Below are 235,683 nucleotides of genomic sequence, written 5' to 3' on the forward strand. Positions count from 1 at the left end.
ATCTAGATGCAAAAGGATCTACTAGTATCGGCACATGGTAATGCAGTGCTTGTCTTTGATTATAACTTAAGTATTATTCAAACAATCTGTACAAGATCTTGTCAGTCTAAAATGCATAACCAAATATTATTCAGTCTGTGTTTCAGTGATGTGTAAATAAAAGTTTCCAAATAGCAGAGGAAATGACGTTCTCTTCATTCGCCAAACAATCTGACTGATGCAAACTATTCCCAAACTTCCTGTGACAAATCACAAACTTTCAATGAACTTTCAAATCATAAAATAATCTCTCTCATCATATTCCATTACCTTTCCTGTCAACTTGCCCCTAAACCAACTAATCCCCCTTCCTGTCAGATTGTTCTCAGAATGAAGCTATACGCCATTTCATCACCAGTCCCAGAAAACTGGGTCACACACCCCGTCACCCCCAGTTAATACTCTAACTGCAAAACAAAAGAAAAAAAAATACAAATGTACAAAAGAAACCATGTTACACGTGTCAAAGAAACAGAAAGAGGATTAACAAATCAATTTTGATCACAGAGATCAAAATTTGAGTGTGAGGTTGAAACAGAACAAAGCCATGCAGTAACGTCACGGAGACACACTCCCACCAAACAACGTGATAAACAAGTGAATGTATTATCTGGCACACGTTAAGGCGATAAAGGTCCAGTTTGGAACATTGAAAATGCTTTGGTTTTTGTAGTTTTAGAAGTCGTTAATACGCCCAAACATTTTGAAGTGAAAGCTTATTATGCAAAGGAAGAAAAAACAAAATCCTTTCTGGTATGTTAAAGCCACCATAGTTCCCCAAAATGCTTAATAAAGGGAAGAGTGAGCGCAGGAGTTTGTTGCATTCTGCAAATCTCACCATTAAATGTCGCTAATTTTTTTTACACGCTGGACCTTGAATTCAAATAATAGCTATTGTGAGATCTGTCCCACAATGCTCTGGTCCTCATCAGGGACAGTTTTATTAGTGCTTGTTAAGGCTGAATCCCCAACATTTCTGCTCATGGATAAGGTCTGGGTCTTTCTTTCCACGTTCCATGTCCAACAGAGAGACGCTATCGTCCTAAAACGAGGGTCCAGCGTTCCACACGCACATGCACTCGACCACAATTTCTACTCCACGATTTCTTGCTAAGACATTTGTATGTCCTTGTATTCTTTGGGTGCTGAGTGTACCTGTGTATACTCGTGGACCTGCTCACACTAACTCAAGTTTACATCTTCTTCGTCGTCTTTCCACCAACTGGACTGGATGGATGAGTGTATGAAACATGCAGACTCTAGCACGTGTAGGTGTGCTCGCATTTTGTCCACATTCACGAAATGTACGTCCCGCAGACCCTAGCAGTTAACTGTGGATAGGCAGATGTGGAAAGTGATGACCCAGGCTTAAATAAACAGAAACACTGAGCCTTAACTGTGACCTACATAACTATAGCAAAGCCACAGCCAGTGACACAGATTTAATGAGGACACAATAATGGTAACGGCTGTTGGATAGAGGAACATTCAAAGCCCGACTTTAAAGAACAGAATGGGATAGAAAACAAAGGTCAAAACAGGAGGCAATAAAATAAAAAAACACAACGATAACAAAACAGCAAATCACACCAGTCAGCACCATGGCAAACAAGAAACCAAAACACCACACAGAGAGAGACAGTGCTCTGATAAATACATGCAGAGGTCGAGGATTGAGCAGTTATCCATCCGTTCTTTCTTTAAAGTCAGGTGTGTCGTGTGTTGATCAGTGAACCAGAGCCTCCTCATCACTCACACACACCCGTACTCATACCACAGAGACTGGTTGTCCTCTGGGTTCAGTGACTGCTCTGAATTACTCACACCACTGGGCTCGATGCTCTCGTTATAATCTTCCAAACCGGCAGGGCCGGATCTCACTTGGCCGTTTGACTGGCTGTGAGGGCTCTGGTTTTGGGTGGGAGAGTGGTGCTGGACAGGTGGAGCGGGTGGAGGTTTATTTGCAACGGGTGGCCCACTGATATTACTCACGAGGGAGGGGTTTATAGACAGGAAGGGGAGGTTACTGTCTGTTGACTCGCTAAAAATGGAGTCCATGAACACGGACTGTACAGTGAAGGAGGGGCCGAGGAAAGACTCAAGGGTGGAGAGGTCGGGGTCCTCCAGGCTATGACAAGGTAAGCTAACTGATTTAGCCATGGTGGAGGTGGTGATGAGGGCTCCTGTAGGGTTGGAGCTTTTGCGGTGGTACTCACTGGGTGTAGGCTGGGAGCGTACACCAGCCTTGGTGGAAGCGATGGGGGGCGAAGAGTCGACCGACACCGGCTGCCGGTTGTCCTTCGAAAGCAGGTCGTGGATGCTGGTCCGCCGCGTGGTGCCTTCGGCCGTGGAGATGACGCTGCTGGCCCGAGGCAGCGTGGAGGACGCCGAGTCCAGGCGCTCGGAGACGGACGTGGCTTTGGCCTGCGAGGACAGGCTGGAGCGGATCGGGACAGAGCCCCTAACGCGGGTGCTCTCCGCCTTCCGCAGGGTCGGGCGCCCCGGCTGTCCCGAGGATCTCGGTGGACGGTCGGAGGTGACCGGAGCTGCTCTCCCACTGGATGAGCGTAATATACCTCGGCTCTTTGTGCGTTCCTTCTGCACGTGCTCAGAAGAAGTGGGGAGGCGAGGAGAGTCTACAGTGAGGTTCTCCTGACTGCCAGACTGAAGACGACAGAATAAACACCATCAAACACTTCATAAAGATTCATTTCACCATTAATCACCTCATGATGATTACATCAAATACTGCTTTGAGTCCTCGAATTGATTATCTGATTCATATAAAGTAAATTGATTTAGAAAATAATGGGCAAACTCTTTGATAATAATTAACTAGAGGGGTGATAGTCGACGACTACTAATGCTCCGCGCTGAGTCCATGCGCCCACATTTTTATGCCAATTTTAAAGCAAAATTTGCATAGGCAATGAAGGCCACTTTTGGAGTATGTGGTGTGCAGCGGTGACCTTGGAAATAGGTTGAGGTCACTGATCTTCCAACTTGTTCAAGATACTTGTAAGAGGCATCCACAGTGCCAGTTTGGCAGCAATACAATAAATATTTGTCAAGTTTTCGCGTTGACAAGTTTGAAAAGTGCCGGTTTTTGCCTATTTTTCAAGTTTCAAGTGCAGCTGTGACCTTGAAAAGTAGGTCAAGGTCACCCATCTTCGAACTTGTCCAAGATACTTGTAAGAGGCATGGACAGTGCCAGTTTGACATCAATATGTCGAATATTTGTCAAGTTATCGTGTTGACAAGCTCGTAAAGTGCCGTTTACACATTTCTCACATTTCCCCGCAAAAAAACCGCGGAAAAATTCACGAAAAATTCAAAAAAAGGTTTTTGGACAAAACTAAAAAAAACGCCTGGAGATATTCACCCACTAAACAATCCTGCAAAATGTGAAGGACGTACACGCACAGGAAGGTATTCATTTTAGTCCGGACGGACGGAATGACGGACGGACGGAACGATATATGCTCCGCGTCGGTCGTCGAGCGCGGAGCATAAAAATTGCTGTGATTCTGAACCTGTGAGATGCTCTCACACTGACAGTGTATTATCAGAAATGTTCTGTTCATTATGATGCTCATATTTGGTATTGTTGATCAAGTGGGTTTTGGGGTAAATTTTGACTATTTTCTTGCATCTATGACTTGTATCTTACATATTTCTCATTGTACTTTGTCTACTATTATTTACTGTTGATACAGTTTTTTGTATTTTTTTTTATTTTGACCAGTATATAATACTGATTTTAGTCATTTTATGTAATTGATAAATGTCTTCAGATCTGCCTCAGAATTAGAGCTACTCTTCTTTATGAAGGCTTCTCACTGTCACAAAACGTTAACCTGATGAAGTCTAAAACCAAAACACTAATAGCAGTGTTTTGGTCTAAGACTTCATACGGTCAATGTTTTACTTTTTCATACAGGCTCAGTCTAGAAACCTGTCTGTGTAAGAAGAAGCCTTACCTCTGCAGGATCAATCCCCTCATCCAGGAACTGTTGCAGAGAAAGCACCTCATTGGCTGGAGATGCCGTCTTCCTGACCTGGCTTTGGCCAGGGCTGCTCACGGAGGCCGAAGGGTCGTGCGACCTGCGCAGCTGCAGCGGGCTCTGGTGAGAGGTGCGTGAGGAGGTGGGCTGCTGGACAGGACTGCTGCCGCTGCTGGACCAGACCTCCTGGTCTAAACTCAGGCTGAACTCTCCGCTGCTCTCACTGTGAGGTCTGCTGAGGCTGCCGTTCAACGTGCCTGTGGGAACAGGACGGAGGTTATTGAGGGGAGGGGAAAATGGTTTGAATGTATTACAATATACAGTAATAAGTTAAACATTTTGTATCAATTACTCAAGTTTATAACAAGCTCAAGTGAACCTGTGACTCTGATTGTTCAGAGTTAGTAAAACAGATCATCCTATTATGCTACATGGCTGCAACTCATGATTATTTTTCTCATTGCTTAATCTCAGTTAATCATTTAATCCACAAAAATGTGGAAAAAATAATCATCAACACATCAACACACAGTTTTCTTTCAGTGAACTAATTGATTTACTGGCTAATTATTCTGAACGACAAAAAAAACAAAAACGATGCAAAAGAGGACCAAAAGAGTGCTTAGTTGATAAGGGAAGAAGGGTGGGGGGGGGGGTAAGGGAAGCAGGTGCGTACCTTTGCCCTCCAGAGGAGAGGTGAGGTGGGAGTTATTGTTACTATTACTACTGGTGGTCCTGTTGCTATGGAGACTGGAGGGTCTGGTGGCTGGGTAAGGGACAAGAGGGAAAACACACGCACACACATATACACACAGTTAGGATATAAACCCATATATATATATATATACATACACACACACACATGTACCCTCACCAACATGTACTAAGACAAAGAGCGACACGTTGCCACAAGCAACGGTTTGATGGAGTGTTTCCTGCTGGGGCAGCAGATGGCACATGCCAGGCACAGTGACAGGAAGAGAGGCTCAGTGCCAGCTCCATCCCCAATATGTCCTGTTAGTAAACAACAGCTACTGATGCAGAGGGCAGAGAAAAAGGCACAAGGAGTTGAACAAGACAACTGATGGAAACAAGAGGATATTGATTATGGCAAATTGAATTAGGCTTTACTATCATTACTAAATGAATCCTCAACTAATTGTATCAGTTTTAGTAGGTATTTATAAGTTTCGTAACTTCACGAGTTTTTCAGCTTCTAAAAAGTGACTATTTTCTGATTTCTTTGACTCATGTAACAAATAAATCAGACTTGAGAATGTTGGTTTGAAGACAAAACTAGACATTTGAAAACATAATTTTGAAGTTCTCTGACATTTTATTATGGATGAGCCTGAGTATCAGTCAAATACTGGTCAAAATCACTGGATCGGATATCAAACAGATAAAAATGTAAAATCCTATACGATCCAAAAAAGTAAAAATTAGAAACAGCATTTTAGTGTGGGCTGTTTATTTCTGCTTTATGGGAGAAGAATAATTGTTACACAGTTGGATCATTGTTTTTTGTTTTTTTAAAAAAAAATTTAAAGGCTTGTGTTGTTAACAGATTCAGGGTTTCAAATGACTCAAATGACTATATCTGACTAATATCGGTATCGGCAGATAGCCAGATATTCATGTTTTAGATATCGGTATCAGGCATGAGAAGGTGATATCATGCCTCCCTACATTTTATGGCCCCAGTGATTACTCCATGAGTCATCAAAATTGTTATCGCCGGTCTATCTTTTATCTGTGCACAGCTTTTGGTGATTTTTGTTTTCTGACTCTCTTTTATGTTTATGGACAGAGACGATATATGTATGCAGAGCTTTAAACTCTTAAACAGCACCATGTTCATGTACATTTTACTGACTGATTGATTGATTGATTGTAAGTGCAGTAACATTAGCGATTCAAGAGGAAATTGGATGACTTGTATGACACCAAGAACAAGGAGAAAGTGAGAAGGAAAAGGAAGGGAAAGGAAGTGAAGTGGTGACAGTGTGACCTTGTTCTTTCCTGTGCTCAAGGAGGAAACCAGAGACCGTGAAATAATTCCACACAGGTTTTTGTGACAAGGGTGGCCCCAAATTAGAATTTAAAATAGACCTTTCCACTAAGCATCTGTGGCAACATTTTTATTACGACTAGGAAACCAGCCCAGTGTTTCTGGCCCAGAGTAGAATTGAGTGCCAGTCACTTACGACAGATGCTACAGAGACCTCTGCACCTAATGTTCAGCTCTACAGGGGAAAGATACAGAGCCACAGCACTGCTGTACACCGGCAGGCCTGACAACACACACACACACACACGGATGCAAACTGTACATCACAACACTAATTCATGCACAATACAAAACAGGCAAAGTAGAATATTCTTTATGCTATAAGAGACAGCGAAACACAACTTAATTATAAAGCAGCTAAAGGCTACTTTAAAAATCCATTAAACTACCATTAATGACTTTGCATATAGTAAATGACCTAATGGCTGATGCAGGGTGAGTAATGTCCGGTGTGTGAGAGGGGGTTGATGGCCGTTTCCTTCAGCCATTACTGAGATGTACAAGGAAATGGGTGTGTAGCGGTGGTGTATTGGATTGTCTGAGTGCATTCTGGGAAATCAGCTGCTATATGGAACTCAGGTCGAGCACTAATGCTCCACCAATGTCCTGGGAAACCAGTTTAACGGTCTATAGGTTATGTCAGACAGTGGGCCTTGAAGGTACTGCAGGTCAGCTGCAAGTTCATCAAATAAACAAATAAAAAATATTCTATATTATAAGCTTCAAATGCTTCAAATCTTAAACAGTTGTGTGAATTTTGACTTTCCTATGAACACATTTGGACCATTTATGGACAACTTGCCAAGTATAGACAACTTTGCTTTGAGCCCTACACATAATTCTTGTGAATTGCTATTTGTCTATGTACTATTGTTCTAAAGTTCTAAACAACTTTACAAATTTAGACAAAATCAATAAGGTATCATGAAAGTACAAGTAAACCTTATACCTTCTTCTATTTTCTACGTAAAATCAACCTCACACATTTTCCACTATAGTTATTCAGAGGCTGATTCGAAAGACCTTCATATTCTAGATTTACAGAAAACAAAAAACTTCTCAATTGACAGGTTAAATGTCAAGTCTTACCTTGACACTTGGGTTCATCAGAGGAGCCGGCGACATCCTCACAGGAGACGTTTTCTGTTGAGACACAGAAAGAGACTGATGCTACATCTGCTTTTTTTATGCATGTATACCAAATATACCCAAAGCATTACATTCGTTAAGTGGATAATGTGATCAGCAAAGGATCAAACAAGTTGTTAAAAAACAAAAAACTATCCTTAACAAATAAAAGCTCTCTGACCTTTAACTTGTAGCCGGTGCTTTGCCCTGCTGTGCCCAGCAGAGGGCAGCGTGAGGGCAGCACAGTCGATGGCGTTGGTGGAGAAGGCGAGCTCCTTCATGCGTTGACCGCTGCGCCTGCTGCTGCCCGTCATTCCAGCGTCTCCACCCTCACCGCCGTCGAGATTCTCAGTGCTGCCCGCCCACTGTGAGCCCGGAGCACCGGCCACTGCCATGGTCTGCAGCAGGTCATTCATGGCTGAAGTAATGGAAAGGGTCATGAGGACAGGAAAGTTCTGCAATCATTTATTTCTCACCTCATCTCTTGTCATGACAGATTTTGCAACCAAATTATTTTAAAGAAATCCATACGTAATAATCTAACCATTAATAAAACAAGTGACTGAAGAAAAATGGCTCAAACTAAATCTACTGTTTAGTCCTGCTAAGACTTAAAGGTAGTTATGATGTTCACTGGCCAAAATCACATTAAAGAAACTTAAAATTTGATACGAAGAATCATTAATTAGTCTGTAAAGACCGACGTATGTGACATCAATGGCATGCAACCAGAAAGTGACTGAGTGATGCAGTCTTGTGAGCAAAAAAAGGCTGCGATATCTGTATCCAAAACTTTGAAATGGTACCGAGCCATCCCTACTTGCAGGTTGTTAAAGTTGTCTGAAGGATGACTACCTCTCTAAACAATAGCATAATAATAAAATGATGAAAAGTTTGAATTTTGCCCTCACAGTGCATGCAGGCACACAATATTATTAAAGTAAATTAAATTATTCAAACAAATAAGTGCATAAAGATGGCAGCTGCACAGTTTTCTTCTTTCATTCCAGCAAAATCTCAGCAACTTTTCTCTTTTTTTTTTAAATTTAAAAGCCGTTTCCCTTTATGCACTTTGCTTATTGAGCTGTACGTGGCATGAGGGCGTGCAGAGCTGCTCCGAGCAGCAGCAGCAACGGGAGTGTTCACAAAAGATTAGAGCAAGTCTGTGTCAGTAGAATAAGATCTATAATGAATCACTGAACAGAGAGAGAGAGAAGAAGAAGAAGAGAGAGAAGAAGAAGAGCAAATGCTCCACTTCAAGTCCTCCATGGTGTGAGCGGCGGTGATACGACGGCTGATTCTGAGTCATGCTGTAATCAAAGATGGACGCAAACCCAGCAAAGGCGCATGAAATCTCACACACACACACACAAGCACCCATAAACAGCCTTTCATTCAGTATATTCAAACAACAAAAAAACACATGACAAAGCTGCCCACTGCACAGTGATTCACACAATCACTAAACTGCAAATCAAACAATGAGACTCAGAACTAAGGAAAAAGAAAACTCAAGCTCTATGACAGTGAAAGACAGAATTCCCTTATGTCATAGCAGTGTGCATTCTGTTTGGTTTTATGGGGGTGGGGAGGGTTAACCTCACATTTATTACCATCTCATAAGTGAAGTTTGTGATGTACGTTCATCAGTTAAGTGAGAGTTCTGAATGCTGTCGAAAGCTAAACACACGACAGGACAAAGAGGAGGAGGCGGCAGACGCAGGGAGGAGACGGAGGAGGAGACGGAGATGACGAGGTTGGGATTTCTAGGGAAAAGGGACAGTCACTGATGTCACTGAGAACAGCATAGAGGGGTGATGACCATACAGAACATGTTGGTAAAGGCATCTCTTAGGGATACATTCAGGATAGAAACTTGAATATCAAATGTAAATGAATCCAAATGAAGTATTGTGGTAGACGCTGTGACAGCCACACCCCCACCACCGCTGACACCCTGAAATCAGTGACTCTCCCTTCTTTGTGTGACGATGACGGGTAGAAAAGGCGGGGGGGGAAGGAGACTAGCACGGCGGCTAACGGAGGTCTTACACATGGAGCGCCGGTAGATGGCTTTGGCCTTGTCTTTGTCCTTGGATCTGTTCCTCATGAAAGGCAACCTTTTTATAGCTGTCAGAGCGCAGCCAGAGGCAGACGGAGAGGACCAGACAGACAGAGAGAGATGGAGAGACGGCACAGACCAGGAGGAGGTGGAGGAAAAGAAGAACAAAAAAAAGGAAAAAAAGGAGGGCAGAACAGAGGGATGTGGTTAACATTATGACAAAGAGAGTCAGGGGAGAGATGCAGAGAGTGAGCTGAGCTCTTGGACACTCAACTGGACATCAGAGAACAATCTAACAGACACCACAACCTCTGGACTTAGTGAATCACCTCCTTAAAAGTCCATTTGAGTTTCATTAAACTTGATTTTAGTTTATACCACTCCCACTTGGTGGTTTAAATTCTTGTGGTGCTGATGTTCACTGACATCAACACAGATCTTTATGTTACATCTTACACAGACGGGGAAGTTAATGAAGCTGAAACATCTACAAACACTTAAAGCTAATGTTTTGTGCTCAGAGGGTTACACACACTTAGTTGCTTTGTAAGCAGTGCAGAGACTGTACATTCAGTTGAATACTGTATATATTGTAATACTGAGAATTACATAATAAAAAGGTAGTTCTTTTGTAACATTCTTTCTCACCCGACTAAAAAAACCTGAATATTATTCTTTAAAGGGCATACTTTTTAACAAAAACATTATGCAAACAAATACATTGAACCATTACACACACACTCACAGTGCACGATACTACACACACACAGTGTCATGTAAATGTCCATGAGCACTGTACTTTACATAACAACCGATCTGAAAGCAAAACACAACACAAGTGTCGACACATCACTACACCTAGATGAGACACAGTAGTCGAAGAGCATTAAAGGGTGCAATTATGAGAGTGAAAATGGGGAAACCTGCAATGATTCCCAAAAACAAGTACTCACTTTTAGCCACTGCATGGACTAAACTGTGCGCCAGTAAATAAAATTTCTCGAGCATAGGATTAATAAAGTTTAATTTTTATGTCTTTGGTGCAGTTGTTGTAAAATGCATTTAAATACTTGTTTTGTTTTTTTTCTTTCTCTTATACTATGTGAAAAAAAAGAGTTATGTTCTAGCTTATTCTAAATCTACTTGTTCTTATCCAGCTACACTAAATAGAATATGATCCACAATGCATTGCACCATTTAATAGGTATGATGCTAAGTTAGAGGGTGTTTCTTTCTCATTTACAGGTGAACTGCACAGATCAGCACGTTGACACGTCTGCAACAGAGAGATAATGAACTGGACCGGATGCAGAATATACAGCACCTGTATTACAGCGGCCTCTTACGTAAGTTTAAACAGAGTAGATCAAGCGTCTCCATCTGTTTCTTGTCTTTCTGGAGCCGTTGTGTAGTGGAGTCAACCTTGTGCTGCTGCACAGTTCAACCCAGAACCTCTAGGACAGCTGAGTGACACAGACAATGGACTCACGAAAACATGCTCCGAGAGACGTGACAGTCGGGTCACAAACCCCGCCCACCCTCCCCATCCGCAGCATACCATTGGTGGAACCCTGCCCTGGGGCATGGGAGAGCTGCCCTCTCCTCCCTTTGCAGAGAGAGAAGCAAAGGAGCGGTTAAAGGAGGAGAGAACCATTCACACACTCTTTCTCTCTCACACACACATTGAGCAGCAGTGTGTACGTTAACCTTGGGACTTTAGTTGTGATATCTTTCATTTGTATGTACTTATGTGCATGCATGTATAGTTGTTTTTTGCAGATGTCTTGCAACAAATCTCAATTATTTAGTGCAAAAACAATCAACTATTCCTTTGAATTGACTGAATTCGACTGATGCGTTTCCTTTGTACTCACTGCTGCTCTTCCTTTGTATGAGCGTGTCGTCCAGAGAGTTGGAGCCGGAGCCGATGGACGAGCTGTCCTGGCTGTCCGGAGGAAAGCTCAGGAAAGCGTCGCCGTACTCGGAGCGAGACGGAGTCAGCGTGAGCGAGCGCATCCTTTCGCGGCTCTTCGGCTTGATCAGCTTCTTCATCTTCAGTGTGATCCAGTTCCCACGCCTTTGTCCATGAAGATGGAAAAGGAGAGTGAAAAAGTAAACGCATGATTACATCCAGAAGAAGGCAGTGATTCAACATTTTCAGATGTCACCGCTAACCAACCGAGACAGAGAGTGACAAAGAGTGACAACCAGGAAAAAAAATACATTCATTGTAGGCTGATTGTTTCCTGTGTGTTAAACTTTATTTCAGATTATTAATGCTGGTGATAAGAAATGTTGCAGTGCACAGCTGTTTAAAGCTCTGCAGGGCACACATGTGTAATGCATCACTTGCTGTGATTGTTTTAGCACCTCAAATACAGAGTCAGCTAGTAAGCATGATTTTTTCATGATTATACATTAATGTGAATTATTCAAGCTCCTTTTCCACTGGTCAAAAACACACTATATCTGTTTTTTGTAAGAATAAAGATAGTCAATACCAATCTCTGCACCAGCTCTGCCTGTGATCAACAGTGATGTAAACATGACACTGGGGTGAGCGGTGTGCATTCATTTCATCTTCTACTAGTTTTATTTGGCTCAGTGTCACAGAGTTGCAGAGTTGGCATCTTTTCCAGTGCATTATAACATGCACAGTTCAGACTAAAACATTCTTCTGTTGGGAGTTGCGCTTCCCGTTTCAGTCGTGTCGGCTCGTGTTTATGAAGTTTAACACGACTCCCCAGAAGGGGGGGGGGGGAAAAAGTATTTACTGGTAAAAGGGAAATGGTTGCTAAATGACCAGATGATTCAACTCTGAATGAGGTTTGGTTTGTTTCTATTTATGCACTACCACTATTCAACATTGCTGCTTTTTTATATACTGTATATACACACATTTTGTTGTGTTTTCCATTAAAACTCTCACTTTTATTCATCAAAAGAGTTGCAAGAACAGAAAATATAGTCAATAAATTGGCAAGATTAGAAATAATGATTTTAATTTTTTTATTCAAAATAATAATTATGCCCTTCAAACTTTGATTCAGTCAAAGAACCAGCAAAACTGATTCCAGCTGAGCTAACGTCATTGCACAAGGGTTTTCAAGGGTTTTCTAATCATGGACCTCTGTACAGCTTTGTATATATTCCATTAAAAACCAGACGTTTGCAACTAGAATAGTCGTTTACCAAATTATCAATATATAGAGTGTATTTCTGATTAATTTAATGTGATATTTATTGAAAAAAAAGTGCTTTCCCTTCAAAGAATAAGGACATTTCCAAGTGAACCCAAACTTGTGAACGGTGGTGTACATTTTATTGTATAAATGAAATTTGAAAAACGAGATAATCAAACATTTTTTGGAGTAGCTGTTTTACCTGCGAGGAGGTGAGGGGTCATAGAACTTGTACTGGTCCATGATCTTCTCCTCAAGTTTTTCCTTCTGTCTCCTCAGCTCGTTCAGCTTGTCACTAAAACAGAGAGAGACATTCATTCATTCAGTACATGCATCCATGTTTTGAGGTTTGTTGTCCATTTTAAACAAAACACGTCATCAGGGGTTTACATGTATTGTCTTTGCTCAACGTGGAAGAGGTCCTTGCTCTCCATGGTCTGCTCCAGCAGTGTGCGATTCTGCAGCATCAGAGTCTGGATCTGATCCAACAGGTGACGATTCTCCTCCTCCAGGTTTCCTTTCAGCTGACTCAACAGCTAACGCACACATACGGACACACAGAGGGATACATTAGTGAGATGATACATCACCTGCGTGAAAAACAGATGAGATACAGTGAAGGAGAATAAATCCTCCATAACAGTCCGATCTCTCCTCACTTCACACTGGTTGGTGAGCTTAGTGGAGCTGATGTCCAGCTGCTGGTACTGTTCCTTCAGTTTGGAGAACTCTGCCTCCAGCTTGGTCTGCTCCAGTTTGGCGCCGTTTAACAGGCTCTTTGTGTTCTTATGGTCTGACTGGAGATTCTCATTGTCCTTCACCAGCTGACGATAAGTAGAGTTCAGTCTAAGGATAGAGGCAGAGCGACTCTTCAATATACATACACATTAAAAAATTAAATACAGGCTCAATTTGCAACAAAAACATATCCAGGTTCTATTTAGATATGATTATAATCTTATTAAATCCCCATTTGATATAAACACACATAGCTTACAAATGGCTGCTTTCTGCATTGTTATCTCATCTTGCCTGTATTTGCTCCCGGCTAATGATTGAACATATGATATGATTTTATTGTGCACTACAATACAAAGCACTCACAGTAATTTAATTGTGGTGAATTTTCATTAGCTCACCAACATACAGTCCTGGTGATTCATTTTTCTCTTCAGTCATTACAGGTCTTTATGATTTATAATTATCTTCACTTGCACAACAAAGTACGCTGCCTCTGAGAGATTTCAGTGCATTTTGGTTATCACAATAATATTGTGAATCGAAGGATTATTGAGAAATGAAATGTTCAAATTGTTTCATATCAAACCTGTGATCCTTCAAGAGTTCAATCCTCAAATCACATTCGTAATAATGTGGTGTAAAATTGACACCACATTATTACATTTAATGTGCGTTGAGTCGCGTTATTAACATGTTATCTATACTGTACAGGTATAGTATAATAAACTCATCACTGCAGGTCGGTCTGACCTGTCATGTTCCTCTTTGAGCAGTTTGCATTGGTCAGATGTGGCTCGATGTTCTTGGTTGTCCTGTGCTATTCTCTCCTGCTGCTCCTTTAGATTTTTCTCCAGCTCCTCCAGCTCCCCCTTCCTCTGCAGCATCTGCTTGTATCTGAGTTCACGGAAACACATACACATAAGAAATGATTCTGTTCTGTGGCAGCATGTAGTTTCATTATCCAAGGCCATCCCATCCTTGTGAGCCCCATCTCACTTGTCCTCCAGGTCCCTGTGCTGCTGCTCCAGGCTCTTGTGGGAACTCTTCAGCCCCCTGTGTTTTCCTATCAGGGCTTCGTACTCCACCGCCTGCCTTTCGTGCAGCGCAGCAAGCTTCTCGTGGTCCCGGAGGAGCAGCTCGTAGGTGGCCCTCACGTCCTCTTTCTCCTTCAGCGCTCCGTCGCGCTCGCCTTCCACGCTGCTCTGCTGAGTCTGCAGCTGGGCATTGTGGGCCATGAGGGCTGCGCTCTGCGAGCTCAGGGTAGAGTTCTCCACCTGAAGGAGAAGAGAGAGATGGAATAATTAAAGAGACGCAGAGGAAAAATAAGAGAAAAGATGACATTATAATACACGGTAAGAGGTAAAGAATAGAGTGGGGGAGTATCTGGCTCCTGCTGGTGTCAGTGAGTAGAGTTTTTTGCTATTCCAGTCTACAGGGGGCGCTGTGTCTCTATTCTTCTCTTCCTTTTTGCTATAATCTCCCTTTACAAAAGAACAGCAGGAAAACTGTTTCTTTTCATATTTCCTTTGCGGTCACAGTGGTTTCCTGGTTTCAAATCCCTCTCCAGTCATCATGTAGTGTGTGTTTGCAAACTCTGACACACAGACACACACGACAGGTGCCGACACCCTTTCTGTACATTCACAAAAACACACACACACACACCTGCCTCACATATGCTCTCACACGTCTCACCCCATGAGATCTACTAAGACCCGAGATGACAGCCAGAGCCCAGTGTACGGTCAGTGTAAATCCTGTCGCCCATAAGAAGGGTTTGAATTGCTTCCAAACAGGAAGCATAAATCCTTAACAGGGATCTGAGCAGCCTGACACAACAACTGTACCAACACGGCAATGTAGAGAAAAGTCTAGATGACCCAATATACATACAGTATGAAAAAAGGGTTGGAAGTTATTTAATTTAAACATGTATAATTAAAAATAAAAATTACCGATTATTGCATTTTAAAAAAAATATATAAAGTGGCACCGACAGTAATGACTTAAAGTGATCACAGAAACATTAATTCTGTGACATCTAGCAAACACTATCACCTGAAGATTGATTGATTGATTTTTTTTATTTTAAATACTTGTATTACTCAACTCAACTCAACTTTATTCATAGAGCGCTTTAGGCAGCTAAAGCTGGTACAAAGTGCTTAACAGTACAATAAATAAAACATGGCACATAAAACATAGGAGACAAAATAAAAACAATAAAACTATAAAACAGTAACAATGTTTAAATAATAAAAAAACAATAAAACTATAAAACAATAAAAATGTTTAAACAATAAAACACTAAAACAAGAGCAGAGTCTCATGCTGAGTTGAACGCAGAAGAATAAAAATGTGTTTTAAGATGAGTTTTAAAAATGGACAGTGAGGGGGCCTGTCTAATATGAAGCGGGAGGGCGTTCCAAAGTTTGGGACCGGCAATGGAGAAAGCTCTTTCCCCTCTGAGCTTCCGTTTAGACCTCGGTACCTCCAGGAGCAGCTGGTCAGCTGACCTGAGGCACCGAGCAGGAGTGTAAGGATGGAGAATCTCAGAGAGGTAAGGCGGGGCAAGACCATTTAAAGATTTAAAAACAAATAAAAGAATCTTAAAATGGACTCTAAAATGCACAGGCAGCCAGTGAAGGGAGGCCAAATGTATTAAAATGATTTCAGTCAGAATCTGTTTTCATTATCACTGTTTTTCATAGTATTGACTGAAGGATCAATGGTTCATAGTTCATGTTTGTTGGTCTCAGTGATGATAATCCATGTCCTTCAGCCTTTCTTGTAATATAATGTGTAGTAGTTAACTCAGTTGTTCTATTACAAAATCTATCACATTATAGAGTATTAAACTGAAGTTTGACTCATTATATTATCGCAAATCAAACTGCAGTTGTGACATCAGGAAAAAAATGCAACGAAATATCTTCCCTGAATCATTAAGCCGTAGTTTATATCTAATCTCTGACTACCAGTGGTTTTGGACATTCACTTTTATACTTGTAGCTTTTTCGCTCTCCTCTGTTGTGAGGTCACAATAGTGTGTGTTTTGAAGGATGTTTTACCTGCAGCTTGGCGTTCTGTGTCTGCAGTGTTGTGTTGTTCTCCTGTAAGGAGGCCGTCTGTCTCTGCACGGCCACAATCTGAGCCTGCAGATTGGAGCTTTGAGTTTCCAGTTGTTTGAGTTGGCTCCTCAGGGCGGCCTTCTCTGCCTGCAGTGTGGCATTCTGGGTAAAACACGCATGTAATACGATATTAGATGTAGGGACAAATACAAGATTTATGTCCGCCTGTTGTGCGTCTTTACTTACATTCCTCTCCACCTCAATGAGCCGGTCTTTGACTTTCAGCAGCTCCCTGGTGGCTTCATGGCTCTCCTTCTCCCATTTACCGACACACTGAGAGTCCTCCCCTCCTCTAGGGGGCGAGCTCAGCACCATCCGCTCCTCCTCCTCCCTCTGACGCAGCGCTTCGTAGTTTTTCTTCACCTTGGAAGAGAAAAATAAGTATTTAATAACCCTTCTGTGCATTCAAAATACAATTCCTGATATTAAACATAATTTAAACCAGAAATGGATGAGGTGGAGAAACTCTGGGTGTGACTGGAAGACTGCCTCAGTGAAGTCACATCAGAAAAGATCTATAACAGTTTCACTGCTGCATCTCAGAGTTCCTCCACAGATGCCTCGATATTTAAAGTGACTTCAGAACCTGAGCATCTCTTCAATGTGAGCAAACATCCTCCACTCTTCCACTCCTCCACCTCTCCCAGACTCCTGCCGCCTCATGAATAGATAAACTGGCTGATAGAGTTGGAAGAGTGGAGGAATAAATAATGCATCTGCCTCGGGAAGCCCTCAGTGTTATCACACTTTTAAGTGTTTTAGACTGCAGAGTTTTTTGTTTTTTTTACTTTGTGGATTGTGTTTTTATACTGGGTCTCCTGTACTGTGGTGGTGCGGTTTTTACTGCAGGTATGTGGTTGCTTAATATTATGGATATTTGTTAACCATAGACCAGATATGAAAATGGACAGTCTTCTGGTTTGCAGGGTGAGTCTAACTTGAAAGTTACAATTTATTGAATGGGCATCAGGGGGCAATACTGCTGGTGGCAAACAATTTAGTATATGGGAAAATTAACCATCATCTCTAACCTCCTTTATTATATTGGTAAATATAATACCATTTTTAACTAATGGTCTCAATTGCCAGTTTCAGCTCTTGTAAACTATGTTTCAGAGGAAAATAGAAAATAAAGCATTTAAGTGGACACCAGTGTGATTGACAGCTTATAACGTCCAATCCATCCATGACATTGTTGAATTTCCAGGTCAAAAAAAGGCAAAGCAAAAAATTAAAATAGGTACTAGTGTAATTGACTTGGATTCATTGTATTTATCTAATCACACCATTTTTTGGAGTTATTTACATATTAAGGCTGAAGATACTGATAATTTGACTTTTTCAAAGTGCCATTTTCTCCTGAGGCTTCAAGATGGGATGATGAGATTGTTCTGTGACCAGAAGACTACATCCTCTTTTTATATTTGGTCTAAGGTGTGGTGCCGTCAATGGTTGTAGGGTGTAAGCGTGTTCTACTGACTCAGATTAGAAGGGTGTACAGCTTGTATAACTTACCGTCTTTAGTTCTTGCCGAAGTTGCTGGTTGAGGTTTGAGGACTCCTGCAGTCTGGCCTCTAGAGCAGCAATCTTCTCCTCTTTAATCTCCAGAGATGATTTCAGTGTCGACTCTAGTTTGGTTTCCAGGAGCTTAAACCTAAGAATAAAGACTCAGTAAGTTGATGCTTGGGGTCCAAAGTGTGGCAACACTTCTGTAATCCTGAAAACAGGTGCCATCAACCCACTTTTACAGATTTTAAACCAAAGACGATCAGGCTCTGGTCTAGGTTTGAACCCCAGGTTGAAACGGTTTAAAGAGTGATGCCAGAAAAGCCAATTTAGACACACATGTGAGTGTTTGCGAGCTGATACCTGTCATCCGAGTTCTCGTCATGTAGCAGCCTTTCCTTGTTCAGTCCAATCTTCTCCAACTCATGGGTCAGTTTGTCCAGATCATTATTCATCTGCTGAGTCCGCAGCTTCTCACTCACAAGCTCCTAAATGCAGCACAAACAAAAGGAGTATAAATATAACAGAACATTTTAAAAGCACTTTAAGATAATCTCCAGACACATGGCACTGTAAGAGCTCGATGTACCTCTCTGAGAGTGATGAGGGTCTTCTTATCGATGGAGGCCAGTTTGACCAGCTCCTTGTTCTCGCGCTCCAGGTCTTTGACTCTCGTGCACGAGTCCCTGAAGAAGATCATCTCCTTGCCCATGGTTCGATTCTCTTTCTCCAAAGTGGTGATGCGCTGGTTGTTGTCTTCCAGCGTGAAGTCACGGATCTCGGCCTGTTGCTTCAGCCGTTTGTTCTCCTTCTCCAGGAGCTTCTTGTCTTTCTCCAGCAGGGAGCTTTCATGCTCCAGAGACTTGTTCTGGGCGAATAACGGCACATAGTGCAGAGCAGATGGATAGAACATCATTTGATGGGATTATGCTCAGTCTAAATGCGCATAAATACATGTTTGGCTAAAAGTTGACACAGATTAGCACGGGGCCAAAAATAATCTGGGATAATCCAAATCTGCTGGGGCAGCATGTACATTTATCAGAATGAACTAAAAGATAGGCTGCACAAACCTTTCAATTATTTATTTATTTCACAGACAAGATTGCTTTACCAAACATTTTCTTTCCCCTACCTCCTGCTCCAGCTGCTCCAGGCGTTTGCTGGAGATCTTCAGCTCCTCCAGGTTGCGTTGGAGGGTTTGATTCTCAGTCTCCACCTCTTGAAGCTCCACCTCCAGCTGCTGAATTTTCTTGCTGCTGTTCTCTAAAGCCTTCTGCAGCCGTTGGTTCTCTGTATCTAGGCCCTGGTAACTCACCTGGGAGGGAAAGATTAGGGATATTATAAGCATCAATGAACTAGTTGTCTCACTCCCTGATGTGACTGTATGGCTGCTTTTCCACTGGTCAATTGGCTTTTGTCTGCAATGAGAATGAGTATGACTGGCATTCACTCTTAGGCCAAATGACTCTGTAGTAAAGACAGGTTTTCATCAGCCCTGATCGACATTAATGGACACAAACCATGCAAGACAACACACTGAATTCTCCTTTATTTTGGCAAACTGGACGATGATACTCAATCTTTCCTACAGTAAAAGATGAAATGCAGTTTCATGCAAATTCATGTAGTGATCTAAAATCATTGTGTGAAAGTGTTAGAAAGGGACTGAAGTGAAAAACAACAACAGCATTTTTTTCCATTGCACACTGAATTTCCCACTTCCAACATATGTTGTGTTCCAATGTGTTTTTGTGGCATCAAATGTGACTCACAAGGGAAATGGAAGAAGCAAACATTCCACTTGCAATGAGCCAATTTCCTTTTGTTTTGGCAAATTTCAGAGGCAGTTTATCAGTGTTCAAAAAGCTCACATATGTCAGATCTCTGCAACCATGTCTGACGTCCTGATCTCTTACCTCTAATCTCTCCGTCTTCTTGGATGAAGCTTTGAGCAGCTCCAGGCTGCGCTTCAGCTGGCTCTTCTCACTCTCCAGCTCCATGTTCTCAGCCTCCAGCTGAGCAGCCTTGGCTCCAGCTGACCGGAGGCTCTCAGCCGAGCGCCGGATCTCCAGGTTCTCCTCCTCCAGCTGGGAATTCTCCTTTTCCAGAGCCTCCAGCTGGAAGGCCATGTTCTTCAGCGCATCCAGCTTCTTCTTTAAACGCCGGCCCTCTGCCTCCAGGTCTGTGTTCTCCTTCTCCAAAGAACACACCTACACACATGATAATGATGGTGGTGGTTATGTTGGTGGAGTCTAAATCTCTGTACTTTGATTTATACTGATGTTGCAGTCTAGTACAACACAGATCGAGGCCTAGTCTATTATTCATATAGTAAATACATAAATAATAAAATAAAACACAAAACGCTCAACTCCGGACAGTCGAAAACAGGGATAGGAACATAATTAAGGGATTAAATCAGATTCACCTGAGGCTCAACCAATTTAAGTGTTTACTATTTTAATTAGGCAGTTTTTTCCAGCAGGAAAGTTACTTTTATGTCACTTTGAAAACCGCTCAATCGACTGTTCCAACGTCTTTGGAGAAAACATTATCTTAAGGTAAGTGTACACTTAAGCTCATGCAGATTTTATTAGAAAGGCCACATGTTAAGTGGCTTAAATGCAACTTCTTGGCACATGGAGGGCAAAGAGCAGAGTAAGCTTAGTGATGTCAGATGATGAAGATGATGTGCATCAGTGCCTCTACAATCACATTTCATAAAACGTGACCAATCACTTTAAGCTACTAAAGCTGCAAATTATCTGGGAGGCAAAAGCTCAAAATAAATACATAGCATTAGGGCTATAATCAGTCATCTATTAGAAATAAACTACTTAATTGTTTTAATAAAAAAGTGTGTGGTAAGTCTGGAAACCTTTGTTTAGGTATGAAACAAGACATTTGAAGATGTCGTCAATTAATCAATAATAAAAATAATCTATACTTGTAGCCATGCATGGCAAACAGACACTTTGGCATTTCAAAATGCAGCCTTAGCAGAAAACAATCGCAGCAGACCTTTTCACACGTGATTCCAAGGCTGGCTACTTTCTTCTGCAGACTCTCTTTGTCCCTTTCCAGCTTCTCCATCTGCATCTCCAGCTCCTCTGCTCTCTCTCCCCTCTCCTTCATCACCTCGAGCTCCTTCCCTGCACACAAAAAAACACACATTCTCACAACTAAAACACTTATCCTGTGAAGGAGCAAACAAATTCAAGGTAGGAAAAACAGAAGGACGAAAAACAAAACAACATCCACACTTATCGGAGTGAGCGAGACAAATTCTATCACTCACGTAGTTGTTTCCTTTCAAACTCCATCTTATTGAGTTTGCCGGTTGTCTCACAGATGGACTCGTGGAGAATGCGATTCTCCTTCTCCACGTCCTTGACTCGAGCCTCTGCGCCGACCTGGCATCGCTGACGCAGAGACGCCACCGTCTGACTCAGGTGCTTGTTCTCCTGCTCCAGACCCTTCAGCTGGACAACAGACACAGCAGAAGTCATGTTTAATATGAATGATTTAGTTAGACTTAGTTTTAGGTGAAGAAAAGGTAGATGGGCCAACATACATTGGACAACAGTGAATGGACTATGCAAAAAAAAAAAAACACTTAGATTGCATCTCTTTACAAACATAGATATCTGTACGTGCAGCATGTTGTGTTTGCTGCAGTTTGTCTCGGCTGGATTTTACAAATCAGATGGTTAAACTAATCCAAGGTGTCAGATTTGGGTCAAACAGCAGTCAAGTCCCTGCAGAAACACAGTGGGCAACACTGCATCTGAGCCAGAGTGCCGGAGATGTGTGCAGTCAATAAAGTGGGTATATCAACACAGTGGGTACTGTCGCTACTGCTTCTTAGTTTTGCTGTTTCTTTTTGGAGCCAAGTGCAAATCAATTGAACAAAGATTGCTCTCAGCACAGACTTCAGTAAATGACACAGCTTTAAGTCACGTTGTTTGCTCTGAGATTCTGGGAAACAAGAGTCAATGACGGTTTTGTGGAGAGCTCGTCGCCTATGACGCACATTCCTCAAATCTCCACGTTTGTCTGTATCTGACTGTATGAATGTCCAGTACACAAACAGCAACATTAGATACATGTTAGAACACACAAACGCTCAATGTTATAATTATCATTCCTACATAAGTCGGTCTGTGCAATGTATTAAATTGACCACATGTATGTGGCATGCAGCAAAACAATGTGGCATTTAGGCAGGAAAAACAACAACATTAAATCAACCATCACAACAAGACTAACGCATTTCAATCCCTTTTTTACTGTATGTGTGTGTGTGTGTGTGCGTGTGTATGTGTATGTACCTGTCGCTCAGAATTCTCTCTGAGGGTTTCGAGGGTTTTCTCCAGAAGAGCCTTCTCCTTCATCAGGTCAGTGCTGAGAGACTCAGCGCAGCGGAGCGACTCCCTGTCTGTGGTCAGTTCAGTCTGCAGCTGCTCCAGCTGCAAACATACAAAGACACATTTTCAAAACGGCGTACTGCACTGATTTGGTTTTAATTATTTGGTCAGTGTTCAAGATAACGACCCTATGGCGGCTGTCAATTACTTTCCGTCAACTTATAAGCACCGTTTTCTAATTTTCACTATGTTTTCTACCCTATAAGAAAGTTTACCCTTCTCATGTTAATATTCCTTAACTAACAAATGTAGAAATCAGCTATTTTCCAGCTAGATTTTGCCCCTAAAAAGGACATGTAATCCTCAATTAGATGGTATTTTTTGTCTGAAATGTGTCTCCAAAAGGTGTCGGATAACAGAGACACACACACATTTAATGACATGTATATTCCAGTCCACCAGCATCTGCAATCACGTTTTAATAACATTTTGGTTCTTGACTTCAACATAATCACTTTTGAATGTTCCCTTTGTGAGAGAAAAAGACAATTTTATGCTTTCGATTCAGAGGGAACAGAGAGACACTTATGTTTCTGAAAATAGCCAAGAGACTTCTCTTAGTGAGCGGGCATTAAAGAGTCAGAGGCTGGAGAAGAAAATGCAAGAAGCTGCCTGGATTTACAGCTTTGCTTTCATTCTCTATGCACTCTCCTTTCTTTTTATTCCTGCCACTGTGTGAAAGGGTCTACAGGCAAGTGTTAGGGTGATATATTATGGAGGAGTGGCTGGCCAATATGCTATGGCAGTGAGACCGAGAAGGGCCGGAATAAGGGGAAAACGACCTGCAAGCAGTTTCTAACTCATAAGGAAAATCTGTCCGAATTATACTTCTGTGGTAAGATTATCATTTCAACCTCTGAAATATCTAAACTCAAGGTCTATCATGTCAAATGTGATATTTTATGACGGCATTAGAAATAATTGTGTACTTTTGTAACATACTGATGCCTAAAACCGCTTCAAAGATAAGGAAATGTTAAACCGTACAGTCATTAATTAAAATTCATGAATGGTTCTTAAGGTGTAAAAGGAAACTGCTTTTGATTCTTATCCAGTCCAGGAAAAACACTTACATGCAGTTCATTACTCACGGTTTGGTTGAGTTTCTGGTTTTCTTGGCTGACTTTAGCCAGTTTTGCCACAGTGTCCTTACTGGCTGCTCCTCTGAGCTCCTCCACACTCTTCAGCAGCGTCTGGTTTTCTTTCTCCAGCTTCAACAGGCGACTTGAGGTCAACTCATTTACCTCCTCGCCCAGAGACTTCTGAGGGACTGAGTCAAACACGACCAGGAAATGCAATTCAGTGTCCGAACTACTTTCAAAAATGTAATTAATACAAAACACACTGGTTTAACATGTCTTAAGGCTTTTTTAGTGCCATTTTAACACATCAATCTCACACCCCTCCCTGAAACAGATCCCTGGCCACTTAAACCTCTTAACAGGCTTTATAAGCCAAATGCACAGATTACCCTCCAGGAGTGACTGAATATTAATTACAGCTCTTAACCAAGTGGAAAGAAAGCACAGTGGAGGCTGGCAAATGCACAAGGGCCATAGAGATGACACCAGGACAAGAGCCATTAACCAAAGCCTGGTCTGTTCAACCTTCTGAAGCTCTTCAACCTGGTTTCAAATAACATGATAAAACAGTTGTCCACAAGAGCCCAGCACTTTAAAATCCCTGAAAAAGTTTCAGCTTTAACCTTGTTTATGGTCTTTTAACAGAGATTCATGCTCTTACTTTTCAACACTATTGTTTCCCGTTAGTTTACTAAAATTAAAGGCGCATTATGTTATAAATCTAAAGCAACTGGCCATACAATCCTCCTAATATGTCACAGAGACTCAGGAATAATATTCATATCACAAACTGAACTCACCAACAACAACAGTACAGACAAAATATTTGCATTAAAAAAAATCTTTTGCAGACTGCAAATCATGTTTATGTTTTGAAATCATGTTTTGGCATGTGGCGCCACCTACCGCCGTCGACCAATCATTGCAGTCAGTAGAGCCTCAGCTGCCAAGCAACCATAGGTTGCCACGTCAGAAAATGAAACCTAAAAGACCTCGGTGTTTTGAATTTGAATGTAGTAACCATTTTTGGCCACATTCTTACATATGGCACCTTTAAGCGACTGCTACTTTAGAGAGAGAATGGGCTTCCTGTTTTCATCATCATGCACGTGCCCACTGTACCTGTCTAGTCATATGATTTTGTTTTAAGGTGTATTAGTATGGATGCAGATCACGTCTGATAAAGTGCTTAAACGCTTATATGGAAGCCCATCATTTTTTATCGAAAAATGCAGTTTTCACATGAAGACCAGGCGACCTGTCCAGGGTGTACCCTGCTTTTCACCCTGTGTCAGCTGGGATTGGCACCAGCGCCACCCACAGCCCTTATTGGGAGTAAAGTGGTAGAAAATGGATGGATTAGTTGCATGGATGAAGCCTATGTCTTACTTTCAGTGAGCTCTGGCGTCTTAGATAGTTGCTCCAGCTCCCATCCCAGGTGCAGGGACTCGTCCATGCTCTGTTTCTGCGCCATCTCGAGCACAAGGTTCTCCTCTAACAGCTCCTCCATTCGCTTACGGTCCATGTCCCTCTCCTGGAGAGAACAGAGGCCATGCACAAATACTGAATACAAAACAGCAGAAAGAGTTGTACTTTCTTCTTCTATTTACTTCAACTATCCATCATCTTTTAATCATTAAGGCAAATCACATAAATGAAGAAAATAAGTAATACGTTTTCAAACCCATAAAAAAACATGCAAATAAAGTTATTATTCCTGATTTTTGACTTTAACGTTTATTGCGCTGAAACAAATACATCATCACTATAGTAAGTCTGTACCGACACAACATGAATCCATCATCTCACCCTCTCCAGGTCATGGATCTTGGATTTAAGCTGCAGATTCTCCTTCTCTAGGAGATGCAGTTTGTCAGAGCGAGTCCTGCTGTCATCCAGCTGTTCCTCCAACATGCTCTTAGTCTCCAGCAAGACCTGGTTGTCCTCTTTCAGCTCCTACAGAATAAAATACTATTTTAGATTTTTACATACATATTTATACACGTTTGTCATCCAAAAAAATCTAGTTTTATTGAATATATCAAACAATTCAAATTGTATTATGGCCTAGTGTATGACATTGGCGTACCTCGACTCTGGCCTTGTAAAACTCAATGTCGTGAAGTTTCTCCTTGTATCGGCTCAGTTCGCTCTCCAGTTTGTCCACACGGAAGGCTTTCTCTCTGAGGGAGTCCAGCTCATCGCGATATGCCCGAGCTGAGCGAGCGTCCGACAGCAGCTGGTAGCTCTGCAGGAGGTGATAATATAATAATGGAGGAAACTAGACTGCAACTTTCATACTTTCATAATCGATTAATCTGTCGATTATTTTGTCAATTGATCGATGGGTTGCTTGGTCTATAAAATGTTGATCAGTGTTTCCCAAACCTCGCTTTGATGATGATGTTCAAATGTGTTTTTCAATGATGATAATTCCTTTCTTATACAGAGCAAAGAAACCATCAAATATTGACATTTCTGTTTTTGATTAGTTAAAAAAAACAACACTAAAATTGATTAATCAAAAATCATTGGCGATTAATCTAGAATTGATTAATAATCGACTAATCGTTGCTGCCCTAGTGGAGACATTTGCAAAAAAGCATTCACAGTTATGATAAATACATTCATGGATCAAAAGGACATGTTTTTCTTGTGGGTATATTCACTCACTCTATATGAATAAATGTAGAACAAGAACAATTCACACACTCATTCAGTTAGACAAAGAGATATCAGACAGAAGCATCTCTCCACACAACAGATTAGACTGACGCACACACTCCCTGAACTCATCCACCATGTGCACAGCATCCGGTCTGTGAGCTCCACTGTCAGCCTGCCACCCACGCCAAATCAAAAGCCATGTGAGGCCGTTGCTGGACTAAAGATAGCTCTAATAGCCTCTAATGAGCTGAGGCACGAGCTAACTGATTAAAGCCTGGCACTGTCACAGAAGTAGAGTACGTAGAGGGAGGAGGAGGAAGGAGCAGGTGTGAGGAGGGAAGGAGAAAGGACGGGTGGGGCCGGGAGGATATGAATGTTTGTGTGTGTGTGTATCCAGATTTGTGCGGGTTGCTGTGAGATGCAGCTTCACCTCTTGCTGAAGCCTCTTGAACTCCACCTCCATGTTCTCCAGCTCCTGCCTGGTGTCCAAAAGCTGCTCACTCTTCTCCTCTCTGAAATACGAGATGATGAGGGTTAGATGATAAACAAGGGCAAAACATGGAAACAGTGCGAGTATGTAACCGTCACGAGCCAAGTGTTTCTAACAGTGCGCATTTGTGAACGTACGAGGACGTTCATTCCTTTAGGGATCTTCCATTTTAAGACTTGCAGTGTCATCATTTAATGGTGGAAACTTATTGACACAGTTGCACAGAGTAGTTCACAGAATTTGTCCGAATAGCTTCATCGTTTTACTTCACTTTCAGCGTTTACTTGAAGCAGTTCTACACTGCTTGGATTGTTTTGGGTACGTTTTTTTTGCAATTTGTCATACAAGAGGAAGCATTAATACCAGTTAGAGACTAAACTAAAGGTTAATTTAAACTTTAGAGAGTAATCCTACTTAGGCACAATTGTAAAGATTAATTAAGTTATGACTTTAAGTGAAGAAGGCCATATCCCATCATATATAACCCTTAAGCCCAATTTATACTCCTGCGTAAAGTGCTCTGCGTAGGAGACGGCAAGAGCTGCGATTGGTCCTCAGGACAGGCCGAGCTAAGCTGCTCTATGCCGGCTCACAGTGAGCAGCGAGCGTCCACAGAGGGCGGAGCTGATCACCGCCGACTTCGTCGCTGCCAAACTATAAATACGTCATATCTTAACACACACAGCACATGTTTAGACTCTAAATGGCCAATTTCTCGCCTCAAATTATCTTAAAACTGCGTTCCGGGACACAGAAAAGTGAGAAACGGCCGCTGTTTCAACAACAACAGTCTTTCTCCCTCGGACGCCATTGCTCACTGTAGCACAACCTAGCGCAGCGACCCCTACTGATTGGGCGGGAAATTGCAGCGCCTATCCGTCACCACGACGCAGAAGTATAAAGGCTCGAGTGGTCTACGTGGTGACGCAGACGGATAACGCATTACGCAGTCGGAGAAGTATAATGTGGCCTTTAGTCAGACAACCCACAAACCCAGATTCCTAAAACCTAGATTAAAAATAGCCTATTGTGTTGCGGGCTGGTCAGGAGACCAAGGTGTCTCTCATGTGTCTTCTTTCCCTGAATTCAACTCCTGATAAACATCCTCCTCCTGTCGGTCCTCACACTCAGACTCCACATGCATACTGACAAAACAAGAGAGGAACGTGAAGTACCGTGTGACCATTTCAGGGACAAACAAATGCAAATGTGGCCCCGTGGCTCAAACTCCTGTCTCCATCTCCACGACAGATCAGATTAAAGGAGGGGAGGGAGAGAACGTTTTAGGTTCTGGTGCAGGCAACAGAACGGTTTGCTATTTAACACGCTACTGTATTATTAGTGTGATTGACACTGGAGTAGAACAGCCGTATATTTACTGTCTGTGTGTATTTGTGTGTGCAAGTTCTCCACCCTCCTTCTACCACTGAGGAAGAATGTGTGCCACTGCTTTGAAGAAAAACTCACTGCATTCTTGAGATACTGTCCAGTGAGAGTGTGTGCATGTGCGTGTGTACTTGCATGTGTCACCAGTTCTGACATATTAATACTAATCTCGTCAGAACCAGTCTTCCTCATGGAGACCAAAACCTGATCCTCATGAGTCAGAACTGGTTACGTTTAGGGCTAAGAGTGTGGTATGGTTATGGTTAGGGTTAAACATTAACTGGTTATGGTTAAGGTTTGGGGTAATGCTGTGTTTAGACTGTCCAAATGAACAGAAGTCAATGCAGTGTCCATAAAAGGATAGCTATGTGTAAGTGTGTCCTCTACTGAACATATTTGTTTGCAGCTCTCAGGGAGCATCTCAATAAAGAAAAGTCTGTCTCCCTTTGTGTTGTTGTTCTCTAATGTATTTCCTCCTTTCTCCCACAGATGATGTTATCTTAAAAATCTGGAGCCAATATTCAGGCAGTTTCTGTTTTTGTTGTTCCATCATTAACCCAACTCTCCCCCCTTTCTCCAAGCCCTCCTCCTTTGCCACAAATCACAAACACCTGTCAAGTCTAGCATGGCAGATTAGCTTTGGGCTCATATTATGGATGCAGCTGGCTCTGCTACTTATGTTAATGGTTTAACGCTCGCTGCATGTGCACGAGCACAGACACAAACACTTGTATGCACCGCGGCCATATTTAAAATTATGGCTTTTTATTCTGAGACTGATAAAAGCCTGACTGACACCCGACTTTAAATTCTACCCATGACCACACATTTTGACAACATCTCTGAATAAATGCCTTTCTAAAGAATTACTTTTTCCAAGCCTAACTATCATAGGGTATGGAACACCACTCAGGCAGGAATCATTGTGCTTTCACTTGAAAATGCACAACCTGTGATGGTTAATATTAGGAAACCAAAATGGGAACAATTTTAAATTCCACTGCTACAAATAATAATAGGAATGGTTCTACAGGGACACAGTAGCATACTTTTTGCCTCAAATCAAATCATAACAGAAAATCCAAATTGTTTTATTAACTGGAGCCGGGACCACAATAATGTGGACTCCTCCCTCTGCGTTTGAGACACTAAAAAATTTGTAATGCCTTCCAAAGTGCAGTCTTTCAATGTGTTTCTCTGTATGCATCTGTACATATTTTTCTTGCATGTCTTTAATAATCTGTCTGGTCCTTCTCTGGTATTTGATGATCAATTATATAGACTTGATTCCCTACTTCAGATGCTTGTTTGAGCTTGTGGATGAAGATATTCTGCAAACCAAAGGTCATTTGGACAGTTGGTTGGAAACATCCCGTTAAACATTTGAACACAGTGGAGTCAACAAGGTAAGAGTAAGTTAATAATCTACTTCAGAGTGAACTGGCTGGTTGATCTGAAGCCGAGAAAGACTAAAGTCAAGTTATGATTTTACTCATTGCTGCAGATTCTGTGTTGTGTTATGTATTACTGTGTAACTGGTACAATAACAGTGAAGCAAATAATGTACATTTTTAAGGAAAGATAAATGAAACCAGTACAAAATAAATGTTTGGCTTTGGAATAGGACTCACAGTCTAGCTCTACATGTCTTAATGGGTACATGTATATATATATATATATATATATATATATATATATATATATATATATATATATATATATATATATATATATATATATGTATATATACACACACATATATATATTTGCATAAATACATGTATATGTATATATATGTATATATATATATATATAATATATATACATATATGTATGATATACAATATATTTACACACATATATATACATATACATATATACATGCTAATGTATATATATATATATATATATATATATATATATATATATATATATATGTATATATACAGTATATATGTATACATATATATATATATATATATATATATATATATATGTATATATACAGTATATATGTATACATACATACATATATATATATATATATATACACATACATACATACATATATATATGTATGATATACAATATATATACACTGTATATATATATATATATATATAATATATATCATATATATATATATATATATATAGGACACATGAACAAACAGATGACTGTGGTGAGTTGGGATCACTGAACCATCGCCCCGAGCTCTGACATGCTTCCCTTCAGACGTAACACACACACACACAACCACTCAACAACAAACACACACTTCTCTGCCCCAAAAAAGACGTGACAGGGCTTCATCAGCACTGACGGACTCGCATCACATGACAGAGACACCACAGCAACAAGTAAAAGAAACAAAACATCATGGCAACCTACAAACAAAACAACTCACGGCCTTGTTGTGTAGCCCTATTGTAGGTCGACTGAAGATTTATCACCCTGATGTGGGTCAAGTGAGATGTCGACACTGAAGAATGTTTTCATCCCGAGAATACCAGTCAATGAGTTTAGATTCAACTTCACACTCACTTCTTTTACCAAGCAGAGGGTGAGCTGCACTCCATTCAGAGTTACGACCACATCATTCAGGCTTTCAGTTTGTCTCACTCCAAACTATTGTCTGCCTGACAGAGGAGACAGGAGAGCTAAATCTCCTGCAGATTTACGAGACGAACACGCCCAAATACAACCTGAGGAATTTTACTCACCATTAAGGTCCATTGCCAAAAAGCACTGTGGGTCTCTCTTGCTTTGCTCGAGCGTCAGCCAATCGAAACACATCTGTGTTGTCACTATCACTTAATCAGCATTACCAACTTTTTCTACCTTTTTAGTCATACTGCTCTGTTAATTTCTGATGGTTACCTCCATGACTAAACGTCAGGACTGTCCGGCAAGTTGTCCTACAGTTGTCCAGAATAGCTGTATGCAAGAATGGCCAAATATTGCTCCAGAAACTCTATATTCTATAACATTTTCTGCTAGATCTCTAGTCAAACTTCCGGAAAATCTCTGGAAAATTCACACCAAGTGAGCGGGCACGTGTCCCGTTACATTGTCTCATGTTTGAAGGTTATATTCATTTTTATGCCTTTTTATTTTAAAGGAACGTACTTCTAGTCTTGAAATAAGAGCCATTCAAATGTAAGACATGATCCCTTTAAACAGAAACCACAGAGCACTGGACTTAACACGGACTTTAGCTGAAACATGATCTTATCTATTGAAAACACAACAATCACCTCATGGCACCAGCCAGTCTGTTAAATCAATGATTATGTTTGGGCACCAGTGAGATGAAAAGTTGGTCGTCCTGTATATCTAACAGATCCATGTTGACCATTAAGCCTTGTTCTGGGATTACAAGACTTTTAAAAGGAAACTCTATTATTCATAGACAGGATTTAAAAGGCCACTGCAGGTTTGTGAGAGGGTAGTTTGCTTGTGAAGTGTGTTTGTGTTTGTGTGTGGGGGGGAGAGTGACATCACAGCAGACACGTGTCGTTTGAATAATAAAGACACAGAGAGGAAATTGACTCTGAGGTTTTTCCACTCTGTACTTCTGTTCACATCATGTTTGAGGACTAAATACAGTCAATCAAACTTACAGTATCTACCACAGTCCCCATTACATCGGTCACAAAAAATCTGCAGGTTTTTGCTATTCTTCTTTAAAATAAATAACATAATTCATCTTTAAACAGCCAACAGCAGCAAATGTTTTGTAACATCTGAGGTCATTTTCTGTTTTGATTATAGGAATGAACTACTTTGAATAAATATCTCACTGTGATTATTTTGACAGGAATCATTACTGTTGTTTTCATTTGAAAAACTTGTTTACAATTATTAAGGTGTAATATTTGTGCAAATCTGTGAGAAACAAAGACAAAACTCTTCAGCCTGTAGAATAAGATGTGAATAGCTCAAGACAATAATTCATCTAAATGTATATTTAGACACACATTTTGGCACGTACGCTGTGTTGTATTGTAATCTCAGACTCAGCGAGATTTCTGGAAAAAACCCGGTCCGGTTACGTAAACAGCATTTCTCCTGAACAGCAGATCCTCCTGCTAGAAGAATGTCCTTTGTGGAGGTGTTTCGCTTGCAACAGTGTCTTCTGACTCTGTGTCAAAGGGACTACAGCGGGGAGTCGTGACGAAGCTATTTTTAAACATCGTTAAAACAATGTTTTGATAATGAGTAACAGTGCATCCACTGTTCCAGAGGGGGGAGCTGCGCTTCTGAGAGTGGGTGTTCTGATTACGTCACTTCCAGGTATTGACCAATCACAACACAGTCTCTCTTCTGGGGGTGAGATTTCAGTCTGAAACAGCGCTACTGACGAGAGCTTCAGTGAGGAGAGATTTCTATCAGCTCGTTTCCAGCAATTAGGAGGTTTTTGACTATAAAAACAATAATGCTGAATGAATTAATGTATGTAAGTAGACTCGCATATATGTGCTATAGGACCACTCTATGGGAGCTTTAAAAAATATTGTGCCCCTTGAATTTTTTTTTTGCAAAAATGCAGTAGGCCATATTATTTCCACAAAATGTTGATTTATTGTTCAGCTAGATAGAGACTTAGAGATTTATTTTTAAATATTGGTTGTCTTACAATAAGTTACCATGATATTGACCTTCATAACTGATCTACGATGACACTGCTGAGCCAGTCTCGCATAGCAAAATCTAGTAGCAAACCACATTAGGAGAAAAAACTCTCCTGTTATATCCCCGTCTGCGACCTCCGTAGATGTCAGACTTTGAGTTTCCTTGTTGTTGCTACTGGAATTAAACTCGGTTTCTTTACATTTCCCGTTTCCTCCCTCAATTTCAGCAATTACTTATCCAAGCGATAAAGCTGTTGCACTCACAGTTCCTGTCGAAGGCGTCTGATCTTGGCCTTGGCATCAGCCAACTCCACAGAGAGATGTTGCCGACTTTCGGTCCTCCTCATGCTGGGTGAGTCATTTGGAGACTGTGTTGGATAAGGAGCCAGTGGAGACAACTGCACACAGTCTCTTTCCTGGGTCAACTCCACTATAGTCTAGAAGACAAAGGGCAACATACATTGATATTTCTCAAAGCTAGATTTAGATGTGTCCAGAAGTAACTTCTAATTTAAAAGGTGGAACATCAACAATGGGACATCAAGAGGAGAGTAGATAAATGGATTCACTAAAACACCACCACCCCAAAACTAGACTAAAAGGCACCGGGGGCAAAAAGCACATCCACAATCCCACACACAGCCTATTTTGATCAAGTGCCCGTGACAGGAAATGGGATTTTAATTGAGAGCGGCTGGACTACAGAGTGATAATCTGGAGACTATTACAGACCCTCTCTCCCTCCATACACACACACATCTGCTTTATCAGTCGTGGGCATCTGTACCCTCTGGGTTGGAAACTCATTAAATGACGCATAAAGTTTGAATAAACACACACACACACACACACACACACACACACTTCATGAGAGCGTTAACAGTTCCAACCCTTCCTTCCTGAGGCTGATCTCTTGTGGTGGCACAAAAGGGAAAAAGTTTCCACATAACTTTGAAAAACACCATTTTTGTAATACTCTCCTTGTTGTACTTTGCGCTACCTTGTTTATTGTACTTCATGTTTGGCTCAAAGAGTTACTGTGTATACTTTATTTTGTGTATCTCTATTTGTTGCAAGGAACCTCTCTGGCATAAACACTGACATTGTCAGGGACCCCATGGAGACCAAAACCTGGTCCTAAAGAGGCAGAACCTCAAGTCTGAGGAAGTGATGAAGTTTAGGGCTGAGATTTGAATTGTGGTTAGGTTAAGATGGTTTGGCATTAACTTGTTGTGGTTATGGATACGGCTTTGTTTAAGCTTTCCAAATGGTTAGTGTGTGCATGTGTGTGTGTGTGTGTGTCATTACCTCCAGCTGCGTGTCCCTTTCATCCACCAGGTGTTTGAGGTGGAAAGCCAGGTTTCGGGACAGACTGTCCAAATCCTCAGCAGGAATTTCTCCACTTTCCAACCACTGCAGGTCGACCACGTTCTCCTGGTTATGAGTCACCTAAAATCACCACCAATGCAGCGTTAACTCAACTGATTCAACTATAACCAAATACATGGGATTAAGCCAAAGGAGATGCAGTTTTGTTTACTATGGAGCAGAAATACCTCTTGGATGTGCGAAGCAATGGCAGCTTTGCTGTGAAAGTCCAGAGTCTGGATACGCTCGATGTACTCTTCCTTCTTCTCACACTGTAAACAAAGAAGAAGAAAAAAGAGATTTTTAGAGGTCAAGTAGAGGTTAGTAGAGCATCTGAGAAGACATCAAGCCCAAGTTCTTCCGACAAACAGTTTTCCAGGAAGTGAGCAGCTGTGTTCAGGAGACGAGGGCAGTCTTCACGTGAAAGTTTATCTTATGGATCAAAGATATTTTTTCCAACTTGCTGGCAGAGATCAGAGCTAACTGTTTACAAATGTTAGTGGCTCATTTGCTTTTATTACATTGTGTGCTTATGCTGATTCAGCGAGCCTCATAGACAACAGAAAAATTGACTGGTTATCAATTTAATGCTAGTAGTAGATATCATGGGATATAATGCGGTATACTGCAGATCTGAGGAGGTAGGGTGGTTCTGCTTGGTTCATCGTGGGCCCCCAGATCTTAGAGTGAGTGCAGTGAGTGAAAGCTGAATGAAGGCTTTGTCACCTGACAGGAAAAGGGCCTGCTCTGTTATTGACCAAACTAGATTAGCTGAATGAGTGAGTTATTTAATCTAATCAATGGGAGCAAGTGGTAGCAATCACTGGAGGACGAACCTAAATCAGATTTAAGGCATCAGAATGAAACATTACCGATAAAGCATAACGTTCATTTTTGTTGTGTTTAAGTGCACTCTTACCTGAACCGCACAGCCGAGTAACAGCAGCAACAGTTTCTTCATCTCGTCCAGACCTTGTTCTAAAACAGAGAAAAATACAGAGAAGAACATTTTAGAGCTAAACCGCTGTAAACATGATTGCATGAAACAAGAAGAGATAATTTGTCGCTGCACATTTGTCTGACAAAAAGAATCTTAAATGTGTTTCAATCTAAGCACTTCATTGAAAAATGGAACTGGGGTGGGGTCTTTCTACGGACTCCAGCCTTTATATTGGATGAAGTTGAATATGAAATTGCGTAAACGCCATGTTCCATGTCTGCAGAGAGATGCCTGAAGCAAACATGCATGCGGTTTTATTCATAATAAAAATGCGGGCCCCTGTTGGTCTGGTACCTTCCATGCTTGTACACCTGATCCCACATTCCATTCGTTCCATTCCGGTTTTGTCGTCATACCTGGAGCAATCACAGAGTTTTGTTCTGCAAGCAGACGACCGTATCCTCCATGTGTACGGACACACATGTCACATGTGCAAGGACCATAACGTACCAGCGGATGCAGAAAGTATGAATCAACCTTCAAGTGAGTTGGTAAAATCATCTTTCATCATAATGAGCTTTAGAAGCAGATTGCGTCTAAATCATCCATGTACTCGTTCCCCATGTAAATAAAACAGAACACTGAGTCATTCGTGATTTGAGGTCGGGGGCCAAAAGACATTTGATCCAATCATTCCACTTTCATTTCCAATTAACAGTTAGGTTGTTACAGTTCAATAAAACCCCCTCCTCTAGTTCCAGTGTTTCCCACAGTGTAATCAGCTAACAGGATTAACTCCAGTGCTTCTCTACATGTCAGGACAGATTGAGACCCACTAACAGCTGGTATCATGCTCAACAGGCCTGAGCTCATCTGCTCATCTGAACAACAATAAACCAGGTGGTGTACGTGTGTGTGTTACACTGACTAACCTGTAGGTATATTATACACATACATGTTGCTGATCTGCGACTATGCCCGTGTATGATTTACTCCTTTTGTAGCAGATTGTATATGATTAGCCAGCTCATAATGTGGTTCAGGGTTCAATGAGTGCTGCCACTGTCCTCCTTTCATGATGATAATAATAATAATAATAAATCTAGATTTGTGAGTGTGGTCTACTTCTGTCTCAGTTTGACGGGCCAATCATCACAGAGGCAACAGCAGCACAGCAGACAGAAAGACTAATTTGATCTACACCATTACCATTTGTGGCTATTTCCTAGTGATTTAACATGAAAATCAAATTAGACGAATAAAACTGCTTCTCAAAATGATTGCAAACTAATGAATGAAATCATGACTCTGCTGGATAATGGAATCCATCGCTGGGAACCACAAACCACCACCCAGCAGGTCCTATGGGATGGCTCAGTGTTACAAAACACAATGTGTCCCTTGGACCCTTTGTCAGGATCTATTCATCGATTATAAAGGGATCTCCCACACAATCAAATCAATCCCCATTCTCCTTCATTCTTCCTTTCTCTATAAAGACAAACTAAATAAGAATGTAAACGAACAACAGCGACACATCTGGGGTTCTATGGATGGACTTTCCCCTTTTAAGATGGTGTTTCAAGACATTATTAATCGGACAGGTAATAATGGATTCTAGACATGACTCAGGATGAGAATGAGTTGTCAAATCAGTTTTGAGAGCACATCACACTTTGAATGTACAGTGTGAACAAGTTGGTGGTTTATAGACAGTAATGGCCCTTTTACACTATGGTCCCAGCTCGCCTTGACTCGCACGGCAAGGTTTAGGTTGGTTTTCCACTACAAAAATAGAACCTACTCAACATGAGCGGAGTCATCACTGCACAGCTGCATGAAACTGCTGTGACTTCGTTTTACATGCGACACACACGCACTTGTCACACATGTGACAAGTGACTTGTAAAAGCAAGTTGTTTTCAGTGTAACTGAATCATTAGAATCAGTTAATTAAAATGATTTGTTCAGTACTTCCTCCATGACAGGAGCACAGTCTCCATCGGACACAGTCACTGGACTGAAATGCAGTGGCAGGGTTTGTGATGACGCTCGCCATTAGCAGTGTTGTAAGTATTTCTAACTGATCTACACTTCGGCACTGTTCAGGCTTGATTCTCTCGTCAGACGTCTCTTCCTGTGACGGCACTCTGACCAATCAGTGACCGGCAGTCTGGCGACGTCACAAATTGTACCTACACAAGCTTGGAACCTCGCCAGACCAGGTAGTAAAAATGTACCTGGAACAAGGAACATTTGCTAGTGCAAATGCAACTTAACCATGCCGTGCCGGGGCGGTGGAAACACGCCATAATGCTCAGCCACTGCCCGATCACTGATGCCATTTGGGTTAGTTTGCTTTACAGCTAATTGAAAACTAAAGCTTTGTAGGAATATTTTCCTCTATTAGTGATTTCCATTTTTATTCACTCATAAATAAATCGATCCAATCATAACTGTAAAAATAACTCATAATCACAATAACTTATACTTTGTGGACCCAAATAAAACTAATGTATGTGCTACTGCAGCCAATTTGTTCTTGTAGCTCTTTCCAGCCATCAGGTTGGACACACCGCAGCTAAATATATGGAAAGGAAACGTGTATTATTAGCTCAGACATCAGAATCACAGCTGTACTGCAGGGAAGGGAAGTTTGAACCCAGAGTCTGGAGAACATTTCTTAAAACATCCTCACCACTTGCAGTCGTTGTATAAAAAGGAGTATTAAGCATACAAGGCAAATTTAAGCAATATCTGAAGGGTGACAGCTTTAATTCTCCCAGCTGCAGGGCTTAGAGGTTCTCTCTCGGAGCCATAGGAACCTATTCTAGGCAGGGACGGGATTTAGCTTGGTAAATCTACTGGTGCAATGGAGGAAAGATAAGGAACAATATAGGATACATTATTTATGTGAACACGAGGGAGAGACGGCAAGGGGGAGAGATGAAAGGAGGAGAGACAAAAGAGAGGAAAGCAAGGAGCATAAGCAACTCAAAACACAGGGGAGAGAATATAGAAGAGGCAGAAAATAATGGAGAGAGGAGAGGACAGCAGCAGGAAGCCAAAGAGGCGATGTCAAAAATAGAGAATAGAGATGATCCTCAAGCAGTGGCAGCATGGAGGCTTCGAGGGGGTGTTACCCATCAAGCCTCATATTCTCTCCGTCTCTTCCTTCCCTCCAACCTCCACTCACTTCATCCATTTATTCTCTGCAGCACACATCACCACCCATGCTTCCTTCCTTCCTTCCTCCCTTCACTCAATCACGTGCACCTCTGTGCTTCCTTTTTCACCTCCTTTCCTTCCTTCTCTGGCTTCATCCTCTTAGAAGGAAACCAGGGGGTCAGGAGGACAGTGACTAAGTCTTCTTCCTGCAAAGTCATTGTTAATTTGTCTCCGAGGATGTGAGTTAATAAGACGGGGGGGGTGTGGGCTGTGTGTTTGCATGCATGTGCAATCCACAGCAACAACCCTCTCTTCTGTCATAATGAATAGACTCATTCAGGCAGCAGTGACTTTCTGTCGGCGATAAGAACTAGTACAATCAGTCTGATAATGCTTTGACAATTTATCCGAAACAATTTATTGGAGCAGACGACGGAGACATGTGAATCTCATTTTCAGATCGTTGTAAGAAAAGCTGTGCTTCTGTGTCGAGATACAGAGTGAAGTGACATCACAGAGGCCCAGAGGGATGAGGTCAGAGTCATGAGCAGCAACACTCACAAGCCATAACCACACAAGGACAACTGAACTGATGCCACAAATGACAGTCATGAAACACGAATCAAGGATATTCTCCACTATGTTCTCTTTGTTTCAGAGTCACAAGGCTTTAATTAAAAAAAAATGGTGTTATAGTATAAAGCAACATGATGAGCAAAGCAGTTATTTTTGGTGTAACTGAATCATTTAAATCATTAAAATCAATGAATTAAAAAGATTTCTTCAGGACTTCCTGCATGACCGGAGCACAGACTCTCACAGTCACTGAACTAAAATACGACTGAACAGGTTGTGATTCGGCTCACGATCGCAGGCTTTCGGCAGGGCTGCAGCTGAAAACGCCAGACTTCTCTTCTTATTGACATTTTAGAAATGTCCTTGCTAAATGTTGGACATCAACGCACGTTTTCTACAGTTGGGCATTACTTAGTTTGATTCCGCTCGCGCTCGCAACTCTTCCAGTGACGACACTCTCTTCCAATCAGTGGCCATTTTATTATCGGCTCAGCTCGCTTGGAACCTCACCAGAGCACGTACCAAAAAAAGCACCACGTACCGGGTCCCATCACTAATGGAAAAGCAAAAAAAAAAAAGGAACGAGTAGAGTTGAGTCTAGTCGAGCCGATTGTGCTACTAGAACTGTATCATGGGAATGTGCCATGATCCTCTCAAGTGGTTTGGAACACTGTGAGATATGTGGAACTAAAAGAGAGTGAGAGAATTCAGGTTCAAGAGTAATGCTGACCTTAGATAAGTTTAAGAGACATCACAAGTCATCAAACATCTGCTTTCAACATGGTGTGTTACTTTAATGAAAGAAAAGAAAATCCCCACCTCTTTATTTGGAATACTTCTTCAATTTCACTGAAATTGGTTCAATTGTTTTAATGTTATCCTACTGACAGACAGACTGACTGACAGACCAGTGGCACCACAAACATAACCTCCTTAACAGAGTCAACACCGCTGTCTGTTCTATTGTTTCTTATGGAGACATTGAACACCACAACACAATCAAAACAAACTGTTAAACACACACACACACAAAGACAGACACACACACAGCTTTCTTGGGAAAAATAGCATGTCTGACTTTTCTCTCGATTACTCCTTTAATACACATATACATAGTAAACCCAATAACTTACTGCATGTATAGTGTATGTTAACATACTCAAATCAAATATTCTTTGCTCTTATTCCTACTATTGTGAATCATAACAGGGAAGTGCTTTCATCTACTACTACATATGGTTGACCATATTTTTTTCCTAATATCTACATTTACCAGTGATAAATAAATGTGATGTCCATCTGGTGCTTTAATGCCAGCTGTGCAGTAGAAAAATGGATGGAGACATTATGATGTTTTTCTTCATGGTCAGCAGCTGTAAATCTATTGCTGTTTATGTATTGATTGGAGACTGTATTGATGCCCGAATGATTACTGCTGACTGCGAGTGGCCTCCAGTGAAGCAGCTCCAGATCCTTGAGGGAGCTGCGGGACAGACTGGTGGTCACTAATGTTAATGCCAGGTATAAACAGAACCTGTGAGCTTGTACATCATCACTGCGCCTGTATATACAAGGAGGAGGGGCGTGAGTCAGAGCCTGGGGGAGGACGGCGGCGAGGAGGGGGTACTGCAGTGCATTGTGAAGACACCCTTCCCCCCATCTGCCAACACAAAAACACACACGTGCATGCACTCACACACACGCAGAGTCGTCCCTCTGCCCCCTAATGAGAGCGTAATAAAAGCCACATGGCCAATGACTTTCAGCTGGCAGCCGCTGAGCCACGGAGGCAGACTCCACAGCCACCGCTGCTCTGACTGACTGATTAACTGACAAGCTAAGAGGGTAAAGGGCAAGTCAAACCCTGAGGAATGCAGTCTAATGCTTTTGGCCTGCTCTGGTCCACTTGCTCCAAGCTGCCCTGCACTCTTGTCTGCATCGGGTTGACTATGGAAATCAATAAGTAATTGCTTCAGCCATGTGTACGGTCGATGTAGCTCTGGGAGCTGCTGTAGATACAATAGAGCCTCAAAAATGTGCTGCTGTGAAATCTGATATGACAAATGTAATCTCCTGTAGCACTCACAGTGCAGACAACCATCAAAGTCCATGAAAAATGGAAATTTAACGGGCTGTTCTCACGTCCAGCCTCCACAGATCAGCAGTTTTTCTACTACATCAGACAGTTATTGGTGTTTCCATTGTCATTTTACCTCAATAGGTTTGTAAGGACGCATACGTTGGTATTATATCGACTCCAACAGTGCGTGTGTTCTTACATTGTTACTGCAACCACAACTCCTGCACTTTTTGTCCATCTAGTTGCACTTTTATATTTCAATGTTTGCTTTGTAAGTGTAATCTCCCCATTTCTTAATTAACTAGAACGTGTGCTGCTGCCTTTCTTGGCCAGGTCACCCTTGTGAAAGAGATCTTGAACTCAATGGGTCTTTTATCTGGTTAAATAAAGGTTAAATAAAAAAATGTAATCTGGTCCACAAACCCCACAGTCGAAACACAAGTTAGATCAGCCGAAACGTACAATGCTGCTGAACAAACCATCTTGGCAGATTGAAGATGCAAGAGGCAACTGTTTGGATCTCAGCTTTGCCCTGAGAGACAGATGGTCCGAAATAATCTCTGCTGATATCGACACATTTTATTGCGTTGCATGTCCAAATCGCTTTTTGTGTCTTTTGCGGTGCCGTTATCAGCATGACACAGAAACCCAATCAAACACAACATGCACACAAACGTGTGTGTACCTTGTACAGTACCTCTCATTAGTACGTTTACCCTTTGTGAAAAACTAAAGAAGGTAAACATGGTCACTGAAAAGGGGGATGTGGTGAAAGTCTGACAAAGGTGGGAGGGGTCAGAAGCAAATTCATCTGTATGAAAAGATGAAAAATCTTTCAACAAGCTTCACCAGCTGCAACTGGACAGTGAACCTTTTTGCACAGTAATGGATCTTTTCCTTTTTAGCCAGACTCACACAAGCTTTACGTTTGGAGTGAATGCCCCACATACAAAGCAGATATCTTCCTACATTGATAATAACCTCGACTGTTACATGAAATTCTGCAGCTCATCATAGTCTCTGCTCAGTTTCTTTGTCGTGGTCTCATTAGAATATAAAGCAGCACTTGGTGCAAAGCTCATGGGGCTTAAAAAGCCGCCGCGAAACACTTGACACTGCACTTCTGCTGCTCGGCCGCTCAGACATATCTCGTTGCACGGCTGGAGTCAGAAGGTCAAAAACAAAACAGTTAAAGTGAATTTTAAAAGTCAACCGCTTTGGGCTTTAAAGTTAACGCTTATTAAGATAAGAGGGTCAACCAAGTGTGAAACTTCTGTTCTCTTTGTGATCTATATGCAAACTTACTCAATACATTTTAATGACTTCAGGGACATATTAGATTATTGTGCTATTGAGTGCGACTTAAATGTTGGATGTATAGGTTCAATTGCGTCTTTCTGGCCATGATTAAATCTCTCGATCAAAGGTATATGGTACCTAACGAGAAGCTGAAATGCCCAAATTGTATGCAAAGGTCTGTGAGCAAGGGGAGAAAGAACTGTGAAGAGCATAAATCTTAGTGGGGCACAACCCCAAGAATATAATGCGATATATACGGTTACGGCAAGATATTCCAAATTATACTGCAATATGAGTTTCAAGCCACGTTGTAGAGCCCTACTGGAAAATAACTAATACTAACAAGCTGAAAAAGGGACATATCGCCACCTAGCATTGCAGAGGTAGAAACACTAAGTTCAATAAAGTGATTCCCTGCTTGTGTTCTTTCATTGGGACAAGGACAGTAGCACTAAAACCTGGATTGTGTTGTATTCTTGGTACCAGACACTTACCAGAGAGAGGGTTCCGGCCCAGTATCAGCACGTTTGGTAAAGGCATCATGACCAGCTGCTGGAGACCCTCCTGTCACACAACAAAAATGAAAGAAAGAAGTCAGGAGGAGAAAATAGGCATTACTTATATAAGGAATTGTGAACAAGAAAATGAAGACATATTATGTAAATGACTTTAACTTGATTCAGAGAGTACTGCAATGTTGCAACTCCGATAAACTCCAATGAGAAGCCATCATGAAAAGAGCTTCTCATAACTTTTTTTCCACAGCTTCAGGCCCGACAGTGGAACACCACACTGTAATGACAACCCTTAAGGCTCCGACACATTTAACTGCAACATCATCTCCAATCAAAGACAGAGGCAGAGAATTTGAGGCCTATAGGTGTTAGGTTTTAATGGTGTTATAGGGAACACTTCAAAAGATTATAGCGTCTGTGTGTGTGTGTGTGTGTAAGTGACGGTGGTATTCGCGTGGGTTAAACTGGTGGTGTGGGTTGCGCCCCAGGGCCCGCCTCTTTTCACATGTCAATCAACCAAAATGAAACCACGAGCTGCGGTTCACAGCAGACAACAACATGCATGTGCAGAAACACAGCAGTCATTTACAGTTCAGACGCGTGCGGTGGGTAAATGAGGGCAGAACTTCATGACTGGTGTTATTACTGATGTTTGCTTTAAACCATTTAAAACAGACCAATACTCGCATTAAGGACAAGTATGAGTTGATAACTAAGATGATTATTTAAGAATTTGAATGCAGTAAATAATAATGTTGTCGTGCCTGATTTAAATGAGCCGACAGTGTGAGGAGACCTCAAGTGTTCAGGAAGTTTGTTCCACAGGTGAGGAGCAGAATAACTCCTGTTCCTGATGATCTTAGGGCTCTGGATGCTTCAGTGCTTCGTAAGGTTAGTGATCTGAGGACTGGTGTGATGTGGTCCAGTTTCCTGGTATTAGCCAAGGACTCCAGTGCAAAACGTTGTCTAGCAAATTATTTTTATAGTCCCAACCTTTCGAGCAGAATTAACTGAGATTTTTTGAAAGCATGAAAGGACATGAAGTTCAGCTAACTTTAATATTTTATATCTACCTGATGGCAGAAGAAGAAGGTTTGAACCCATCTGACCCCAGTTTGACTTTTTTATGCATGCGTTATTTCTGAATATGACAAAGAGGCTTATTTATATAAGTGAGGGGTTTAGAGAAACCCCCCTCCTCTTGTAACCATCTGCCCTATACATATTGCATTACCTCACTGAGGTAAAACGGCAGGAAATCTGACATCACTGGGTGGTTTTTCATGGTTAAAAATAGCCCGACATCTGCACCGCTTACAGGCGTTCTCAAAATAAACAAGTTTAATTCAAAACGGTGTTTTGCACACACCTTGCACACATCAGAATCAAATTACATTTCTTGTGGCTTTCTCCTTTTTCTTTCTCAACTACTCAACTACTTCACAATCACACTGCAGCCATAGAGATTGGAGCACAGGTGCTACACAGATAGGCAAAAGCTCAACTGGTAAGCAGATGTAAATGCGACGGCCGAGTCAGGAGGACACAGCTACGTAAATATGGCTGTAAAACAAGGGACAATAATCCCTAAAATAATAATTACACCTTCATTCTGAATAGTGAGTACATGTGACTTAAAACTTGAGTTTTTGGGGAATTTGTAATGTCAAACATTTGTTGTGTTTTAATGTTCAAGTACATAAATGGCATCAAACAGGATCTGACATTCTTCAAGGTGTGTGTGCATGCGTGTGTGTGTCTCCTCTTTATGATTATATGTTTGGAATTTCCTGCTTCTGAGAATAGGAGGATTGTGACACATTAATTACAGTCATACACATACACAAGTTAACTCTACATCAATGCAGATGTTTTCTTAGAAGGTTTTATTAACTCTTTAGTTGCAGTTTTACTTAAATGCTCTCTCACAAATGTTGTTAAAACACTATCCAGTGCCACTTATTTTTCATTTACCTTATTTAAAAAAAAGAATAATAATAATTAAAAAAAAATATATATATATATACACTTTTGTTTTACCCACAACCTCATATTGTGTCTCCATACCAGGTATTTGTGTACAGTCACCAACACAGTTTGGGTTAAATCTGCCATATCAGTGGTGGCAGCAGAGGCAACTGTGACGCCTGCGGTCGTCTGAACCTTTGTTGTCCGTTTGATTTGATGCAGAACCAGAAAACCACTAGTTTACAGAGGAAGATGTGGAGAATATGGGAAATAAACGCTTCCGCAGATCACTCACATCTGGTTCCAAACAGATAATGGCACACACAAATATGGAGCCGTGTCTAACTGTAATATAAAACGTCAAATGATTTGTCATCGTATAGTGTGTGTTACAGCATACACAAACACACAGAGGCCTCTGTGACCCGAGGTGAAGGTCGAACTTCGGGTTGCAGTGATGGTTATTAGGTCAGGAGTGTGGTTGCCATGGTTTCCCGTCAGTGGCAATGAGAGCACTGACCCCAATAGACATGACTCTCTGCTCAACCTGGTGTGTAACGCACACACAGAAACATATTTACAGAGTTACTGGGGAAGAAAAAGCCCAACCATGTTTTAACATGTCAGTAAATGTATGACACAACTACCTAAGAATAGGAAATCTCAACTAAACAACAACAAATAATACATTGTGATCACAATAACAGCAATGACTAATATCAGTGCCGGTCTGAAGTGACCAAACAGCCGTACTGTCTGAGCACTGAGACAACCTGACTCAACAAGCGTCAGACTGAATAATCAAGCAAAGCTCACAGAGTCACCGTTGGTGTCTCACAGAGAGACGACCGATTCACCACAGAGAACTCACGACAGCCACGGCGATCCAAATCTGACGCAAAACATTAAAATCAAAGAGCAAACAGGCCAGTGTCGGCATCAGAGAGAACACATATGAAGCAGAAAACCATATTAACCGTTCAGGTGTTGTGTGGTTTATTAAAACGTTCTTTTTGAAAACAAAAAACGCTTAATGGATAATGATGCAAAAACTAGTAATAAAGCCAAATTACAAATTGGGCTACAGAAGTACATGGATGTATAGATAATGCACTATAATTACTTCGATTATATGTATCCATGTGTGCAAATATCATAATACTGCTTTCCACAAGTGAAAGCGTGAGTGAGAAAGTAGGATTGGACATGTTGATTAATCGATGCATTTTCTATCTTTGTGTAGATTAAATATACTTATACTTCATATAATATATCAATATATATATCAATATACTTCACCGATTTGAATGTGGCTTTGTTTTGCTAGAATAGCAGTAGTATTTTTTAGAAAATGTGCTTCCTTCCCTCAGTTTTTCCCTGACTTGTAAAAAAATCTGTTTTCCCAAATTTGCCCTACTGTGAGTCAAATGACGCGTTTCGCATCACAGTAGGGCAAATTTTGAAAATGGAAAACAGATTTTTTTTTACAACAGTGAAAAACTGAGGGAGGGAAGCACATTTTTAAAATACAATACATAATCTAGCAATACAAAGCCACATGCAAATCGGTGAACTATCCCTTTAAGTGTGCATATGTGTCTGGGTGAATGGCGAGTAATGGTTAATACTAGTAATAATAAAAATATTGAAATCAAGAGCTCACAGAGAGCTTTTTCCACCCTACCCACAGCCACCTGTCCCTCATCTGACCACTGCTGCCCTTCAACTCATGCAAACACCTGTCCCCTTTAATGGCACCAACAAGTGTTCCCTGTGCAAGCACTTTGAAACCACCCAAAGTTACAGTAATGACATTACGAGTTATCACCATAGGTTCACACACAGCTGGGATTCCAGGATGAGGTTAAACAGAATGCAAGAGCAGGGCAAAATTACACTGAAGGTTTGGTGTCAGTGGATGTTAACACTTTTTACAGAATCAGATGGTGGTGTTTCTCATCTCCCCCCGGTTTGATGGTCAGCATTTATCCCATGTAACTGCTGGCTTGTGTGCAGTGGAATTCACTTCTGAAACTTTTCATATGAGGCTCTTTGTGTTTTCCTGCGTGCAGTGCAGTGCAGTGTCGGGGTGGGAATCACAGGGTACCTCATAATACACGATGAATGGTTCACAATATCAATATAATCCCCATTCAACAATTCTTTGAAAATTAATACATTGCAAAACAATAATTCAGCACTGTATTACCATAACATTTCTGGTTAAAAAAAGGTTAAATAAATGAAAATATCTGTCTAAATGAAGAAAACAAAGCATCTGTGAAAAGTTAAAAGTGCAGGATTTCTAAACTTATTCACAACGTAGAGAACAAAGTGCATACAGTCTATGTATTGAACATAGATGGGAATTCGCATAGCACATTATCCTACTGTTAACTCCCTCTTCTTCAGCCCTCATTCATTTTCAGCAATCGCTGCAAGAAGACATCAAGTAGTGATGTCAGGTGAGTGAAACTGGCAGTGAATTTTATGAATTGAAATCATATTGCAGGAGAAAAGACAAAGATATATCACCAAATCAATATGTTGACCCACCCCTACTTACAGGCGACATAAAGCCGTTACACTGAGAAACACAGAGAGCGCTGTGCGGAGCTGAAAAGCTTCATCAAGCATTGTGTGAACTAATTTGGTTTGAATGTAACACATGTTTATAACTGTTGCACATGCAGCTTTAAGGAAGACGATATTCTAAAAATTGAGGTTAACAACTTCATATTTATGTTACTAAACTAATCACTGTTTCCTGCCACAGTCCAAAAATATGCAGATTTGGGCATAAGGTAAATTTTTGTTGTCGTTTGTCTCCACATATCCTGCGATGGACTGGCGACGTGTCCAGGGTATACCCGACCTTTTTGTCCTATGTCAACTGGGATTGGCACCAGCCACGACCCACGACCCTCATGTGGAGGATAAAGCGGTGAAAGATGAATGTATGAATGAAAAAAACTGGTTCATGCATGAGCTTCTACTACAGCACATTTCACATATTGGTAGTTGAGTGTACAGTATTTTTTAAGGGATTTGGGCAATAACGTATTTTGGGGATTAGCTGCAGGTTTCCAACTTTTAAACTACAGTAGCCTAATATGCCTCTCGGATTAACTGGCAACGGCTTAGCTCTCATACATAAAACATGATGGACACTGCAGGAAATGAGAACAGCCACCACTCCACACTGAGCCTGTCATGGCAATGTGCTGCTGCTGCACACACACACACACACACACACACGTACAGCCACACACGTGCTAATGCAGCTTTCATGCGGAAAGAGCTGCGAGTATTCGGAGGTAGCTGTGACAGCAGAAACACCCTCGACTCTCTCACTACGTCAGTCTTTAAAAGTCACAATCTAATCGGAACACATGGGCAGTGTGGATGAGCCAGTGGTTCAAATATTCAAAAAAGAAGCCAACATTCACATAGTAAGGACGTGAGTGAGGATGCAGATGAAGTGGAACGGATGGTTGAGAAGGACAGAGATGCAGCTTTGATCCCATCATTTTTTCACTCCAGGCATGCATGGCTGAGCCGTCTCCTTGCCTTCTCCCTTCCTTCTCCTCTCGAGATCTTTCCTTTCCACCCCCCATCCCTCCATCCTGACACTACACTGCTGTTTTATTGATTCCTGCAAGATTCACAGCTCCTCAACACTGGCTCCTCTTCCGTCCCTCAGAGACGTTCAGACATACGAGATGTCCGTTAAAGAGACGTCAGTCAAACACAATGGAATTCACTCCGTCAGTTAGATTCAGGTGAGCGCACGGCTGCTGACTGAGAAGATTTGTACTATGATAGTAGACACACACACACAGGGTTAGTAGGGTGTGTGGTGTTATGAGTGGGGAAGCATGTGTATGAAAGAGTCTGTATTAAAGTGATGTCAGTGGAAAGATTATAAGGCTTCTGTGTTTCTGCCTCACAGGAGCCCTGTGTCTGTGAAACTAGCCCAACACACACACACACACACACACACACACACACACACACACCTCCTTCCCCCATTTAACCAACCAAACACGAGTTCCGCTACTGGCATAGCTGTAACAGGGGACTAATTGTGCTGCAGTGTGTGTGTGTGTGTGTGTGTGTGTGTGTGTGTGTGTGTGTGTGTGTGTGTGTATAGTACATGTGTGTGCATGTTTCTATTGGTGCTTTCTGCCTGAACCCTGAAAGCCTGAATCACACCCATGCCGCAGAAATGGAGTGTTACCATAGAAACGAGAAGAGGGGTTTATTCTCCCAGTGCTAGTGAAGCTGACACGTACTGTACATCAATGTTCACGCGCGCACACACACACAAACACACACACTGAAGCTCTCTCCTGGGTATGGCACTGCGGACTTCTCTCCTGCTGAAAAACTGCAGAGATTAAGGTCATTACCACCAACGATGGGAAGAAGTCTGCTTCCTCTTTCTCTCGCATCAAACAAAAACACAGAAACCACTTAACAGATTTCACTACATCCTCATGATCGGAATTAAAGCAAATGGACCATTCAGTGCTGTAATAGACCCACATTAACTCAACAGCTTATCACATGGGTAACTTAACTGCGTTCTTCATTTCCTTCTTTAGACTCAACAACTAAATTTTACACATTTTAAGAAAACAACAACAAGCCCAAAGACTGACAATAAGCAGCTGTCTTTAGGTCAACTTAAAATAAAAAGTAAAAAATACAGTATAAGGAAAACCACATAATGGTCAGGTTATGTTTTCCATGTACATGTATATGCAGAGGTCTGCTACGGTCTGTGTGACGCTGAACTTTCATAATCAGCCCATTTCCGAATCACGGCGTGCTTGTTTTGATCTAAAGAGACAACAAAGGAGACGGTAACCATGGAAACACGAGTGAGGTTATATGAGCATGTCCACCAGTGTCAACACATGTACAAGTCAGCACTCAAAGAATACAGAGACAACAGACAAAACAATGACAAAACATTACAACTGATGCAGACCCTCGTCTAAGAACGGACAGAACTATGGGCAGACACAGAGAGAGACCAGAGAACAAGGAACACTTTTAAAACACAACTAAACAAACAAAACATCATGACACGATATAAACTCAACTCAAGAAAGAACATTAAGGACAGATACAAGAATCCTAAAACACATCTGTCAATAAAGTATATGACAATGACGTGGTCATATTTCCAATGAAAACTGAAAACCTGCAAGTTGTTCCAATAAGTATTATACTGACTTCTGCTTTTGTGCAAAGTTCACTTGATACAATAACACTATGTGCTTCCTGAACAAGTAATCATTAGATTTGATGGGGGGGGGGGGTTGAGTCACCAGTTGCTCTTGGCTCAACGGTAAACTCAAAAGAAAAGAACAGCAGTTGAAGTCTACTGTCGTCCAGATGGAAAGATCATGTTTTACATGAGGAGGAGGAGAGAACGACCCATTAGGCCCCAGTTTCTTTTGTTCTCGGCTGTTATCTATCAGCTCGAGTGCTTTTAGCCCCAAGGCTGAACGAGTAGATGGGTTGATCCTGCTGCTCGTCTCAAAAGGTGGAGGCAGGTGGGCAGAGGAGGTCCAACCTCTCAGCCCCCACCACATCACCTCAGGGCTCAGCCTCACACACACACACACAAAAAAACCCTCTAAACTACTCTTTTTAACTCAGCTTAAAGATCCAGTATGTAACATTTAGCAGGATTTATTGGCAGACATTACTACCCATACTTATGTTTGCATAAGTGTGTAAAACTCATTTGGTATTTAGAGCCAGAAGAACAACAAACTTTCTGGTGTAAAGGCCACCATGGTTTGCTGATACCCTTAGGAAAGGGAGGGGTGAGTGAAGGAGCTCCTCTTTTTGTTATAATATGCAGTATCATCATTAAATGTTACTCATTTTTACACACTGGGTCTTAAAAGTACGGGTAAATGTCAGTACATGACAAAATTGGCACTGCAATTTCACTTTTTACATGTTTTGTGTCATAAAATAGAAAAAAAAACATTTTCATTACTGGTTTATCATCGACTTGATGATCGAGAAAACGTTGGAAAAGAAAAATATAGATTGGCATTTTCCACTCCTCATGTTATTGAAAGTCTTGTTTTATCAAACCGCATCTGATTACCCAAGTAATTCAGTTGATAATCAATTGCTAATTGTTGTAGCCCCATCCATGTCTACAAAATAAAAGCAGAAAAGAAACCTTCAAACCACTTTAAAGTAGAGGTGCATGATGACTAATGACCTCAACATTAGCTGTCGCCTCCTTGAAGTTTATTTATTTTGCTCAAAGAAGAAAATGTATATCTACATCTGATGCGACAGGAGTGTGAAAAATATTATGTTTATTTCCCGACAGAAGAGACTAAATGCAGTTTGGCGCAGGGAAAATCACATACACACACACATATATACACACATAACCTCTCTATAAAAAGTCCAATATCATGCATCCCTGCTTTAAAGTTTGAATTTCAAAGCTGGATTTGATTATTTTACCACTGAGCTTCTACCACTGCAGACTGAACTCCCTGCCCTGTTTGGTTCAGTGATGGAAAAGAAGAACACGGCTTCAAGCTTCCCCTTAATACAGTAACTCTGCTTGTGACTAAAATAGCTCCCTTTGAGTGCACGGGAACCAAATCTACATCACAACTGCCACAAATTCCTCTTCACATGTTTTCCTTGTGCACAGACCTACAGAGTGAACCCTCGCAGACATGTTGCAGGCACACTGTTATTTTGGTGAGCCAGTGTTCAAGGCTGTGATTATCTGATGTGATGTGCGAGCAGCAGCAGAGCTCCACGTGAAGCCCAGAAACGGTGACAATGTTCACTATGTGTACAGATACGTCGCAGAACGAGTGAGCGCTTGTTTACGGTGGGGAACTAATTCTAACACTGGAGGAGATAAATGACACTTGGATGACATTTGCTCGGATACTTCTCATGTGGCTTGAAACCAGAAAAATAACAATGTATGACTGTGTTCAGTCAGTGTTCACGCTGTTATTTTGCAGTCATAGTTTCAAAGGTTTAACAAGCATCAAGTTAGTTTTGTTCAATCTAAACAAAATCCCTTTATCAGATCAGTCAGACTACTTCTTATATGATGCATTTAAAAGCCAGGCTAGTTATGTACAGTAGCTGCTTCATCATCATCATCAACAGGACGTTTAGATGAAGCAGCATGAGAGTCTGCATGAAAACACAGATTCAGCCTGCAGCAACAGGAACATGCCCTACTAAACTGATTCACTCACGAGTGTTGTTGACAGAAGGCACGGAGACACAGAGGATTTTCAGAATGATTAAAGGGAGATGTATATTACAACCTATGTTGTATAATAACATAGTTTACAGTTGAAGACAATTAAAATAACCAATGAATATAATGCATAGGCTGTAATAACAGGCATTTTTGATGAAGAACCACCATCCACAGCTGTTGCAGCACATCTTGTGTGCATGACTGCGTGTGACTTACTGTAAGTGTGGCGATATTTGTGTTTCAGCTTCACTCTGGCTCACTCATGTTTTCTGGTGTGTATCTGCGCCATTACCTCGTTTATGAAGCCCTAAAATTTCGGAAACAAACAGTTCAGCCACTGCTGAGAACACTGGGTTTTATTGTATTCCCAGGCTCTGCAAGCGGTCTGAAAAAGCCTGGAAATCGTTATATGAGGATCACTTCTCTTGAGCAGCGGATCCTCCTGCTCCGGGCACTAGTTCCAGAAGAAGAAGAATGTCCCTTGCGGAGGTGTCTCACTTGCGACAGTGTCTTCTGACTCTGGGTCCGACTCCGGGTCAAAGTCGTAAAAGGGACTACAGCGGGGAGTCGTGACGAAGCTATTTTTAAACACTGTTAAAAAACAATGTTTTGATAAGGATGTCACTTCCAGGTACCTTGCCAATCACAGGACAGTTGGGAAAGCTCTCGTTGGCTGGCCAATCACAACACAGTCTGTCTACTGGGCGTGAGATTTCGGTCTGAAACATCGCGTCTGACGAGAGAGTCAGAGAGGAGAAATTTCGATTGGCTCGTTTGCAGCAACTAGCAGGTTTTTGACCATAAAAACAAGTGAATGTATGTAAGTAGACCTCCATAACTCACATATATAGTATGTGTGATAGAACCACTCTATGGGAGCTTTAAAATGTTTGCTGCAATCCCAATTCAAAACACTGCTTGACCGTGGTGTTCATGTACATACACATCTGTCTCACTGTCTGCTTAATTTCTATAAATATTGAACCTATTTCGTTGAGGTTTTTTTAAAGTTATTTAATGACACCGTCTTCAGACATTTATGACCCCCTGCCTCTCCACCCTGGGATTAAGTCAGTCTGTAATCTAGATTCAAAACTGCTGCTCAGTTTTTCCAAGTCTTTTTAGACCTTTATGAGAGGGATACCAAGACTTTTTAGGTCTGGTATCACTTGGCACATTTAGCTGCTCTCCCCTAGTATCCATTGTGTTGAAGTGCTAAGAGCTACATTATTTGGTGGTTGAAGAACAGTATCATAATTTTATATAGATACTGGCTGCAATTTTTTCAAGATTCAAGATCCACAAAGAAAAGTCTTATTTTTGTCAGCAGAGGAATTCAGTGATAGAAACTGAGTTAGACTCTAATGCTGTGTTATTATGTATTAATGGACCACTAGACCACTAAATGTTGTTATACAACTTATCTTAAATCCCTTAAGATCACATATTTCCATATACATGATTCTTACATGATACCCCTGTGCTGCAAAAAGCAGAAGCAAAAACAGTCTCTAATACCCATTAAGTCTTGTTCATCTCATGAAACACATTACTTCAAAGAGCATTTATGGGAAAATGAATATGACACAATCATTTTCAGCCTTTTCAAGAGCAGGTTGGAAAAAAAGCGTCATGGTTATTCAGGTTTTATGCTGCGATAAATATTTGACCTTCATGCTCAAATACTTAATGCACATTATATTAAGAGCAAAGCTCAAATGAAGGTAAAAAGACACAATTTTTTCATGAAAAGGCTGAAAATATTCGTCTGTGATCAAACAGTCTGCAGATGATAACAAAAACAGCCTCAGAAGGCCTGATAACCTGTCCTGCATTCTACAAGCTATGCCAAAGAACTCTACAAAGCGCTTTGGTCCAGGCCGACTCAGCATGAATGGTGTCCTCTGTTACCCTTTAAACAGTCATACCAGAGATCCCAGGCTTCAAGCCCCACCCCGAACCCTAAGCTGTGGCAAAGAGAGGACAAGACCGCTCTTATTACCAACGCTAACATCTAAAGCTGTTATATTTTTACAGGAGGCAGCTGAGATAAAATGTTACTAAATCGGCCTGCGGTAAAACAAACCGTCCATGAAGGGCAGTCATTTAGTGTAACAGATTTATATATATATATATATATATATATATATATATATATATATATATATATATATATATATATATATATATATATATATATATATATGACGCTAAAGGTTCTCACCTTAGGTTTTTTTCTACATCAGTCTCAATGAGATGTTTTAACACTGAACAGTGAGGGAGGTTAGGAGTCTGATTTTCATAAATTAGAACAAAGGGATTCACTTACGAGGCTTTGAGGAAAGCCTAAAAAAGCACAAAGAATTTTAGTTCAGTTGGGGGAGGATTTATGTTAAATCCCCCTCTAAGTACGCCAAACCAAACCAAGGCCACTAAAATGAAAAAGAGGCCCAGCATATATTTGGACTGACCAGAGAAAGGAAACGATCCCTAAACGCTGCTCTGAAGAAACTGGAAAAGGTAACGTCGCACACGCAGGAGCAGAAAAATGCAGCACCTGTTATGTCCGTTTCTATGCCACAGTATGACATAGAGAAATGTTACAGTACCATCATAAGACACATTTCCAGCTGTTCAGCCTTGATCTGTACACCATATCGTGAAATCAAAGTCCGTCTAGACATCAACTCCCTCCTACACGACCAATCTGAACAGTCTCTCTCTCTCTCACACACACAAACGTAGCCAGAGTAAGGGATTGGAGGATGAGTATCAGGAAAAATAATCAACTAAAGCCTCTTCCACAGTCAAATTGGCAGGTATACCCGTGATTTTCAAACCCAGATACAGGCGCTTAAAATAGCCGATTAACACCATTCCCTGTGCCAGTCAGTACATTTGCATGCAGGGTCAAGTCACAGTCATGACTTTGACATCCAAATGGACAACTGCCCGTGTCCCAGAATACAAGCATTAGTCAGCAATCGGTTTATCGAATGGAAGTGTGTTGGCCTCCGTTCTGCTAGGGGGCAAAACGTCCCCTTTCAGCTCAACAGTACAAGGTGGTTTCCGGCTAGTTATAGCATGGTGACATGCTAAAAAGCTACATGTGGAAATTGTGCAGAGAATAATATTTGCAGAGCTTTTTTTTTTTTACCTGGGACTTAATGCTGATTAAACACATTCCCATTGGTGAAAAACCGATCAAAACCTGTTATTTAAAGGATGTTTTGACCAGTGGGACCGTAGTGTAAGTGATGGTTCAAAGGGTCAATTAATAGGTTTTCTCTTGACTCAAAAGCATCCAATTCAATAAAGTCACCCCAACCTTCTTCCTCCCACACAGTGGATATAGTGATTCAGTTAAAGAATCTACACGCGTGCATGTGTTTAAAAGCACCACAGCATCACTCTCAGTAACATAGTTACCTAATGTCTTTGTGCTCTGTTGGCACGATAACGTCGCTCTGATGCCGTTTTCAGACCAAATGTAATATAAGATTCTCAAGAATAAAACTCAGTACTGTCATTTCAATGTGCACTGGTTTCTCAATTTCGATCGTCGTTTGCGTTCCTGCAACCAGGAGGACCTTAACGTTTTCCGTCTGTGCAGGGGGAGTTTCTGTGATATAAGATTACTTGGAAAATGTAATTACAACAATCTTAAGCACGATCAATTTATTGGATCACTTGAAGCAACCAACCATGAAAGGCATCCACTCAGCCAAAGTCCCTTTTCAAAGTGCTGAGTATAAAGTAAATTGAAAACCTGTTAAATCCATTAGACCTAAGACCCCAATGCTTCCACCCCTCATCCATATGTCTGCACTCTGGAAATGTGATACACGACAAACCAAGTAAAGGAAAAACAGAAGATCCCTAAGGCATATATATCAAAGCCACTTTCAGTCAGCATTGCCCCACTAACAAATGGTGCACAGGTAAGCACATTGTGACTCATACGTATAGACATTGACAAAGCTGGAGAATAATAAATGCACACCTACTGTATAAAAGAAAAACAACAAAATGATCCATCACTTTCACCACATTCAACACAGTGTCTCACACACTTTCTGTCCCTATTTGTGTGTTTCAAGATTCAGTGCCTTTGCCTACAACTGAACATAACTGATCCAAGACTGGGTGAACTTTAAAATATAATACTGTTCCATTCAAACCAGCAACAGCAACATTGCACTAGTAAAGCAAGACAATGGCAAACAGGTTGGAGTATGAGTATACAACATTAATTAGATCATGAACCACTACAGTTATTGACTATAGTTACTCATAAGAGGTGTCACGATCCCGATTGCAAATGTAATATTGATCAAAACGACTTCACAATCTCAACCTTCGAAAGAAAAGGTGAAATCAAGCATTTAACCACGCCCCCAGTGTGACGTCCTGCAGGCGTAGGGCATGCACCTCTGATTTGTTCTAACTTCCAACTCTTTATTTTCAATGGAAGGCTGGCTGAGCACGACTACAAAAAGATGAAGTTTTTTGCCGTAGGACGTGGAAAAACAGGAGTGATCGCTTTGTGAAGGGCAAAAGACAAGCCCATGGAAAGAGTGGTGACCCAGGGGGAAAAGCCCTCCCGGTGATTCTGTTGGATTATGGGATGGCTGTCCCAATAAGTGACACACAGAGACAGACAGTCATTTTGAGACAAATATAAGCCATATCCTAAAATTCAATGGCGGAAAGTTTTTGTTTACTACTGTTGCTAGGCAGCGGAGGTTTATCTGGCAGCACACTTTGACTTCCTGCTTATTCACTGAATATTTTGGTTGTACGTCCCCTGCTGTTGAGGTGAATATTGCAACAAACAACGCGCTGAGCATAAACGGCGTATACGTAACTACGAAAAACAACTCCATTAAGGCAGGAAACGCTCCTGTCTTCTGTCGTCAAGCAAAACTTCCTCAAAATTCAACTCATGCTTTTTAATGAATATTCCAAATATTTGTGTGGAAATGCGGTATGCTGCGATTGTGTGGATGAAGGGATCGGATTTAATGTATTGTGACCGAGGTGAATTTATGTACATCTTCATGTGTTTTACTTGTGTGGAATAAATAAAAAGTTCAAAAAAAAAAAATTCACTCATGCTACAGCGATAACCTGTGCTATAGGGGGGTTTGTATCAACAGACATGCAATCATCATGGCATGTCTGTTACACTTCTTTTCTGTGTTTTCATGGACACCAACTGAAAAACGAACATGCATTTATTTGACATTCACACTCAAACTCATGAAGTAGCTTCTGCCACAGCACATATTGTTCCGCCACACGCATTAAAATATCCATCCCATCACCAAGTCATGGAAAGACTTTAAGTGAATGTTTATGGCCCCAAAGAGCCATCGAGAGGGACAGACGGACACAAAGCTATAGGACAACAGGGAGTGTACTTTGTAGGTGGTCTCAGTGAGACACAGAGGACACAAAAGGAGAGAGAGACACTGTAGATGTAAACGATATTGTTAGTTTACTAAGAGGACCCACGCCAGGAAACCTCTAAAACCTCTATCCCTTCCCATCATCTCATCATCCAGCACCTCGGTGCTTAACCCCAGCAGTCAGCGACTCAACCTGTGACTCTGAGAGATCATTCTGCTGGCTGTTTGAGGCGGCCTAATGGAGCTTTTGTAGGCTTATATTGTCTAAGTCTACACAATAGGCTGATTGTTTAAATAAGATGACCTGGGAGTGATTAACAGGATGTTTAGAAATGAAGCAAACCAGATTAAGACCGAATTAAACCAAACCTCACTTGACTTCTGAAAACAGCTGTCAAAAAAAGAACATGAAACAACAAAATCAAGCCATTAACTTTGACTAAAAACTTACATTTCATATATTTTTATTCCTGGCAATTCTATGATTTAGCCAGGCCCTGAGGATGTGGGTCACAGTCTGACATGAAGGAAATGTGTGTCTCTGCTTTACCATGAGAACATTCCTGCTCTGCAGCAGCAGCAGCAGCAGCAGCATGCCAGGTCACGCTCAATTCCTGCTTATCAGAGTCACAGTTTATAGACACTGTTACAGCACTGTAGTGAATCATATTATTTCAGTTTGCTGAGCTCAACGGGTTTCACAAGTGGAATCTAGTAACTAGTACTGAGCATGTTGGTAGAGGGTTGTTGTTAAACACTGGCATGTGGTGTGTGCCGTCAACTATGTGGATGCTGCCTTTTTCTTCACATAAATTAAGTAGAAGAGTTCGAGTTCACAGCTGGAATCAGTCTTACCTGATAATAGGCTTTGATCTGCCTGATGAGAATAGAAAGGTTCTGGATGCGCAGTGTAGGGTCATTGTTCACTTTCTTGTTGGTCCTCTGCACCGTGGCCTTAGGATTTCTGCAGGGATTAGAAAAAGGTCTGGTCATTTTTCAAGTTCACCATCTGAAGAATGCAGCAGGAGATCGTCTGAAGACACATTCACAAAAGCAGGAAAAACTCCGGAAGCATCTTTTGCAGTAATAGTATAATTGTAGTTTTAAATACGTGCAAGCTAATGGTATCAAATGTTTCACTGACTTCAGGCTCCATGCATGAGCATGAGCAAGGCTAGTGGTCACATGATCATGAGCCACTTCTTCCCCCGAGGCAATTGCTCTAAGACAGCAGGGGGAAGCTTCTGCTTCCACTTAAATGTCATAAAATAAGTCACATATCCATCTATCCATCCATCAATCATCAAATGTGTCTAGCAGACTTCCCTTTCCCAAGCCACACCGTCCAACTCTGACTGTGAGATGCTCATGTGCTCCCCAGGCCAGCGAGGAGATATAATCTCTCCACCTAGTCATCGAGTTGGTCTGCCCCGAGGTCTCCTGCCAGTTGGACAAGCCAAGAACACCTCGTACATCGTGGCATTCTTACCAGGCGACCAAACCACCTCAACTGGCTCCTTTCCATGCATACATTCTCATGCATTCCCGTAGCAGCACGGCAAATTAAAACAAGTGGAAGCTCAGCTTCAATCAACCACTACGTCACTACGATGAGCGAGACAGTGATTAGATAAATGCAGCAAAATCGTCATCTTCCTCAGTAGCTCAGAGTGTCTGGCAGTCAATGGAGCGGTGGGCGGGCACGGACTCTGGGCTGATGCATGTCGATTGGAGGAACAGTCTTTGGTCCATGGACCAGTTCGTTCGTTCATTACTTTTTATCAACGTGGGTTTGGTTGTGGGGGGCAGAATGTATGTACAGAATAAATAACTGGTCCTGAAATTAGTTTCCCCTGTTTCAAAGAACAGTAACCACCACTGTTCTACACCCTCTACTGATAGAGACGATGGGGGGGGGGGGGGGGAACAGAACAGAGACGCCACCAGCCTCACAATCCACATCAGGAGAGTGGAGGTTGTTGTGGCTACCACTTATATGGTAAATGGTATGTTGCCAGTGCAGGTGATGGAGAAAAATAGGAGTTCACACCACTTTAGACCCAAGATACAGTCTGTTTAAACAGCTTTTCCTAAACATGATTCTGAATTACAGAGGGTTTCACATTTTGGCAGAACGGATTTCTGGACCATTTCCCTCAAATTCCTTGTTTTTATTAAAATAATTAACGAAATTGAGCTGATACATTTTAAAACTTTTACCTTATTTGCAGATTGTCATCTAATTATCCTTAATAGATCCTCAATATAAAAAAAATGCTATTATTTGGTTAATATTGCAGCTTCCTAACAAACTACGAGTTGTATGCTTTATTCTCATGTGGGCTGACATTTTGAAAAGGTTTGATGAGGAGTCTGGCAGGACGTTTATTTTCTCACATACAGACCCTGTATGTCTTTTAGGAAAATGTCTGGACTTCAGTGCATGGCTGAAAAGTGTGTTCCACACTGGCTGGTTTTCAGTTATACACTGAATTACACCCACTGTGTGGTGGGGTGGGAGTGTGTTTGACCAAAAACATTGGCAGCACACCGACAATGGACCCTTGTGTTAAAGAAACGACAGACTCGACAGATTATGTCGTCCTAAGTCTAGTCCTATCAAAGACTTTGAGGAGTTTAATCCATTCAACATCTTTGTGAAGCATTTACATGGTCAATGATATTAGTTGCGAAACTCTTGCAACACCTGTAGCCTTCACTTATAACAACAGTAAACATTTGAAAAGAAAAAGTCAATAATCCTCTCATGATTTTTTTTTTCTTGTTTGTCTCAAAGAGAAGATGTACAGAAAAGAAAGGCTGTGCGTCAATGTTTGCTGCCTAAGGGTCTTCAAAAAAAAGGAGCATGCATGACAATTAATGTTATCACGGGTGTCAACATGTTTTAGTGAGCTGCATACATTCCACACATTAACAAAGCATGGCCTCCTCAACTGTTTTCAAAAGACAAACCAAATAATGAGATCCTCAACCTCATTTCATATTAAAGGTGCATTATGTAATAAATCTAAAGAAACTTATCGTAAAATCCTGCTTATATGTCACATAGACTCAGGAATAATGTTCATATAACAAACTGAACTCACCAACAACAACAGTACAGCCAAAATATTTGCATTAAAAAAATATTTTGCAGACTGCAAATCATGTTTATGTTTTGAAATCATGTTTTGGCATGTGGCGCCACTTACCGCCGTCTACCAATCATTGCAGTCAGTAGAGTCTCAGCTGCCGAGCAACCACGGGTTGCCAGTTACGAACGAAAAACGAAACCTAAGAGACCTCTGTATTTTGAATTTGAGTGTAGTAACCGTTTTTGGCCACATTCTTACATATGGCACCTTTAAATCTCATTTTAACACCAATCTGCCGTCATCATTTTAATTATTGGTGCAAATAAACAGTATGTTCAAATGGTAGTTGCTTCAAGGTAACGCATTAAACAGACTTATACAACACAACACATGTGGCCATAATGTAATATTTACTCGTGCCACCAGGGAAATACTGAATTGTTAAGCTGCCACCTTCACAGAACAGCGGTTGTGACAAAGCAGGAACATGCTGAGCTGATAAGATTTCGTCAAGTAGCAGATAAGAAAATAGTGACACTTTCACATCTTGATCTACTCATATTGTGGTTTTTTTTCTGGATCAGAAGAACGACTGTGCTTCAAATGTAGATGTGGGGATGAAATATTAATCTAAGCAAATTATGGGAATTCATACACAGTGTGTAAAAGCTACAAAGGAAATGTTTCATTTGTGAATGACATAAATGAGTATGCTTGTCTTGTTTAGTACAAACCCCAGTAGTACTTAAATCAATGTTTTCATTAATGGTTTTACTGTACAAATGAATTGCAAAATCACCACTAATATAACTTGCATCACAACCTTTCACTATAACTGCAGCGTATATTTTTTCTATTCCATTCAGGCTGAATTGAACGAGATGCTTGGAATATTCAAAGTCTGACCGTGGCCACAGCTGCCACATTAGAAAAGTGACAGTATTCATGGTTGCAGTTGACTTGCTCTGATGTAAACAGGGCATTACTATACAGAGAAAAAGACTTACATTTACTGCCAAATGAAAAGCAGCACACGTCTTAACTGCTAACAGATTGTACAATCAAGGTCACTTGAATCATCTTGAAACTTGTGAAAGCACTCGAAGCATGAAGCTCAGTTTCCCACAGGGTCAATACACTTAAGTGATGATGCAGATCACAACCTCATTTTTTTATTCGAATTTCTTCCATAGGCCAAAACTAACAGACTTTAATGTTATTATCAAAAGAGACAAATACTGTGAGCGAAAACACGATATTGGCGGAGGTAACAATATCTGCAGTGTAGAAAATAGACATCACACCCAGGAAATAATTTAAAAAGTCTTATTTTAAAGGGGAAAAAAACACATCCCTGTTCATTCATTTATGAAACATTTGCTTTGGAGTTGTCAAGAACAACACCACCACCACCAGCTTAACTGAATCACTGAGTTTTACATTAACACTATTAAAGAGAAACCCTCTTTTTATTACACACGGCTCAGACTTCAAAGCATGTTCATGATATGACCTATATAACAGGGTCAACATGCTCCAAGAAGGGGGGAGGAGACGCCTGGCTGCTTGTGAATGTTTGCATGCATGCATGCATGTGGAGTGGAGTGCATGTGAAGTCATGCATGAGAGTGTGTGTGTGTGTGCATGTCTGCATCTGTGCCCTTAAACGTGATCATATCTGCTTCTGTACAGTTAATGTGTGAAATACAGCAGAGGCAGAATCTGATAAAGAGTTTCTGCACAGTATGAAATAAAAAAGGAGGTCAAAGGTAAAGAGTCTGCATTTCTTTCTTTCTTCATCATGCAGCTGACCCTTTTTTTTATTATAAATTATTTATCAAGTTAAAAGTGTATTAAGGTCTGGAGTTTAAGAATCAGTGACGATTAGACTGCAACAAACAGAGGACCCCTCCACTCACCTTTCCCTTGACAAAGTAAAGTAAAGTATATTGGCCTTCACATACTAGAAAGGATGTCGTTCTTTTTAATTTATGTAGTAAACTTCCGCTTCAAAATGCTAAACACATGCTCTGGCTAGTTTGTCCTTTCTGTCTACTGTAGAAACATGGCAGCACAAGAAGGTCGCCGCCATAAAACCACATCCTTGCCTGAAGTACATGTGAAAGGCTACTTCTAAGGCTATGACAAACCAATACTTTTGCCTATGTCTAGTATATTCCATTTCTGCCATTAACCCCGTCTACATGTCACACTCTGGACTTTTAAAAAGGTCAGAAGTTGCGTTCTCGCATGAAAAAGCTGGTCCCGAGTCGATCGGCTGCAGTGAAGACGTGTTAATTGGTCTTTGAAATAACCTCTGGCACTCACACACAAATCATGCTAATCAGAAGGACACGGGGTTCTTTTTAATAGGAGTCTAAATGAAGTCATGTGACTTTGTCCCCCCCACCCCCCCCCAATACACACTCACCCCCCTTTTGAAGGTACATAGTAGGGGGTCTATTTAACTCATTAATTAGGAAGCACAGAGGAGACTGTAATCCTGTCAGGGCAAGGAGGGTGATGCAGTGAATGAGAGGTGTGTGTGTGCACACGCGTGTGTGTTTGTGTGTATGAGAGAGAGAGAGAGGCGGTGGGGGGGGGGGGCGCAAAGGAAAATGTTTGCCCATTCACACATTCCATCACTGTCCGTCAGCCAAGAACATGGCGGACACAACAGTTTTCTAATTTCTTTGCCTCCATTTTGCATTCTTGCACACAAACCCCGAGGAGGAGCGAGAAACTAATGAGGTGACTTGTAAAGCTGCGACCGGAGTCAAAAATCCGTCTCATTTCCTCACTGCCTGTTCCTGCTGACACAGTAAACCGACGACTTGAACATAGATTAGGTCTAGACCGACTAGAAAGCCAGATTAACTAGGCAAGCAACTAGTCAGCAAGTCAGAGAGGCAGCCAGACAGTCAGTCAATAAGCCGATGGTGCCGATAGATGATGCAGCTGTGTGTGTGTGGAGCCTGAGGTTCTCTCCTCTCATGGCTCTGATAGGCTGGGCAGGTTGAGGAGTAGTGGTAACCTACATATGACAGGCTGTATTAAAGTCAGCATGGGCAACCAAGCGCACACAAAAAAACTACACTAGTTGGCCACGTGCTGGGGATTGAGTTTATGAGCTGTACTGTCCAAACACAGTAGCAGAGATTGTGTATTTTGTGTCTCCATATGTGACACACAAACACACACAGACACACTGAACACACATGCCGAACTGCTCCAGTAAGAGGAATCACGGGATGAGGATGAGCTCTTATTAGAAACCATGCCAGGGTTAGCAGTTCAGTTCAGGGTAATTCTGTGGGTGTGTTTCTGTAACACATCCACACGACAAATTCAAACAAATTCAAATCTTAATTGCCCACATCATACTTCTAATAAACCATTTCCCTACACAACTAATCCATTACTTTTATAAATGTTCTGTTTGTTTTGAAGCCGACAGGCTAATGGTAAAAGAAAAGTGGTTCATTCAGTGGGATTTGAGGATGTTGCCAAATGTTCTGCATTAATGGATGTCGGCACTGAATCACGAACAGCTCTGTAAATTAAATGATGAATACTTAGAGAACAAGATTAGGTTTGATAAAAATGTTTATGTGAAAGGTTGAATAATTAAAGTTCTGCCTTAACAACATTAGAACCCCATCAAACCCTGTTTTAAGAGCGTGTTGACAAAGCCACTGCCATTTGTTTACCCTTATACCTTGGATGGATGCGATATCACAGTAATATTAATTTGGTATGAATTTAGTTAATCGGGGAAAAATCTCATAACCCTTCCTTTGAAGTGAACCCCTGTGAAAAAGTGTTTCTCAATCCTGGTCCTCAGAAACCCTGGTCCTACATGTTTGAGACCTGCTCCAACACACTTAAATTAGTGGGTCGTTATCAGGTTTTTGCAGAGCTCGACGAGCTGACTATTTGATTGGATTAGGATTGGGAAATGCTGATATTTGGTTTGTCTGTTTATGGAGGCTCCAACTGACTTGTCAGTACAACAGGTATGTTTTTTGAGATCCTGCAAACATCTCAGCCCCCCTTCCACTCCTGTCCTCTGGGAACTGTATTCTACAAACAGACCAGGGAGGATCTGACTGCTGGTATGTGGCTCTCATCACCCTGTTTCCTCATCTTGACGTTTCATGGCCTCGTTTCTCTCCCGTCTTTGTCACCGTGTTTCATTGGGGGCCTCTTCCCATTCCTCTCCTTTGCTACTGTAGCCATAGGAACTTCAGCTAGACTTTGCTCCTGTCAACTTTAAAGTGATCACATGCATTCTCCTCAAATTGTACCACTTTTATTGTAATGATTCATGGAGGAAAGTACAGCATGATGGTGAGAGATTTCCTCTTATTAACACATATACTGTACTTGATCACAGACACAGTTTACTTTGCTCTTAATCTTCAGTTAATGAAAATCAAAACTTGCTGCCGAAGCAACAAAATTGCCCTGGGTAACAGAAGGGATTACACTTCCTGAGCTACCAAAGTGCCGATAACATGCAACAGATGGAGGAAGTGCTGAGTTTGCATTATCAGCATAAAGCAGCAACAGCAAAGTAACACACAATACAGTGTCACATAAAAAAAGAAGTTTCATATAATATTTCAGTGAAAAGTAAAACCCCGTCTCTTCTTAGGTTGGTGAACATTTTAAGAACCTGATTCCAATTTATAAATAATAATAACATCCATAAATAAATCATATCTGTGCCATTTCCTGATGCATGTTTCACACGACGAAGACCAGAAATTGTGAGAGTACGTTTCTTTAAATGTCCCTACTGTCAAATCGACTTTGACCTTTAAAGCAAACCAGTGTTTGTCCTAAAAGTCTCCCCTAGGGGTTCACGTCCTTGGTTCTGAGGTTTCAAGTGCCTCACATTAACACGGCCTTGTTAAGGTTTTGTCCTCCGAAGGTCACAGCTGCTGTTTCCTGTTTGACTTCATACACACACACACACACACACACATCCTCCTGCTGGACACGACACTGAGAGAATTGGCTTGACACAGAGATGATAATGACGGTCGGCAGATTAATGATCGGCGTAAAGAACCGTGGACGCCAGAGTCTGAGGAGCAGCAGAAGCAGCGAGAGCAGCTCTGCCTGCCCGGCTTTCTCCACTCCAGCAGGAATCCCAACTATGTCCTGCTGTAACCAGCCTTAAATACAACCAACAAAGGTCTCAGCAAGCAGAGGAGACACAGAGGAGGGAAGACGGGCGAGGAGAAGCATGGAACAGCAGAGACACAGACGAGGAAGTAAAGAAAACCAGGGAGCAACGTGATTTTAAAAAGAAACAGACAAGCTGACATGAGGAGGGGAAAATGTTATGAACTCTCCTGCTTGATTACATCTTAAGAAGCTTAATTGTGTATTTTTTTTTTAAAGAAATTGCATGCAATGTTTCTTTAATTCTGTTTTTTGCATCTCCACCTTTGTCATCACCTACGCTTCGCAAACAGATGTTAGATGTCATTCAAACGAATTCACGTTTGCACTGTAATGCGGCAGAGCCATACAAAGCAAAGCAAAAAATGTACGTCCACGTGTTGAACGTTTACCACAGAATCAAACAATGTGTCTGACGCTTTACAACAACAGAAAAGAACCGCGGTAGAACATGAAGCACGTCTTTCACCGTTGTCTCCTCTGTGACGAAGCTCTGTCGAGTTCCGAGTGCGTTTGAGTGAAAAATGTGCTGAATTTCTGCCATGAAAGAAGACGATGACAGGCAAAGTGAGGACCATTTCCTGTTTAGATTATCATACACAGGGGGGTTTACTATATCTGGCCTTGAGAAAAAAAGAACAGGCTTTGAAAACAGAGGTCACTATTAACAGATTCATATTCACTGACTCAGCAAAACACATGTCGTCTGGACAGAATCATTCAGAATAGAAATATCACATCAGACTTTTTGCCAATATCAATATGGGGCGATAACCGATGGCGATACCAAAAAACAACAAATAATAGCTGTAGATGGCGCAGCATAGCAGTCAAGGAGGTAGCAGCCTATTTCGCCTACTGTTGTAGTTATTAGTCATATTGTCAGATCTTGGTGTGTTTGCCAATATCCAATAATAATATGCTGCTGATAATATAGTGCATCACTAATAACAGCAATCACATTGTAATACATACAGTTTATTAGTCATACTTGGTAATTAAAAGCATTAGCATTCAAAAATAATTAATTTTTGTCAAATCATCTCAGGGAACTGAGATTGTGCAAATGTATGCATGAAAATCATGTTTTTTATTTGCATTGTTGATCAAAAATTAGACTTTGAGCACAGTTTAAAATGATCTGAATGGGAACTACACTTCTGCGCTTCCTCTATATTCATAGGTTTACAGCCTCAAAACTACATCAGTAGTGTAAGACGAAGAAGAATCCTTAAAACAAAGCCAAAGACAGTAAGAGAATAAATGTTATATTAAAAAAAAACAAAAAAACATGTCACTGTCAACAGAAAGTTTCAGAGACACATATTTAAACAAGGATGTATGTCCATGCTCACATGATAAAGGGAGCTCAGGTATTTTAGTAACATGCAGATGAAACTAGATAATCAACTTATTTTCCAGCAATCCTCCCAACTGAGGCTTTAAAGCAGCTTAACAACCATTTAAAAATAGAAAAAAAAACAATCACACACACCAGCTAACATCTGGCTTTTGTCTGTGATGAATACAATCAGCATTCACTCACAGGTCAAATGTTTTTTATCTGGTCCAATCAGCAGTGAAATGGAAACATAAAGCCCAGGTGAACATGCTAATTTATTCCTTTTCTTCTTTATTTTGTAAGTCTAGACGTTGATTGCACCTTTTTTCTTGCATGCAATCAGCCAGATGTTACACATGACACTGACCATGACTTACTTATTTGAAAGAAAACCCCTGCACAAAAGGACATTACTGACAATGGAAAGGGAGCAAAATTACTTTTTTTTTTTAAAGTTAAAAAACACGTGTAACTTCCAATTATAGTTTATCTTTTTTAATTTCTTACACAAATCAGGTCCAACTGCCCATGGAGTTGAGCTGAACAAGTATGCGTTATCAAATCAAAAGCAAAAAGGCCACAATTCTATTTTTGACAGTTTTAAAAATGTATGATACATAAATGTTGAAACCAATTCATATCATGGAGTTCTCATCCCTGTATTGGAGTAGAGATGAAACGATTAATCGATGAATTGATTATTAATCGATTACTAAATTAATCGCAAACTACTTTGATAATCGATAATCGGTTTGTAGCTTTTTTTCATGATTTAAAAAAGATTTCTGATTGTTTTAGCTTCTTAAAAGTGAATATTTTCTTGGTTTCTTTGCTCCGCATAAACAAAGAAATCATTAAAACTGAATCATTTTGGTTTGTGGATAAAACAAGACTTCCGAGAACATCATAATTTCCAGCTTTGACAAACACTGATCAACGTTTTTTTTAAATTTTATGACATTTTATGAACCAAACGATTAATCGAGAAAATAATCGACAGATTAATCCACATCCTTTAGCCTTAAGGCCACATTATACTTCTCCGACTGCGTAATGCGTTATCCGTCTGCGTCACCACGTAGACCACTCGAGCCTTTATACTTCTGCGTCGTGGTGACGGATAGGCGCTGCAATTTCCCGCCCGATCAGTAGGGGTCGCTGCGCAAGGTTGTTGTGCTTTTGGCTACAGTGAGCAATGGCGTCCGAGGGAGAAAGACTTTTGTTGTTGAAACAGCGGCTGTTTGTCACTTTTCTGTGTCCCGGAACGCAGTTTTAAGATAATTTGAGGCAAGAAATTGTCCATTTAGAGTCTAAACATGTGCTGTGTGTGTTAAGATATGACGTATTTATAGTTCGGCAGCGACGAAGTCGGCGGTGTTCAGCGCCGCCCTCTGTGGACGCTCGCTGCTCACTGTGAGCCGGCACAGAGCAGCTTCGCTCGGCCTGTCCTGAGGACCAATCGCAGCTCTTGCCGTCTCCGTTGTCCCTTGACGGAGTGACGGACACTTAAAAAATATTCCGTGCACCCGAGACGACGCAGAGGCTCTTCGACAGGTTCTGCGTCGACGCAGAGGACTCTGCGTAGCCTACGCAGAGCACTTTACGCAGGGGTATAAATTGGGCTTTAGAGCAGAGGACAAACTGACCCCAACAATCTCCAGGACAGTTGTCACTGTGACACAAATTTAATTGACCCCCACTCTGTGAGTGAGAAAACTAATTGGTTTGACTGCACAGAGGAGGAAATCTAATTGGCTGGGTAATGTCAGTCACAGAGGAGGAGGAGGGGCCACGGTGCCATCTGGGTGTCAGCAAACCGTTGGATAATCCTGAGTGCGCTCTCTCTCTCTCTTTCTCTGTTTCAATGACAACTGCTGCCAGCCTGTCTGCTATGTCGCCGTCTTAGCGTTAGCCATTCGCACGGCAACACCACAGCTTTAAAAGCACAACAGCTGGCATCACCAGTAAAAGCTCAGGTTTCTGCAGCCTGAAAACTGCAAGTGTGAGTTTATATTTTCACCTCTCTATGTGCACACGCGTCCCTCCACGCTGGCTTTCATTGACTGTGGAGTGTTATCCTCCATTAAGGCTGCACTGCACAGAACTTCAGCGTTGAACTGTTAATGCTCTCCGAGTGAAGAAAACAACTACTGACAGGAGGACGATCGTCTGCCAGAGCCTTTTTTTTTTTTAGTAAGACTGGGTCAATCACATGCAGAGTAATCCTAAGTAACACTAAAGCTGTCAGTACAGAGAGGGTGAGAGGGAAACTAAGGTCCAGCCTTTTCAGTCAAAACAAACCTCGGAGTCGTGACCTCAGCAGCATCTCTCTCTCTCTCTTTCTTTCTTTTTTGTCTCTATGACAATTTCTTCCTTAAAAGGTAGATATTGTACTCAAAAAAACACACAAGACACATCCCATAACATCATTTCACACACTGTAGTGAGATGTGACTTCTGATCGAGTGATGGTGAAGACAGCGATTCAAAACAGAGACCCTTCTTGCTGCCTGGCTTCAGTACAAACACTTCCAGTCCATGTGCAGCTTTAAAATGTAGACAAACTTGAATTCAATTTCCAGCGGAGCATATAGTTGTTATGGTTATTTAGTTGCTGTTGGTGATGTTATTATTCTGCCCGTGATTGGTCTTTGTGAGCAGAAACAATGTAACACTATTTGTATGCTGCGTACTGAGGGAGTGTTTGTGTTTATACACCAACAGCGCAGGGGTGGGCGGGAACGAGAAGCATTCATCCTGACAAACTGCTGAATGATCGACTGAATTTACTATCTTTTTGAGGACGATTCTACGTGTGTTCAGTCATACTCCAATCTGTTTTTCAGCCATTTCACTTCAGGGAGGTGATTTGTTTATCAATTACTTAATTAATCTCTCTCTATTTTGATAATCGATTCAGGGTTTGAGGGTTTTTTTTATATTTAAAACAAGCTCTAACCATTTTCAGCTGCTTTAATGTGAATATTTTCTGGTTTCTTTGCTCCATAGAACAGAACCATCATGACAACTGAATACTTATGGTTAGTGGACAAAACAAAGACAATGAAGAGCATCATTTTGAGGTTTGGGAAACAATTTAAGACATTTTATGGACAACAAAGTAACTGATTCCTCAAGAAAATAATCAACAGATTAATCGATTATGAAAATAATACTTAGATGCAACTTGCTGTGTTTTGCTGTGTGACTGACAATTACAACCATCTTTATTTCTAATTAGAAAAGTGCTATATTAAAAAAAAATATTATATTATATAATACGTGATTGTGATGGATGGTCATCATCTCACTGACGTTTAGCTGCATGTGCTCTCTATCATCCATTTGAGCCAGCGGCACAGTCTTGTTTCATTTAGCCGAGCAGACTGGAGGTGAACACACAGAGCTGGCAAAGTGGGAGAGGCAAACAAAGAGCTGTCTCACCAACATGAACTGACCATTACTGTAGGCCCTCTGTGTGGGAGGGTGGCTGGGCTCGACAACTACCAACAGCTGCCTCTGTCCAAAAACCAAATGCACATGGGGGGGGAAAAACAGAGACTCCCTCGGATACACAAACTCCCACGCAGACACAGAAGCCCTGCAGAAAAGCCCACAGACAAACATAAACACAGCAATCCCTGAAATCCTGTCAAGCAAACACTAAAAGCCAGACTCGGTTCATTTCAGCTCAATTCTAGCTGTTCGCTACGGTGGCACACGACAACCCCAAAAAATGACTCTCTAACTCATTCCTTTAATGTGCAGCTGTGACAGAAATCCTCCTGCATATCTGTCCAAACCTCTTAGTCCTAATCCGTAGAGCTCAGGAGTTTCCATGTGGCTTTGGAAAAACCAGGATCTTGAATTTTTTTTTTTTTTACTTTCTTTGCATTTCATCCCCTTTGTGTTTCAGGTTTTAACCATTTTGGAAACTCATTTTCTGCCTCACTTCCTCCTCTGACCCTTCCCGCTCATATCCCCCACTGGCTTTCCAACAAACAAGGTCCCAAAGGGGAAAATATTCTAAAAATATTGCCGCTACAGCAGCGGCTTCCCTAAACACAGGACTCCTCTGAGCCTCGATGAGTGGGAGGATAAAAAGCAGGCATGGAAAAGAGATGTGGAAGAGAGGTATTTGAAATGCGAAGGTAGACATCCAACGAACGGCTGCGCGGCAGGAGACGGTGGAAGAGGGAAGAGAAGGAGAAAGAGGACACAACCAGAAACAGGAAACAGCCTGTCGGGTTCATCAGCTCTTCATGTTGATTCTCAACTTCAGCTTAATCTCTGTCAAAACTAATGCGAAGACAGACTGGTACAGAACAGGCATCAATGTAATTGCAAAAATATCATGGCATCATGATATTGCGATTATATCACCTTCAGCCATCACACCATTGAAAACACAGCTGACTCACTGGTTGTACCAAGCCAGAGGGGGAGGGGTCCTTTTACTCAATTGGTGCTTTTGTATTATACAGTTTTAGCACGACTCTGCTCAGCTCCACTTGTTTTCCGTAGTATCTCCTAAATGTGGGCGGAGTCGTCATAGCACGGCTGCATGAAACTGCCGTGACGACACAATCACACAAACTAATGACGCACAAAGCACTCGTTTTCTGTGTAACTGAATCATTAGAATCAGTTCGTTAAAACACATTTGCTCACCAAATCTTTCAGTACTTCCTGCACGACTGGATCACAGACTCTCTGCAGTGTTGTCGCTAAATACACCAGACTTCTCTGAAATTTTGGAAAATGTTTTTAAGGATTTTTTAAGTCTTTTTATTATCTGATCCACAGCTCAGCATTGTTCAGTTTGATTCCGGTGCCGGACGTCACAGTCATGACTCTTCATGTGACGACACACTCTGACCAATCGATGACGGGCAGACTGTCGACGTCACATTTTAGTATCAGCTCGGCTCGCTTGAAACCTCACCAGGTACCAGGTACTATCCCTAATGGAAAAGCAAAAAAAAAACGAGTGGAGTCGAGTCGAGCCGAGTCGCGCTAGATCTGTAAAGTGGAAAAGTGCTAAATGCTCCACACAACCTGAGGGATCTCTGCACTCAGGCCTATAAAGAGTCCATAAAAACTGTAAATACCTTGACACAGTATGACAGAACATTTTTGCCTTTTGATACCTTTTTAAAAAAAAACATAATCTACCTTGAAACCGGTTAGCAGCACAGGCCTAGCACAGAATACCAGCTTCCACTTCACCGCACAATTCTGCCAAAATAGTTTTGACACCAAAAGTCCAACGGTTATGGAACCCATAATAATCTCCTGAAGACTGAAAATCAATTCCAGTGGAAGAAAGAAGAAAGCTTGGTTAAACTCTCCATAAAACCGGCAAGCGAGAGCAGCGAATGCTGATAGTGTCGAGTGTAGCATAAGTGGAAAATATGAAAAAGTGTTTGGCCGGCTGGAAGCACCGGCCAGGAGCCAGACAAAGAGAAGGAAAAACTGTTTTTTTGTGATGATGCATGAGAATGTGACTGGAAAGAGACAGATTTAACACCTAGCAAATCCAGCAGCCTGGCAGCCACCGTGTCTCACCATCACAACCTGACACTGCAGCCACTTTTTTCAACTAAATACAATCAGAGTGAGCGTGTACTGGCCCGCTGTTCTTATCGGCTACGACTTCTAGTTTAATCGAAAGCACAGCAGGAAACACGAGGGCTGCAGTTTTCAGGGCGTGATGTCGGCTGCAGATGACACGGCCCGGTGGAAAGTGTGGAGCTGCTTGCTGCTGCCTCCCTCCCTGCCTCTTTCTCTCCCTCCCTTCTTCCCTTCCTCCACCACTGATGTCTTCACAGATCCGGGAGATCCTGACAATAAGACGTCTGCAAAGATATCTGACAGTGTGACCTCCTCATTGCCCCCAAATACAAGATCCCTTTGTGCTTATAGCCTACATTCAGTTGACTGCAGCCAGAAGCTGGTTAGAGGCTGAGGTCCATGAAGAGCAGCTTAATTCACTCACATGATGACTTCACTAAAGGCCTCAGGGTGAGAAACCATCTCAGTTCTCCTCCTCCAAACCTATTGACCGTGTATCCAAACAAACTGCAGACACTGGGTTTGTATCTAGCAATATACGAGCTTATGAGGGCAAGCACACATCCAGAAACATGACAATAAGGGTGCTTTCAAACCTGTATTTTGTTCCGATTCAGAGAGCAATATGTTGCAATGTTGCACTTAGCCTTAGTTCAATTCGTTTTCACAATGCAGTCTTGACTCGACATGCCCTCAGCTTGTAAACAGCTTTGTGATTGATCAGAATTTGGTGGGAAACATTTCCAATTTGCTCGAGCAAGACGCCGCGTATGACGACCTATTCATCAGAGAGTTTGTATTCTGAAGCTGCATCAGGTAAGCTGCTTGGTCATGGAGCCCATTTATAGACCGACTCTTTTCAACGCGTAGCTCGAACTCTGTTTACCAAAGTTGTATCTGACAGTGGCACTGTTGTTCGTACCGGTTTGGTGGGTAAATGCAGCTGGATACTACTCCTTAATTGTGCACACGCCGCAAACAAACTGCTCCGTGGAGCAATTGCAACCGAAAAAATACGAGCGATTGCTGTCATGCAAGCCCAAAGCACCCTAAGATAATTGTTCCAAGACTAGTGAGGGCGCAAGTTATCAGTAGGTTAACATATCCTAATTTAAGGATACCTGTAATCAAAGTATTGACCCTTTTCTGAATAAGATATTCAGATCATAGCTGTGTTTTAACAAAGCTCGTGTTTGGGTATGACATGGAAAAGGTTAACCCTAATCCGACTTGCATTTCCATCACAGGACGTGTAGCTCAGATGGTGACAACTGCGCCAGCTATGTAAATAACATGACATCATTCAGTGTGACACACAATAGTCTGGCGAAAAAGATCAAAATAAATCAACAAAGAAGACAAATAAAGACACAGTCACAAAATGAATCTTCTCTCAGTCATAATTCACTGTATATTTACAAATCATGCGTTTCGTTGCGTTTTTCCACAGTTGTTGCCCAAGAAGTGATGATTCTCTGTTGACCAAGCTGACATTATTCAATAAAAAGAAACACTAACAGTGCTGTATCCTCGCTCTCTGCCACAACGCACTACATATTATGCACATTTAAGTAAAAAATGTATGTTTTTACCATTCCATTCTCTGTTGACCAAATAACAAACTGCAGCGTTTATAACTCCACGCCCTTCACTTTGCTCGGCAGATGTGCCAAACAGTAGGATGATGCAGACTGGTGCATCCATTGTCTTCCACTTAATCCACCACATTAGGGGTTACAAGGTTGCTGGTGCTAATCCCAGCTGACATAGGGTGAAAGGCAGGGCATCGCAGGGCCAACATATAGAGACAAATAAACATTCTCTCATATTCACACCTATGATCAATGTCGTGTCCAATTAACCTCTGCATGTTTTTGAGCGATGGGAGGAAATGTATAATCTCCACACAGAAATGCCCTTTTTTCTGACTGGGTCACGAACCGTCAATCTTTATTGCTGTGAGGAAACAGCACAAACCACTACTCCACCGTGTGGCCCCAGCTCACAGCTTTTACATCAAAATGCAAATAAGTACATAACGTACTGAACTGTTGAATTGCTTAGGCAATATTCCTGTTTACAGAGGTTATTATAAACTCACTGCTGAGCAAACTCCAATACCTTTCTATAATCTGATTAAATCTGTAATATGTGAGCTCAGATCGGACTTCTGCACCGATTTTAATCTGATTATTGCTTTGTTATGATATTATCTTATTCTGATTAAGGTGATGAGCAGATTCCGTTGACATGGCAGTGACTTATTCAGAGTATTGTCCATAATCTGGCTAACATGGGATTATTGCTGCCCATGTTGACGTGGTGGTCAGTGTAGTTGAGTGTGTGTCAGATTACTCACATCTCGAGCATAATCTCGTTCAGGTAAATCCCGTCCACCAATTCGATATATTCCGATAATTTGGAGCCATCGGTCGCCGCCGGCTGCCCCACTGTCTTCACCTGTGAATGAATGAGACAAGGCGAATGAAAAGGTGGATCGATAAATGCTTCCACAGCAGCAGGATGAGGATGAGGATCTTACCCAGCAGACCAGAGGTGTGAGCATGAACTGCTCCAGCAAAGGCGTGAAAACCTCGCTTTCCATATTTCTTTCTCCGTTTTCCGCCACAGCGAGCGGCGCCGTTGATTTACAGCAGATATGGAAGAAGAAGAAGAAAAAGGAGACGCGCGTGTTTGTTTAGACTCCACTCATGTGGCTGATTCAATTAAACCCACGCTCATTTTGACACGAGGCCGCTGAAACGTGTCATAAAAAGGTAGAAGGGTGGGTAAAAAAAAGGCAACTGTAAATCCACAAATGTCGCCGACACGACCCAGCTGTTCGTGACGCCGACGACGCCGCGACACGAGAAGAAGAAGAAGAAATCACATTTTCTATTGTTAAAAAAAAAAAAAAAAAAAAACCTTTTGCCCTTTTTTCTTCTTTGAATTATCCTACGTGAGGGTTTTATATCTCACTGTTAAATAAAAAAAAAATGAAGTGCCAAAATCTAATGTTATTCCTCCAATTAAAAAAAAAAACTCCAGTGGCGTTAAAATAAAAACAAAGAAGAAGAAAAAAATCCAGGTGTGTTTTTAGCTCCAGCTCTTTGGTTTAGTCCTCGTTGATTTACTGTAAAGTCATGTCTGGCCGCTTACTTCCACGTCTGCTTCTGCTCTGTTCAAATGCTGCATAGTAGTGAGCAGAGGAGAAGATGAGTGGAGGACACGAGAGGAGGAGGAGGAGGAGGAGGAGGAGGGAACCGCCTCTCCTCCTCCTCCCTTCTCCTCCCTCTCTCCCTCCGCCTATTTCACTCTGACAGAAAAATAGGGAATCGCTCAAAGCAGCGCATGTATTTATATCTAATAATAATAATAAATCGTACAAAATAAAGGGTTTGGTCATTTGCTGCATTTAAATGAGATGACAAGTATAAAAGATGAATGCATTAAAGGAAGTATGTGTATTCTGACATACATTGGATACAAATAAGTTGAATTACAACTATAGTTGTTGGGATTAATGTCATTAATAATGTGTTTTACTTGTTTGAATTAAAAAATACTATAGGGAGTCATGCACATTCTCTTTGTCTGCCCTTTTCACAGCAGACATACAGTAAAGTGAGTGGGCTGCTGACACCTGGTGGGTGATGTCCACACAGGACACTGCACAAGATAAGAGAGAGGAAGAAGGGAAAATGAACAGGCCAGTCAAAAGAAATCAGCCTCATCCAGCAGAAGTCTGATTTTATAAGAGAATACACTGATGGTTATCTGTTTCTAAAAATCAGTTCTCCTTACAGACCTCACAGATATGACAAAAACGGAATAAAACATTGCAGAAATAAGTAAAAAAAAAAAAAAAAGAGAGAGATAATGGTTAAATTGTGCTTAATATATGATAAATAAAAATACTAATGCAAGATGAAAAGTACCTTTCATCACAGTCGGCCCAAGGCAAAAGCAAATTAAAGCGGAAATCGTGTGTGGAGGAAAAAAACAAACATTTGAACATAGTGTTGTTGAAGTTTGCTCATTTAGTGCACATTTGCACATCTGTTCTAAGTTTTAAAAACAAAGTCATTAAACTGGCTCACATGTTTAATTCAATTTCAGTATCACTACATTTTCACTTTGAATATGAAAGTGCAAATTAACATAAACCACTTTAGTGATTTTACTGCCCGATAAGGTAAAAAAAAAAAAAAACATAAATAACACAACTATGATTAATGCAATTTGTATTGCTACATTTGTATCAATAATAGTCAACCAGTGGCTACTATAAGGTGGTGGACCCCCAAATCAAATTCACCTTAGGGCCCCCATAAATGAACGGACCGGCCCTGCCTGTCATTGTACTAGTCTGTAGAGACGTGAGGACTTCAAATGTCTTACTTTGTCCAACCAATTGTCCACAACCCCAACATATACTCTGTAAATACTATGTAAGACTGAATAAAGCTTTAAATCCTGACAGTGTAAGAACCTGTGTGTGCCGTCACATTTTGGCTTTTATTTTCCCTTGAAGAATCGCATTGAACAGTTCACTTATTTGTTGCACGTGAATTAAATCATATCCAGCAATTTTCTACAATAGTTTATTGATCATAGAAGACTTTTTTTTTTTTTTTTCAATCACTCATTAGCTTCAGTTCCCAAAAGATGAGCTCACACTCACTCATTGAGGTGTAATGAAAATACACTAAAGAAAAGGAAATCATGATCAGCTTTTTTGTTTATATAGACTGTATAATGAATCATAAAAATATCTGGTGTGGATGGATATTATCATCCACAGATGGATCTTTTGCGACTACCAACCCTATCAACAGTGAGCCAAACAGTGTTTCTGCTGTACGAACAGAAACACTCAAAACACGCTGTTATTCACTGTCGACAGCTTGATCAATTGACGAATGACTCTGCAAGTGGGAGTAGGTAGAAGAGTCGTGCGGCCAAACAAGAAATTAAAATACAATCACTGACTTGGGAGCTCAGGGCCTTGGCTTATAACACTCAGCAAAATAGTTACAATAAATGGATGATATACAGTTTGTTCCCTTATAGATTTTAATGGGCACATTTGAGCAGCAGTAGCAGCAGCAGCAGCAGAGGTTCTTATTTGCTTTCAGAATAACGGTTGCTGTTGCTGGTGTTCCTGCTCCTGCTCGAGGCAACGCCTGAATACAGTGTGAGATCCTGATGTCAAACCTGTTGTGTCCTGGTTCCTGCAAAACCAGTTTGAGCAGCGGGAACAAGTGGAAGCTGCAAACTAGGAGGTTACAGCTTTTTGAAACGACAATTTAAGTCCACGTGTCTGTAGAATGTACTCATCGTCTCTTTAGACGACATTAAAAATGCTCATTAGGGCCAAAACTTTGGGGCGAGACTTTCCTGTCTTCAAAATGTGCAATAAATCATCAAGACTTTTGTTAAAATGCTGCATTTAAGTCTTAAATTTCCTGTTCATTTTATTTTTGTTGGATATTTAAATGTATTTACTGTAAAGCCTTTGGTGATGCAGCGCTACAATAATATTATATATACCCTGTAACTTCTTTGTCTGAACAACAACAACGTTGTAAACAGCAAATATGCAAATATAAGAAACACTGCTTTGTAACGTTTGCTGAGCAACAGCGCCCTCTGCAGCCACATGTGGTTGTTAAATCAGTCCAGGTCAGAAGCAGCTGAGGTGTTTTCATGTACAGAAGAAACACAACTAATGAATCCAACTGCGGCTCTAGAGTCACATTCACTGAAGTGAAACATGTATATTCCTTATGATCTCTTTGTCTCTGTCCTTCTGTTACTCCTTCAAAATGAAGCTGTTACTCAAGGGTACAGGCAGGTTTTATTTTCCTTTTTCCTTATTGAAAAATGATAACAGTTCAGTATGGTGTGAATCAAGTAGGGCCACACGGCTGTTATAGGTCCAGGTTCATGGGTTCTCTAGTTTCCGCAGTGGGTTAAGCTCACCTTCCACTGCTTTATCCTCCACATCATCCTCATGTGGAGGATAAAGCAGTGGAAGATGAGTGAGTGAGTACATCTGACAGAGAACATTCATATAAAGCACCACAATGTACCAAATATTCTGTAGGGTCACATTAAAATACATAGGAGATAATAAAACACAAAGACTTTAAACACACAAAAGACTATAAAACAAGTTTTTTTTAAATAAACCAATAAAATGACACAAAAGCTACATTTCACACTGTGTTAAGAGCCAAGGACATGAAGTGCTTTCAAAGACGGGACTTTAAAACAGGCAGTGAAGAAGCCCGACTAATATAGAGAGGTGTCTCGTTCCACACAGTTCTGTTTACAGCCTCCGTTGATCACAGGAGGATTTCACAGGAGAGAAAGCGAGCATTAATTTAGCTGTTTCACGTCAACTGTTCTGCATTCAGGACGTCGCATGAGAACTATCAATAATTGCTGCTGCGTCATCGGCTACAACTTCCTACACTGGAAAGACATTTTGAAAAGGAAAAGAGTCTAAAACTGTAAGTCAGATAATAAAAGCATTAAAAAGTGTTGATATCCGCAGAGAGTTTCAGAGACGGCCATCTCAATTCAATTCAATTACATTTTATTTGTATAGAGCCAAATCATAACATACATTATCTCAAGGCACTGTACATAGACAACATCATGCAGAGCAGAGAAACCCAACAATTCACATAATGAGCAAGCACTAGGCATCGGTGAAGAGATAAAACTCCCTTTTTAACAGGAAAGAAGAAATCTCTGACAGAACCAGACTCAGAGATGAGCAGCAGATGATCTGCCTCGACAGGTTGGGGTGAAAGGAACAATGGGGGACAGAGGAGAGATGAGGTAGAGACAGAAGAAAGAGACCAGGAGCAGATATACAGTCAAGTTATACATTTATACACACATACACATTTCTACATCTGTGTACAATAAAGTAAAGATTAAACTTGTGACATATTTCTCATTCATAACTGCACATCCAGGTCAATATCTTTCATTTGATAAACATAGGCTCCCAAAAAAGGTGCGCTGACAGAACCATCTGCACTGCAACAGGCCTTGTTTGATCAGAGGTGATGGACAGTTGGTTCAACAAAATGAGCAAACAGTCATCACACGTGTCAACACATCTGAATTCAAATGTGGTGACATCAGGTTTGGAAACGTGAGCCACGCCCACTTCAAGATAGTGAATAAACAAGAAAAATGCACAAGTAAAATATTTACTGTTAACCCTGTTGCTTAAAGTAAGAAAACTGGAAGAAATGTATATATATATGTATATATCTTATTTTCTCCCTCAAAAAAAAATTCTTTTTAATTATGTTTATATTGTCCTCATGATGTAAAGATAATAATCTTAAACAAAGCTTTAAATCAAATGTAACCTGTTTCCTGTCGACATCTCTACCAACTCTCCATGAAACAGATAATAAAACGCTGCCATGGTTCATGCCGTGCATGTTTACCCACAACAGCAGCAGGATTACAATCATGTTCCACACAAGCACTGCAGATGACGACGTGCTTGTTTCAATGTGTGTGTTAATATGTTAATATGTTAATATTTGAGTCACTGTGGGATTCATTAACCTTGGATTGAACTGCTTCATCAAAAATCTATTATTCATGATTCTTTCAAGTTTCGTTCACAAAGCAGCATCCACCGCTACTGATGACTCAGCGACTGTACAGACCCACCGCAGCATTCCTCACACACACACTCACACACACACACACACACACAGAAAGAGAGAGTGAATCTGGTTTCCATGTCTTCAGAGGACATTGCACTTACTTTCATTCAGTTCGTGGTGACTTACTCTGACCGTAGCCATTTTTACTACTGCCCTAATCCTAACCTTAACCTAACCTTTAAACATGTCTTCACCTTAAAATGTAGTAAATTACTTTATGGGGACATGAGTTTTGTCCACACAAGGACGACTAGTCCCCAACCCTAACCCTAACCCTTAAATCTAACCCGAAAACCAGGTCTTAACCCTGAAAAATGCCCTTTAAGGTCAAAGGTCAGACAAAATGTCCATGTTTCCGGTGGTTTAAGTTTTTTGGTCCTCATGAAGACGCATGTACAAGTACAAACAAAAACACACACACTGGCTATAGAAACAAACCTCTCTCCACACATTCAGAGTTCACATGGAAATTTTTCCCCCAGTTTTTTGCCTCAGGATTTTGAAAAATCCACCAACCGCTAAGCATTGTTTCTCAGAAATCCATTACATGAAATTTTTTATTTTTTTTTACAAATTCCCTCCCCCTGAAAAACTGGATGACCTTGCATCTCCTCTCCGTTTTCTCATTTCCTCTTCGTTCATTCACAGGAATCAAAGTCACCACAAGCATTTTTAGCTCGAGATGATCTGGTGTGGCTTTAGAAGCAGGAGTGGCTGAGTAAACCTCGTTTAGACGTGACTCTGTGTTCTTTCTCTCATTAAATAACATGACTAAGAAAATGCAAAGTGTTAAAGCTCGTGGTGATACATCAGGGATTTTGACCAAGAAATCTTCAAGCAAAAGTCAAAAGTAAATAGCTGGGAGGAAAACATAGATGCAGCAATGTTACACTTTCATCACATGGTGCATGTGGCATTCTTTTTCTGCATGTTTGTATACTGAGGGTGTGGTGTTGATTGGATAATGTGGCTCAGGTGTGCTGATGAATTGGAGGCTCACATCCAAGCAAACAAACACAACAACACAAAATAACAACACATCCCTTCAAGGTCCCATATTATAACAAAATCAACTTTTTAATCATTTAAATCCTTATATTCGGGACCTTGGAGGTCATATCAGTCGGGAAAGTGTGAAAAAAAGACGACTCACTCATGTTTTTGTTGTCCTCCTCAGTCAAAGTACAGGAGATAAAACACACGATGTTGACTTCCGCGCTCATTTGGACGTCACAGTGCGCTAAATTCATGGAATTGTTGTCTCGCGGAGCTCCGATTCGTCCGTTAAAACACGCGAGGGTGCTGCAGAGGGCAACGGTATCCGAAAATCGGAAGTCCGCGAAAAAGTTCTATTCTTGGCTCCACAGTGCAGCACAGAGTTCTACACAAACTTCCAGCCTCAGAGGATTTATCTGTCCAGTGGATACATGTTATATATGATGGCAATGTGCCTGCTAGAGCCTGCAAGTGATCCCTTTTCCAAATGCTAACTGCTGTTAGCTCACAGTAGCCTCTGTGGCTGATGTCATTTCCTGTCCCTTAAAGGGGAAATAAGTAGTTTATAGTGCCATCTAGAGGAGAGGCTGACATTTACAACAAAGACCTGCTGCTCTGCTCACCCCCTCCCTTCCCTGAGCGATACGGTATCCTCAGCCGGTCAAATGTCGTCCTCGTCGTCTTTCTCCGTGTCAGCAGATGAGGTTCGTGAGGCGAGGGAGAGGGCGGAGCTACCGCGGCCGTAGAAGACAAAGCGGAGAGAGAGGAGGCGGGACTTCCTGCTACAAGTAAAGAGACGCTTGTTTTGTTCTCTCGTGTTTGTCCTTACAGGCTCCGGTAGAAACACGGCGTCTCGCATAACGCTAACATTGGCTATGCGACCGCGGCCCGCGACCACGTTATTTTACATGACTTTTTGAAACACTACGAAAATGAAACAAAAACTATTATACAGCGACTAGACAATGCAGGAGCACATAATATGTATAAAAAAGTGGATTTTGGGTTATATAAACCCATAAATACTACACATTGTACCTTTAAATCTATTTTTTTTTTTTTTAGAGACTACTAAACCGATCGTTCTGAACAGGGCTGTTTCGGCAGGGTGATTGAACTGCTGTGGTGCTTCATCCTTATGGTATCACAGACGTGTTCATTGACATGATAACTTGGAGAAATAGGGTATAATATGAGTCCTTTAAATGTGGCATTTGTGTACACTATTGAATCATTTAGATTAGAAGAAGAAAAAAAAGCTCAGTAGGTTGTCCTTAGGCCAAATGAACCTGCCGACCCCTGGTCCTCCAGACTGACAAAATAATGTGAAGGCCTGACCTTTATCTTTGCAGTGGAGGTCACTCTGACATCCATTCTGTCTCCATTTGTGTCCAAAATCAATGCCTCAACTGAAACCTTTAAACCTCCAGCAGGAGTGATTAAGACCCATGTGGCCTCGTCAAAGCCTGTGTCACATGAAACACTAATAAAGACGTGTGTCTGTGTGACACAGAGACACATCACTGTTATGTCAGTTTCATAGCAATACAATTGTATTAGTCATGTTTTAATATCTATACATTAACATTTATTTAGAATTGTAATATTCTTGTGTCTCACATTGTGGGTTTGTGTGTCGCTCTGCTGCATTTAGAGAGTTTAAGCCACAGCAGGGTCTGAAGTCCCTGAGCTGAGTCTTTTAATGATCACTCAGGATTTATGGCTTGAGACAAAAAAAGTAATTAGATCTTAAAAATCCAGCCCTGGAGGTTTTAAATCATTCTGTTTGCCTTATGTCTGAGATGGTGTTTAGATTTAACAATATTAAATGATGGTAGGTTTTTGGAAAATCATCACTGAAAGGCAAAAAAAAGTAGTAATTTAGTTTTGTATTTATACATATAACGTTTTTAATCTCTGCACTGGTTTGATTCATCCAGAAAATCTGGTTTAATGAAAAAGGATGAAATTGATTTATTCTATTAAATATCATTAACATTGATTTTATGGAAACCCACAGTGAAAATGTGAGGACAGCTCATAGACATAAAGCATTCCCTGGACAGTTAGTTTTCCCAAGTTGCCACTTTAGATTTAGAAAATATTTTTGAGGTCCAGGACAAATAGACTGAGCTCAATTCTGCTCAATATTAATTCTATGTCTTTATTAAAAGCAGTAAATTGTATAGATTTGACGAGCTGCAACTGCTTAGAATAAATGGAAGTTGGCCTAGTAAGAACACCAACATTATTCAGTCAAAATTCCCCGTAACAAAAGTAAACAAAAAAAAATGCAGAACAGATTAGAATTGTATTGTGATCTCTACAAACTAAAATGACAGTTTTCTTTTCTATTTAGCAGGAGCTGACATCTTTGAGCAGCAGCAACATCATATATGCATACAGCATGTATGTTAATTGAGGGAGAAGAAAAGTCTGCTTCAAAAATTAAAGCATATTAACTTATTTATGTTTATTTGCTTATTTCCAATTAACCTTGTGCAAGCCACTCAGGAAGGGTGGGTGTGGCCTAGCCCCTGACCCTAACATTAACCATCACAACTAGTTTACCCTGAACACAATTCTAACCCAGAATCTAAAAACAGGTCTTTGGCCTGAAAAGGCCCTTTAAAGTTGTGAGGACCAGACAAAATGTCCTCACAAGGTCAAAATGTCTGCAAAAAATAGGTTTGTACACCTTTTGGACCTCACACACACACACACACACACACACACACACACACACACACACACACACACACACACACACACACACACACACACACACACACACACACACACACACACAAACACACACACGGTTTTCTAACGTGCGTCCAATCAGCACTCCTGTGAGGTTAATGGAGGCTTCATAATGACATAAAACTAACCTCCCACTGAATTGTACATGTACAGAGCTTGTTTTGTTTCCATCAATTGTTGTTGCTTTGGCAACACAGTTACAAGTATTTTATTTGCACACATACAAAAGCACAGGAATTCTTGTGTTAGTCTCAGTACTATAACACTGTCCATGGACACCATGTGAGGTGGTCAGAGGTTTTTCGACAGTTGTCGCGGGGGAAAAAAAAATGTTTCCTATGGTACTTGTGCAAACATTCTCTTCAAATTGCATTGCTGATGCATTGATGGAGGGGATTTATGTTTCCAGTCTTCAGTCTTTGTCTCGTTGCAATGTGAATCCAGTAATCAATCACACACATCAATCTTTACAATGACTGGTCCAAATCATTCGTATAGGGTCGCAGTGCTCTCTGTGGGATTAACACCGATGATGAATCGTCTTCTCTGTTGGTCGATGCGCGCTTATGCAAAAATGATTTCCCAGAAAGTAAAGTCCTCTGTAAAACAAAGCAAAGTGCAGCATCCTGTTTAAACAGTCAGCTGTTTAACGCTCTGCCACGAAGCACAGACTGCTCCATTACACACTAATAGTCCTCGGCTCTGTGGGTGATAATGAGATCTCATTGTGTCCTGCAGCCATGGAAACAAGATGATACCAGAATAAGCCATTGTGATGTCTGTGTCAGTGTGTGTGTGTGTGTGTGTGTGTGTGTGTACTTGCATTTGTTGCTGTTTTGGACCTTTGCTGGCAAAAACCTTGTCAGGATCAGTAGTCCTTGTGGAGACAAAAACCTGGTCCCAATTAGACAGAACCTCAATGCTAAGGAAATGGTTTGGTTTAGGACTAATATTTGACAGTAATCTAAGAAGTCTAAGACACTCACTCAGCTGTATCTGCCCCTCGGTCTTAGAAATAAAAGTGCTAAGTAGAACCATATAAGGTTCTTCGGCTTGTCCTCTTGGAACCATTTTTGGCTCCAGGTAGAACTTTTTTATAAAGGTTCCACCAGGAACCCTTTAAAAACCCTTTCTTCAGGAAAGGGTTTTTCAGAAGCAAATGGTTCCAGGTAGAACCTCAGCCCTTGTAGAAGGACCTTTTTGGAACCCTTATTTCTAAGAGTGCAGTGTGTGTACTGTATGAGTTTGGGTCACTGTGGACAGACACGGTCAGAACCACTTATCAAAATAGATGTGCACATTTTACCTAAGATTGATGAAATAAGATGCATAAACTGAAGTTGTGATTCGTTCACAAAAGTATATTAAAAAAAAAAAAAAAAAGGCCATTTCATCTGTTCAATATAATATTGAGTGTTACTGAATGGCTGTGAAAATAGAAAAAAAAGATTTCTGGAGATTTATTACAAAATCACATACAGTAAAATGAAGATATCATTTATCAAACAAATGGGGTACAAAAGGGTAAAATAAGAACAATTTAGGAGTAAATAGCTTCATCTTTAACAAGTAAAATGGAGGTAGGTGGAAACATAGGTTAGTGCTGACACCTTGTGGTGAGGTTTTTAAGTGACATAGTTCATTCACATACTTGCTGTATGAGAGTTACTGAAGCTGCTGTAGAGTTGAGAAGTTGAGAGTTAACCAACAATAGAAATGTATCGTCAGTATGTAAGACTGAGACTAATGTGAGGACATCATCAGGCCAAATATTGTGTGTCACACTATTTGAGGACTGTACATTTTAATCACGACAGATCAAAATCCAATTTTAATTTCTTTTAAATAAGCAAATAGCAGAGATTACAATTTAGGTAATAGAGAATTTTATGAAGAACATCTGACCCACAATGCACTATATTAATAGTTACACTTCTGGTGGTTCTTAACTGTACGTTTTATCCTTGCATTAGAATGAACTGTTTGAGTTGTTGTTTATGTTGTCTCAAGTCTTAATACTCCATCACAGTGTACATTTATTAAAATGTGAATATTGAAGGGAAGTTTGACTTTAAACCCTTAGAACACAGAGCATTTCGAGTAAATACAGTATATACAGATATACAGTATATACAGAAGCTATAAGAATGTTGAAAATAGTGTCTTATATTCTTTTTTTTCAGCACAGCCTATAGGCAATCATATGAACAATGTCTTTAATTTTCACCAACTCTATAAACACACCTGAGCAAAAAAATACTCAAAATGTTTGAATTTGTGAAATTCGGAAAATACGTCACAGTTCAAAGTTCACTTGGCTCGTTTTTATGAACAAAAAGAAAAGAAAAACAAGTCTATTTTTGTGACTTCTGCACAGTTATTGCTACTTTATATACACACAACTAAAAATGTGACACAGAATGAATCATAACATTGACTTAACAACACATAAGAAGAGACAAAGACCTATAAACACACACCCCAGGATGTCCATATAAGGAGTTGTGTATTATTCCCACATCAATTTCTCATGGGTGCACCGAGGTTAAAAAAAATCTCCTTTAAAGAAATAACAATCAGACATTTTCCCTTACTGTAATCAGCCCTTAAAGGGACATTTCACCGATATTTCACCATTTCACTGTTTGTGCTTTTATGACCCAGAGACTATGGACACTAACATGGATGATGAATGATAAATAATTAAATGAATGAAAAATTAAAAAAAAGTACTACATGTGTAAAAACTCCAGCCTGACAGCACTGAATTGATGTGGGTTTGATTTGTGGTTTCTTGAATGTTGTGTTTTCAGTCGGATGATGTGACGAGCGAGGCTCACTGGACCAACTGTGTCCTTCCAGCAGCTAAATCTAACACTATGAATATTTTCAGTATGTCACCAGTCATCTGTAAATCCTGCTGCTTTAGTTCTCGGCCAGAGGACTTTTGAGACGTTCCACGTGAGCTTCCTGATGAATGTAGTGACACACGAGACGAGACGACACGTGCTCATGATTTCATATTGCACTTTATTCAGCTCTGGACTGAAACCTCCTCACTGTCACAGATCAACACTTATTGCTTTCAGGCTCCTGGTCCACACACACACACTCACACACACTCACACACTCACGCACACACACACATACATGTCGAACCCACCTCAAGTTTTCCCATACTGGAACTCATTGTACACGTTTTAAAATGCTTTGTGTGAGTGGAGTTGACTGACGGGCTGGAACACAGAGACAGAGAATGGAGGCACATGGTCTCACACATGAGGCTTAAAATCTGAACAAACATACCGGATAAAACCAAAAAAAAAAAAACAAGATAGTAATAATGCTCAATGTGTTATATTCTTCATCATAACGGGACAGTGCATTTTAACCTTCAGCTATTACATACAAATCATTGTTATAATACAGGATATGATCCATGACAGGGCAGAACAAAGAGACAGACACGACATGTGAAGTCTCTCCTCTGGCACAAACCACGGCAAGCTTTTCATCCACGGCCAGAATGACCGAGCTGAAACACCAACTGGGATTATGTTCTACACTCTGTAATGTAGACGTCACAGTTAACGGGGTTTTTTTTGGAAGAAGTTTACAGATTCATTTCTTTGCAGCCTTGATTTCTTCATGGTTCTACAAATTATCTGTGCGCCTTTATCCTGTGTCACCTCTCGGTGCACTGCTTTGCCTTTCACGTCATCGGCTAAGTCGTCCGGATGTTGACGTCTAACTCACTGAGAGTGAGATCGACCTCGTGTAAAGAGTCAAGATTTAATAGGATAAAAAAATATTCATTTGAAATACATTTCAGTTGTTTGTTTTCTTTGCCTCCTTATTATTCTGTCAACCCTTGTACCTCCAACCTATTTTTCTTCTCTCAGTTTCTCATGTTTTGATAATTTCTTGGACATCTTTGTTATGTGGATGTGTGTGTAGGTCTCTGTACATTGGTGAGTGTTTTATCCCCATCATTCAGAACTCAATATTTCACTGTTTTTCTGTTTATCTATCCACCTTTCTTTGGCTTTGTCTGCTAATGAACAGTTTCTTTGTAATTCTTTATGGCTTGAGTAAGTGAAACACCAAACCACCGACTGCTGTTGTTAGAGTTGGCGGTTGCTCACTTTCTTTAAACTGCATTTCTTTCTTCGACTGATTCTCCAACATTTTCCCCTCAAAGAAGCTTTTTGTGATATTTGGACTTTTGTGTGTGCATAAATGCAGGTAAAATATACAGCTATTGTATCAGGTGTCCAGAAACCGGACATAATTGTTATTCAAGCATTAAAATTCAACCTTATTAATGCAGGTTATGATGTGATAAGTTGTATCCATGCCTCTCCAACTGTTTCTTTGCTCTACTCACAGATGTACAGCCGTCACGTTGACCTCTGAGACAGAGCTGTCGGCGTCAGTCCACTGTTTGTCTAGAAGGGATAGAATGGCTTTTCAAACAGTGACTAGTCAAACAGGGCGACGTGGCATCACGTCACACGTGTTTTTGTGAAGGCTGTTTCCCTGTGACTGAACTGGAGACTATGAGCAACTGCTAACATTATACGAAACATCGTTTCATTTAAAATGTAGAACCATGAATCGTGAAATCTTTGAGCTTGAAATAAACAGTGAAAACTTTCCCCTCACTTCAAAAAGCACAACGGCTCCAGTAAAGTAGAGTACAGTACACGGTGTGATTACATTAGCAGTGCTGCGAGTGCATAATGAGGATGATGATACTGTGCAGGCTTATTAGTGTATTTTAATAAATCTAATCTATTTTTATACTTATTAGTAGATTTCGTTTTTCTAGATAGAAATCAGTTAAAGAATACAAAATAAAATCTAGATTTAGGTTTTCTGTATCAGGAATATAAGTCAGTATGTAAAATGACAGCTAAAATGATCGTATTATTATTATTATGATAATAATATAATATAAAACTATAATAATATTAATAAAGAGCCTGTAGAGGGCACTATAGAGTGCACGGTCCCAACAGTCAACTGTGTATGATGAGACTGCAGAAAAGCGCCGCACATGCAGTCACACACGTCCCACATCCTCTCACAGTCAGCTCATGTCAGACAAAAACAAAAAAAGAAAACAGGTCACATGACTGGGATAAAGCCAGAGAGATCACATGATGGGTCGGGCTGGAAAAAGGCCTCAGTGGTCCAATATGCGGAGGTTGCCGGACACCGATTTTGTTTTCCAGCATGGACCCTGCGGGGATATCGATGCGGTCTCCGTGGTTAGCGATGATGATGACGGTGCCCTGTGAGGAAGAGCAGAGACGAGTTTAGGTCAGTGACGGAGGAAGAGGAACTTTTCTAAGGTGAACAGGGAAGAACACAAGTATTACACACGTGTTTTCAGAGAAATATCAAAGGTTGGGAAAGAAATCTGAATTCATTATTAAGTAATATTAGGAGAGCATCATTACCGATACTGTTGATGATTAGAGGTTCTGGCACCTTCAAATTAGAGCTGCAACTAACAATTATTTTCCTAATCGATTAACCTGTCGATTATTTTCTCAATTAATCGTTTGGTCAGAAAACATAAAAAAAAAATGTTAATCAGTGTTTGTCAAACCTGGTAATGATGATGTTCTCGAATGTCTTGTTTTGTCCACAAACCAAAATGATACACTTCTAATGATTTCTTTGTTTTGTTGACGATTAACTTAGTAATCGCTTAATAATGGATTAATTGTTTAATAAGAATTTTCTTTGCAAAAGAATTACATATTTAAATGAAGCAATGACTGAAGTTTGGAGAGGGAATTTCCTAAAAACTAAAACAATGCATTGAATAATTGTAAACTCAACCGGGATCCAAACCACTGACCTTCTTGCTGCAAGGCAACAATGCTAGCCACTGCACCACTTTTAACACTTTGACCTCTTTGGGCCTTGGACTGTTTTGGTTGAAGTGTTATCATAGAGATCATAAACTGTGCATTGACTGTTTTACCATGTGACAAATAAAAATAAATACAGTGGATTCAGTCTTAAACTGTGTAGTTTACCTTGACCGACACGTTCTTCCCAAAGGTGACGTCTCCGGACACTGTCAGGTGGTCGAGCTCCAGCATGTCAGGGATGCTCTCGAAGCGGACCAGATATTCCTGAACCTGGTCACATTCGAGAGACAACTTACTTCAAAGATACCGAACAACATCGTACTGACATCTATAAATTCCACACCAGATATTCTCAACATGCTTTGTCTACATTTCCTCCCTCTGCTCCATGTCATCAGTGTTACCTTGGTGAAGGAGCTGCCCAGCTTGACATGTGGGGTTGTGGGAAACTCTCTCTTCGGGCTCATGGTGAGCGAGCCGGCGTCCAGGCTGTACAGGTTTGACATAACCAGCAGCAGGTCCGATGTGGTCTTGACGGGCAGGAAGCGGCTGCGAGGTACATTTATCCCCATAGCGTTGTCGAAGCATTTGATGGCCGCTCCGACCGCCGTCTCCAGCTGGATGACGTTCTGTCCACCGTCCAGCGTCTGAGGAAACGCCACAGAGGAGAAAAGATACAGAGGTTGTTATGAAAGAGTGTGAAAAAGTGCAATCAATGCTTTGATTTAATCTGGCCTGGATGAAGCGACACGTGTAAACACGCTTGAGCCAGATATCGAAGATTTGATTAATCGACCAAAAACATTCACGCAACAGAACAAACACAATGTGAATGTTTCTTACAACAGAACAAACACAATGTGAATGTTTCTTACAACAGAACAAACACAATGTGAATGTTTCTTACAACAGAACAAACACAATGTGAATGCTTCTTACAACAGAACTGACACTTTCCATCTACAACTTAAATAAACTATGATGTTTTTGTCATGTGTTGTTTTTTTTCTTCTTTTAATAAAATAAAAACAAATGAATATTTATAATTTGTACTTAGCATGCAGAGTAAATTTGCTTTGCCTCTCTGTGGCCACGCCCCCACACAGAGCAGAGAACGGAGCTGAATATTTCATGATTTAAAACCACATTTTTAAACACTTAGCGACTTTTTCATTACTAAAATTTGCTATGGTTAACCACCTTACACATGTTTCCTGTGAAAAATTCAGAGGATCTTTAATTAATGGCAGGTCGTTATAAGAGGAAGTGAAACCACCAGGAAATGATGGAGCAGCAACCTGTTGACTCAGTCTCAACTGACACTTTGGTTGCAAAATGAAAGGAAACATACAAATGAATGGACATGACTCAAAGTAGTGGACCATGACGTGCTATACAGAGTTAAAGCAGAGAGCAAAAAAATCAACAAATAACATGCACACGTCTTTTGTAGTGTTTTAGAAATATCGTACCAATAATTAGGAGAACAGTGCCACTTCAAGGGTGATATTGTTTAAATGTGCAGTGCAGCCAAAATGTCTCAGGGACTGGTGCTAAAGTGTTGAATCTGATCTAGTCAGTATCAACTAAGCACAGTGCTCTCTCCTGCACTCAGCTTTTATAGTTTAACCTGCTATCGCCAGCATTTCCAGCCTTAAATTACTATGTGTAACTCCTCTGACCACTCCTCGGAAACTTTCATTAGGTCAAAGTTCTTTTCATCTAATACTTTGTGATTAAAAACCTGCAGCAGGACTACTTGCCGTTTCAGCTGTACTCTGCTGACTTTCACCCAGAGACACTTGAGAGTGTCTTTTATTGGCCTGTTTTTTTCCATTTTCACGTACTGTAGATAACCTGACCCTCAAGATAATGTAAGTTTTCTTTCAATAGGTGAGGAGGTCTCTTTAAACTGCACAGGTGAATATGACACGTGATCTGGGCCACAGGTAATGAATGTATAACTACAGAAAGGAATGATGCAACATTTACCACTTTTTATCTCAAGTACCACTTAACACAAAAGGTGTGGAAAAAAAAAAATCTTTCCCTTTAAGTCCAGTTTTAGGGCTGCACTCACCACACACACACACACACACAATGGCACACAGTTACATAACATTTGCAGATTCACGGTGAATGATTTTGCTGTGCTCTAAAATCACATACAAAGGCTGAGACAGCAATAATCTGGAGTGAGACTGGGGGTCAGCAGTCAATTTATTGCACTAATTACAGCTTGGCATGCCTTGAGCCAGTGCTGCAGAGAGGCGTGTGTGCGCCGGCATTGGTGTTACACCGCTTTCAACCAGGGGCTCAGACAGACTATACAAATGTATGCATTCTTAAACTAATTGTTCCATAAAAAATAATAATCTATCTATAAAGCAAGTTGTGTCTGTGTGTCAGTGTGTGTGTGTGTGTCAGATTGGCCTAAGATTTTGGATATGGGTTGAGCATGGACCGATCCAATATCCCAATACTGTGTTATACTGAAACGACGAAGTCGGTGTCCATTCACCGATACGCGAGCATGCATGCTACTATTTTGCGGCTAACTTGGCGAACCTGTTTCCAAAGGTAAGCTAGCGAGGATACAATTAGCATTAGCGTAGCTAGCTGTTTTGTGACTGTGAACCTCTTTACAAGCCGTATTTGATTTGCGTTGTGCCTAATGAGGTTACAGAGTGTTTGTATTATGTTAGCCTTTATGTTCCTTATCATGACACGACTGCTAACTTTAAGGACTGATGAGTATTTTTTTTTTTTTACAGCGCTGCTGTCAGTGAACCGTACGACGTGAAAACTTTATGAGAAATGTTAATAAATGATGACAATGAGGGGGTTTCGTTTACATTTTTAAAATATTATGACAAAACAGGTTTTAGTTGTTTATTCGGCGCTCATTAACATTTATTTTCAAACGATAATAATGAATATAGACGTGTCGAGTGAAAGAATCGGGAGTTATAAACCTACTTTAACACGTTGTTATTGTTCGTAATAATAATTATACAATTATATAAGGGAAATCAGACAAAAACAACATGATTCCTGTAACACATATAAAGTAATAGTCACGGTCCTAACCCAAATAAACCATTTTCATTGATCGTTTTAATCTTTAACTCCATCATTGTACGTTTCAGCTTCACTATATTCACTTCGCTATCGTTAGTTTTGCATTTATTTACAAATCCATGGTTTAACGTGATGCCAGTATTCATGAAATCCGCTAGCGCACGTCATTAGCATACTCCCATCATGCCTTTCGATGTTCATGTACGCACCGAGCAAGTCGATAACGCGGACGGCTCGTTCACATAGTCGAGAGGAATTATGGTAGGGACACTACTGCGCATGCTCTATGGGCCCCATAACCCGGAAATAAACGCGGAAGTCAAAAACTTTTTTGGCATATGCGCTGGGTGAGCAGCTTCATAGGAATGAACGGAAGCGAAGGGGTGGTGCTCTATCCAGTTCATATAATACATCCATGCTCCGAAGCTGTGGATTTAATTGACGTTACACATCGGACTCACTTCCTGTTTTTAAGTCCTTTCTTAAAACACATTTTTCTCTTTAACTCAGTTTGAGATGTTTGCTTTTACTAATTTTTTAAATTATTATTTTACTGTCTTTTATTGTATTTTTTACATTTTCATTTGTCATGCCTGTGTACAGCACTTTGGCCAACTGTGTTGTCTTTAAAGTGCTTTATAAATAAAGTTGGACTGGATTGGAAATTAAAGTATTTATTGAAACAAGCAGCTATATTATTTCTCCAATAAGAAGAAATTTAAATGACATGCAAAAACATTAAAGTTCTGGACCAACAAGCTCAACAAACAATGAAATGAAATGCATGTGTTACACATCGTATACAGTTACACACGCGCACGCACACGCACACACACACACACACACACAGAAACCCGAGTCACAGTAGGACAGATGAGCTGCCATTGAGGTGAGGAGAAAACTGGACTTGTTTTGAAACTCACTTTCTCTCCTGTAGTAGAAAAAACATGTTGGAGGGAGATATACTGTATCTCGGATGTGCTGAACAGTATGTGGCAACTGTTGGTATTGGCGGAACTGATAATATTATTCTGAGACTTTGGCTGGACATTTAGAGTAGTCCATCCTGGTGTTGGTGTAGCCCATGTTTGACCCACTCAAATGATCCCGCAGCAGATGATGACAAGGACGCACGCATTGTCATCAGTTTGAGAAGTTTCCTGTATTTTATTGTAGTGTGCTGAGTCTCACTAACCTTGGGGTTGACTATGATCTCCAGGTCCATTGCCTTCTGTTCCTGCAGCCTCTTGATAGCAGCCAGAGAGATCCACAGGTTGTTGGTGTTGAAGATTTTAAACTTTGTCACAGATTTGAATTCGTCTACATGGGCCTTGGGCACCTGGGCAATCTCCAGCAGACGCAATTTTCCTTCATATTTGATCAGTGTGCCACCCTGAAAAACCAAGAAGTTATTATTATTAATTTTTTCTTATGACATGGTACTCACCAGTGCTGGCATATTTTTTAGAGTAGCCAAAAACACTACAACACAAAATGACGAGATCGCAGAACATAGAGGACAGCCTTCTCACCACCTCCAATATCTGCGGTGTTTACCAAGGAGAAAGCTGATAATGATGTTTTAAAGGGGAAATAAGTAGTTTATAGTGCCATCTAGAGGAGAGGCTGAAATTTACAACAAAGACCTGCTGCTCTGCTCACCCCCTCCCTTCCCTGAGCGCTACGGTATCCGCAGCTGGTCAAATGTCGTCCTCGTTGTCTTTCTCCGTGTCAGCAGATGAGGTTCGTGAGGCGAGGGAGAGGGCGGAGCTACCGCGGCCGTAGCAGACGAAGCCGAGAGAGAGGAGGCGGGACTTCCGCTACTAGTAAAGAGACGCTTGTTTTGTTCTCTCGCGTTTGTCCTTACAGGCTCCGGTAGAAACATGGCGTCTCGCTGCTAACAGTGGCTATGCAACCGCGGTCCGCGGTCATGTTATTTAACATGACTTTTTGAAACACTACGAAGATGAAACAAAAACTATTATACAGCGACGAGACAATGCAGGAGCACATAATATGTATAAAAAAGTGGATTTTGGGTTATATAAACCCATAAATACTACATATTGTACCTTTAAAGGAAGAGGATGAGGAGGATGAGGCCATATATGTTTGAACCAATACCCAATAACAGAGAACTGCTGAGAGGGGCGAGATGATGGATTTGAATGGTATGTCTGACTGGGCTGGGGCATTGAAAGAATCATACAGTGCTGAAGTGAATGCAACTTTACACCTGCCCGAGTACAAGATGAGTCATCAAAAATCGAATAAAGCGAATTTGAAGGCATAGCAACCTCTAAAATCCAGTAAGAATAGGAAAATGGCTCTTTTGATATTATTAGTTTGTATGTGTATGTGATTTCAAACAATTAAAGCACTAAATGTTGATTTTGATGTCATAGCACTGTACAACAGTGCAGCCAAAATATTCACATTAAAAGAATCTTTTGCGAACCGCAAATCATGTTTATGTTTTTAAATCATGTTGTGGCATGTGGCGCCACCTACCGCCGTCTATCAATCATTGTAGTCCGTAGAGTCTCAGCTGCCGAGCAACCACGGGTTGCCAGTTACGTCTGAGCTACAATGGCGGAGAAAAAAAAAACCTAAAAGACCTCGGTATTTTGAATGTGGGTGTAGTAACCGTTTTCGGCCATATTCTTACATATGGCGCCTTTCAACATAATTGTCGGTGTAAAGTGCATCACTTCGTGCTCCACATACCTTGACGTCAGCACGTGTCTTGTCTGTGACCTCCATGACGAACTCACATCGCTTGGCGTTGGACTGGCTGACCAGGTGATGCAGGATGTGGAGGTCAACAGTGGCTCCCAGGTTGTCAATGTTGGACACAAAGATGTACTCCTTGCCCTGTTCGATCAGCTGATCCAACAAGCCCGAGTTGTAGAAGCTGGCGTAGATGTCGCCGTGGCCTGGAGGGTACCAGCCTTCTGTGTTTTGCCCATTCATGCCCAAGTTTGTGGCCACAGGAAGGAGGGACTCCTTGTTAATGCGAGGGTACCTGGAGAGGGGAAGAAAAAAAGTAAACAACAAGACCAGTTTTAGTATAAACATAGAGGAGAAAAGAAATAAGAAAATATTCACATTTAAGAAGCTAAACATCCGCGTAATCAAATATCAAAATAGTTATATACTGTATGTTTAAGCCGAAGCAGCACCAAAGAGAGTTCATTTAGTCTCCATATGACCGTCTAACTGTGTCTGCCTGCTGTTTGATGCAGAACGGCCTGGTTAACCCACGGTTCACTAGCTGCTCTGCATTTAGAGACTCTGGTCAACACTCATGAAGCTGACAGTGAAAGTTAAAATTGCTGTCAGGCAACTTGTTATTCAAGTGGCAGGTTTACAACTTTTAGTGTTCTTAGTTTAGTTTTCTGTAAAACTGTATTAAATTCAGCTCTTTTGTTTCATGCTTTCTGAATTTCAGTTCAAACTTCTGCGTTTTAAATTCCCCAAGTATACATGTTTTGGGTTGGAATCAGAGAAACTAACACAATAGGGGAAACCCAGTGAAACATCCTAGTTGTTGTGAGGTTTTAGCAAGTGAAGAGGTTAGTGAACTAGTGGGTCAACCAGCTAGTGAACTGTGGGTAAACCAGGCTGCTTACTGCATCTACAAAATGTCAACGAGAGTGGAAACTACCAGTACAATAAACCACAACAGACACCAACACTTGAACACAGATATCATGTCAGTGTGCTTTACAGATGTGTTTCATGAAAACAAAAACACACCCATGTGGGATAAGTGTTTTTCAACTGGGCGTGAATCTAACAGATTAAATAATTACATACAAACAAGAACAATAAGAGAAATGTCTTTGCGTCAATGTACAAAGCTATGTGGTAGGAGTTTCCACCAAGAATCCTTTTTAAGTTTTTCCAAAAGGGGCCGACTAGGCGACGAGCCAAAGAGTTCAATTCCTGAGAACAAATGAAAGGGTTTTCTTCACAATGCTACGTGTTAGGTTGATTTAACAAACTTCATTGCGAAGAGGATCACTGAGTGAGAGCTGGATGAAGCTTTGGCAGTTTGAGGGGCGAGCAGAATGCAGATGAGCTGGTCATGCAGGAGGGGCTGCACAGTAGAAACACTCAAGCCTTAAAAAATGTACGACTAATTATAGCCGACTGTTCTGAAAAAATCACAGCGTCTGATAAATGCCAGACACAAACAAAGGTTTGACGTCACACTTGTACTCGTATAACATTTTTCATATAAATATTTACTCTGCTCAACACTAACCAGGAAGTTTGGCCGCTTCAATTTTACATGGCGCTACTAACGTCATATAATTCTAAATTGATTTCCTGCACGAGACAAACAGGACAGGCCTCTTTTTATTCCAGCACCTATCGAACTGTCAACAGCTTCAACGTCATTTCACTCAACTCCAAACCAATGTTGAAGTAGACAAAACTGAATTTTACTAATGCATTTGTCCTACTTTTCATTGGCATTAAATCTATTCAAGCACTTTCTCAGTGCTGACATTTAATCATGGAGCCACTGCATTGCTGTCCAAAACTGCTTTGTACTAAAGTCCTTGAGACGGGCAGGATATACAAGTGCACTAAATAATTCAAGGGAAATAGTAAAGTTCTACATCACTAGGACATCAAATATTAATGCTTTCTCTACAAATTATATGACATTTCCTGCACAGATGCTGCTGTTATAGCAGTTTCAGTGCAGAATCAGAATCAGTACACGGCAGGAAACTGTCCAATAATGACTAAAGGCCACATTATACTTCTCCGACTGCGTAATGCGTTATCCGTCTGCGTCACCACGTAGACCACTCGAGCCTTTATACTTCTGCGTCGTGGTGACGGATAGGCGCTGCAATTTCCCGCCCGATCAGTAGGGGTCGCTGCGCAAGGTTGTTGTGCTTTTGGCTACAGTGAGCAATGGCGTCAGAGGGAGAAAGACTGTTGTTGAAACAGTGGCCGTTTGTCACTTTTCTGTGTCCCGGAACGCCGTTTTAAGATAATTTGAGGCGAGAAATTGGCCATTTAGAGTCTAAACGTGTGCTGTGTGTGTTAAGATATGACGTATTTATAGTTCGGCAGCGACGAAGTCGGCGGTGTTCAGCTCCGTCCTCTGTGGACGCTCGCTGCTCACTGTGAGCCGGCACAGAGCAGCTTAGCTCGGCCTGTCCTGAGGACCAATCGCAGCTATTGCCGTCTCCGTTGTCCCTTGACGGAGTGACGGACACTTAAAAAATATTCCGTGCACCCGGAGACGACACAGAGGCTCTTCGACAGGTTCTGCGGCGACGCAGAGGACTCTGCATAGCCTACGCAGAGCACTTTACGCAGGAGTATAAAATGGGCTTAACACACCAGGACGCTAAGCTTCCAGTTCTGTGATGTTAACAAACAGTGGCAATTCCGTTAATAATGACCAGAAGTCAATGTGTATTACTGTGAAGAACTGGGTAAGAAGTGCACCCGTGGACTTGTAGTAGAAAGCATTGTTCAGAAATCCATACTCCTTTTTTACTTTGGTTTTCGGAAGGCTCACCTTTTGCCAGCAACAGCAGCAGCTTCTGATGTGTTTTCCAGTGACAATTAATACCAGCGCACTTTTGTCTTTGGCATCGATGTGTTTTCTCACCTGCTCTGGTTAAAGGTGTGTATCTTCACGCGGTGGTGTGTGTACTTCTGCAGGATTTTGTTTGTGTCCTCATCTGTGTTGAAGGAGTTCATGAGGACCAGGGGCACGTCTGTGTTGTACGTCTTGTTCAGGTGCTGAAAACAAACACATGCTACATAAATTGCCACATTATCAACAGGTGTAACAGAATATGTTAAACCTCAAATAGCAAAGCCAAATAAATACCATTTAGAGAACACACCCATGTACTGAGGACTAACAAACAGGCCTGTACTTAGAATAATAGCTAGGTGTCTGCCTAATTTTGCTTGCTGAATTAATAATTAAAACAAACATAACTGATAATAACCATGAATACACAGCTTTCTAAGGTAAGTGATGAGGCAGATGATCCATTGTTCTTGTCCTGTGAAAAAAAAGTTTATCTGTGTGGGAAAAAAAAGCCTCCGTGAAAGGCATACCGTCCCATGAAAGACTGTGATATGGCAATTCCTGCCTTCATAACACCTCGACTGGACTACTATAATTCCCTCTAATGTGGTTTTGATCAGTCGTCTCTTTGACACTTACAGGTTGTTCGAAATCCAAACTGCTCCTGATCATATCAATCCTGTTGTGGCCTCTTTACACTGGACTCCTGTCTTTGTAGGATTCATTTCAAGATCCCTTTACTTATTTTTAAATGTCTCAATGGCCTGACCTGCATACCTGACAGAGCTCCCGAAGCCTCACACTACAAGCAGAGCTCTGAATGCCAAGATCACAGCTAAGAACAGGGGAGATAGAGCCTTTACTGTGGCAGCTGAGCTTCCTTTACGCGAGAGCTGCCCAGACCCCCAGTCAATTTAAAACACTTCTGAAGATATATCTCTTCTCGCTGTTAATTTACAACAACAATAACAACGACGACAACTTGGCCTTTTCTTAAGAAAATACAAATAAAGTTTATTATTATTATTATATACCACAGTCCGAGAGCTAAAGCAGGAAAGCTTAACAATACACTTCACAAGCAGCTCCGACACACACACTCAGTGTGTGAACATGTTGCATTAACTTCTACATGCAACTAAGGCCCAAAAAAAAACCTGCTGACATATATAAAACCTGACAACTCAATTCAATTCAATATATGAGAATCGGAGTATGTTTCTAACCCAGTCCTGACAAACTGCAAACTTGCATCCTTAAACTTATCTTTCTTTAACTCAGGAAAGAGCAGCACCTTCAGCAGCCAGATGGCCACATCCAGTAAAACTCAACATAAATATGCAAGAGGGAGGTTGTGTTTAAGAAAGGTGTTGTCACACAGGACATATGTGTGTGTGTGCGTGCGTGTGTGTGCGTGTGAGATCCATTTTCCCTCATTCTAAATGGGCTGCCTCAGTCAGGACGTAATCTGACCAGACCTGAGCAGAAAATGGAGTAGAGTAACTTGGACACAGAGAGCAGTGTGCCGAGAGGAGAGAAGCATCCCAGGAGGCCGTTATGGAAACATAGAGAAGCCACACACACTCACTGTCAACTGATTGCACTGTACACACCGCAGTTATTTTAAATGTAACCTGTAATCTGTGTAATTATACAGCAATACATTAAAGGTCCAGTGTATGAGAATTAGTGAAATCTAATGAAGACGCCTACACTCATCTTTCCCAAGTGCATCAGGGACTGTGACCTTTGCATACCAGGAGAATTTAACAATTTTCTCATAACTCTCTGCACTCCTTCACTCTCTCTGGAATGGGATTACATTTGACGCAGAGGAAATGGTAAATGCTTTGTACACATGTTGACGTATGATCAGGTACGTGCCTCCTTTCACATTTACACACTTGTCCTCTAGGACACAGCCTTCTCTGTTTCCCTGCCAATCCCAGACCTGCTTGCCTGCACACCAACAGATCCTCTTTCACTACAACTTCCCCCAGAAGTCACACTGAAGCCTTTCAAAAGACCACTTTAACAAAAAAAAAAAAAGAAAGAAGTCTGTGCATGTCCCTGCCCTGGTGCCTCACACATATTAAGTCATAGAAGCTTGTTTTTGGAGTAATACTGAGTAAAAAAAAAGGGCAGTGACTGTATTTTTTCCCCTTCTGAATAATTTCATAAACATTTCCTTTTGTCACTTGTGGCTATAAATAACAGTTGAATCATCACTTTTAAGGTGGTGACAAAACTCGATTTGTCACACATCACTATATCAGAGCACTCAGTGTTAATGTAACACAGATGTTTGCATGACATCGCAAAGTATACCATCCCATCCTGATGCAATGAGGCTATTCTCAGCTAAGTACAACAGTCAAGGCAACACTTAACTGCTGCAAAGTCTGGGCAATGGTGAAAATGTGTAAGTGTAACCCCGGATTTCCACTGGTTCTGCTTCGACCTCTGCCCAGCGTCAATCCCCACCGGGCGCGTTACAGCAGCGGCGTGGTGCATTGGGAGCCGGCGGTATTCACGGAAGATCGCACGTTAATCTGGAACGGACGCGAGTTCGCACGATCCCGCGATAGACAGTGTGTATAAAGGAAACAACAACGTATTGCGTATTGTGTTTTATTTTGAAAGGGGGGGCGGGAGTGTTATACTTTGATTCTGTGTCTGACTTCCTGTCTGGTGCGATCTGGTCTGTTGAGCTTGATGCGACTCAGCAGCGGCAACGGCAAAAATAGAACTGCTACCTATCGATAGCGACCAGTGGAAATGCTCTCATTGATTAGAATGGAAGCTGTTTGCAACTGCGACCGTGCCGCTGACGTGCCGCGGCTGTAACGCGTCCAGTAGAAATCCAGGGCATTGTTACGTAACTACTATTCAATGATCTGAGAGGGAAGGTTTTATGAACAAGCAATGTAAAAACACTGTGAAGTAAATATAAATAAATATACTATAACTATAAATATACCCAAGTAAACACGATGACAGGTAGTTCTGAGTAAACAGTGACAGCAAATGAATGTCGATATTAAACAAAGAATTGTCTTGCATCAAACTGTCACCACATAATAAAATGTATCTTCACTGAAATGTATCTTAGCTTGTGTATCTATGTTGCATGGTAATGAATTGTGGTCTAAGGGAGAGATGAAAACCCATTGAAATAAGTAAATTCTGCCATTTACCTGTAATAATCACTCAGCATATTGGTAGTGTACACAATGATGTGAAGCATCTATTACTTACACTGTACACAATTGTTTCCAGCAGTGACAACAATGAGGTTTCTATCCACCACTACTCCATTAAAGTTACTTTACCTCTATCTGTTTCACAGTGAGGTCCAGGAACGTGTTCTCATTGCGGACGCTGATCAGGCTCTTGGGGCCCTTACATCCCATGCTGGTGCCCAGGCCTCCATTCAGCTTCACCACCACCAGTTTGTTCAGGCTGTCTGCCACATTGTCGGGCAGGCCTCGAGCAGCGATCTTATCATAAGGCTGAATCTGGTGGAGAGAAACAGAGATAACGTGTTATTTAAAGGTCCCATATTATACCCTATTTCTCCAAGTTAACCTAGTTCCCTGGTGTCCTAATGCTTTGGTATAGGTATAAAACAGCAGTCAATCACCCTGCAAAACCGCCCTGTTCAGAACGCTCTGTTTAGTAGTATCTTTTTTTTATTTTTTATAAAAAATCAAATTAAAACTCATGCACTGAATCAAAAATGTTTACAGCCTTAAACATATGGTAATTAACAGTGTTGCTGTTACATGTTAAACTGGTTAATGTACTGCAATTGACATTAAATATTTATGTTGCAGTTAAATAAATCTTTTAAAGATATTTATCCAGAATTGGAATGAAAACTGGGCCATAGATGTAAGCACATTACATTAACCTGAAACTTAATTAAAATGCCACAGCCTGGTTTTTTTTAATAGACATTAAGATAATTAATCATTATGCAAGTACTTTTACTTTTAATACTTAAAGTACATTTAAAATCAGGTACTTTTTACTTTTACTTAAGTAGGGTTGTCATTTTGGTATTTCTACTTTTAGTAAAGTAAATATTTCTCTGGTTATTTGTACTTTTACTTAAGTACTGAGGTTCAGTACTTCCTCCACCACTGCATATATAACATATATCCACTGGACAGATAAAGCCTATGTTTGACATCCCAATATTTGGTTTGTGGACATGAAGGGACAGAGTACAGTCATTCTTCACTCAGCACCTGTCCATGCACACAGGTAAGTCAACTTTGACTCCTCTCCTTGTCCCGGTACACAAGCAGTGGGGAATCTATTGATTGTGTGGTTGTGTGTTCACCTCAGTTACACTTGGTTGTGATATGCCCCTCTTTCAGTTTGTTTGTAATAGGTTTAGCTGGCAGCAAGTTGTGTGCATGTCTAACGCACGATTCAGTGTCTTCTCACCATTCATTCACCTTAAAATATCTGATTCTTTAAGCTGACATAACATAAAATTGGTCTCCTCATTGGTTCCACCAAATATATCAGTCTGGATTTTGCCATGTTTGTGTCGCTGTATTTCAGGAGCATCTATACAACCCTCAGGCCAGCTCACTTCCAACTCTGGTCCAACTGAATATATACATGCAGAAGTAGCTCGTCCCCTTTATTATTATTTGTCTAAATGTATTACCCAAGACTCTACACTTTACTTGTAGAGTGTACGTGTAAAGTCGAGTGGACTGTGCACGTAAGCTGAAATATGTCAAGCAGAACTGAGGAAAATTGTGATTAACCACATACTTCCTGCATCAGACCTATATGAGAGGTTTATAAACCATTTATAAACATTTTATAAATGTCAAATATGTGCAAGGTCAGATAGATAGATAGATAGATAGATAGATAGATAGATAGATAGATAGATAGATAGATAGATAGATAGATTACAGCATTACTAATTATACATGTTCTGCCTTAAATTATTCTCAGTATTTCACAAACACACATACATTCAAACTATTTACTATATTCCATAGTCATATTTTATTTTGATCATCTAGGATTACATTTCATGTAATGATAGGTAGACAAACACATTTGTGGCATTATTGATCAGTAATTCATTAATGACCTTTGAGCATCACGCCACGCAAAAAAGTGAGACTTTGACCAATCACTGGTCAGTTCAGAGAGAGGGAAAGAGTGAGAGAGAGGGAGAGAGACCACTCCTATTGGCTGCTGCACATAAACGTTCCTTCAGTGGAAAAGTTGCCATTCAAGTATTTGTAATAAACAACATAAAAAGGAAAAGAGTCGTGTCACATACAAAGTGTCCTATAGCTCAGTGTTTCTCAATCCAGGTCCGGGTCCAGTTTCCTTGCTCCAACACACCTGATTCAAATAAATAGGTCGTTATCAGGCTTCTGCAGAGCTGGATAACGAGCTGATCATTTGAATCATGTGTGTTGGAGCAGGGCAGCATCTATGAAACAACATTTCACACCTACAGCAAATGTTGTGGTTTGGTTCGTTTGTGACGTTGTGAATGTAATCTTGGTCCTTTGGTGCGCACCAAATCAACCGGTCTGGGACCTGCCCGAAGGGGTGGTCTCGGACCGCTTTATCTGCCCTACTTTTGTACGGTTCCTCTGGTGTGAAAGCAACCAAACCAAATGGGATAAAACGGTCTAGTTTAATGCATTACGGGTGTGAGATAGTGGCACGGTTTTGCGCCGTTCTCTGCTCAGCTTCAATCCCCATCAGGCGGGTTACGTATTACACACAAAAAGCCGTGGCGTGCCCGGTGGATATGCTCACATTGATCAGAGTGGCAGCCCGATGGAAATGGGGGTTAGTCCGGGTTCCGGAACTCTGCATATGTGAAAGCAAACCGTACCCACGTTTGATTGCTACATTGTAACATTTTTCTGACTGGTGCGGACCAAAGCAATCAAACTATAGGTGTGAAAGCACCCTAACACGTGCAGGACAGTAGGTCCACAGGACCAGGGTTGAGAAACACACATGTGGTGGGTGGAACTCAACATACAACTAATTATAACTGACTATGGCTTTGAACACCAGGCTGAGCAAACACAAGCACAGTCTACTGTTTGACCTATTCAGAATGGTCTTAGCCTATTAGAACATTTTGACGAGTTGAATTGAACTTGCAAATCAGGTAGATCAAGTGCGCCTTCAAAATGGGTGAGTCTGCCCCAGACCAAAGGGACACGTAGCACACACACACACCCATAACTGTTAAATATTACGCAGGCCGTGATGCAGCCTTCTGTCTTTCAGTTGTAGCACAACAGCATTCCTTTCAGGCCACAGATACCACAGGCTGTTCCTCTTAAATTATGCTGAAACTAAACCTGTATTATTATTGCATTATCGGCTCACATCACTGCCCTCATGAACCAGGTGGTTCAGGCCATTTTGGACATTTGTTATTGAAGGAAGACAAATTGCTATAAGCCATAGGTGGAGTTACTCCATCCAGTTCTTGTAATACATCCATACCATTGAGGGAGGGATGCACAGTGCCTGTGGCATCAATAGCTCTACAGAAAGTAGTGAGCTATGTGCCTGTGATTGAGGAATAGCATTGATAGTATGTATTATATACACTACCGGTCAAAAGTTTGAGAACACCCCAATTTTTCAATTTTTTAATTGAAATTCAAGCCATTCAAGTCCACTGGTACAAAGGTAAGTAGTGAACTGGTAGGGTTTTTTTTTTTTTTTTTTTCAAAAAGGTAAGGTAACCCAAAAATGAAAAGAAGAAAGTCAAGGTGTCAGTGAGTACAGTTACTTACCTTTGTCGCATTTCAAGCTATTCATTGGACTTGAATGGCTTGAATTTCAATAAATAACTGGACAAATTGGGTCGTTCTAAAACTTTTGACCAATAGTGTATGTATATAGATATATACTGTATTTGCATCAACCATGACTGTTTTAGCTAACACTATGCTACATTATACAACTAGATTTAAGTTCCCAACCTTCAGCTTTTAAGTTTTCCCGTTTATTCCTGTTAATTCCTATAAGTTCTGCAAATTTTGCAACCCTAAACCTGACGTAATAGACTTGTTTCACAGCAGATAACATCTGATAGCAAATATCAGGTATTATTTGTCAACATAAAGTAGCAGGACAAAGTGAGGGCAGGTCACACTAGACACTTAAACCTGTAAAATAATTGCATGCAAGCTTTTCTGTATTTTGATCCTCCAAAGTGATTAAGAAATAATTATAGTGTCATTATGGCAATGCTTAAATAACAAATCTAACAGTGGTCAAATACTTTAGTTTAGTTTAACCAATTAAGTCATTAGTAAATGAATCAACACACGGTGATTTTGTTTTACAGTTTCTTAAATGTGAATATTTAAGTTTTTTTGTTCATATAACAAATAAATCATTAAAATAATTTCAGTTTGTGGATTATCATATTATGGTTTTAGAAACACAGATTAACATTTTTCAATATTTTTGGACAAAACAAATCAATTAATTGAGAAAATAATAAATAGTTATTTTATGAAAATATTCATTAGTTGCAGCCCTAATTTATACTATATACATAGTAAATGAGCCATAAATCAATGCCCTGTCTTTATATGTTACAAACTGTTGTGATGCAGCTGATGTTATTCCTTTCTCACAGTGTTTGTATCAGAATCAATGAGCTGACAGCAACTACAGCAGGTCTTCTGCTTTCCTGCTTTAGCTCGATAAGCACAGGGGTCTTTTCGCTGGCGCCAAACATGTAACTACTTTTGCATTTTACTTTTACTTGCTGATGAATGCCAGGAAACTTGGCTTGATATGTTATGAGTCTGATATGAGTCTCAGATCATTACACATTAGTGCTTTATGGTGCTTTTCCACTATACAGTTCCAGCACACGGCTCGACTCCACTCGGTTTGGTGTCGATTTCCTTTACTATAGTACCTCCTCAACGTGTGCAGAGTCATCATAACACGGCTGGGTGAAACTGCTGTGACGTTGTTTTATACACGCATACAATAGTGACTAGTGATCTGTAAAGCAGTTGTTTTCGGTGTATCGTTCAGTACTTCCTGCATAAATGGAGCACAGACTCCTCTTAAATATTGAGATTTTAGACATTTCCTTGTTCATTTTGGAGCTAAACGCATGTCTTCAACATTTTCAAAGCCTTTTTAACCGATCTACAGTTTGGCATTGTTTGGTTTGATTCCTTGACTCTTCCAGTGCCGACACTCTACCAATCAGCGGCTTTGTAACTCGTTACCCCCAACACTGTATAAAACAGTATATTTTTATGTATGATCTTACAACACAGGAGTTGCAATAGCAGATGGTGTCTCTCAACACACCCTAATGACCCTCATTCACAGCTTGACGCAGTTGAAAGGTGAAACTAACAACCTGAAACTGGGTCAGGGAGTGAATGACCTGTATGACCTTAGCCTACAGAGGCTAAATATCTGGAGTATGTATCCACCGGTCAGTCAGAACTGAAGAAACCTCTGGAAGGAGATGTGAAACTAAAGCATGTCCAGTTGCCTACAGAGACGACCTGGATGACTATAGGTAGCTCTCAAATCACTGTCTTCCTTCCTTTCATGTGTCCTTAAATTGAAACCAAAAACAAGATTGTGGCCTTTTATGTCATATCTATTCAAGGTAAACAGTGATACTTTTATAGATTTTTAATTTTTAATTGCTACATACAACATAAAAGAAAAAGTTGTACTGCATCAAATAATCAAGTCCATGTATTGATACGTGTTGAATAACGGACAAACAATGGAATTAAACAATGGCATATCTTAAAAATAGAAACTTTAAACTATAATAGCAGTCTTATAATCTGCTGTAAACATGTGGCCATAATTACAACATCCATGACAATAATTACAATTAAAGGTCTCATATTATATCCTATTATAGGATGAAGCACCACAGCAGTTCAATCACGCTGCCAAAACAGCCCTGTTCAGAACGCTCTGTTTAGTAGTATCTCTTTAAAAGAAAAACTGCAGTTAGCATTTGGAAAAGTGATCATTTGCAGGCTCTAGCAGGCATATTGCCCTCATATATAACATGTATCCACTGGACAGATAAATCCTCTGAGGCTGGAAGTTTGTGTAGGACTCTGTGCTGCACTGTGGAGCCAAGAACAGAACTTTTTGGGGACTTCCGGTTTTCGGATGCCGTTGCCCTCACTAGCACTCTTGCGTGTTTTACAGACAAAATGGAGCTCCACGAGACAACAATTCCATGAATTTAGCGTCTGATAGGGCCTCCAGAGTCCCAAATATAATTATCAAAATGATTAAAAAGTTGATTTTGCATAATATGGGACCTTTAACTGTGGAGAGAACATGCAAACACAAAGGATCGACCCACAATAGTGCACAGTTGCACATGGTCAGTCAGTTCATGTATGAGAGGATGGGGACAGAAGTGTGCAATACCCACATACTGTACATGCAATGGCATTTGTAGCTCTAACACTCTTTCTTCATTCATCTGCCTGACTTTAAGAGAACATTTAGATGCCAAACACACACTAGTTAATGATTGCAGGAGCTGGTTCGACATGTCATCACCATAAGTCTCACTAGTGTGTGGGCAAACTGTGTCAAAATGACTTTGTAATTCCTGTGGTTGTTAAAAATGTTCTAACTCATGTTCTAACGTCTCCTTCAGAGCTTAGAGAATATTATGTCAAAAAGATGCATCTCACCTCATTAATGTGTGTAATTTTCTATGCTCGTCTCACCTCTGCATCACGTCTCTACATAACTTAAATGCTCCTCATCCCTCCCTTTTACTTGATCTTTTTTCTATCCTGCACCGGCAAGACAGCTAAATGAGGAGGTTGATGGAATTCCTCTCTCGCTCACCACAGACTGAGGAGAAAAGGACTGTGTGTGTATGTTTGTGTATGTGGTTAAATTCGAGTGCCAGGCCGAGCAACTGAGGAAGTCCTGTTAATGTTCAGTGAGACAGAAAAAAAAACAAAAAAAAAACATGCCCAACAATTTCACAGGAGCTGAGCTTGCATTTACACGAATGAGGTTGTGGGCTCACAGATTTGAAAGATAAATACTTGTTATCATGGACCGTCAGAGATCACTGGGTTTCTTCTGTGATATCAATAAAAGAAGTGACAAGCAGGTAATAAAACTCTGTAATAGTTCTGTAGGATAAGAACTGTTTGTTTGGTATTAAGGTATAGCTTTGATTGAGATATTTGGGATTTAAGTAGATACATTTTTTTGATTTTTGATTATCAGTATCATTAAGTAGTTTATTTCGTTATATTTTGTTAATGAAATTGCTAGTTTTGCTTAGCAAATTTGTACGTTTCGGACATCACAACTTATTGATTTCAGATGACTAGTAAGGCACCAGCATGCAGATTGAGGCAGACAGAAAAACAAACAAAATGACAATAATCTGCGTTGGACATTGTTTCTTTCTTTCTTTACAACAAATAATCCACTACAGTAACAACATATATTGATTAACAATGCAACTTAGCCTCAAGTACATAAGTGCAGGTGCTCCTTCGTCCTCCTCTTCCTCACACATGCATCAGACATTGATCTGAGCAACACTGGAGCCATCCGGTGCAACATACAGTATATATGATTTGTTTTCCACGCTCTGATCCGATCTCCCTCTCACATTTCAAATCCAAACTAATCCCAATGACCATACAGCACTGTCCAATTTTATTGTCTTTAATTATTATTATGTGTACCTATAAAAATGTTATATTATTAGTGTTATTAAAATCCTTCATTGCTTACTCTCAAACGTGATCACGGCTTCATACCAAAGGTATAGATGGCACTGTGTCATTTCTCAGTCGCATTTGAAAATATGTCAGAAAAAATGTACAAACTCAATATTCCGCCCCAGCTCTCTCCAGCTACTATTCTACATTTTACAACAGCCTCAATGAACATGTGTTTTAAAGCACAATCCCCCACACACAATGCTGGATAAACCAACCGCAGAAGGAAGAAACAGCAAAGAGAATGGAAGAGTGGAGAGAGTTATAAAAGAGTGTCTCCATCCTGGTTCCCTGATGTTCCTTGTACTTTCATTGTATTCTTCTTTATAGTTCTATTATATCATACAGTTGCGGATGAAATGATTAACCCCACAATGAAAATTTTATTGAGAAAATCATTTAAAAAATAATAATACTGAGCTTTGGCTCAGACTGACAACAGCAATGGTCAAAGGTAGAAGATATGAATCATACAACAACACTAATCTTATCAGTTGCGGCTCCTTCAGGCCAGAAGAATGAATTTGTAAATGTACATTAAGTCATAAAGGCAGCAGCATTTTTCTACAAACACACACATGCTGCACACACTTCCTTCTGTGAAATCTCCACCTGCTCCAAGTTGCATTTCCAGTTTAGAATCAGTTTTGAAAATCCTGTTAGGCCTGTAACCACTGGTCCCTTGGGATGTTTTGTGACGCGTCTATTGTAGTGTGAGCGAACTGATGACGTGTACTTTCCGTGAAACGAAAGGAAACTAAAAACAGCAACATAAAATGTGACAGAAAACAAACAACAGTGATGTAAGACCACAATTATTCTTTTAAAATGTGCAGATTTGTCTTGATGCCTCTGATGCTTCACACTTCACATGTGGTGATGTTTTACAGAAAGCTCATTACAATGAGTTGCAGACGTAGAGAAGGGAAGTTTGATCATCTGACTCTGAGACAAAAAAACATTCTGAGTCATGGTGAAAGACTGCATGTAGTTGCTTTCATTTCAAAATCTAATCTTCTTTGGTGTGCCACAAATGTAGCCACCTAAGGAACGGCATTAAGTGTTGCACATGTAAATATTGCAGGGATAAAACGTACGTAAGTGTTCAGAAATGACCAGTGTGTGATCATCCATATTACTGTATCTACACAGGTCGAATCCAGATATATATATATTTTTTAAACAAACAGGAAAGAGGACTTGGCACATTTCATGCACTCTCGTTTTCGAAATTTGTAGAAAATTACCTACACGTACAATGTAATGCATGAGGATCAGCGGCCATGATTGCAACGCAAAGCTGATCCTCCATGTTTATTGGAAGTGGCGTGATAGTCTGGTTCTGGTGCCGATGGTCTTTGCGGTCTATTTTGGTTCGTTTAGAAGTATACATGTGAAAGCAAACCATACCCACGTCTGTTTGCTACATTGTTTTCTGACTGGTGCGGACCAAAGCAATCAAACTACAGGTCTGAAAACACCATAAAAGACTGATAGGATTTGATGCAAACTCTGACTGGCTGAATGTTGCAACCCCCAATTGAACCGAGTCCCGAGTGTAGCCGACTATTAGGTATGAAAATGACCTTAGATTTGCTTAAAATTGCTAACAATATCCTCTTTTGGCTAAATTCCTCTCTGTTGCTGCCGTTAGCATTCCATTCCTTCCCCTTCTATGAGGGGGTCATTTTTTTATCCATCAGCAAACAGCCTAACCTCATGAGCACAAAAGACTGACTTGTTGTGGAGTTCTGTCTCCTGACTGGATAAAGTGTTTTGGCAAAGTTACTTTTTGATTTACTGCCTGAGCCCCCCACGTCTGATACTCCACTCCCATTGGTCAAAAAACAGTTCAAACCCAGTCTTAAATTGTTTTTTGACCAGTTGGAATCTGTTTAATCAGCATTTACTGTTTACTGCGTGTGAGTTTTTTTTATCGGCTTTTGCTGCGATTGGCATTAGTGGGAACTTTTTCATGTTGGGATGTAAATAGCCAAAACCATTTATTTTATTTTTACTTTTTTATTGTTTAACATAATTTCACATAATCCTTAAAATATTCACTCAATGAGTAAAACAGACAAAGAATATGATCCTAAATAAGCGCCGCTGATGAGCTTTTTGTATGCACTGAAATAATACAAACAACTGTCACAATACTCACATTTTTGTAATACTAAAAATACAAGTGCACTTTAAGGAGAAGATATCTCACTCTGTTGGATTTGTTGGAATTCAGAAACACTCTGGTTGTACAGTGGTGTGACATCAAAATGATGGTGTATTTCCTCATGAAATGCTGACAGTGGTATTTATAGAGCACACAAACAGTCAAGGTTAATGTCTGACATACGCCTGATATGATTCATCGCTGGAAAATGTTAGACATATTAAAAAAAAGAGAAAAGAAAAGTGTTTTTTTCAATAACTCTGCACCAAATACTATTTTCACAGCTACGCGTGATGAATTTCACTGAGACCCATTTCCTATTTATCTGTTTATTTAGGGACGTTTATTGAGGAGCTCTATTTAAGGAGGAGAGGAGAAGCAAAATCTGAGGAAGTAGGAAAACGCAGCAGAACTCAGTCCAAACCGGGCAGAGCTTTGCTACTTGTTTTTATTTCACAATCTTTATGTTCAATGTTGACATCACGAGTTGTGGCTGAATGCATCTTAGTTAGAGCTGATTGTTTTGGCATCTTATAACACCCTCATAAATTTGGTGATATCGCTGTTACATTGTCACCTTGACATTTCATCATCTCACCGATTCCTGTAACGCTCTGATGGAGGTCATTAGGGTTTCTCGGCTAGATTTTAGTATCTTCCTGGCTGTGTTTTATTGCCACAGACCATTCACAAGCTGTACACGTTTAACCTAACACACAACACACAGGAACATCAAGTACTATGAAGAGCTACATTCAAACAGATAGTTCTTATTGGGGAAACAAATGATGTGAATCCAGAGATTTCCTTGTTTTTCTCAACATGAATATGAAAACAGTGGAAAAACAACACTTACTGAGTCTTCTGGAGGTCTTTGTATCTTAATCCACTCCACTGAAGGCCCCTTCACCTGCAGGAATCTGTGGAAAAGATTTGTGAAGCCCTCAAAGTCTTTCTTGTACACCTGAAAGACACAAAAAGGATATAAAATAAATTATCAAACCTTCATTCATGACAACGAGGCTGAGTGAGGTTTGCAAAAGTCAATTATAGTTCTGCTCAATTTAAATTCTGTTACCCAGAAAATGTATAATGTATCATTTTAATCAGATGTGTTGGAGCAAGGAAACTTCTAAAACACGCAGGGCAGTGATTGAAGAGGATTGAAGAAACCTACTTTATTTGCACCATCATTTTAAATCCATCTTGTTATTCTCTGTAAAACAGCATTACAATGTGTGGTAGCAGGAACTTGAGTGGTTTTTCTTCAAATTGGATTTTGAGATTAAAAAAAAGAAAAAAAAAGGATGTGGTTTATTTTGCAGCTATTTTGTGTTGTGTTTTGAATACAAGTTTAATAAGTTTAGTTTAAAAAAAATATATATATATATATATATATATATATATTGTTGCAATAAATGATTGCTATAAATACAATAGCATGCATTAAATGCATATTGAAAAGCCAATAAAACATTGTAAATACTATTTCAAATGTGCATTTGCCTCAACTATTCTTGCAGAGAACTGCTAATAATTAACCATATAAGTGGCTTGTGACTCTGCTCTGTGCGTGAACACCCACCTATAGTTCCACAAGTGTGCACATTTATGTACCTGTCTACACACCTATTAGTACTTAGGGCAAATACAACACATTTGTGAACCTACTTGAGTAAAAGTTTCCCTTAAGTACAGGGCACACCCACACTGTCCCTTCTGATCATATCTCTGTGTTTCAGTCAATCTTTAGAGAATGTTGGCAGCTTGAGTGTGATGATCAATGTCTGATTGAGGGGACTGCCAAAAGCTTGTGTTTGTGCCTGTGTGTGTGTGTGTGTGTGTGTGTGTGTGGAGGTGTGTTCAGCCAAACTATTGTTAGTGACAGCTTCATCTAAAATATTTATAGTTGGACTAGACCAAAGGAAAGTTCAAGGACGTCAGTCCAGCTTTGGTAGACTTTGACACTCTGGTCACATTTAGACCAACTGTGTATGCAGATGCACCATATCACTGACATGCAATAAGAGGTTCAATGTCTTGAGGATTTAAAGGAGTTTATTGGCAGACACTGAATAATATTCAGTGTATATATTGACTTACTTGTGGGTATTATAATAATACCCACAAGTAAGTCAGTACTAGTGTATAATTGCTTGTTTTTTGCCGCCTTACAGCCAGAGTGTGCTTTACATTTTAAAGCAGAAGCTTACAATGCAAATGAAGATGACTGACATGCTTTCTGGAACTAACTCAGGTAAAGGAGTTTCACTATTAGATGTCACTCATTTTTAGACAATGGAATTTGAAAGTTGCCGTGACATGGATGTCAGAGTGTGAGTAGCTGTAGGGCTGTCAAACTCAAATGACCCGAGGGCCAATAAGTGTCTAGTCTGGTCAAGAGGGGGCCTTTCTGAGAAAAAGGTGGGTGATCAATATGAGTTTTAAAGGTATAACACAATATTCAATCATGATATCATGACAATCAGGATATTCATTCAAGTAAAAGTGATTGTTTTGATATGGAATGACATCTATCTATCTATCTATCTATCTATATATATATATATATATATATACATACATACATACATACATACATGTAATTTAATGTTAAATGTAATACATGTCTTCTATCATAAAATAATGCTGGCAAACATATTTAGCATTATATTGTGTCTATATTCTATGACCTTGCTGCCAGCTGTGCCTCAGCCACCTGTGCTGTGTTTAAAGGAAGAGTTGGCCACGGTACCACGTTTTCATTATAATATGATATTAATTGGTGGGCCGTATTTGCTCGATTGGGAAGCTGCATGTGGCCCAGGCCCCTCTGCTTCAGGGAGTTCACGGCACTGTGCCACCCCAACCCTATTCATTATTCAGATGTATAAACTCTGTTGTGGTGATGAGCCTGGGTTTCTCCAGTCTCTTCCTACGCAGCATCATTTGGTTCAAGCATATAAAACCTAAATCCAGGAATGTCCTCCTCCTCATCCTCTACTTTAGAAACATCACTGTCAGCCTCCTCTTCAGTTAACACTGCAGATCTACATTAGTGGCGATTAGAGCTGAAACAATTAATCGATTCATCGATTAATAATCAATTACTTAATTAATCGTCAACTATTTTGATAACGATGTGACTATGTTCTTTGTTTCTTTGCTCCACATAACAAAAAAATAAAATAAACAGAATCATTTTGGTTTGTGGACAAAAAAAGACGTTAGAGAACATAGTCATTTCCAACACTGATCAACGCTTTTATGGACCAAACGATTAATCGATTAATCAATAAAATAATCAAGGAAATAATCGACAGATTAATCGATTTCAAAAATAATTGTTAGTTGCAGCACTAGTGGCGATACGTCCTTGATAACAGACAGCAGGGCAGGCCGTCCTCCTTGTTTAACTATGACGTCATAGCTGCAGTTTGTAGGCTACAGTCAATGTCATTCCATATGGCAAAGAGAACACCCCACCCCCGCAGCTTGTTTTACTAGAAATATGCAAATTTGTAGAAGCCTGAGAGCCACGTCATGACAATTTTAAGGAACCTTCTGGATAGTGGACGACCTACTTATCCTCCAGCTCTCCTCTCTGTCAAATGCTTTCTTTCAGCAGCTTCTGAGGCTGTTTAATTCTTGAGGTTTGATTAAACAGCTGGGGGGTTTTTTCTTCTCAGAAATGGCCCCGCCCAGTTCCAGAATTTCCTCTGTGCAAACATGACATAATGTGCAGGGTCTCCACTGGGTTGGGTCTCTTGAATGATGAAACACATAAGGGTTTAGGCTGAAGAAAATTGGGCAAATGTTGCTTAATACCTCCTGCAGTCAGTTTGTGTAATGTACGTGTGTGTGTGTGTGTGTGTGTGTGTAGGACCTTCATTGGTATTGCGTTGTAGTATGTGTCACGTTTGTGTTTTCCCAGTGTTTGTGTGTGACACCACCACCCTCTAAATCACAACCAGATGGTTGCAGAGACAGAGAGAGTGAGTCAGTGTGAGCGTACCTCTCTCTCGGCCTCTGTGGTGGTGTCCAGCAGTTTCTCCAGCTCGGTGTGCATGGACGTCTCCAGCTGCTGCCGCATCATTTGCTGGAACTGAGCCATCCCTGTGTTGGCCACTCCAATTTTACTCAGACCTGGAAAGGAGAGATGAAGGCAGAGGGTTTCACACAGCTGCAACGTATTTGAAATTCTAACTTAGAACATATTCCGGACCCTAAGAATGCTTCTTGCCCCCACTTTTGCTCAATTCATCAACTCAAAACATGTGTGTAAGTCTTGTCTGTCACTGCCGCCAGCGCAGTTTGTCCACAAGTCAATTCCTTTGAAACATTCTTAGGTCTAAAATGATTCATTTATATGAATCATTTTATTGTTGTCTTTGTTTTTCCTCAAGCACTGATGTCGACTTTGTCCTAAAAAAAAGGTTACAGCTAGCAGTAAACTTGTAACTTACTAAATATCCATCGCCTATCTCTCACTCGCATTCCTACGCCTGGAGGTAAAGCCTTCATTCTAATAACAAAAACAATGATTTTTGTTCATGCCATTGGAATTTTGTACACATGCACAAACCAACAGGACACACCAGAGACAAAAAACACATACTTTCAAACCTCCCCAGCTCCCAACCACTAATCCACAGCATTAGACTTTGAATGAAGTGCATTTTACAAAAAATAAAAATGAAGTAGGGTGCTCTTTCCTACCTACAAAATGATAAATTGTTTTTAACGTCAAACAACTAACAGTTGTTAATGACATTAGATGGCAAAGTCACACAAAACGTGTTATGCTGTGTTCACACTGGACGTGATTTTCATGCAAAAGCGCGCCGATTGGCCAAGCTGATGCGAAAACCGCACGTTAAGTCAATGCACAGACCCCTGCACTTGCGTTTTGTATTAAATTATGAAACTGAGTAATTATTTAATTATGGATAATTACATTTTTGAATAAAAATGATGATGCATCAATAATCATTGCATCATCGAATCATAGCCCACTGAATTAGAGGGGCGACAGGAGCTCAGTGGTAGAGCGAGTCGTCTCTCAACTTAAATGTTGTTGGTTTCATTCCTGGATCCGCTAGTCTACATGCCAATGTGTCGTTGGGCAAGACACTTAAGCCTGTGTTGCTCCTGACGGCTGTGCTACACAGATGCACTGTACGAATGGGTTTGAATGAGTGAATGGCAAAACTGTAGTGTAAAGCAGCTTTGAGTGGTCATCAAAACCAGAAAAGCACTCTATAAATACAGACCATTTACCATCATAATCTAATAATGAGGTACTGTCCTAGACATTCCCACCCCATACATCAAGAAAATACAAATAGAGCACAAAACTTCACACATACTATAGGGATGGGAAATGTATCCAATTCAATGTAGTAACAGTGTAGTTATACCCTCTATAGCTAATACGAGCAAGGTAAGTGAAAGAAATGTAGCGCATAACTTTTAAATATAAACAAATGGGAAAGTTCCCGTTTATTCAGCCTTTTAGCTCCACGCTACCATCTGTGTTTCTCAGTGCAGCAGTGTTTAGAATTTGCAACATATTCATTGCAATAAATGATCTTATAACCTGTAGTAACGATACATAAATGCCTCTAATTTTTCCTCATCACACTCATATGAGGGTTTTTTAGCTGGGATAGAAGCAAAGCCTCTGAATGTTCTTTCATATAATTCAGACTGTATAGCACTATGTACCAAACTCATTTTCCATGTACCACTTGCTTCTGTAGATACAGCAGTCATTTCTCAAAGTGGAGTCTGTGGACCCCCGGGTGCTTTTGAATGGTTACAGTGTGTACCTAGTAAAAGAGGGATCATTTATTTTGAATCTATAACTATTTAGGTCATCATACACTAGCTGCACAGCCAAATGTGTGTCATACAAGTGGTCGCTGACTTTTTGCATTATGTGAAGGACTTGGTGTACTTACTCACTTACTGTTCAATGCTAGACTGTAGTCATAGTAATAAAGGTAAAAAAGTCGATTGAAAAGAGAAGATCGTATCCATAACAATGGAAAGTTTTATTTTTCAATGCCCCAAATGCTTAAATAAATGTTGGTAAAAAGAATTGTGACTAATGGCACAAAGAAAGAACATGTACAAAAAGGCTTACTGTATAAGCTTTACAGTGTTTGCTTGTAAAGTATGAATAAATAAATAAAACAAAAGTTAACTAATTCTGGCACAACAATATCTAATATAAAGAAAATGCAGTGTCTGTGCTGCTGCTGCTTGAATCCAGGTTCAGGGTTGTGGTCGTTGAATTCTGAAGAGCTTGTGGCGAGAGGTGAGGAGTAATCCTGTGATAAAGCCATGAAAAAGAAAAATATGTTGTGACAGATTCGAACCACTGTTACACTGCAGCAATGAATGAACTACACGTTATAATCAAACAAAAGCTCATTTGCAAACTCTACACTCAATCAGTCGACATAATCAGTATCTGTAATATGACTCCATAAAAACACGATAATTCATGCAGCACGTGCCGTACAGTAGACATGATGAACGCTCACGTCAGCACATATTTAGTCCTTTTACAACAGCATAGACCTGCAGGCGTAGCTTCTCACCTCTAAACCCGAACACTTTTGTCTGCTGTAAATGACACGCTAGTAGGAAACTTCCCGTAGAATAAACCTGACATGTTCTAACTTTCTTTTATGTGACGAAATAACTACAACTGATAAGTAATATTCCAGGAAAACATGAAAAATGACTGTACCTTGTCGGATGACATTGTCGTTTTTCTGCAACGTTGTGCAGATCTGAAGAGCAGTGGAGGAGGGGGTGTGTCTCAGTGTTTGAGTGGTATTTACGACAGCGCAATTACACTACGCAACTGTGAGTCAAACTGCTTGTGAGTTGAACATCTAAAATAATGCCACTGTGCATGAGATGTACCGGCAGTATTAAAAAGGTTTGTGAGTGCAATGGGTCAAATGAAAATAGATTACATTACCAGAGGAGGAAGGAAATGTTGTAGTATTGGCAGCATGTCAGCATTGAACAGGCTTCTGGTTTGGTCATTGTGGACAGTGATACTTTACTTTCAAATTTTCCAAGATGAAATGAAACTATGTACGTGTCGATTCTCATGAAAAAGATAAATATGATAAACTGACAAAGAAACCCATGACGCCATCATGGTGACTGTAACATTACACTCTATTTGACAGCATGGAACAGGATGGATGTGTCACAGGAAATAACCAAACACAGGATTAAAAAGAGTGAATGTCTAACCTCTGGTCTGTATTAAGAAAGAGATTAAAACCACAATGAACTTGTTTCTTTCACTGAGTCCTTGAGGAGCTGCCAGAATCTCTACAAACCGATTTTAATAGGTTTTGTCTGTGTTGTAAGAACTGTGTCCAGGGCTCAACTATAATTCAAATTTCCAGGATTCCTGACTATTTCTTATCTGATAAAGAACATTTTGTGAGAAATATTTTTTTACCAGATTTTTTTTATAAGATAATGCTAGTACCAGAATCTGGACAAAAAGTTATAGGCCAAAGGTTTATTGCTTATTGTTTATTGTTTGGCTTTTGTGTCTAAAGTAATAAAGTCCATTTGAAATGGTGACAGCTGTGTCTCACTCAGCTGTAGTGACATGGACTCATTCATCAAAAGTGGGGACTCCTAACTTTGAATTGGCAAATTTAACTTATAACACATCCATAGCATGTACTCGACTATTCTGTCATATACACAGGAGAGTGTGTGTGTGTGTATATATCTATAAATCTCTCTCTCCATATATATATATATACATATATATGCTTAACAAATGTATTAGACCATGACCCAAAGCCACAGTTGCCCTAATTTAACAGCATTAAATAATTTTTAATGTTGTTGTATGGGTTAATACACCAGTATTTAGACGCTCTTTAACCCGAAATGACATTTTCAATGCCTAAATATAATTATTATCGTTATCCATGAAGTTTCAAATTCACTGTTTTACAAAAACTAATAAACAGAACAGAACATTGTAAAGCACATGATTATTTAGTATAAGTACATGTGTAAACATGTGTACTCGTGTGTGTGTCTATGCAGACAGAAAAATCTGAGAAAGTTTACTTATGCAATTGCAATATGAACAAATACTGCTCGCCTTCAGACTGCACCACCTCGATACAAATAAAGTTCTCTGAATTCAATTAAAAGTACACTTTAGAAACATCCGAGAAGACTATTGAAAGTCATGACACGTAAAAGCATAGGAAATAATAGGTGATTATATATACACAATAATATCTACAAAGGTGAAACACCGTCCACAATCGTCCCACACTTACCCTCTACGTAAAGTGCCATGGTTCCTTCCAATTAGCGACCAATTCAGCAACACGTGCGGTAAAATAAGAAGTTAAATCCAAATACTTTAAAGTCCAATGAAGTTTCATAAAATGCCAGAGGGCAAAATGTAATTGTTTCAGAGGTGTGAAGAAAACCGCATCCCATCAACCTTCGCCCCCTCAAAAAAAAAAAATAATAATAAAGAAATAAAATGACACAAAACTTAAGACACATCCATACAGTCACAAACAGTGTCTCAGTGTGAAAACATGCTAGAGTAATTCCTTGGATGTGGAACTCGGAGGCTCTTATATTTCTTTTTACTCCTCATTGTGACCGCCTCTCATTTATCCAGCCCTCAGAAGACACACACGTCACAGATCCTGCTTGTGGCACACACACACACACACACACACACACACACACACACACACCCTCAGCCCATGTTTTTTTTTCGTTCTCGCCCCCCAGCTTACGTTTTATTACATTACATTTACATACAAGGGTCCACAACGAAAACACCCAGTCAAATATTTACAGTAGTGAACTGCCCACAAGCGCTAAAGGGCAGCTTCACACACACACACACACACACACACACACACACACACACACACACACACTGCGGAAATGATAGTGTGGGTGGATGAAAAAGGGTCAGTCGCGACTGCTTTTCGCCCAAGAAACATTGAATATCAACGCTGTGCACAACGATGTGCAACCAAGATAAACCGTGTCCCTGAACGCACCGCCACGAATAAAACCCTCAGATGACGACTGATACTTACAGGAGAAAACCTTTAGCTGCAAAAGCGAAACGGAAGACACACAATTCGAATGTTAAATATGGTGTAAATCTGAGCAGATTTAAGCATTTCCTTACTGCTTGGCGGTGGAATGTTGGCGGAGGTCGGCCTGGTCCCGATCCTGGTGCTGGTGCAGGTCTGAGGAACCACGGCAAAAAGGAAAGAAGCAGCGCGGTGCTCCTTTTTACGCCGATAACAGCTTGAACTCTGTAAACGTAGGGTTTCTGTGTGTTCCTTGTATATCGCTGAATGAAACACAAATCGAATCCCCTTTTTTTTTTTTTTAACCTAAGAAGTTAAAATATGTGATTAGTTTCACGTCTCTGAGCAGTGTTGACGTGGGACGTCACTGAGGACGTCAGCCAATGAGAACCAGAGCTCGTCTGTCACGTATTTTTGTTATCCAATTGATTTCTGCGACGTGCAATTCGTGTCCTGACATTCTCAGAAAACTACAAGAGCAATGTATTTAAAAAACGTTCTGTAACAAATTACGTTCTGTAACAATTATGAGTGAATGTAAAACTAATCCGCTTTAACCTGACCCCGCCCCCTTTATTTTAAACGGGGGGTTGGATAAGGACTGTATTTATCTCTAAAATCACATTTTGTGTGGACATTTTTACATCCATAAATGTAAATGGTCTGAAAGAAAAACACCACATTCACCAATTTAATCATTGGAAGCACTGATGAATAGAAAATCCACTCAGATTGTGTTTATTAAGCCTTGAATTACCCTTTCCTCTATTTCCATGACAGCTTAATTTAAGATAAATACTAAGAATGTATTGAAAAAAAAAAAAAACAGTTTAAACAGTTAAAATTATCCAAGTATCCAATAATTCATGTCAAAAACAGTTGTAGTGTTGCTCAGTATTATTTTCATTCAGCTTACTTCCACTACAGATTCAAATGTCATGATATAATTATTCGAATCAAATCATTTGAATAAATACGTAATTCCTTACAATTGTAATAGAGTATACAATACTAATACATATATAAATATGTCATAGCACATCCCTTCCTCATGCCCTGCTGATAAGTAAAACTGTTGACAAATGCTGCCCCCGCCTGTTAATATTGTTACACTGCACTCAATGCTGATGCAGTTTCAGGATGAGGCAAGTTTACCTTTTTAATTTTAAACGTGAGGTAGCAAGTGCCAAGAAATTTGACCTTGTGTACAAACACAAATCGTTCATATAATGAATAGTTAAGGAGGTTGCTTATTTATCTTGTTACAGCAGCCTAATCTGACCAGCTAGCCTGCACATTTCACACTTTGAAGGGGAGACTTAATGCAAACAAAGAAAAACATCCCTCATGGCCACCGTAGAGTGGAGAAGTTCTTCCTCCATTTGTTTCAATCTGCAGTCTCACCGTTCATTCATCATTCAACTTAAACTAGTGTCTACGAGATGAAAAACACACTTAGAACAACATTTCTCTTTCTTTTCATTATTGTTATTATTATGATTACTGATGGTTCACCTAATAAATTATCAATTCCAGTGTTTCACAACTTAATGCATCACCAAATATATATGTAACAACCATCCACTCACTTACCCCCACAGAAGAATATTAGAAGAAAACTGGTCACCAATTCAGTATATGCTGTATATTGTATGCGAGGTGGAGATATACTTGTGCATTATGATGTACAACATCCAGGCCAAAGGTGTTTCTGGTGTCTACAAAAAAGGAGGCCTATGCCATGTCATGACAGGAGACGTCTGATGACTATGAAGGACAACGACTACGGAGCTTTCCTAACTCAACATTGTCCAGTTATAGTTAAATAGTGTCACTGAAACATAAGTTTTTACTGTATAGCCTTTTAACACACAAGTATAAATAACATCAAATCAAGACATTACACAGACTCAATAATTCCCATAGGACACACACAGATGTAGACACTAGTGCAGGGGTTGATGGGAGTGCTTTATCACAGACGTGCATCTGGAGCGTTGGAGCATGGTGGCCCAGCAGGGTCTAGTCATGTTCCCACGAGACCCAGAGCTGCGTCTCTCTCCTCCACCAGCTCTGCTGCAGTAGCATTCATCTTGGATTGGGAGAAATCATTGATGGCCAGGCCATCCACAATCTTCCAGGACTTATCCTGAAGAAAACAGCAAACCTTGATTGTTGGATGTAGTTGCAAAATATGCTAAAATATTTACTCTTTTTTCCCCCAGTTTATCCACAAAGATGAAAATAAATCATCCTGTTTTGGCTGGTACTTCAATATCGCTCAGACATTAACTGCATACAGTTTTGAAAAATTGCTATTAATGTGAAAATCAATGACACAGATGGCATTCGTGTACTCTTTATTTAGAATGTCAATTGGTGAAACCTTTACAATTAAAATACATAACAAATTAACTGAGCAAGCGTGTAACCATGTACTCAAAACACATTTGATTATTCTCACCTTGATCTGGACAGGGAATGAGTAGATGAGGTCATCTGGGACTTTATATGAATTACCAGAAGAGTAAACTCCCATAGAGATGAACTCACCCTGAAAAAAAGAAAATAGATACACTAGTTTAAAATGATTGCTTCAAAATAAAATGAATGTGAGAAAGGTTCAAGTGTATGAGCCAAACCACTGCTGGAATGACAAAATGAGAGGCTCAATATCCACTTAAGTATTCTTTGCCATTTTAACAAGCATTGCCATCCATTTTATAATTTGACAATCATGTTTTCCATTTCTAGGTGTATTTACTGTGAATAGAAACACAAGCACACAGTTGAACTATTTAACAACCTGCATATTTAAGTAATTTTGGGGCAAATTTTAAACACATTGTACCAAGGGTAGTCAATTAAAATTCATTGACAGTGCATGGAATTGTACAGGTAATGTGTAAACAGTTTTTACCTCAGGGGTCCCAAACCAGATGTCTCTCATGTGGTCACAGATGGCCTTGGCGGCAGACATGGCACTTGACAGCTTCCTAGCCTTGATGACTGCGGCGCCTCTCTGCTGCACCGTCTACAACACCGTGGCAGTGGCAGCAAACAGGAAAAGGTGCTTTATTAAGCAGCTGACACTTGTGCCATATGTGAAAACAAAATGTCTCTTATAGTTCAATAGATGATAAAAAAGTGATCATCAAGCTCACAGTTATGAAATCTCCTCTGAGCCATGAATCATCCTTGACTGCATCGAAACAGGTGAGGTCACTACCGGATACATTGACCATGCAGTGGTGCACATCGGGGTACTGGGTCGACGAGTGGTTACCCCAGATGATCACATTCTTCACGTGGGTGGCAGGAACGCCACAGTGCATCGCTACCTAAAGGACACAAAGCAACTTCGGATTTCACGATCAGAAATAATAGAACAACAAACAGAAGGCTGTGAAAAGTCCAACTCCATGTTTTGTATGACATGTCTGTCTTCTTAGCCCTCATGCCAATACCAAAGACAATGTTCCATCCGATAGGTGGGTCCATTGCAGGGCCACACATGGAGCAAAACAATCATTCAACCAATCACTCTCACACCTACAGTCAATTTAGAGAGTCCAATTTACTTAATCCCCATATATTGCATGTTTTTGACTGTGTGAGGTAGCTGGAGAACCTGGAGAAAACCCATACGCACAGGAAAACATGCAAACTCCATGCAGAAAGGCTCTTGTTCCAAACGGGGTTCAAACCCGGGTCTTCTTTCTGCAAAGGCAAGAGCACTACCCACTACACCAACTGTGTGGCAAGAACAATGTTCCATTTTTATATATGTATACATGTATACATTTGTATAGACCATTAAGTAATCTGAATCCAATAGTCATTGAGAGGAGGCAGTTAAAGTAGCTCACCTGAGAGCGAGCCCTGTTGTGGTCCAGACGGGTGAGGCAGGAGAAATTCTCTTTGGGAATGGAGGGAGCAAACTTGGCTGCAATCAGACAGTTGGTGTTTGCAGGGTTTCCTACAACCAGCACCTGAAAATATATATAACAGCCTTAGGGTTAATAATAACAGACTAATAACAGCTCATAATCATCATATTCTCTTCCATTGGACAGATTTGGTTTATTCATTGAAAAGCTTGTTTCTATTGTGGGCTACACATCTGATTTTAAACAGACTGGTGCTGCAAAAAAGCAAATGATCAACATGTTTAAGCATGATAGAAAGTAAACGCATCCACATTCGGTGAAAATTCGCTTTTTAAAGCTCACATGGAGCAGAGTGGAAACGTGTTGGTCATTACCTTGACAGTCTTTTTGGCATACATATCCAGAGCACCTCCCTGGCTCTTGAAGATCGTCACGTTGGCTTTGAGCAGGTCTTTCCTCTCCATGCCCTCTCTCCTAGGCATGGAGCCCACCAAGATGGCTACATCCACGCCCTGGAAGGCCACGTCAAGCTGATCAGTCCCGATAATCTCTGTGAACATTGAATTTTAATTAAATTACTTCTGTTGATTCAAAGGATGTACAAGTCAATGCTATGCTAACATTTGGCTGTAAATTATTAATCTGACTACCTTTACACCAAACCAGTTGTGTTATTTAGTGTGTTTAATTTTCATCCTTGGACAAAGTAAGTAATGTATACAAGTAATTTCAACTGTGAACAATCAGAGCAGGTTTCCACGTCAGGTCCAATCTAATATAGAATTAATATTCTACAGTGAAAGTCCTAATAAGCAGTATTATTGCATGGCTGGACCCATCTCAGCATTATCTTTGCAACTTGTCAATGTCAATACAGGGGCCTCTCACATCCCCCATCCATACAAAGCAAACGACACAGCTATTTGAAAAGAAACTTCCAAATCACAATGGAGATGAGGCATAATGGAAACTCACAATGACAGCAGAACAGTGATGGACACATATTCATCAAGTAATCCATGGAAGGAAATAAATCCCAGCTTTTCTAAAGACCTAAAATTCTTACTATGCTGCAAACGGTCCTTGGAGTGAATGGATTTTATCACATTTCTAAATTCTAGTTTACATGAAAATAAAAAAAAGATACACAACTGCAAAGTCTATTATTTGGGATGTATCAATGATGATTTAAGATATAAAATTGATTAATTTGGAAAAACTGGATTAGTATAGCGAGCTGTCCTCGCCTATCGCCCTATGTCAGCTGAGATGGGCACAGCACCCACGCGACCCTCTGGTGGAGGATAAAGTGGAAGATGATGGATGAAGGGATGGATTACTATTGACTTGGCTCCTTCTATACTGTGCATTTACATCAAAAGCCATTACACGACAATGATAAAATGGAGCAAGCTTGGGGCAAAAGGGTGGGTATCATGGAATAGCTCTATCATAATCATTTGAAAAGACAGAACTTCTAGAGAGCACCTGTTTCATGACACATTAAACATGTCAGGTCAAATCTATAGTTTAGACAAGTAGACTAAGTTGTGATATTTGATGCAAGTGTGCCATTAAGTCCAGTGTCTCCCTTCCAGTATTGTGTTATCATTATGTCAGTTCTACAGCACTGCAGCGCTCTTGAAGACCTTGGAGGGTAGCTCCTCTGCATCCCATATTGGTTCAAACATATACAGCCTCACCTAGAAATGTCCTCCTCATCATGCTCTTCCTAAGAAACATCACTCTCAGCTTTTTTGGTTAACACCACAGCTGTAGGTGACGCTGTTGGTGAGAAATCATCCATAGCAGAGAGTAGGCTGTCTTCCTTGTTAACCTATGTCATCATGTCTACTCTGAACAGCAAATCAATATGGTGACAAGACCGTCTGTGAGACTGCCTCACAGCTTGTTTTAAATGGAAATGTGAAAATATGCAGAAGCCAACAGTCATGTCATGAGGACTTTCAATGGTTACCTCTCAGAAGTGGGAGAGCACAGTCCTGTAGCTCCATGACAACGCCATTGAGGACAGATAACATTGGTGTAATGTCCAAAAGGAGCAAGATGATTGGCTGGAATGGGGAGTAAGAAGACAGTGGGATGAATAGTATGGAAAGAATGGAACACTGGATGGAATGGAACACACCATAAGAGCCACATGTAACAAAATGTCATAGGAGGACTTGTCTGTAGAAAAACAATGTAAAGAGCTGAGACTAAATAGCTAAAAAAAAGTGGACCCAAATCTTTAATTTACTCCAAGGACAAGATTTTGTGACACTGCCACAGTGAGATGTGAGAACTGAGTGTCCCGTCTTTACCTGATCTTTGCCAAACACATCTCCTTTGGCAATGCTGAACAACAGGGAATAGGCAATGTTCCCGGCTGCACCGGTCACCACAACTCTAATAGGTTCAGACTGGAAACACAAGGCACATAACATTGTTGTTAGCGTACAACAGCATTGTTTTCAGTTGTACTGCACCAACAGGTATGAATGGCAGAGGACAGTTCAATTGTTCAACAGCAGAGGGCTGGGCGTGAATTATCACACACAGGATTTACTAAAGCACTGGTACTAGTTCAAATATAGACTCTCCCCCTTCCACGCAGCACTATTGGATAACAAAACCAGGCTTCAAAAAAGTTATCAATTTCATCTCCATCTTTTCAAATTATCTCACCATTAAATCTGAGAACTCATTAAATCTCCCAAACTAGCAAACTAGCAAAGATACAATTAAAAATGGCTTTATAAAAGTAGGAAATGAGATACGATTTGTTGCGTCGTGTGGGGATTCAAACAATATCGTTAACGCAACTTCAACCAACTTTTATAACTTATTAAATTAAATGCAATAATCATGTGGGTACTAAAATAAAAACAAGTATATGTGCCAACACGACACTCACCATGTCAGGACGCGACGTCGGACTGCAAACACCCGCACACCTCAGAAGCCTGGGAGTATTATAGGAACTGGATTGGCACTGCCTCTTTAACGTGGTTCATTCCTCTGAAGCTGCTCACTCACCCATGGGCAGAATTCACAACACCTATTTAAAGCCTCTGTCAATTGCGACACTCGTGACTGCAACACGGCAGACTAGGGAACCAGGGAGTTGTAGTTTTTTGTATAGTTTGTGTTTTCTTTCAAGGAAAAGGACAACCTATTCTCAACAAACTTGCTCACACATAGGGAAAGAAGACGTTTCTGTCTGTGGCAATACACATACTTACAGAATATTGTTATTTACTCAATAAATGAGTGACGGTAACGTGTATAGTTGAGCTAGTTAAGCTAGGTAGCTAGTTAGCATAGCCTTTTAAGTACCGCTTGTGGTTGCTTAGCGACCTGGCTAGCTAGCGTCGAGAGCGCTGTTTGGTAGCTACGGTAGCTTAGCCACTAGCCTAGCTAAAAGCAATTGGATATCAACTAACAACTCGTGCTAATATATAGGAAGTAACACGGGTTTGTCAATCGACCGTTTTCATTGCAAAAGCAGGTTAGGTTGATGAGTTTGTGTAATGCTAAAACCTGGTGGAGCACAATATAGGATCAAACTAACAGTTTACCTTTACAGCGAGCAGCGTGTGTTTACTTCTGCACAGTTACGGTCAAGTTAATCAACACTGAAGCAGAGTAGCAGCATGGGAGAGATCGGAAGAGGAGTTTTCCCTCTTACGTCAATGTGGCATTAAAGGTAAGTTGTTGGTAATAACCCGTCTCATCTATTCCCTCATCTGTTGTTGGTGTGTGCGTGCGTGCGTGCGTGCGTGTGATGGGTAAAGTTCTGTATTCAGTCAAGTTTAAATTACCTCACAGAATGTGTCTCATGTTTGAGCTGCTTTATGTTTGACTCTCCATATGATGAGTTTAAAAAAAGAAAATAAATTGTGAATCAGAAATAGCTCAGGTAATGGTGTCATTCTGTGGTTTGCTTTGGTAGCTTTAGTAAGTGACAGCCAGGATGAGCCAATATGATACTCACTATCTATCCAATACCATCAAAATCAGTGGATCAGATATCAGACAGGTAAAATTTGATACAATCCAAAAATCCAATATATATCACTTGTCATCTCTGATGGACTATAAAAGCGTAAGTAAAAACCAGCATTCTAGCTGAGTCATGTTTTGGATTGTTCTTGTTCTTCTTCATGGGAGAAGACTTTGATAAACAGTTGTAGACTATCTTGAAGTGGCATAAATGTGTTGTTAACAGCTTCATAGTTTAAAAGGTCTAAAATGACTGTATTGGACTGATATCAGTATCGGCAAGCACTCAGGTTTGTGATATTGGTATCGGACACAAAAAAGTGGTCTTGTGCGATTCCCTAATTTCGACATTAGGAAATTCAAAATCAAAGTAAAAAATGTTTTATTCAAGGATCTCAAATATCTGCTTTTCATGGTCTTAAATCATAGAAAATGTATATAGGATAATGATGAGTTTAAATATGTTCTATTTCCATTCCTGTGACATTAATCTTGTCCTCCTGGACATATGTCCACTTTATTCATCACAAAAGGTGCAAAAGGTTAAGATGTTGATGTGTTGTCTTTTTAAGTAGTCCCTTCATCTTTGGTTCTACAGTTAGAGAGATGTAACATTGTTTTTAGCTGAGAGGAGGACCCCATAGAGGTCTGGTGTTTGGTGAGTGTGGTCATCAATGTTTGATGGCCTCATTATAGGCTCATTACATGAGGAGAGAGCATAATGTTGTTAACCTGACTGACTGTGGTTGTGTTGTCACTGTAGTCCAGGGGTCCCAAGTTAGATTTTCTCAACAAGTATATGAAAAACCCTGGAAAATAACAGTCTGCTTATATCCATCCATTTTCTGCCGCTTTATCCTCCACATGAAACATGCAATGATGCCACTGATGATGTGTTCTCTGCTGTTGAAGGGACTTCTTTAGCATTTCTAGTATTGATTAAAACTGATTAAAAAATAAGTAATACTAGTATTAGTACTACTTATTAATAAATAAAACATATTTTATTTATTGATAATTATTAGGCATCTGCAATCATGTTATAACTATACTTTTTCACATAGGGCCAGGTGGTATGGCCAAACACATGATCATGAATAAGAGGTTTACAATCTATAATTCAATGAACTAATTGTTTTTATAAGGAACCCCACACACAATGGTAAACCTGGTTTGATTGGTCAATGTCCAAACATGATTAAAGGCGTTCTTTTAACCTGACAGAAAAATGTTAATGGTATCCTTAGACATCAATAGTAACAATTCAAGTATGATTAGTTGAAATGATCATTAATGTGATTATTGATTATAACCCTTTTGTTAAAGGCCTGTGTCTGTGCAGGCGTGGAAATGTCTGTCTCAATAAGCTGCACGGCAAACATCACTTGCCTCGAATCATGTCTGTATTTACAGTAAACCCTCCAGCTGCTTGCTTTTGTGCTTTAGATCATAACGGCCATAAAATGTACATTTTTACATTTACATGTTCTGCTTGACTTTCAAATATAAATAAGTCGCAGTTAGTTTACATACAAACCAGTGTCAAACCAGTTCACACAATGCCGCTGTGCACAAAAAGTGATTTAATGTCAAAACAAATGTAGGCAAAGTGAGATGGCTGCAGACATGGTGGAGAATGACTGAAAATACAGAGAAGAGCCCATGAAAAGTTTCAGAAGTTAATTCTACTGCTCAAAAAACACAGTATTTCAGTAGTTTAACCCTTAGAACACAGTGCATTTCGGCAGATTTTTCCATTACTATGTTTAAACATTCAGTTTATAAAGAGGCTATAAGAATGTGTAATATGTCGCGTATGAGAAAAATTATACCATGATATGTGTTGTTACTAAATTATTGACCATTAACCATGTAGCCCTAATATGTCCTCCACATTCCTTTTTAAATTTAATATATTTGTATTGCTTCCAATTGTTACATTTTCACATACAATTTAACAATTTTATTTATCAAACATCTACATATTGTATTTATTTTTTTATGCAGAAAAAAAAGTTAATAGCACTAATGCTAAATCAGTAGTTTTCCGGGAAATAACTGCCTACTGTCTCGATGTGAAAAATTTTAATATTTTTTTTCCTTTTCGTCAAAGATCCTGATTTTCTATATTAACATCATCAAAATGAACCAGACCTGGCTTTACTTCCTGTGTTTTCATCTGCTAGTGATGGTAGTGGCTGGCACTGACGCCGCCATCCCTCTCTCAGAAGGTTCTGCGCTTGATCGCTGGATTCAGAGCTGTTTGTAGCAGCTGCCACAGCCGGACAGTTTCTCTCAGCTCTTGTTACATTTGCTCCTCTGTGTGGTACAGTATGTGCTTATGGAGGTTCTGGGTGTCCGTGTGAAAGAAACAGGTGCTCACTACTGTCTTTCATATCAATCAATATACTGTGACACTGCGTTTAGTGTACTGATCGGAAAGGTTTTGAAATGTGTATTTTCTAACCATAAACCGGTGCTTAGTTTAAATCATCTGAGATCTATTTCCCTCAGATGTTGACCAGCTCACCCCAGAACTAATGGAGCAAATATTGAGCTTCAGAAATCTGTCAAATGAATGAGAATATTGACCCATATCTGTGAGACGTGAATGTAGAAAATGCTTCCTAAAACTAAAATGTAAAGATTCATAATAATAATACATAATAACAATGTTGTCAATCTAAAAATTGGACAGTAAAGTAAAGAAAGAATACTTTTGCCAATAGCATGAACAATGATTCATACTATAAGACATTAGTTTTGTATCATATACAGTAAGTTGTTGCTGAGGACTAAAGGTTATCCCTTACAAAATGTAAAGATTATATCACCGTCATTTGTTCTACTTTGTGACCTTCTGGTTCAGTTCAGGACAAAATAATTATAGGTGACAGCTACACTGTTAGACTTGAAGTTTTCATGTGGTTGCCAAACTCACTGAAGATTTTCTTCTGGCATGGCTCTTGACATTTTTGTGGGTCTGGATGATTGACATCCTCCCAGTGCTGTTCAACCATGTAAGCTTCATATGTGATCAAGTATCCGTGCTGGTAAATTTAGATGAACAATCATTCAATATAAGAATAACGATCATTGTCTTACAATAACTTACATCAATCCACGTTTGCTAAATGGATAATGTTATGTTATGTGAGATTAGGATTAGTGGTAAATGCATGTTTAGTTCTGACTTTTGTGCCATTTTCTCTTTCAAAATGTTGATCATCTGAGAGATATTTTTTTATCCTGTGCAACCACATTAATTTGTCACTTCATGTGATAATATGATCTTTAAATATGATCTTTCCAAACATATGTACCCAACTAACTCAAACCAAAACAAAGCGTTCAGTAACTTCAGTGGTCCACTAAAGCTTGCATGACAATTTTGACTCTGGCATTAGTTTCCTCACAGAAAAGGAAATTACTTTAGACTTAAAATCAGTTTTTCACTTGAGACAGTTATGGCTTTACTTGAGTGCACATTTAAACTCTGTTGTTGTTGCTGTAACTGTATTTGTCAAGTTACACATCGGTGTTGACATGAGGGGATTAGACATACTTTGTCTCTGCGAAAAAAGGAAATCGGAATGAAACCAAAAACATCAGCGGGACAGGACACATGATAAGATCTGGTGCCAGTTTGCCACGCCATGCCGACCTGATCCTCTGTGTGTGTGTCTGTAAAAACAAAGGGCCCAGACCTGGAACAGCACAGATGCAAGTGGGAAAGTTTAAACTTGCAAAAATCCTATACCATACACATAGAACTTGCTCAACGCTGAGCAATGCTGCAATTCTACACACTGTGTCTGCCACTGATCCCTGTCCTCCGTCCACTCCATCTCCTCCTTTATCCTTCCCTCGTCACTCCTCCATCTCCACCCTCTCTGTCTTGTCTCACTGCTCGGTCACTTGTCCTCGCACAGTGCACCTGAGTGACCCAGGTCACGTTGGCAGCTGGGAGACAGAGAGCCAGCACATCGCTCTCCATATCGCTCTTCCATCTCCACAGTTAGACCAAATAGCCCTCACAATGCACCGGCAGTCACACAAAAGCAAACTTGAGCAACATACAAAACAATAAGCGATTACATCATCATCAAAACTATCTCCTGTATCATATCCTTTATCCATTATCACTCGGCTTTGCGGCATATTTGTGTCTTAACGGTGTCATCGTCAGATTAGCTGATGAAGCTTTAGATCAGGTGGAGCACTATAGTGCAGTAAATGTTATAAATTCCCAATGTTTTTCAGAACAAACCTGTGTGACCTCATCCTGTCATTTTTGTGTACATGCAGTAATCACAATAAAACACTAGGTGGCAGCATTTGCCCTGATTAAGACTGCTGTTGTTGGACTTCTCTTTACATAGACGTTGATGGATTTGCGTGAAGACTCTCCAGAAACACTTGTTGCTGCATGTGACAGTAGTGTTGCCTTCAGGACGTGGGCTCATGATATGAAAGTCATAAGTTCAAATTTACTGCACTGTTTTAAAACAAGAAGCGTTTACAATATCTCTAAATGTGCTTGCTCAACATATATTTGTAGAAATTGCCTCCAAGGCTGCAACACACACTTGAATTTCAACCTTGTCTGTCTTTGAAGATTTTGCTTTGCTTTTAAAACTGTTTTTAAAGTGCTTAAACCTCTGAAGACAAACTCTCCTGTCTTTAAGCCTATTATGATTAATAAATGCGGCTTTTGTGACAGATTGCGAGCTGCACCAAAAAGTAAAAGAATTGTCATTGTACATGTTAATTGCTATATACGATAGTTTAAATTATCCGTGTGTGTTACTACTGTATAGTTTACATATATATATGGCCATTATTTCACTTAATCCCCCAGCGTGACATTATGTTAAACCATTCTTTAGTTGAATTGAAGTCTCATATTCGTGTGTTGTGCAGAAAATAACTCATTTTCAATACATTATGCATCGGTTGCTTCCATAATTAGCCTGCAGATCCATTTGAGTCGATGCTATTGTGTGGTTTTGGCACTTTTACAACAAGGCCTCGAGGCGTGTGAGCGTTTCCAGCCGGCCTCAGAGGTACCCATGACCACTCTGAGTTTCTTTTCTCACTGATTGACTGTGATTGAAACCTGAGAAGGATTTCTTTTTCTGGCCAAGTGTTGGCTTGCTCTGGGGGACAAAGACAACCAAGCTCTCAATCACAGAGAACACAGACGGACCCCTACAAATAGACCAGGCAACTTCTTGGCACTGATGCAGAACTATTCAATTAAACCTCATTATATCCACACACTGAGCCACACCCACAGGTATTTCATCCTCTGAGCAATCCACACTGTCTCCCTTCATCTAACTCCCTGAGGTGTTTGCGAAGGGAAATTGTCCATGGAATAGTTTTGATGGAATCACACTTCATATTAAGACAACTACATATTTCATAGCACTTGACGGACTGATTGATGGGAGTGTATCTTCATTTTCCTTGTGCGTCACTGCCCCAGAAGATCTTTATCATCAACAGTAAAATGAAGGATCATGGCCCGGCTTGTTTCAAAGAGGAGAGTTATTGTTCACCTGCCGTCAAAGTCTTTTGAGTGTTTCCTGGTGTGAGTATCTGAAGCGTCTTCAACTGTAAACACACTCAGTAGTTGCCTCGCTTTGGTCACAAGGTGGCATCAAACCCCCACATGATAACATTCTGCCGCTATCCCAACTGAAAGCACACTCTCCATTCTCTCTGCTGTTGACAGCAACCAACACTAAAAAGTCACTGAGGGATTACCAAAAATGTGGCAGCAACAGTTTTCCTGGATCCGCGGCCAGCTGATGTGGCAGCAAACCCACATCGGCTGGGGAGCAAGGTGGTTCACGTTTTTTTTTTTTTTTTTTTTTTTAATCAATGGACCTGTTGTTTTAGCAGCACAAGGCCAATCCTAGTCCATTCGCACCACCTTTCATTACCCTCAAAAAAACCTCCAAATCCATCCAACTGGACCAGTGACGGCAACTCGCTGCTGATGCTGGCGGTCACACCCCTCTGCACAGCCATAATGGGCCACGGCACAATTGGGGGCCACGTAACCGACAACATTCCCGGCCCTTCCAAGAGGCCGGTTGCCTGCAGGTTACCAGCAACACTGCTTGTCCCTGTTTGTCTGCACTCACTAAAAGGAAAGAATGTTTTCCCCCACAACATAGCTGTGCGGGGATTAAGGCCCATTCTGAGTGGCCCCGGGTCGTGCAGCAGATGTTAGCTAGGATAGCGCTCGTTGCTGTGCCGACAGTGAGCCGGCGGGATCGGCCCGCCCAGACGACGTTAAGCCTATGTACATGTATGGGAGAAGAGGGGGGAGTTGGAGGGCCTGTCACACATTAAAGAGAATGGCGGTGGGAAATTTGTCACAGTGGTCACACACTAATTCATCTGCACTGTCTCTAATCGTCATCGCACACATAGAGAGCCGGAGAGTTGCACATGGTTAGCCTCATGCTAATTTGTAGTTGGGTCCAATTGAGATTCTGACATCACTGTTCAATACACTACATCATGTAGCTGCACATTGTCGACACCTTTCTTCATTGGTGTCTGATAAGTGTGACTATTCCTGCAGATTTTAAACCAACAGTTGAATGTCATCTGTCAAAATCACTTCCTCTGTGTAGGTGTTGGCTTTTACCCTCTCACATGATGTTTTAATGGGATCCGTTGTTTTTCACTGCAAAAATCTCAAGTGCTTGTCACACAGAGCAAAATGACATGCTTAATTTTTTTTCCAGTTTCAGTACCAATGCATGTACTGTATTTGAATTGCTGAATATTGAAACGGATCAGAATATGAGTAGTAGTAGTATAGTATTATTAATTACTTAATTTCATATATATATATATTGTTATATGTGAAGATTACATGAGACTGCACAACATTTACTTAAAGAAAGCTTCACATAAAACCTCTAAGTTTCACAAAGAAGTTGGAATCTTTCAGAATCTCTTGATTCAATTCCTGATTCTTGAAATCGCGATTTAATTTAAAATCCATTATTTAATTCAAAGCTATTTCCGATTCAAAATCATTTTGATTCACTACTTAGAACTGCCGATTTGAGGGTCTACTCTGCTATTGTGTACTAAGAACAGTTCTGTTATTGTGATTTGGTAGCTTTTATACCTGGAAATATTTTGTGTAACCACAAGCAATTCCAAGAAAGGTTACGTGAGGTTATGACAAACCTTGGCTCACTTGCAATCATAAAACTGAAGCCTTCATTTTCTACCATGCTTTAAGGACGGAGGTCTTTTGAAATAGAAAAAAGCTATGCCAAATAAAACTGAAGCAATGTTATTTGCTTATTTATTTATTTTAGATTGGTTAAGCTTAGGAACTTTTGAATTGATCAGAAAACTTTGAGGATAATTAATGTTTCTTATATGCAAACATGTTTTTTGCACAGCCATGTGTTATCAATTCATTGCTGTAAATGCCTGTATATGAGTGCAAAAGTAATACAATGATGGGGAATACATTATACGATCAACATAATTGCCTTATAACTTATATCTTGGGTCTATTATTACAGATTGTTGTAGATGCTCCTCTCATGCAGGTTGACTTAAACTGAATGTAGGTGTGAATGTGAGCTTTAAATGGTTGCCTGGATGTTAGCCCTGTGACAGACTGGTGACCTGTCCATGTTCTACCCTGTCTCTTTCCCAGTGTTAGCTGTGATTGGCTCCAACTCCACTCATGCCCTTTAAATGATAAGCTGTGTAGATAGCGAAGAAACATTCATATTTGTATGTATGTTATGACATGTGTGGCAATATTAAATGAAACCTGATACCTGACATTTTATTGAATGCATTTCATCCAGTAATGAGTGAAGAGGCAATAATATAAAAAAGGATGTTGAACTACTAAAGGTTTGCTGCAGATTGTAATTTCTGCTCTGTATTTTGCATTTTTGTTTCCAACTTCCAACTTCCTACTCTAAACCGTTACAATAAACTTAAACAGTGAACTCTGTTTGAGTTGTATAACCGTAAGGGAACTCGGGCTGTGTGCTTGTTTGATGTGAAAGACGAGCCTGCTGTCTTTACGTCAGACTGATATAACTGCAGGGTGAATGTGTTTAACATGGGGCCCAGTTCAGGCACCTGTGGTACTCTCCAGCATCAGGCTTAATGGAAAGAGGATATAGTGTCTGACAAGACATGACTTGACCCAGTGAGACAGGCAGAGCTGTGCACTGAATAAACTGCAGAAATCAGTGTTGTAGAATTACACTGTGTGTGTGTGTGTGTGTGTGTCAGCTCCACGACGGTACTCTCAGAAGGGCTGTTTTCACGCACGGCTGGATGTTTTGGGCTTTCTGACAAATGGAAAACAGCCAGATGTTTGTGTGTTCATGTGCATACATTGTATGTGCCCACAGTTGTCTCATTTCATGCTTCCGTTCTGCTGATTTCAAATCTCAACAGACAGCTCAACGAAAAATGACCAGACTCGTTGCGGTCAAGAACTACTTTTCCCATATGGGTTAGAAAACTGAAGAAGCACAAAGGTCAAACTTTATCTAGTTTTTTTTTTTTTTTTGCTTATTTTGAAAACTCCTTTGTGTGCACTATGTTTTTAAGATAACCGTTATGGCGTTTGGGAGCAAGGAGGGGAGGACGACGGAGAGAAAAGTCTCTCTGCTTCAGTCCTTAAAACAGAAAACATGTCCAGCTGAATCCTGCAGTAGAATCTTCCAAATCTATATAATAAAACAATGTGAGCTTCAAGTGGAAGAAATTACTTTTCAGTTGTGGTATTCACTGAAATGATAAAAACTAAAATAAGAACATCATCATAGGTCGTCTCACCTGATCAGTCAAAAAAAAAAATAAAAAAAAATGACAGAATGACACTTTTGTTCAATGTTATTTTTATTGCATATGAGGGTGCACGTACGGTATCTTTATAGATGTTGTTTTTTTGACAATAAATGACCATTCTTGACTGACGCAATCAATCAATTGATGGATTTATTGATAGACGGACTGACATTAATTTAACACCATTTCCGGTCTATTATTTTCAGATTTTTTCTTGTTTGGCTTCTCTAAAAACATTTAGGACATTTGTTTCTTGCAGCTTTAGATAAAGATTGCATTACTAAAGATACTCTCGTAGAATTTGTATAAATCGCTCGAGTGAGTAAAATGTATGTTTTTTTGGAAGGTCTACCAGTGAGGAAGTGGGATAACATCTGCCAGGTAAAAGAAAGATCTATGAGTAGACGATAGAGAGGGTTTTATTTCTACTTCCAGCTTGCAGCAGGGGAGAAGGGGGGGGTATGACATCTATCTCTGAGGTCACAGCAAAGAGAGCAAATGTCTTGGTCCACATGTCAGTGATGTCCGTCCACTCTGTGCCATGTCAAGCTGTCAGAGAGCGAGAGGGGCAGAGAGAGGCACTGGCCCGTTGAGAGGTGTCCAAAGTGTCATGGCCTCATCTGGGAGGTGACGGACAGCGCGTGTGTGAGTATGTGACGGGGAAATAAGACTGCTGAGAAGTCTAGGGGACGTTCATTGACCTTTCGTTTTGCCAGGGTCCATCTCACTCTGTTGATCTGAGAGCAACTTTAAAGGACCTCATCCTCCTGAGCCCTTGACAGGTGCATGCGGGTGTGGTGGTGTTTTTGTGTACCTGAAAGTGCACATGTGGTCACCTACGCCAGTTGTGAAAAGCATTAACTTGCCTGTATGTGTGTGTGTGTGTGTGTGTGTGTGTGTGTGTGTGTGTGTCGAGGCGCTTATTTACACAGTCCCGACCGTATCTGCAGGATCCTGCTACAATCTATTTCATCCACTGCAAAGGTAAAAGATGTAGTTAGAAATATACAAAGGCTAAGGCTGAAGGATTTGGGTAAAATATCTAAATGTTAATTCTCTAATGGATATTGCAACTGCAAGTCAAACTGCTATGGTATGGTACTTCATCCTTAAGTTATTTTGACCAAAGCATGTCACAGACATGTTCCTTAGGACACCAGGGAACTAGGTTAACTTGTAGATATATGGTATACTATGTCTCTGATGGCACAATCATGAAAATGTATGAAGAAAAAAAACCTTGAGTTTGCAGTTTTCTTCCTGGTTAGTTGATCTTGTGCAGTCAGTTATTGGATCAGTGTACATTTATGATATAATTAGAGGAAAGAAAGAGAAGTGAATTGTTTAGAATGAAGGGGAATTAAACCGTTTATTTCTTGGCTATAGAATAAGCCTTTTTATACATAGGGCGCCATCTTGTGATACCATTTGCCCAAACAAACAAACTTTGCATTTTAAATAGGAAGCACACAATCCAAAGATGAGCAACATGATTTGTGGCATGCAAAGGCCACTGTATTTTGACTTGCTTGGTAAAGGGAGAGGTGAGGAGTCCTCTGTTTATGATGATCCACAGTCTCACTATAAGATGTCGTCAATTCTCACACAGTACGTGTACTTTTATGAAATTGGGAAGTTTTTTGCTTTAGTTTGAAGGAAGTTAATAAATTTGTGTTGCCAGCGGAAGTTTGACTAACCATTTCGACAGCTCAGGGGAATTTAAATGGGGTGTACATCAGGATGAGTAAGCCTTTGTATGTACATACTATATGGACACATGGTCTTTGTGCTTGTGTGCGCGTTTGCGGTCAGGAGGTGAGGGACGAACAACGGGGACCTAAACAGCTTTTAAAGAAGAAAATCCAACAACATAAACAAAACCACATTCGGTGTGACACGTGTCACCTTTGCTGTGGCAGGGGACAGACACCGGAGACGTACTGTGTCCCCGAGAATCTCTTTGAAGGCAGCCAGCGGTTGTGCTGCACGGTTCGAAGGTGTTGCCTTCACTGCCCTTGGGTGTTGCTTTAGGGCAGATGCACGAGGCTTTTAGCGAAACACTTGCCAGGATTAGACTTTAGTTGAATGGGAGTGAAACACAACCATCACTGGTTCAGTGGGAGCCTGGCTAATGTGGAAACGTAGGTTTTATGTATTAGATTGGATAATAATTATCACGTTTTGTTTTGCTATTCTTCTTTTCCCAGATATTTTCTGTGTAGTCGAGGCCAGAGTCCATCAAACATCTCTTTTGCTCTGTCTTCTCCTGCCCATCTTTCTCAGTCATTATGGTGTTTGTGTTTCTGCTCCAGGCGCTGGGTAAATACCTCTGCTGGAAGAGGAGGGTTTCCCCCCCCCTCTTCCCTCCATTACCTCCTCTAATGACGTTTACACATCTGCTTAGAAGAGCCTCCACTCATCTCATTGTGTTCGTCTTTCTCTCCTTCACTCTGTTGCACACTCACACACAAGGACATGGAGACACTGACGCTGCAGGTTTATATCTTAGAATTATAGATAATTTGGTGACTGATTTAATGAAACTGTATCTTAATTGCAGCACTAAACATAATGGTCTCATAATGGTCACTAACAGAACAACAGGTTCTGAGGTTTGTGTAAAAAAACAAAGATATTCACAAGCTTGTAAGTGAGTTTCATGAGGACAAACATCAGAAATGAGTAGATGCTCGCCATTGTTAGTGTCCTAAAAAATAAAAAATAATAATAATATGACTTTTACAAAAACTAGTGCTGCACTAGAATGAGTAGTTGATACATGTATCAGTTGATTGACAGGAATGTAATGAATCAGTTTTAGTCATTTTCAAGCTAATCCAATTTGTTGCAGTAAACTATAGTGTTTAGAGCATCACATAAAACAAGGAATTAATATATATATATATATATCTAAGGGATTTCATGATAAAAAGATCATTTAGTTAAGAATAATCTGTTAATTAATTAAAAGTAGCTGCAGAGTAGCTCGTCTTAAAAGTAAAGGCAAATTGCAGCAAATGTTGTGGTCCTCACCACCAGTGTTTCCTTCTCTAATTACTTGTACTGTAAATGTTTTTAGTTGCATTTCCTGTGACAGGTTTCATTACTGAGCAAAAGACTCTCAGGGAAACCTGAACTTTTCAACTCTCTTACCTGTACATGCACACACACACGCACAAGCACAGACACACACACACACACACACCAAACACAGTCAAGCATGCATCAGTTGACAATGAGACATGCCCAACGGCCATGTCACTGCAGCTTCATTTTCCTGCTGATTGACAGGTCCTGCAAAACACACACATATGCACATGCATGCAAAGTGACTCTACCTGTCACCTCTCTTGAATACTGTAGTATTACCTTTACCTCATTTTGTTCTGCCTGTCTGTCACCTTTTATTCTTCCTCCACTGACTGCTCAATGGGCTCCCGTGGGACTCTGTAAAGTGTGTGTGTGTGTGTGTGTGTGTGTGTGTGTGTGTGTGTGAGAGAGAGAGAGAAAGAGAGAGAGAGCGGTTTGACCTGCTGCCTGGCGCCACTTTGCCCACCCTCCACTGTCCTTCTGTCTTGTGATGAGACAGATGAGAAGTTGCACTGTACTTACCCATGGTTTTGTTTCTCTCTCTCTGTGTGTGTGTGTGTGTGTGTGTGTTTGTGTGCTTGCTTTGCTGCTCGACCTCATGACACGTTCCCTATGAAGAACCCAGTCTTCCTCCTGTTTCTCTTCTCAGTCGAATACATTTTGTTAAACTGAGTACTGTGGGAGGAGTACTTGGAGTGTGACAAGTTTGTTGAGGCTCTATTAATGACCACGACTTCTGAATAATGAATTGCTCTCAGTTCAAACAGTGCAATAAATGAGCAAATTGGAAAGGCTGCAATTTAATGCTGCTATTTTTGATTCTATTGCATAACAGTTCATAAAACGTCACACATTTTAAACAAATCATATCTTTGCCTTTCTATTATTGCATTCAGGTCAGGCCCTACTTGTCATTCATATTCCTGCATGCATGTGTAGACCCCTATAAGACCCCTATAAGACCACTAATGTCTACAATGATTACAAAAACTATAATACCCATTGTAAGTCAAGTGTATATCCAGTAACCCTACATCTTTTCGTCCAGCTGTGACTGGAGTCTTAGTCCCATTTTTAGTCATCAGTCATGACGTAGTCACTCTGAGTCATGAACGCCTCAAGGGACTTTCTTCAAATTTTCTGCGATTCAAAGAGGAACTACTTAGATTTCAAACGTCGCATATCAAGGTCACACTTATATCACAATACATGTTTTTCAGCCATAAGTCAAGAGTTAATAAATTTGATCTGCTGTCAACGACGTTGCCTTGAGGGTTGAGGAACTTAATCAGTTTCTCAATCCTCCCCCTTATTCTGCCTCGTTAGGACCAGGTATTGGTCTCCATGAGCAAATCTGGTTCTGATAAAGGTCAGTGTTTATGCCAGAAAATGCCCAAAGAAAGAGTTAACAAATACAACTACACACTCACACCTTCTTTATCTTCTCTCTCAGCATTCACAGGCCTCCCATGATGTTTTCCTCTGTTACAGTAGATGCCTCTTCTTTGTTTTAGCCCATTTTTTCCCCACTCCTCATTATCTGGCTCTATTGTCAGAGGCATATCCTGTGTTTTCAGATTTTGTCCACCTTCCTTTTCTCTGATATGACACTAGAAGCCTGGGGTCTTCTCCCTCAAGGATATACTGGAGATAACCGTGTGTGTGTGTGTGTGTGTGTGTGTGTGTGTGGTTTCATATGTATGTAAATGTGTGCATGTGTACATTTCCTCAGGTATCACAAGGTCAAAAGATAGAGTGTGCAGTGGACTTTTCCGTGCATACGTATGTGCTAGTTTGCCGTTTGAGTTCACATATCAGACATTTGAGAGATAGCAGTGTATGTGGCATTGGACTGACTCGAATGTCGGAGTGTGTTTACTCAATACATCAGCATACAGTATGCGTTCCTGTAGTCTGCGATTGAGACCTGGCAGGTAACTCCGAAGCACCTCAGATTGGAAAGTCTCCACTCATTCGCTCACAATTATATACAGTTACCTTTGCTATCTCTCTGAGTGGATGTACTTTCTGGTCGCTCTTTGTATGTTCTTCATTTTTGCCAAGTTTCTCTCCGAGAGCCAAAACAAGACCAGGCAGTGGCTGAGAGAGAGTCTGCGAGAGATAAAGGTGGTTGGAGAAGACGTCAGAGAATTTGAAACACTCTCATCCAGGAGATGAGACAATGAAGAGTCAAGTAAAAGGTGCAAGAGAGAAAGAAGAAATTCTGGCACACTGAAATACTGTCCTTTGAGTGAGAGGAGACAAAGAACGAGGAGAGTTAAAAAAAAAAAAAAAAAATGTTAGAAAGTGAGAGAGAACACTTGCAGACGGGGTCAGAAAGCTTAATGCATTTCTAATAGCAGGTACCTTAGAAAAAACAGGGGAGACAAGAAAGATTAAAAAAATAAAAGGTAAAGGGACAAGAAGGCAGAAGGGAGATAAGTGAAGGTAGAGGAGGCACACAAAAAAAAGGGGGAATGAAAAACTGACTGACAAACTTATGCAGAGCCAGGCAGGTGAGGAGGGAATGGCAATGTCTGTGATGTATAATGAAAAAGTGTGTGTGTGTGTGTGTGTGTGTGTGTGTGTGTGAGAGAGAGAGAGTGAGAACTGGGGGTGGAGGAATGGTGCAAGACTGTGATGGCCTTGTGTCAGTCACCCTATGGCAGCTCTTTAACCCTGTAATTTACCACATCACTCTTCTCACAGTGATGGACCACTGTGGCGGCTGACAACACTGCCTCTGGCGTGTGTCAGAGAGTGTGTGTGTGTGTGTGTGTGTGAGGGAGTGCATACATGTGAGAAAAATATTCTTTTACATGTCAGTGAAAATGTCTGCCCTCATTGCCTTCATGTCATGCATTCTTCTCGTCTGTTGCGGTGCAGCTCCAGATCCGATCCACGGGCCTCATCGACCCGCGAGTCATCGGCCAAATTTGAACACAGTTGCTTCATGACGCTCATCGGATACAACACAAAACGACACTTCTGTGAGTATCCCGGTGTTTTCCTCAGTGAAGAGTTTTTACCGTTTTGGCTCTAAAAAGTATGAAAGATGTTAAGAAAGGGAAAGTGCTGCTGGCCATAGTGGATTGTTAAAAGCTGTTGAAATGCTGCTTCTGTCCTATACATTACATATACGTTATATTACAGAGTATAAGAATCACCCGTCACATTAGTGGGATCCAGTGAAATATTTTGCGTGGCAATATTATATCACTTTTGAGACACCAAGTCGCATGAAACAATCAATTAACGTTTCAGTCCACTAGATGGTGCCAAGTGCTCTCACTAGAGCTGTCACGTGAGTATATCGCAATATCCGATTCCGCAAATGTATGTCAGTATTTTGCAGTATCGCAATAATAATCGTATCATGACTTAAATATCGTGATAATATCGTATCGTGGCGTCTCGGGGTGATTCCCACGCCTACCTCACGCAGTCATCGCATGTAAAATGTTACATGCCTACAAGCCTACAAGACTGGATTCACTATCTCACTTACGTCTCAATCGTACTATAACTGCGTCAGAAACATTTGACAGAAAACACAAGCAGCTACAGTTTTTCAGCTCTACCCTCGCTGTCTCTGTACACCTTATCGTAGTCACTCCTACACAGTTGCTTGATTATAAAACACCTAAACAAGATAGTGTCGTAATTTAAATCTGTCATTTTAAATCCCTGCATTTTTGTTACACACAATCAACATTTTAACTATTTTCTTCATTTACTAATTAAGTTGGGGGGGAAAAAAGACAAAAAGAGCGTTTTAAGAGAGTAATAATAAATGTATCAGTTCATTCCACCTGTATGCCTCTATTCTTTATAAAGCCAGGACAACTGCTGCCACCCCACACACACTTTTCTCTCACCTTGGCCAAGGTGAGTGTTCAGTGGGCAAAATCAATGAGAGATTTCAGATGTCTTAAATCCACCAACTCTATTACTATCTCTGTTTTCTCCATTCTTCCCATCATCATGTCGTCATATCTCCTCAAAGCCTGTCTGGTTTTGCCAATCGCTTTTGGGACCAGATGAAATCAAAGACTCTCAGAGTTCCAATAAATAAACTCTTTTTGAGAGAGCAGTATATATTTAATTATATATATAACTCTAATCAAAAAGGCACATTAATGTACTTTACTGAAATCAGCATAATGCACATAGGTGAGGATAGTTATGATGTGGAAGCAGAAATGTGTGGGTTTTAGTTTTTTTTTGCAGATTAGAATTTTGTAGATTTTGAGCATAGATTTACAGTGGGATTGGAGTATTTGTGGTGAGGACTATGTATTTGTGTGATCATTCGCACCAATATGAAAAATTTCTGATAAAGTCTTCTAACTACTTTTAAACAACAAATCTTGGAGTAACATACTAATCAGCCATTATATGCACAATATGCTGCTTCCACTGTGTAAACAAAGGAAGTTATGTGTCACCACAACAGAAAGAATATGCTACTTCTCATTTTGTTGTGTTTTCACAGAGATGATGTACACTTGGTTTGTTTTGCTTTCTTTTTCCTTTTAGCTTAAATGCATAGTAGAGCTGCAACTAACGATTATTTTCATAATCGATTAATCTGTCGATTATTTTCTCGATTAATCGATGAATCGGTTGGTCCATAAAATGTCAGAAAATGTTAAAAAACGTTGATCAGTGTTCGTCAAACCTGGAACTGACGATGTTCTTGAATGTCTTGTTTTGTCCACAAACCAAAATTATTCAGTTTTAATGATTTCTTTGTTATGTGAAGCAAAGAAACACAGAAAATATTCACATTTAAGAAGCTAAAACAATCAGGAATATTGTTTTAATCATGAAAAAATCTTCAAACCGATTAACGATTATCAGAATAGTTGCCGATTAATTTAGTAATCGATTAATAATTGATTAATCGTTTCAGCTCTAATGCATAGTAAACTGGCGACATCTAATTTTGAGACGGCAGATTGTGTCAAACGTAGGGCTCTTCTGCTCACACCTCCCTTTCCCAACCATGTCAATGGTGTCCTTCGAGGATCAGAAAGGATATCGTTCATCTTCGCTTGCGTAGTAATCTTCAGCTTCAAAACATGAAATGCACGCTCTGGCTAGTTTTTCTGTTTTCTGGGCTGCTGTAGAAACATGACATGTAAAACGGCAGCCTCTGTAAATTAAGGCCCTTGCCTAAAGTTTATCCTGAGGCCAGGAAAACCCAGTGATTTTTATTCAAAGTAATTATACACTTATAAAAACGTACTTAGTATAATCATTTTTTGCTTGTAAACCCTCGTAAATCTTACACACCACTGACATGACGACTGCAGACACCTACAGCCCTCAAACACATTCTGGTCACATGACGCTGCTTGTGAAGCATGCATGATATTTAGAGCCTAAGGATTGTATCAGATTTGACGTTTTTTAAACTGCAATCCTATGATTTTGACCGGTTTCAGTCCAGTACTGATAAATGCTGCTCTTATCTTATTATGGAGCATTGAAAATGTGTGTGTTTTATATATGGATCAATTATTTTAAAAAGAAGGTGCAGCCTTGCTGTGCTTATACTATACTGTGTATAGAATATGAAAGAAAGGTCAGGACATGTCCATCAGTGACAGGATGTTAGAAATGCCAACATTCAGACTCAAGTTGAGTACAATGATTGTTCTGCACATCCACCTGGATCTGCTCTGTAGCCGGACATGTTCTCTCCATATATACACAGAGCACACGGAGAACAATGGCTCATGTTAGATTCTGGGAGCTTAAATAAATGTGTTTTTGTTTGACCTCTGTTGAGAGCATAAAAAAAGTTTGGAGGTGTGACAAAACTGCAGTCCTCGTATCTTAGAAAGGCCTCCATTGTTGTCTCTCTTTTCTCGACAGAACGAGGCTTAAATAAATATTTACTCCATTCGATCACTGACGTTCTCTTTCTTTGTCCAGCACACAGATACACACACACAGATCCAATCACACTCATATCGAGGCGCTTTCTGTCGCTCCCGTTCCTTTTTGCAGACACACACCTACACACACACACACACACACACACACACACAAACACATACTCTCATGGTAAACCCCCAGAGGGGACAGTGAAAGAAGAGCAGAGAAGGAGATGCAGAGAGCAGACAAGGTCGTAGTTCCTGTGGACTGTCTTTGAAAGAGGAGTCGCATGTTTTCCCTCCCCTCCTTTGATGTTAAAGCAGCCTCTTTAAAGACAACAATAACCTAGACTACCACCACCACCACCACCCCACACCAAAGCCCTCTGTACAATGTCTGTACACAGCCCCAAAGCTCTGCAGGGGGACAGGTAACCCACGGCAACCTCAGCCAGAAATCAGAATGAGTGTGGCAGCTGTCCAGGACCTGTCCTCGCTCTGTGTGTGTGTGTGTGTGTGTGCATACTTGTATTTTTAACCTCTTTAGAACCTTGTTTGGCATAAACACCAACCCTCCAAAAGTCCAAAACCAGGTCTTAATAACCTTATTTCTATGGAACTGGTTATGTTTAGGGTTAAGGTCAGAATTTGGGTTAGATTAACGTTACTTTGAAAAGTTTCGATCTGCAAGCTAATTTTATGCAAAGTGCAGTTAACCTAAAGTAATCAGATTAAACGCTGATAAAGCACACTCATCCAGTGACTTTCATGTTTTCTGTATCTGTGTCAGACCTCTTGTTTCTTCTAATCTGCTCCAAATTCCCCGTGAACCCGAAGGCGCCACAGAACAAGGTCTCATGATGTTTTAGGTTCGCCAGAGCGGCAATAAGTAAATGAAAGCTTGCTGAAATGAGGTTTTCCCTCCAAAAGAGCTGACTCCCTTTTTAGAAAAAAAAAAAAATGGTTAGGAAAGGATGAAAGAATCCTCTTATGTCAGTAAACTTGTTACGCCGTCGCTGCCATGCCGCGCTAGCCCCTGCGTTTCCATGGCGCCCACAGTTATCTATGTGTATTTTTGTTGGGACTTTTAGTTTTGGGGGTTGAGTGGCAAAATTAGATTTTTTTTTCCCTCTCACACCATGAGGAGCAAGAAGAGAAAGATAAGAGAGAGTCCTCTCTCAGCGTTAAACGAGAGAATATAGGAGAGGCAGTGGACGGAGAGAGACGGGCGAGCATTTGCTGCACAGATGTGGCCAACACAGCAGTACTGCAACAGCTGTGCTACAGTATACAGAGATTACAAGCTGGACAGTGTGGAGCACTTTCTCCACACTTACACATGCTACTGCATGTTGATAAGAGTGCATCTGTGGACTCTGTGGATGTCATTTCTGGGTCCAATGTGGAAGTCCCTGAAACCTGTATACTCTCAAATGACCTTATCGGGGGGCAACTCCATCGGTTGTAGGAAGAAGTCTGTGTGTACGTAAATCTATGAGAAAATCTCAGGGGAAGTTAATCATTTTCTTAAAGAGTTGATGATCTCGTGTTGTCAACTTTGTTAGTTATGGTCCCATTTGAAGTCAAATTGGACACATATATTCAAATAAATAGCTGATGAGTGATGGACGTTGTGGAGCTAACAGAGATCCTATGAAGTATACCGATACCAAAACGGATCATTATGAAATGTGTCGGAGGGGATTAAATGTCAGGAAATGGTTGTGTTTCAGGATTCCGGAAATGGCGAGTGAGATAAAATGCAACTATTGGTTCAAACGATTTAGAAATGTGGCGCTGCAGGCTCCACCCTAATGGTTCCTGAAATATCTGAAAGTACTTCCTTCCAAGCAGGGCCTGTCTTAGGGGCCAACAAAAATGTTCCGTGACTTTCACGGACGTCGAGGTTCCGGCGGTGGAAACGTGCCTCAAGATGGTACTGGCTAAAACTTGCAAAACTGGCAACACTTGAGGTCCAAAAACAGCTCAAATCAGTGGGTGACATCGTGACTTGAGTCCACCCCAAGTGGCATGGAAATGATGCTGTCTTTTATGCTTGAGTATACAAAGGTCTCTTCACAGCCTGTTTTTTCATGGTTCTATGAACTCCTTCATGTGGCCTTTTGATGAGTGAGGGTCTGTGACCCGCCCTCTGTCCTCACACATATACTGGCCTCCAGGAACTGAAGTTAACTAACTGGAGAAAAGGGTCTTTAATAAAAGAGGAGGTGCAGCCAGTGCTTCTCATAGCTGTGCTCTGTGTTCATTAGTTGATGTGAGGAATGCTGCCTGCTTTGTCTGAGCTGTCAGCTCCTAAGTGTGTGTCCGTCACTGTTCACCTATGACTGTGTGAGCAAAGCATCGGCGCCTGTGACCTTGCCTCGGTGTCAGCTGCAGTTCACGTGCTTGTCTTTCTGAGGTTCCTCTGTTTTGTTTGTAATTTTTTCGTTTAAAACATGCATTCACAGATGGTGTGGAGTTTCCACTTCTGTAATAGTACAGGTATAACTGGTTGAGAAAGTGGTGCTACAAAAGAGTATTATGTTGCAGTGCAATTGTTGTACACCCAATATTGCTATTACTTCTGCTTGTGCTACTAATACAACTGCTGTAAAAATGACTATGGAAATTTTATCTTAAAGGGATAGTGCAGGTTTTTTGCAGTGTGGTGTTTTCAGTGAGAATGAAATTATTACGACACGCATCTGCAGAGATACACCCGTTTTCACGATGCATCTGTGTTGCATTGTGACAAAAATATCTCAACTTTATGTAATATAGTTAGCGCTTTTAAACTGTGGCCCAAGAAGTAGGTCAAACTGATCTTAATTCATGCTAAACAATCAACTCTGAGCTTCCTTCATTGAGACAAAGCTCCTGTGTCAGCTGCTGAAGGAGGCCTGAGGGTGAAAGCAGTCATTGTAATCACCTGTTTAGATTAGATTTGGTTTTTAAGTTTAATGGGTCATTTCATTTATTGAAACTGAAGCAACTTCTGTCATCTCAGCAGCGTCCAGGTTTTGATTGCTTAGTAACAACAGGCTGAAGAGAAGTGCAAACCTGCACCTTAATTAAAAAAAAAACAACAAAAAAAAAAACACCTTCAGGTTTTCAAGTTAAACACTGCACACAAATAGCCCCAAGACAGGCAGACATGCTTTCACTGAAAACATGGCTGTCAGGGACAACACAAGGCAAAAACAGGTTTCAGCCACTTCACAAGGGGAACTGAAGTGTGTATCTTAAGTGAGAGTATTATTAAATTATTAATTATTGGTGCAGGTGGTTGATCGGTTAATAGAACGTCACAAATGTCAGTTTCGCTGTGTAATGCTTAGATAAAGCGACAAACCTTTTTTCGTAAAATAACCTACACTTGACCTACATATTATTAGATGGGCACTTTATTAAAAGGCAAAATCCCCACAGCACTGCCTTGTTGTGCCTTTTCAAATCTGCTGTATTTTGAACATGTTGCAAGTGATCATTTTTGCCACTCCCTGCTTAGTCATGTAACAAACTGGCCAGCACACAAGTTTGCATGATTTGTTTGACCCTTTGGCCAATTTATGTCAGTCTATCATGTCATCTTGCCAAGATACACATCTGTAATTGTGTTTGGTCCGCCCTGTCTCTTTCTCCTTTCATTTGGCCTTTCTCTCACTTGCGCCAGACTCTGCAGACTCGGGTTACACTGCTCCATCAGATGGCGTTCTGCCTGGCTGAGCTGCACTTGTGGTCCACCAAGAGCTCACTCCAAGTTAAAGGTAGCCCTTATCATCATGTTCAATCTTGTGCTCTCTCAGTAGTTCTGTGGCCCTTCTGTTTTTCCTCTCACTCTGTCTTGCTCTGGCTCCGTCTGTCATCGCTCACTTTGTTTTTCACACCTCCTCACCCTGTTATATCTACTTTACAGTCTGACTCAGTCAACACCAATACTCTCCTTCTTTTCACTTTCTCTTTGCTCATTTCAGCGGTGTCTGTTGAAGTACATGACATTCTTTATCGTTTTTTTTTTTTATCACATGAAACAATTTTTGTACATTGAATGAATTGTCACTTGTCATTTTGCCACAATTAAGTCAACCTGTGAATCATCTGTGCACTTTGTGTGGCTCATGTAAGCTAATGGTTTTCATCATTCCACATTTGTTGACAGGAAAAAATTAACTTTTGGTCAGTTTTGTAGCTTTGTTACATGAGAATGCCTCTCCAGTGACAACTCTTCTTCTTCTTTTCCTTTCGGCTGCTCCCTTCAGGGGTCGCCACAGCGAATCAACCTCCTCCATCTAACCCTGTTCTCTGTATCCTCCTCTCTCACACCAACCAACTTCATGTCCTCTTTCATTACATCCATAAATCGTCTCTTTGGTCTTCTGCTAGACCTCCTGCCAGGCAATATCAACCCCAACATCCTTCAACAATATATTCACTATCCCTCCTCTGTACATGACCAAACCATCTCATTCAGGCCTCTCTGACGTTATCTCCAAAACATCTAACATGTGCTGTTCCTCTGATTAACTCATTCCTGATCCTTTCCATTCTCATTACTCCCAAAGAGAACCTCAACATCTTAATCTCTGCTACCTCCAGCTCTGCTTAACTGTCTTTTACTTAGTGCCACTGTCTCTAGACCATACAGCATCGCTGGTCTCACCACTGTCTTGTATACCTTTCCTTTCATTCTGGCTGATACTCTTTTATCACACATTACCCCTGACACTTTTCTCCACCCGTTCCAACCAGCTTGAACACATTTCTTCACCTCTTTTCCACACTCTCCACTGCTCTGGACTGTTGACCTTAAATATTTTTTATCTCCACTCCCAGTAGCCTCATGGTTCCTCTCGGGTTCCTCTCATTCACACACGTATTCTGTTTTGCTGCGACTAACCTTGATTCCTCTCCTTTCTAGAGCATATCTCGAGCTTTTCCTCCGCCTGGTCTCTGCTCTCACTACAGATCACAATGTCATTTGCAAACATCATAGTCCATGGAGCTTCCTGTCTAACCTCATGTCAGCCTGTCCATCACCACTGCAAACAAGAAGGGGCTCAGAGCTGATCCCTGATGTAGTCCCGCCTCCACTTTGAACTTCTCTGGCACACCTACAGCACACCTTTACCGCTGTCTCACAGTCCTGACACACCAAGTACTCTACTACCTGTCTCCCTGATTGCATTAGCCGTAGTTATCCAGTCATCTGGAAGCTCTCCCTGACCACCCGGAGTCTTTCTCAACTCCTCCCTGAAAACCATACAACGGCCCTCTCTTTTCAGCTTCCACCACTTTGTCCTCTTCATCTTTCTTGTCACCAGAATCATCCTACAAACCACCAACCTATGCTGTCTGGCTACACTGTCACCTACCACTACTGTGCAGACACTGATCTCCTTCAGATTACATCGTCTATACAAGATGTAGTCTACCTGTGTGCTGCTACCGCAGCTCTTATAAGTTACCCTATGCTCCTCCCTCTTCTGGAAAAAAGTATTCACTACAGCCGTTTCCATCCTTTTTGCAAAGTCTACCACCATCTGTCCCTCTGTGTTCTTGTCCTGGATACCAAACCTGCCCATCACTTCTTCATCATCTCTATTTCCTGTACCAACATGTCCATTGAAGTCTGCACCAATTACCACTCTCTCATCTCTGGGAATATTCTGCATCTACCTCACTCCAGAATGTTTCCTTCTCCCCTAACTCACATCCCACCTGTGGGGCATAGCCACCAACAACATTAAGCATCACACCTTCAATTTCTAGCTTCAGACTCTGATACTCTTTACACCTCCAGGACATGCCTAACAAACTCCTCCTTTAGGATAACTCCTACTCCATTTCTCTTCCTATCAATACCATCAATGCCAATACCTTTCTACCTGGTCTCCTGGACACACAGTATATCCACCTTCCTTCTCTGCATCACGTCAACCAACTCTCTAGCTTTTCCCGTCATTGTCCCAATATTCAAAGTCCCTACTCTCAGTCCCAGACTCTTGTCTTTCCTCTTCGCTCTCTGTTTCTGAACACATCGTCCTTCTCTCCTCCATCGACCCTCAGTACTTCTTCCTTGTCAAAACCTGATGCCTACATTGACCTCACTACTGTCACACAGCTGGTAGTTCAGTTAGTGTATATAATTCTAGTGGTAACAAATGTTGCCATGTAGTCTAAAAGCAGAAATGAGGAGAAGGTTAGAGAATTCTGCTTAACATATTCCTTTCCAGCTCCTCACTCCCAGATGTGTTTCATTTTCAAACTAGTAGTCGTAAATCAAAACAGTTGCTGATTCAAGACACACTCTCACTCATCTTCTACTGCTTTATCCTCCACATTAGAGTTGTGGGGGGCGCTGGTGCCAAACTCAGCAGGCATAGGGTGAAAGGAGGGGTACACCCTGGACAGGTCACCAGTCCATCACAGGGCTACATAGAGGAGATACAACCATCCACTCTCACAACTAAGGTCAATTTAGAGTGTTCAATTTGCCTAATCCCCAAATCGGCATGTTTTTGGACTGTGGGAGGAAACTGGAGAAAACAAACACACACACACACACACACACACAGGGAGAACATGCAAACTCCATGCAGAAACGTCCGACTGGGTTGAGAACCCGGGTTTTCTTGCTGCAAAGTGCTAACCACTACACCAACTGTGTGGCCATTCAAGAGACTCATGGCAAAATAGGCAACACTGTGTGCCCAGGAAAGTGACTCCAATTCTGAAGTGCCACACACTTGTATTCTCGTGAATGACCATTCAAAGTCCATTGGTATTGGTGCATGACGTGACTTCTCACTTGAAGTACTTTACAAAGTACTATACATGATCATCATGTATGCACTGACATTTGTTAAACGGGCCAACCCAGGCCGTCACGTGAGCAGCTTCTAAGTTTCCTCCACTTGTGTACATTTTCTCGCTTTTCCACATATCAGTCCATCTCTTCTGTCTCACAGAATTTTTCTTTTACTACATTTTCTTGTTTTCTCCTCCCTTCCATGCTGTCTTGTCTTTCACAGTCTGCTAAGCTTCAGACAAAGATAGTGTCTCTTGGATGTTGACTGTTATGTGATGAGTATACAGTGTGTGTGTGTTATTTGTGTACACAAAGGTATGACATACTGTATATATCCGAGGAGATGGTGACATATGCCTATTTGTCTCTTTTTTTTTTTACCCTGCTGTTTGTGTCTTCTGCTATCTTTGAAAATGTGGATGGTTGCATCTGAGGGAAGAGACCTGGTCGCTGAAGTGTGACGCTCCCTATCAACACCTTCCTGACATCATATACATTTTGCCCAAAAAACAAAAACTCACAGAAAAATTCAAAGACTCACAAAGGACAAAGTGTTTCCCCTGTGTGTTATGTGTAAGTTCAATTTGTTTTTCTGCTACTTTTGACCACTGAGCAGCTCCATAGGTTGATGAAACACAGCAAAGAAGGTGCACATTTGACCTGGTGATGTATTCGTCCCTTGTCTCTTGCTCTTTTCAATGTAATTTATAGTGGTGGAAGAAAATACTGATACAGAAATACATTCGTTCTTTAGTTTGAAGTTCAAACCAAGCACCAGAATGGGTGAGAAAGGCGTCTTCAGTGACTAAATATGTCATATAATATCACATAATATCATATAAATGTGATATGGTTGTTAGTGTCAGTCTGAATACGTCAGAATCTGCTGAACTTTTTTTTGGTTTATAGGAAATGGTCCTAAAATCGAGTGAGTGTCAGTTCTTTGGGCAAAAACGTCTTGTTGATGCCAGAGGCCAAATGAGAATAACCAGACTGGTTCAACATATTAGACAGGCAAGAGTAAAAACAACAACAACAACAACTTGTACACCAATTATTAATACACTGGTGTGAAATACAGTGTGTGTTGGTTTTCTCCTGGATTTCCAGTTTCCTCCGCTCTAAGTTGACCATAGGTGTGAGAGTGGATGGTTGTTTGTCTCTATGTCGCCCTGTGATGGACTGACCACCTGTCCAGTGTGTATGCCGCCTTTCGTCCCTATGACTGCTGATTGGAACAATGACTATACAAATTATTTACATTTTGGTCAGTGTTCTTCATAGATAAATATCTTGTTACATGTTGTGGTTGTAGTATTTTTTTTATCTGTATAATAAATGAATAAGGTGAAATTCATCCATTGATTGTATGCGTGTGTATACCGTATATACTGTGTCAGTAAATAGTTGTTTACATCTTGTTGTTGGAGATTTCCATTAGCAAACACAAGTAACTCAGAGTGCCGTGAGTGCATCTGTATCCAGGTATTGTGTGTGTGTGTGTGTGTGTGTGTGTGTGTGTGTGTGTGTGTGTGTGTGTGTGTGTGTGTGTGTGTGTGTGTGTGTGTGTGTGTGTGTGTGTGTGTGTGTGTGTGTGTGTGTGTGTGTGTGTGTGTGTCTGTGTGTCTTGGTTGTATTAGTGCGACCTGGCCTCGGGAGCAGCAGCAGCAGTGGCAGCAGCAGAGGCAGCGACAGTAGCCGAGCGATAAAGAAACGATGTGTTGTGCGAATCTGAGTCTGGGTGCTTATGGTTTTGGGCCTGCAGGAATAACACTGACAAATAAAAGGCTCAGCTCAGCAGTTTGCGTGTGTGTGTGTGTGTGTGTGTGTGTGTGTGTGTGTGTGTGTGTGTGTATATCTGTTGGTATTTGTGCCTCTGTATGTGTATGTGTGTGTCAATATGTGTATGTTGGACATGCTGTATGTATTTTCTCCGCAGCCGTCTGCTGAGTCCGTGTGTCTACTTTTAAATGTATACGCTGCATGTGTGTTAATCAGTCTGTCCCTCAGGTGGCATGGGTTTAGACACACTCCTGTCTTTATTAAAACCCCCGCCCTATACCCCCCTCCCTCCGTTTTGACTCGGACCCCCAAGCCCACTCTCCCTCCCTCACAGAGTCTTATCTAAACTGTGGTGCTGGCAGACGGGACAGGCCACTGCCTGATACTGATTGTTTATCCCATGGTGCAAAATTGCCGATCTTTCTACTGCTTTTCCCTGACAGCAAGATGTTCATCTCTCACTCTCTCTCTCTCTCTCTCTCTTTCTCTCTCACCCCACAGATACAGATATTGGCACCTATCAGTACTATGATAAAGGAGAGCCAGGTAAATAGTGTTTATATTGGATGTCTGTTTGTGTTTAAGATAAGTTGCATTTGTCTTGTTTTTGGAATGCATGTGATTTGTTTATATATGAAGAAGAGATTTTGCTGCTTCCTCTGCTCTCTCTCTCTCTCTCTCTCTCTCTCTCTCTGTCTCTCTCACCCACACATGCACACACACACATACTACATATTATTGGTCCAGCGTCTTTACGTGTCTTACACCCGTTAACCACACATACACTTGTCCACATGGAGGCTATTAGTATGTCGGATTTACAGCCTAAAACCTTTATATACACATGCACATACCACATACCACACACACACACACACACACACTCGGGTTATTAGGCCTCTGTGGTTCTCTTACACTCCCTGTGTTCCTGTTGACCCAAGGTCCTGACATACACCGATAGGGAAACTAAACTGTTGACTTTCTCCTAGATCACATAGTGAGTGGCCCCGTGTAGTCCAGCCTCATATTGCCTCAGGCTCGGAGGCTTCCCTTTCCATGAGGAAGTGTTCAAATCTGTCCCCGCCCCCCACCCCCCCAGCAGTATGGATGAGCCCACATCCTTTTCTTTTCGTCTTCTATGTTGTGCTTTTAATAATAATTAATTGTGCAATAAATCTGTAAATTGCACACTCTTTTCATATATGATTTTGTTACTGTGCAAGAGCCTATGTTTCCTCCTTTCTTACACACTCTCTCTCTCAGTTTCCTTGTCTTTGTCTCAGTTCTTTCTCTCACCATTTTGCTCTTTCTCATCTTGTGTACAGTATGTCTCTCTCTTTCTCATATCATGGGGTTCTCTCTTCTCTCTCATCTGAGACGCTGCGTTCTCTTTCATTCCAATGTTCAGTGGGGAGATGATGCTCTCTCTCCAAATCCTTTCATTTGGAGGATTACTAAAGTGTGGCTTGATATCAGAGTGGAGGGAGGAGAGTGGGGGGGGGGAGGAGGAGGAGGGCTGAGACGGAACAGAATCACAATCCAAAAGTATCACAGCATTTTCACATTTTCACACAGCGCTGTAGCAACAGCTCAGGTTTGATTCCACTGCATATACAGTAGATTACATTAGATTTAGATTAAAGGGTGTTTGTTTGATGTTTTGTAAGTGGCACTGTGGCATTCAGCTGGAACAGTGGACATGGGATCTAGTAGACTGAGGGGAAAAATAAGAAATTGCCATAATATTTTAGTTTTTTTCAACACATTCATTATCTATAGCTACCTTTTATCTTATGATGGTCACAGGTGAAAGTGAAGCCAGTCTCATGGCACTGGGTGGGAGACATTTTGCCAGCCTATATATCTCAGTTCCAACAAAGTATTCACTGTCACATGTATATATACATTACATTTAGAGTCTCCATTTAACCAAACCCCCCTTCTGTATATCTTTGGACTACTAATACTAATACTTGCATAGACACAGTATCGACATGTAAACTCCAAACAGAATGGCAAGTCAATGAATAATCAAACAACAATCTGACATTAATAATAAATATTTTTTTATAGCAACTCTACATTATATTCTTCATTCAAGTGTAAGAAAAAGACCCTTGATGTGTGCCAACTTCTGACGGGTTAATGCAAATATTCTGATGCAAATGCAAAGGCTGCCATTTATTCATTCCAAATTTGAATGTTCTATACTAATTTAAAATGCAATACAAACATGTTTGTAACACGTCATATACTGAGTATAGTAGCTCATATTTTGATAAGGCTCCATCTTGTATTAAAGTCTTCAGCAAAGTTAATATTGTTCTGTAGCTTGACAAAAGAGACCGTATTTGCAATGTATACCAGGCAATTAGGTGTTTTACCTAAACCATTCAGCCTCAAAGTTAACATTCCTTAGTAATCCCTGTCCCCCAGCAGTGGTTGGCAACCTGTATGTGACCTATAGTGAGACATTCAGCATCTTGTTCAAAGTAATACAATTATAACCTTAATAAAATGTATTCAAGTATACCTAACAATTTTGCAATTGGAAATATTGTGTGCAATGTTGCTCACCTCGACATGTTGAAACACTGACATCATCGATTTCAAAATATTTCCAAATGTCTCCACTAGAGGGAGACTCAGGCTCATTGGAGAATCTGTGGGGGTACCCACTCTGCCAACCCCCACTCACCCCCCCCCCCCCCCCCCCCATCCTTCCCCACCCAGCCCCAGAGCAGGTGCCCATGTCTGGGCCTGTCTGGCCCCTCACCCACTTATCTGATTAATACTACTAATCCTGGAGGTGTTGCTGCCTGCCAGAAAGGCCGGTCACCAGACTGGCCACTTTCTTGCTCGCAGTGACCGGGCCGTGAGCCACTGTTTAGGGTTACACTTTGCCAACACGGCCTCTCTGGAGCTAAGGGAATGTTTCAGCTCCAGCTCAGTTTTTTGTTCCTCTTTATCAACATATTGATTCAGACTATAGAATCATGTATCCTGCTGCACACATTACTCTCTTCATTCACCGTGTTTTTATTCTTCATTCTTTTGTTTTTGCAGCCACCTCCACAGAGCATCACTACTACAATGAGAAACTCCAGTTTTGTGATGGTGAGGTTGCAACACAGTGCTGAGACACATTTATTCTTCATATCCATGTGTGTGTGTGTGTCACCAGTGGATGACCATGTTGCAAAAATCACTGTCCCAGTCAGTCAAATGTCCTACTTCCTCTTACTCCCGCTCTCCTTCCTTCCCTCTCTTCCCTGTACTCTCTGATTTCCACCGGGTAGCAGAATATAAACACTCTTATCAGGAGACAAACACTCATCCCCCTGCCCTCCCTCCTCTCTCCGTGGACCCCCCCTCTTTCTCCTCCACCCTTCCCCACCTTCATTTGCATGCATCTATTTACCTCCTCTACCCACTCATTCTTAATAAAGAATCCCACTCAATCGCACTCACTTAATGGTGTGTTTTGTAGAAGATGAAAAGGGCGACTGTAAAATAAACAGACAGGATAGTGATTGCACCATACGGAAAAAAACAGCAGTGCTTCCTTTCTTTTCTTTTTTTATTCTCCCACTGAACTTCATGTGTTTGTGTAGGCAGAAGCAGATACACATATTCAATTAGCTGTTTTTTCCCCCCTACACATCCTCCCTCGCTGTGTTTAACCCATTAAAGATTGAGGAGAAAGGGGGACGGGAAATGAAAATGAATGGACCTTGGTGTGGTCTGTGTTAAGATATGTGGTGTTAACTGTGAGTTTGCCTTTGGGAGAAAACGCCAGAATCTAAAAAGTTGCCACAAATATATATATATTTTTTTTTCCTTAAGGATGTCACACATTTTCACTTCACGCCACAGAGTGGGAGTGAATTATTGTTTCAGTGGCTCTGTGTGTCTGTTTGTTTGTTTGTTTGTTTGTGCTTCCACACTTGCACTTGCCAATATGACCAACAGAGGGTGCCAGAGGCTTGTTGCGGGAATGGGGTGAAGTCTGCCATCTTTGATTGCCTTGTTTGTGTTTGAAAGGGCCACATTTGAGTTGCACAATCTTTTCACAGTTAAATTATTGTTAATTTATCTGTATCCACAGCACTAAATTATTATAATAGTATTTTGCAATTAAAGTCTTTGCAAATGGTTTGATCATTTGAAAAATGGTCCCATTAAAGCCTGGGTCAGTCTCACAGTCTCTACAGTAACTAGGTTTCTGCTGCTCCTTAAAAAGTCTTTAAAGGCATTTCATTAATTATTCTTTTTTTAAATCCTTAACTAGTATTAAATTGTCGTAAATATTTTTTTCTTAAGGGAAGCAGGGTTATTGAAAATGTCAAAATAATTCAGGTGTTTTTCAAAACATTTTTAGAAATACAAATAAATTATTTACAGAATGCCTCTCTTTGTAACATCAAGCAGATCAGAACAGTGGAACCAACAAAACAGCATCTTAAGTCGATATTTTAACCTTTTCACTGGACCGTAAAGTCATGTTTTATGTGAAAACAAACATTTGGGCGACAATGTGGGAATTTATTTATTGTGAAATTATTATTGTCTTAAATTTCATTCCAAAGGTCCCTGAATTTAACTCAAGTTTTGTAATTCTTTATTTATTGGCATTGGGAATTATTTTACAGCACAAGCTCTATGTGCTATTGTTTCAGATAAATAATAAATAAATCCTTTGAAATACCATTTGAGTTTGTAGCTTGTACGTTTTTCACAGTAAAAGAGTGAATGTGTGGTATAGAACTGATACTAGTCATGCCACCAATGAAAATATAACAACTGATTAACCCATGTATTGTAAATTAACTGATTTATCTCTATTCAATAAACAGGCTCTGTTTTACTTGTTTTGTATGATTGATGGTGTTTTAATGTAAAAAGGGACAAAAGTGGAAAGCTCTCACATTTGTTGCAGCCCAAATGATCGGGTTTGCCTCATGGATTATCCAACAATTAGGTGATTATCAAAATACCTGTCTAATTATTTGGATTGATTGCTTAATAGCTTATTACATTAATTGGTTTCAACATTAACTAGGACTTATCGGCAGTTTCTACAGTCAAAGTGGAGCCAGAGTTTCACTAAATGGTTCCTATTAAAAGTGCAGTCATCACTCCTCATGCATTCATGACCAGATGCAGCATTGCATTTTGGGAATTTTGGGACCTTTATTGCCTGCATTTCTTCATTGTCACCAGTCTTTGTTCCCTTGTTTCTCCCCCTTTTCATGCTTAAATCTTCAAAGAGTCTGAATCAGTAAAAGTAAAATAACAAAATAAATAAATAAAATAAACAAATTTGTCTTGTGTCGTTGAAAAGTTCAGGTCCCATGATCCTTCCATTCTTCCCATGTTTTTTTTTTTTTTTTTGTCCGTAGCTCGAGGCTACCCATGGACCCCCAGGAACCACCGACCAGAGAAGCTACGTGATTCGCTGAGGGAGTTGGAGGTACCCGCCCCTCTGTTCAAACCCTCCCCACCACCATCTCTCCTTTCCTCCCCATCTTCTTCCTCCCTCTGGGGATTTTGAGAGTTTTCCCTTTCCGAAACGGCCGATTGATTAACAAATAGGGGCATTCTCTCGCTTTTCTCCCTCTCCCTTCATTCTCCCTGTCGTTCCCGTTTGTTCTCCTCGCTCTCTCCTCTCTCATCACCTCTCTTTTGGCTGAGCTCTGTCATCGAGGGGGATATTTGAGGGGATCAGGGGGCTTCAGGCCGACCCCTCATCCCTTCTCTGCCTTTCCCTCCTTGTCTTCCTCCTCCTTCCCTTCCTCTCTCTTCATTCATCCCCCATTCCCTCTTCCTCCTCCCCCCCGTCTTCCACTCTGTACTTGTGGAAGTACAGACCTAGCTTTGTTTGCCGGAACCTGTCTGTGGCTCACACACACACACACGCACACACACTCCAATCATCCAGCTCCCCTCTCTCACCCGTAACCATTGTCTGAAACTAGAAACACCCGACTCACCTCCACAACCCACCCTCCTCCTCCATCTCCCTCTCCTCCCATCCGATCACCCCGGCTGGGTTTGGAATGTGGTTGGAATGACTGACTACACACACACACACACACACACACACACACACACACACACACACACACACACACACAAGCAGTCCTTACCTGCATCCACCTGTGGCAACACGTATCTACTACTGTGCACCTCCAACGTCATTAACGCAGTACGAGCATCGTGACAAAATGGAAAGTTTGTTGACGCGTTGGACTTTGGTACTTCTCTGTTTGTCCTGTTTCTCTCACCGTCTCTATCACTCTGTTATTCCATCCTGCTCATTCAGGAGCTGCTGCAGACCAACACCTGTGTTCACACCAGATGGCGAAACAAACATTGCTGCCAGGTACACACCCTCCATAGCCCACCACCTTCTGCACACACACACACACACACACACATGCATGCACGCTCTGAGAATCACTGGATTATTTTAATAATAAACATCTAAAAGAATGTCGGAACCATCTTAATGTGACTCTTGAGGCTTCTTATGTCACATCAGCAAATGTTGAAGGTCATTAAGTGTGTTTTTTTGAGAGTGAGTCTTGGTACATGAAGTTATATTTTTAGATTTCATATTTTTTATATTATAACGAATGTGTCTTAAAGGGTTTGACAGACAGAAAATAATGGCTCACTGTTTTAGAATTTGCTTTTTGATTTCTTTTCAACGCATTTATCTGCAGTCAGACTTTTAAAAAAAATGCAATTTTAAGGTCATAGGCTACATAGTAGTTTCTTTGTCTTAGTAGTTAATCCTAAAACCATTAAACGTGTGTTTTTTTCCCTGCAGCTGATTCTACACAGTGGAATTTTGGTGACTTTGACCCTAAATGGACCTCAACTTGAACAAGTGTGTATAGACCGCACGTTAGTGGGCCGACTACCTGCCAACACCGTCACTGGTGGTGAGTTAAACACTTGCACCCTAACTGAGTTTTTTTTATTATTATCTGTAATTCACAATTGCTCACAGGTGTCTTAAAGGACCAGTGGTTAAGAATTAGTGACATCTTATGGTGAGAGTGTACAGTGCACCAATCAGAGGAATTCTTTTGTCAACCTTTTGTCAAGCAAGTTAGGGAACTGTAGTTGCTTTTGCACACCAGATATGATTGAGAATCTATTTTTTGTTGCATGGGATGTGCCCTCTGCAAAATGTGAAACCCATGGTGATTTATCCTTACATGGTGGCAGGAGATGGCAACTTAAAGCGAGGCTCTTGACTAAATTACATATAAGAGGCTTTTTGTAAGTCTAAGAAACCAAAATATCTTTATTATAAAGCGATATTCCCACTTGTACAAACACTTATGGCTAGTATACTATTTGTCATTTCTGCCAATAATGCCTCCTAACGATGTTTCTTTCATGGTACAGTTTGGTTTGGTACCTCTGTCAGGCTTGTGTTTTCGACTGTGCGAGATACATGGCGTTGTACCAGTGTCGCGAACAACGACATCGAGCATTATTTTGTGGCTGTTTTTATATGAGAATAGACTGCGGGTGTTGAAGAAACACCGGTCGCAAAGGAGTGACACTTTCTGTCACCCAGTTAGCTGACTGTCTTGGGTCTAGCTCCACCCGTACAGTACCATTACTCTGGTAACCCAAGGTAAGGGTACCGAAAAATGGAACGCTTGGTGCTGGTTATTTGGGTACTATACCCAATGGAAACGCCCAAAAATATGTACCAAACTGAACCGTTTCACTCGTTTGGAAACAAACAAGCTATTAGTGTTACACACTCGACCTTTAAAGCTACTTCTGCTTTTCTGACCAACGATTTTCACAGTCAAACATGCTCAAATTGTGGTCTATGCTGTTTCCACCAGATCAGACTTATACATTTAAATGTCTTTTATTTTAAAACCACTTAACCAGATACGGAGCACACACACACACACACACACACACACACACACACACACACACACACACACACACACACACACACACACACACACACACACACACACACACACACACCACTCTCCTCACCACTTTGTCAAGCAAACACTTGCTCACACAAGTGCTAAATCTCACACACACACACGCACATACACACACAGAGCAGGTGCCACAGGTGAGCACGGCGACTCTGCAGGCTAATTGCGGGCAAATCCTTTTGTGCTGCGTGTGTCCAGGGCCCTTCCCTTAAGAGCATCCATCAGTGTTTTTCTTCCATTGCACGTTCCTCCAGGGAGCACCGCCCCCCTCACACTGCGCTCTCTCGCTCAGCAGACCTGGCAGGAGAGAATAAGGGGCCGTGGACACCGGCCCAAATCTGCTAATTATTTCTTTCTTTCTGTATCAATTATTTGTTCATAACACCACCCACCCCACTTCCGCCCAGGGTCTCCAGACACCTGATAAAGCCCCCATAGCACGCACACACACGCACACACACACACACACACACACACGCACGCACACACACACACACGCGCGCGCACACACACACAGACTTGTGCATACACTCTCAGCTGTCTACACACTAGTTCTTACATGTATATACGTAATTAGACATATTTTTTCCATGTCCACTTATGTTTTCAGGCATACATGCCCAGAGAACATATGCACGTATACACACAATGGCACACACACACACACACACACACACACACACACACACACACACACACACACACACACACACACACACACACACACACACACGCACACACTTAAGTATAGACACACATGCACACACACATACACCCATTCACCTCCTGCTGTGCTCTATTCAAAGCCTCAGAGGCACTAATTATTAGAGTAATGGTTGTGAGAGGTTGGGTTCCGGGGATTGTGTGTGTGTGTGTGTGTGTGTGTGTGTGTGTGTGTGTGTGTGTGTGTGTGTGTGTGTGTGTGTGTGTGTGTGTGTGTGTGTGTGTGTGTGTGTGTGTGTGTGTGTGTGTGTGTGTGTGTGTGTCAGTGTGTGTAGGTGTGGTTTAGCAGGGTGGTGGTGGAGGGGTGTTGTAGTAGGTTTGAGGCAGTTCTCACATCTGTCACTTGTTAAATTAGCCAGAGACAATTAGAATAGAGAGCCAGCCAGTCTAGTACACATCATTCAACACATTTACAGTGTACAATTATTTAAACGGTTCACACGAGGCGTGACCTGTGTGAAATGTGTGTGCGCAATGTTGTGACCTACTTAAACTGTTATGATTAGAAGTTCCATTTATATTGTCTATGCAATTATATTGTCAATCAGTGCAATGTCAGATGAATTACAAAATCAAAACAGACCTAAAAAAAAAAAAAAATACAGCCACATGCACTGCATTTCAGGAACAACTCACATGAATCAGTTAAAATAAATAACTGGGAAAAGAGAAGAAAAAAAGTATTTTTACAACACTAAATAAACAAGAGACAACGGTCAGAAGTTATAAAGTAACAGAGAAAGAGAAAGTGTATCCAAAACTCCGAGTGCCACTACAGACAATGTCCTCCAGAGATTAGGGGGTGTATGTGCTGCCTGCTGTTGCTTTGTTCTCCAGAGTGTCAAACTCTAGTTTTGACATGAAATAGTTGGTCCTCGTGGCTTCATGTCTGTCAGGTCATGGGCAGAGTGAACGAGACACACTTGTAACATGTTGCTGAATAAGCATCAAAGCAACTGTCAATCAAGTTTGTGGGGACGAGGTTGCAGTGATATAAGATGTCAATCTTCATGCATGTACACTGCAAGGACAACATTTCCTGCTCAAAGTTAACAATTGTGCATAGTCTGTGTGCCAAACAAGCAGCCGTCACAAAAACACACACCCTTAAAGAGATTATGAATATGTGAAAGAGACTTTGAAGGTTTGCATTGAAAAAAAAAAAATGTTTTGAAAGTAAATGACTGATTATTGGCACAAGTTATCAGAAGATCACCATAGGAAATCCCCAGTTTTTCCTCTATGATGACAAGTACTGCTTGACTAGTTATTGTTCATGGGATCACTGCTCTGTTCGACACAAGGGAGGAATTGTCTTTGGAATCCTTGCAGTGGAAATTACAGCTGTAAAGGTGTAACACTGCATTTTCCTGCTCTGCAAGAACAAAAGTCTTCAGACACATCTATGTGTTGATGAGTATGCAAAACTCCTTCAGGCATTTTGCGAGAGAACATGGAAAGCAAACAAAAGGACAACAGGCACTGAACATATTTGCATGTGGAACCAGTTGATATGCCTGTGCAACAACAATGAACTATCACTGAGCTATGAAACAACAGCAAGCTCAAACCGCTGTATGCCAACCTCCCCCTGCTTCACTTCTATAAACTTTATTGAATGTAAGTCTGTCTCTATTCCGAGAACACACACACACACACACACACACACACACACACACACACACACACACACAACTGAAGTCCATATCTGTGCTCCTGCCGTAAGCAGTTCTTACTGACTGACACGAAACGAGCAACAAATAGCATCATAGCAATACCATCTGACTCCAGATGCCTTTCCAAACTCAAACAGTTCCAACCATTGTGTGATAGAGATTAGAGTGGCATGTGCCTTTAATCATTTCATACTCCCCTTTCAAGGTATTTTTAAAAAAATATAGATGAAAAATGTTCTATAACACTCCATCACGTGTCCTTCGGTCAGTCCAATAGATATTTGTGTCAAATTTGTGAATGTAGAACTATCAATATTTGTGAATTGTGAAGCCACAAAGTAATTACAAAAAATCTTGTTTTATCTTTTGAACATGCAGGATAACAAATAATGGGTTGAACTGAGTGTATTGTTCGTATTTACTCCACAGAGATGAGCGTCAACATCAACCAGGTCTGCGTTTTCTTTTGTTCCAGAGCAGACACGGTGTCCTCTTCTTAACTTTACCCTCCGTGTGGCGTTCACTCATATTCCTATCATGAGCTCTGATTGCATCACACAGAGCCGTAGATTACATGTATTTTACGCCATCAAAGTATTACCGGCTTCTGTTGGCTGATGGCTGGGCCAAGCGGCGCATATGCTCCACGATTAAGCATTCTTAAGTGATTTTTCATAGCCGGTTTCATTTACCCATGTTTAAATGTGCTTTGCCTAAGCCCATTGGCCTCTTATGTCAACATGTGCTGAGGAGATGGCATTAAATGGATTTAGGCTACGATCTGTGTGCGTGTGTGTGTGTGTGAGAGAGAGAGAGAGGTCAGACTGTGTGCAGGCTTTAATTTGTGATTGCGTTGTTTTATGCCTATGAATGCAAATTTGCAATTTAAATAAAATGTTGTGTGTCGCTGTGCGTGTGTAAATCCTTGCTTCAGGCCTGTATATCTGTACATATGTGTCTCAGGGGTAAATGTGCATGTGTCGGTATATATATATACACTATAATCATGCCTGCGTGGATTCTCAGGGGTGTATCGTGGTAGGTCATGAAGGTCTAACCCGTAAAGCCAAATCAACCACCTGGTCCCAGATTGGGCCACAGTCTGGTTTCATTCCCTTTCCTTCATTTGGGAGTGAATTGGATTAATCCTAATCCCGTAGACACCCAAAGAGATCAATACTAAACTGCATTTAACTTGATTCGTCTGTAATCTATTACAAAGACGCTTACCATTGCATTAAATGCTCTTTCAGAAAGCCAAGGCAACATTAATGGCTGCATTTTGAATTGGTTTAAGCCTTTTCACCAGTTTTCATTACAAATGCTTTATAATCCAACTTCAACATAAGGGACAGACTCATTTGACCTGATTTTAAATGCTAGTTTCCCTGTATTTTCAAGCAATGTTTCACTTTTTCCTCATGAATATTTGCATATTAATTTGAAATTTTCACACAACAGGATGATTTGGAGGGTAATCAAACCAATACCCGCTCATTTATAAATACACACACACCGTGGTTAATTGCCAGTTAGATTTCTAAATCTTGGGGTGCAGCCTTACTTGTTCAACTCAAAGCAGGATATCTGTGAGACATGTGTACCAGCCCCCCTCCGTTTCCGTTTAATTGGTTTCATAAACAGATTAATTTGAAGGAGCGGGGGCTTAATTGCTAATCAGCGTTTCCACGCAGCTCCTGAAGAGTTGAACAGGATCAAGTTTCTACCACAAAAAAGCCTTAAAACCACCAGTGCACTGACAGGAGGAGAGGAGAGGAGAATAGAGGGAGGAGGGAATTGAGTGGAAACCAGATAGAAAGTTAAGATGAGGAATGGGAAAGAAAGCAGACATGGAGCTACTTCCCTCTTGTTCCAAACTAATCAAAATGACATTATACAGTATAACAGGTGTTGATAGGTCATATTATAATTATTCTGGCAAAGGAAACATGAAAATGGTTCGACAATAAAATGTAGAGTAATCATTACAAATGTAACGAGATGGTGTTTCCCCAGTAAAAATGTGACTGGAATGAGGAAAGTTCCTCCAAAGCAGTGGTCACCAACATGGTGCCCGTCAGCACCTGGTTGCCCACAGGCAGCCAATAAGGCACCAACATAACTCTGATAATCGTTAGGAGTAAGCACTGGAGTGAATGTGTATGCAAGTGAATGCATAATATTCATCATTTAAATGGAAAATTGCATAAAATGTTGATATATTATGGTAGCCCTCCATATTATTCTCTTCCCTTCAGGTAGCTCTCGGTCTCAAAAAGGTTGGTGACCCCTGCTCCAGAGGTTTGTGAAGATTAAGGATTACACATTAACAATACTGCTTCAAATTATGTTCATGTGTTTCATTAACACTTTTAAACGTTTTCTTTGTGGTTTCAATTTATTAATTTTACGTGCAAATGTATTTAAGCTTTTTAACCTGAAAGGTGCCATATTTAAGAATGTGGCCAAAAACGGTTACTACATTAAAATTCAAAATACCAAGGTCTTTTAGGTTTCGTTTTCTGACGTAACTGGCAACCCGTGGTTGCTCGGCAGCTGAGACTCTACTGACTGCAATGACTGGTAGACGGCGGTAGCTGGCGCCACATGTTAAAACATGATTTGCAGTCTGCAAAATATTTTTTTAATGCAAATATTTTGGCTGTAATGTTGCTGTTGGTGAGTTCAGTTTGTTATATGAACATTATTCCTTAGTCTCTGTGACATATTAGGAGGATTTTATGGCCAGTTGCTTTAGATTTATTACATAATGCACCTTTAATTAATGAACATATATATATGTATTTAACACATTTAATCCTAATTCAAGGCATTGATTTACATTGTGTATATAGTGTAGTGTACGTGTTATGTGAAGATGACTCTTCAAGGTTAAACAACAAATTTGAATCACAACATTAAGCAGTGTGTGTGTGTGTGTGTGTGTGTGTGTGATGATGTCATTCCCAGCGGTGCTGAGCGAGAGGCTGATTCTGCTGTCCTTCCTGGAGCAGAGCCAAGTGGCTGCAGTTTACCTCAGCAGAAAGAACCAGGACTCTGCAGACGGTGGCAGGCGAACAGACAAACTCTCACCCTCTGAAATCAAGGTACAGTTGAAGACACTCAGTGTGCACAATGTGTGTGTGTGTGTGTGTGTGTGTGTGTGTGTGTGTGTGTGTGGGACGGAGAGTGAGTCTCATATCACTGTCCAGCTGTCTTCTTCATCTTTCCCTCCTGATGGCCAACATTTCCAAAATGTCTGTTTTGTACGTGACAGGAAATACATAAAAGAAACAAGACAAAGACATATTAGTCACATTTTATGTAGCAGCAGTATCACGGGAGGTGCCATTAGAAACATGGCTTAAAAGGAACAGTTCCACAAACCTGTAAATGAGTAATTCAAATATTTCAGGGATCGACATTGTTAAACATAATTCCCTGACTGAACATGGCCATACTAAAAATCAGTGGTCTGTTAATCAATAACAATTCATGGAAGAGGTATTCTTTATTTTTTCGTAATGAAACCATTAACGACTGAAAATACCCACCTCTGTGTTTGCTGCAAAACCAGAGTAAATTAAGAATTTAAAGAGCGGATTATATAAACGTGCAGTTTCTTTAATTAGAAAACTGAACCCAACAAAACTGTGAAGCGTCCACTCCTTTGTTTCCACTCAGTAACCAGTTTCCACAATCTTTCACAACTAGGTCTCATCTCGTCTCCTTGCATTAAACCACTGTTTTAGTGTTTTTGTTTTTTTTAAGTTAATACAACTTTTTCAGTCAAATGTGTTAAATCTCGAGCAAATGCATTGTTTTTAGATTCTTAAACACATCTTCAACGATCCAAAACTGTGGATACCTTCTCAGGCTGCCCTGGGAATGCACAGATAATACTAATCTAATACTTAAAAAAAACTTTATAGAGCAGTTTTTCCCACGCTGGTGTTTTGACAACTGCTCTCTGTCCCTATTGAAAGTGATCAATTGGCTTCAGCGTCAGTTTTGGGGAAGCTAGCCCAAACTATACAGCTTCAAATTTTGCTGAAGTTATTATTGATTATTCATTGACATCCACTTACTTGTCTATCTTTGAAACAATTTCTATCATAGTGACTATGTTATTTAGTTTTTGTCTTTATTTTGATACTCATACAATCTTTCCATCTGGCCTAATAAAGTCTTTAAATAACGATCTAGTTTGTCTTTGTATTCTTGTGAACAACAGGTAAGTTTAAAGTGAACACTATGGCTTTTAGTTAGGTATTATTGTGCCTTATTGTCCTCTAATTCTCTTCATGTTTCCTGTTTCTGTCGATTAACCTGACACAAAGGTTTGTGTTAAGAAGAGCAGGTTTTGCTGATAGTAACTTTCGTCTTTGCCCCCAAAAAAACAAAACCCACTGTGTCGTCCTTCACTAGCTGGCTAACCACTAACCCTGGCATTATCACATTAATTCGTCTCCAGAAGTGAAGTCCTGATAAGACACACACACCTCAACACACACACACATTCATTCAACCACCGCCACTGTCAATACATGTGCATGGAACCTGCAACACGCACACACACACACACACACACACACACACACACACACACACACACACACACACACACACACACACACACACACACACACACACACACACACACACACACACACACACACACACACACACGCGTGTGCACATGCATGCTCAGCTACCCAACCCCCACAACAAACACACACACACAAGCACATACACATTGCCCTGGTCCAGTGGGCTAAGCTGGAGAAGGGAGAGTGGGGAACATTGAGGGGGGTAAACTAATCCAGCCCACAGAAAGTGGTTTTTGATTATTGCTGACCAGCAAACGCCAGCAGAGGAAAAAAAAAAAAAAAACTAGAAGAGGGGAAAAGATGAGTATGGACGGGGTGAGGAGGGTGTGAGGGTAGCGATAGTATGTGTTATTAACCCAGTGATATTTTTTCTTCTTCTTTTCCATTTCTCATCTGTTAGTGATCTCCCATTTGGCTGTTTGGGGGCGATTCTTTGTTCCCTTTATCATCACATGTACGTCCATCATTTTCATTCGTCGCCCCCAGGGGGCCAAGAAGGATAGACATGGACCAATGAACCTGAAATCTGCTCTACTCGTATACAGTACAGCTTGTCAATACTCTAATTTCTGAACACATTCCTGTATTACCACTTTTGACAACACACTGTACCTATTCAGTGGGGCTTTGATTTTACATCTGACTGCTCCTTTCCACGCTTTCATACATTTATTTTGACACAAACCTCCCATTATGTATGCTTTTGTTTTGTACTTCATTCATCCTGTCTTTCAAGTGGGATTTATTCCTCTCTTTCCATTTCCCTAAAGCTTAAGAGCACAAAGGCAGCCATCACCCCTCTTCCTTCTTTCTTACCCTTTCTGTTCAAATCCAAACAATCAGATTTTTCTTCATTACCAACCTTTATTCCTCTCCTTTTTCACTCCTTCACCTTTGCCTTCCCTTTATCTGTAACATCCTCGCCACTTCTCTGCAGCATGACGAAGGTCATGGACACGCGCGTGTGTGTGGATGCATGTGCCAATGTATGTTAGCCATTGACTCTTGTGTAGCTGGTTCATTGTGTTAGTGAGTGTGACTGGAGATAAAGAGAGTGTGTGAAAGGAAGGCCGGTGAATACTGGTGTGTGTGTGTGTGTGTGTGTGCGTGTGCGTGTGCGTGTGCGTGTGCGTGTAAGCAATTTCACTTTTGGAGAGAGCACTGTTTGGCAAATATGTGCGCGTGTGTGTATGTTTGCTCTTAGTATGTCCGTAAAAGTGTGTGTGTGTGTGTGTGGCCATTTTTATTTATGTACACGTGTGCATACATGCATGCAGTCATGTATGCATTTGTGTGTGTGTTCCTGTCTGAATGTGTGTAAGTGTGTGTGCACGCCCCAAGCGCCACGAGAGCTCATTACCGTGCGTCTCTTTGTTGTGGCCTGTAGAGCGTGGCAGACCTTCCCAAAAATATGCACATCACTAAAACAAAAAGCCCGACAGAACAAAACACACAAAGACATTAATAATGGAAGATAAAAAAAAAAAAAAACCCACCTAAGATATCAACACAAACAGAACCAGGGAAGGACATTTGAGGCCACAGATGCAGAAGTTTCAGAACCCTCAGGTGTTCAAACAACCCAGAGAGATGAATTCAAATAAGATGAATCACTCAAACAGTCTGATAACTTCTCATTTTTCATACGATGTATTTTAACTGTGTGTCGACCACCCTCTCTCTTCTGACTATGGTCCATTTTGTTTGCTTTTGTGTTTCCTTGTTCAGGTATTATGTGTAGAGTTCAGCGCGCAGGCTCGTAGGCTTCACAGACACGTGGGTCTCAACCGTCTCCAGGATGTGGCTCTCTGCTGGTGGAACCTGGACGAGCCTGGTGATGAGCTGTGGCCCTGGACTCCCACAGATGCACGCAGGAACAACCTGGTCCTCCTGAGCTGCTCACCTACTGAAGGCCTAAAGGTAAACCTGTACAGTACAGTGTAGATTTAGCGAGTCCTTTATTTGTTGAAATGTTCATACCCTGATAAATCAATCATCATCAATACATTTCTTTGGGAAAAAAACAAAAGTTGGTGTCATCAGTCCCTGCATCACTGTAATACACACAGTAAACACAGTAAGTCATTACATACAGTAAACATGAAATGATTAGCTGGCATAACTATGTTTCACTTACCGACCTGCCTAACTTCACGTCATGCTCATGCTCACACATTGGGAAGCATACACCACTGTAGCACAGCTGATAGCCAGAAGTTAGGGACCGAGTCAAGGAAAGATAAACAGTTCCATGACACCACATGTTCCAGTGTTTTGGGGGTGGAGATCTGACAGAAGGGATGTAATTGTTGTGTTTTATTTAACCTGTTGCCAGCTTTTCCAGATCCAGACTTTAAATACACACAAATCAAGAAGATGTAGCATCAACTGGGCTTTTAAAGGTCACATAGCGTGGTCCTGTTGCACATAAATGTTAGTTATGGAGGTCTACACACATATATTAACTTGTTTTTATGGTCAAAAAACCTCCTAGTTGCTGTAAACTAGCCGATTGAAATCCTCTTTTCTGACGCTGTTCGTCAGTCGCGATGTTTCAGAGTGAACTCTGACCCCCAGAAGACAGAGTCTTGTGATTGGCCAGTACTATTCAGCACACCAGCTCTCAGAAGCGTAGCTCCCTCCTCTGGAACGGTGGATGCACTGCTCCTCATTATCAAAACATTGTTTTAAAAAAATAGCTTCTTCACGACTCCCCGCCGCAGTCCCTTTTATGACTTTGACCCGGAGTCAGACCCAGAGTCAGAAGACACTGTCGCTCGTGAAACACCTCCACAACGGACGTTATTCTTCTTCTGCGGTTCAATGTACGCAACCGGATGTGCCCGGACTAGTGCCCGGAGCAGGACGATCTGCTGTTCAGGAGAACTGCTGTTTTCGTAACTATTACGGGATTTTCAGAGATCTCGCTGAGCCCCGAGATTACAATAAACACGGCGTTCTCAGCAGTGGCTGAACTGTTTGTTTCGAAACTTCAGGGCTTCGTAAACAAGGTAATGACGCAGCTACACACCAAAAAAACAGCGTTAATAGGAACTTCCGGTCGAGTTCCGCTTTAAAGTTCAAAAGTAAATGAACAGATACACAGAAAGTCACCCAAAATAATTGTATTCAATAACTTCTTTCCAGCATTAACATTAACAGACATTTTGAATCTTCCCAGGCCTTGACTGCAGCTCTATTTAGCTCATTGGAGTGTCTTGTCATCAAGTGGAAAGCCACTCAGTCTGACTGAGATCATGTGACAGTCTCAGTCAGTCAAATATATCCCACCTTTTGACCCTAAATACTCTTTGGGTGCTCTGTCTTGGTTTATATGTCTTATGTCTTAGATTATATTTAAAAAGCTGTCATGATGCCCATGTATAATGTGTTGTATTGGCTTTTATTGACCTTGCCCCTTTGGACGGTCTTTTGGGGTTACTGCAGGAATATTTAGTTCTGCAATAACATCATGAACACTGTGTGCTTATTGTTGGCAATAACTCAAAAATGCTGTTGTTGAATGTTGGTTTGCTTCTGATTCTCTGTGTGAATCATAGCCACAGACTAGGAGTACACAGTGCCCTCTTTGGTGACCTCAGTATCCTGCCAGTAATCCATCCATTTATGGGAAATAGCAGATTGCCCCTTTTCTTTCCCTTGAGAGTCAGTTACTGTGAAGTATCCACTACACAATTGATTGTAGGATGGCTGTAGGACTGTTCTAACCCTCATCTTTGAAATGAGCTCCAGGCAGTGGCTTATGACTGAAAGTCATCTGATTAGGATGCGTCCTAGACATGTGATGCCCTCTTGATGGCCACCTCTGGCACTACCACCTGAAAGGAAGTTCATTGGTCTCAGGCCAGACCTAGAAAACATGCTGTGAGGGTCACTACACCTATAGAGCACTCTCTGGAGACCAAGGCTGCTTAGCTTACATATCTATATCTTCTGGCATAGATTCCTAGGCTGGTTGTATTGTCTGTATTTGACTTATTTTCTTCTCATTTCACTCAGTGAATGGTGTAGGACTGCTTAGTGATCACATGACCATGAGCCATGGCTGCACTCACTCTGAGTGCTCTGCACTAGATGCAGTGAATGGGTGGACTCTGTAGTCAGTGACATACTTGATAACAGCCGCTGGCACATCATTAAAGCTGTAGTGTGTAACCTTTAAACAAATATTCATTGCCTTCAAACATTGTCAAAATGAGTCATACAACGTGGATTAAGCCTACCAGCTCAACACAACTCTCTGTTTTCTATGGCCCGGCTACATTCCCGAACTGTAGACACAGGGATGCGTTTTATGTTTTGACTAATGGAGGAAAGGAAGAAGTGGAACAGCTAGGCTAGTACACTTAGCTAACTGTTGGGATGTGGACTTAAAGGTACAATGTGTAGTATTTAAGGGTTTATATAACCCAGAATCCACTTTTTTATACATATTATGTGCTCCTGCATTGTCTAGTTGCTGTATAATAGTTTTTGTTTCATTTTCGTAGTGTTTCAAAAAGTCATGTAAAATAACATGACCGCGGACCGCGGTTGCATAGCCACTGTTAGCAGCAACACGCCATGTTTCTACCGGAGCCTGTAAGGACAAACGCGAGAGAACAAAACAAGCGTCTCTTTACTTGTATCGGAAGTCCCGCCTCCTCTCTCTCCGCTTCGTCTTCTACGGCCGCGGTAGCTCGCCCTCTCCCTCACCTCACGAACCTCATCTGCTGACACGGAGAAAGACGACGAGGACGACATTTGACCAGCTGCGGATACCGTAGCGCTCAGGGAAGGGAGGGGGTGAGCAGAGCAGCAGGTCTTTGTTGTAAATTTCAGCCTCTCCTCTAGATGGCACTATAAACTACTTATTTCCCCTTTAAGTGTTTGCACCAAGTGGAATGGTTTGGTATGGTACAGAATGTATTTTTTTTTTTTACGTTTCCATGAAGAACAGTACTAAAATAATCGGCCCAACTGTTCCATTTTTCAGTACCCTTCCCTTGGGGTACCAAAGTACGAGTGGAGCTAGACCCATGACAGTCAGCTGATTGGCAACAGAAAAGCCTCCCTCCTTTGCGACCAATGTTTCTTCAACGCATACAGTCTGTTCCGATCCGTTGTCCGTTGTGTCGTGTTCAATGTCATTGCCGTTGCACCGGTACGCCGTCATGCTACGTATCTTGTTGTCATGGCCATCGGGCACAACCCTGCCTACCATGTACTGTTCATAGTGGAAATGTAAGCCTGACGCAGGGCTTTACCATTCCAAACCATACTGTACTGTACCAAACTGAACTGTAGCATGATTGAAAAAAACAAGGCTTTAAAGTCGCTCTTTCAGAAAGCTCTGCAGGTTCACCTGAGGAGTGGGGAACGGATGATGTCATTGCCTGCCACTTTTGGCTAAAAATGCCAAGAGGAACTAATTCATATTCTTGACTCAGAGTGTGTATGTATGCAAGAGTGTGTATGTGGAGCACCGTCTCTGTCACTCACAGCAGAAGCTCTCAGTACATGACATGTCTGTCTTTACTCCCAGCAGCTTGTTTTTGAGCTTTTGATCACTGATCTGCATGTTCCTTGCACTCTTTGTTTCAGCTTTAAAACAATAATTACAATTGTTTTGCAGGCTATACATAGAGCCATATATCGCTATAATATTGTAAAGGTTTATGCCTTACTATGTACAGTGCCTTTTGGATAATGAATGTTGTGATTTGGCGCTACATTTGAAGTGATGACCACTGTGATACTTTGATAATAGTTTGCTGTATCTACAAATCATATCTACAGGTAAAAACAGTTGATTATCTTGTGGCATTACATTTTTATGTATCGTGGATTTAACGGCAAATCAGCCAAGCTAAATCATATTAATCAACTGTTTATAATCACATTGGTTTGACACAGAATACAAACAAGTGAAACAGAGACACAGAACAAAGCAGTTGTGGCTAAGACATTTTAACTTTAAGGTTTTTTTCTTTAACACCATTCAAAAGTGTTTGAAACCATGTACCATAACTGAAGCGGTTTGATTTACCATACACACTCTAAGCCACACACACACACACACACACACACACACACACACACACACACACACACACACACACACACACACACACACACACACACACACACACACACAGTGTGTATAAGGACACACAGTGAAAAGGGTGACAAAGCTGCGTGTTTTGAGTAGAGTCTGTGTTGTTGTGGATAGGATTGGGGACGGTGGGTTAGTCACCTCGAGGGTGGCACCTCTGTGTTGCACCTCCATGTATCACCATATGAAATAAGCTTGGGAGCTAAGCTGCAGTACAGTGTGACGGAGAACACCTACGCATTCTCACTTAGTCACTCAAAGAAAAAAATAAATAAATAAATAAATGAAGGGAAAAAAAAACATGACCCTTTTCTGTGTCAACGTAGGCTTGGCCTTGTGCCGAAAGCAGATGAAAGAGCCCAAATCTAATTACCAAACCAAGCTAAACTCTACTCCTAATACCGTGTACCTCGGTAAACATATGCAGAATATTCACCACACCAGAGAGAGAAGGGAGAGACACTGGGAGAGATGAGCATAACCAATTGGATGCTAAGAAAGCAAATTCACGCAGGAGAGAGTGAAGGAGGGATGGGAGACGGAGGGGCACATGAATATTGAAATAATCAAAGCAGATGCTGTTCCCTGCTTTTCCTGCTTCTTGTTTTTGGAATGTTCCCCACATCTATCTCACTCCTCCAACTAGTTTATTCTCTCCCTCTCTCCTTCACCCCTCCTTTCCTTCTCCTCCCTCCTTCCTCCACGCTTCGAGAACATTAAAGTCTCTTCGTGAGGCTGCAGCATCGCGCTCTAATGAAAGCGTTTGTTGTCATTTTTCAGATGTGCAGTGTGAAATTAAGCGAGCAGTTTATATAAGAGCCATGGCAGGAATCAAACGCCGGGCACACATCGGGAGACGCCAGCTACTTCAATCACTTCAAGCTCATATATATGTTCCTTTTGTTCAGTTCGCTATCTGCCGCACTAAGCCAATTTTCTAGCCAGTCTCTCGGCATTTAAAAAACTCTGATTTCTTTCCCTATGTGGTCTTAATTCATATGTCCCCCCCCCCCCCAAACACACACACACACACACATGCACACATGCACTGATAAGTGGTGCCGCAGCATACAGGGGGATGGAGGGAAGGAAGTAGAGGAAAACACATACATAGTTTGTTTTTATGTAATCAGTTAACATTTTTAATGAGTCTCCCTTCATGCTTCCCTCTTTTAACCCCCCACTCTAAACAAACACACATACACAAACAAATTTCCCTGCAATTTAATAATCCCGATTCATTTATTTCATTTTTCAAGTCAGTTTAGCTTTTTGTGTTTGTTTGCGTCTGTGCTTGTGAACACATTCATTTTGTTCATGTTTTTTCTGTTTTTTTTTAAAGATGCTTGGCATCTGTTATTTGCCACCGAGCAGTTTCCCTGCATTTGTGTGATTCTGCAGTCGTTGGACTTGAGCACGGGGCTATTTCTCTCCTGCAGAACAACAAACGCCTCAACAGAGAAAGATAACCCTACGTTAAATAATTTGCATTAAAAGAATGGGTAATCGTTTAAAATTCAATATTCTATTCTAGTATTGTCTTCCCTTCATTTCGAAGATAAATTGCATGCAAGTTTAATGTGCAGTAAAACGTGTAGTAGAACACACATGTTCAGGAGTGCACTGGAATCATAATGTGGACCATGAAAGGTTTGGCTGCAGAATCCAAAGTGCAGAATTACCCTCATGCCCCACTGCCCTGTAAAAGTCACACAGGAAATATGGCTGAAAAATTTCTCTTCACTCCACAATTATGTTCAGTGGCACCAATTATGACATTTTGTTTAATAATCTCACTGCTCCAGTGTTTTTTTTTCCTCACATCAGTACCTCAACTATTACCCTAATTCACATACCTAACCCCCCCCCCCCACACACACACACACACACACACACACCCCTCATCCCTCGTTTCTCCTCCGAGTCCCTTGGTCTCTCCCTCTCTAGTCGTCTCTCCCAGTCTTTCTCTGCTCCGTGAGCTGGAAAATTGGCTTCAAAAGGCCACTGCTGTGAACAAGGGCCAGCCACACAGTTGGGCCCGTCCGCTTTATCTTTTACGCCACGGACGAGAAAAAAAGGTGCTGGCTGAGAGAGAGAGAGGAGAAGAATGGAGAAGAATAGTTTTGACCAGTCACTGAAACCAATAACCAGGAGAAAGCTACTTACTAGAGGCCTCTCTCTCTCTGTGTCTCTTCTCTCTTTGCATCTGTCTCTCTCTCTCCATGTCTCCACCCCTTCCTCTCATTAAATTTCTCTTCCTTTTTTCATCTTTTTTGCATCCTTCTCTTATGTACTTTTGTCGCTCGCTTGCTCTTTTGACCTGAAATGTCATTTTTCTTCTTGATGCTCTTATGTTGAAGAGTTTGCAAACAAAGCTCCCCCTTTTATGCCTACTGTATTTCAGCAGCCCTTTCTCTGCTCTTCTTTTAAAAACGGGCTGTTGTTTTTAGATAACCCTTTATCAGTCCCACAATGGGCAAGTTTCCAAGTTAGGGTTAGTCCAAAATTACATTTCATTAGACTTACAGGGCTCCAGATTGTTATATTGGTTATAGAAAAGTTAAACAGTGACAGCTACTGCTATGAGATTAACGCAGAGAAAACTTCCAGCGCAAAATACTTCAACTTGTAGTTTTATAACTGGTCTGTCCACTGCAGGTAAACTGTAATTTCCCATAATTTCTCTGATATTTGTCAACAACATACATTCAGTAATATGAGAGTTTGGAGTTGAAGAGGTTCAAACCCCTAAAACCCTGAAAGACTTGAGTTTTGTGCTCTTATGCTGGACAAGTTGTTAGCGCTGTTGCGTGTTGCTGGGACCTTTCTGTGTGGAGTTTCCTTAGTTTCCTTCCAGCATCAAAACATGTATGAATGTTACATTCAGCCAGGTTGGTCCATTGTGGTGGCGCGTTCAGTTGCAGGGACTCTGATCAATCCTCCATCTGTCGTTGTTGTGCAATGACAATAAAGATCCTTTTCTTTTCTTCCTTTTCTTATCCTAATTAGCTGTGTTGCCTTCAGGTGCATTTTGCTTTGCCTTTGCTTGGTGCACATGAAATGGAAAATGAGGCACAGCATGTCCTTAGAGATGACCCAGAGTTTAGATGCAGCTGCGCTGGCTCAAATAGATATTATGAGCGTAAATGTGTGACTGTGGCAGTTTTTATGTATTTATTCATGCATTTTCTGTTGCTGCATCGAGAGTTTTAGGTCACATCCTTTTAAGTGCTGTGCCCTTTAAATGCAAAAGACGTCAAATAATTCTTAAACTGTTATAACAGTGTAATAAACCCTTTTCTTTATAACTCTCTACTCTTGCTGCTCAGATTTGTGGTCACATTATAGTCACATTTCCATACACTGTTCGGTCGAGCTATGGTCAAGCTACTGCCCTTGTCCTAGTATACAAGCAATAGAGGGGAATTGATTTATTGAATGAAGTGTGTCCACCCCTGTTATGATATGTGGCAATATTCCCCCCTACATTTTGACAGTATCGGGCAGTTTATGGTTTAGCTTGTGAGTGCCATGTGAGTCTTTCTTTCCTCACCAGAGAGGATCATCTGCCTCAATCTTGCCCTATCCCTTGTCCCCTTCACAACATCCATGAACCTTCTTTCTACCATCCATGATCTTTAAAATACAAAATTATTTCATCAAGCATAAACTCCTCATCAGTGTAAAAAATGCTCTGGCCTGAATTTGCCTATGTGTTTACTCACGGTTGTCTTCTTCATGTGTCAACATATGCATGCAATAGTAATTCACCGTCCAATCACATTATGTGGGTGTGTTAGTCCGACTTTGAGAAATTCAGTTACGTGTCAGTAACTCATTTGTATTAAAATGTTAACATTGTATTTCGTGAATATTTGAAACACTAAGTCAATGCATCAGAGGTGGAGACCCTGTAACTTCTGTATTGTGTAGTTCTGGTTTGAAAATAACGTGCGTAGTATTAATTTAAATAACTGCGCATTTGTGGTCAGGAACATGGCTGATTCAGCTGTGGACTAAACTGCACTGTCGGTTAATAATTAAGGTATATGAACAATTAAACTGTGGGTTTTGAGTGTTTGTTCCACATCATACGTGATCTTGTCGGTAAGAATGTGACATAACTGAGCACAAGATGAAGAGCATGTTTTTCTAGATCTTAATTAAACTCCTGGCTGTTGCAGGTTGAACTAGTGCACTATTTACTCTTTGCCTGAGTTTTTCGCTTCTTCTCAGTCCTGAGCTACACGGAGCTGAATCAGCTGCACCTTATCCCAGCTAGTGCCACCGTGGCAACGCAGCAGCAGCAGACACTAGCAAGCTGGGCACAGGATGAAAGGCTGAGGAGGAGGAGGAGGAGATGGGGTGGTGACTGGTGGTGGGTCAGCGTGTTAGGAATTGAAGAAGTTCTTGTGATTCATGTGACAGGACAATTCAGCGAACAGACTCGATGGACCCTCACTTTCTATTTGTTTGTGTGCAAGTTTATTTAATGGAAGTGTCACTTTCTATCTATCCAGAGACCCAAACCTTGATAAGGATTCTCTTACCACATGACGTAAGCCCTCTTGCTTGCTGGCTCAAATAAACACACACACACACACATACACAGCACCCACCCCCTGGGGAGCAGCAGGAGCTATAGCTCTGGGGGATTATGGAGAGAAAAAAAAAAAGCTTTCAGTGGGACATTCGACTGCTTCTCCCTTCCTCCCTCTAAGTCTCTTTTTGGCAATGCCGGGCAGCTTTGCAAAAGGAAGGCAGGTAGGCAGACTATCCCTCTTTCTGTCTACATGGCAAAAAGAAATGGGCTCATTTAGCCACAGCTGCCACAGTTAATGCAGAGCTCTGATAGAGGCTTTGGTAAAGTGAAATCCCTCCTAAAAAATCTCTGTTAGTGGCTCTGGAACTCTGTGTTGTCTCCTGTCATCCACCCACTGCTCCTGGTTCCTTGTGGGTGTTTTGTCGACAGTGCCACCTGTGACACAACCTTTCTCCCCCAGTGTCAATGTCAATGTACTTGGCAGGACCGGTGTGGCCCATCCCACTTGTCTGATTTTGCGTCAGGATCACATCATCTTAAATCTCTATCAAATCGCCGGTTAAATTATCCTATAGGTTTTCTTCCTCTTTAAACTGGAAGAGCTTGTTTCTTCATGTCAAGTCCTCACATGGGTAAATAGAAGAGGTTGTTTATCACCAGGTGACACATGGCCAGGCATGGCGGGCATCAGGGAGAGAATGTGGAGCTCTTATCAATCGTCCACGTTGATTGACAGCAGGATGTTGATGAGGAAAATGAACATGTCTTTTTCTTCCATCTCCACAGCATGTGAGGTGTCTGTGTAACTCAATTAATTTTGTCGCTCACTTTTTGTCATGGGCATATACCAGCTCTCGCTTACATTCATTTCTCACATTCATAAACAAGTAAGTTTATTAACAGTAAAGAAACAAGTCTGCGTCTTCCTTTTACTAAGTGGAAAACCATGTTTAGGCAACACAATCAAGGGATTAAGTTCCAGTTGTGCTGCTGGCTGAATTCCCCCTCTACCCTCTCCGGTTTCAATAAGGGCTTTTATTTTCACTTCTGGGCCAACGACATAAAAACAAAATAGTGTTTCAAATCTGAATCTGAATCTGTCAGTAGATTTTAAAAATGGGAGACTTGTATTACCTCAACCAATGACAAAATGCTTTCTTTTAGCAGGATAATTCAAAAATCTATTGACCAATTTCAATGACTGACTGGATACAATAGATTTTTTCCTTTAACTTTTTAAAATCAGGTGGTTTTAAGACTTGGTGGACCATGGCAATCAGTTGTAATTATCCTGAAGAAGAGGAAGAAACATCTGCCCTTGTTCATTTGGATCAGATCAGCTTTGTAGTGTAGTTTACTATGTGAGGAGAAAAAAAAACACAGTATCTTCTACTTGACCTGATTTATTTCATGAGCAGGAGCAGCTAAGTGAAGCAGTTGACCTAAAACATAAATAAATGTAGGACTGACTGACATGTGATAAGCATTTATTTTGGAAATATGTCTTGTTGGTTATTGTCTCAAGAAATGTATCATTTAGTTTTGGTTTAAGGAGGAAAAGAAAATCACAAAATCAAACTGTAACAAAAGTACATCGTCTGTTTACTCTCTGTTTTAGGTTCTTAGCTCTGTCCGGACAGAAGGCCACCCTCTGGACTGCCGTTTCAGCTTACTTCAACCCTACCAGCTGCTAACACTGGAGCTACCAGCAAGACCCCCAGGACCCGGAGAAGGATCATCGGCTGACAACTGTGTGTATGAATGTGCGCGAGGGCGCCTGCACCGCGTGTCTGTCACCCGCATACCACTCCCAGCACCGCCCATTACCTGCACACGTCACCCCTCTGAAACCATGCTCCTCCTGGGCTTAAGTGACTCCTCCTTGGTTCTGTATGACCAGCGACGAGGGGTCAGTGTCCTGGCCTCCTGCCCAGTGCCACCAAACCTCCTTGCCTGGCACCCTGCCGGGGCTGTGGCCATGGTAGGGGGAGGGCAGGGAGAGCTGATGTGCTTTGATGCGGGCTTGGCACCTTTGAACATGGCACTGGTAGCAGAAGAGGTAGCTTCAACCGACACACTGAGACTCGCTCAGCACCTGCGTTACTCAGGAGGCCTGCAAGGACTACAGTGGGCGACCGGCCTGGAAGGAGGTGCAGAGGGGACAGATATGCTGATGCTGGCTTTTCATGGAGGACCACTAGCTGTCTTGAGATTCAGACTAGGTAGGTACATCAAGAGACATTTAATTTTACATTTTTTTTAAAATTAAACTAAATGAATTCCGTTATAGTGTAATCTGAGCCTATATAATTTGTACACATTTATTGACACAAACAAAAATGTTGGGAGTACGTCTGCCTGCAGTGGAGTTGCTGCTTCAAAATATAGTGTGGTTTTTGATACGCCTCTCCTCAATTAATTGCCAGGACTGTACAATATGAGACCGTGCACATAAGCCTTGTTATTTGTTCAGTTTTCTTGATCTCGCTTCACATACTTGATCACTTAGGCAATTGTGATAAAGGTATCAGAAACACTGCTTTTACTCTGAAATGTTCTGAAAGTTTCTCCAATTGAAACTGTACCAAGTAATAAGATTGGTTGCTCTAAGCAGGCTCCACAGCTCTTACCCTTGACTTTGATGTGGAAATAAATATATAACGACATAAAACTTAGTGAAATCCAGACTGGTAGATTTGCTGCACTGACAATAATGAGACAGACTTTATGCTATGCCCGTTCATGAATGGTAATAAATGGCACTCAACATACAAACAACTCACAACCAAATAAGGCAGAAACTTCCTCATGCTGAAAGCCACCTACTGTAGCTTAAAGCAGGTACTATGCAACATTTTTACATTCATTTAATAGCTTTGGACTCATTGTGATGGTACTGTCTAGTCGTGGAAAAACCAGCCTTGCAAGATCAGGGCCGGTCTTGTGAGAAACACAATAAGAACAGAAGCAAAAAAGGATCAGAAAAAGCTGTTGCCAGAGGAAGCGAGGAAGACAAAAAAATGACTGTCTGACCATAAGAGTTAGCATTGGACCAGGTTGTTTGACTGGTGAGAATTGAAAAAAAACACAAGCATGCAAAATGGATGTCTACCGGCATGGACATGGCTCCACCACTTGTGTTCACTGACTCCGTTGAAAACAAATACACATAGGCCAGGAGAGGGTGAGGATAAAAAGCTGGACGATGGATGGATGTTTATGATCGTGTTGTAAAAATATGTAGGGGGAGCTCCGTAGAGAAAAAGGCAAACAAAGCAACCAACCAGACGAGGAAAGTATCTCCGTTAAACAATGTTATTGCGCGACATAACTGTGCACGTACTGAAACGTACTGACTGTATCTGAGCTCCGCTGTGTAAATACGGCTGCTGAGCAGGTCGTCCTCATACCTCTCTCCACTGAGGGAAGTTAATTTGTCGACGGCTGGGAGGTTGGCAGGAGTCATGCTCTCAGAGGTCATTCAATAATTGCCCTAGGGCGCGAGCCCCCCAGGTGCATTCTGGGATGAATTTTTCCGATAAATCGTTTACAGTGGCTGCGCAGTCCCTCGGGGGCCCCCAGATAAAGTTTGCCAATCAAAAAATGTTCACGCGCACTTCTCTAACACACAAACACACACACTTTAAGTGTGACTTTGGAAAGAAGATGTGACAGTGGCACGCAGGTCTCTGCTGAAGTTTGGAAACAGGAGTGAGGGGGTGGAGGGAGGCGTTCAACTTAGTGTGTGCATACGACTGTGTTTGTGTGTGCACAGATAAAGGAGGATGGGTTGTTTTCCAACAATAGCTTCCTCTTCTCTGATCGTCTGCCAAGGTTTTGATGAAGAAAGTCACTGCACGTCTTTTCCTCCATGATAATTCTCTCCCCCCTCCCCACACACACGCGTGTGTGTGTGCGTATTCTTCTATTTCTGTGCTATACACACACACACACACACACACACACGCATGCACACACTTATTTGTTTGCCTGTGCTTCATTCTCTGTATTGACTTGTTTCATAAGGCCTACAGTACATGACAAAAGGAGTGAGTCAGGAAGCAGCAAGGAAGAAAGGCTTGGTCAAGCGCCAAGTTTTTTTCACCGCTCCCCACACCCACACCCACACCCCTCCCCGCCTGCAGAGTTATCTCATCTGGGCACACATTGGCCGCGGCTGGACCTGCACTGGTACAGACTGTGGAGGGGCAAATCAGTCCATGTGCTGCACAGACAAGACTAAGACTCATTTTGGTTGAGGTGGAAATTTAGAGAAATACTAATACTAGGTACTAGGTACTAAGTAATTAAGTTTGCCTATTCAGTGGTGATTCAAGACTGTGGAGCAGAAATGCATCACACAACAGAAGACGGTACCGTGGTGTCACGGTCATACTTGAATGATTTCAGATGCTAGCCGACACTCTGTGCATTCTGATGTCACGTAGTGGAAGATGAAAGGAGGTGTCATGTTTACATGACCGCTGATCAGAGCAGGCGTCTTTTGACTGGAAAAAAAGATTTAGTGAATGATAGTCCACAGTATTACGACGATTATTACTGATTATTTAATATTTTCTTAATATACTTGTGCTTGTGCTCTATGTTGGTCTCTGTTGTCTGTTTGTTTCTGATTTGTCCTGCCAGTGATTGTTTTGTGTCTGACACAGTGATGCTGAGAGGAGTTGGGGAATAGTGTGGACAGCTGTGAGAGAACTGTCCGTCTTTGTCTCTCTCTCGCTCTCTCTCTCTCTCTCTCTCTCTCAGACACACACACACACACACATGCCGCACTACGCTCAGCTGATGTATTAGCCACATTAGCCCACTCTTAAGGGATTTTGGGGTTTGCTAATTGCCAGCTTGTCATTTTAATTGCTAGTACATGCATGCGCACACACACACATGCACACACAGAGAGAGATGTAACTTTTCAATTAATTAAATAAGAGTCTGTGGTTACTCTGGACCTGCAGCCTGGATCAGCTAACCACTAGTGCCACTAGTTAAGTCAAAATGTATAGAGTAGAACGTGAGTAGCATTCATGTTTTATATAAAATGTCACCATATGGCAGTCTCAAAATTTAAAGATGTTTGTAGTTTATTCCAACACGCATCTCTATTCCATGTGTTTTTTTTTTTTTAGCTCGCATCACATTTACATCAGCAGTGCTATCGTACTGACACCAGGCCTAGTTTTCCGCTCCATTACCACCTGTATTTGTACTTTTATAAAGTCACAAACACCTTTGCCCTTTTACACACACACAAGGAGACACCTCTACTGCCAGGAGGGTTACAAAATCTGGCCCGTTCATTATTTAGTAGTGTGCCACACACACACACACACACACACACACACTCGGTTTAGTAGGCCAATTGGCCATAACATCCTCCTAATATGTCACAGAGAATAATGTTCATATAACAAACTGAACTCACCAACAACAACAGTTCAGCCAAAACATTAACATTAAAAAAATATTTTGCAGACTGCAAATCATGTTTATGTTCTGAAATCATGTTTTGGCATGTGGCGCCACCTACCGCTGTCTACCAATCATTGCAGTCAGTAGAGTCTCAGCTGCTGAGCAACCACGGGTTGCCAGTTACGTCAGAAAATGAAAAGACCTCTGTATTTTGAATTTGAATGTAGTAACCGTTGTTGGACACATTCTTACATATGGCACCTTTTAATTGAAATGCAAATGTTCTATTTGATCTATTATTGGTAAGCATTGGAAATGTATTAATTTAGTGATAAAGACAAATGGTGTTGGGATTCATATTTGCAGTAAAAGTTTAATAACATGAATATCTGTGACAGGAGCTCTGACGGGAGGTCAGATGGGACCTGGGGAGCTGCTGCAGCAGCGACTGCTCTGCGGACAGGTCAGAGAGGCTCTGGGCATCCTGGAGTCCATGGACTGGAGCATCATGGGAGACGAATGCCACAGAGGCCTGAGCTCCATCACCAACTACCTGCTGAGGCTGGAGCTGAACGCAGAGAGAGAGGGTGGGTCTGTGGTTGAAACACCCAAACGGCTATGTGTCTGGAAGATCTGGAAGATTTATCACTGTTTATCACAGAGAAATGACCTTACGAGCTTCATGCTTTACAGTTTTGTGAGCTTTGCTGCTCACATGACTATTTATGTCAATCCACTGATGTGTTGTATTGATTGATTTATTTGTATTGATTCTTTAGTAATGTGTTTTAATGTGTATTTTTGTAATTTAATCAGCCTGCCTGAGGACTACAGATGAAGATGCTCCCTGTTGGCTAACTTTGGCAATTTAAAAAAAATATATTATTAATATAAAATAAACTGAAGTAGAAACCCCCATGTAATTTTGAGTTAATATTATTTGTATTATCAATGGGAATGTGTTTGAATCAAATGACTGCAATGTATGCAGGTCTTTATTAGCTCTGATTAAGGGGAACTCAAGTTTGTCTGCCTATTTTTAGCAATGCAGATTTCTGCATAATTTCCAACTCAATACTAAAGCATGCATTCATCCTCCGGCTTTTAACATAGTTGCTAGCCATGATTGTTTTTACCAAACCATACTTTTTTACAATTTGGGACCTTGTGTAAATCACCAATTTAGCAAATTCACTCCTGTTCAAAGTCTAGGTATACCCACTGAACTTTGATTTTAATGACATTTATCATGTGTGTGTGTGTTTATGTTCTGTCTGTAGCCCAACTAGAAGCAGCTCTGGGTGTGTTTTATTCTCCGCCTGCTCCTCTCTCTGATACGGTGATACTGGAGTACAGGGAGCCAATCAGTGCATACGCCCGCCGCTTTTTTCACCACCTTCTCAGGTAACACCACCCACTCTGCACAGTTGCCTGGAGGGTCACAGGTCGAGGTCAGCTGGTGGAATTTGAAAACATGCGATGGGTCCCTTTATTAGGTTGCATTTAAATAATCTAACATGACAAACAGCAGAACATATATATATACATATATATATTTTCCCCTTTGGTCATGTAAAGCTATATCCACACATTTTTATTTCAAGGTTGCACATGAACATTTAGTTCCATTCATCAACACGGTGCCAAATCAGAATATGAAATACTGTCTTTCAGAAAGTGGCATCCATTGTAGAGATATTTTCATTCTTATTTGCTCTTTTAGAAATTCTAAAAAAAGGAAAAGGCCTTTGAATTTCATCACACACGCTAATTCAGCTTTGAGTCATTCAGAAGGCAAAGCGTCGCACATGCACCTGTTTAGACTGTTGTTTCATTTTCCCTTCTGCCTTGAGAGCCTTTTGAAATGACTGTTTGACTGAAATAGACCCTGTTGTTCTCACACACTGCTGCTTACTGCTCTCCATCCTGCTGTTACCTCCTGTTTCCTTTCTCCTTTTTTCTCTCTTTCTCTCTCTCTCTAGCAGAGCTGGAGCGAGTTTGGCATCTATCCTTCTTTTCTCTCTTATCATCTACCTGCATTCTTTTTCTCACCATTAACATCCAATGACTGACACCCCCCCAAACACACACACACACACACACACACACACACACACACACACACACACTCCTCTTGTGGTTGTGTTTGTCTGTTTCATGTTTCATGGCTCCACACAGGGAAAGTTGAGGTGTTTTGTTTTGGGAGATATACACTTCAATCTTTTTCTCTCCTTTTTTTTAAGCTTTAATTCTGGGTAATAGGGAGAGTTCTCGCAACAGAGGTGTATTGTGTGTGTGTGTGTGTGTGTGTGTGTGTATGTGTGTGTGTGTGTGTGTGTGTGTGTGTAGAGTGTGTGTGTAGTGTGTGTAGTGTGTGAATACAGACCAATGGCAGAAATGTGTACCTGTGATCTCCTCTCTGTCCGCAGACACCAGCGCTTTGAAAAGGCCTTCCTCCTCGCTGTGGATTTGGAGGCCAGAGATTTGTTCATGGTGAGTGAAAAATTAAAAAAATTAATGAAGAGCCGTCGACATTACATGTTTTTTATTTGTGAATTTACAACAACCCCTTAATGTGATCCAGAAGAGGTTCAAAAGTTAGAAAGAGACATAAAGAAGGTCTTTCAAAAAGGTGTGTGTGTGTGTGTGTGCAGTGAGCAGTTGTGATCACAGTATGGGCCCCTAACTTTTCACAACCTCTGTGGTCTCACCTCCTTTTACTCTCTCCTCATCCTCCGTGTAACTTGCTCTGCCTCTTCCACTCCACTCTGAAATGCTCTTCTATGTTATTGACCTCCTTTTTCACGGGGCCCCCTTTTTGCTCCATGCGACATTAATACAGGATCCCCCCCCCCCCCCCCCCCCCACCTCACACACACACACACACACACACGCATTCACACTCTTGGTCCTTCAATCACATTGATAGCACTGCTTCCCTCCCCACTAAGTACTGCTGCTGGGAAGCCAAATTGAAAAGGTGGAGTCGAGCCTGTGGACCTTGAAAGAGCGCAAAGGAAAGGTGGGGAGGGAGGGAGTGAGGGAGGGAGGGGGGAGGTAGTGGTGGAGCTGGAATGCTATATGACAAATGCAAAAAAAGAGAGAAAATTTGAGAGAAAAGAATCCAGTAGTCATTTTGCAGGCCAATAGAAAAAAATGAAGACATAAAGAAAGCCTGAATGGTATTTGCAAATAATTAAATGTAAATGCTGCATTGAAAAATGTATTTACTCTCATCACAAGAATCCTGCAAGTGTGAAGCAAGTGTGAGGAGGCAGTGAAAGTAGTTTGGTCCATCGAAAAAGGAAAAGCTGCAGTAATGATTGTAGTAATAGATTTATTTGGGCCTTTTGGAGATTCATCACATTATTACCAACTGCTGTGAGGAAAACCCAATAAGATGACAGACCAAACACACAAAACAATTATTCTGTGTAATAGTGAAGTGCAGAATCATCACACATTAAGTAAAACCTATGATATTTTCATTCCCACCTGCTTAATCAGCAGTACATGATTTACACTAGAAGCCACATTTTTTTGAACCATGAACTAAACTAAAAGCTATAATTTGACATGAACTATAAAGTATGACGTGGTGTTGCTGTTCAGTTCTTCACACAACCTCCCCACACTCATTTGTTTCAGTTGTTCAGTTGTGTGTGTTTTTCGTTTGTGGCTTTAATTCTGCACATAGCAGTCAGTAGATATTTCTAAATCACCCGTGTAGTGTTGACACAGCGCATTTGGCATCTGTTTTGTATTGTGAATATATAGATATATATATATTATTGACAGTGAATTAACTTGATGTCATCACAAGTTAAAATCATGACTACTAATCTGTGTGATGAATAAAAACGTGCAATTTAATACCAGCATTTATACTCTTGCTCAAATCAAGCTAATTGACAATACAAAGTAACCCCAATTCTAAAAGAATTAGCAATAAACTCAACAGCTAATTGCAAAAACACATCACTGCGAATCTGTAACAACTTTAATTCACTGACGAGCACTTTTATTTACTCCAGTGACCAAGAGAGCAACGAGCCATCATTTAAAAAAAAAGAGAAAAGAGCGGAGAAAAAGAGGATGTTGACATTTCACCCCTCGCTCTGTCCCTGACTCTAATTAGGTTGTGTTGTTGCTTTAACCTGCTGGTCGCCTGATTGACTTCGAGGTGGAGGGGGTTAATGAGGGCAACCCCCTCCCGCACCAAACTCTTCAGAACTTCCAATACTTGCCCACAGAACTCAATAACGCGCCGCTGACTCGGTAAAATGCAGGCACACAAATAGATAACATGCAGACCGTCACCTCCTCTAAAAATACCCAGCATGATATACCCCCCTCTACCATGCCCCCCACCCCCCAGTCTTATTGTTTCCCTGCTAACAATAGAGTCCCTTCAGCTTCTCCCCCCCCCACTAAAAAAAAAGAAACCTTTTGTCAAAATGAAACACTTCAGTGTTGGGCTAAATTGAGGGGGAGGAGGACATGTTGGCAGGGGGTGTTTTGGTGGAGGTGGGGGGTATGTAGAGTTGGTAGTAGTTGTGGGGGGGGGGGGGGGGCTGTAGTGAGTCGTTTGCATTTTATTTGTCATAATTGACGCTCTTCTGTAGCTCCCTTAATTAGCCTCTGATAATGAGTTGATAATGTAACCAATTAGGTCATTCGTCAGCCAAGTCGATCCTGAAGACAAGTTTTTTTTCTTCAGCCCCCGCCTCCTCCTCTTTTTCTCTCTCCGCTTCTTCTTCTTCGTGGTTCTGTAGCTCTTGATGAAGCTTGTTAATTAAATCAAATTGTGTGATCGCTGAATCTGATGCCTGCTCTTTTGTTCCCCGCTGAGAGCTCGTAACCGTGTCTTGTTAGATATGCGAGCATTAAGGAGAGCGGCAGCGTATATTGGGTTCAATCTTCATCCTCTATCTGACACAGGGCTTTGCCGCCCTGGAGGAGGAGGAGGAGAATATATATCGCACACATCTTTAAGAATAAGCTAATTGTTGTTATTCAGATGAGTAATTAGCATTATTAAAGTATTAAGTCCTTAACACCTGTCTGATAGAAGTTTTAGTCACAAGGCAAGGCTGCCAGATAATAGGTGTGTGAGGAAATAAGTGTGTGTGTGTGTGTGTGTGTGTGAGATCAGCAGATGTGCAGATGATCATGTTGATTCTACTGAATTTATATTTTCATGTTTGCATTCACGTTTGATTTGTCAGTGTATTGGTGGGTGTTAAACGTAACTTTATTTATAAAGCACTTTAAAACAACCCCAGTTGACCAAAGTGCTGTAAAGAACAGTTAATAAAAGCTCACACATCTACAAAAACAACGAAAAATAAATGAAAAGACATAAGACGTGGGTAAAATGATCATATTATCTGTTGACATGTTCAGACTTTTGTAATACAGGACAGTAAAACATTAGTCTTGTATAAAACAAAGAGGTGCATCATACAAATACTATTTTCCATCTGTGAAAAAAAAAGTTACTTGTTACTTGATCTAAAAGAGAAGATCTGCAACCCCATCACAAATCACTCATCTTAATAATGTTAAACCTCATCGAAAAAGGAAGTATTTTCATTTAAAAAAAATAATTTAAGAACTTATAATCAGATATCACAGAGTTTTGTATCTGTATTCTGTTTCTCACACGACACCGAGCTTCTCTTCTATTATTCATTTTTTGTGCAAACAAAGAGTCGACTACACTGTGTGTTGAGGTCCATGCTTTCCATTGATCCTGTTTGACAATAACTTACAGACTGTCAACACACGGACATGAGCCAGTTAACCTAATCCCTCATTTATTTGGAGGTAAACCAAATATGGGTCAATATTGGGTCTCATAGCGTCCACCGCGTTCCCCCTCCTGCGCTCTACTCCCTAAAAATGGTCCACTAAAACGGTCCTCTTTATCAGTGTGGTTAGCTGGCGCGCTGCAACCCCTAAAGCTCTTATATAAATAAGATTAGTGTCGCGTTTGAGCGTTGGGGAATAAGAGGTGTAATATCTGATGGTTTTATATGCAGTATTATTGTTATCCCTTCTTAGTTGAGCTGATACTCCTCTCTCTCTCTCTTGCTCTCTTTTCTTTGCAGTTGTCTCTTTCTCTCTCATTTCACATTTGTTCATTCGTTTATTCCCTAACTCTGGGTCTCTCTCTCCATCCAGATTCACAGTATTATGGAGAGTTAAGCTGCAATAAAACGCCCCAGCAGCAAATGCTCACATTGTTCTCTTCTGTCTGTCATATATTCTCTCGCTCGTTTTGAATTTTGCCGTCTTCTCTCTCGTCTTCTTCATCGTTTCTCTCGCTCATATCATTTCACGATACTCCCTCATCTCCTCCTCGCCTGTTTAATCTTCTGCTGCTCAGTTTGTTATCAATTAGGCCCCTCACTCATATCTAATTGAGGGGCCATGTCCTCGCTCGCAGTGAATTAGCCGCCTCAGTCTTGAGAGCCGATTTAGCTTCTTTTGAGGCCATTTTGTTGTCGGCCATTTTCACATTTCCTGCTAACTCCTCGCCACAGAGGGCAGGCACTGCACTATAATTACCCAATCTGTTCCCATTCATTCTCTCCAATTTCAGCACCTCACTCTCTCTCATTCTTTTTTTTTTACTCCCCCCTCTCTCTGCTTCAATCCCTCTTTGCTCCCCACCTCTTTTGGAAACCAGCATCCTCCTCTTTTTTTTTTTTCCTCTGGGGGTACAAAAGCTGGGTTACAATATGGGGGTATTAAGGCCGGGTGCAGGCTCAGCTGGGGGCTGGCTTTAGCCAGCTGAGGGTTATCCGTGGCAAGCCCTGACTTACGGCACTGATGTCCTGTGATGTCGCTGAGGCGGAAGACTTTCCTTAACACGCTGAAGCCTTTGATGGGCCCTGAGGCCCTGCACTCAGCTCGAGGAAACCCCGCGACCATGAGTAGCCCCTCGTTGGGTGCCAGGATGAGGGTTTGATTCATTCAGTCAGGTTAAGAGGTTGAATGTTTGATCATTTAGTCAGTGTGTTAGGACATATCATTCAAATTGTTCTCTCTTTTATTTATCCGTGTGTATTTTGTACGTTCATTACTGTCTTTTATAGCCTACAGTCACACAGAGAGTCTACTGCTGATGGGCTTCACTGGAGCAGCTGTTATCCCAGTCTGTGGTCAGTGGTCAGGGATACCACATCAATGTCAAACAAAACATCATTTAATATTTTTTTGTGAGAACAGACTTTGTTTCTTGAAATTTAACATGAAAACTTTCTTCAAAAAGAATAATACTCACTTTCTTCTCCAAATCCACACATGATTTATAGTATATCATTTTTCTTATTCATTTATGTTACTTTTAACATTAGATCTCTGAATTATGAACGCCATCATGGGACACTTACATGCCGTGTACAGTCTCAGCTGTTTATATGAGATAAAAAGAAATCCCAACATTTCCTTATTTTCTTTGCGGCTCCTCAGATTCTTTAGTTTTAACAATTAAGATAAAAGTTAAATGTTTTTTTGAGCTGTGAACATTTTCTCTATGTCCTTGTGTCTTATATTATAACAACAGCACAATCAAACATGAAGTACTTTTGTCTTATACTCTGAACACAGACAAATCAGTGCATGTCTCTCACAGAGATATTGTTTGTGAATAGAAATAGTTTGTATGATGATAGGTATTTAAATGGATTAATTTCTGTTGGTAGGAGCCTAGATAATCATAAACGGGGACAGTTGACGGCCACAGTGACTTTTATAAATGAACAGTAAATCAGCCACACTCAGACATCGTTTAGCATCAGAACGGCAGTATGAGACTCAAACGGAGAGGATACATGCTGTTTCCAATATTGTCCCAGGCTGATATAGTAATATGCTCGGCTGGATATGTTTCTGTGTAAAGAGAGAATAGCAGCATTTCTGAAAGGTGAACAGTCCCTCGCCTTCTCTCCCACTTTTGAAATGTGACAGATAACATCCTCTCTAGTTCAAAACCACGGAGACGTGTGTGTGTGTCTGTATGTGTGTGTGTGTGTGTGTGTGTGTAAAGGGGGTTGGGGGGTTACAAGCAGGCTGATTTCAAAGTTTTTTTGAGGAACCGGCATTTCATCCAACTGCTGCTCTTTCAGATGTTGGGCTTCAAACGACAACTCGTTTTTTTCCCCCCGTGTTATTTCATCTGTTTCTTCCTTCACCCACCCCTCCAAAAAAACGGAGAAAAAAAAAAACCCTATTGTGATTGGAGCTTAGATTCATTTTAGATTAACGTTCACGTTTCTTTCTTTCTTGCATTACCTTCAAAGGACCTCCATTATGTTGCCAGTGATAAGGGCGAGGTGGTGCTCGCGGATGTGGCCAAAAGGAAAGCTAATGAAATGGAGGCTCAGGCCATCGCAGGCAACGGTAAGAAAATAATCATAATGTCCAATGTAACACACACCAAACGTCAAACATTTCTCTTTTTTCTCATTTCTCACATTTGAAAGGAGAGGTGGATACTTGATAACCTCAGTAACTCACCCAGACTGGCGCATTTTTACTGACCTCTAACACCAGGCGTTTTCTCAGTCCTCACCCACCTGTAATAGAACCAAGGAGACTTAAAGCAGATTATGTGTGAGAGTTAAACCTGCACAATCTCATCTGAGATACACACGCGACTCTTGATTATATTTGTAATATCGTGAATGTTTTTTTAATGTCGACGAAGATGTTGCCCAAAGATGTATAAGCACGTGATAGTTCTTGAAGTTGTCCGAGGATCCGGTGAGGGAGAGGGAAACCAGCGAAGGCCCAGTTTTTTGTTGTGACTTCAGGCTGTGCTGCTGCCCTTTGACAAACATTCCTGAAAGCACATACCAGAGGGGATCAGGCCGAGTTCCTCATTTCATTACACACACACACACAAATACACACACACAAATACACATATGCAACCCTTCACATAATCTTTAAAGGGATAGTTCAGGGTTTTTTAAGTGTTGTAGTATGGAGTATGTGGTAAATCTATCATCAAATTATCGGCGCAGACTTTGCAGAATGCGCTGCCACACCCACTGGCATTTCTACGGACATGCTCATTCAGTTTTACTTGTATAGCGCCAAATCACAACATACATTATCTTAAAGGCTTTGTACATAGACAGGCAGAAACCTCTACAACATTATAGAGAGAAGAGAAACCCAATAGTTCACAGAATGAGCAAACTTGAGGCATCATTGTAGAAAGAAAACTCCCTCCTCCCTTTGAAAAGGAAGAAATCTCTGACAGAGCCAGACTTTTGTGTGGCCATCTGTCTCGACCGGTTGGGGTGAAAGGAAGAGACAAAGGGGGTAGAGAAAGTGAACGAGGGAGGCCAGGTACACTCTTAGAAAGTGCTAAGTAGAACCATATAAGGTTCTTCGTCTTGTCCTCATAGGAGAACCCTTTTTTATAAAGGTTCCACCTGGAACCCTTAGTGTTACCAAGAATCCTTTCAAAACCCTTTATTCAGGGAAAGGGGTTTTAAAGGGTTCTCTGTGTCGAAATGGTTCTTACTGGAACCATTAGTGTTACCAAGAACCCTTTTCAGAAGCAAATGTTTCCAGCGAGAACCTCAGCCCGTGTAAAAGAACCCTTTTGGAACCCTTATTTCTAAGAGTGTAACGACAGAAGAAAGAGAGCAGCAGCTGTGTTGTCACTGCAGTTTATACGTCGTCTCCTTCTACTTCCAGGTCAAAGATGCATGCAGGATTAATCATAGTATGAATCACATTATCCAGGTATGTTAGTCCGACGAAGACTACCTCGATTTTAGTCGGACTAACGTGTTTACATGACATTAAGAAAACCAAATAATTGACTTTTAACATGCAGGTAAACGCACTGAATGAGGAGTTGTTAATCCATTGCTTATCTGTAATTTCAAATTCAAATGTAATACAAACTTAACCAAAGAGGCAGCAGTAGACCAGCATCTGCTCTTTTTCCCCTGCAAGCTTTGGTCTTGACCTTTGGTGCCGCAGAGTGAGTGGTTTACAAAAGTTCAATTTCAATTTCAATTTCTGCAGATGCTGATTATGTGAGATAAACCTTGTGTTAAGGGAATATATTGGCTTTTACTTCTGTCCCTGTCATTTGATAATGTATCAAACCTCATAGAAAACACACTTCAAAAAACTATCTCTTTAAGTGGAACGGGTGATCAAATTTGAGAGGAACTGCGCTTGCGCGTGCATGTGTGTGTGCGCGTGCGTGTGCGTGTGTGTGTGTGTAACCACACGAGACAAGAGAGCTATTTAACTCTACTGTATAAGGTCAAACCCCTGAGGCTGAGTGTCTTGTGTGTTAGAGAGTGAATGAAAATGAGCATTTGTGTAACTGTGAGGCCTGTTTGCATGCAATATTATTTTCTAATGCCCAACACGACACTCCCCCTCATAAGCCTCTTAATTATGTCCTCGATGATTTACCTCCATCACCTGCAGCGTGAACTATCCTTGGACAACGGCAGTGTGGAGAAAGATGGAGGACGGACGAACGAGTGTTAATGGAAATAGGAATAAAGAAGAGGAGAGGAAGAAATGTGGGACTTTTTGTAGCATTTATGGGTTCTATCTCTTGGTTGATATTGCCAGCTATTTTCAAACAGAAATCATCCTTCACATTTTTTACAAAGGTGAGAGCACAAGTCACCATTTATGATTTTCTTATGGCCCAATGCCCTTAACTAACAAGCCTACAACAGTGCATTAGTGAGACGGTGCTGATATTTAGCTCTTTGGTGTGGAAGGTGATGAATTCACCATACAATACAACTATTTTTGTGATATATATTTGATTGCTTGTTTTTGTTTTATGGATTGGTTTGTGGAATTCTATACACAGTCTTTAAACTCACCTAAATCATGCACACACAGCTCTGCACAGCTATGATTCTTAGGATACTGCACTGACTTTGAATTTGAATAACGTAAAGTTTCCTAAACAGCATTATCCCTAACCTTAATCATGACCACTTAATGCCTAACCTTAACCCTGCTCACGTACAGAACTCCTAATATGGACATCCTGGGGGTGTGTGTTTATAGGTCACATACTCGGGCTTTAAAATGTGTTTGTTTTTTCTCTTTGTCTTCTTTTCTTTTGGTTCATAAAAACAAGCCAAGTGAACTTTGAACTGTGACATATTTCCAGATTTCGCTCATATTTTTTTACTTTACATTTCACTCTGTATTGCACATTCTTATAGCCTCTGTATATACTGTTTATTGTATTTACCGTTTGTTTCATAGTAATGGAGAAACCAGCAAAAATGCTCTGTGTCCTAAGGGTAACCACAATTCAAATCTTGGCCCTAAACTTTTGGAACTAGAAAAGTGTGGAACTAGTAATGGAAGCTAACAAATACACACGCACACACACACACACAAATCTAAGTATTTGCATGTTTTATGAGTGATGGCTGCCAGGAAACACACATACTGTACATAGTGGATGTTGACACACATGGTTAAACTAGTGTGTGTGTGCGTGTGTTATATTGTCATATTATAATAGCAGAAAAGCCAGGTTATAAATTATGAGTGATTTACTTCTCACTTTACACGTGCACACACACACACACCTGCATACATAGCCCCTGGCATGGACGTTACACGCGACAGCTGTTGCTATAATTTACAGTTGAACTGTCTGAGCTACTTAGCATGTTGTCCAACCCATTTATTGCATGTTGCACCTCTTAATATTATCCAGTACAGACTCAGATTACAGCTTCTGAAACTACTCACCTGCAGGATTAGCCAATTTATTCCCAAGAAGTCACAATTTTTCAACACACTCGGAAAAACCAGTTGTGTGACGTGTGTGGTCTCAGAGTAGTCGAGTCACACTGTGTGTGTGTGTTTGCGATGTGTGACATGCGAGGCAGGTCACAGTGACTCCATGTGTGAACCAAACATTTGTAATAAACACGTGTTAAACAGAGATGTGAAAGCAGCTTGTTTAGTCTGTGCAAAGCAGGTTTTCCCCACAGCATTGAACACATCACAGTCAAAGAGAAAATGACCTGTGTCGTATCCGTTCCTCATAGTGCAAATGTTCACATGCACAATCAACTCAAATATTACATTTTTCCAAACATAATTTAGTTTACACGCTTATGTAAAACTGCTTATATCACCTAATTAAATAACAATAATAATATTCATTTAACCACACTGACTAGATTAGCTGACAGTGCAGCTGCTCTCTTAACCGCACGTTTCCATTCATAATCATTCGTGCCACGGTTGTAACTTGACTACGACAATTAAATTGACTGCTTGTCTTGTCCCACTATGAAAGCGCTAGCACACCGATCCTACGACTGTGAGAGTTATGCACTGGAAACTGGTGACTAGATGTAGCATTTAGATACGAAGAAGATAGAAGCAACAAACTCGTAGAAATCATCTCCACATTCTCAATTTTCGAGATCCAACCAGCTGTGCCTCTCAAATGATCGGCAACAGTGATTAAAACAATGGATCAAAGGCTTTTCCCAACCTATTTGAGAAAAGTGTATAGAAATCAGCTGATTTGCATTTGAAAGAAGAAACATTGTTATAAGAAGCACATCTCCTGATATTGTCTAAATTATTTATCACTTGTTTCCTTTGAGTGCATGTTTCTTTTTTCCCAGCATCACATTTTGGGCTTGGACCAGATTGGGCAGAGCCATCTTCGTGTGCCTTTGTACTTCTTCTCCTCATATTCATGGGAATCCATTGTGAAGCCCCGATAAACAGAGATTCTGCCGGTGCATGTTCAAACACACACACAGTTACAATATAGGGAACACACATTTCAGCTTAAAAATGTGTCCTTTTATAACAGCAGTGGAAATCGCTTGTAGCTGTCTGGCTGACAAGTGTGTTGATTTGGATAGATATGGCTTTGTGAGAGGCAGAGTGGTGAACAAGTGCGAGGGAAGGCCCTTTCTCCTCTTCCTCTGTATCTCTTTTTCTTTTGAGAAGCGTTTTTGCCAAGAGGAACAGCCAAGTTGGTTTTCCCGATCGTTCCGTCTCCCCCTCACAAAGGATGATGTGACTGTGGGGCCTTTCAGTGGGCAACGAGACAAGAGCTTTATCTGAAGATCCACTTCTCCACCTCCTCATTCTCCCTCTCTCTCTTTTCTAAGGCGTTACGATAAAAGCCTGTTAGCTGCGCTGAGTGTTGAAGAAACGCAGCGTTTGTTTCTCCTCTCGTCCTCAGCTCTGTTGATGGCTTTGTTGACTCATCCTCCATTAGTGTTTGACTTCTCATATCACTTTAAAAGCTTTTCTGGAAGAACGTGTTCGTCCAGGAGGAGGATTGTCCAGCGAGCAAAAACATACAAACCATGTGGGATAGGATAATGAATTATAAGGCTTCAACTGATCAACTGACAGGCCCCTTTTAATGTCAAAGATGAAACATTTCACTCCAAAGTCACCATGTGGAGCCATGTATTATTATTATTGTTCCTAATTATGTAACCAAAATAGTAATAACCTATGAAAGTAAAGTCATTCAATATGAAATAAAACAAAACAAAAGTTTCAAGCTTTACCGGATATCAAAAATAAGCCTTATGATAAAACCTCATCCTCCACATGAGGTTTGAGGCAGGAGACGGTCACAGCTGTATTAGAGAACCAATGTTCTCCACTTCTTCAGAGTTGTTGTAAGTTTTTGCCTTTGCCATTAACACTGATGGCTTTTTTCTTACTGGTCCACAAAGACATGTACAGGGCTGGAAAGCAACATACTTGTTAAGGCCCCTGTTGTTCTTTACACTGTTTTGCTTCCATGGAGATTTGCATGCTTAACCTTGGTTACCTCGGGCCTGTACGGCCGCTCTCACTGTGCCATCCAGTCCGTCACCGCACATGCTTAGAGGGCATGTTATAAACTTTTGTCTTGTCAACTCCACAGTGTCCTAAATAACTATTTGCCCTTGTACTGTATGTGTGTGTGTGTGTGTGTGTGTGTAAAAGCAGATCCCAGAGGCAGAAATGATGTGTGTGGTTCGAGCCTCAGCGACAGACGGACAGAGGGGAAACAAAGTGCAGTGGGACCTTTGTACACAGACGTATCTACAACACAGTGAGTTACATGACCTGCGTGTGTTTACCTTTTATATCTGTTTTCACTATCACTATTAGACAATTCTGTTTCTCTCTTCCCTCTGTGATTTCAAACCTGCCATGAAAAAAGCTTATTTAGCTGATACAGATCAATATTTTATTCTCGTACTGTATGTCACTAATAATAACTGTAAGTGATTTTTAATTTGTATCTTGTCCCTTTCACTTTTAATGTGGCCATTTATTATGATCCCAAATTTTTTTTTTTTTTTATTTATTTTAAAGATTTTGTTCATTAAAAAACATAAAATTAATAAAATAACAGATAATTCAAAAGTAAATGATATGTCAGCTCAGTATAAATGTGGCCTCCTGTCCTGCAGAGGATTGACTTCTTTTTATTTTCAGTCTCTTATATCCTCTCCCGCTGCAGTTCATCATTGTCTGTATATGAATTGTATGAGAGCGTCTGCGGCCAAATGACCCATCGACAGCGTAAGAGCCTTCACTCCCTGCATCGTTTAAAATGTCAAAGCCACATCAGTTCCGGTTCTTATGCTTCCAGCGCTCCCAGTGCTGAAGCTGGAGCCGCATTAAAAAAAAAAAAAAAAAAAAAACGCCACTGAAGTCCATTTTCACCAGGGTTCAGTCTCTGGTGGCGCACGACAGAGTCACTGTTTGACTGTGATACTTTAATGAAGTGTTCTGCCAGAATGATGTGTTGAAACACTGTGACTAAAGACACACTGAAAGCATCACTCTCTTTGTCCCGGCCTATCTCTCACACACAAATAGATACACACAAATATAGCCCTCCATGTCTCTATTATTGTAGGATGAGTGTGTGTGTGTGTGTGTGTGTGTGTGTGTGTGTGTGTGTGTGTGTGTGTGTGTGTGTCCTTGTCATTCTCCCACTAACATACTGAAGTATTTCTATGGGGCTTGTGTGCGTTAGATAAAAAAAAAAAAAAAAAGCACTCTTGTTCTTCTCATCTTCATAGGCTTTTCATGCTTGTTTGACTGCAACACTGATGACTCTCTGCACCTCCACTCCTCCACTCTGCATTTCTCTAAGCCCCCTCCATCCATCCCAAATCCCTTCCTATCAGCCAATTTAAACAAGCTTGGGTCCAGAGAGAGAGAGATGCTCTGGCCTAAGCTCTTTTTAAAACAGTAAAAGGAACAAGAAAGAGTGGTAAAGAGGGTTAGGGTGATTTGGCAGCCAAAAGCCTGTTGGTACTACCTCAGGTCTTCCCCTGCACCACTGACACAGGCTAAGACAGCAGATCCCCTCACCTCCCTATAGATTATGGCCACAGAGAGAAAGTGACAAAAGCCTCTGCCTTTTTTTTTTATTGCAAAATTCCTTTAGAACAATTTTATATTGAACACCCCTCCCTCTGTTTTTTTCTTTTATAATCTGGTCTCTGATGAAGTTTCATTGTTTCTCATGTGAAGCCAATGACAGCTTAGCTGAGATGGAGTAGGGGAAAGCATTATAGCGCGGGCGTTCTCCCGTTTGGCTCGCTGAGAAAAGAGCAGGGAGAGAGGGGGAGGCCAACACAATGACAGTTTGGGGGCTCCTCGCGGATTCCCACATTCCCCCCAAATCCGGCTCTGTGTGCGCGGAGAAATGAGAGAAACTAGACGAGAATCTGGGAAACATCCCAGCGTTCCTTTGATGGCTGTTGGCCTTTCCCGCTCAGCACAAACTCCACTGTCAGTGGAGTCAAGAGAGTGGAGGCTATTGTTTACTTTCATTGAGCAGAGACCATCTTTAACATTAATGACAATTTAAAGTTGTTTATGATTTTTGAGCAGGAAGGATGACATGTTTTTTGTTGTTTTTTTTAATCTAGATCATTCTCAGAAGTTTGCATTTTATAATAACATTTATAATGACTATATACATTCAAATTTATGTCAAGAAATCAGCCTTATATATCACATGAAATAAGCTAATCATTGTGTTTGTAGTGGCAGATCCTGTCTAGACAGAGGAGGAAATGCTCACTGTCAGATGAGTCAGTGGTCTGACTTGTTTAAACACACCAGGAGTGAAGGTGATGACAGTTCAGAGGGCGGCATGTACAGTATTTGTACATTAAAGTCTTTAATGTGGCAGAGAATAATACTTTTCCACTCGTCTCTAGTTTGAAACACCAAATGTGTTTTGACGGAAATATGATACAACCCTGTCACATGTTTTAAAATGTCTTTATCTTTGTCATATGTCAACTCTACTAACAAATGATTAATGAATGAATGAATGTAGTCTGATGTTAATTCAGGGAAAAGTTCACGCTGACTGTGTGCTGTTAGATTTAACATGATCTTTGTCTAACCTGAAGTTAGGAATCTGGTTACCATGGTGATCACATTTCAAGTTTAAATGTATAGAAATATAATATGTAAATGTGATTTCTGGTGAAAAGAGACAACAATTTGACCTCAAATCATTATAAGGTGAGGTATCCATAGTGCGCATACACACAATTCGTACTAGTGATGTATACGAGTATATATAAGATGTATACATGCAGAATGATCCACTGAAATTAGACTCAGTTTATTTTACCTGTCAGTTTGTTCCTTTTTCTGTCAAACTTCACTAACTGATAATGATATGCAGACATTAACGATTGCTGGTTTAATAACATCTTCAATGAAATAAAAGTACTCTTTTTTTTTTTTTTTTAAGCGTGAGTGGAAGATCCCGTCAAAGGAGAATACAAACGGAGCGCCTTCACGTGACCGTGGGCCCAGACGTGTTCAGGACACTGAGACAAACAGGTCTGTGTGATGCTCGTCTTTGCTTATAATATGTGAAAATACCACGTGTTCTTCTATGTTCTTCAATATTCTTCCACTGAATGTCTGAAAGCTTTGTCTCAGTGTTAATTGGTTCAATACTATATAGCGTACCAGCATGGACATGACAATTCTGACCTAAAATTTCATTGCAGATTTTTTGTAATATGTTAAACTTAAAAACAACCCAAATTTATGACAAAAATCACCAGTTAGTTTATATCACACCTGCCCTGAAATGAAAATGTGTTTAATTAAGGAAACAAATAGACACAGTATTGACTAAGAAGGACTATGTCAGATTTTTTGAATTAATATCAACACTAATTTAACTGAATAAGCTGCAGTTGAAACCCCTGATGGATGTTTTCACCGATGACTCGGCTGCTGTCAGGGACAGAAAGGTAAAATACATTACAAATACATTCATTATTCCTGATTTGCCTAAGTCTCAAACATTTGTAACCGACCTGCAGCTCCCATCGCCCTGATTTTCTTGGTGAACTTCAGTGCAGGTGAGTCACCGGTTGACAAAGTTTCCAGACAGCAGCCACGTTATTAGTAAAAGATATTGTCCATCTCCGAGACAGGTCAGGAAATGGCGGCGCTTGGCAAAACTCAGTGGTGATAATATATCAGTACCGTTTGTACAGTAAAAGCTGAACTAGGCCTTTAAATAGAATCAGCTTTTATGTTAATCTTCATGTCCACAGCAGCAGCTGACACATGTTAGAGCCTGCAATCATTCTGCTCTGACATTTAGCTCGTTTTATTCTCTGAACGTAGCCTGAGAGCTTCCTGTCTCTCTCACGTCTGAGGTGACTAACTGGTCATTTAGGACAAAACATCAACTCTTCTTTGTCCTCACTTCCTCCTTCCTGCTCCCTATATTTTAATAATTCAGTTTTTTTTTTTTAGGGGGGTTATTAACAATTGTCTCGCTACCAAATCACTCTGTCATTGGGTAATCTGAGCTGCGGGCTATCGAGGGGAATTTGCATCAGCGTTTAAAATATGTGTACGAGGCACGCTGGGGTTTTAATGTCAATCATAACCTTATTAACGCAGAGCTCAGAGCGAGAGAGATCGCCATGAGTGACAACAGTTTACTACATTTGTTAAAACCCAGAAAAGGAAACGTGTCTGACCTACTGAGTGAGCACGTAACCTGTGTGTGTGTGTGTGCGTGTGTGTGTGTGTGTGTGTGTTTATGGGCCGTAGGGCTGTCATGTGTGATTATGCACGTCTGATGTTGTACTTATTAAACGTGCTAGCGGTGGATTACCAGAACATCCTCCGACGTCTTGTGTCATTTCATCTTTTTTTTTTTTTTTTTTTTTGTCTGCAGGAAACACTGAAGGTGACAGAGACAGCGTGAACGTAAGTTGATTGACTGAACATTGATTTTCATTTTTCATCTCCGTTGACAGAATTCACATCATGTCTTCTCCCTATGGATTGGATGAAAACACACTGTTAAGACCTGTATTATAAGTTCATAACCAGTAATATATAGTAATGCAGTGGTGTAGAAAAAGAAAAAAAACGGAATTCCTCTTTATTTTATGTAAACCCTCTGCAGTTAACCTTTAAAAGAACCTTAAGTGGTGTGTGACAGGTCATGGAAGAAAAAGCACACATCACTGATAACAGTATTGATGAAGTAGATAAGTAAACACTCACATCTGTATGTAATATACTATTTATGAATATGATTCTGAGTAAATTAAAGCATAAAATAAAATATAAACTGGATATTACTTTGGAAATAGCATGGTATTATTGTAATATTATCACCCCATTACTACATAAACAATTTCCATTGTTATCACAACTAAGCATGAATTTGCAGTACAAATAACACAGTATTACCTCAATATGACCTCCATATTACGTAATATTTACCCAGTTACTGCTCTGTAATGTAGTTCTCCCTCGAAATACATATGAATATTAACAATGCACTGGTTGGGAATTTCTTGACCGATACAGATTTAGACTGATACTGTTTTTTTGTGGTCGTTTTTATTAGAAAGGCATGATATTGGACTTTTTTGACGATATTTATGAAGAGTGTTTGGGCAAATAACCAAATACGATACTGATATATATATATATATATGTCTTTCCTTTTGCCAAATTTAGTCTCTTCTGAACATAATAGTTTTCATACATATGTCGCAGCAGATGTGGATATAAAATATCTTTCTTTTGCAAAATAAGTAAGCGTCAAAAAATAAAAATAACATCTGTGGGGGCGCTAGCATAGAAGTCAAAGTGGGAGGAGCTTTTTTCAGCCAACTATTTCAGTCATTAGTGATATCAGCAGATCTTGGCGGGTTTGCAAATATCCTAAATTTCATTTCGAAGCCAATATTTCCCGATACCAATATCATGCAATTTATATATATATATGTATATGTATCTTTGAATAATCACAAATATATGAAATAACCCTTTACACTGCCTTCAATCACATGCAATAACATTTTTTTCAGTTGACATACACAGCCCAGACAAACATCAGCATCTCTCACTGAATCTTATTTCGCTGACTGATGTCAACACAGTGAATGTCAGCTGATACTGATGTTCACATGATGATCATTCATATAATGCACATACTGTGTGTAACCATAATACAGCAGCATGAATAACTATGATCCCTATGATAAAATGTGAGTCATAGTCATTGTTAGACATTGTTACACACACGCTATACTGCATTATTATATGTTATATGTTGGTAATCAGTCAAATGTGTTTAGGTGCTTTTCGAGCAAAAATGTCCAAATGTGATGATAAATATGAGGATATGATGAAGGATGTTGTGATTTCGACGATGTTTGGAATCTGTTCTTTTTACGACTTTCACGTTTTTACTGGCAAACCATACATTTGATCATTGAAAAGGGAAAAAAAAAGAGATGAAAATATGTAGTTGAAGGTTTTGTTGTGGGTTTTTTAACATTTAATGACGACAAACAGAACAGTCAAACCACTATCAAGCCCGCGAGGGAAATGAAAAGTATGATTATCATAAAAGTCATAAAAGTGATTTGCTGTATAAACACAACATCTTTGCCTCTTGTGTCTCAGGGAGAAGACGACGCTGGGACGCTTCATGTGGTTCATTTAGGAATGGTTTAAGGAAACAGACCTGGAGGTATCATATTATATTATATTATATTATATTATATTATATTATATTATATTATATTATATTATATTATATTATATTATATTATATTATATTATATTATATTATATTGGTGTTATATTAATACCAGTGGGAACAGCGAAAAGAAACACCAACAGCCTTTATTTGTCTATATGTATATGCAAAGTAGTCATTGATGTTTACGGCATGGGTATCTCTGAATGTTAACTGTGATGAAAGGAGATGAACACATGAGTGTTGTGTAGTTTTGTGTCGAGACCTGTCATCGTGTGTCTGTGTGTAATTTCACGTGGACGTGGATGAAGGTTATTTTCTGTCAAAAGCAAATGAACCTTGACAGAAAAACAGTTGTACGGATTTCCTCTTTTTAAGAACATGACAAAAACTGTTTCAGACCTTGTCATTAATCAGTGCTGAAAAAAAAAAAATAAAGACTTCTATTATACTTCCTTCACCACTGATGCTGAATGTTTCAGGCTTCCTCTCTCTCTGTCTGTGTGTGTGTGTGTGTGTGTGCTGTATAGACGTGTGTGTGCATTTGTGTGTGTTGGCCGAGATTACGGGCCACAGTTTTATTCATGAATAGGAGCCAACCAGGGACTTTAAAGCATCGCACGGAGCCTGTTTCCTGAACAGCAGCCATGGCCGTGTCAGAGCTGTCGACGCGCTGCGCTCACCGACTAATCTGACAGCGCCGCACGAGCCCTAATCCCTCACTGTATCGTAATCTATTTACTTTGCATTCTAAGAGGATTTCCACCAAAAAAATATACAAGAAGCGATGTTGGAAACGGACAGAAGATGTGCGAGGATGCTTTTCTGCTTCCTTTCTGTTTGTTTTGTTCGCTTTTCAAAAAAAAAAAACACACACACACACGTCACTGTATGTTTTTTGGGGAGTCAATCCCCTGCGAGAGGGAAGGGTGAAAGGAATTACATTTCTGACTGATACTAATACTTCTCTTATGTAAACATCAAAATGTTATATTTCCCCTCTGATGATACAGTCACACTGCAGAGGCTGCTGCAGATAAGTGGCATCTGTCGTTTCCTTTAGAGCATCTCTTGACACGTTTATAATTTACAGACCAAGGCTGCATTATCTCCTGATTGTTTGATTTGACAGCTTGAATAAAAGCAGCAAAATTGCTTAACAGGCGAGCACTAAGTCCTCGCATCTCTCTGATGGCCCTACACAGTAGCCCTTTTTTTTTTTAACAAGAAAACAGTGAAATCTCCTCTTTCATAAGACACAAAACAAACCAAACGCGCTCCTCACTTACCCTTTAAGCAATTATGTCAGCTTTGTTGAATGATAAATACTTATGCCTCATTTAAAATGTGCCCAGCAGCTCCATTGTAAAACACTGCCTCGCGTTCAAATCTTTGCCGTCCGAGATGACTCGCAGAGATCGGCTTATTAGTGGTATTAACATACTGTGCAGCGTGCTGGAGCTGTGAAATGGCCTTGTTAACATTTGGAAATGAATCAAGCCTCCAGCACTTGCTATTATCCAGGTTATCTCTCCTTTTTTTTTCCCCTCTGTGCAACAGCTGTGCAGTGTTTCTGTAGCGGTTTTATCCCAGTTAATGATGTCGGATCTCTGATTGGACTGATAATGTTTCTCCCTGCGGGCCCAGTTTGTTTCACAGTCTGAAACATTATAGACAAACATGTCCAAAAACTTTAAAGAGTAAATAAATATCTAACCACTGACAGTGATTTGACAAATCAGAAATGACAGCGGAGTGTTAATCTTTCAATCTGTCACGTCTGTGAATGAGATGTACTTTGCATAACGACCACAGTGAAGGAAAGTACCTTAATAACATTGCGACATAATAATCTGCGCTGGAAATCTGTGTTTAACCTTTAAAACATAATTAATAAAGTGTAGATACTACAGCAACCTGGTTTGTGCCTCACGTGAAGGTCAGAGTGAAGCACAGGGACAAATCATCTTCAACATGATAACGCTTCTTCTTCAAGTCGAGCATTTCTGAACAGATACAAGCGAAATGACATGTCAAAGTCATTGGATGAGGTGTTGCAAAGTTATATCGTTGATGTACAGGACTTTATTTGTTATATATGCAATAATAACTTCGATAGCTAATTTTCTTCAATTGCAACTGAATTTTTTTATTATTATTTATTCTATGCATTATAAATGCATTATTTATTAAGTGATGTCACATTTCAGAAGTCTGGTCTGAGTCTTCTTTAAGATCATTCATTCATTTTCTACCACTTTATCATCCACATGAGGGTCGCTGGTGCTGATCCCAGCTGACACAGTGTGAAAGGTGAGGCACGCCTCGGACAGGTCGCCATGTTCATCGCAGGGCAAACTAAGGGATGAACAACCGTTCACACTCACTCTTACTCTTACACTTGCAGGAAGTTTGGAGTGTTCAATTCATGTTTTTGGACTGTGGGAGGAAACCCGAGAACCCGGAGAGAACCCACACACACACGGGGAGAACATGCAAACTCCATGCAGAAAGGCCCTCATTCAGACCGTGACGTAAAAACCTGGGTCCTTTTCCTGCAAAGCAACAGTTCTAGCCACGATTAATCCTTAGAAAGAATGAGGATTTCTGTAAGTGGAGCAGTTTAACTTGTTCTGTCCTGTAACATCAACATGATGGATGACACACGTGTGTGTCTTTTTCTTGCATCATCCACATGATGTATAAAACACAGTGTCATTATTTCATATTAATGCTTTGTGGTCAATTCCATGTTTCCCTCCAGCACAAGTTGAGACAAGACTTGCCTTACGTATAATGGATAAAAGTCAAGTTTGAACATGTTATAAATATTGAGTGAGTTCTTTGTTATTCCAAGCAATTGTCGACCAAAAGCCAGTTTAGCAAAGCATTATGGTTCATAAACAAATCAACCTGTAATTTTTGTTCCTTTTTTTTCTCCAGAGACACACTTCTGTGATTGTCTTTGTCAGGTCGTGCAGGTCAAAGTTCACGAGAAAGGTTTAGATTTTGTACAACAGCAGCAGTGCATGTTTTCTGAAATATAAGCCATCTGTCAACGTTTCAGCAGACAGACTCCACACACACACACACACACACACACACACACACAGAAATTTGTCACTGGAGACTAAACTAAACAAAAAAAAAGGAAATTTGGCCATCGTGTCAGACGGCTAAGTGTTGACATACAGAGACAACATCTTCAGCGAGAAACTCTAAAGCCTGCAGGTCAACAAGTCTCCATTAAGCTTTCCCAGGTCTGGAGCTCGGCTGCAGGGAAATAAGACAAGTTGCAACTTAGGACGAGGACAAGCTGCATCTTTTCCAGATGAGATAATAAGAGGACTCTTCAAATACCTATCTACTTCATCCCTCGTTACCTTGTTTTACAGGAAACAGGGAAATGAGGAATGTCAACAACAACACGTTCAGAAGACAGAAAGCAGGACGTACAAGACAACAATTGTTTTTCGTTTGTCAGAAATTGAAGTTGAAATATTTATACAACATTGATGTGTTGATGCTAACTGAAGGTTACATACAGTCTGTTCTCTAACAGTGGGAAGGAAAGGGTGAGGTGAGGGACGTACAAATGCAACTTCACCTATAAAAGTTGCTGAAGTTTACACACTGTGAAGCTGTCGATCATCAGATAATGTTTAATCTTTTAAATATAAACTCATTGCTGTTCCGTTCAAATCACTGACACACAACTCTCTCTGTGTGTTTGTCAGTGTTCTCATTGTTTCCCACACTTTACACAGAGTGATGTGTTTTATGTCGCCACTAATGGAGGAATGGCAGAATGGAATATAGCATAACTGCATAACAGCTACACAATTAAAGTGAGACAAACAGCAGGAATGTGGATCCAGAGTTGTTGTGTAAGTCTGATGTCACTGCCACCCAGGAAAAGTGTGTCTCTGTGTGTGTGTCTGTGTGTGTGCAGCGTCTCTGTCACTCATTTTCAGAATCTAATTTCATGTCTGTTTACCACTGACAAACTATGGGAAATGTACCTTTAATCCTCAGAGCACAGAACATTTAGGCTGCTTTTTTCATGACTATGTTAAAACATACAGTATAAGAATGTGCAATATAGAGTGTCTTATATCCTTTTTTCAGCACAACTGAGGCAATCTGATGAAAAAAACAATAATTATTCACCAACTCTATAAACGCACTTGAGCAAAAAGTACTCAAAATGTTTACATTGTGTGAATTTGAATAAAATGTGAATTTGTGTAATTTGGAAATACATCACACTTCAAAGTTATCTTGGCTAGTTTTTATGAACAAAAATAAAAGAAAAACTAGAAACTACTTTTGTGACTTCTGGACAATTATTGCTACTTTACATGACTACTAAAAATGCTATATAAAATGAATCAGAACTTTGACTTAACAACACATAAGACGAAAAAACACACGCATTTTTAAAGCCTGAATATGTGACCTATAAACACACATCCCCAGGATGTCCATATATGGAGTGGTGCATTATTCCCACGGCAAATTACCATGGGTGCACCTGCGGCACAGATCCGTGCTGCGTGACCACTTAGGGTTTAAAAACTGTATCTATTATTATAGCTCCGCTGGCAACTCGTCTGTTATCAGATGGATTTTGTGAAGTTTTATTTTTGGATTGATTATTCGGACTTTGAACCTTTGGTTTATGACAAAAGACTTGTTTCAGCCCAAGATTGTTCAGAACAAAAGATATTATTAGTTTACCCCTGACATTGAAACGTGTCGGGACACACAATATTATATATAATGTGACGAAAAATTCATACTTTAGTATTTTGTCCAAAGTTTGACGAAAAATCTTAGGTTAGTATGTCGTCCAAAATGTGACAAAAAGTCATAGGTTAGTATGTCTTCCAACGTATGGCAAAAAAAGTCAGTATGTGGTCCAAAATGTGACAGAAATGTCATACCATAGTATGTCGCCTAAAATCGGACAAAAATGTCATAGGTTAGTATGTCGTCGTCCAAAATTTGACAAAAAGTCATGCTTTAGTATGTCGTCCAAAATTTGACAAAAAAAAGTCATAGGTTAGTACATCGTCCAAAATTTGACAAAAAGTCATACTTTGGTATGTTGTCCAAATTTTGAAAAAGAAAGTCATCCTGTAATATCTCGTACAAACAAAATGTGTCAAGTTAACAGTGGCCTAATGGATAAAGCACTGGTCTTGTAATCCATGGATTGTAGGTATAAGTCCTATCTTGTACAGTGCAGTCATAGTTTAGAACGTTGTCCGAAATTTGACAAAAAAAAAGTCATAGATTAGTATGTGGTCTAAAATTTGACAAAAAAGTCATACTTTAGAATGTCGTCTAAAACATCCAACAAAAAAGAACTGTGTCAAAGTAATAACTAGCCCCAATGGCCTAATGTATATGACACTGGCCTTCGAATTCAGGGTTTGTGGTTTCAAGTACCATCTTGGGCAGTCCTGTCATAACTTAATATGTCGTCCAAAATTTTACAAAAAAGTAATTGGTTAGTATGTTGTCCAAAATTTAAATAAAAAAAGTCACACTTTAGTATGTCATCCAAAACGTGACAAAATAGTCATAGTTTAGTATATTGTCCAAGTTTGATTAAAAAAACTCAGAGGTTTGTATGTCGTCAAAATTGTGACAAAAAATTCATTGGTTAGTATGTCGTCCAAAATTTGACAAAAAGTCATACTTTGGTATGTCGTTCAGAATGTGACAAAAAAAAATTGTTTGGTATGTTATCCAAAATGTGAAAAAATAGTCATAGGTTAAAATGTCGTCCAAAATATGACAAAAAAAAATATCAGAGTTATGTATGTCGTCCAAAATTTGAAAAAAAAAAGTCATAGGTTAGTATGTCTTTCCAAAATGTGACAAAAAAGTCATACTTTAGTATGTCATCCAAAATTTGACAAAAAAGTCATAGGTTAAAATGTCATCCAAAATGTGACAATAAAAAGTCATAGGTTAGTATGTTGTCCAAAATTTGAAGAAAAACATCATTGGTTAGGATGTCGTCTAAAATGTGACAGAAAGTCATACTTTAGTATGTCGTTCAAAATGTGACAAAAAGTCATACTTTAGTATGTCGTCCAAAATTTGACCAAAAAGTCATACTTTAGTATGTCGTCCAAAATTTGACAAAAAAGTCATACTATAGTATGTCGTCCAAAATTTGACAAAAAGTCATACTTTAGTATGTCGTCCAAAATGTGAAAAAAAAGTCATACTTTAGTATGTCGTCCAAAATTTGACAAAAAGTCATACTTTAGTATGTCGTCCAAAATGTGAAAAAAAAGTCATACTTTAGTATGTCGTCCAAAATTTGACAAAAAGTCATACTTTAGTATGTCGTCCAAAATGTGAAAAAAAAGTCATACTTTAGTATGTCGTTCAAAATTTGAAAAAAAAGTCATACTTTAGTATGTCGTTCAAAATTTGACAAAAAAGTCATACTTTAGTATGTCGTCCAAAATTTGACAAAAAAGTCATACTTTAGTATGTCGTTCAAAATTTGACAAAAAGTCATACTTTAGTATGTCGTCCAAAATTTGAAGAAAAACATCATTGGTTAGTATGTCGTCTAAAATGTGACAAAAAGTCATACTTTAGTATGTCGTTCAAAATGTGACAAAAAGTCATACTTTAGTATGTCGTTCAAAATGTGACAAAAAAGTCATACTTTAGTATGTCGTCCAAAATTTGACAGAAAGTCATACTTTAGTATGTCGTTCAAAATTTGACAGAAAGTCATACTTTAGTATGTCGTCCAAAATGTGACAAAAAAGTCATACTTTAGTATGTCGTCCAAAATTTGACAGAAAGTCATACTTTAGTATGTCGTTCAAAATTTGACAAAAAGTCATACTTTAGTATGTCGTCCAAAATTTGACAAAAAGTCATACTTTAGTATGTCGTCCAAAATGTGACAAAAAAGTCATACTTTAGTATGTCGTCCAAAATTTGACAAAAAAGTCATACTTTAGTATGTCGTCCAAAACTTGACAAAAAAGTCATACTTTAGTATGTCGTTCAAAATGTGACTAAAAAGTCATACTTTAGTATGTCGTCCAAAATTTGACAAAAAGTCATACTTTAGTATGTCGTTCAAAATTTGACAAAAAGTCATACTTTAGTATGTCGTCCAAAATTTGACAAAAAGTCATACTTTAGTATGTCGTCCAAAATTTGACAAAAAAGTCATACTTTAGTATGTCGTCCAAAATGTGACAAAAAAGTCATACTTTAGTATGTCGTTCAAATTGTGACAAAAAAGTCATACTATACTATGTCGTTTTTGATTCTGACAATTTTTTTGAAAAACGTTTTTTTGGTCCAAAACTTGACAAAAACGTCACACTATACTATGCAGTACGTTATACTATACTATGTCTCTAAAATGTGACCATTTTTGGAGAAAAAAAATTTGGTCCAAAATTGGACAAAAACGACATACTATACTATGTCGTTTTTGATTCTGACAATTTTTTTGAAAAACGTTTTTTTGGTCCAAAACTTGACAAAAACGTCACACTATACTATGCAGTACGTTATACTATACTATGTCTCTAAAATGTGACCATTTTTGGAGAAAAAAAATTTGGTCCAAAATTGGACAAAAACGACATACTATACTATGTCGTTTTTGATTCTGACAATTTTTTTGAAAAACGTTTTTTTGGTCCAAAACTTGACAAAAACGTCACACTATACTATGCAGTACGTCATACTATACTATGTCTCTAAAATGTGACCATTTTTGGGGAAAAAAATTTGGTCCAAAATTGGACAAAAAGACATACTATACTATGTCGTTTTGGATTCTGACAATATTTTTGAAAAACGTTTTTTTGGTCCAAAACTTGACAAAAACGTCACACTATACTATGCAGTACGTTATACTATACTATGTCTCTAAAATGTGACCATTTTTGGAGAAAAAAATGTGGTCCAAAATTGGACAAAAACGACATAATCAAAAATTGTCGTTTTTGATTCTGACAATTTTTTTGAAAAACATTTTTTTGGTCCAAAACTTGACAAAAACGTCACACTATACTATGCAGTACGTTATACTATACTATGTCTCTAAAATGTGACAATTTTTGGAGAAAAAAAATTTGGTCCAAAATTGGACAAAAACGACATACTATACTATGTCGTTTTTGATTCTGACAATTTTTTTGAAAAACGTTTTTTTGGTCCAAAACTTGACAAAAACGTCACACTATACTATGCAGTACGTTATACTATACTATGTCTCTAAAATGTGACCATTTTTGGAGAAAAAAAATTTGGTCCAAAATTGGACAAAAACGACATACTATACTATGTCGTTTTTGATTCTGACAATATTTTTGAAAAACGTTTTTTTGGTCCAAAACTTGACAAAAACGTCACACTATACTATGCAGTACGTCATACTATACTATGTCTCTAAAATGTGACCATTTTTGGAGAAAAAAATTTGGTCCAAAATTGGACAAAAACGACATATTATACTATGTCGTTTTTGATTCTGACAATATTTTTGAAAAACGTTTTTTTGGTCCAAAACTTGACAAAAACGTCACACTATACTATGCAGTACGTCATACTATACTATGTCTCTAAAATGTGACCATTTTTGGAGAAACAAATTTGGTCCAAAATTGGACAAAAACTAAATATTATACTATGTCGTTTTTGATTCTGACAATATTTTTGAAAAACGTTTTTTTGGTCCAAAACTTGACAAAAACGTCACACTATACCATGCAGTACGTCATACTATACTATGTCTCTAAAATGTGACCATTTTTGGAGAAAAAAAATTTGGTCCAAAATTGGACAAAAACGACATACTATACTATGTCGTTTTTGATTCTGACAATTTTTTTGAAAAACGTTTTTTTGGTCCAAAACTTGACAAAAACGTCACACTATACCATGCAGTACCTCATACTATACCAAGTCTCTAAAATGTGACCATTTTTGGAGAAAAAAAATTGGGTCCAAATTTGGACAAAAACGACATACTATACTATGACGTTTTTGATTCTGACAATTTTTTTGAAAAACGTTTTTTTGGTCCAAAACTTGACAAAAACGTCACACTATACTATGCAGTACGTTATACTATACTATGTCCCTAAAATGTGACCATTTTTGGAGAAAAAAAATTTGGTCCAAAATTGGACAAAAACGACATACTATACTATGTCGTTTTTGATTCTGACAATTTTTTTGAAAAACGTTAATTTGGTCCAAAACTTGACAAAAACGTCACACTATACTATGCAGTACCTCATACTATACTATGTCTCTAAAATGTGACCATTTTTGGAGAAAAAAAATTTGGATCGTTTTTTTGGTCCAAAACTTGACAAAAACGTCACACTATACTATGCAGTACATCATACTATACTATGTCTCTAAAATGTGACCATTTTTGGAGAAAAAAAATTGGGTCCAAAATTGGACAAAAACGACATACTATACTATGTCGTTTTTGATTCTGACAATTTTTTTGAAAAACGTTTTTTTGGTCCAAAACTTGACAAAAACGTCACACTATACTATGCAGTACCTCATACTATACTATGTCTCTAATATGTGACCATTTTTGGAGAAAAAAAATTTGGTCCAAAATTGGACAAAAACGACATACTATACTATGTCGTTTTTGATTCTGACAATTTTTTTGAAAAACGTTTTTTTGGTCCAAAACTTGACAAAAACGTCACACTTTACTATGCAGTACCTCATACTATACTATGTCTCTAAAATGTGACAATTTTTGGAGAAAAAAAAATTGGTCCAAAATTGGACAAAAACGACATACTATACTATGTCGTTTTTGATTCTGACAATTTTTTTGAAAAACGTTTTTTTGGTCCAAAACTTGACAAAAACGTCATACTATACTATGTAGTACCTCATACTATACTATATCTCCAAAATGTGACCATTTTTGGAGAAAAAAAATTTGGTCCATAATTTGACAAAAACGACATACTATACTATGTCGTCCAAGATCTGACAATTTTTTTGAAAAACGTTTTTTTGGTCCAAAACTTGACAGAAACGTCATACTATACTATGTAGTACGTCATACTATACTTTATCTCCGTAATGTGACCATTTTTGGAGAAAATAAATTTGGTCCATAATTTGACAAAAACGACATACTATACTATGTCGTCCAAGATCTGACAATTTTTTTGAAAAACGTTTTTTTGGTCCAAAACTTGACAGAAACGTCATACTATACTATGTAGTACGTCATACTATACTATATCTCCAATATGTGACCATTTTTGGAGAAAAAAAAATTGGTCCAAAATTTGACAAAAACGACATACTATACTATGTCGTCCAAGATCTGACAATTTTTTTGAAAAACGTTTTTTTGGTCCAAAACTTGACACAAACGTCATACTTTACTATGTAGTACGTCATACTATACTATATCTCCAAAATGTGACCATTGTTGGAGAAAAAAAATTTGGCCCAAAATTTGACAAAAACGACATACTATATACAATGTCGTTTTTGATTCTGACAATTTTTTTGAAAAACGTCATACTATACTATGTAGTACGTCATACTATACTATGTCTCCAAAATGTGACCATTTTTGGAAAAAAAAACATTTGGTCCAAAATTGGACAAAAACGACATACTATACTATGTCGTCCAAAATCTGACCATTTTTTTGAAAAACGTTTTTTTGGTCCTAAACTTGACAAAAACGTCACACCATACTATGTAGTACGTCATACTATACTATGTCTCCAAAATGTGACCATTTTTGGAGAAAAAAAACATTTGGTCCAAAATTGGCGTTAGTATGTCGTCCAAAATTTGACAAAAAAGTCATACTTTAGTATGTCGTCCAAAATTTGACAGAAAAGTCATACTTTAGTATGTCGTTCAAAATGTGACAAAAAAGTCATACTTTAGTATGTCGTTCAAAATGTGACAGAAAAGTCATACTTTAGTATGTCGTTCAAAATGTGACAAAAAAGTCATACTTTAGTATGTCGTCCAAAATTTGACAAAAAGTCATACTTTAGTATGTCGTTCAAAATGTGACAAAAAAGTCATACTTTAGTATGTCGTTCAAAATGTGACAAAAAAGTCATACTTTAGTATGTCGTCCAAAATTTGACAAAAAGTCATACTTTAGTATGTCGTCCAAAATGTGACAAAAAGATTAGATTAAGATTAAGATTAAGATTAAGATTTAAGATTAAGATTAAGATTAAGATTAAGAACCCTTTAAGAACCCTAAAGTCATACTTTAGTATGTCGTTCAAAATTTGACAAAAAATTTTTGGAGAAAAAAAATTTGGTCCAAAATTGGACAAAAACGACATACTATACTATGTCGTTTTTGATTCTGACAATTTTTTTGAAAAACGTTAATTTGGTCCAAAACTTGACAAAAACGTCACACTATACTATGCAGTACCTCATACTATACTATGTCTCTAAAATGTGACCATTTTTGGAGAAAAAAAATTTGGATCGTTTTTTTGGTCCAAAACTTGACAAAAACGTCACACTATACTATGCAGTACATCATACTATACTATGTCTCTAAAATGTGACCATTTTTGGAGAAAAAAAATTGGGTCCAAAATTGGACAAAAACGACATACTATACTATGTCGTTTTTGATTCTGACAATTTTTTTGAAAAACGTTTTTTTGGTCCAAAACTTGACAAAAACGTCACACTATACTATGCAGTACCTCATACTATACTATGTCTCTAATATGTGACCATTTTTGGAGAAAAAAAATTTGGTCCAAAATTGGACAAAAACGACATACTATACTATGTCGTTTTTGATTCTGACAATTTTTTTGAAAAACGTTTTTTTGGTCCAAAACTTGACAAAAACGTCACACTTTACTATGCAGTACCTCATACTATACTATGTCTCTAAAATGTGACAATTTTTGGAGAAAAAAAAATTGGTCCAAAATTGGACAAAAACGACATACTATACTATGTCGTTTTTGATTCTGACAATTTTTTTGAAAAACGTTTTTTTGGTCCAAAACTTGACAAAAACGTCACACTTTACTATGCAGTACCTCATACTATACTATGTCTCTAAAATGTGACCATTTTTGGAGAAAAAAAACTTTGGTCCAAAATAGGACAAAAACGACATACTATACTATGTCGTTTTTGATTCTGACAATTTTTTTGAAAAACGTTTTTTTGGTCCAAAACTTGACAAAAACGTCATACTATACTATGTAGTACCTCATACTATACTATATCTCCAAAATGTGACCATTTTTGGAGAAAAAAAATTTGGTCCATAATTTGACAAAAACGACATACTATACTATGTCGTCCAAGATCTGACAATTTTTTTGAAAAACGTTTTTTTGGTCCAAAACTTGACAGAAACGTCATACTATACTATGTAGTACGTCATACTATACTTTATCTCCGTAATGTGACCATTTTTGGAGAAAATAAATTTGGTCCATAATTTGACAAAAACGACATACTATACTATGTCGTCCAAGATCTGACAATTTTTTTGAAAAACGTTTTTTTGGTCCAAAACTTGACAGAAACGTCATACTATACTATGTAGTACGTCATACTATACTATATCTCCAATATGTGACCATTTTTGGAGAAAAAAAAATTGGTCCAAAATTTGACAAAAACGACATACTATACTATGTCGTCCAAGATCTGACAATTTTTTTGAAAAACGTTTTTTTGGTCCAAAACTTGACACAAACGTCATACTTTACTATGTAGTACGTCATACTATACTATATCTCCAAAATGTGACCATTGTTGGAGAAAAAAAATTTGGCCCAAAATTTGACAAAAACGACATACTATATACAATGTCGTTTTTGATTCTGACAATTTTTTTGAAAAACGTCATACTATACTATGTAGTACGTCATACTATACTATGTCTCCAAAATGTGACCATTTTTGGAAAAAAAAACATTTGGTCCAAAATTGGACAAAAACGACATACTATACTATGTCGTCCAAAATCTGACCATTTTTTTGAAAAACGTTTTTTTGGTCCTAAACTTGACAAAAACGTCACACCATACTATGTAGTACGTCATACTATACTATGTCTCCAAAATGTGACCATTTTTGGAGAAAAAAAACATTTGGTCCAAAATTGGCGTTAGTATGTCGTCCAAAATTTGACAAAAAAGTCATACTTTAGTATGTCGTCCAAAATTTGACAGAAAAGTCATACTTTAGTATGTCGTTCAAAATGTGACAAAAAAGTCATACTTTAGTATGTCGTTCAAAATGTGACAGAAAAGTCATACTTTAGTATGTCGTTCAAAATGTGACAAAAAAGTCATACTTTAGTATGTCGTCCAAAATTTGACAAAAAGTCATACTTTAGTATGTCGTTCAAAATGTGACAAAAAAGTCATACTTTAGTATGTCGTTCAAAATGTGACAAAAAAGTCATACTTTAGTATGTCGTCCAAAATTTGACAAAAAGTCATACTTTAGTATGTCGTCCAAAATGTGACAAAAAGATTAGATTAAGATTAAGATTAAGATTAAGATTTAAGATTAAGATTAAGATTAAGATTAAGAACCCTTTAAGAACCCTAAAGTCATACTTTAGTATGTCGTTCAAAATTTGACAAAAAAGTCATACTTTAGTATGTCGTTCAAAATGTGACAAAAAAGTCATACTTTAGTATGTCGTCGAAAATTTGAAAAAAAAGTCATACTTTAGTATGTCGTTCAAAATTTGACAAAAAAGTCATACTTTAGTATGTCGTTCAAAATGTGACAAAAAAGTCATACTTTAGTATGTCGTTCAAAATGTGACAAAAAAGTCATACTTTAGTATGTCGTCCAAAATTTGACAAAAAGTCATACTTTAGTATGTCGTTCAAAATTTGACAAAAAAGTCATACTTTAGTATGTCGTTCAAAATGTGACAAAAAAGTCATACTTTAGTATGTCGTCCAAAATTTGACAAAAAAGTCATACTTTAGTATGTCGTCCAAAATTTGACAAAAAGTCATACTTTAGTATGTCGTTCAAAATTTGACAAAAAAGTCATACTTTAGTATGTCGTTCAAAATGTGACAAAAAAGTCATACTTTAGTATGTTGTCCAAAATTTGACAAAAAAGTCATACTTTAGTATGTCGTCCAAAATTTGACAAAAAAGTCATACTTTAGTATGTCGTCCAAAATTTGACAAAAAAGTCATACTTTAGTATGTCGTCCAAAATTTGACAAAAAGTCATACTTTAGTATGTCGTTCAAAATTTGACAAAAAAGTCATACTTTAGTATGTCGTTCAAAATGTGACAAAAAAGTCATACTTTAGTATGTCGTCCAAAATTTGACAAAAAAGTCATACTTTAGTATGTCGTCCAAAATGTGCTGAGTAATGCATACATAATGACATCACCCACACAGTGTGTGCCATATTTCAGGCACATTTTGGTCTTAAATGTTTGTTAATGTGGAGGCTTTTATGTTCTTTTCTAATCTATTTCGTCTGAAGTTGTTTTGGGTTGAGTAATGCATACATAATGATAACTAATTACATTATTAAACTTTTATTCATGCAATAGATTAACTTTAACTTTGAGTAGTAAACATTAATTCACTTCTTAGTAATATATTAACCTATATGTTAACTAATGCTAAGTAATACATAACAAAGATTATTAATATATTATTAAACAGTTAATTAATGTACTTAATAATGTACTGACTAACGTTAATTACGGGACCATTATTGTAAAGTGTTACCACTCAGTCAATTGTTGCTGTATAGTTTAGTAAAAAAAAAAAAAAGACTAAATAAATAAATACAGTATAAAATGTAACTCCGGTTTCAGATTAAAAAAACAACAACAAACAAAACATCAGTACAGTGTAATAAAGATAATTTATCACTTAACTTAATTGTTGAACTGTGTCTGTCGATAACATTCTTTAATTTTAAGTCTATTCTAAAAAGGTTTTTATTTTTTATAATTTTATATTTTTTACATTTATTTGTGTTGGTTTTTTTATACTTTCTACAGTATTTTATTGTTTTATCATTTCATTATCAGTTTTTAGGTCTATTAGGTCTTTTATTTATCTCTGATGTAGAGCACTTTGTTTCTGCTGCTGCTGTTTGTAAAGTGCTTTATAAATGAAGTTGTATTGGTTAATATTTGTCTGTATTTCTGTACTCATCTTTAATAACTTTAATGGTGTTTGTGTCGTATATTATTATTATTACCATGATCTTATCTGGTCATCGTATCTTAAACGACCAGTGTGTAAGATGTAGGTTAAATTATTATTATTATTAGGCAAACATTGAAAATAAAATGGTTGAAAAAAAAAGAACAGCTTGGACTGATGTGTTTTTAATGAAAACTGAAGGTTACCATGGTTTCAGTGAGTGCAACATGCAGCGTCACCCATAGATGTCGCTAAATCCTACACACTGTACCTTTAATAAGTACTTTCGCTTGAGACCTGCTCACATCACCGATGTCTCCTGAACTAAACCTGCAGAGTCCAATCTCCAATGAGGAATTTCATGAATTCTGTCTGAGACGTGCGTCACAGCAGTGAGAATAAGCTGCTCCAATCTGCACAGCCTGGACTCAGCTGTGAAACCCTTCACACACACACACACACACACACACAGTGTTGCTCTCACCTCTCTCTGTTTGTGTGATGGATTCAATAGGTTTGTTGTTTGGTTTTTCTTGGTGAATCTGTGAAAAAACAAAAATGACCAAAGAGAGAAGAAAACTCGGCACGATCTCTGGTTTCATGTGACCAGATTCCATATGAAACAAAATAAATGAAACTCAAAAAAAAAAAAAGAGAGAAAAAAAAACAAAGGCTGAAGCTGACAAAGCAGAGAAACCAGAGCCTGCGTTCTGGCCTACACCCACGTCAGTGTACAGTTGACCCCAGATTAACCTCCCAGGTAAATATAATCCTCCTCTGTATCACCTCTCACTCCTCATACCGGCCTGTAAACACTCCAGGATGCCAAGGTCTGCCGACAGTCAACAGCCAATGACAGACAAGTGTGTGCATGTGTGTGTTTGTGTGTGTGTGTGTGTGTGTGTTTTCCAGTCCTGCATGGAAATGGAGTAAAAGAGAAAAAAAAAAAAAAAGCAGTCCCAGCATGCAGGCTGCTATCAGCACATCTCCCCGTTCCTCCGTATCATTTTCTGTCACACACACTTTGACTTTTTGAGGCCTGTAAGTTCTCACTAAGCAAATACTGTAGGATCCGTCCACTCGCTGTCTCTCCCTCTCTCTCTCCGTCTGTCTGTCTTTATCTGTCTCCGTCTCCGTCTTATTGTCTCAGATACAATCACGCAGCCACTCGTGCAAAAACAGTCCAGCGACAGTTCCAGTTCATTTCCTGGACAAGTGTGAACCGAGTGTCAACAGTTTCCAGTTCGGCCACATTCAGGCTCCTTTCGCTGGAGCAGGCCACAGGTCAAAGGTCAACAGTTGTGGCGCAACCCGATGGTTCCTGCTGAACAGAGTGTGGAGGTGTGAGTCTGGATTGCAGGTGAAACCAACGCTGACCCCACAGTTGTATATATTAATAATATCACAACCCTGCTGTGATCGTATATGGATGCTTGTGTTTTTCAGTCGTGAACCCTTTTGACCTTTTTTTTTTGCGATGGATTTTAATTTGTACTATTTCCAGCACTGCTTTAATTGTGCGTTGTGTGTATAAATGGGTCTGTACTGAAAGGTAATTGCTAAATTAAATATTTAAGACAATTTCAAAGAACTGAAGATTATAGAACAAAGGCAAGAATAGTTGATGGGATTACATCTTCAGTCACAACCTTTGTAAAAGGTTTAAGAGCAGGCGTTTCGGCTCCTGCTTGTCCCTCCATGAAACGTCGTCAATGCACTTCACATGCTATAAATAGTTTGTATCAAGCTGTTTTTGTTTTTTCCCCCTGTTGATCTGGTGAATATACACATTTAAATCAAAGTGAACAAAGAACAAATACACACGTCTTTTTAATAACTGATCAAATGTTTCATTTCAGTTTTTACTTCATTTATTGTGATGTGTTTTAATGGTCATTCAAAAGTCCGAGGAGTGAGTCATCTGTTGATTGGAGGCCTGTTATATAACAAGTTGTTTTCCTACTAATTATATCAGATGTAAATTATATGCTAAATTCAACGGGTGAGTGTTGATTATACAGTTCAACAAGAAAACAAAAGAAATGATTGGTTATTTGTCTGGATTTATTATAAGTTTGCTTATACTTTAATTCTCAGTGTTTTTTTTCTGTCTCTGTTATGAAACTGTAGTTGACTTAATGTTTTAATCTCTTCGTGCATTAGTAGAACAAACTGTAACAATAGGATGATCTGATGTAAAGGAAAATACGCCTCAGGAGAGTGTGATGAGGATGTGGGAAATGAACCCTTTACGCTCGAAAGAGTGAGTTTTTCGGAGTTGTCTTTGAATTTGTATTTTTCTCTTCGTTTTACCTGATAAACATCTGATTTCCACGCTGACATTTAAGTGGAGAATGGATGACATCACCCACACAGTGTGTGCCATAATTCAGGCCTGTTTTAGTCTTAAATGTTTGTTAATGTGGAGGCTTTTATGGGGTTTTTTTTTCTAATCTATTTAATCTGAAGCTGTTTTGGGTCAAATGTTTTTATAAATATCTTCCAAATTAGGAGGAGAATCAAAGTTTATTTTCATTTGTTTGTCCTCCTCACACTCACACACACACACACACACACACACACACACACACACACACACACACTGCTGCTGCTTCAGCTTCACCTCTAATTCAGTGTCCTCTGTTTGGAGGTGATCATCATCATCATCGTCATCGTCATCATCATCAGCAGCAGCAGCAGATGTCTGATGTCTGATGTGGGGAAAGTCGCCTCTTTGCAACTCCTTCAAACAATCCCACAAGATTTTTGGTCGCATCAGTAAATGTTTGTTTGATGCAAATCCGAACAAATCCGCCGCTGTCGCTGGACACTCGCTGCGCTGTTTGCGCGTCTTGGCGCAAACATGTTTAATGTCCTGGTCTGCAGATATTTATTCAGCTGCTGTGAGCTTCATTTACATAAACACAGAGAGAGAGAGAGCTGCAGCTGCAACACACACACACACACACAGAGAGAGAGAGAGAGAGAGAGAGAAACGCACTGTGTGTATTGATCAGGGTGATATTGTGATCAGCTTGATAGGAGCCATTATCGATAGGCGGCGGTTCAGAGCAGCTTTCGATGATTTTGATTGTCATTTGTACGCAACGAAGAATTGTCGGAAATAAGATCCAAGATAACCAAACGTTCGTTTCAAAACAGAAATGCTGTCTTTTCTTTTACGGAGGCGCAAGGATTTCCAGCACAGAGTAGTTTTTTTTACTTAAATTAGATTAAATTAAATTAAATCACAAATGGATAGTTACAGACCAATCAGTACCTCAGTAAGTACACACACATATGTAAATATATAAGAGAAGGTTTTTTTAAACTGACTTTTATAAGACATTCATTAAGATAAACATGTACAATACTGAAAATGTTGTTTAGTTTTTTTTTTTTTGCTTTAAACCATGAGAATAAACTGCCATGTAACATGTTGAAACAAACACCCAGAAAAAAAAACGTTTATTGTAGCCAATGCTATGCAAATGTAATGGCACTTAAATTAAAACAGTGGAAAGAGAAAGTTAAGTGCGTTCAACACGCATCTGCTCTGTGTGTGTGTGTGTGTGTGTGTGTGTGTGTGTGTGTGTGTGTGTGTGTGTGTGTGTGTGTGTGTGTGGGTGCGTGTGTGTGTGTGTGTGTGTGTGTGTGTGTGTGTGTGTGTGTGTGTGTGTGTGTGTATTTCTGGGGCAGTTATTTGCATTAAATCCGTTTAGAGCCGCTGTCTGTGCGGCCTTCACTGGCACAAAACACACTCGTCCAAAAACAACCTTGCCAGAGAACCGAGTGACGCAACTTCTTTTTTTTTTATTATTATTATAATGCTTGATGTTTATGCCTGCGAGCATGAACACACACACACACACACACACACACACACACACACACACACACACACACACACACACACACACACACACACACACACACACACACACACACACACACACACACACACACACACTTCCATGTGACCCTCTAACCTGGCCCCACCTACGTAATTACTGCATCAGAGGCAGTGAAATTCCTGCAGGTTATTTTGGAGAAACAGGAGTAATTATCACGCCATTACAGCGATGCTTTCAATTACGCCTCGATCAAATGTCTCCCGGCTCAATATTTAAGTTTTTTTTTTCCCTCTCAACGGCGCAATTTAAAAAGACACTTGGTTTCCCTAAAGCATGGAGACATGTTAGTGTTTCAATTTAAGACCGAGAGGATTAAACAGCCCGCTCTCTAAAATGGAAATGCGGGGCCTACACGCGTTCACGCCATGTATTAATTATGGATTAATTTGCATGTACCGCGTTATAATTAAGAAGAAACAAAATCAGACAGCTTTTAAATAAACGTGTGACTAGTTCAAATGAGGCAGTTTGTAGTTCGCCCGCGTGCACGAATACATATTACGAGAGAGAGAGAGAGGAAAATGACTGTGTGTTAAACCGAGACAAAATGCACTAGAGTGGAGGAATAAATATGACTTAACGGATCTTTATTGGATGAACATGTATGTAAGAGTGGTCGCCTTAAAGATACATTCAACATCTCACTGTCATTTTGGAGCTTTCAATCCACATTTCCTCTCCAAAAAGAAAAAAAGAAAAATGATTTTTTTTGACTCCAATATCAAGCCAAGTGCTGCGGTTCAAACATGTCCAATAAGCACGACAATGCCCAAGAGAAGAGGCCTGCTTTGAAACTGTAGAGGCTAGAATAATCCATAATAATAATAATAATAATAATAATTAGAATTATAATATCTGGAAAACAGAGTGTCACCTGTACGGATGCCGAGAATAGTTCTGCATCTATGTTTTTATAGTTTCCCAAGACATTTCAAATAGCCAAAACATTTTCTCTCCAGAGTAAAACAACAAATATAAAAGCTGAACTTTATGGCCAATTTGTTCTCTTTGGAATATTTGGAAAGATTTACATACAGTTGTTTTTTTTCGGTTTTTTTTCTCCCAAAGTGGTAATAAACAATTTAAAATTCAGAAAAAACACCAACTAAACATGGTCACTGTAACTGACCCAAATACATATTTACATATTTCAGCTCCTTAACGCAGCTGACTAAAAATCTCTGTCATCCTAAAATAACACATTTCAGAAATAAAAACTATACAGGATTTGATTGAGTTTGGAGGTAAAGAGGGCACTGCAGGCGAGTTCCTGTCGGTGCACCAGAGGGGAACATATTCCTCCCATCCAGGAGCTGGTGGTCAAAGGAGTTTGGTTGAAATTACTTAATTTTGTTGTGTTCTGAAAAACAGTTTGGTTTTGTTGAGCTCATCCAAGAGGCGGCTTCTGAAAAACCTTATTCTTCATCATCAGGAAACGGCTCCTGATGTTCTCTTCACAGGAATCAAGGGGCTGCTTCTCTTCCTTTTTTTCCATTTGTTGATTTTTTTTAAAAAGAGAACAAGAGGGAGGAAAAACAAAAGTCCAATTGCAGAGCGTTCCTGTTGCTATCTTGTCATTTTATGTTTCATAAACTCTTTCTGTCTTTAAAAAAAAAACATACAAAAAAAAAAAAACAAGCGACACACTAATCTGGGAAATAAAAGAAGAGGGAGCAGGCGAGCAGGGAGGGAAGAAAAGAAAAGCTGGATCACAAGACTTGGAACCTCCAGGAGGCCTGGTCTTTGTAGTCCAAGCAGTCTGTGGCGTTAAAGTTGAGCTTCCACGAGGAGGCTGCAGTCTGCTCTTTGTAATCCAGGCAGTCAGAGGAGTTGAAGGCCAGACCGGAACCCCCGTACGCCTGGTGGTGGTGGTGATGGTGGTGGTGGCCTGACGACTGGCTGATGTGGTGGTGCGGGTGTCCCGACATGGAGGACGCCGTCATGGGGCTGAGCTGGTGGGGGTGGTGGTGGGAGTGCATGGGGGCCAGGTAGGATCCGCAGTCCACGCCGCTGAAGTAAGAGCTGGACGGGGCGGGGTAACCCTGACCGTAGCCCGGTGTCTGGTTGTAGGACATGGGGTAGGAAGTGGCAGCGGCGGCCGAGCCGGACATCGAACGCTGCATACAGGACGCGTTGGACGGGGGTCCGGGCTCGGGAAGTGGGGCCACGGCAGGAGCAGGGGCGTTTCCAGGGGAGATAGCCGGGCTCCAGATGGAGGAGACGGTGCTGATGGAGGTAGAGGTGCTGCTGAGCGCCGCTGGGCCTGTGTGATTGGTGGAGGACGAGGATGAAGAGGACGAGCCGGTGCTGGACACAGCTGGAGGCGTGAACTGGCCACTGCTCTCTGAACCCGTGCTCTCCCGGGCCGGTGAAGACTTCTTCTTGGGCGGCCTGGCTTTGGCACTACTGCCACTCTGTTGCTGCTGGCGACACTTGGCCCTCCGGTTCTTGAACCACACCTAGAAAGCAAGGACAGCAGCCAGGATTTAGCAATCATTCACACAAACAACCTCACAATTTCATAAAAAAAAAGAAAAAAGAGAGACACTGCCTGCCAGGCCATGCTGAGAGTACATTATGGAAGAAAATTGGGGGTTATTAGCCATCAAGGTTCATTTCCACCCCGGCCCCCTGGCTCAGACCAGCCATGGGTCGAATTTCATACCTGGTAGACGGCTCTAAGATAACAGGCTATTGGGTTTCACCACACAGTGGGGTAACTCTAGAGCACCAAGAGGGTAGGATCATGTAGAGCATTTTGTTTCACACACACATTCTGAGAATAACTCAAATTGTGTGTGAGAGAAGGAGCGAGAGAGGCCTGCCTTGGTTTCCCTCTAATGCTTTTCAAGAGTAGTATTTGTCCAACACTGTCGTACAGCGGCGAGTTATATTGTGGAGTGTTTGCAGGGATTGTCCCGACCTCTTCCTTAAACATCCCATATTTCAGATCAGATTACACAGCAGACCTTTAGACTGCATCAAATATTCATGAAATCATCATGTGAATCTGTTTATAAATATAAGGTTTTTGTGTGCAGTGTCACTTGTGGTGCATGGAAGTGACTGATGAAGACCACATTAACATAACATAACAGTTAACATAATTAACCAACAGCAGTGCAAAAGAGGAAGCAATATAATCTAATAAATAATAAACAAATACAGAACAATCTCTGTCTTGACTGTCTAGATTTTCACCATAGTCCATACATAACCAATACATATTTCATCTGTTGTCCATTTTGATAACATAAATCAGTAAATTGCCAAAGCAATCCATGTAACTTTCCTTATAGAAAAAAAAACATTAAAGTAATAATTGTGTGACAAACAATTATTGAATAGCTAAATATCACATTGCCTATATTAATAATATGTATATAAACAGCTTAAGTAATGTTGTATTGTTTATATTGTATTTGTATTAGCCAGCTAAAGCTAACTGTGTTCTTCGTCGTTGGTTTTATAGCAGTTGGTACAAACTCCTAACCGGAAGCTAACACTAAATACGTTAAATAACTTCGTCACTGCGACGGTTTTTTTGTTGTTTTTAAAGTGTAACTTTATTACGTTTCTGCTCTAAAACAACTTCAGCCAACTAAATGACAAAGAGTTAACTAATAAAACTGCTTAATGTGGCTTTATAATGGTGATGGTAAAGATAATTATGAGAAAAAAGCTTTACGAAAACAGCCGTGGAAAAAAAGCGGCCTCTTTGAAGTGAATTGTACACACACACACACACACACACAGACACACACACACACATACACACACACACACACACACACACACACACACACACACAGACACACACACACAGTGTTAACACGGCTCACCTGGACTCTAGACTCGGGCAGGTTGATTTTCAGCGCCACCTCCTCCCGCATGAAGATGTCCGGGTAGCGGGTCTTGGCGAAAAGAGACTCCAGGACGTCGAGCTGAGAGCGGGTGAAGGTGGTTCGCTCCCTCCGCTGTTTCCTGGGAGTCGCTGCGAGGAGAAAAAAATAAATAATAAATCAATAAAAAAAAAAAATCCCACCGGGAAACCGTCAATGACATTTCAAAATAAAACTCAGTGGTGGGAAAATAAACCAGCCCTACAGACGATTTATCCACTTTAAAAATGCATTTTTGTTCATTAAAAGTTTCTATAAATTACTAAAGCAAAAAAAGTTGGACAGTAAGACTTTCTTTTTATTGTTTGTTATATCTTTTTATTTAATCCAGAAATCACCACGACTTTGGTGTGTATATATATATATATACACACACACACATATATATATATATATACACACGTGTATATAAAAATATTAAATAAATATATAAATAAAGTGAGTTGTTTTTTTTAAAGATAACATGTTGAAAGTGTGTCGAAAACGGAGGATAAATCCTTCACACACACGTTTACACTCGCAGGCCATGGTCAACAAACGCTGTCAGTTTTATGACACCAAAATAGGAGAAACACTGTTTAAAAAAAACCTAATATATTGTTTACAATGAGAAGAGAATCCTCGTGTGTGTTTCTGACATGTTTGTACATATACGAGGAATGTGTTAAGACGTTAAATTAAATTAAATTCTATGATGTGGATTTGAGTGGACTGAGGACAGTGTGTGTGTTGTGTGTGTGTGTACCTGGGTATCCCACTGACGGGTGCAGCAGGTCCATGGCAGCGCCGCTCAGCCCCAGGCCGTTGACGCCGTATGGGGGCTGTTTGAGGTAGGACATCATGCTACAGGCGGTCACTGCTCCACCCAGCTCAGGCCAGTGGTTCGGTTTCCCTCGATGCTGCAGTTTGACGGGACAAGAGACCGATCCAAGTCACTGTCACACGGAGGAAGAGAGAAAAAATCATGTCAACATTTTACTCGCGCGCACACACACACTCACAGAAAAACATTAACCTTAGCAGCAGGCTCAAAAACGCAATGTTTTCATTCCTATATTTACCAACTGGGGACATTATACCACAAGGCAAATAAATGGATAGATAAACAGACAGTTTGACTCACGTCACACTACAACAACACACTGCCATTATTTATATTAGATTAAATACAAGCACGAATTAAACCACCACAGGATGAAGTGATCGCTTTAAAGCAGGGACGCGTTTAAATCCCTTCAGGAATATTGGATTTTTGTTGAGAGGATAACTGAGGTCAAACCGCTGCAACTCACAGCGGAGGAAACTGAACAAAGTTTAATCACCAACACTAATAATATAATATAATATAATATAATATCATTAGATAAAAATATAGAGAACAATCCAAACCACCCACTATTTTAATGGAAACGGATTAACTGATCACATACTGCTGAATCTATACATTTTAAATAAACAAAAACAAATATTTGTTTTTAAGTAATTTTGACAAACGCTTTTATGTTATTCCCTGCGAACGTTACGTTACGTTGTAAACAGACGCGAGATACATTTTTAATTGAAAAATAAATAAATAAATAATAATAATTAGTCTAATATTTCAATCACAAACAAATGTATTGGTCTTTATGGTGTAAATGAAACATCTACAGATTAATAAATATCGTAAAAAGGAAACAAAACACACTTGAACTAGTACACAAGCAAAATGGTGGACGATGTTTAAATGTAGAGTAAAAACCGCACTCTTGTACTTTTTTAATATTTACCAAAAAAAAGTAAACACGTGTGTAGACTAAAAACTCTCAAGTTAAATACGAGTGTGTGTGTGTGTGTGTGTGTACGTGTGTGTGTGTTTGAAGGCCTACACACACACACACACACACACACACACACACACAGACACACACACACACACTGTAAAAAGCTGGATTATATGATGGTGGTTTGATGATCATTATAAATCACAGCTGTGTTTGTGTGAACTCTTTCTGTTTCTGCTCCGTCTGTTTGTTTCGGGTCAAACTTCCTTGTGGATTTTGATCATAACGAGATTCCCGTATAAGAATAACCGTAATACAAAAAAAATCAACAACTAAATAAAGACTTTTAATATTACATTTATCCCTTAAACCAGGGAATAGTCTGAGGAGTAGACTTTAATCTCACTTTAATAATATAAGACGTTATCACCGCAGCAACACTTCTCATTTTTAAAGCGTTTGGAAAAAAATAAGCAAAACTTCATTGGGAAAAAGTGTACATTATTTATTCACTTTTGGATTTTCAGCAGAAAAAACTTGAGCAAAAATATTAGGTTTCCTCAAGGACATCAATGATTTTCATTTAATTTTAATTACAAAACTGCGTCGCCGTTTTAATTTAAGACTGTGATGCTTTAAAGGTATTGGCAAATAAATAATACACATGCGTGTAACTACACAAGTCAAATTAAGACACTAATCTGCAGGTTTAGTCGTTTTAAAACGGACAATTCTATCAATTAAAGAATCGAATGAGGAGGAAAAAGTGTGAGTTCTCTTCGCTCGGGTGAAGAATCACTATCAGCAGGAGAAATCGCAGCTCTGCAGCTCCTGCGGTCTGAATTAAATTAGTGAGTGTGAAGGAGACATTACTTTAACAATGAGCTCCTAAATGACCAAACCAAACCTTAACTGACCAAACGTGTATTGAGCTCGTGCTTGTTTGCAGCAGCAGTGGAGAGTGAAGAGTGAACAGTGGAGAGTGAACGGGAGTTCTCGGTGCAAATGAACTCAATTAGAATTTAGATGAGACCTCCGGGGAGAGAGCGCGTCTCTTATCAGCAAAATAAATTAACAAAAACCAAAACACGCCACTCCAATTATCTACCGAGTGCTTCACACGTTTTAATGGCCACTTGCTTCCATTAAAAAAAAGAAAGAAAGAGAGAAACTGGCAGCAGTGAATGAATTTGAAGTGAAATATGAAAATTATCTGGAACAACTTTCCTGAATTTATTCAGCTCGCACTCAAAGTCCTGCGCGCGGCGGGTATTTAATTATATGTCCGCAAAAAAAGAAGAAATCATAAAGAAAAAAATATTCCCACAAATTGAAATATCATGGAAGTGAGTCGCGGAGACGGTGCGTAAAACACACGGGAACTGTTTGACTTGTTGAAAAAGGGGCTTTTTTAACAGTAAACTTGCTTCGTGTGAGTGATCAGAGTTCGGTTGCGCACAGAGAAAACTCAAAGTGAATGTAGTTTGGAATCAAGAGAAGTGAAGAGACAGAAAGTTTACCTGGTTTTTCCTCCTTCCCTTCTCCCGGAGTCTCCGGCCTCACGAGCGGAGCAGCAGTGAAAATATCCAGCAGCAGCAGCAGCAGCAGCAGCAGCAGGAAGTCTGCGGGGCACAACAGCAGCAGCAGCAGCAGCAGCAGCAGCAGCGGTGGTGGTGGTGGTGGTTGTGGCGGAGTGGCTCAAAAACAAACAGCAGCGCTCAAATGGAGCAGCATCACACACACTCACACACTCGCAGAGAGACAGAAAACACGCAGGGCTGCAGCAGGTCACCGTCACCGGCGCACGGGCGTCAGCGCGTCCTCGCTGCGGTTCCGGGTGTCTTTTTTTACAGCCAAATAAATCAGACTCATTTGCTTTCAGGGGGTTTGTCGCTGTCTGTCAGAGTGTTAAGGTGATTTCTAATGGAGACGGATGGAGATTGATCACCTTCTCTCCGCCCCGCGACTCTATGTGCGGAGGACACCTGCAGATCCGCCTCCCGCAGCCAATCCCCGCGCGTCCCCGCGCTGACGGACGGCGCGCGCGGCCTATAGGCGCTCAGAGGCAGCAGCGGGAGCCCACGCCCACTCACCCACACACACACACCCCCACTTCTCCCCCTCCTCCTCCTCCTCCTCTCTGGTCCCGAGACCAGACAAACCACACAGTAAAGTAAAAAAGAAAAAAAAAAATGTCGGAAATGTTTCTCAGGCCTGCAGGAGAAAAAAAACACTGCTGCAGGCGCAAAGAAGAAATGACACATTTTCACACTTTTAAATTGTATATTATTATTAATATTATTATTATTATGAGTTAGATGCAGACCAGAAGAAGAGGAGGTCGTGATGGTGGCATCACTGGAGCGACCAACAGGAGAACTAGTCTCACCGAAAAGTAAATGTTCGGACTCTTCCTTTAACTCTACACTTGATTTCCGTCTCGGTAAAACTGCACGAGGCTTTAAAGTCACGCTTTATTGGCTCGAAAATGTCACTTGTCACAGCAGATTATTAATCAAGATTTGGGATTATTTCATTAACGAAATCAAGAAAAATATCAATAGCTTTTATTTATTAGGTTTATTTGTTAAAATCAATTGGGAAAAGCTGACATAAATCTGCGTGTTTGTTAAACAAGAGCAGTGAACGTGTTTGCGCGAGGCCTCAGAGACACATGCGTTTTTTATTTTTTACACTGAATGAAGTGTGTGGGATTAAAACATACACGATAAAGAAAATTAAATAAAAAATACATTTAAAAAGGAAAAAAAAAGAAAGAAGTTAAATGTAATCATTCTGATTTATTCTGTGATATAAACCCCCCTCTCACACACACACACACACACACACACACTATAGTCTCATGAATATTAATGAGCTCTAATCCCCATTTAGAATTACATTTGAGAATGGTTGACGTAAAGTTGAACAGGGGCTCAGAGGAAAGAGAAGAAAGTGCAGCAGAAGCTGCTGCGGACACGGAATCAAACCCTGCACCATTTTCTGTTCATGTGTTTTTTTTTTTTGTTTTTTTTTACGAAACAATCACACACTGAACTCGCGCGCGTTTGTGTGGACGCAGAAAACTTCTTGGAGATGAGGCCGAAATTAAGCTGAAAGAGAGCTAATGCTCATTCAGTGTGTGTGTGTGTGTGTGTGTGTGTGTGTGTGTGTGTGTGTGTGTGTGTGTGTGTGTGTGTGTGTGTGTGTGTGTGTGTGTGTTGGGGGGTATCAAAGTGGAGGCAGATGGGACTTTAAACTCATGGAGGACAGAGAGAGAGAGTCAGGACATTTTGGTTGCAACGTGCACGCACCAAAACACACGTAAACGCACCTTAAGCTGAGTTAACCGGTGTTTTTACGCACAAACAAAATCACAATAAAATGGTGACAGAGATCGTGGTGGAGAGTGAGAATGAAGGGGGAAGAAACAGAGGAAGAAGTGAGTGTTTTATACCTCAGGTTAATTGGTGTGGGTCTGTGTTGCCTTCGTGTCATTTAGTGGAGGTCAAACTCCTTTTTACGCACCGTTTTATTTCCACTACATCACCAGTGTGACGGAAATACCCCCCCCCCCTCCACACACACACTCGGTTAGATTATGCAAAAAAAAGGCCATTCACCAAATATGCTCCTCACAAACACAATAGAGTCACTTTTTCTAACATGTCTCCTACATTTCTACTTTTCTCCTCTCCCTCCCTCTCTCGTCTCTAGATGTGAGTAAGAGCCCGAGATAAAGCCCTGCACAAGTATCAAGTGATCAAGTTGCACCAACCTTTTGTAATAAGAGTATTTTGTCTAATCCCAAATTGCAGTTGAATTTTCTTAATGCTGAGCTGGTAAAGCCTGGGATTAGAGAGGAGAGGAAAAAGAGAGGAGAGGAGGAGAGGAGGGGGAAAGTTTTGTCCCTTCAGTCGGCAGGATTGGAAGCGGGGATCTGCGGGGATGTTGTCGGTGCTTATTAAAACCATGATGCATAAAACACAGAGATGTAGGAGCCGCGGAGCTGCACGCGGACACCGGGGCTCCCTCAGGTGCAGCTTTTTTCCTCCTCTCTGTTTGGACACTGACAGCAGCAGCAGCAGCGGCTGCAGCGGCAGCGCGAGGCCGCGCGGCTCTCCGCACCTGTGAAGTGAGGCCAGGAGACATCTATTCTGCTGCAGGAGCCTGAGCTGCACAGCAGCACCGAGCCGTGCCGTGCCGTGCCGAGCTGAGCCACCGCTGCCGCGCTATTCGCCGAGAGAGTGACTCTAAATGTTTTTCACTAGCAACTTTAGAAAAACCCCAGCGACCCAACAGAAGGTAAGACTGACTCTTTTTCGTTTTATTTTACTCTTTACTAAATAAAGCACTGAAAAAAAATGTTTCATATATATATATATATTTTTAAATCCTCTATTTATTTATTTTTTAACTGAAGCTGGACCAAGAAAATCACTGAAACGGGAGCAAACTTTTCAAAAAGCCAAATAAATAAAAGACTTTTACGCACGAACCAACTTTTAAAACAACAGCAAATATTTCATTTATTCACACTCATCTGGAGGTGACACGTGACAATCTTTACAGTCCACACACACAAACACACACACACACACACACACACACACACACACACTGACGACGCAGAGCAAACCGCTCGCTTTATTCTCCAGTTTTTCGGCTTAAACGAACACAAAGTAAAGCACAAGCGCCTCAGGGGACGTGTACTGCGTAACGCGCGCGCATACAGACCCGCGCGGAGAAGAAAAGCATCCGCAAATTAATTTTAATGTATTACAAAGGCCGAGGAGGACGTCTGCTGTCACAAGCCATTTCCCTGCTTTAATCAGGAGCAGGGGGAGAGAGAGAGGGATAGATGGAGAGAGAGAAAGAGAGAGAGATAGAGAGAGAGAGAGGGAGAGA

General features: G+C 40.3%; 5 protein-coding genes across 5 annotated transcripts; 1 reads left to right on the top strand and 4 right to left on the bottom strand.

Annotated features, from left to right (window-relative positions):
* Positions 1–1,386: 1,386 nt before the first annotated feature.
* ccdc88ab (coiled-coil domain containing 88Ab) lies at positions 1,387–75,545 on the bottom strand. Its single transcript, XM_083898085.1, has 37 exons — positions 74,907–75,545; positions 74,724–74,824; positions 58,016–58,124; positions 42,479–42,548; positions 34,841–34,899; positions 34,110–34,193; positions 33,862–34,002; positions 32,818–32,990; positions 26,474–26,555; positions 25,466–25,624; positions 25,186–25,332; positions 24,766–24,910; positions 23,386–23,564; positions 22,199–22,336; positions 21,166–21,349; positions 20,889–21,019; positions 19,784–20,077; positions 19,000–19,182; positions 18,454–18,732; positions 18,228–18,352; positions 17,874–18,012; positions 16,545–16,721; positions 16,299–16,460; positions 14,224–14,501; positions 13,978–14,121; positions 13,146–13,332; positions 12,877–13,022; positions 12,689–12,781; positions 11,179–11,381; positions 10,863–10,910; positions 9,295–9,372; positions 7,424–7,660; positions 7,204–7,257; positions 6,251–6,337; positions 4,720–4,809; positions 4,020–4,300; positions 1,387–2,703 (listed from the first exon to the last, which is right to left on the bottom strand). The coding sequence occupies exons 1-37, from the start codon at positions 74,967–74,969 to the stop codon at positions 1,792–1,794; spliced, it is 6,162 nt and encodes a 2,053-aa protein (XP_083754211.1). The 5' UTR covers positions 74,970–75,545; the 3' UTR covers positions 1,387–1,791.
* Positions 75,546–88,817: 13,272 nt separating this feature from the next.
* On the bottom strand, positions 88,818–119,706 carry LOC310934297 (UTP--glucose-1-phosphate uridylyltransferase-like; the record flags this gene model as incomplete). The annotated part of the gene is made up of 10 exons (XM_083897991.1): positions 88,818–89,126; positions 89,883–89,987; positions 90,122–90,364; positions 93,994–94,191; positions 95,526–95,823; positions 98,443–98,576; positions 101,706–101,891; positions 112,199–112,306; positions 115,358–115,488; positions 119,688–119,706. The coding sequence occupies 10 exons, from the start codon at positions 119,704–119,706 to the stop codon at positions 88,932–88,934; spliced, it is 1,617 nt and encodes a 538-aa protein (XP_083754117.1). The 3' UTR covers positions 88,818–88,931.
* A 1,547-nt stretch (positions 119,707–121,253) lies between these two features.
* Positions 121,254–127,372, bottom strand: LOC310933671 (malate dehydrogenase, cytoplasmic-like). The gene is made up of 9 exons (XM_083897212.1): positions 127,284–127,372; positions 126,691–126,789; positions 126,345–126,441; positions 124,741–124,916; positions 124,346–124,468; positions 123,641–123,817; positions 123,397–123,510; positions 122,941–123,030; positions 121,254–122,625 (listed from the first exon to the last, which is right to left on the bottom strand). The coding sequence occupies exons 1-9, from the start codon at positions 127,284–127,286 to the stop codon at positions 122,503–122,505; spliced, it is 1,002 nt and encodes a 333-aa protein (XP_083753338.1). The 5' UTR covers positions 127,287–127,372; the 3' UTR covers positions 121,254–122,502.
* A 626-nt stretch (positions 127,373–127,998) lies between these two features.
* Positions 127,999–222,648, top strand: wdpcp (WD repeat containing planar cell polarity effector; the record flags this gene model as incomplete). Its single annotated transcript, XM_083897992.1, has 21 exons — positions 127,999–128,075; positions 143,213–143,316; positions 149,885–149,978; positions 155,303–155,347; positions 157,868–157,918; positions 160,204–160,274; positions 161,127–161,186; positions 161,637–161,751; positions 168,162–168,298; positions 171,530–171,721; positions 182,078–182,681; positions 186,288–186,476; positions 187,170–187,293; positions 188,319–188,382; positions 194,199–194,298; positions 199,900–200,005; positions 202,688–202,779; positions 203,274–203,312; positions 204,146–204,177; positions 222,347–222,556; positions 222,643–222,648. The coding sequence occupies exons 3-21, from the start codon at positions 149,918–149,920 to the stop codon at positions 222,646–222,648; spliced, it is 2,298 nt and encodes a 765-aa protein (XP_083754118.1). The 5' UTR covers positions 127,999–128,075; positions 143,213–143,316; positions 149,885–149,917.
* A 4,171-nt stretch (positions 222,649–226,819) lies between these two features.
* Positions 226,820–229,854, bottom strand: otx1 (orthodenticle homeobox 1; the record flags this gene model as incomplete). Its single annotated transcript, XM_083897818.1, has 3 exons — positions 226,820–227,569; positions 228,953–229,104; positions 229,758–229,854. The coding sequence occupies 3 exons, from the start codon at positions 229,852–229,854 to the stop codon at positions 226,820–226,822; spliced, it is 999 nt and encodes a 332-aa protein (XP_083753944.1).
* Positions 229,855–235,683: the final 5,829 nt, after the last annotated feature.

The sequence above is a fragment of the Microchirus variegatus genome (genome assembly GCF_963457635.1).
Source record: "Microchirus variegatus genome assembly, chromosome: 11".
NCBI lineage: Eukaryota > Metazoa > Chordata > Actinopteri > Pleuronectiformes > Soleidae > Microchirus > Microchirus variegatus.

Bases quoted from the DNA above. Each gene is read 5' to 3' on its own strand.
- LOC310933671 (XM_083897212.1), bottom strand. The intron at 124,469-124,740 runs GTAATGACCAAC...ATATATTTTCAG, and splicing joins ATGCCAAAAAGACTGTCAAG to GTGCTGGTTGTAGGAAACCC. The intron at 123,818-124,345 runs GTGAGCTACTTT...TGTGTCCTTTAG, and splicing joins ACAACAGGGCTCGCTCTCAG to GTAGCGATGCACTGTGGCGT.
- ccdc88ab (XM_083898085.1), bottom strand. From the start codon at position 74,969: ATGGAAAGCGAGGTTTTCACGCCTTTGCTGGAGCAGTTCATGCTCACA. The intron at 16,722-17,873 runs GTAAGTTATACA...TTCTCTTCCAAG, and splicing joins TTCGGCAAGAACTAAAGACG to GTGAAGAAAAACTACGAAGC. The intron at 13,333-13,977 runs GTCAGACCGACC...CTCTATCCTTAG, and splicing joins CTCAAAGAGGAACATGACAG to ACTGAACTCTACTTATCGTC.